This window comes from Phasianus colchicus, chromosome 1 (assembly GCF_987193195.1).
Source record: "Phasianus colchicus chromosome 1, bPhaCol1.hap1.1, whole genome shotgun sequence".
Classification (NCBI taxonomy): domain Eukaryota; kingdom Metazoa; phylum Chordata; class Aves; order Galliformes; family Phasianidae; genus Phasianus; species Phasianus colchicus.
This window is the reverse complement of record NC_143436.1, coordinates 63,026,469-63,314,826: the sequence shown is the minus strand read 5'-3', so window position 1 is coordinate 63,314,826 and position 288,358 is coordinate 63,026,469. Positions and strand designations below refer to the sequence as shown.

Sequence of the window (288,358 nt, the reverse complement as noted above, 5' to 3'; positions counted from 1 at the left end):
AAGATAATCAGATTTTCTTTTCTATCCAGCTTGCTATTCACTTATAAGAAATACTGCCCTTTTCTGACATTGAAAATTGTGCATGATGTGCAGGCACTTTGCATCCAACAGCTCCCGGAACAGGTGGTGACACAGACTGAGTTAATGTACACACAGGTGGTGTCTGTGACTTGGGAAACTAACATTCAAATATCTCATTTATTACATTATCTCATTTCTTTTTGAAAAATTTATACATGCTTTGTTAGACCAGGAAGAAACTTCTGAATAGGGAATGTTTATTGAGATTATGCATTAGTTCCCATTTAAAAAGGTTTAAGAAGCACATAAGGAGAAATTTCTCAAATGAAAACATGAGGGAATATATGCAGAATTATTTTCAAGAGCCATTAGTGAACAACATCCTTAAGGAAACACTTTATGAGGCTGGGCATTAGGGTTAAAAAGTCCTTTTATTTGGTGAAAGTTGGTAGGCAAGTGATTTTTTTTCCTATGACTTTTGGAACATACTGTGTGTTTGACAGACATCAGATTGGAGGCCTTTATGTGGTTTGTTCAATTGCCATTAACTGTAAAAGGTCAGTTCCATGCCCCAAACTCTCCTGAGCTTAATGTTTGATACAAGCCCATCTGTAACTGAATTTACTCCAAGACATAGTGAGGTGAATAATATATTTGCAATTGTTCTTAAGGAGGCAGGAATCAAAAATTATCATAAGGGCCAAAAAAGTGAAAGCAAAGTTTGATTAAAAACTTCAGAAATAATTGTGCATTGTAAATTACCTGGTAAGTACTCAAACTATGCTGATTTTGTTCCCGCATCATGTGGTATTTCAACATTCCTTGGGAAAATACAGAAATGGAAAGTCTTTGAATTTCTGCTATGATAACTCCAGTGTCACTGGAGAACACAATTTTCTCTTAGAAGATGGCACCATGATATGGCCTGTCTCTACATTTCTGTATTTGCATTTTTAAAGCTCTGAAAACATATCTTCTGAAGAGCAACAGGAGAGGATTAATTGTAACCTCTGGTAGAATATTATCAAGTTTTGAAAACAATTTGGAGCAAAAATACAAAATGGATTATTGGAAAAGGAAACATCTGACCATAAAATTAACATGAAAGAGACAAGCTGAACAAAGCCAAATCCGCCAAATGGGCCTTCTGAGATGAAAACCATCTTTCCAAGCTAAGTCAAGACAGTAAGATCTAAGGGAAAAAGGAGGAAAGAGAAAAGAGGAAGGAGGAAGGAGATCTAGGTGCCCTGTAATTTTCTTTTCTTAATAGTTTTAGAAACTTGTTATCACTTTGATGTTACTGAAAATTTGAGAGTAAAAACAAAAACGTCAGTCTGCATCAATCCTATTAACTCTTTGATTTGACATTTAAAACAGGCTACTTCTGACAAGATCTCACTAGAAACTGAAAAAAAAAAGTTGAAAATAACATACTTTCAGAAAAAAAAAAAAAAAGTCTTGTTCATCCTATCTATTTTGTTGTCCTGAAAAAAATGTATAATTGTAGAAAATTCAGTTGTCATTTTAGCAAACAAAGAAAATAATCTTTGTAGGCTTTCCTTTTCCTTGTTTTTAAAGACATGAGAACTGCAAAAACAAGGAATGTTATCATTAGATATCATCAGATATAATTTTGAACTCTCCACACCTTTATCACACTGGAAACAACCACAACTTTTCAAAGGGATATAATATTATGTCTCAGGATTCCTTCCCATATTGAATTGCCTTGTGATTAAAACACTTTTAGCACTTTTTCTCTTGTCAACTTCCTGCCTAACACAGAGAAACTTCATTTTACAACAGAAAGGAAGTGAGAATAATTGTTCTTACCCATTTGATAAAGAGTTGAAGGATAGATAAAGAGATGCTCACTTATATGTGGGCGTATACTAAAATACGCTGACATAAGACCTTGTCATCTGTACCCTGCATCCAAATTCTTGACACTTCCTTCTCCTACACATGTGCAGTACTAGTTCCATGGCTCATTTTATCTTAGCTAAAGTGAATTGATTTAGAAGTAAGTCTTGGCAGCAATATCTTGTTTGAAACATATTAGGGGAACTCACATGAGCCACTTCACTCACAGCACGCAATGGGCAACTGGAGTTGTGATGATTTCTGCAAGCACAGCCAGGCCATGAAAGAAGTTTTTGTTCACAGCTGAAGCGCTGAGACAAACATATCAGGCTGGTGTGCAGAGAGTCTGTAGTGTCAAAGAAGCCATTGGCTTTTCCTGCCCCATGCTGTGAGACAATCCATGATAGGGCTCAGCTGAACACTGATGAACAACCCCACAAAGCTGAAGGCTGCATATGTTAAATAGTAGCACAGTAGAATTAGTACTGCCTACTAAGCGTGAGGTTGAAAGGATCTGGTAATTGAAAGCATGAAGTGACATACTACAACTACAACTGTGATTTGCCCAAGGACTGGGCAACAAAAGGAAAATCTCTATCCCTCATTGGTTGCAGTGGGGTATGTTATCACCAAGGAGGGGGAAAAGACTGAGGTTCTCAATGCCTTTGCAACTGTCTTCAGTAGTTAGAACAGGGTACTCAGACCCCTGAGCTGGAAGACAGGGATGGGGAGCTCAAAAAATCTTCCATAATTCAGGAGGAAACAGCGACCTGCTAATCCACCTGGACAAGGTGTTGAGGGAGCTGGGAGAAGTCATCTTTTATCAGGGATTTTGTCAACCAGGGAGACCCCAGATGACTGTGACACCCACCTACAAGAAGGGTCAGAAGGAAGCTCTAGGAAACTACAGGTCTGTCAACCTGACTGCAGTACTGGGGAAGATTACAGAGCAGATCACTCTGAGCACAATCACATAGCATGTATGGGACATATGTGGAACCACCAGGGGATCAAACCCAGCCAGCATGGACTCATGAAAGACGGGTCCTGCTTGATCAACTTGATCTCCTTCTATTAGCAGGGTGACCAGACTGACTGAGGAGGGAAAGGCTGTGGATAAAATCTACCTGGACTTTTGTAAAGCCTTTGACTCTGCCTCCCACAGAATTCTCCTGGAAAAGCTGGTAGCTCATGTCTTGACAGGTGTACTCTTTAGTGGATAAAAAACTGAATGTCACGATCCAGAGAGTGGTGGTGAATGGAGTTAAATCCAGCTAGCAACTGGTCCTGAATGGTTCAGTATTATATCCACTTAAGGCAATGCACAAATGCACCTCTGCACTGCAAGATAAGGAGGAGACTAAAAGAGGAGGGCCCAGCATTCATTTGTTTCAACTGCTAATTACTTGTGTAGTTTTCTGTTCTTCAGTGGATGCTGCATAGGAGGCAGGCAGTTTACCTTTTTTTCTTTCCTCAGATTTACAGCCTCAAGTTGAAGAAAGCCATAATATATGAGGGAATGTATTACTTGGCTAAAGTACTAACCTCTTATTCACTCAACATTCAGATGTCCCCATTTCATGGGAGATGGGAGGAGTGGAACAAGTGATGTTGATGTTGAATACTAGTACATCTGGCATGGCTTTTATTCCTAGCGTATGGTAATAGTTTGTGTTTCACTTAAAGAGGAGGTAGAGGACAATCACACCATATCTGAAGTGCCAAATGTACAGCATTGTAGAATCTGTTGTCCTGTTTCCTAGCTCCTGAAAAGTTTTTATGCATGTAATATGCAATCAGTTAGAAAACTGTCCCTGAAATTTTCCTTAATTGAAGGGAAACACCAAGCAATTCTCTTCCAGAAAAGACAGACTTCACATTTTCAGTAGTGTTGTCCCCACTGCCAGGTGAAACACTGAAGAAAAAAATGTACAGAGACTAATGTTGAGAAATATGAAGAATCACAATTAGGTATTTTAAACAGAAGAATGTTTGTAAATCCTTTAGGATACTAACCCTCAAAAATCAAGATGGCATTGGTTTGCCTCTTCTTACATACTTCAATTGCAAAAGCAGCTCAAACACCAGCCATCTCGCATACCCATCTATTATAAATGTGTGTTACCCTACAAAAAGTTATGGAAATTTGCTTATCTATTCCACTACTGAAAGCCTGATTCTCAGCTTCTGGAAAGACATTCTAAAACCATGTTCTGAATCTGGAGCAGAATTTGGTTCCAGTTCATGACAAAAACTGCAGCCAACTGAAGTTAGCAGGTCTATTTGGAGGTCTCGCATCTTTAGGTTAAGCATTATTTCATCTCACTTAGACTCAGCTTTGATGCATGTAATTTTTAACCTTTATTAAGCATTTTAACCATTAAGCATTTTCATGCAATATTTTCTACTTTATGTGCAATGTCAGAAAGCAAGTCTGCACCAACTGTTTACAAGTGCTAAAAGAGCTCTGAACAATACCAAGAGGAAAGGCAGTAGAGGCTAATGAAAAGGAAGGAAAGAGAGCTTTGTAGCCATAAGGGATATGTAAATTACAGGAATAGTACCTGACTGCTTTCACTAGTAAAGTCTTATTTGTATCTCTAAAAATGGACTGAAAATAGGGGATTACAAGGATTCAGTCACAGACTCTGCTTGACTGATGACAATCACACAGCTTCCTTATACAAAACCTGAGATTAAAACTTACTTTGTATTTTCCCATCTCCCATTCTTAGAGATCTACATATACTTTTTTTTTCTACAGAATAATAGCAATGACAACAAATCATTCCAAGCTCAGCAGCATACAGAAGAAATGTCATTTCCATTTAAAATAACTGGCCAAGCAGAGAACCTGAGAGATACAGCACTGGGTGGGAAACAGCAGAGGAACTTGCTGTGCTATCACATCCATTTGTAGTAAAAAAATTGTGGGGCAGATTTACAACACTCCCCAGATTAGGATGTAAGAGATTAGCTTTCTGTTGAAGGAGATGCTCTTTTGCCAATGACCAAGACTGCAATCCAGTACAGAGGAAGTACATGGTGTTATTGGTGGTGAAGAGTTTCTGCAACCATGTTCCAATCCTTCTTGTTTACAGAAGCGTGAAAACTTCATGTCATCACTGCCTATCTGCTAGCCTCTGATTTAAATCCTGCCATGCTAACATCATTGGGCTAACATTTTATTTCCCTTCACTTTGATTTCTGCAAAATGAGATCTTAAACATTTGCCCTGTTTATTTCCGCTTCTGCCTGTAGTAGAGAACAGTTCTCATACTCCATTTGTAGGGTCCCAACAGCAGGAAATCAATATGGGCTTTGATCATTCATTAAAGGACTTTTGTTTCCTCTAATGTCTATCTAAAAAAAATTGTGTCTTTACAAAAATTTCTGCCTGGACTTAAAATGCAGGTAAGCCCATTCAATTTGGAGATCTATTTGAAAATTGAAGAAAACAGAGTGCAGATCCATACTCACTGCAAATCAATATAAACTTTAATGCTTCTGGAGCAATACAAATAGATGAAAGCTGGTTGGTGGTACTGAAAAGAAATCAAGAAGAGTATTTTAATCAGTCTGCCATCTACAAGTTAAATTTGGTACTTCAACTGTAGGTAGCACCACAGAAATACAGTGCCCTGTTACACAGCACTAAGCACTTGGCTCAGCTCTCAGAGAGCAATGAAAGTGGAAGAGAAAAGGCCAAGAGGAAAACAATTACTTTGAGATGGTTAGTGGCTTGCATTATAGACTTCAAAAAAAAAAAAAAAAAAAAAAAAGGAAAAATAAATACTAACAGGTCTTTTAAATTTTTTTTTCTAGATGTGAAAAACTCAAAACACTACATGAACTGCATAATACAAAGAATGTTCTTCCTCTTTAATTTGGCCCAGTTCCCCAGTGGCATCCTGTTTAAGCATGGACAGAGTTTTGTTTTGAGAGTTCTGAGCTCAGTGACATTTTTGAGGTCTGTCTTTCTTCTTAAGCTATGCTCCAAAGCATGCCTAGGTTTTGGTGGTGAGATTATAAGGTCTGCTAATATGAACAGTCAGCTGGGAAAGAGGAAAGGAAAGGAAAGGAAAGGAAAGGAAAGGAAAGGAAAGGAAAGGAAAGGAAAGGAAAGGAAAGGAAAGGAAAGGAAAGGAAAGGAAAGGAAAGGAAAGGAAAGGAAAGGAAAGGAAAGGAAAGGAAAGGAAAGGAAAGGAAAGGAAAGGAAAGGAAAGGAAAGGAAAGGAAAGGAAAGGAAAGGAAAGGAAAGGAAAGGAAAGGAAAGGAAAGGAAAGGAAAGGAAAGGAAAGGAAAGGAAAGGAAAGGAAAGGAAAGGAAAGGAAAGGAAAGGAAAGGAAAGGAAAGGAAAGGAAAGGAGAAAAGAAAAGAGAAGAAAAGAAAGAGAAGAGAAGAGAAGAGAAGAGAAGAGAAGAGAAGAGAAGAGAAGAGAAGAGAAGAGAAGAGAAGAGAAGAGAAGAGAAGAGAAGAGAAGAGAAGAGAAGAGAAGAGAAGAGAAGAGAAGAGAAAAGAAAAGAAAAGAAAAGAAAAGAAAAGAAAAGAAAAGAAAAGAAAAGAAAAGAAAAGAAAAGAAAAGAAAAGAAAAGAAAAGAAAAGAAAAGAAAAGAAAAGAAAAGAAAAGAAAAGAAAAGAAAAGAAAAGAAAAGAAAAGAAAAGAAAAGAAAAGAGAGCATTAGCTATAGCAGTGACTCTGCAAACTGATACCCTGCTGCAATCCAGCATCAGGGGAATGAAAATTAGACTGGAAAAGGAAGCTACAGGAGATCTACATGTCAACCTAGGAAAATGTTTTTGCTTATTGAAATAAAAACTAGGAGCGATAAAGAGGTGGATTATTTTTTTCTTCAGAGAAATTAAAAATATGGAATTTTTCTCCAAGTCAGAAAAAAAAAATAAGATGTGGGAGCCATGAATGTCATTTCTCTGCACTGCTTTAACTGCATGCTTTTTTTCTTTTTTTTCTTTTCTTTTTTTTTTTTCCAGGACAGCAAAATGTTTGCCCTTTAAAAGCCTCATTCCCCTGGCATCTCTGTTCTTGGATATTTGTCACTAGTGCCACAAAATTTTGAATTATTTAGAGAGATAGGGAGGGGAGAAAGGCAGCAGTTTTGAAAAGTACTGTCATAATTCCCTGGTTTTGAATACTAAGAAATCACCATCAAAAGCATTCACTGAGGTATTTTGGAATGAGCAACTTAATGAGCCAATATCTGGGTCTGATTGGAGAACTGAATGAGCACAACCACATCCACACAGCAGAGCAGCTGAGTAAGTCATTACAATGCATGTGTGCATCCACAGGGCTGCAGAATCTGCCTGTAGTTAAAAACAGAAAGTATAATGCAAGTCCTCTGTGGACTTCCTATGCATAGTTCATCTTAGCATTTAAAAGCATCTGGTTCAGAAAACATTCATTCTTCATCAATCCACACTGTCTTAAGCTCTCCACTATACCAAGTATTCACTGGATAACCAGCCCCAGGAAGTCAATGGAAATTAACATCCTTATTGTTCAAATTTCAGCTTGGTTTGGACTTCAGTATTTGGCCCTGTCCTTGTATATTAGAGAAAATTGACTCCAAAGCGCACATTATAAGCTGGGCTATTTATACAGTTATTGATTTTTGATGTTGATACAGCCTCAAAAAATATATCTGCTTTTTTTTTCAGTTTGTTACTAGTTGATATTGGATAGTATTTTGCCATTTGCTTCATAGGAAGTAATGTGAGATTCTTTTCATCTTTCTTCTAAAAGAATGTGACTCAGTAATTAGGATAGAGGACTAGAAGTCAAAAATTCTGGCTCTAAAATTTTCCAGATCCCAAAGTGACGGATCTTGACTTCAGTGATGACTACAAAGATGTATGCCAGATATGCTGCCCTTCTGGAATGAGAAAAGGTGCTAAGTATGGCAGCCACATGTGAATGCTTACAAATATTTAGATAAAAGTCTATACCTAAAACAGTATTGCATATAGATTGTGATTCATTGTTTCTATGCAATATTCAGAAATCCTCTTCTGCAGCTTAGCAATAGCTTTCTTTCAACCATTAAAAGAAAGAAAACTACAATAACAACAGACAACAACAGCAACAACAACAAAGAACCAACATGAAATATGTCCATCAGCACAAGCACAGGATCAAAGTAATTCAAGTTTAGGGTAAGCCAGAACAAAACCAAGCAGAAGCTGGGAAAGCTTTAACCCAAATAGCATCATGGACTATAATTTGGCCTGAATTAGGATTTCAATGTCTAAATCTTACTACTGTAAAATCTGTTCAAAGCCAAATATGTTTTCAATATACACCTGACTTGGCACAAGAAGCACCAGCTATATCTAGACCACAAATAGGTTTGTTACTATTTTGCAAATAACATCACGATATCTTTGCACTTGGATACCCGGTACCATTCTTGGAATTGCAGACAATCATGCATTCCATTCTTGTTTGAATTTGATGTATCCTTTTGGCACCACATAATAACGCCATAGCTAGCAATCACAGCTGTGTGCAGGCAGGAACACACAGCACGATGCCCCATTCACTACTGCCTTCTGCACTGTCCAAGTTACAGTGCTACTTCATGACCAAATAACTCATAGGAGAGGAGGAATGGGGCAGGAATGACACGAACAGAACTTCATTCTCAGCTGAAGATTCAGTTTATTTATTTCTTCTGTGCTGTTTGCTCGCGATCTCCAAACCAAAGCAAGAACTGCTATACATTTTATTTACGGTTCATTCTGTAACAATGTAGGCCAAATATTTCTTTCAAACATTCCTTCAGGTAATGAAGGTCTATACTGTAAACAGGTAAATGATACTTCAGACTGGATGATGCCTGAAGTTCTTTCCCAATTTGCTTTCTTTATCTGGTCACTGATGTACTTGACTACATACATACCCAAATTTTTAGTTACATTTCCAATCTTTATATTTATTGCCTTTTTCCATACTGCCACTCAAAGCATAGCTTGCTGATTCCAAGATTCCTGTATAATTCATACATCTTGGAATAATATTAAAAACAATATAAGTTCAACACAAGTCAGATAATCATTACAAAAGCAGAGATATCTAGCTAGCTACAGTCAGAGCATTTTAAAGAAATAAGCATTAAAGTTACATTTTGACTGAGCTTATGATATACACTTAATAATCTTTTTTCATTATTGTTAAAATTTAATGAGCTTATCCAAAGCTCATTGAAGTCAGGAGCATTGACATCAACAGGCTTTGAATTTGGCCAGCAGTTTGAGAAGTATTCTGGGATACTTTTGTATTAAAGCATCTATATAAATGAAAGCTTGAATATCTCTAGTGAATCATTATGGATTTTGAATTGCAAAGAGTCCTTAAACAAAGTATTAAAAAAACATCATTATGTAGCTCTGAAGGTACAGTTACATTTGTATTTTTCACAAAATTCTGTCAAAAAAAGTATTTTACTGAAGGAGCATCATCTCAAACAGAAAATTGCATCCACAAATTAGGAAGGAAAGATGTTTTACTGAAGGATACCAGTACCAGCATATTCTGCCAGTTCACGGTCCCAAGCAGAACTGTAATTACACAAAGAGAATACCTAGTAGCTTCAAGCGTGCTTATATCACTTTGACAAAGAAAAAATCTTATTCCAAATCTCAGTTCTAATACCATCTTTTCAAAATAATTCTGCAAGATTTGTCCAAGTATAAGACCCACAGAATTCAGTAAAACAACATGATAAACACTTTTCAGTACTATTTTTTGTAACAATGATAAATTGAACTTTTAAACGAAACATGGAGATAACTAGATTAAAAAGACATGGTTTACACAAAGTATTTTTATTTGGATTTCCTCTGATATTGAAGAGATTAGATGACAAGAGCCAAGCAACTAGGAAGTCACTACAGAGATGCTTACTTTCAAAGTTCTTTATCTGTTCAGAAAATGTCTCCTAAATGTTAAATCATAGAATAATTTGAGATGGAAGGGACAATTAATAGTCATCTGGTCCAATCCCCCAGCAATGAACAAGAACACCCACAACTCAATCAGGTTGATCAGAACCCCATCCAGTCTGACCTTGAGTGTCTGCAGGAAGAGGGCATCCACCACCTCTCCAGGCAACCTGCTTCAGTACCTCACCAGCCTGATTGTAAAGAACTTCTTCCTTCTATTCAATCTAATCATCTCCTCTTTTAGTTTGAAACAATTTCCCTTTGTCCTATCACACTGACCTTGCTAAAGAATCTGTCACCTTTTTTCTTATAGCCCCCCATAAGATACTGAGAGGCCACTATCAAGCCTCCTTAGAGCTTTCTCTTCTCCAAGCTGAACAGCCCCAGCTCTCTCAGCTGGTTTTCTTAGGGGAGATGTACCATCCCTTAGATCATTTTTGCGGTGCTCATTTGGACATGCTCCAAGAGGTCCACATTTTTTCTGTACTGAGGACTTCACATCTGGACACAGTATTCCAAGTGAGGTCTCACCAATGCAGAGGAACAGGATAACCTCCCTGACCTGCTGGCCACCCTTCTTTTGATGCAGCCCAAGATACAGTCTAGCTTGCCATCCATCAGTGTCCCCACATCCTTTACAGAAGGGTTGTGTTCTATCCTTCCATCCTGTAGCTTCTTTTGATAGTGTTTGATAGTGGGGGTTGTCATAAAACAGGTGCTAGCCTTTGCAATTGAATTTGTTGAATCACACCTGGACCCACTGCTCTTGCCTGTCTACGTCTCTCTGAATATCATCACATCCCTCAGGTGTATCAATCACACCACACGGATTGGTATCATCCACAAACTTGTATAGGGTACACTCAATCCTGATATCAATGTCATTGATGAAGACATTAAAAAACATCAGTCCCATTATTGACCCCTGAGAGACACCATTTGTCACTGACCTCTACTGAGATATTAAGCCATTGACCACTCTCTGGATACAATTGCACAAACAGTTCCTTATCCACTGCACATTCCACTCATCTAATCCATGTTTTTCCAATTTGAAGAGAAAGATGTTACGTAGGACCATGTCAAAGGCCTTAATGAAGTCCAAGTGGCATTCATGGCTCTTCCTTTGTCCACTGACACAGTTATCACATCACAGAAAAGCAACAGGGTTGGTCAGGCAGGACTTACACTTGGTGAAGGTATGCTGGTTACACCACACCACCTCTATCTTTTCCGCGTGCCTTAGTATAGCTTATAGGAGGATCTGCTCCATGATCTTATCCAGCACAAAATTGACAATAAAAGGTTGTCCTTTCCACCCTTCTTAAAAATAGGTGTGATGTTGCCTTTTCCAATCACCAGGGATTTCACCTGACCGCTACAACTTTTCAAACATCATTGAGAGTGGCTTGGCAACAATGTCAGCCAAATTCCTCAGAGCTCTGGGACACATCTCTTGTAGACTATGACCTAGTAATTATTTCTTAGGTTTTTCCTATAACAAAGACATATAGTCTTTTGGAACAAATGTATCCTGTAGACCCAGGTTGCCCTGGACAAACAAGTTTGGTAAATGTCTATTTAGTACTTAAAGGCCTACACTTTATTAAATGTCACAATAAGTATCACACAAGGACGCAGTGTGATCAAGCTGTGTCTGAATGTCACATCCACAGACAGTCTGCAGAGTATAGACTTGAAGATTTTCTCTATACAATTTTAGTAATATTTTCTGAATATGTAAAATAGGATTGCTGAGAGGAATAAGGAGGTACAGGACATACCAACACATAGAGAAAAGAGGGTTTTTTTGTTGTTGTTATTGTTGTTTGTGCCCCAAAGAAATCTCCTTTAAATGTTTCAGCTCTGCTCCCTAATCCTTAAGGACAGATTATTCCAGGGGGTTTTACTGACTAACTTCCTGAAGAGCTGGAAACTGGCTTTCCTAACATTAAGCTTTCTTATTTTAATTTTTGCCTGTCCAAAATTCCTCAAGTGTGAACTCCACCACTGCATGGTGACTACAGCCCAAGCAGCCTCCAATCCTGAAGTCATCAATCAGTTCACTCACACTGGTGATCCAGCATTGCATACCCCCTGACGGAGCTGCCTATTACCTGGCTCAGAAAGTTATCCTTGGTACGTTCTAGAAGGCTTCTGGATCACCTACAGCTTGTCATGCTACTGTTTCAGATGTCAAGGTGGTTGAAGTCCCCAGCAGGATGACAGTCTGTGATCACAACACCTCCTGCTGCTGGAGGAAGACAGCCTCATCAACAGGCTTCACTTGATGAGAAGGTCTGTAGTAGACACCAACCACACCAAGACTCCCTGAATTGCCTCTGTCTCACTCATAGGCTTTCAACTTGCTATTGGCCATTCTTCAGGGGCAGCTCTTCACGTTCTGTTCCTTCCTTGATGTAGAGGACAAGGTCTACTCCTCTCCCTTCTCACCTGTTACTTCTGAACCATCTATAGCCATCAATAGCCACATTCCAGTCATCGTTGTGATCAACAGTTCTATGCTTGGGTAGAGGCTGGTCACAAGTGGTATCCCCCAAGGCTCCATCTTGGGGTTGGTGCTCTTCAACATCTTAATCAATGACATAGATGATGGCATCCTCAGCAAGTTTGCAGACAATAGCGAGCTGAGTGATGTAGTCGAGACACTGGAGGGAAAGGAAGTCATCCAGAGGGACATGGACAGGTTACAGAAGAGGGCCCTTGTGAACCTAATGAGGTTCAACAAAGCCAAGTGCAAGGAGTTGCAGTTGGGCCTGAGTAATCCCTGTTATTTATACAGACTGAGAGAAGGTCTCTCTAAGAGCAGCCCTGTGAAGAAGGACCTGGGTGTCCTGATAGATGAAAAGCAGGCCATGAGCCAGCAGCATGCACTTGCAGCCCAAAAGGCCACGTATATTCTGTGCTGCATTAAGAGAGGGTTGGTCAGCAGGGATAGGGAAGTAATCATCCCCCTCTACTCAGCTCTTGTTGAGGCCCCATCTGGTGTACTGCATCCAGGCCTGGGGCCCCCAGTACAGGAAGGACATGAAGCTCTTGGGACAGGTCCAGAGGAGGGCCACTAAGATGATCAGAGAGCTGGAGAACCTCCCCATGGAGAATGGTCAAGGGAATTGGTTTAGATTGGAGAAGCTCTGGGGGACCTCATTGTGCCCTTATAGTATTTGAAAGGACATATAATCAGGAGGAGGTATGACTGTTTATGAGGGTGGATAGTGGCAGTACAAGGGGGAATAGTTTTAAACTGAGACAGGGGATGTTTAGGTTGGATATTAGGAGGAAGTTTTTCACACAAAAAGTGGTGACACAGTAGAACAGGTTGCCCAAGGAGGTTGTGGATGCCCCATCCCTGGAGGCATTCAAGACCAGGCTGCATGTGGCTTTGGGCAGCCTGGTCTGGTGGTTGACAACCCTACCCGTGGCAGTTGGGTTGAAACTAGATGATCATTGTGGTCCTTTTCAACCCAGGCCATTCTATGACTCTATGATCCTTGGTTACATTTGTATTAGTGCATTAGGAGTGAATTAGGAGTGAACTAGGAGTTAAATGTAGTCAGTGTCAACAACTATACATATACATTGTATCTCAGAAGCTTTACTTCAGAGTAACTCCAGTGTGGCTCCTGAATCATACTGTACATGTTGTTTAGAGGATAATCATGCTGCAAACCTTTATTTTCTTGAATAAAAGCTCCTTCATGGATTAGTCTAGGAAGTGCCACAGTCTTCTTGTCTGTCCCCTATAAGAGAAGGCAGCACACCATTCAGGCCCCAGCAGCATCACCTATCTAATACCTCACACATATATGCAGATCTTTTTTCTGTTCCTGCTTTTGTTCCTGTTCTACTTGCCTCTCACTTTGTTCCAGCTCATCCACAAGTGACAACATATTGCCTGTTGCCCAAAATCTCTGCCTGATGCTTAATCAGTCACTGTCAGGAAAAAAAAAAAAAAAAAAAAAAAAAAAAAAAAAAAAAAAGACAGTAAAAGGAGGAGGAGAAACTCCGTATTGAAACTCCGTATTGTGGATTGAGGGTCTTTCGTTATGTGCTAGGGAGCTAGGTCTCGCTTCCACCCCTCCTGCTGCAGGAGGCTGGCAAAGAAGTGAAAAGGAGAAGCTTGATTGAGATAAAGAGAAAAGAAATTACTAGAAATTACTAGAAATGGTAAGGGAACATGAGATAATAAAAGGAATAATGAAAATGTACGAATAAAAGGGATCAAGGGTAATAAATCAAACAAATAGGAGAAAGTTGCCTTCTAACCGTGCTGTGGTTTGGTGATATGGCTGGAAGGTTAGGTGGCCATGGTTATGTCACCTTCTTCTCTTCCAGAAACCACACAGGAATGACTGGAGCTGCTGGAACTGCAATCCCCAACAGGACCAGGAACCATAGCTCCACATCACCTGTCCCAACACCAACAGTTTACTTCATGTCACGATATGGGATACCTATGGAAACCATGACACTTTGCAACAGTATCAGCTATCACCATCATCAGAATGAGTAACACCCTTCCTTTCAGACACACTTCTGTTTGAAGAAAACAATAAGTTTCTTCCAGCCTCACTACAACTGCTTCACCATAGGACAATTGAAATTTCTGATCAATTATCCACTTCATTTCTGAGCCTGCATCAAAAGAGACATAGCCAGCAGGGCAAAGGAGGTGATTGTTCCCTTCTGCTCTGCCTTCATGAGACCTTACCTGCAGAATTGCTTTCAGGCCTGCAACCCTCAGCAAAAAAAATTGAGAATTATTGAAGCAGAAGAGCCACAAGGATGATCAAAGGGCTAGAGCACCTCTTGTATGAAGACAGGCTAAGAGAGCTGGGTTTATTCAGCCTAAGAAGAGTAGGCTCTGGGTAGACCTCATTGCAGCCTTCCAGTATTTACAGTGAGCTTATAAACAGAAGGGAACCAATTTTTTTGCATGGTATGATAGCGACAGGACAAGAAGTAACAGTTTTAAGACAAAAGAGGAGAAATTCAAAATTAGACTTTTAGGATATACAATTTGGATTCCATGGATTCTCTCCTTTGAGAATCTACAATAAACAGCAAGGAAGAAAATAGGAAGGCAACAGAACTAAGGGAAAAAAATAAAAAAAATCAGTTCCAGAGAAATTCAGATCTGAGGAATTCCACAGAAATTCATTCTGTATTCAATCACAAAAATAATAAAGTCAGAAGTACGAAATTATACCCCTTCCTGGTTTGTCTTAAAGTACAAAAATTAAGACATTTCTGTGCCAATGGAGAAAAGGTAATTATGGCCTACTGTCTTTGGTTTAGCTTTGTATTATCACTTCTTGGGGAAAAATATTTTATCCTGATTATTCTTAAGGACTTCTTAACAGTTCTTTGAACATCCTCTTACTCCTAAGGGCATCTACCATCACTCTACTCATTACGTAATCTTAACTCATTAGATGTTCCATCACATTTTAGTTGTTTCAAGCAGATACTGAGTGAAATAAGACTGTTTACTCTCATTTGGTGGATATGCTACCTAGATTAAGGGTTTTCTGAGACTTGCTTCCTAATTATCACAGCAGTTTTACTCATGTTTTACCAGCTGGTAACCTACTGAGAAAAATGGTGTGTAAGGAGCTGACTTTTCCATCTGATGACTAGGCGGTAATTTGTCAAAACTCCCACATGCTTCACAGAAGAAGAGGAGGGAGATCCAGGTAGTATTTCCTGGCTAATAAAACCTGGACTATAATAACACTGGGTAGTCGGAAAAGTGTATAACAGCAACAAGAGAAGTCTCTTTTAATATTGCACAAGGAACTGCTCCACTTCTCTCCTCACACTGTTTCATAGGGAAGGCTGGGCCCCTCATGGGAAATGCCAGTTCACCTCCTGCCTCAGCAGATGCTCCTAAGTTTGTGGCAGGTTGAACAAGCTACATCAAACATCTTCCTGCTGCAGAGCAGGAGCAGGGACAAGGTCATCTCAGGAAACATGTGCCCCTTGCCCTGCCAGGAGTATGGTCAACTGGGACGTGGTTGAGCAAACCATACTGACAGCAGTACCATGGAGATGGTGAATTGTTCCCATTATCTATTCCTGCTGCACCACACACTGTGACTCTTCTGCAGATTCGTTTCATTTATAAAAATCTTTGTGTTGATCTATTTACCTTTGTGAAGCCATCCCTGCCGAGGGTGACCAGCCGCCCACACACAGATTTGGCTCCAGCACACATTCCATGCTGGGAGAAAGCTGATGGATTCACCGGCAGCAGCACAACACTGGCTGTGTAGCAAAGGTCAGGAAGGGAGCCAATTCCCACACCCTGCAAGACAAGGTGATGGCCAGGTTGCCCTATAACACACAGCAAGGAAGTTAAGATAAAGCACCTCTACAAGAAAATAGATTAACGATTAATTTCAAACCCCTTGGAGGAAGTGAAATCGAGCACACAGATCCTAATAGACTCTATCAATTCATTTGAAGAGCCTAAAGGGAACTGATGGATAACAGATGGCAACACGTCTACCTTTAATGTTAAAAACATGACTTAACTTTTCTTCCCCCCATTTTACCCCCTAGAGCATATCATGCATTAGTATAGATACTGATGCAAGTTAATCAAAAGGAGTTTGCAAAAATAAGTGAATAAAAAAACTATGAGTAACATTTACCAACAGCTTCCTTTTTAAAAAATAAAAATCCATGTTCATGGACAACATAGCTACTTAAATTCAATAGAAGAGCACAAGGAAACACCACACAGAGGATCTAGATATTACCAATAGGTTGCAATAATTCAGGTCATCGTTGCTTCATAAGAGATAAATTGAAAATACTGCAGGTAAATTAAGCCTTCTTGCTCTGGTTATTGAGATTTGGCTTCTGATCAAGTAAACCTTAAAACCAGATTTGTTGGTTTTTTTTATTTCCCTTTACATAAGCAACAAGATCTGCTGCAGATATAGACAAGGTAGATTGTATAAAGAGTAGTAATCTGCTAGGGGCAGCAAAACAGATATGGCTCTGGTGCCAGTTATGTCTTCTTTAGAAAGTAAACTTGCTCTGGCTGCCATGATGCAGAGGTCAGAGCAAGTATGTCACTGGCATGACTCAAGAGTAGCCATTTCACCTAGAATCACCTATGTCTGTCACCATCCCTAAACTGGGTGTTTGAGGTACCATGGCTTTGCACCTGACAAAGGTGCATAATACCTACCCACAGAAGACAACTCTGAAATCCCAGATGTCCTTCTGCTGCTTGCAAGCCTGGAGTGACCATAGCTGGATTATTACTATTATTGCTTTTTGAAGAGTACAATAGAAACCCTGTCAGTATGCAGATAGTTATAGTAGACTGACTTAAAGCTCTCCGTTAACCTGGGATAGCAAATCAAGAAGGTATTAAGAGAGTCACATCAGAATTTAATTGTATAGGGCTTGATGTACACAGGCATGTTGTACATTTTCGCTCAAAACCAGAAGGATGATTATATAGAAAAATATAAATGACAAAGTTTTTGTGCTGAGAGCACTGCAAATTAACAGTTTGGAAGCTGGTAATCATCTCTTTGATGACATTCAAGTTTCTCAGCCCCCACATTTCAGAGCTTTGCCTTTTAAAGCACTCTTTTGCATGAAAAAAAAAAATCAAACCTCAATTTGTTAGATTGTATTTTAATTGAACAGAAAAATTGTCCTGAATAGTAGTGGAACTTCATCTCATATTGCATCAAATCTTAATAAAAACAGCATAAATTCAGTCTGGCTTTTTGCAATCACTGGCCATTTAAAGCCTTCTTTGAGCCTAAGTAACTCTGTGCTACTTAATCATATTCTCTATGCATAGCAGGAAATTACTTCAGGTATCTCAGAGCACAAAAATCAAACAGTATTAGAACAGGAGCATTCAAGGTCACGCTTCTAACTTCATTTGAAAAAGAAATCTTACCTATCCAAAACCAAAATATTTTACTGCACGTTGTCAGTTCTGCACTGAAAGTATTTCTGTACGTTGGAGTTATAAGTAAAGACTTCTCCTTCCTTTTTCTAAAAGCAAGTCGCTCTTCTCTCCTATCAGAATTGTTACCATAGATGGACAATAAAACTACAAAAAACAGTTACCTCTCCCCTTCCCCTCCCCATGTATTTTCTACATGGAAGACAGTACACTCCATTCCTGTTCTTTATGGCAACATTTGTCCAGAATCCCACACTCTGCCCTGGTTTCCATATCAGAGGTTCTAGTTCAAGTGAAGCTGATTTAGCTGCAGCAAAGTAAAACAGCTCAGGTCAGTGACAAAGCAGAGGGATGATGATGAGAGCTCTGAGAGCTGTTCTAAGTGACTGATATGTTGTAAACAAAAATGTTAGAAATCCTAAGTCAGGGCTGACTGAAGGGTGTTAACAGCAAGTAAACAGTGAAATGGCCTTCGTCACTCATTTTCTGTGTTATTGCCAAAGCTCTTTTGTATCTTCAAAGACAGAACATCTTCAAATCTGAGTGTGTGTGAAGGGAAAAAAAATATTTTATCATCTGAGTATTTAAGTTTTAAAAATATCAGAATGCCAAGATTTATCTCATGTTTTTATACTGGGAAATCTGCTAAGAACACTGGGACTATGTGTTTCCTTGCTGCAGTGGACACAAGAAGTTTTTTTTTTCAAATGTTTCCTCCCTTTTGTCCCAGCAGTAGACTCACACTGACAATTCTGAACCTGAAAAATCTCTCATTCTCATCTCCTCAGTGTATAGTCCAAATCTAAACCAAGAGCAGGCAAGAATTTAAAGTAGTTCAGCTATACCTTTTCTCTCTTTCTTTTTTTTTTTTCTCCCACAGAATCACAGAATCACTAAGGTTGGAAAAGACCTATAAGATCATCCAGTCCAACCATCCACCTATCACCAATGGTTCTCGCTAAACCATATCCCTCAACACAACATCCAAACGTTCCTTGAACACCTCCAGGGAAGGGGACTCCACACCTCCCTGGGCAGCCCATTCCAGTGCCTGACCACCCTTTCAGAGAAGTAGTATTTCCTAATATCCAGCCTGAATCTTCCCTGGCACAGCTTGAAACCATTCCCTCTAGTCCTATCACCAGTTATTTTAATCTGAAACATCAGAAACTCTAGTGTTTTTTTTTTTTTTATATTGCAATGACAATAGAACTGTTGGAGAAAGTGAGGGAATGCAGGAAGAGAAAGAGACAAAGTAAGTACATTCTTTCTCACATTTGGAAGGCCAGATCTACCCTTAGGAGTTAATCTGGCATACTGTGGTATGTTTTGTCTGGCTCAGGCTAGACCACAGGACTCTCAAAATCAGTCCTTTAACAATGTTTGTATCTTTCTATGGATTGCAAAGAGTGATAAGTAAATGTGTCAAAGCTGACCATGGCATTCATGCTGCTGAAGGTATTCCAGCAAGAAGACAAGCTAGCTGCAGCCTCCAGTTACTCTGCATTGACTTGACTCAATATTTTCGCTTGAATTTGACTCAGCATCACATTTTCTTAGCAATCACTGTACTTCATTCACATCAACAAGTGTCTGCATTTCAACGTTTGCTCTGTATTTTCATGACAAAGTGTAATTTACTTTAAGCAATGTCTCAAACTCAAGCATTACACGAAGAAGTCTATTTCATCAAGTCTCCTGTGGGAGGTTCCAAAGCCAAGAGCTCTCACATCACACAACAATTTTATAGGTTCCTCCACTGGATATTTCATTGCATTTCTATTTTGTACATCTGTATAACAGATTTGGATTTGTTCTACTGCAAAACAAACCTGTTGAAACCATTCGATACATCCAGTCCTGAAGTGGTTAGTCCTGAGGCCATGACAGCACCAATAAACAGCAGGTAACTGGAATGATTTTTACTAAAGCGTTAGCACGGAGTACAGCAACATCCTGTATAGATGACACCCAGCAGTTCAGATCATTATCTTTTACTGAAGCCTAAGGTTTATTTCAAGGTTACAGCCTGCTTCAATTTTTTACTCCACTGCAAAGATTGAGTGTAGGCAGATGCATCTGAAAAACAAGATTATAAAGCAGATCAAATAGCAAAATAAACAGCAGCATCCTCCACCTTACAAACCAAACAGCAGCACAAGAATACTGAAGAAGCACTGGTTATTCTTATATCATTGCAGAAAGCAAATCTCAACCTGGTCTAAATTAGGCTGCTAGAAAGATTTTACATTGATGTCCAACAGATTTGAAATGCAGATGACTGAGATGGATATTTGAATAAGATGAAGAACAAATATCAATCTGAATTCTGAATTTTTCTATTTATGGCACATATGCCAGCTGATACAGCATGAACACGACAAAGCAAAGCAACCTAGGAAGTACTTTGCCCAGCAGTGCAGATTTTTCCCTCTCATGCACATTCCTAGTTCCCAGAGCATAGTAGCAACTTTTTCTCTACAAGTTTAGAGGGGTTTTTTTGCAGCTGCGGAAATGAGGGGGATAAACATAAAAGGCCAATTTTCTTTGTATTTAAAAAAAAAGGCCAGCATCCCCCCTACACACTGTCAATTACACATATACTAAATAAGGAAACAGCTCAAGTGGTTCTTGTTATGAAAGCCAAATATAACAACGCCCTTAATTATAAATTTAACATGGTGAAATCCACTGTTGACAGATGAGCTCAAATGTATTGTAAAACACTGAGACAAGAATGAGAGTCACAATATTTTATAGAAATGCCATTTTGAGAATAATAGGAGAAAAATGGGAATTAAAAAAAAAAAAAAGGAAAAAAGATGAAGTACTGAAATAACAGTGTACCATCAAGATGAGTTGAGAGATTCACAGGCTAAAATTCTGGAGATTGGAAGAATGAATAAAAAACATTAACTCCTCACATGACTTAACACTTGTCCAGCTCAAACTGATTCCCAGGAGTCCTACATTCATCTAAATTCTGCTGATGTCCTGCTGTATTGCCTACATACACAGCATACATAACTATTTACAGAGAAATGCTTGCTAATTTGTAGTTTATCCTGACGTCTCACAAACAGCAGACACTGATGAAGCATTGCTGAGTAATTTCCTAGGTGAACTGCTTTCCATGATTTACACCTAACAGTGATCTGTCACAATTCAGGCACTTTCAAATAATGACTGAGTCATAGGAACTATTTGTAGTCAGGCAGGAATACAGAGTATGAGTCATACTCAGCATGGTACCTTCGTGTAATCCTGCTTAACCTTTAACCCAACTCTACACAACCAAGATGCTTTTGAAGGTGTTTGCTCTGCAGTGTTTTGCCTGGATGCATGTCCAATCATAGGCAGATGTTAATGCTCATATTTAAAGGAAATTATCTATCAAGTTTCATAGAAGAAAAAAAAAATCGGAAGTCACCTGAAGCTGTGGAGTTGTACCTAATGCAAAGTAAGACTACTTCAAAATTGCAATTGAGACTCCACAAGGAGAGTTGTACTACCTCAGGAAAATCACTGAGCTTCAGTAAGACCAAAGGTAGGACAACGCTTGTAGTTTTAAGGACAAATTGTTACTGAAAAAACTGTGAGTGGAAAAATTATTCAACTTCCCAGGTATGCAACAAGCCTTACTTCTTTTGTGAAACATAAGGAGCAGCAAACAAAGCCTAATGCAAGCAGTGAAATGCATTGCTTTGTGTTTAGCTAGAAAGATAACTATAAGGTGTTGGGTTGCTTTTTGTTGTTGTTGTTTGTTTGTTTTATAAAAAAACATAGTAATAAAATGAAGAGGGTGAGTAAGAAAGATCTGAAAAGGTAACTTCACCCTCGGGAGAACAACAAAATTTGTGCCTGGTCACAAAGAAAAATAATGCATCTCCTGTGGGCCACATAGATTCAAACGGGTCATAAACTGAGTCTATATTGCTGGCATCTATTAGCATCATGAATTTTAGCTTCTAGGCTTACCTTTGAATGTTTTTGCAGTAAGGGGCCTGAGGATTAGACTCACAAAATCATTAGCATTGGAAAGCCACTAAGATAATCCAGTCCAAACCATCAACCCATGCCTGTGACTGCTGTAGACCATGTCACTCAGTGCCGCACCCACACACTTCTTGAGCGCCTCCGAGTGACTCCACCACTTCCCTTTGCAGCCTGTTCTAACATCTTACCACTCTTTCTGAGAAAAAAATTTCTTCCTCGTATCCAGCCTGAACCTCCCTAACAAAACTTCAGACCGTTAAGAACCAGAGAAAGCAATTACTTTGTATGAAGCATTTACTTAGTGTCAGTAGGCATCCTTGCCTTTTAGAAAACATCCATAAGAGTTTGGTCTGTTGCAGAACCATTTCTCTACTTCACAATTACTGCAAGAGCAGTTTGGCATGTTCTGCTCATGAAGAAGCAGAATGGCTTTGACAGGTCCCCAACAATATCAGGCAAAGTATTTGCAGGTAGGCAAATAGTCATACACAGAAAGAAGAGTTGAATTCACCTAACTGGTGAAAGAGATGTCTGGCTACACAGCACAGCTTCTCAAGATACAGCCTTGGCCCAAGACATGCTCTCCCTCCCATGGCTGGACAGTATGTAGCCCAGGGTGACTCCACCGTTCTGGTCATGTGGGAAACACAGATGCAAACAATCTGCCTGTGCTCCCTGCTCCCTTCAGCAAGTGCTCAATCACCAGTTCAAGCTGCGACCGATTAGTTCCCCTATAGGCACATTCTTGAAAGGGCAGATGCAGAATCTGGGAGTGACAATGGTGTTTCTATAGACACATATGCTGTCACAGAACAGCAGAAATGAGTGGGCAAGTTTTATATATAAGTTTTTTCTCAGGCATATTTTAGGTGTATTATGAGGTATATAGAGTTCTGCTTCTGCTAAGGTTAACGCAAATTGGGAAATGTGTGAAGCTCAACACAGATGGTTCCGAAAAAGTTTGTTTGTTTTTCCCAACATACAGATTTCTCCAGTACATTTGAAAGCTTAATGAATTTCCATTCAAGTCTCAGAGAAGGATGGTATATTACAGCCTGAGCTTTAAGAGTAGAAGAGCTTCTTGTGTACTGAACTAGCTTCCTTATAACATTCTAGCAGTTCTCTCCAAAACATGCATCTTCCTCTTGGGAAACACTTCTTGGTAAAAATTCGCTCCCATTTACATCCTGGCAGCTTTCCTTAGAGCAGACACAGGGCATCCAGACTTCAACTGTATCTTGGTGCTTGTCATTATGGTTATTGAATCTAATAGCAGCAGGTATGTTAGTAGCCAGCCTTCCTTATGGATAGTAAGCTATGTAATTCACTATATAAAGGAAAGTGACATTTTATCACAGACAGCAGTAAGGAAGTTAGTTACAGTGATTTTTTCAATCTCTAAAAAGATATCAGTTACTTTTCAAAAAAGGGAGGCTTGTATGGATGTTCGTATCTTTTTCAGACAAATGAAGAGGTTCCAGGACATTTTGTCATGTTAGTCCTGCCCTTAAATTTCCAATTATCCCAGCAGAAAAGGTCTAAAACTCAGGTGAGAGTGAGAGGCACCTTCATGTAAAGGCACAGAGAGGACTTAAATAGACCCTACTTAACAGTAAAGCGCTCTTTAGTTTAATAGCATGTAAGTCTAAGTTTCAGGGGAAAATAGCCTGAGAAGTTTATCTGCTTAAATGCTACTAATAGTTTACCTAATAGTTTAGGGGCTACTGGTTTCTATCACCTGATAGATTCACTGGCATCATGCAAAACTGAAGGCACTGGTGTCTAAGTGGAAACGGTTACCAGAAGACATATTTGAATCCATTATTTGGGTATAGCAACATTTTCAGTAGCAGTATTCAACCTCAAAAGAGATTATTATTTTCTGAGCTAGAAGCAGATGTTTTTGGTCGTGATTAAAGTCCATGAAGGTGAACTGCCTCTTACAGATGCCATACTGGATCTAGATTTGTTTGCTTCAGCAACCATTTCTCTATTTAAAATTAAAATGGCAAATCAAGAGGAACATTTGACTAACACTACTACTTACTTTATGTTAGTCCCTTTAAGAGCTATCTATACCTACAGCTTCATTTGTAACACCACTATCTCTGTTTAAGTGTACTATTTGGCATTGAAAACAACCTGAATCGAAATTCAATAGAACAAGTTCTGAGTTTGAACTGTTAAGAACTAGCTTTACCCTTCTTTTCCTTGCTCTATTGCAAGTACCACAGGTTACATACATCAACAGCTCCATTTCTTGTCAGGTCTTTATGAGCTCTACTTGACGTGGCATTAGGATAGCACCTGAGAATGTTGAAAGGAATGCACAATGGATAAGGCAAGGAAACATCCTCCATGCATTCCTACATTGAATTCTTCATACTAGATCAAGATATTACAAGCACCTGAGGCAGTATATGTGGAAAAATGGTAAGTCAATTCTAGTTCTAGCTTTAGATAGTGTATATCAAAGCTGGCTTCCTATAACACTGTGCCATCTGTCAGTAAGCAACTGTTAGAGGTGGAGCAAGAGCAGATTCCCTACTGATTAAAGTTGGACACATATAGATGTTACTACTTAAAAATACATACAATCAAGCTTCTTGCTACCCTTAGGCCTATATATACTGAAAAAAAAGTTAGATTATAGTATTATCTTTTCCTCTAAAGACATCCCTGTGTCAAACTAAAAATGTTACAGGAACAGCCCACCATTTTTACAGCATGGAAAAAGCAACCTGCTGTGAGGGTCCAGCACAGAGCCTTAGAGCACCATCTAGATTCACTCAAATAAGGAGATTAGTTGCAGTTAGCCTATAGAATTTAAATAGCATCTCACCACACAGAGTTAATGTTTATTTCCTCCCAAAGGATAGCAAGTGCATAGGCAGATAACAAAATGCAAAAGTTAAAAGCCATGCTAAAATATAAACTGAGTCATGGCTACTACATGAAGTAGAATCTTAAGAGAAAACTTCCAGTTACAGTATTTAATTTGCATCACTGCTGTCAACAAAATGAAGGAAATTACTTTGTCAGTTCTTTGCTGATGAACTAGCAGGTTCTCCTGCTTCGTTTGATGAAAGCTAAACTGTACTCGATTTCCATAGTAACAAGAGCAACCAAATATCCGCAGAAAGGGATGGACAATCTACTACCATATGAATTAGATTCAGTTTATATCCACATTGTAGAAACATTTCAATGCTGGCCAAGTCACAGCTGGGCAACAGCAGCTAGAAGTCTCTGTCCTTGAATTGTACACTGTCACTCTCAAGTTTTCATCTTTCTTCTTAGAGCTTAGCAGCTGTTTCCAAACAACATTAAAGGAGAGTTTCCAAAAAACATTAAAGCACATCTCTGCATCTCAGCCAGATGTTTTCACCTGACTTCCAAGCACACTACCCAAATTCAGGTCACAGTTGGTCCTTAGCCATACTCTGCCACATACATTGCTTACTATGGTGAGTATCAGTCAAAACATTTTATTTTTTTTTAACCTAAGGCAGGCTGCTTGCCTATTATACACACAAACTCTTTATACTCTACATCCAAGGAGTTTCCTGTCAGATCTGCTACTAGAGATACCTAGAGGTTGTAAAGAAATCTTAATACCCCATTGACCAGTATCATGCTCTTTTTTTTATGGAAAAATTTGCCCATTGATGTTACGTTTGTAGCAGGAAGGACTTCTGTCATCAGGTAGTAGGCAGAGACCATATGCTAACTTGCAGTCTTCAGTGAGAGGTTTGTAATGCCATCCCAGTTTGCTTCTGGGGAAGAAATTCTTGCTCCTCATCTTAAAAAAGGGGCACCCTAAGACCTACCTGCTGTCTAGAGTTAAGACAGACAACATGCAGTAGCCATTAAGGTATGGAAGTCCCTTCACAGTTCTCTGAAAGACATTGATAACAGGTCACTAAAGAAATGCTGCCTTCAGGATTATTATTATGGGTGTTTCTTCATTCTGAAGGTCAATAAAGTGCCAAGCAGAATTTGCACATGCAACTTTAAAAGAGTGGACAGTCTACTCATTTTGAAGATCAAATATGTTTGGAACTGGGGGCAAAGACCCTCAGCTACTTCCCAGGAGGCCTTTACAACAGGATTTCCAAAGATATGCATGTATAGTAGAAGCTATATCATTAATTTGTTTTGAGTTTTTTTGTACTCTAGCCTATTTAATAACAACAGTAAAAAAAAGGACAGACAGTATCTACCAGGGAGGTGTTGGAGTCACCAACCCTGGAGGTGTACAAGAAACATATCGATACTGTACTGAGGGACATGGTTTAGTGGGAAATACTGATGATATGTGGACAGTTGGACTTGACGATCTTGGAGGACTTTTCCAACCTTGGTGATTCCATGATTCTACAATTCTACCTGAATTTATAGTGCTGTTTTTTACAGACAGTTGTGTCTGGAACTCTGGTAAGTCTAGAAACTCAACAGCAAATTGCTAAGGTAATTTAAGATATTAATTTAACTACATATTACAAAAGAAAAACATATCAGGAAAACACTTTTTAGTGCAGGACAAATAGTCAACAGGTTGACTACTGTCCAGCCTGTACATGCAGTAATTTCAAGAAACAGCACTCATCTGTTGCATCTGTCCTGCATTCTCAAAGGATGCTGCATACATTTCTCGTTCAGTAGAGTTCATCTTATAGCACAGATGAAATAGATGAAAAGAGAAGCTGAAATAATATGCTGCAGCCTTAACTGCAAGAGCCCAGTACCACCCATTAGGGAGTGGCACAGCTATATAACCTCTTTTCATCATATACACATTTAGACAATATTATTTTTAAAGAAGCAAATTGCATCTTCATCATTTTTGGGCAGTAGTACTGTCCCCCAGGCGGTGGGTTCTTACGTCCCCTCTTACACCTCCCTGGTTTCTACTCTCGCAATTAAAACATGCTTTCAAAATTTCAAGATACAAAAAGACGATGATCCAAAGTCACATACAGAAGACAGTATTTTTCAAACAAGCAAACAAACAAACAAAAAATACCCTACAATCCCACCTACACTCATCTAAAAGACAGTTTCCTTCTCCAGAAAAAGGAGAACTAAATCCAGAAAAGACCAACTTTTAAAGAATACCATACTTTCCTCTGGCGGTATTTTTTAAGCATCACAGCTACATCAGACATTCACATACCTAAAAATTACTTCACAGAACACTGAGTCAAGACTTAATGAAAACACAGCTTAAAGATACAGCTTAAATGAAATTCCAAACCCTTCACACATAGGCCTGCTGTTCTTGTTTTGCCTCTAGCTACTGGCTCAGAGTTCATGTAATTGTACTGCTATCTAATATTATATTGAAAATTCAGAGATGTAACAAAAATAAGACATTTCCTATCCTAGAAATAAAGAAAAGTAGGTGGGTTCTCTTCCTAGAGTTTGTGGCTTAAAGGTAAGCACTTCACAATGGCTGATTCTAAGTAATGCTTAAGTCTTTGATTAGCAGTGATGTGTCATTCAAGTGAATTCACTTGAAAATCAACATTTTCATAGTTAATATTTGTGTAGTGATGGTTTACAAATCCAAGAGGTTATCCTTGATCTTTCATTAAAGTCAAAGGTGCTGGGGTTAAAAGGAAAGTAGGGAAGACATGAGAAAAAAAAAATAGAAAAACACAAACAAATCATAGGTCTGAGTGTTTTTCCAGGAAAAACAAGCAGAATAAACAAACAAAATGACAACAAAGCAACGAGTGATAAGTTTGTATTTGCAAACAGGTCATATGCTGTCGTATCATACATGTCCTGGAAAATTCCCGCTTCTCTATTTCTCTGTGTTCCACTATCAAGATGGGTTATAATAGTACTGCTTTGACTCAGGAGCTTAGAGTAAAGACAAATCTACTTCCAAATGTAGACAAGCTGTGAAGCTTTGGGCATAAGCCTTAAGACAAAATGCTACAGATTTTGTCAGCAGATGAGAGAATTAGAAGCAAGGTGGTAAAAAAGACCCAATAACTTGGCCCTAATTCCCCCTCATAATGATGTAGAACCAACCAGTGAACAGAGGTAGATTACAACAAGAACACAAGAAATATGTCCAAATTCCAGGAATGCAATGATGCCAACTTTAGATTGAATTTAAAAATAAATTTAGAAAGAAATTCAAGTGGAAAAAATAATCATGCACTGAGTGAAGCGTAGCTGCAATAGTACCATTTGTCCATTTCCTACTGCAATATATGACACAGCAGGCAATACTCTGTGGAAGCAAGGTATACTGCAGCCCCAGGATATTTTCAGCCCACCCCCTACCATCTGCAAGCTCACAACCCTGGAGAGTTAGAGAATACTGATGTTGCTTTACACAAAGGCTAAAGCAGACTCAGAGATGATTAAAGTGACCAGGCCAACAGAGAGGAACAAAATGCAATGATATGCTGGCACGGATTACTCTGCAAATTGAAGGTGATTTTATTCAATCTGTTAATAACCTACATTGATGCAACCAAATGACATTCAGTGATGGAAATCTGTTATAAATTTTTCAGAAGTACAAAATCTTCAGTGAAATCCCAGAACTTCATCATGGGCTGAAGGAAAATTATGTAATCTGAGTTACACATCACTTTTCCATAGTTAGCAGATTTTTTAATCCAGTTCTCTTTGCAGTTAGATTTATTTGAAGTTAGAACTGGCTTAGCATTAGTGGCATATCACTTAAGGCCTTTGCTCCTTCTGTTACCCAAACAAACACAGATTTGATAAATGAGCACTTGCAGTTTATTTATAGGAAATAAAGTGACAGAAAGAGCTGATGGAGGCCATTCACTCCCTTCAAGTTGTCCAGCTAGGCAAAGCAAAATAAACTCCCATCTCTGCATATGGGAAAAGGAAAGCATGGTGTGAAATGGCATTATCTTATGCCACTAGAAGATACTATGATATTTCCAGAGCAATGGCCAAACACATGTCCACCTATCCACCATGCAGTTGACAAGTCTTTAGAAAAGACCAGGGTGACAGAAACATGCTCCTCCAGGCCCCTGCAAATAGTGCACAATTGGACAGATCATCTACTAGAGTTAATTATCAGGTCTTTAGAGGAGGTAATAGCTGATGCCTGCATTCTGCTGAGTGGATAGCTAAAATATATACTCACATTTCTTCCATTTGGGGCTCATTTCAGAATCAATATTTAAAATATTCTGCATTTGACTTGTCAGGAATTGCCAGTGCAAACCAGAGTGCTGGGGCTGAGCCTCATCTCCTACAGAACGTGGCTATTTGTTTCTCCTGCTCTCATAGTCAATGGAAGCCTGGAGCATAAGAAAAAGCAATCATATTATCATGGAGAACCTCACATATACATTCAAGACTCATTTCTGACTTTTTTTTTTGGGGGGGGGAGGGAGGTCATATTTTAATTTGACTGTCTCTCAAGCAATTTTTTTCCATCATCAGCTTAGGAAACTTTTCACTTCCCTTTAAAATAGGTAAACGTTTCAAAGAACTTTGGTTCTTTGAATTGAAGGTTGACAATATATGTTGAATTTGAATAGTTCCAATCAAATGAGTCAACACATCTATAAAAATATATATATATAACCTCCCAGCTTAGAAGTCCTAATTCCTATCTCACGCCTGACTCACCGGCAAATTACTTCAGAGAATAGGACCTTAATTTTTGCTTATAAAAAGTCATACCTATTCCTGAAGGAATGACTGTATTTCTGTTGCCCATTTGAAAAGTCAGAATGTACTGCACTTTATTGAAATGATCCATACTTACTGTTTAAGAAAACAGTTTTTGAAATAGATCTAAATTAAGTTTAACCATCCCTCACACATCCCAGTCTGAAGGAGCACCCTAGCAACAACCTTTAGCATTTTGCAAACATTTGCTACTAATTATGGATTCTTAGAACAATAATACATAGCTTCATGTTTTCAGGAAAGAGGCCAAAAGCAGCCTCAAAAGTAAGCCTTAGCTTTTAATTTAAACCAGTGCCATACAAATTCTCAAATATACATTGCAAAATTTTCCCAAAACATTGCTCTGATTAATGGCTCTGAAAACTTGTAAAAGCTCAGCTGTCAAGCATTAAAATGTAGGCTGAGAAAAAACTCATGTAGAGAAGCTAAATAAAAATTCTTTGAAACAGCTTTTCCCTGTACCCTACAGAACAGCAGCAAACAAAAATCCCAAGAGCCATAGGACTCATTCAATACCAGTTCAAGGTCTCCCATACCTGTTCCTAGCAAGTAACTCAGGCCCCATGGCAGGGTGCTCTGACCTCATCTGTGAAAAATCCATCAGCATCCCATAATCCATCTGCTCAAATTCCTGTATACACAACTGTCCTCTCTAGCACAAAAACTCCCCTATTACTGCTTGAGTGTCTTTTAGCCTTGAAGTGCTTTTTCATTCCTTGATGATAAGCAGACAAAAGAGACAAAATGAAGTAGGGACAGAAGAAACATTATCCTTTCTAGATTTCTGCTGTTTTCATTATCAGATCATCATATCCTAACAAGCATCCAAGATGTACTTGAGCCCATCTGCCCTAGATGACATTGTATAAGTGGGAGAGTTGGTTAAAATGACTCGTAGAGGTCCCTTCCAATCTCAGCTGTTTTGTGATTTTTTGTTTCAAAGAAGCTATAAGTACAATAGAAATTCAACATGGATAACCCTTTACTGAGAAGCAGAGCCAGGTATCCTCAGCTATATCCCTGTGATAATCAGCTGGCATATTACTAACAAGATACTCTGGAAGATGCATCATCTGTTGAAGAACTATCAGCCAATAGGGGGTCCCTAGTTAAGTAACATGAGAGTGCCTTGTGTTTCTGTTGTTGTTTTGTTCTGTTTTCCATTTCCTTCTCTTATCAGCCAGTAATAACTAACATTTCCTAGATTACTTATAGTAACTCAAATCTGTGGCCCCAACGTGATACGGTTTTAATTTTCTTGGGGAAAAAAAGGCAGGCATCACAGAAGTATTTTATTTATTTTCAATGTAAGAATTGTACCCTCATAGCAGGGAAGAATGACAAAAATAAGTAAAGCTACCAGATTATTGGCACACAGACTCCTGAACATTTCAATTATGATACCACAATACTTTTTACTCACAAAAAAAAAAAAAAAAAAAAGAGAGAAGATGAGAATTGTCAAGGAAGTTAAAAACCTCTATTGTTCTATTGTTTGCTGAGGCTGGAGCCTGCTTCCATGAGATGTAACAGTGGATTCCAACATAACAGACATTATAGTTCTCTGTGTGTTTAAAAGAAAAAAAAAAAAAAAAAAGAAAAAAAAGTAATGAAGCTTTTATAATGTGTTGGAAAATGGATGTTCTTTTCAGAGAAACAGTTCCTATGTCCCCTGCCATGAGACCGAAGCCTGTTCATACAACTTCAAAACTATCACTAGAATAGAAAAAAATCACCACTAAGTTTCCTTGGGCTTGGTGACTGATTTACTGCAGTACATCCAGCACAACTCATGCAATTTCCATCAGTCTATGCTAACCTGTCAAAGCACAGTGCTTCTAATATCCTATGAAATAGAGGGTTTAAGTCCTGTATCTCCCAGAGCTAAGTACCATGTGGCACTGCACTGCTCCAGATACTTCAAAAAGCTTTCTTAAATCCAGTTAATGTGTGAAGGGTAGATGGGTGGAGGAGAGGACAGGAACATCAAGAGGCCAAGAGACCCAGCTTTTGGACTCATATAAAGTAAAGCCCAGTTTTTAGTTCAAAATTTCAAGTACGTACTGAACCTGTAAGTGTTTGACAATTGTACTGCTGCATTTTCTGATTCAATTTCCAACTGGATTCAGTTAACTGTAGATAAGAAGGAAAACAAACATACAAGCAAGCAAGTGAAACCACCTCCTGTATCTGGTCTTCCCCTAGGCAAAACAAAAACTTGGATGTGAGTCTTCTGGATCTTTGGGAAAATCTGGACTGCAATCCAAGTGCTGCAGTTTTGGCCAGCTCTCACCTAGATGAAGCAGTAACCTTCAGTCTGCTGAGGTCTGGGATATCATGGGATCATAAAGATACTGAATTAAAACTTGATGGGTTTAAATAATCATACTGATGGAAAAATAATTATGTTTTCCTTGTGCTGAATATGGACTGAAGAAACCAAACTTCTAACCAAAGACATCTTAAGATTATATGAAATCATAGGCTTTGTTTTATGAAACAAAAAGTGTGGTTTTAAATGATAAATATTTTTGCTTCTATAGCATACTGCACAGATACTGTACAACTAAAGTTTCTCACTGTAGCACTTGGAAATTATTGGTATGTCTCACCTTTTTAAAGATGATGTTGATAAAGTATTCAAGTTATGATCTTTGTGACAGTCAGAGAAGTGAGCTTTCCAGACCCAGATTTTAACAAATGCCACCAGTAAATGTACTGTGTGCAATTATTATATCCTTAGGTAAAGCAAAGGCTGAGACAGCACAGCCATTAACAACAGTGAGATATCCAGTGAGAAATACAAAAAGGGATAAAGTTTGCTAACAGATCTGAATGATAAGAATAATAATGATAATCAGATTTAAAACATGCCTGATAGTACTCATTCTTTGAGATGAGTTCATACTTCTTTTAAGCTTCGGCACTTTATTTTGGTTAAGCAAAAGCAGAGCTTCTGCTACACAGTGTGTGCTCTGTTGTTAATGCATACAGCAACTTGCAGTTTACAAAGAACTGTTTCCTCTCTTGATAGTCTTCATCCTCTGTGGTTAAGAAAATAGTACTTCCAAACAGTTGGGGTCAATATTCAAGCTGTGATGCTTCCTGTTATTTGTAGCTCATGAGATGTCTATCCCAGTGTTTCCAGGGACTTTTTTAATTAACCAAATCCCATAGCCAGTCAGGAGTAAGCACCAGTATGTGTTTTCCTGGTGTAATTCATGTGTGATCAGTTTTGCAGATATTAACACTGGAAATACAGACACTCATAAGGCTAAAGGCAACTGCAAAGCAAGCAGGTACCAATGAAGTCGTGGGAGCAAAGAGTCAGTAGAGATGGGATACTAATGGCTGCAATATCTTTCCCTCAGAGGGAATAAAAATAAACAGCTCTCCTGGTTTTTTTATCTCCCACAAAATAAGTGGGAGATAAAAACAAGCAAATGCACTAAACACTTTGAAAGGAATTGATTTCTAACCTTCTTTCTCTCTGTCCTTGGTCTCGTGTTCTTTGCTGCTCTTTTTTTTTTCTCCCAGAGCTAAGGAGGTAATGTTGTTGTAGTGCAGAAGACAAAGAATGGGAGGAGAAGTTTTTCTGTTTGAAATAACTAACTACTCTTTTGTCCTGCAGCCAACAAGGTGGGCTGGGATACAAATCAGAAATATTTTATTGTTTTCCAGGGCAAGCACCAGATTTCAGTATCATTCAATTTACAGAAAAGGTTAAATTTCACACCCCTGTACAAATGAAGTGGTATTTTGCTAAGGAGGTGTAATTCTATGAGCAGGAGAATCAGCATGAAACAACAGCATTCACTGCTTCTTGCTGTGTCTGATTACCACTCATTACCACATTCTTATTTTCTTTTGTAAAAGTGTATACCACAAGAAAAAAGAGCAGGGTCAGCAGATGACTTACATAAATGGTCTGCATTAAGGTGTACGGCATGTCTTGGAGTTTTTAAATGTTAAGAGCTCTCATGTTTTATTTATAAAGCAGTTTTAATAAGCATTGTAGAACTCCATGGATGTACGGTCCCAAAGCAACATCATCTTTCCTAATTTTGTTCTCTGCATGGTAGACACGTTTCATAAGCCCCAAAGAATTAAATGGCACCCAAGTCCATATCAGAATATCCAAGGCATTGTAAGGTTTTGTGGTTCAGTCTGCACAGTTGGCTCTGTAAGTCATCTGTTACGTATTTTGAAAAAGAAATAGGTTGAGGAGGTGGTGAAACAAAACATGTTAATCCCCACAAATTCAATACTAGCAGTCAACAGTTAGGAAAGGAAGAAAAACTAAGTAATACATCCATGTAAGAATGTGAAGAGGAACATATTCTTATTTTAGATCGGTTTTACATTACTAGCTATAGCTTCCTGTGGGTGAATAAGGTTTAACCAGTAGAAGATCTGAGAATACTACAAGCAGAGCATCCCAGTGACTATGAGAATAAATGCACTGAGATTACATGGTAGAATGTTAACCATAAATAAACATATGTTGGTTGAATTTTCCCCAGGGAACATGTATCTGTTCAGAGTGAAACACTTCACAAAAATATATTTCCACACTGTTTTTTTTTTCCCAGGGTTGGGGTGATTAATATTTTTTCCCACATCTTTCAAGAGAAGCAAGAGATCCAGTTAAGAAATTTTCTGAAGCAAATGTTTTAGTTTTCTTAGTTGGAATATGTCTCTTTTCTTCTACTTTTTTAAAACTTTTTTTACACAACAATATTGAAAGGATAGAAGAAAGCATTTCACTGTTATTAATTTACCTCATGTTACCGTAGAATCTTGTCATCTGAAGTATTTTGTTTTGTGGTTATGTTTAAAATAAATTAAAAAAACAACAAATAAAATCTTGATTTTCTTCTGCCTGTTGGACAACTTCAGTTGTCAGTACTTTGGATGATTTATATAAAGTGATCTTGGCTCAGCATAGTTCTGTGTTCTGAGCGAATTGTTAAGTTTCAATTTTTCTGATATTTGATTTTGTTCTATGCTGATCTGCATGTTTAATTTCTACAAATCGACTCCATTTGACCACTCTATTGTCTCTCTTGACCTCCCAGCATGCCAGAATCTACACAAGGTCACCAGAGGGCTGATGTTTATCACTGGGGGGAGTCCAGGATCCAGAGTTATGATCTGAAAGATTATAAACTCACAACTTCTCAAAGCCCTTATTCAAATGGCAGAGTAAACCAGGCTTACAAATTCCTAGTAATGCTCATTTTGGTTCCCTCACCCGCTTCCATCTTTTTGCAACAGTTTTTGATATATGTTTATCCCTATGGAGTTCCTCACGTTATTTTTAATATGTTTTTCTTTGTAAGTTACAAATATTTAAATAATTCACCCATTGGACTCCTTAATAAATAGCCTATCAACAATGCTTAATATTCCCTTTGAGAGGTAAATTTCAAATAAATGACAACATGAAGGCTTACAGGTAAAATCAGTATTTTGTAATTTTCCCTTCAGTTCCAATTGCAGTAACAAAACTGCATTTTTTTTTTTTACTGTGACATACTGCACTAAGCTGTGAATCTGCAACACTCTCAAAATGCTCACTTGGGAAGTGAACCAGTCTGTTGACGTGACTTGGAGGCTTCCATTAGCTTCAGTCCCATGAGTCAAAGATTCCATCTTCAAGGAGATCTCTGACAACCTTTTTTAAGCAGAGTATGAAGAAAAGCTGAATATAGAAATTAAAGTTTTTCAAAGATGAGTAAGGAGATCGTGCACGCGCACTTTTTCAAAATAGGGTAGGTGAACAGAAGAAATAACTTTTTCAGCATGTTTCCTGTGGATGTCAGATTTTTCTTTTCTATTTTCCTTTGTACATTATGTTTATTATTACAGAACAAGACAAGGCAGATTATGTTGGGTCTCTTTGGTGTAACTTTTTGTACCTCAGCATCTCAGCTTCTGTCACCAGAGCACTGGCTTGATCCATTGCAACAGTAGGCAGTTACTGCTTGTATCTTTATCCCCAGAACAGTACATATCAAAGCAGTATAACAATACAGTTTTATTTTAAAAGAACTCCAGAAACAGCATCTTTATAAGATAGCAATAGCTCACCTATTTGTACATTCCTCATATCTTAATTAACAAGCCTGAGCAAAGAGATTGTCATCATGTAGAAAAGAATACTTTCAAAGAAAATCTGATGAAAGCCTCCTGCAGCAATGTCCTCCAAAAGTTCCTGCTTCCAGGACTCCTCAACTAAAATGCTACACCTTATATTCATTTAGCTGATTAGAACGTTGTCGCTTTCAGGAGTCACCAGAACCAAGAACTCTTGTAGTTCAGACATCTCCAGCACACAAGAGAAACCCAGAAGAAATAGAACATCAGAAGATTACGTAGCAATCAGTCTGAGAAAATCTGCCTTACATAGGAAAAGATAACAGAACAAACTAGCATATGCATTTTGTCAATTTGAAATGTGAGATAACAAAAATATCAGTGCAGTTTCAGAATGTTTCAGAGTGTCTGGTGCTTTGGTTACAAGGAATAGAGTGAGGGGGCAGAAGAACAAAGGTCATTTATTATGGTTTTTCCAGCAAGCTCCAGCCAAATGGCCTGCTCTGTGGGGAATCTTTCTGAATATGTGAGAAGTCAGTGAGAACTATCAGTGATAGGTGGATGGTTGGACTGGGTGATCTTGGAGGGCTTTTCCAACTTTGTTGATTCTATGATTCTGTGTCAGACTGCAAGCACAGGCAAGGGTATGTCCCCATAGATGCTACTGTAAGACTTTGAGACATGACTCAGTTATAGACAAACTTCAATTCTAAGAACGTCAGTTGCTACTGAGAAATAAGATGAAAGAAGTGAGTTCAGTGAAATAACTCTATATACTCAAGGTATGTAATGGTAGAAATAAAGAAAAATAAATAAAATTTAGGAATGGATTATTAGATGTGTACATTGCCACATCTTCACAGAGGTGAGAAAGTTAAGAGAATTCACTGAAGATAAACATCTTTCTCAATGGAGCAGCAAAGTAATCCAAGGCAGATCTGGCATAAAATATCTTAAGTACAAAAAGGACTGAAAAATAAAAGTTCAAAGTAAAAGAGAAGTTTGAAGTTAAAAAGGGGGAGAATGCAACGAACATTTACGTGACCCTGGGATGAGGTGCTGGGAAGAATATTCTCACATGCACAGTGCTTCAGACTGAATGAAAAATAAGGTGCCTTCTTTGTAATTTCTCTGAACCACTCAGAAACCCTCTGAGCTTGGGAAATGATGTTATTCCAGAACAGCTGTGAAAAGAGGAAGTCACAGAACTGGTCTTTCTCACAGTGTCAAGAAAAGGACTACTAGACAGCAAGACACAGAGCAGCCTCCAATGAGAGGAAGGCTATTAATTGTTTAAAAATAAAAATAAGAATCACTTTAATGGCTAAAGGGAAGTAACTGCGCAAAGATTAGATAAAGATAAATAGAAGGAGCTGGGATCAATAAACTGCAGAAAATAAAGCTGATGGAATGTTTCCTTGAAAAAGAAGAAATGTTTTATGATTTTATAGACTTGTGCATCTTAAAAAGGGACTGAGGTATGCTTCTGATGAACTGGTACTTCCCCTCCCTCAGCCTTCATGGACCAATGGTAAAACTCTTTAAAGAGTAGTAAATTGAGACACTTCTGAGCCATGTGTTGTCATTCCAGCAAAATAACAAATTTGAATTCATTTTAAACAAGTTATAGTGGAGCTACTAACATCAAATACAAATCATTAAATGAGCAAAGAGTAAAACATCTGCAAATGTCTTTCTGTGTAGCAATGCCTTTTCAAGAAGTGCTCAGGATAGAAAGAAAAGCAACATGATGATGTTCATGTAGAGACATATGAAACTGCTCCATGCACAGTTGAGCCCAAGCATTCCCAGAATTTAGAGATCAGAGCTAACCTCAGATGTGTTCTAGCCTATTGTTATGTTTTATTCTGGCTCACATAAATATCAGGCAATTGAGTAACTACTTTACCATAAGTTTAGCCCCCACTGGAAATGCTGAAGAAAATTGTAATGGATTGAAAGAACTGCTTTAATCAGCCACAGGCAGATGAGGATTTAGATTATGGGAAACATTCGAATGGAACAGGTTGATTCCAGCAAAACTCTTTACAGTTGGAAAGCTCTCTGGTGTTAATTTCAGGATTTCAGTCTATTGCTGTGCATAAAAGCAATGTGATGACTGGACCAGAAGCTAATGCAGTGTATTGTGGAGAATAGATATAATGATATTTGCATGATAAACAGGTGCATGTATGGAAAAACTTAGCTGAAAATAATAAAGACTCCTGAGAACATGAGGTTTTTATGGGAGTACCAAGCTGAAATCTCATCTTGTCTACTGCTTTCTGCAAGAGGGAAAAATAAATAAAGTTATATTTTCTCCTTTAATATACATCATCCTGCATGCTCTTTTTTTCCCCCTGCATATGCAGTGGGGCTTGATTAAAGCACCTGAAATACTTGTATAAATCTGGCTGGAGTCCATTTACTAATGGACTTCATTGTTTATAAATAATCATTCATTAGAAATATGCACCCTCAAAAAAACTGATGGAGAATCTGTGCCAGCTTTCTGAGAGCACTCCAGAAATATCTATTCTTCTATATTTCCTAGGAGTAGCATTCACAGGAACCAGGCTATCTCAAAGTCTGCAAAAGTTTTCTTTTTGTAATGTGCTGCAGCTGTTGACTCAGATGCTGTGCTTTGCCTGCTCTCCCACCTACTGAGATCCTGAGTGCACACAGGTGGTAATCAGGAATGGATGAGATGCTGGCAACAAGAGTATTCATCATTTAGACAAAAGAGGAGCTTTATCATTGACTCACCAAGAAAATTGACCATTTTTCCCCCTTTCTTTCTTTTAAATTATATTTTTGCTGTCAGTCCTGTTTTTAGAAGATTCAAAAAAGTCTAGCTGCTTTCCTTGTAGTTATAGATATATTCCCCAAAAGAAATATCTTATAGAATGACATGGATGCTTTACTGTGACATGTCATAATGCAAAGAGTCTAGATAATGATTGAAAACAAGAACTCCAAGACCTCACCTGTTGCTAGTCTGGCTACAACATTGCTATTTTTCATTTTCCTCAGTCATAAGATGGGAAACTACAGTCCCAGCTTCAGAGCTGTTGTGATTTGGAATGTTCACAGAGTTCAGCCTAACTGCAAGACAGAGCCTGTCTTAGTGTTGCACTCTGAGATGCTGAGGATGCTGAGCATCACTTTTACTTTCTGCACAAATACATACACTGCTGTAGCTGCAGCCACTGGTCTATCCTGAAATGTCTGCCCAGCCGTTAGCAGGATGAGCTGCTCACACTGACCCTTCTCATATCAGATTAGGTGTGTGAAATATGATGCGTTTTTTTTTTTAATATTGATATAAAACTGTATGTTACAAATCATATTGCATAGACTATAAAATATATAAAATAACAAAACACATATGTCTCAGCCTATGAAGACAGGCTGAGGGAGCTGGGCTTGTTCAGCCTGGAGAAAAGAAGGCTGCAGGGTGACCTCATTGCAGCATTTCAATACCTAAAGGGAGCCTACAGAGGGAAGGGGAATCAACTCGTTGAAAGGGTAGATAACAGCAGGACGAGGGGAAATGGTTTTAAGTTGAAGGAGGGAAGATTAAGGTTGGACGTCAGGAGGAAATTCTTTACCAAGAGAGTGGTGAGGTGCTGGAACAGCTGCCCAGAGAGGTTGTGGATGCCCCGTCCCTGGAGGTGTTCAAGGCCAGATTGGATGGGGCCATGGGCAGCCTGGTCTAGCATTAAATGAGGAGGTTGGTGACCCTGCATGTGGCAGGGGGGTTGGAGATTCATGATCCTTGAGGTCCCTTCCAACCCTGGCCATTCTGTGATTCTGTGACATATAAAAACCACTTTCTAAATGTTAATATATGTGTGCCATGTTACAATGATAGCACAAGAATTTTAATACTGTAGCTGCATCAATTTTTTCAGACTATTTTATTTCAGGAGTTTTGTATTATAAACAGCAAGTATAACATAATCTGTCCACGCACCAGTCAGTCTTTAAAAGATTATTTCCCTTAAGAGGAAATGTTTGAGATCTGCCATGAAAATATTCACAGCACTGGGTAATTATCAAATGCCTGGACAGAGTGAAGCATAGGGCTGTTTTCTTTGCACAGCTAGAGCAGAGGTCAGCAGTAATCCATAACTTGGAAATACATGAACGGTGGAAAGGAGAGGGAGGAGGGTGCTGGAAGGGAGGTTGTTTGGTTTTCTTTTGCACAGGACGTGCATTATTACTTTTGAATCCTTAGAAATACACAAGATGTATTTCAATACCCTGGGTAGATTTATAAACCAGGTTCCTCTATCTGAAATCTAATCATCACAGCTACTTTGCTCCAAATGCTAGCTCAGAGATAAAGCTTTGTAATAGCGATTATAGAGTTTATGCCACAAGCAGGTCATTCTATGCACAGGCATCATAAAACCACATACTATGGCTGCTACTTTAATTCTGGTGAACGCATCTTTCATTCACTGGATGCAGTTTCCAGATGCCATCGCTGTCAGCTCATTTCTTATTCCCTCCGTTCCTCTACCCTGGCCCTGTCTGAATGGTGCTTTTTTTAATATTGTCAGGGGATTTCTAGTACTTCAGAAGTATGCACACACCACACATGCTCCCCGTAGCTCTGCTATACATGAACAACTGCTTCCAGAGACATAGAATAGGCGATGCACAGGGGCAGCATTTGCTTCTGCAACAAAGCAAGCCAGATTGCTTCACTTCAGTAATGTCAGCTCAGCACCATTTGCAACCACTTTCCTCTCTAATGGTGAAAACTGTGAGAAGTAGAGCAGAGACAATGTAAGACAGAGGCCCACTGGATTTTGCAGAGGAAATTGTCACCTTCCAATTCCTTTATTTCATTCTGGGGGGTTGGAAGGTACCAGTGTAAACAATGGAAACAAAATCCCATTTGAACACAGCCAGGCTGCTTTGTAAACTCAGTGAAAAAGTATATTTTCGAGCAGAATCTAAAATGACTATTAAAAGCAGCATCAGCCACAGAACCACTGCAAATCCACGTGCAGATCAAGTGTTACCAAACAGCCACATATGATCTCTGTTGACACTTCTTTTAACTCCCAGTGTGTAGTGCCAGAACTGTACAGCACTGCTGCATGCCCATATCAAAGTTGCTTCAGGTCCTAAGATTTCATTGAAAAATTAATCATACCGTATCTGTATTTACCAGAATAACTCTCCAAACACAAAGCATATCCAAACCAAAGAACTCTGTTGCACTATTTACCTCAGCACGGACAAATTCTGAAGTCTACAGAGATTATATATAGATGAATATACTTTATTATTATTATTATTCAGAATTTTTTCAATCCAAACTTTCTCTGGTAGTATCCCAGCTTCCAAAATCCAAAATGCCAAACTCAGAACTACATTTTTTGACAAACACTACCATGCAATTATGTGCTGGCAGTTACTCCAAATTATTTTAAGTACCAGGAAGTATGGGAAGAACATAAATAGCATAATACAAAAGAAAAATAATATGAATCACTCAGTGCATTTTTCATGTCAGCTATGTGAAAGTGCTTCAGGGTTAAGTTAAGATGAAGCTGCTGCAAGATCTTCTTTTAACTGATGTGGAGTGACATCAAGAATAACATGTCCTTTTACAGAACACTAGTCAAGGTGAGACAAATGATGCACAGACTTAGATGTTATTCCTGCCTGTGGCTGTCCAGTTCTGCTTTTCATCTTCTGCCTTTTGGATGCAGAGGATTTGTTCTGGCCAAACAGAAGTTCTCTTTTCCCACAGCCTGCACTACTTGGGTGGAGACTGCAAAATCCTTGCCAACTGCCTTGAACTCCAGGGATTTGCTCCAAGTGCACCAAAGTTTTCCAGGAGGACATCACCTCACCATGGAGCTGTTTCCAGAATCCGGTAGCAGTGTGAGATAAGAGGATCTCTGACAACTGCTCCTTCAGCTTCTAAATATGGTTTGAAACAAGCTGGCTTTGTTCCAGAAGCCAAGCCATCTGAATCTAGAATGTTATCAGTAATTAGGCTGTTAGTCATTTATCCTAAGATTTCTATCTAAATATATATTAAAAACTACTTAAAATATCAGTAACTATATTTGGAATTGGTGGAAGAACAGATACTTTAGAAAAAGAGGAAATTGTCCAAATGGTTAAGAAGCATTTGGCTTTGTGTCATGGCTGTGATCATGACAAAAACTGTAATTGATAATGATGGAGAAAAATTAAAATCTCGCAAGAAAGTTCTTCCACACTTTAAATCACATGGAACATGGACCAGTGTTATGCCCTTCCCTTTTTCACTATTTCCTCTGCATTTTATAAAAAAATTATGTGTAACAAGCCAACCCCTGCCTCCTGCCAACCTTGACACAGGCATAATCTCTTGGGTATTCTGAAAGTCAGAACATCTGCCTAGTTTAGGGAGACTTGAATCATGAGGCAAAGAGATGAAAGAAATCTCCAGGCAACTCAGCTTTTCAGCATGGTTGATTCCAATCACAAGTTATCTTTAATGGTGCTCAAAAATAACGTAGAGAGACTTGAAGTTGTAGAAGAATAGAAGGAAGATGAAAGAATGTGTATCCTGAAACTCATATTTTGCCATGTAGCCTGCATACTAACTTTGTTCATGTTCTGTCTCCATTACTATGTGGATCTGGCTTTCTTTAATTTAATTACTTGCAAGTACTACAAACTATAGAAAACCATCAGATATTAGAAGACTGAAAGATAATGACAATAATTTTCTATTTTATTCTGTCCTCCTCTGGCTGCTGTGATAATGTTTTATCAGCAGTACTTAGAAATACTTAGAGAAATTAAACTGAAGAGATTGTGGTGAGTCTCATCCATACAAGAAAGGAAGAGCAATGTTAGCCTAAGTGGCACCTTTTGCTTCTTTCAGACTACTCACTGAAACCCAGAAGGAGCTTTTTCTGACAACAAGGAACATCACACATGCGGAGTGGCTTACAGCTGCTCCTGGTCCTCCCACTCACACAGGAGCAGATAAATAAAGGGTGAAGCTTGGCAGTGCCCAGGATTTATTTCCTAGCATCATGGTATCAGAAGACAGACAGACAGGCTCTTGTGCTTGTTATAGTGCCAAATGCCACAGACAGTCTGAGCAAATAGAGACAGGTAAGGATTTCTGGATATAAGGCCTTCTCTTCCTCAGTTTACAGCATAAGAGCAGAGTAAATCCAGAGCAGCTCTCGCCAGATCTGTAAAATCTCCCACACCAGCTCTTCAGCCACCCATGAAGTACCTAACAGGCTCCTTCTCAAAATTCCCCTCACTAAAGAACCTTCCATAAAACTGCCCTTTTCAGTAAAATACAAATTAACAAGCTTCATCATTTCATCACAAAACAATGTGATGTCTCTGTTTCTCTCCGACTCTTGGTATGTGGAAAACTTCTTATTTTGTCTATGTTCTTTACCCATCCCTGACTGAAACAAAGACACCCAGTCCTTTGGAAAAAAAAATAAATAAAAAGTTCCATGTCTCCGTAGGGAAATAAAAACCAACACAACATACATGTGTTTTAAAAAATTATAGTGATACTTTCTTTGAGGTTCTGCAGGACAATAAGCTAGAAAGAGAAGGAAGACAGCCAAGTTTTCTTAGATGTTTATTCAAACTCATGAACAAAGTGGGGTAAACTGTACATTCTCTAGAGACATCCAAACATGTCATAAAATGGCAAATATAAAATGTACAGATAAAATATTAACTACAACAATTTTAACATTCCCAACACAAACACTTCTGAGTGGTACTAAAGAATTCCCATCTTTGAGAAAAACTATTGTTCATACAGGGCAATTGCACAACACTGAAGTATCCCTTGTTGTTCTTTTGGTTATTTGATTAAAACTAAAGCATACAAATCTTTGTGTTTCAGGTGAGATCTGCATTTTAACCCTCCATATCTGGGCACTACTTCATTTGCACACATTTCTGCGAAATCCAAAGGAAAATCTACCAACGCCTGTAACACTGCACAAGAGGATGCACCATGGAGACCAAGACACAGAAGAACACAAATGCTTCTTCGTGTATATATGGTAATAATCAAATGCAAGACAGAAGAAGGTTGTTTGATCTGCTCAGTGTTCTCAAAATAAAAGCAGCTCCGGATTCAGAATTTGACTTACAGGACAACATTCAAGGATGCTTAGACAGTGGATTAATTTTAAAGCTTTTGCAGAAAGGTAAGATGGGAAACAATTTCTTGAAAGAGAGGAAGTCAAAGTATGTTGAATATTGAATTAAAGGTCTAATTTGGGAAAAGGAAGAAAGCAATTTTAAATTCTAGTATAGTGATTAAGTGCCAATCTAAACTGTGAACACCTATGGAATACCTGAAATGCCAAACAACATCAGGACTGTGGGCAAAGAAGTAAAAAAAAAGGAGGTGCATGGACAACTCATACTGCAGAGCACAGAAAAACCTTAAAAAGAAAGATCCCAGAAAGCTGAGAAATCATTTTGAACCAAACTAATACATAAGTTTGGCAAACCAGTTACTCCAGATGACTTTCTGATAAAGTCAATATTCCATCACACTTTTTGCAGGATCTGTTTTCTAAGTGAGATGCACACAAATGGAAAAAGAGAATTCACCTCACCTGACTACAGCTGCACAGATCTTAGTAGTTTTGACTCCATTTAAGGGGCAGAGAGGAACAAACTTGCACAGGGTTTTATCTGCAGGACAGGGTTTGGCACCTGCACTCGATGTGATGAGTCACTGTGTGGGGGTACTCATTGCTCTGCAGAAGCCTGCAGAAGTCTGTATTAGCAGGTGAGACGTGCGATGTCTCAAAACAAGGAGCACCATTGTGTACTGTTAATCTGTGCAGTAATTGAGTGGCATCAGCAGCATGAATAGCAAGCATATGTAGGACCTTTGTTTTCCTGTTCAGGGCCAGGAGCCAGATCCCACCCCAGCCAACAAGCATAGCTGCGAACTGCAGAAACACAGAACTAAAGCTGGCTTAAAATAACACCCCTCCTCTCAGGAGCTGGTGCAACATCATTCCCCACTCAAAAGCTGTTCGTGAGCTTTGAGAAAAGAGCAAAGAGTGTTTGTATGAACATATTGAATTTATTTAATGCTTTGACAACCTTTCTGAGAGGAAGGGCAGCAGAGTTCTGGAAGTGTTTCACTAAATGCTTCAGGTTGGGGGTAAGCATAAAGAAAATCTCTTATATCAAGACATCTTTCTTTCTGCTGTCTGAGGATATCTTTGATCCATAATTCTTTGGAGAAAAAAGATACAAAAAGACACAAAGCATTCTTCTCCCTAAAGAAACCTTTCAACACATTGTTTCAAACCTCTCTTCACAGCTTACTGCAAGTCTGATAATGTCTGGGTTTAAAATAAATACGAGAAACAATCAATATATCTGCTTTTTGTTCTTGCCTCTACTCTGCACTCCCCCAAAATGCATGGGAGATGTGCCAAAATAACACAAAATGTTCTACATCTTGTGCTCCCAGAAAGACAGGAAACACTGTGGTCTCATGAGAAGATTTTTTAAAAAACAACTGTGGCTTATCCTGCAAAGAGCTCCATGGAAACGTCAATGGAACTCATTGCTGGAGTGTAGCCTAAAGCTGGGGTTTAGCTTTTTTTTTTTTTTAAAAAAAAAAAAGTTTGTCTTGTTTTGTCCAAAACAGCCTACACATCTCTGGTACAGCTCTGTTGGCCTGTTAGGAGCTAAGCTGAGCTCTTCAGCTTCTTTTAAAACAAGATACCAAGCAGCCATGAAATGGTAATGACTTTCAGTATTTGACCCAGTAACCTACAGGAGGAATGTAGGTAAAACTTCGTCGACTGATGCTGCATTATGTAAAGCCAGGATCAGATAAGTGCTGGTATTTTTTTCTATGCTTGCCATGATGAATAAAATCACACAAAGCTTTATTTCAAGATATAAATGAAGTTGGATTGAACAATTCTTGTAGCTCTTTTAAAAATTACACAGTTGGAAAAGAATTGTCAATCAATTCTGTACGGAACAATGAATGTTAAACCTCATTCAAAGCTGTTTCTGTACTGGCCTTATTTTCTTAGCACAGAGCACATTCTAGTGCTTCACATATCAGGTGGTATCTTTATGCCCTGTGCTTTGAATGATTTCATCTCTTATGCATAAAGTCACAAGAGAATCCTGAAAATCTTTTCAACTTGTTGATCTGAAAGAGTGTTTGAAAACTGAAGAAGCCTAGGTATTTTATACCCTTGACTTCATTACTTTACAAAGCAAAGCTACATGTGTTCTGTTTTAACCAATAAGTAGGCCCTGGAAAAGTATAAATATGCCACTCAGTATGCAGGGTTTTTTCCCCCGTCTGCAACAAGATGTTCTGCCAACTAATTCACATTTGCATGACATTGTAATATTTCCATTAGCTTGGCCGATAAAAGTTTTGAGAGACTGAATATGTTGACAACATCCAAAAATTTTTAAGAAACTTTGGCCTACATTGTTCTGAGGGGGAAGTAAGAAGACAAAACAACAACAGAATATTCAAGGACAGAGGATCTAAAGCAAACCATCATGACTTCGAAAAATGTGAATTTTAGTTTAGTTGGCCTCATGTTTGCTTTAGATAGGAGAGCAATTCATTTTATTTTGCATTTTATTTTTCTTTTTCATGTTCAGCTGTTCTAAGTGTTTTGAGAAAATCAACATTGTAAATGAAAAGGACATCCTGTAAAACTTGAACATCAAACCAGAAGACTTGGTCACAGTTAGTGTGAGCCCAACACTCTATCACAGTTACTAATAATAAGAGAAGTCAAACACTGAAAGCAACTAAAGGCTAGAAGGACAAGATAAAGGTCAACAAGGAATTCCTTCTTTTAAAATTCTAAGATTAGCTGGAAGACTTTCTCCACAGAAATCCTACCTTAGGTGAGCAAATAGGGTCCACCAAAACAAGCCTCATTTCTCAAATAATGAGATGCCAAAGAACCAGAAGACACGGTAGAGAAACCAGAAATAAGGAAATATATATCTCCTAGAATGAAGTAAATAGGATGCTAGAGCCCCTACTGCTCAGATTAACAGGGACCAGAGGAATCGCACAGGGTCATGACAACAGTACCATTCTGTTTGCACCCTCAGACATTCATTGGAAATTCACCTGTCAGGGATCCTGAGATTCTCTGTTGCTGGAATCATGAAATTACCTTTAGTTTGTCTTTTTTCTTCTTCACTTAAAAAAACAAACAACAATAAAAAACCCCACACTTAACTAAAATGCAAAACTTAGGTTATAAGGATGGAGAAAATAATAAGTTCAGGACAAGGAAAAGGATCTGGGCTGAGAACACCAAGGCACCCCACTTCCTCCTCGCTCAGCTCCAGAGTCCATTGTTGGAAGGGAGAAGAACATCCCTCTCGCTTACATGCCCTGCTGTTGTTAGGCAACACTCCTACTTGCTTTAATACACTGATTAAACACTGACTAAGGACCTCACAACTTAACCTTTAATTAGACTATCACCATCTTGCAATCAGCAGTGTGCAGCATTCACAGTTCAAATCCCGCTCTGCACAAAGCAAACTTGATCTTGCAGTGTATTTTGTGCATCAGTATTTGAAAGTGTGGGATGTTCTCAAAATTAATAAGTCTTACTGTGTGGGAGAGCTGTTTTATTTTTCTTCTGTAGGGTTACTCTGGAATAACTCTTGTGGCTTCTAGAAATGCTATACAGATGAGGAATTCAGCCTATCCCGTCTCAAAACAGGGTGTTTTTTTTTCTTTTTTTTTTTTTTTGTCAGTTTTGTTTTTCTTAATACAAGGAACTGAGTACTGATGCACATTCATAAAAGTCTGTTCTATAAGTCCAAGTACACAGTGCTGCAGGACATACTTTACCTGCAAATTCTTTGCCCATGTAACACTGCAGAATTTCATCAAGCACAGCTAAGCCTACCACGCAGCCAGGTCTTTTGTAAGGCAATTTGTAGGAGCTGGAAGCCACATTTAAAGTTAAGTACACATTTTAATGATCTACAAAAGAAAGACTTATTTGCCTCCTTTCTACTTAATCTTCAGAGACTTTGCACCCATAGTTACAGCATCAGATGGGACGAATCTGTTGCTAATGCACTAAATCCACCCTCCCTTACTTAAGGAGTAGGAATAAACATGTGGCCTTAACGTGGCTTAAAATGCCACTAAGAACAAACAAGCTCCAGAAGAACTCTAATTTGTGATCACACAGAAACCTTTATAGGATGCAGATTAGAAGTTCATGTTCTTGTCACTGTAGAGATACGATGACTCTGTTAATTTAAGCCACTTAACCATTTGAGTTTGCAGTTCCCCATGATCTTGCTGCTAATTTGTTCACACTGCTCTTAAGAATTGAAAACAAGCCTATCAGGGATGATTTAAAAGATCTTAACATTGTCATACCATTAACTCAGAGCAAGAATAGTTCCAGTCTAACTATATGTAGTCTTTAAAATCTGTAACAGCAATGGGTGAGAAAAAGCTATGCTCAATGAGCCTCAACCCACTCAAACATATGTTTGTTAGTAATGCAGAGTAAGTGCCAGGATTTATTAAGTAAATTATTGTACAGCCATTTCTTGAGTATACAATACTAATGACTTGGTGTGAAAGCAAATCATATGAAGAAAAGAAAATCAAGAAAGAAATAATGTTATTCATATCTGACTGCTTTTGTTTCTGCCATTGACCAGCCATTCTTTAGCATTTGCCGGGCTGCTTTGCCCCATGACAGACTGCCAATGGGGTTCTGTGTTTGTATTTGCCAAGGAGTGTAGGGAGTGTAGTAAGAGTAGAGGCATTTTGGTGCACACTGAAAACCAGAAAGAGAAAGAAAAGAACTTGCAACCCAAAAGAACATCTTACTTTGTACCATTTCTATAGCAAAGTATTTTTAGATAGTACATGGAAGATCCCACTAATGATTTCCCAAATAATATGTAAATGAATTCACCAGATTACCCAAAGCATTGCAACATGGCCTGATGTTTCACTGACTATTCAGAAACCTCCTCTCCTGTAGTACAGATTTTGCATCTTCTTGAAAGGATTTGCCTGAAATGAGCGCAAAATGTGCAGCACCCTTTTCACAGGGATATAACACCCAACAGGGAAACAAAGAAAAGCAACATGAGCAAAAGTGGAAAGAACACCTTATAGTGCTAGAGCTTCTTGGTGTGGAGCCCGAAGTACCATAGTCATAATTCAGCAAGCACCTACAATCAAAGTCACCCTTCATATTTTTTTAGCTTTGTACTCAGAGGCTGAGTATCTGCTGCAAGAATAATGTGATCTGTCTCTTCCTTAGTTTAAAAATCACACTAACTGCTATTGGAAAGAAACATTTTCAAGTTAACAAGTTACCTTTCAAAACCATCCCAATGCAATCTTAAATGCGATTTACAGACAGGTAGTCCCAGCTCCTTGTGAGCTAATTTTAGGCACTTAGCTAGAGTTACCCTTGCGTATCCTAGGAGATAATGAGGTACCTGCTGACAGCAGTTGAGATCTTAGTGGTACGAACAACTTTTTTCCTCTACTGATTACAGTGAAGACTTAGGACAATTATGCTCCTAAACGAAGTGTATCAATTATGTACCTAAAGTTAGGCAAGATGAATGCAGGCCTACAGAGCCTAACATTTACAGAGAATCAGTACACCTAAGGCGCTTCGTGGACAGGTTGTTCTTGAAAAAGGCTTTTAGGCCCCACGGTGGGTCTTTCGGTAACCAATTCCCTCCAAATTCACTGGGAGTCGGTCAATAACTACCTTCAAAAAGCTTTTCCCTACAGCACATTCGAAAACTTTTCCTCTGATTTTCACCCATTTGGAGTGGCTTTGCACAGCAACAGAACAACTGTCTATCAAAGGGCAACAGCCAAGATATTACAGAGGGAGCAAGTGGAGAACAGAGAAAGCTGCCATACTTTGTCAGATTTTCTAGCATGTCAGATGGCCCTCAAGAATCCTGCTGACTTTATGTGATTGACATGATTTATGAAGGCCAAGGAGCTGTGAACAGCAGCTCTGGGTATTGGTATAGCTGACAGCGTTCCTCTTCAGTGGGAATGCAGTGGGGCATAAGGCAGTAACAATATGCAAACTGTGTCTTCACAATATGCAGAACTTAGGCCCTTTCTTAAAGAATGTTTGATAAGGGCTTGAGTTTTTTTTATTTGCAAGGCAAATAAATAAAAAGAATCTGCCTCAGTCCCAACAAAACCTTTCTAATAGGAAAGCAAAACAAAAAGCTCATAGGAGAAAGCCAGAAAAAGCACAAAGTTGGTTGTTATTATTCAGCACACACAATCCAGAGAGAGTTGAGAATTTACCAGAGAACATTAGACCAGAGGACCAAGTGAAAGTCCCTGATGTTCTCCCACATGTAATCAGAGAAAAAAAACACAAAGAAACCCCACACCATAATGAACCCAGGGGATCTCCATTGCTGCATGCTATGAGAAGAGGTGCAATTACTTTCTCTCCCTAGGAAAGTAGTTTAGTGGTGGTGGTGGTGGTGGTGGGTTGATAGTTGGACTTGATGATCTTAGTGATCTTTTCCAACCTTAATGATTCTATGATTTCAGTTAGTTTAAATAAAGCATGTTTTCACAAATAGGAGGACATATTCAATAAGGAACATCAAACTCCAAACTTCCAGTTGCTTTCATCATGAAAAGAAGAAAAACATCTGTAGCACCGATTCTGTTCCCCTTCTCCTTACTACTGTTCAAAAAAATATTTCCCCATTGATATGAATTTCCAGTATAGTTTCACACAATCTTCTCCTTAGCTCTAAAATGTTCACCTGTCAAATGCCAGACTCTTCACTTCAAACAAGTGTGACAAACTGAAAGTTTTTCATTAGTACTTGATCCTTACCTCCTTTTACCAGATGTAATGCTATGTGACCACAAGCCTTTCCTATGCCATGTCATTCATCTGGTGGATTTTTATCCAACTAGCGACATGGCAAAGTTGCAGCAGCTCCCCTTGCCAACAGCAAGAGGACATCGTTCTGCTTGGAGAAGGGTCTTTCAACCTTAACGACTCAAGATGGTGGGAGTTTCAGCAACAGTAGCAGAGATGAGAGTGGAAAAAATAGGCCAAATATTCTGAAGTCAGCAACTTCCTTCTCTGTCCTCCAACTAACCATTTTGTTATCATCTACAATTGTTAAATCATTAATATACCATCATTACCTCCTTTTGGTATTTTCTACCACATTGCTCCCTCTCTGATTGCAAAAGTACCTTCTGAATCATCACTTCTGCAGGCCTTTGTCAACTGAGTTGCTGGCCAAGGATTTGTACATTCAGAATGTCCCACAAGAAACATCAAACATGGAGAATGAGAAAAAAAAAAAAAAGAAATGATGACTACTAACATCAAATGCATGAATTACTTAATCAGACCACCAGAGTTACTCAATTTTTAGTAAAAATCTGTGCCTACCTAGCAAGGTGTTGATGTGTGATCATGCCTCAGCTGCTCAGTACCCATGTATGTGGTACAAATCTGGACTGGAGCACTACTGGGTAATGTCTCCTAGGATCCACTGCAAGGAAATGTGAAAGGCTGACAAGAGAAATTTGGGTATCCTCTGCCAACACATTTGTGAAAGTTCTTGATGCCTTTCTAAGGAGAAAATCAACTTTATACGCAACAATTTGTCACAAACTTTCTGTTTCCTCTTATCCAACACAGCAAAATATGTTGCACTGACAAAATCATAAATGGAAAACAAAGGTGAAATGGGTTTCCATTAAGATACACTTCCAGTTTAGTATTTATTAAATAATGTTCTTTATTCTGGCTGATTCAAATTCCTGCATTCAGCCATGAAAAATTCTATAGCAGGCTTTCTAATCCTACAGCTGCAGTGTTAAAGGGTACCGTGGTTTGCAAGGGCATAGAATATTAGGAAATGAAGTAGACTTATTTTATTCACAGTGGTGCCAGCAGTAAGGCTTAGAAAAGACAGTAATTCAGTGCAAATCTATTGACTGTATTAAACAAATACTGAATTTTAGGACCGTGGACCATTTTCTTTATTACATCATCTGATATCTGAGTCTAGCCTAGCAAGCAAGAATGCTATAAAGAATCTATGGTCCAGTATACATTATGCTTTTACTGCAAGAATAAAAATACCTAATGCCCTGTGCAGCTCTTTTAACCTCTATGAACCTAGTATTTCCCTTTCATAAAGCAGAGATAGCATGTATTATCTTTGCAAAAATCACTACAATAATGAAAAAAATATTTTCCATACTCAATCCTTCTTCCCAGTGAATATTTAGAAAAAAAGAAAAAAAAAAAAATAGAAACCTCGTGGATAAACAAGCTCAATATAGGCTCAGAAACATTTTCTTTCATTATGGAACACATAAAACACAAGCTCATGTGGGAGACAGGTTATAGCCTTGCTTCTGGTTTCTTTCTGTAAATGTACTTTGTATTATAAATTAAACGAGGTTTGGTTCTTTCTTGAGGTTTGTGGTGGCCTCTAGCGGTGGCTGTGTGAACGGAACATTTCCCTATCCCGAACGCTCAGGAACAGAACGATGGCTGTGGAAGAAGAATTTGTATTGTAAATTGTGTCTCCCAGCTTCTCACACAGGAAGGGTGGAAAAGAGCAAACCAGCAGCACTTTCGTGTAGTTCACACTTAGAAATGAGAAATGCAAACTCTTTGAAGGTGAAGAAACACTGGGGAGAAGAGATGTCATCCACAGACATCTCTGAACAGGATTGAGAAGTGGGCCCATGCTAGCATCAAGAAGTTCAGCAAAGGCCAGCACAAGGTCAAAGGGCTGGAGCACTTCTGCTATGAAGAAAGGTTGAGGGTGCTGGGTTTGTTCAAAGAATCACAGAATAGAATCATAGAACCATTTGGCTCAGAAGGGATCTTTATACATCATCTAATGCAATAATCAGAGCCCCAGTCAGCCTGGCCTTGATTGTTTCCAGGGATGAGGCATTCACCACCTCTTCGGGCAACCTGTTCCAATGCTTAACCACCCTTATTGTAAAAAACTTCTCCCTTATATTCAGTCTAAATTTCTCCTCTTTTAGTTTGAAATCATTTCCCTTTGTCCTGTCAGAGCAGACTTCATTCAGCTTAGAGAAGAGAAGGCACGACGGAGATCTCATTGTGGCCTTCCAAAACCTGAAGGGAGTTTATAAGAAAAATGGAAAGAGACTTTTTACAAGGGTCTGTGGTGAGAAGAACAGGGAGCAATGCTTTTGAAGTAAAACTGGGTAGATTTAGGTTAGATATTCTGAAGAAACTCTTTACTTAGAAGGTGGTGAGGCCCTGGTACAGGCCGCCCAGAGAAGCTGTAGATGCCCCATCCCTGGAGGTATTCAAAGCCAGGTTGGATGGGGCCCTGGGCAGCGTGATCTGGTGGGAGGGGTCCTTGCCCATGGCAAGGTGCTGGAACTAAATTATCTTTAAGGTCCCTTCCAAAACAAATTGTTCTAAGATTCTGTGAAACAACTTATCCATTCTTTGTCCTTTGCAAGAACATCTAAGCCCTTTCCTAATATTTCTTAATCTTTAATCAAAGTAACCAAAAATAGTCATTCTTTCCCGCAGCTTCCCTCAAATTCTTCAGGATCTAGGGTTTTTAAGGTGAAATTCACTCTGGAAAAATTATCAAAGGATGCACTTCAATACTGGAACACTCTGAGAATGGCACAACACAGAGCAGCCAGTAAAAGTGGTTTCAGTATCCAATTTTCTTCTTGAACTTCAGTATTTACCCTAAACTCTAAATATTCATCAGGTTTGTTTCAAAACCATTATACTGCCCTCTGTTGGTAGAAGTACACTCATTTTCCCCTAACACATAAGGAAAATCTTTGCATATACTGCCAGATCTTAATGGCTTCTTTGCCAGATGCCTTCCATCATTTCTCTGCTAGATTTTGTCATCTAAACCAGGAGTCTCTTTGCTACATCACTGCAGAGAATCTTGTAATGGTTTCTTCTTCTGTTCTTCGTCCTCCTTTCTTCCTTCCGACTTCAGAGCCAATGGAAAGACCTCAGTTCCATGAAAAGCTCTAAAAGTAGCAGAGCGCTGATGTGAAGACATAGCAGTAACAGCAGCAACTGTTTCAGATGCCACATTATCTGTGTTGAAGGGATCTGACAGAATCCATTCTTAACACACTTGACAGCAGAAATCAAGCTTTAAGAGTGCTCATCAAAGGTGTTTGCACTAGACATGCTCAGAAAGGGCCTCTTGAACAATGAATACATTTGAAACACGAGAAGTGTTTTTTCTTCTCATTATTTCAATGACTACTTCAGAATTCTCTAAGATTTTCAGTTTTAAATCTTAAATGCAAAGCACTTAACTGTCAATTAAAATAATGATATCCTTTCACTCAGCTTTTTAGCTGAGCTCACCAAAGAGGCTAATGCCTCAATGGAGGAATGCACAGAACAGTTTTAAAGTGGGTGCTTATGTGGACTGGGAAACTGAGGCACAGAACGAAGATCACAGTTAAGTGATATGACAAGGTAAGAAATAAAACCCAATCTTCCTAGTTCCTAGGACCCAGTCCTAATTCTGAAACACATTCCTTTCTTTGCAAGGGGTATTTCAAAATGAACCGTCAAATCCCACCACCGTTCTCATCTTTCTCTGGACAGATGATATCCCATGTTGCTTTCATTATTGCTTTGTGCTATCCTTTGTCTATCCTGTTCCACTCCAGCTCTCTTGGCTTCGCCCATAATCTCTTCAAAAGCACAGTGCAAGTATTATTCCTGTTTCATGCAAAGCTTTCCTAAATTTGTGGCAGGGAAAAGGCTGCAGAAAAACTGTATCGTGTGACTCCCAAATGAAACCAGCTGCCTATTATTTCCATGCCTGTAACTTTAGACCAAATTATGTGAGCTGGAAAGCAAATCTTTGGTCACTCTTTGAAAAAGTAAAGTATTTTATATTCATTTTTATTTACATTTCATGCTAGTAGCATAGAAATTTGATCACAAATGTGACCTTGATATTTTCTCTTGCTCAACTATTTTGCTACTAAGCCAATTATAATAGTGATATAGGATATTCTCCTTATGGTGTCTTTAAAGTGTGGCTGCAAAGTCTACTAACAAGAGGCTTACGGTCAGTGACAAACCGCCATAGGTCACTGAGGTCCAGGTGCTTGTGAAAACTGATAGCATTTGCAAAGCTCTCCTGCAGCCTTTATCCTGCTTCCTGCAGGGTGTTGAGATGTCACACCAAATTCCATGCTACTGGGGACTGACTATGTCTGGAAATCATAAGATCTAACTTAGTGGGAATTTGGAAATATCTATAGGGGGCGAGTATAAACACAGCATTAGCCTACACACCAATAATGGCCCTAAGAGCTCACAGAGAATCTCCAGCAGTCACTGATGCTACAAGCTTATCTGTTAAATCAGAACTGAATATCCTTCAGAATTTGTTCACTCAGGTAGAAACAGCACATCAGTGCAGAAAATGTTCTCTGAAACACTATGGCCAGTACTCGGCAAGGTGTAAGGGTAGGTAATTGCCATTGTCCCTTCAGTTATATAGACATATATACAGTTTTCTCTCGAGCCTGTATATTAGTAACACATAGGTGCTCATCTTGCAGCTTCCAGTAGGGAGTGCCTTGTTTCATCTCAAGCATTTCAGAACTGAATATCCTACTCCGCACTTCTGTTTTCTAAGTGGGGGAGTGGAAGAAATAGATTAACTTTTCCATCATGTTCTGTCCATCATATACCCTTCATTTATTCTTAGGGATCTCACACATGACTGTGCCTGCCAATTAATTGATACCGGTAATTATATTTTTCAAAGTTAAACTCCAGTGAGTGTGAAGAAGCCATAACATTGTAGTACGATGACTTTCACAAAAATTAAAATTTCAATGCATTAGTAGCTGCATAATGTTTCTTCCCTGAGTACCAACTAAAAAGCAAACTGCCATTCATATCTTTGACCACCTGTACTCTTAAGTTCAAATGGGTTCTGTTTATGGCGCATCAACATTATCCGATCTGAAAGTGAATTCTAATTGCTGAACTTTCTCTCTTCAGCATTTCAAAAGCAATTGAAATCTAAAGGCCCACATATTCAACCTTCAAAAATGTAAAACAAACTATGCAGACTATTGAGAAATAAATAACTGCTTTCCTGAATAAAGCAACAGATTTCAGAGAGATAAAAGTAGTACCTTCTTCCTTCAGAGAAACCAATAAGAATGTTCCATTGGAATATTATGCAGCAAAATGTTTACCACTAATATCATGGAAAATCTGAAGATCTAAAAATACCAGGTGGCAGAATCAGCGTGCCTCAGTTCCAGCTCTAAATTGTTATGGTCTATTCACAGCCAACATCTCAAAGCTTAGAATGAATCCTGCAATGTACATTCTTTTGAAAAGAATTTATGGTCAGGAAGAAAGCTGACTGGTGGTATGAAGTCGCTGTAAAACAAACACATGCACAAATCCTGGTACTCTTCTAAGGACAATGAATTTAAATTTACTTCCATCCAATTATTTCTTCATTTTCAGATGGCACAGAGCAATGAAAGTATTCGAGCTTTATCTTAATTCTGTCAGATCTGTGTAACAGAAAACGGCTTATAGCTTGAGGCAAAAACATACTTTCTTCTAGAATCTTTGGCTTCCTAGCTAGCCATTTCATGAGCTATGAGCTTCCCACATCCTTGGCCTGCTTAAGTCTTTGCTTCAGTGAATCTTCAGTGTAATATCTTAGTGAAAAAAACACTGACTAGTTAGTAAGGCAGGCATGCAACAAACTCCTGGTCTCCTATGTCAGCCTTGAACTTCAGAAGATCTCTTTGGCTTTCCAAAAATAATTTTTATTTTTTTTTACTTCCAAGAACACGCTGTTTTTCTGACTTTTCATTCACGTTCAGAACAATGGCAAGAAAATCAAAACCTGAAAAAGCTAGATCCCATACAATACTTATCTCACCATGTCTGCAGGTTTTGTCTTAGAGGCAATTCAGAAAAAGTCCCAGCTACTCGTGAGTCTTATAGATTTTAGTTTCCTGGATAACTTTAGAGTAGCAAGAGTTTTAGAGTTTGATCACTAGCATATGACTATCTTCACTATACTACATAGTGAAAGTCCTCCTGCAGTTCTAAATTAATACATGTAAATTGGTATGTGCGTGCACGTGCATTTACCTAAATGTCAACATAAGCTGTTAAATATGTAAAAAAAATCCTGCAGGGTGTAAGTTATAGCATACATCTGGCAGAATCAGTTGTGATTGGGTTTGCCTTCTGAGTTTAACACTGTGGAGTCACACTGCCATTATTTCTAAAAGACTTTCTTTTATTAATATTGATTGGTGTTATAGTATCACTTAGACTCAAGCCTTTTAGATAATGTACGCAAAAGACAGAAGTGTTCTGTGATTATTTAAGAAAAATTCAGTTCACACAGTCAGATTGGGCTGCATGGGTTCAGCAATGCCCCAGTCAACCCATCCTACTGAGTGAATACCATGCAAGGAACAGAAGCATGCTGGAGTTTTGTCAGGAGCTTAGCACCTTGTCTAGCTTAGCACCTAGAAGACACGCTACTACAGAGTTCACATGATTATTTTTGTGGCAGTTTCCCAAATGGCTCTATTTTGATATTTTTTAAGTGCAATTTATTCAACCATTTAAAATCACATGGATCTAAAACTAATTTTCTTCATGCTATTTTTAAGTTTCTGAGGTAATCCAAAAGACAGCACTTCAGAAATAAGACTAAGGCTGAACTGATCTGTGATCCATCTTTTTATGTAAAACACTAAGATCATGGTCAAACTCTAAGTGATAATGTGAGACTTGTTCCTGCTTTGAGATGTATAGTCTGAAGCCTCAGCTCCCATAAACAGAATTTACAGCTGATATTTACCCTTGGCAGAAGTGTAGCATGACCAAGCAGCAAACAGTGAATCAAGAGTCGCCATCGAGGGCTTCAAAAACTTACCATGGCATAATTAGAAAGCAGCACTGTGGTTCCCATCACTCCATACAGCAGACTCAATCCAGCATTTTCTCAGTTGACATAGCAGTGTGCAGCCATTATCGCTACATTCCTTGCAGCATGACATTTCATAGAGAAGAAAAGGTTGATAATGAAATTGAAGATTCTTACATATCATCTGTCTAATCCTACACATCACTACTAAATGTACTTGAAAGAAGCTTTCTTCTCAGAACTTGTAATTAAGTTGAGTCTTATTTTTTTTTGTCCCAGATTATTGCCATTTTATCCCTTTAGCAAAACTAATAAAAATATAAAGTTTGAAGTGAGAAAATTAGATGCCTTTGCAGCTTTAGTTAGTGTCCATCTTAAGCCACCCTCAATACAGAAATTACTTTAATCCACGCAAGACGAATGATAGTTTTCATTCTCTGCTGTGCCCGTATGAACAGCAAAAATGAGTAAGACTCTGTAGAAACAGTGATAGCTTTCCCTGCCTTGAAGAAAACTGAGGTTAATTACAATGATTTTGGTGTCACAAATGCATAGCAGAATATTTTCAACTTGGTTTTGATGGTATTCTGACATTTGGGAGTCCTACTTTTTCATCTCAATCATCTGGGAAGACATATCTCATCCAAGTACCCAGGAGCCCTTTGGCCCAGCCTCCCAGCTGGTACCACTCAGCACACCACTGCCATCACAGAGCGGACAGCTTTCTTCAACACATTTACAAAAAAAAACCTGACAAGCCAAGTAAGATACTAACAATTGTACTGGTTTCCAGAATAGAGCACTAACTTTTTCAGGCCACATTTCACAAAGACTATTGAAGCAAGCTGAAAAAATCCAAATTCCTCTAATAGCAGTATTTCCTAATTTCTACTTTTGTACACAACCTGAAAATGGGTTTGAATCATCAGACTTCTCTAATTATTTCAGAGATTAAAGATACTGAAAAGAATAGGGAACAAAACTCTCACACTAATTCTACTACTTTACATGTACCAGAGTTAATAATTTCATGCAGTGACAACAAATTATAGAGGTCAGGAAACCTTGCTTCATTATGATATTTTTGGTTTGTCAGGCTGCAAGAAGTGATCCAGTTAATAAATAAGCACACTCAGCTAATAAACTTGATTTCTAAGCCTTAGCTCACCTTTAATGCATAGCAAATTAAATGCTTGCTAGTGCCAAGTCATTCTGGTGCAGTGCTTCACTGTCATGCACAGCAGAGGTTATTATTTTTAACTTTCGTATCAAATTTGATGATTAGGAGAGGAAGCTTCTTAAACAAGTTATAGGCTGCTACTGCTACTCCAAGTGCTCTCCATCAGCAGCCAACCTGAAAAGAAATCAATTTTAACTGCATAGGAGAGCCACAGCTCTTCTTTGGTCCTGTGGTATGAAGGAGACTGGGGGAGTCTATAACACAAATTGCATCATATTGAGCAGATAACAGTACTGAGTCTGTCTACTGCTAGTTTAAGGGATAGCCTCACTGCAACCAGCTAGAGGCAGCATTTGATCACACTATTCCTTAACTTGGAAACACTCCGGTCTCGAGCTTAGGATCCCAGCCACAATAATATTCTTGGAGAGATGAATTGTCTTTTAGCCTGCTGGCTTTGTCTGGCAACGAGATGGAAGTAATTTTCTGCAATTTGATCTGGAGAAAAGAGGCGTCTTAGTATTTTAGGCCAGAGACTAATTGGAAACAACGGCTATACAGAAACCTTAACACCATCTTGATGCTGCATTCTAAGACTGTATGGCATCTATACTACCCATGAGCAGTTAAATGCAAAAGTAACATCTGGAAAGAGCACCTGGGGCTGCCTGGACCCAACAGGGATTTGAGTATATTTTTCAGCGTAGTATGACAAAATATCACAGACTCCGTGCAGTTCCACATCAGCAAGATCTCAGATAACATGCACAGCAATATTTACTATTAAAACAGTAAATTACAGTATCAGAGCTTATATTGTGGCTGACAATGGAAATCAAAGTGTATTTCTTGAAAATTTGTAACTTAATAACAAGAAAAAAAGCCATCATGCTGAAAGATTTTCAGACAACAAGAAGCGTCTGTTGTTCCTTGGTATAACTGGGAGCTTGAAAACTCATGTTAGAAATGACTGGGAAAATTCATAGACCTTGAAAAAAGAGGTATCCACTGATTGTATGCCACCTCTTTATAAATAAGATGGACAAAGAAAGTCCCTTCTACAGCTTTTATGCCTCACTGAGATAAAACTGGAAAAAAACACTAGTCTTCGGGTGAAACTCCAGGCCATCTGAAGGCTTTCTCTGACTTAATAAGGCCAAGTGCTGCCTCATTTCCAATCTCTTTTTTTATTATTGTTTCCTACTTATCTTTGAGTACACAAAACTAATAAACATGCTCTTATCATAGATAAATAAAGTAGCAGTGGTGAAATCTGCAAGATCAAGCGGGCATGGAAATGCCTTTCCTTTATTGTTTGTTTGTTTTTTTTAGTAAAGGTTTTAATAAAGATGTATGTACAAGCCTTGCAGCTCTTCAATAAAAGTCTGAACCCTCACGTTTCTTATAGACCTCAACTCCCTTAAGTCAATGAGCAATTTTATAGGAAACAATCTTACACTGGCTCCAAGGCGATGAACAATATTATCTAATATGTCTTTTCCCTCTTGAATCTCTGTGATTAAATTTTTAATTATATCAGATGGAGAATACATATAAATACAGAGGAGCAGAAGAAGTGACCTCAGCTCTTTGCTCTCCTGGTGCAAGAGGGGGTGCACACTCCCTTCCAGCCTTGCATAACGAGCCCTGGAAGGAGAGAAAGGTCCCACACTCTCCAGAAACAGCCCTAGAGCCAGCCTGAGCCCATCTGCTGCTGCAGCACCATTTGAATTACTGACTCTGTTATGGGATGGGGGCAGATAATGCCTTGATGGCCAGCAAGTCCTTTTGTAATCAGTAGTGCTAGAACCCAGATGTTCTATTCTGATAGCTGGCAAACTGATTTCCTTTTATTCTTTTCCCTTCTTCCCAGGAGAATCATCACAAGAAATAATTTTGAAGCCAACTAAGTGTAAGATAAATAAAAAAGAAATTAAATGTAGAAAAAAGATATTTTCTATTTCAAAAGGGGAAATCTGGAAATCTGATAAGTTAGGAGTACCAGTTAATAAAAATTAACTGAACTAGCCAATGACAGAGAGAAGCCTTGTGAACCAAATACCTGCATACAATTTACAACCATAGAATGTTTTTGATCTTGAATATAATCTAGTTACAGACCCACAGACAGGGACTGTGGTGCTTGAACGTCAAGTTTGTAATAGGCATTATGAAACACATTGACTGTGAAAGCAGGAGCTGTTCTCACTTCAGACCAGCAGCAAAGCTGGGAATAAAATTTCGTCCCCCGTTTAGGACTCCCTGCACAGAAAAAGATTCAACTTGCATTACTTTTTTTTTTTTAAGCATCTCACTTATCACAGATCAAAGATGTGCTCAAAGTTGATTTACATTATAATAAAGAACTATTCTTTTTGCAACACTCTACCTTTGAAGTTATCACTACTTTAGACCCTATTGAACTCTATTAGCAGTGGCAATAGTTTCAAACAACAAATATTAGGAAGAAAAACTGCAGGTAGCTCTAAGTTCAATGAAATTAACAGTTCAAATTTAATTTCAGATGTATCCAATTAAAGAACTGACCAGAATAGAAATTTATCTTGGAAACTTATTCTTTCTAATGGTTAAATTACAGTTAATACTGCTATAAGTAGCACAACATACATACTTACGGATTTAGGAGGGAAAATAAGAGGTACAAAACTGAAAAAGCAACTGATGGGAGATGGAATAGAGACACACACACAAAGAAAGTGAACTCCAGATGTCTATTTATTTTTTTTTCTAACAGTGTCTGATAAGGCAGATAGTTACTGTCTGTCATTTTCTCAAGCTGCATGAGCACTCAGAAGAGAAGAGCTGATAAAACATGAGAAAAATAATGATGAAAATGTGTTTGAGCAGCAAACCTGCTTGGACAAGTTCTACTACCATCACTCGTTTAACATACAGCCACCACAAAACAGGAATATACTGACTAACTTATAACAGAAACATACAACTCTGTAGTTAGCTAGCAGCTAATGATGTGGTATCAGTGTTATAGCACGATTAAAGCACTGGCAAAATCACAGAGACCTTCTTTTCTGAGACTCTGACACAACACGTGCCTTCCATACATCCTCCCTTGCATCTTGGTCTTCCCATTACTGTGAGACAACTAAATAACTAAAACTACAGTGGGAGCACGGAACAGTTTGCATTACGATCTCCTTCTCCAGCCTAACCTATTTGTGGAACACAGACTTAATCCTCTCTTTTTATATTTTGCATTGCTTTAAATAGAAACTGAGAAAGAAATGCGCTCTTCAGCACACTTGGCCAGTATGGAAGACAAAAGCAAAAAGAAGTCTCAATTCCCTAACTTCTTAATGTCTGCATTTTAAAGTCCAGTAGTTATGAAGAAGAGCAAGAAAACAAAATCATGCCATTTTTAGGGCAACATACTAAATAGCCAAAATAATCACAGAATGTGAAATGTAAAGAAAAGCCTATTTATGGGTGTAACACTGTAACTTACATATCTTTCTAAAACCCAAGTTCATTGCAGATTAATTGAAAGATGTTACATTTGCTGCTGATAGCTCTCAACTGCTAATGTTAAATATTCTTGTAATGTTAATCCGTGTTCTCGTAAGCCTATTCCAACAGATGGACATAAAAAAAGATTCATACAAATCTGCTTTAAGAATGGGCATCAGAAACAACATTAACTGGGGATCTACCTATCAATCCCATCTTCATAGAATCATAAAATGACCTGGGTTGAAAAAGACCTTGAAGATCATCCAGTTTCAACCCCCCTGCCATGGTCAGGGTCGCCAACCATCAGACCAGGCTGCCCAAAGCCACATCCAGCCTGTGGATGGGGCATCCACAACCTCTTTGGGCAACCTGTTCCAGTGCATCACCACCCTGCACCCCAATTAAAAGGCTAATCTACTATTTATCTGCTATAAATTGAAAAGAGTAGTCTGTTCTCTGGTACTGGATTTTTGCAGCTATAGCTGCAAAGACTAATCACTTAGGACATCCACAAGACCCATAACATACACTAGATTTTATATATATATATTTTTAACAGAGTAAACTAATACACGGTATGGAAAAGGTACAGCTATTTTAGAATCTTACTAGAATCTTATTAGAAGCCTTGTAAGTGGAAACAAAAAGATATTTACCTGAACTTCCAGGATATCCTCACAGTACTTAAAATCCTTGCAGCCACATGATAAAATGGGAAGAACTGTGGGAAAGTGGGCAGGTGGAGCTTGCCAAAGCCATTAAGGCTTATTTGTGCCCAAAGTGCTCTGATGTCCACACCTCAGGTGTCCATGCTCCCATCACTGGGCTTATCCTAAGGACACTATGTAAGAATGAGTACGTGTTGCCTCATATTTCTGAAATAGTTAATTCACTCTGTGGTACAGTAGATAAACACGTGAGCTCTTCTGGTGTAGGAGTCTGAGTGCTTCTGTTGGAAAATAACATATTTTTTAATTGTGCTGTCTGAACAAAAACACCCATGATAAAAGCTATGTTGATTTTTCAGCTCTGGTAACTAACGACCGGGATTGTAAATGATGTATATGTTGAGGCAATTTGAATTTTTAGTGAAAAAAAGAAAATGATGCCTACTAGAGACTCAGGCCAGTATTTAATCTGAGAAAACACTCAGCATTTAAAGTAAATTTGATCTAGAAAACAACTAGTTTGTCAGGTGTTTTCAGAATTCAGGAGACAAAAGAAACTAATAAGATTCCAGAAAAAGAAGAAAAGTCACTGGCAACTTTGAGCAGCAAGACAAGAGAATTTCCCTCCACATAACTCAAGTTATGTAAGAACACACACTACCATAGCCAGGCTCATAATATGGCCATCTCACCACTGTTATTTTTCAAATTTGTGCATGCTAGATTCCCTGCCCTTATAACTGGAAAGGAGAAAATAATAGCAGAAGGTAAAATGGGAAATAAACAAAAATAGGGTATCTAGTTTTGTCGCTGCTGCTTTTAATTAAACTAGAGAAACAGCTTATGACAGAGATAGATTTCCATTGTGAGTAGGAACACAAGAGTTACATGATTATCAAAGCACTGTTTGATGCCATGCAACATATACATTCTTTTATCTGTATTTCATTATACTCCTAAAGAAATGCCAGGTGAACACAGGGCAGAAAAGCTGAAGAAGCAAAGCAGATGGAGCTGCAGATTTCACTGTTTTTTCAGGTGTCCTCTTTTGAAATCATCTACACAGAAAGGTCTGTTGGCTGAAAGACCTTTTACAGTTGTATCTGGCGAACCTTTCAAAAGAGCATCAAAGAAATGGGAAAGAGTGGAAAGTAAAATAAAAGCTCCCACACAGCTGTGGCTGGCCTCACAAGACCAGCAAGGCCTACACAAGGGTCTACACATTTGAGTGTGGTATTTATGTGAAATAATTAAGACAAAAAGGCAGAGAGACATCCTGTGCCTAATCATTAGCAAGCTAAACTAATATTTCATCCAGTGCTTGATACAATACCCTCATAACAATTACAGGATTTCCCATGGATTGCACAAACAACAGATCATTCCACATTACTTCACTGCATAATTTTCCCAGCAGTCTTTAATTAAGAATACTAAGCAGAATCAAGAGGAAAAAATGGCACTGACAAACAGGATGAAAATAGCCTATTTAGAGGAACAAGAAAAAGGGTGGTATTCCTAGTGAATCAAGCAATGACACCGATCAATTGATTACAAACGTTTAGTCAGCTCTCACTCCAAATAAAGAAATTCGAATAGGTTTGACAGACTTCCCAGCATGAAAGAAAAATGCTTTGAATGCAAGCAGCTACAACCGCAGCTACAGTACCAATGATCTAGAGGTCAAGAAAGACTCTTACTGACTGCAGCTAGCTAAGAACCATTTGCTATTTCATCTTCCTTACCCACCTACCATACCAACAGTCATGACCACTGCAAAGAACTCATGATCTGATGGATAGTAAAACCGATGTTACTATCATCAGGAAGGAAAATGAACAGATTTTTCTACTTTCTTTGTGCCTGATTGTAGCTTAAGAAGATTTGGACCAGCCTGAAAAAATGATCAGAATCACATGCTGGCACATATTATAAGCTTTTAGAGCAGTGTTGAAGTAACTGATGTGATTTTCAAGGGACAGAAGGTGCATTAGAGGAATCATTCTGAAGGTGACCATTGTAAGGCAGACTATACAAATATTACAAAATGATACTATATGTCATCGCATATATGAAGAACAGGAACATCTGGATTAGCAAAGAGAGTAGATTTGGGACTAATAGTGACATGGCAAGTATTTAAAATCAGTAAAACCACGAGAACGATTGGAAGAAAAGGTAAGAAAGATAGTTTCAAAAAGTGTCACTAAAGTAAAATTTTTAAAAAATTATTTGTCTGCATATTTTCATGTGACTGTGAGTCAGCTTGCCATGGAAAGTCAGTTGAATGGAAAATGTAATAACGTACGCTGCAGGTAAGTTACAACAGAAAAACAATAAGCACAATTCTGTTGATGTGGTCAGTGCTTCAGAATCACATTAAAACTGGCTAAACACTAGTCTATGATAAACAAATCTTAATCTGTATATTTTCTAGCCTGCACAAGAAAACAGTCAAGTATTTTATATCAGCTCAGTTTCCAGTTTGCTTGTACAAATCAAATTAGTAATCCATTTTGTTTGCTTATCAGAAGTAGCATACAGGAAATGAATTCCACACATAAAATCAGTTAGTGTGAAATAAGAGACAGGGTAACAAAGCTTTAATAAAACTGCATCCAGCATTTGGGGAAACTAATTATTTACAGAAAAGACAGACAGGCTTCTTCACAAGAATTCAGCAAAACAGCATTTGTAATGTTCAGATAAAACATGAACAGTACTGTAATTTTCCTTTAGCCTACTGGAATGTTAAGCAGCAGTGTTTCACAGTCACTAGATTTTCAGCAGTAAGGAGGCTTGGAAGGGATTTTTTTTTTAATTGATATAAGATGTTAATAGCAAAGTGGAAGTCTGAAGAAGATGCTAGTACTGATGAAGCCGCTAGCTTCTGTACTAAGGCAAGGTCATATGTAAAGAGCCATCACGGAGTTCTTGCAGTGCCATTGTAGGGCAGGAGTTCCATAGAGGCAAATTATTCTGAGGCTTGCCAATTCTCATACACACAACTGAGCTCTACCATTCAGGTGTATTGTCAGGGAGATTGGCATGACCCTACGCAGTCAAAAATATTCAGATTATTTGCAGTAGATGTACTACGCTTATTTTTTCTATGTTACTGCTTTTTTCTCTCAAGACACTCATGAAGTGATCAAGCAAATGGCCTCTCTTACACACAGTAATCTTTTCATTTGGAATTCCTAAGGTGAAAGGAAGAGAGTTGATTAATAACAAAAATATAATTTTAAGATGTAATGAATTTAATTTCTATGCAATGTTCAGTATCTGACAATCACTAACTTCTGTTATGTAGGAAGATCACAAAATATCAGCATGAGTAATGAAAATTTTCTTCAATAGCTATGGTTTTTGCACTGATTTTTAGAAGGAAAAAAATCAACTCCGTTAATGCTAGTAGTTGCTTCTACTGGAACAAATGTTATTTTATGTGAACATTAGAAATAAGCATGCTATATCCTTCTTTGAAGGCACTACAGAGAGTTTATACTCATGAGAAGGTAAAATTAGCTAATTTGGTGTAAAATTTCTGTGAAAAGCAAAACCTCTGTTGTTTTTATGTAAGCTATTTAATTAGGATAAAATCTATAAAGGGGGTGGAAATTTCTGTTGATTTCTTGGCAGTCTATGAAAACTAACATCCGAGCTGTATTAAATTTTACCACCCAAACATTCTGAAGAATTTTTTTCATTAGCCAAATTTCTCTCTCTGCTCTAATCTATTATATTTTCATTCTGCCAAGTATGTCAGACAGCTAATGGTTAGTATATCAGTGTGTATGCCTTGGTCCAACTGATCTTTGAACTGGACTGACATCTACTAGCCTTTGGCAGGCTTCCATTTTGAACTAACTGTTGAAAAAAGATTAAAAAAAAAAGTACTTTGTTCAAAAGTTGTCCTCAAATGAACTGTAAAGGAATAACTCTTCCCCCCTCCCTACTATATCTGTCATTTTTATTTAACTTTCTTTGGCTTGTTTCAAAAAGACAGGCTCTTCTAATCTCCTCTAGTAATACAAGCTGCCCTTCCTGATACCTGTTTCAACATGATTCCACTTGGACTCCACCTTTCTAATCGCTGTTGAGTAATCTGTATGCAGTGTTTCAGATAGAGACTTGCCATGCTTTGCAATGCATACTTCCACAAACTTCAATGAAAATGCCTCACACATCACAGATTTTATTCATTCCTTTAAAGCTAAATTGTACCACTGAACATAGACGATATAGCAGAAGGTCAACTAGCAATCACCAAAGTAGAAGAGAACTAAGATAATAAAGTTTAAACTGTTCAATTAGAGAAAATATATTGATGCCTCATAAAAGCTTTAATTTTGACACTATTCTCTCCAAGATTTTCCTATAAGTTCAAATTGTACTAGGTGTGTTTGGCACATCGTGGGCAATAGAGGTACCATGATGTAACTCAGAAGTGATACACTTTTATGCAGTAAGTAAAGGAAGAGAGAGCAGATTACCAGAAGCAGAAGACCAGACTACCACAGGACTGCACTGGTTCAAGCCAGGTAATAAGCATCTTTGATGCCACAATCAACCAGTAAGTACGAGTCTGTACCTGATCCAAAACATATACAACACAGTGGAAAAATATACCCTGTTTTCCATGTTCATTCATCCAGGCCCAGAGAAAACTATAGCTCAATCTCAAGCCAGATAGTAAATGCAATGCTGGTGTTAAGGGCTGTTTTATTTCAGTTTCAGGTATCTACCAATCTTTTTTTCAAGAAGTGTTTCAAGGAACGTCTGGATTCTGAAGTTAAACAAAAATGAAAGTTCTGAAAAATATTATTGTAGCTCTGATGAGAAACCCCGCTTAAGTCCCTTTTTCATTTCATGAAGATTTGTATATCCTGATATTATTAAAATTCATAGGCTTGTTGTGTCTGACACACCTTACAAGGGACTGAACTTCTCTTTATAAGGACTTACTCTTCAGTTGAAAACATAGCCAGACAAGAATTCTGTATTTAGGGAAAATAAATTCCTCAATAAGAAGTTTGGTCATTCTCTACACCAATCTCTTTCCTGCAGAAAGGACCAATACTTTTTAAGATCTTGCCTATTTGAATGAGAATTTGACTAAAGATCTCATATCTGCTTGCAGAAAGACAGTAATTCAGTGATTATAACAAAACAAACAAACAAAAAATATAAAAGAATCATAGAATCTAGAATCACAGAATGGCTTACCTTGGAAGGGATCTTAAAGATTGTTGAGCTCCAAGCCCCTGCCATGGGCAGGGCTGCCACCTACCAGCTCAGGCTGCCCAGGGCTCCATCCAACCTGGCTTTGAACACCTCCAGGAATGGAGCATCCACAGCTTCTCCAGCCCGCATCAGTGCCTCATCTCCCTCTGCGTACATAATTTCCTCCTAACATCTAACCTAAATTTCCCCAGTTTTAGTTTAAAGCCACTCCTCCTTGTCCTATTACAATCTACCTATGTAAAAAACTCTATCCTCCTGCTTAAAAGCTCCCTTCAAGTACTGGATAGTTTTGTCCTAGATCGTATACAGATTCTCTTGCATACTCCTCTCTGGTCTACCTGTAGTGAACAAGGAAAACTGCAGAATAATTTTGTTGCTCTGTTACTTAAGTAGCATGGATTGCAATATGCTATACCATTACCATTTCCTCCACAACACTTCATTGCATTGCATGTTTCCAAGTAATTTCACATTGTTAGAAGTGGGAGTCTCCAAATAAGACTAGGCCTCTTTTCTCAGGTAACAGTGATAGGGCAAGAGGCAATGGCCTCAAATTGCCCCAGGGGAAGTTCAGGCCACGTATCAGGAAAAAAACATCTCAGAAAGAGTGGTAAGGCACTGAAACAGGAAGGTGGTGGAGTCGCTGTCCTTGGAGGTATTCAAGAAACTTGTGGATGTGGCACTGAGGGACAAGGTTAGTGGGTGTGGTGGGGATGGACTGGCAGCTGGAATGGATGATCTTAATGGTCTTTTCTAACCCTAAGGATTCTATGATTCAGTGATCTCCAGCCCTCTGATCCCAGAAAAGGCCTCCAGGAGATCCCAAGGAGAAGGCACACAAGAGTAGGCAGCTACTCACAGATCCTTCTCTAAAATAGCCAAAAATAAATACCGCTGGCTTTTAAAAAAGCTGCAGATGCATACATAAAATGACTCAAGACCTTCGTTTATCATTTGTGAAGAGCTGTGTTCCTCTTCTCTACCAACTCATGTAATTGAGGTTGTGTTTCTTCTAGGAGACCTAAACCTTGTGATTCTTGGATACAATGAAGGAGAAGGAGATTGTAATTATCAAGTTAAGGCAGCTCTGATTATGTTATCCTCACAACATTACCTTTAAAAAGTGCATCCACTTTTTCACCTTTTCACACTTATTCAAAGTTACTTAAAATCTTCAAATATAATTTACACTGTAATAAGTAACTATTTTGAAACTCATACAATGGAAATAGCAGTGACGGTGACATTTTTTGCTGGTTTGCTTGTTCTTCCACCAACTCATAGAATCATAGAATCACCAAGGTTGGAAAAGACCTACAAAATCATCCAGTCCAACTATCTGCCTATCACCAGTAGTTCTCACTAAACTACGTCCCTCAACACAATGTCTAAACATTCCTCGAACACCTGCAGGGTTGGGTTGGTGACTCCACCACCTCCCTGGGCAGCGCATTCAAGCACCTGACCACTCTTCTGGAGAAGTAGTATTTCCTAATGTCCAGCCTCAATCTCCCTTGGTGCAACTTGAGGCCATTCCCTCTAGTCCTATCACCAGTTACATGAGAGAAGAGGCCGACCCCCAGCTCGCTACAACCTCCCTTCAGGTAGTTATAGAGAGCAATAATGTCTCCCCTGAGCATCCTCTTCTCCAGACTGAACAATCCCAGCTCACTCAGCTGCTCCTCATAAGGCCTGTGCTCCAGACCCCTCACCAGCTTTGTTGCACTTCTCTAGACACGTTCCCTTCTCTAGATACATCCTCAATGTCTTTCTTGCAGTGCGGGGCCCAAAACTGAACACAGTATTCAAGGTGCAGCCCCACCAGCGCTGACTGCAGAAGGACAATTACTTCTGCACTCCAGCTAGCAACACTATTTCTGATACAAGCCAGGATTTAACTCCATTCACCACCATTCCCTGGGCCCAGCCGTCCAGCCAGTTCCTTACCCAGCAAGGAGCGTACCTGTCCAAGCCACAGGCTGACAGCTTCTCCAGGAGAATACTCGTAGTTTTACTGAAAAGAACATTATTTGTTCTCAGATAAATAATCATTTGAACATAAAGAATTATTTCTCAGGAATAACAATAGGAACTGATACACACCACCAGGTACTTGTCTGTCTTCATTCAGTAATGCTTTGAAACCTCTTAACTGTTCTGTGCAGGACACACACCAAGCAGACAAGCAACTGTTAACCAAACCCACTGGACAAAACAGACAAAAAAGCCCATCTATCAACACTTTCCTATAAAAACCAGTTTGTGAAACTGTCTCTCTTAAATGCACCAGATTTTTTTTTTTTCTTTTTTACTTTTCCAGTGGGATCAGGACTACCTTCAAGCAAGTTTTCCTCTTCTCTCTACTATCACCATCATTCACAGTCACACTGACCATGAAGAACAAAATAGGAATTTAAGGTAACGATATCCAATCTGCATCTTGACACCCACTGAATCACTGAACCTTGATCACTGAAGAATTTCTTACTAAAGTCAGAAAACTAATGTGACTTGCTTAAAACAAACAAAAATCTTATATCTTTGACCAGACACAGAGACCAGCATCTAAGTACCTATCCATTCTTACACAAAGATTTATTACATGTACCTTACCAGTCTGCAAGTCTTCTGTGTGTCTAAACATACTGCAACCCAGCCCACTCTAAGCTGAAATGGAGCCAACCACAAAGGAAGAAAAAAACACCACTCTAAAAACTTTTTTTAAAAATGGAAAATTAAACATGTTAGACAAGTTTTACCAGCATATTCTAAAACATTCCTGCAGCTCCCCTCCCAGGTATTTTAAGTTTGAAGAGGTTTGCCTAGTAATACTGCTCTAAGTTAATAGTAACAAAGCATGTGATTTGGTTTTCAGAATAAAGAAGATTTTGGGATAGCAGATAGGCTTTATTCCAGAATTCCCAGTATTTCAGAAGAAAATAGTCATGGGCTTCACACTTTCTCATGTTGAAGTCCTTTGCTTAACTGGTGATAATAAAAAAAGTGAAGTTGCAATAGCATCTGGGATGTTTTCTTCCACTATTTTATATACCATTGTGATTGTGTGAGAATAAGACAGCTTTGAGCTACAAATGAGCTTACAAACTGAAGTAGTTACAGGAAAAAAGTAGAGAGATTACAAGTCTGGAGTAACTTATCTGGAGGAAATTACATTACTACAAAGTGAGATGAGATTGAAAGGGACAGAATAGCTAGGAACTGGTCTAGGCATTAGACGTCAAAGAATAAAGACTACTGCAAATGAAATAGCAACTGCCTTGCTTACAACAATAAATGCTTTTATCTCTGTTTTTTCTACTATTAACTGTCCAGCAAGGATCATGCTATACATGAAGTATTCCTGTAAGTTATCAGAGAAGCAAAACAGATAAGGAAGATACAGTAGTATCATAGTATGTTATGAGCTACATTACATGAAGATTTTGCACCATCTGCAGGTCCAAGGGGATATAAATACACTACAGATATACTCACTAAATAATAAAATACAATAGCTGTGTGCATAATTTCACATTCCAGCAATAATAGGTTTTGTGGATTTTTTTGAATACAGCCTTTGTGGTTACTATATTTCTGGATGAGAGGCTGTTAGACCCTCTTGAGTACTCCTCAGCAAGAATCAAGATATGTATATATATATATAATTTTTTTAGGATTCATTTAATCTTTAGCTGAGTAGACAGCATTGTCCTGCTAACTTAATTCAAAGCACTTAATTTTCCTGTGCAATCTGACAGTGGCCACAAGCCTTCTCCAGTTCTTATATTCACTACTTGGAAATATTAAAAGAAAAGTGTTTTCTTATAATGAAAGCCTACAACATATTCATCCTCATCTAAATGTAATCAGCTTGTACTTAATTATGCAGTGTTAGAAAGGCTGTCTTCACTAGGTACTATTTTATATTCTTAGTGCTTCTTGATGTGAGATGTTTTTGATTATTTAAGACTGAAAAAAAATAGCAGTAATGGTACAGTTGCTCATAGAGGTAAGATGATTTCAGATGAACCACACTTTTTCTCAGTGTCAATTTGGAGAAGATTTAAAGTTTTACACAACAATATATTCTTATTGTAAAAAAGAGGATAAGATGGAAAATAAAACAAATGTATCAGTGTAATAATTCAATGAAAATTTGTTGTGTAAAAATCATTCAACATAATTCACTAACACAAACATCAGTATAAAATTATACAGGAAATTAAGTCAGTGGTGTTTGAAATTTTTCCTCATAAGAGAGATATTCTTTAAAACATTAGAAGAGACAAAACTCTACTATAGCTGACAAAAGAAGAACACAAATAGGGTATTTAGGTTGAAAGTTTGATTAATTTAGTAAAACCAATTATATATCAAAGTACACCATTATCTGATACATCTGCCCTGCTAACACGTAACGCTGCAGCAAATATAAACAAAGTCAGTTACTGACGATAAAATTTTGTGATGTAAAGATGTGTTGGACTAGTACCAAGCGTATTACAGGAAAATAGTGCATACTACCCTCCTGATGACTTCAATATGTGTTTAAAATATACAGCTGCTTTCAATTGATCTTCAAACTTCTTTTGACGTCAACAAGAAAACAATGTCAGGAAAAGATCTGTGATAAAATATGGTAAGTTCTAAGAGCAACTGTGCTTTTAGTTATTTATTTTTAAAGTCATGGCAACAATACAGCTGCTGCAGCGTGTATTCTACCTGCAAAGAAGCACCTGTGAAGAACCTGCAAAATATAGAGAAAAAAATTAAAAATATGTGCATGTTGTCTTTTGCATTGATTTACTGTGTTTACTGCCCATGCACATTAAATTTTTGCAATCTACTTTACAAACAGCACACACTTTTGCATATTCTGCATTTAGTTTAGGTGAAAGAACTGCAACTTCTCTATTGTTTGACATACCAAGTTATAATTTGCATTTTGCCATCACATATAATTCTGCCAGAATTCTTGCACTGATTTTTTGCTTTGTTTCTCATTGCCTCTGACTTAGTTTCTCTGGAGAGCTTGAGCAAAAGTGACTCAGCCATTCTGAAGCACAAAACTTGTAAAGAGGAGCCAGACTAAATCTACGGTGAAAACTGCTCAATTTCTGAAGATCTCTACCTCACCTATAGCAGAATTTTTAGAGTAAAGCTGTTACTCAAAACACTAGAAGAGTTATACCTTTTTTTTTTTTTTTTTTTTTTTTTTTTTGTGGAAATACATCCTGGTTGGCTAATTATTTGTTTTTTATAAATACAGGAGCACAAAGTTTAATGTTAACACACCTAGGTTCTGAGAAGCTAAGCAGGCAACTCAGACAGCAAAGAGTTGAGATTACCAATGGAAACAAAACAAAACATTGTGTGTCAAATTGCCAAAGCTAATTTTTGGCTCCCAGGCAAAAAAAATTATGTCAATCGCTAACTCTGCAATTATAAATTGTCATAAGAGATATTTCTGCCTTCGGTGTTTTAAACAGATGAAACTAGGTGCCTGCTCCTTCAGTTCAAAAACTGATCCCAATCCCCTAGAATCAGGGAGGCTGTAATCTGAGTTTTTGCACAGTCCTTGCACTCCTAATGCAGAAATTACTGATGTGCCAAAATACCCAATTTCTGCTGCAATACATGGCAGAATTTCTGAAGTTATAGAGAAGCTGGAAAACAACAAATTATCTAGTTTATCTGTTTATGCTGCACACACTACACTTCTACATTTTTGCTCCCTAAATATGTGAAGGAGCTTCAATGGTGGGAAAAAAAAAAGTGGGGGGAGATGGGAAGCAGTGACAGCAGCACGACTGCTTATTGGCTAACTTAGAATTTAGAGAAGCAAAACAAAATGCCAAAGAGAAAAGAGAAAGCTTTATGATCTATATGGCAAATCGATTATATGGGACTATTTAAATCATCCGAGAGATATTTATACATCCTCAGAAGAGTGAAAGTAGACCCTTAAGAAAGCCAAAAGGACCAAGTGTCAGCCAGTGGGCAAAATGTAGTGCAAAGTCCATTGTTTTGGTTGTCAAACCTAAATACCTATGTTCTAAGATGAAAATAAATGCAAAGTTAGCAGTATTGATTTCTGTAAGTCTCCAATATTAGAAAGCATTTGTGAACAACTTGAAGAGTACTTATGGAAGCTTTCTTGGGTCAGGACAAACACAAGACTGCAGTTATGCATTCTGCTCTGAACCTCAGTTTTTCATGCCATTTACAAGCCTGATGTTAATAGTTTTCAAAGAAGGAAAGAAAAACTAAAAAGGAAGAAAAAAAAAAGCAGAGTAGTGACATGTTTCAAAATCATCATTCCATCACAAATTTGAAAACCATCGTTCTATCACAGTCATAGTAATGTCAATGTACACACTGAAATCTGCCTAAAGCACTTTTCATTTTTTTCTTAGTAATAAAGAAAGAATGATGCCTGCATATCTTTCTCTACTCTTTTCTGCAGTAGCACGTACTATATACTAATATTTATCATAGGAAAATAATAGTGACAAGCAGCATCTGATGCACAGACTCAGATGTGAACGATCCAAATTGTTTATTACAAGTTCTCACATCACTTATATACATTCACAAGTTTCCTTTTTTAGGTTTCCTATCCACCCTTAAAACTTTCCCATGCACTTTTACATATCAATAGAGTATCCTACAAATGTTCCTTAACCGTGCATGCGGATGCTTATCCAAACAGAGCCATAAACCATTCCTTTTTGCTTTTTCTTTTCTAAAGGTATGCTTGGTTCTCATGCTGTTTATTTTGCTCCACAGTTGCTGCTCAGAATAGTTTTTCTTGTATTCCCACAGTGACACACATACTTAAATTTTAATCTAAGATCTTGGATTTTATTAACTTCCCTGGTAGTGTTAAAAAGAATAATTCCATGATTTAGTACTGAAAAGAACTGCAGATGAACCACAAGTAAATAGAACTGAATTATCTTTTGCAACGATCTGAGAGAGACTGAGGGCATGTGTCTCGCTCCGATTTATAGGAGGGAGATGAGGTTCTTTTAATATCTATATACCCGATGTGAGATTAAGAAACAACGGTTCATATGTTAGTCCAACCAGTTTATTATAAATCCTAATTAAGGAGACGGGGAAGGGAAGGAGGGCGATAGAAAAGATAGGAAAGAAGCAAGAATGCCGTAAAGTGGGGACAGTCACCACCAGGATCCAGCAGCGGTCCCGTCGCACGCCGCTTCGAAGGTCCGAGGCAGAAGCAGCAGGGGGGAGGGGAGGGGGAGAGAGCAGCAGCAGCGTGGCCGGCCTTGGGCAGCAAGCAGGCAGCAGGAGGCAGTCGCAGAGCCAATCCGGGGGGAAGCAGCAGGACTCGGGTAGCGGGCCCAGGAGAGTCCGTCGGCATGCAGGCATTCTGTAGTGAGGAATCTGATGGCAGACACCTTTGTTCTTCTTCAGCATCGTGGTGGAGGGCAGAGCACGTCCGGGAGGGGGAGAGCGCAGAGCAAGTCCAGGAGAGAGAGAGAGGCAGGTCGTGAGGATTCTTCATGGCAGAAACCTCTTCTTCTTCATGAGGAATCTGTTGCCAGAAAACCTGCTGTCTTCTTCATGCGGAATCTGTTGCCAGAAAACCTCTGTTCTTCATGATTGTAGGTCCCCATTTTATCCTTCTTTTCTTTCTGCCTACATGACATCCCTGGGTGCTTGAGCATGTGAGTACCCCCTGAGATGGCCATCTTCCTCGAGATAAGCCCACACAAAAGACCACTTCACAGCCATTAAGCTGCAGCTTCTCTGTCTTTCCTTGCCCCTGGCCTTGTCCATCTGTGTCCCTCAGACAAAGGATTTCACAACCCCTGCCCAGGACTTTTCCTTCAAAGTTCTCCAGACAAAGGATTTTTCAACCCCTGCTTAGGATGTGCCTGAATTTGTTCATCTGTGTCCTCAGCAAGCTTTGAGACAATGATGTAAAAGAATAATCTCTTACAGCATGCTGCATGTGAAGGCTTACAGAAAGCCAGATATATTTAATGTGTGGAGGACATCTTTGCCTTGAGTTCTGCATTGAGTTTCCTCACTCCAGGGACAGATCTGCAGGCCCTGCCTCTGTGCCTGCAGCGCTAGGACATGATTGTGTTACAGTCTCAGAGATGTTTTGGTTTAGTTTCACATTGTTTGCTCTACTGAGAAAGGTTTTGCTTTAATGGTTGAAAGAAAAAAAAACCTTGAAAACTGAAACCAAATGAAGCCTGTGGTAAGAGCGCTGACCTCCATGTGCAGGGATGTGACAAAAGAAAGGACTGCAGCAGAGAGGACTGTGCACAGTTCCCCCAGCTGCTGGCAAATTCCCTTTGGCAACCAGGAGAAACACTGGGAGACCTCCTGTGTAAGTTGGCAGCTCACTGTGGCTGAAGGGTCCCCATGCAATGGGGTTGCTCCTGCCCAAGCACAGAGCACTCAGGCTCACAATGTGGAGCAATGTTGAGGAAGCAGGCTGGATTCCTCTTGAATGAAACAGACCCAGAAAATTTTCTCCAGAGTCACATCTAAAGCATTTTGGCTGCGAATTGGTGTACAGATAGAAACCATTTAGAATCATAGAACCACAGAAGGGTTTGAGTTGACAGGAACCTTAAAGGCCATCCATTTCGAACTTCCTACTGCATGCAGGACTGCCGCCCACAAGATCCATCTGCCCAGGGCCCCATTCTACATGTCCTCGAACACCTCAAGAGATGGGGCATCCACAGCTTCACTGGCCAGTGCCTTACCACCCTCTAAGAATTTTTACCTGGAATCTAACACTTACAGCAGCCCAGTGCTGAGCATAAGTGAGCTGTGAAGCACCCTGGGAAGTTCTGTACAGTAAAACCTCCGTTGTGCAGACATATGTCCACTTCATGGTCCGCTGAGCCTCCCCAGAGCTTCCCACGTGTTCAATTTCATTTCCAGTTCTCTCCCTCATCCCTCTTTGGTAGTCTGATGAAAGGACGGTGTGGGCCCGGGTGGCTGCCGGGTTACACCACACCGTAGAGCCCACTGGCACCCAACCTCTGCTCCTCTGAGTGTCCTCGTGTGTGAGAAAACAATCAGAACGCTTATAGATGCGGAGAAAGGCTGAGAGCAGCCGCACTGCTGACTCCTGGCACAGAGCAAACGCTCTGCAGGGCAGAGGTGAGGGATAGAGCTCCTCAGGCCGAGAGGCGCTGCATTCCTTGCCCCCCAATCACTCAGGCATGCCTGTTGGCCTCGCAAACAGGCTAAATTACCACCTAACACCCAGCAGAGGCCCATTTCCATTGGTGAACACCAAACAGCAGCAGATGGGTGCTAACAGGATATTTTTAATACTGCCATCCCAACCTGCCTTCAGCCTGCACCCGGGGGGCACCGCTGAGGCGAGCTGTGCTGGTCAAAGCCCCTGAGACAGGCTGAGGGAAAAGGAAGAGTCCTGGATTCAGCTGAAGATGGGCAAACAAACCACAACTGGGTGGGTTGGAGCCGCTGCTGTGACAGGCGGCAGCGGGGAGCAAGGCTGGGCTGGGCCACGACTGTGCCACCATTGGGCCGGGGCTGTTCCGTACTCTGTGATGTCATGTGGTGCCATAATGCTGAGCTCAGTGGGCAGTTGGTTAGCAGTTGCAGTTGCTGGTTAGCAGTTGGAGCTGCTGGTTAGCAGTTGGAGCTGCTGGTCTGCAGTTGGAGCTACTGGATAGTAGTTGGATCTGCTGAATAGCATTTGGATCTGCTGGACAGTAGTTGGACCTGCTGGATAGCAGCTGGGGCTGCTGGACAGCGGTTGCAGCTGCTGGTTTGCAGTTGGTGCTGCTGGTTGGTCTTTGTGTTGTCTCTGGGCCTTGATCAGCAGTACTGATGGCTGCACATCAGTTAGTGACTGGTGAGTAGTTGTGTTTTAGTCCCCTCTTCTTCTTTCCTCTTCTTTTGTGGTAAACAGTTCACATCTCAGCCCATGGGGTCTACTTCTTTTCCAATGCTTTCCCTCATCAGACCTGAGGAGCGAGAGCAAAGGGCGCTGTGCTGCCGAGCCGCATTGAGCCACTGGGGCCCAGCCTCTGTTCCTCTGTATGTCGGAAAGTGAGGGCAGTGCAAAACAAGGTTCTTCTCAGGCCCGGTCGTTAGAGGCCGAGGTGGTACACATCGTTGTAATGTCTGGTAGTTTCTTAAAATAGAAAATAACCCCTCCAGTAAAACCTTAAATTGGAAGGCAGCATCGTGTACTGCAGAAGTGTAGGGCACGGTTGAAGAGCTAGTCCAAAACTTACCATCATCCCTTCTCTGGGATGACGATTTTGAAGGAAGTCCCACAGATTTGTCCAAAGTTTTATTCAATGTTAAGTCCAAGTGACCCCAAGCTCTCTTTCTTTCCCCATTATGTCGGGGTAACCAATGCACTTCCCCCCAGCTCCCTCCGCTGTAAGAGGGAGAGTATCAGAGTATCATTTTCACCCGCGGATAAGTAATAGATACTGCATTTGGCCCTAAAAAGCACCTTCGTGGCCTTTGCTTTTCACTTGAATTCTGTGTCGTTCTGGAAACAAACAGTAGAAAGAGGCATCCATGTGGTTTGGTTCTCTGATGGGTGGCTGCCCTGAGCACTGCTCTATCACAATACTACTCCTATCACGTGAAGATAGAGACACAGCAGTGATGTGGGAATTGCTCCAGTAACGCTTGCTATTGTGACAGGGCTGCTGCCTGCCGCCTGGCTCTTCTGGCAGTCTACTATGCCGCCTGGCTCTTTTTGGCATCTACTACGCTGCCTGCCTCTTCTGGTAACCTACTATGTCACCTGCCTCTTCTTGCAATCTTCTACACCGTCTGGCTTTTCTTGGAAACTACTACGCTGCCTGGCTCTTGGAATCTACTACACTGCTTGCCTCTATTTTGGAATCTACTGTGCCGTCTGCCTCTTTTCTGGAATCTACTATGCTGCCTGCCTTGTTTTTGGAATATTCTACGCTGCCTGCCTTGTTTTCGGAATATACTATGCTACCCACCTCTTCTTGGAATCTATTACATCTCCTGCCTCTGCCTGGAAACTACTACGCTGCCTGCAGCTTCTTTGGAAACTGCTATGCTGCCTGCAGCTTCTTTGGAAACTGCTGTGCTGCCTGCAGCTTCTTTGGAAACTGCTGTGCTGCCTGCAGCTTCTTTGGAATAAACTACACCACCTGAAGGTTCTTTGGAATATACTATGCCACCTCCATCTTCTTTGGAGTACGCTATGCTACCTGCCTCGTACTTGGAATACACTGTACCGCCTGCATCTTCTTTGGAATGTCTTACGCCACCTGCCTCTTTTTGGGATCTACTACACCACCTGCACCTTCCTGGAATACATTATGCCATCGGCCTCTTTTTGGACCCTACTGCGCCGCCTGCCTCTTCTTGGACTATACAGCGCTACCTTCCTCTTCTTGAAATACACTATGCCGCCTGCCTTCTCCTGGAATATACTCTGCGACCTGACTCCTTTATGGAATATACTATTCCACTGGTCCCTTCTATGGAAGATGCTACGCCGTGTGGCTCTGCTATGGAAAATACTACGCCACCTGGCCCTGCTGTGGAAAATACTACGCCGCCTGGCCCTGCTATGGAATAGGCTACGCCAGCTGGCCCTGCTATTGAATATGCAGCACCATCTGCATTGTTTATGGAATATTCCACACCGCCTGGCTCTCTTTGCAACATACCACACAGGCTGGCACTCCTTGGAATATAGCACGCAGGCTGGCTCTACTTGGAGGGTACCGTGCAGGCTGGCGCTCCTTGGAGGATGCTATGCCGCTTGGCTCTGTTTGGAGTATGCCATACTGACTGGCTCTCTTTGGAATATACCACACAGCATGGCTCTCTTGGCAATTGAGTATTCCACCTGGCATTCCTTGTAATAGAGTACACCACCTGGCTCTCCTTGTAATAAAGTACACCACCTGGCTCTTTCCATTAAACTTGCAATGGCCTTTTGCTTATAGAATTGTACTGCATTTTCCTTCTTTTATCACAGCAAGGCTTGGTTTGGGAAGCACCTCAAGGACCATCATGTTCCAAGTCCCCTTCCACAGACCAGGCTGCCCTGCACTACATCAATTGCTGTACCTGTTTGCTCAGGGCCCCGTGCCTCATCAACTTGAACACCTCCAGGGACGTGGTATTTACAGCTTCTCTGGGCAATGTGTTCCAGCACCTCACCAGTCTCCCAGTGAACAAAACTTCCCCTCACATCTAATCTACATCCACTGCCCCTGTCCTATCGCTCTCCTCTCTTCGATAACGTTGATTTCGCTAATGTTTCTATAACCTCTCAATCACCACATTTTGGTGTGCCTCACTAGTTTTAATAGGGTGAGATTTTACCTGCATCTTAGGTGTACCACAGAAAAACATACAAGGTGAGTGCCAGGCTCTCACCACCATGGGTTTTGCTCTACGGACTGGCTTCTCCTTGTCCACATTTGATCACGTGAACACAAACCCTGATGCCACCAGTAACCCCAGCTGATAGATGCCAATTCCTCTTCAGTCCCCAGCTTCTCCATGTCCAGGAAACAAACAGAATGGATCGAGGAGACCGAGCTCTGCAGAAGATGACGGCAATCCAGAAAGAGCAAAATCAAGTTTTAGCAAATGGGACAAGTCAGGATCGTGCAAAACAGACACCTTTTGCACAGCTCACGCTGCCAGTGATTAACACAAAACAGGAAAAAAAAAAAAAAAACGTGAAATTAAATGTACTACAACTCACTCCATCAAGTTTTAATCCCATTTGTGACTGATATTCCTAAAACAAATACTATTCAGGAATGCAAAGCTAACCGCATGCATAAACACTTTCTGGAAAGCCAAAAGGCAATTCATAGGCTAGCACTCCTCGAAACTGGGAAGAATTCCTGACATGGTCACTTAACCACAACACTCAGAGTGACATCATTAGTACCTTCAAGGTACTGAGGAATTTGATAAGCCATATTTGAAATGCTCACTAAAGAAATAAGTGTTACAAAGCTGTCCTTGGGAGCTGGAGTTCCTTTAACACTTACGGGAGTTGAGCACTGCATTTTCCTTCTTTTATCACAGCATGGCTTGGTTTGGGAAGCACCTCAAGGACCATCATGTTCCAAGTCCCCTTCCACAGACCACGGTGCCCTGCACTACATCAATTGCTGTTCCTGTTTGCTCAGGGCCCCCTGCCTCATCAACTTGAACACCTCCAGGGACGTGGTATTTACAGTTTCTCTGGGCAACGTGTTCTAGCACCTCACCAGTCTCTCAGTGAAAAAAAACTTGAAGTTGGGACTTCCTTATAAAGGTTTTCAACAGTTTACGGGGTCTTTGGGGTTTTTCCATTTGCACACTGTACCCACAGGCCAATGTGTGATACAGAGCCCAGGTGGAACACCTGTCTGCAAAACAAATCCTTGCAAAAACAAGATAAACTACCAAGGTCCTCTCTCTTCCAAACAAGATATTTGCAGCTGCAGCCACAAATATCACTTCCCTTAAAACTGTCAGAATACTTTGTTCCATCCCAGGATCATTCTTCAGTCTGTGGCCTTCCAGGTCCCTGACACATGCCACCGTGTGATCTTGATTGGAACACACTGGTCCCTTTAAGTCTTCAGAAAACTTCTTTGTATTATGGCATTAGGAAAATAACTTTTCATACTTAAAGATAAAAGTGTGTTTGCAGAGGAAAACAAATGTAAATTTAGCAATATTGATTTCTTTAAATCTCCAATATTAGAAAGTATTTGTGAAGAAATTGAAGATTCCTTACCGAATAGCAAAATCTTCTTGGGTCGCGACCTACACAAGATTGCAGTAGTATCACAGAATCACAGATTTTGTGTATGTATGTTCTGCTCCGGACCACAGTTGTTCATGTTATTTACAAACTTGACTGTTTGAAGTCTCATAATATAATCATTATAACAAACAAACTGCACAATTGTTGAACTGAAGGAAGTCTCCATAGAATTTAATGCAAGGCTCCTCTTTTCCATAGTTAAAGTACATATTTATGGAGAAATATGACATATTCTTGGCTTTGGATTCTTTGGAGCCCTGGTCATTTATGTCTAAAGAATTCCTAACCCTGGTCTTCAGGGTTTGGTGAAAATTTCCATTTTGGTGTTGGCAACACTGGTGTTTTACAGGAACCCCAAAGGCAACTTCTTTAAGTAGAAGATGTTAAACACAGAAAAATCCATGACATACTACTAAATTTGTGTTTCATCCACCTTATTCAAGAAGGCAAACACTAGTCAAGACTTTTTAGATACCCAACTTTCATCACTGCTGACGAGCTGCTTCATATTGAAATTGCTAGATCGATAAGCAAACATGGTTCAAAGAAGTCTGATAGAAGTTGTGTCTTCATACGAGCAGATATTTCCTGCTAGAAGTTCTTGGGGTTTGTTTACTTCCATTTTTAAAGAAATGTTGAAAAAATACAGCAATTCTAAAACACACCAAATACTGGGAGCGTCAGCATGTATAATATGAAACGACTATATATTAGAAGAACAAAATAAAATTAGAAATAAAAGTTTGCTGACTGCCTACAAACCAGTGGCAGGTGAGCACGCAGTGAGGTGACAGTCATGCTTTGGAAGTCACTGCCATGCATTCTGCCCCTGTGGGTAAGTTTCTTACTGCACCCACACACTTCAGCTTAAGGATGCATGCAGCCAAGTGCCTGGCAGGACTGCCAAGCTGTGACTCAGCTATAGCACTGGAGTGAATGTGCCTTGATATTCATTCATAATGAGCACTGGAAAAAAGCCTGGAAGGCTTTTAGACACCCATAAAAGAAGAGGTTTTATTAGAGCATTTACAACAGTATTTATCTTTTTTTTTTTTTTTTCTACAGAGATAAGACCATTAGGTGAAATAGAAGCATACTTCATGAACTACTACTGCCTGCGATCTCAGTAGCTTTCTGAGCTAGATTAGACTGCCCCTCCATCCCTAGAAAATACTCTTCACCACACTGAAGGCCTTGCTAGATGCAAGTCAGATCCTTTTTTTCCCCCCAAGCTCATTTTGCTGCAATATTCCCATCAATATGTACGCTATAGTGCAGTATACTGAGGTGCAGCCCATTTTAGCCCACTGCAGCTGGGAAGGCACCAAACCAACATCAGGGACAAACCAGCTCCACTTGCTACCTCTCAACTCAGACTTTTCATATAGCAAAATGACAGATGCCCTAAGCTACTCAATAAAAAAAAATTTCTATCCCTACCCTAGTCAAGAGCTGACCTTCTTTAGCTCTCTCTGAACAAACACCAGAAAGGGAAGATGCTATTTTACATAATAAGAAGGTAGAAAACTCTATTCACCAGTTACTGCTGTCAAGATATTCGCCATACACCTGTTTGTACTGCTGTTTGCAGCAAGTTCCCAGTAAGCACAGGAAAGAGCTCATTATCTATTACAACTCCAATGCGAGAGGCATGGCTTGGGTGCAGCAGGAAATAGATTCTCTTCAAGTCCATGGCTGCTCCTCCCCAGGCTCCTTGTTTTAGTATTAACAAGATGATTTCAGGAAAGCTTTGGATACTATTTCTCACAGTATCCTACTGGATGAAATGCCCAGCATACAGCCAAAACCACAATACAATGGATAAACAATTGTTGCCCGATGAGCCAGTTTCAAATTGATTTGGTAAATGGCTGTTGGCCAGTCACTAGCAGGGCTCCATGGGGCTTCATTTTAGGGCCAGTTCTCTTTAATGTTTCCATCAATTAACTGGATATAAAACTCGAAGATATTAAGTTTGCAGATGACACTAAATTAGGAGCTGCAGATTCCTTCGAGGACTGAAAGAGATCCTGAAAAATTGGAGGGCTGGGCAATAACCATCCACATGAGGTTAACAAGAGCAAGTGCTGGATTCTGCAACTTGGATGGGGCAGCCCTGGCTATATGTACAGAGTGGGAGACAAGAGACTGGAGAGCAGCTCTGCAGAAAGAGACTAGGGATTCTAGTTGACAGCAAGTTGAACACGAGTCAGCAGTGCACACTGGCAGCCAAAAGGGCCAAACCTACTCTGGAGTTCATTAGGCCCAGCACTGCCACTGAGTGACGGAAGGGATTGTCCTGCTCTGCTCTGAAATGTGCAGCCTCACCTCAAGCACTGGGTGCAGTTTGAGGCTGCAATATCAGAAGGACATACAGCTATCAGAGAGCATCTAAAGGAGGGCTACAAAGATAGTGAAGGGTCTGGAGAGCCCTCACGAGGAGAGGATGCACTGAGCTCTGCTCTCTGATGACAGGGCCTGAGGGAACAGCATGGAGCTGCATCAGTGGGGCTTAGGAACAGGTTCTGCATCAGAGGGCAGTGGGCATGGAACAGGCTGCCCAGGGCAGTTGGCACAACCCCAAGTGCTGGAGTTCAAGAAGCATCTGAACAGTGCTCTCAGATATAGGGCTTGGATTTTATGTGGTGCACTGCAGAGCCAGAAGTTGGAATTCTTGATCTTTGTGGGTCCTTTACAACTTGGGGTTTTCTATAAGGCTACTCTAAAGAAGGACACACCTGTCCAAATATTTAACAAGCAGAAAGTCAAGAATTACATATCTGTGGTAATAAACTTATCTTAAGATAAGAAAGTGCACAAAGAAGTATGATAAAATATATTAGTTCAGGACAGCAGCAAAATGAACTTTGTCCCATAGTCTGTGGGTGTCCTGTGGGGATAAAAAGGGATTCACAGCAATTAGAAGTTCACCCACTCACACTTCTCAATGAAAACAAGTTCACTGCAGAGAAATACATGTGCTGGATCATTTCTGTTTTGAAGGCCTGACACCCAGGTAGTTCCTAACGGCCGTCTCTCTGTCAAGCAAACCCTCTTCTGTGGCCTGATATAGGAACATGCTCCCAAGAGGCATACCTACACTTTGTTCACCTTGTGGATGTGAAACCAATGGCCCAACCACCTCCTCTTCCTAGACTATTTTGGCATATGCTTGCTGCAGGCACCTCTCCATGAGTGCTGGCATTCAGATCAGGAAGGCATTTGTGAGATGATTCCAAGTAATCACCACTACTACCCATGCCTCATCTCTTACTGTCATGGAGCTGCCTCACCATTTAATCCATTCAACTGAAGCAAAACAAAAGGCCATCTGCAGCAGACTCCTTCTAGGTAGTACTTTTTCTTAGCATGGCCTAACATAAGTTCGCATTAAATAGGCACCAACAAATAGTCAAGAGGTTGTACAGCCAAATAAAAGTAAAAAAAAACATTGACAGCCTTGACTATTTCCACAGATCTCTAAACCTGATCAGCACTTGCCTTTTCATGCACTTGAAAAGACTTTGCTACAGATCCCAAAGGGTAGGAAGAAGTTCCTGCCACCCATGTTGCAGGGTTAGTTAGAAAAGATAGTTGAAAAGGCAAAATAGTTGAAAAACAGGTGTCATCAAAAAGCATAATGGAGCATGAACCAACAAAAAGGCTTCAAGCTCCACAGTGGCATGATACACTTTTGCTATTTTCTTCTGCTGATAGACATGGAAATAGTGCTTGGGTGAAGAAAACCCTGGGCTGGGCAGCCTGGCAACCCAGACTGCCATGGCCTGGGAGCCCATGCAGTCGGCTCAAAACCCCAAATCAGGTCTTCCAGAACTCACCAACAGAAAAGATTGTTACCAAAAAGCCTCTTTCTGCTACAAAGCCAGGAAAGCTGGCAGATCTCCCAGTAACTGTTTTTTCCTGAAAAGGTGGTGTTCTGAGAAGTCTCATCACAAAATTATCAACCTGGAAAACAATCATGCACAGAGGAGCCTGACTTGATGTGGGGTGACAGGTACACATCCACTCAAAACCACACCTTTCTCCAGCACAGTTACAGCTGAAATGTTGGCACTTCTCTTTGCCTCCCAGATTTACAACAGACTACTTGTTGTCAGTGTGGCAAAGGGCATTCATCATCTTCAAACAAGCACAAAACACAAGCTTGCCAAACTGACAGCTAAGCAGCAGATACACGTGACCACAGCAGCTGTTCTGCACTAGAACAAACTCAAAACCAGGTAAACACCCAGTGAGGTGCCGGCCACACTTTGAAAACCACATTCATACTTACTATTCCTTAGGCAAGTCCCCTCCTGCACCCACATGCTGCAGACTGAGTACTAACATGTCCAGGCACTCCAGGAGGCCTTCCAGGGCTTAACAGGGCTGTGGCTCAGTTACAGTGATTTCAGGTGGACGTTTGGAATCAGAACACATCTTAGGCGAGAAGAGGCTGAGGCAGCAGGGACTGATCAGCCTGGAGAAGAGGAAGCTCATGGGGAATTTCATCAGTGTCTGTAAATACTGAACAGGAGATGTAAAGAAGGCAGCAGTAGATTGTTTTCATTGGTGCTCTGTGCCAGGACAAGAGGTTGTGGGAAAAATTTGGAATACAGGAGGCTCTATCTGAACATCAGGAAGCACACTTCTGTGCTGTGAGGGTGGTGGATCACCAACACAGGTTGCCTAGAAAGGGTTTGGAGTCTTCCTCCTTGGAGATCTTCAAAAGTTACATGAACATGGGCCTCAGTACTCTGTTGTGGGTGTGCCACTTAAACAGGGTTTGGACCAGGTGGCCTCCAAAAATCCCTTCCAACCTCAACTCTGTGGCTGTGCCCCCATGCTGCGTTCTGTGCAAAGGTGCCCAGAAGGCTTTTAGACTCCCAGAAAATAACAAGTTTGATTAAAATATCAATGGTGATGATTACCTTCCTACTATTATTTCATACTTGCCATTTCATTACTGCTGCAACAGATCCATCGCAATCAAGAAAGCTGGCCCACTCCATTTAGTATTTTGTCAAAGGCCAATCCTGAATGTTACTCTACAGGAGGGGCAACTCAAAATCAAATGCAAGCGAACATCTAGTGAGAAGACAACAATGCTTTGAAAGCTGTGACCCCACTTCACAAGCTTACTAGTGATTCACCTCTTGTATTCACACACTACAAATCACAAAATGACATGGCAGGTTGTTCAGGAGAGCTGCCAGGTTTTCCAGGAAGCACAAACACCATGACTCAGCTGAAGGATTGAAGTAACTGGATCTCATTGTTCAACCATACTGACTGCAGCCAAAAAAAAAAAAAAAAAAAAAAAAAGAAAGTTGAAGGCTTTTCAACTCTCATAAAGTAGGCTTTAAAATGCTGCAGGTGATGACAGTTATCTTTGTCCGTATAAATAAAGCAATGAAGTTAAACAGAACAGAAAAGCCTAAGTAGAAAAGCCTAGACATGTAACCATATCCTTTCAGCAGATCTTCCCAGCCAGACCCATGCTGTGAGCTCCTGAGCTGCCAAAACCTCTCCCTGCTCCACCCTTGCCCCTAGAAATTTCACTCCAACCTCTTGAAGGCCTACCCACTGCTGGCCACACCTTGCTTCTCTCCAGAGGCAATGACCCTGCATGCCCCGCATCCAGGTAGACCCTGAGTGACCCAGACACTTCCCAGTTGGCACTGCCTTCTCAAGGAGAGCCCCCAGTATGCACAGAGAACAGTTCATCCCCTATTACATCGGGAGGCACAGCTGGGGTGCAGCAGAAGGAAATGTGACACCTGTGTCTGTGACTGCTCCTCCCCAGGCTCCTTGTACCAGCAAAGCTAGTCCACATGTTAAACAAGCAGGAGGTAGTGTGAGAATTACTCCTGTACTCATATCTTACTGTCCAGACTTATCTTAAGAAGAAAGTTCACACATAGTTGTCACATTAAGGATATAAGTCTAATGCATGGCTAGCTAGGGAAGCTCTCCTGCTGAGTTGGAAGGCTCAGAAAGGAGCTCTTGCTTTATAAACTCCTTCTCAGAGAGCAGTGTAGGTGGGCTAGGTCCAGTCTTAGTCCCATGCTTGGTCAGAGGTTTTTTTGTCTAAGGATAATGTGTACAACCACTTATCTTTACTGAAACAACATAAGGCAGTGAGGCCTCCACCTCATCCCAGGTGTCACTCAGTCACTGTAGCCGCCGGGCCTTATCTGAGCGTTAAACTGCACACCTCCACATCTGTCAACTGCTTTGGCAAGATAAGCAAGTTACTCAACTGCCACCTTGGCTAAGACCAGTGCAAGATAAGCATGTTAGTTAAATCACATTCTTGTTCAAACCAGATTCAATTCTCTAACCTCAATCTCTCAATCTCTAGATTTCAACCTTTCGGCTTTTACAATTATGGGTCTATCTGACCGGTAAATACTGAAGTTTGCATATTATATATTGATCTGTATGGAGTCATCCAGTAATCCAGCAGTCCCATTCCACTCAATGCACCTGTCATTTGTTTGCATATTATACCAGTCACCATGCTAAAATTTTGGTTTCTAAATTTTTTTCAATATTGATAACACAATAACTTCAACCATAAATATCAACAGTCCTTGAGGATGCTCTAGCTCAATGTAGATAAACCATCATCCCAGGTACAGGTTCTTGGCATTGGTTTTCCTATAAAGTACAAAGAGAAAATACTCATTCATAATACGACTGATTTTAAGTTAAAATTTGTCTCCTGTAGCCACTTCCAATGCCACAGTTTAATAATTCCAGTCATTATTTTGCCTGTAAGATTTTACATTGGTGAGCCGTATCCCCATCGGTCATTGCTTTACCTCAGAGTAGGTGCTTCCTGAATAAGAAAGTTTGCTTGACAGCATTTGAAATAGCAAAGTGCTATCTATCTATATCTTTCTGCAATTTAGACACTCTACCTTCTGTAATAAGTATTGTTTCATTGATGTCTTCCAAATGGACATACCATTTACAATCTGTAGATTTCTGGGCCATGTTTCTTGGCAGTGTTGTAGCCTTGCAAACAGTATGTATCCATCTTCAAGAAGGGCCGTAAGGAGGATCCGGGGAACTATAGGCCTGTCAGCCTGACCTCGGTACCGGGGAAAGTAATGGAGCAAATCATCTTGGGGGAGATTGCACGGCATGTGCGTGGTGTCCAGGGGATCAGGCCCAGCCAGCACGGGTTCATGAAAGGCAGGTCGTGCTTGACCAACCTCATCTCCTTCTACAACTGGGTGACCAGACTGGTAGATGAGGGATAGGCTCTTGATGTAGTCTACCTAGACTTCAGCAAAGCCTTTGACATGGTCTCTCACAGGCTTCTTCTGGGGAAACTGGCTGCCCGTGGCCTGGACAGGTACACACTCCTTTGGGTAAGAAACTGGCTGGAGGGCCGTGCTCAACGGGTGGTGGTTAATGGAGTGAAGTCCAGCTGGTGACCTGTTTCAAGTGGTGTCCCCCAGGGGTCGGTACTGGGGCCTATCTTGTTTAACATCTTTATTGATGACCTAGATGAGGGGATTGAGTGTACCCTCAGTAAGTTTGCAGATGACACCAAGCTGGGAGGTGGTGTGGATCTACCTGAGGGTATGGAGGCCTTTCAGAGGGACTTAGATAAGCTGGATCACTGGGCTAAAGTGAATGGGATGAGGTTCAACAAGGCCAAGTGCCAGGTCCTGCATTTTAGCCACAACAACCCCATGCAGTGCTATAGGCTTGGGGATGAGTGGCTGGATGACTGTGAAGAGGAAAGGGACCTGGGGGTGTTGGTTGATGCTCGGCTGAACATGAGCTGAGAGTGTGCCCAGGTGGCCAAGAGGGCCAGCACCATCGTGGCCTGCATTAGAAATAGTGTGGCCAGCAGGAGCAGGGAGGTGATCATCCCCCTGTACTCAGCACTGGTGAGGCCGCACCTCGAATATTGTGTTCAGTTTTGGGCCCCTCACTACAAAAAAGACATTGAGGCCCTGTAGCATGTCCAGAGAAGGGCAACGAAACTGGTGAGGGGTCTGGAGCACAAGTCCTTTGAGGAGCAGCTGAGGGAGCTGGGATTGTTTAGTTTGGAGAGGAGGAGGCTCAGGGGAGACCTCGTTGCACTCTGCGGCTTCCTGAGGAGAGGTTGTGGTGAAGAGGGGTTTGGCCTCTTCTCCCAGGCAACGAACAGGACCCGGGGAAATGGCTGCAAGTTGTACCAGAAGAAGTTTAGGTTAGACTTAAGGAAGAACTTCTCTCAGAGAGTGGTCAGGCACTGGAATGGCCTGCCAAGGGAGGTGGTGGAGTCGCCATCTGTGGCAGTGTTTAAGAGGCGTCTGGATGAGGAGCTGCAAGATATGGGTTAGTAGCTTGTGGTAGCAGTGGCAGTGTGAAGACAGTTGGACTAGATGATCTTATAGGTTGTTTCCAGCCTTGTGATTCTATGATTCTATGATTCTATGATGTAGGAGATGTATCCCCAAACAATTACACAGTCTTGATCTTACCTGTTCCACGTATTTCACCACTTACACTAGGGTCAGCAAGATACAGCTCCTGTTGTTGACTATTGCCTGGAGTCTTCTGACTGCCTTTTGATCCATCTCCATAGAGTTGGTGTAAGAGGCTGTTTTCTCCAGAGGCAACAAAGTGTTAGCAATCCCAAAATGTGTTGATATCAACAGCCCTACACGGGTGAGTCCATAGTCTATGTTCCATCACTGATAACCCACACAGTGTATCACAGAGGGTATGCTGATTTCTGAACATATCAGATGAGATATCATTGCTAACCAGATGACACCAAGTGTCATTGACTGAGGTGGTAAGTAGGCAGGGGTCAGTAACAAGCAAGGAGTCTGTAGCAAGATAAGCAAAGGCACAAGATGCCTAAGGTAAGGCACTGACATGATATCATGTTCATAGTGCTTTCCATAGATATCCATGTTTTTTTTGTAGGAATCACCAATAAAACATTACCAAAGGTAAATATACAGGTAAAGGTAAAGGGCAGTAAGATCAGTGTTCTGAACTAAAAAGGTGGGTTAATTTGCCCAAATGTAAGGAGAGAGGCTGTAGCCTAGACTAGAGTAGAATGGGGTTGTGGTGAGGAAGGGAAGTTATTGCCCAGTTATCCAGTTCTCTACAGCAGCTTCTTGTACTGCTGTCCAGAGAAAGAACGCCACTCACACCTGCCTGGGGTGACAGAGCAAGGAAGGGGTCAGGCAAATAGATGCTGCCTTTTTAATTGCCCCAGGAGATGATTCCTTTTTCAACTAAAATGTGTGTCTGGTGTCTGAATTTATGTCTGTTTTTATTCTTGCCTGAATGCAGAGTATTTAGAAAAAGTTGAAAGAACTTATGTTGAGAAGTAGTTGGACTCTGTGATTGTGCCAACACATGTAGAATAGGAACATGTGGGAAAGTGAAAGGAACATGGGGGAAAGAATTCAATCCATAATACAGAATTATGGTGGGAAGCATTTAAAAAACACAGCAAAAAGACATGCGATTTTATAGGTGATTAGAAAATTGGTTCTGAGAAATGAGATAATGTTATGGTTCAATTAGGTGCCGAAAGCCTCTAGAGTACAAGAGGCAGGGGCCTCCTGTTTGCCTAGGGAGATAAAACCCACTGCAAACTTGGAGCCATGCTTTGATGCTTAACATGAAGTCTCTGAACCCATATAAATAAATGACATCACTCTTGGAAGTGGTCAGCATACATAGCAGCTGTTGAAATGCATTCAGATACCATAGTGACAAGCACAGTCCAGGAAACAAAACTAACTGGAGCCATAAAAACGAGGACCAAGGTGAACCCTTGCTATTTCTCCTTTGGCAACCCTCCCTTTGAATTTTATGAGTTTCACCTCAGCCCCTTATGTAAAGTAGCCCTTTGCTGGATCTGTCTGACAGCTGTGTAGCCTGCCCCTCGTACTGAGGTAGAGTGGCTGTATGAGGCTCCCTGCAGACTTCACACATCAGAACTCCAAGTGTGTACTGACCCCTCATCAGGTGAGTTGATCAGACTGAAGCACTCCTGCAGGCAAGCTGTGATTACAGCCCCATTTTTGCAGCCCCTGGCATCCTGCTGATGCTAGCCAACAGTTCAGCTGAGCGCAGAGAACCAACGGCCTTGAACACCTCCAGTGATCCCACAGGGAGTGATTCAGGAACAAATACTTCTGCAAAGACAGGGGATGCATAAATTAGGTAAAGAGAGGCTCTTGCTCCCTTTTAATGAATTCTTCTGAGCGGTGGTGAATCTGATTTTTTCTAGGAATAAAAGATGGAAGTTTTAGACCTTTTGTCTCTGCTTGTAACTGAGGATATCTGCACAGGACACCTCCTGCAGCAGTTCTCCCACTATTCTAAAGCTTCACAGCACTTCAGGAGAAGGCACGCGAAGCACTGACTTCACCACTGAATAAGGCATTTCCACTTCAACAAAAAAATAAATGAATAGAAAAATCCTTGGCAGCCAACCAAAACCTCAAAATCATGGGCCCCACGCCTTACGAAATCCTGGAGGAGGCGGAGAGAAGGGTGGAGGCTGGCTGGGCCAGGCTTTTTTAAGTGCCTGGGGGTGGCAATGGGCATGCAGAACCAGGAGGTGGCCAAGGGAGACAAGTGGGGACAGGATGGCAGTGCCTTGCATGGAGCTGAGCAACAAGATGAAGATGCCCATCCTGGGGCTGGGCACCTGGCAGGTAGTGGTGCTGTGATTCTTGCGGGTGCTGCAGGGGTTAAAAGGAGAAGGTGGGGGGATGAGGGGGTGCAGAGCAGGGTTGAAGTGACAAAATATTAAAAAAACAGGTTCTGGAGGGCTGCCTCACTGGCGTAACTGGGCAGATGGACTGTCAGACAGTAGGCATGGGGCAAGAGGGGGGAAAGTGAAAAAAGGTGGCAAAAAAGTAAAACGAGAGTAGGAGGAGAAAGTCCAAATAAAAGGGAGGAGCTGGGAGGGGGAAAAAAATGTGGATTGCAAAAGGCTTCCTGTCCCGGTGCTCAGAACTGTGTGATGGGGCTGCAAGTGACAAAATTCCTTGAGTCACACTGGGGGGAAATGATACTGTGTTAGCCTACTAGAAAGGGCAGGGTCAAAATTGTAGAACCAGAGACTCATAGGGGCTGGAAGAGACCTCTGCAGATCATCAGGTTCAATCCATCTGCTAATGTCTGGCAGAAATTAACTTCTTTCTGTTCCACTCCCAGTGCTGCAGTCCTTTCCCTACAAAAAAGGGGAAGTTAAAATTCAGTTTAAATGCTGGTGATGGGGAGCAGCAGCTGTACAGGGAGACTTCAGGGAGCTGTCACAGTGGGTGCTGGCCAGTGGCAAAGGGAAGGTTCATGGTATGATTGTGCTTGTTTTCAGGCTCCTCCGGGGAAGGTGGAAGAAGTGGTGAAACACGCTATCGATGCTGGCTACCGCCACATCGACTGTGCCTATTTCTACCAGAATGAGCATGAAATAGGGAATGCAATCAAGCAGAAGATCAAGGAAGGGGCTGTGAAGCGGGAAGACCTCTTCATTGTCACTAAGGTACAAGGATGCAGGAATGTTGGTGCATTTAAGTTTTCTCGCAGATAAACCTTTCTTTCATCTATAAAGTAATCTAAGGGCTTGTTCCCTTCTCCAGTGTTTATTTCATGACTATGGGCTATGAATTCAATTCTTTATTTCAATTTTGACTGAAGTTTATTAGGAATTAGTGAAAACTTTGGAAAAATAGGATGGTTGTTGCCATCATCAAAACAATTTTATTGCATCTCATGAGGGTTCACGTGTATGCCCTCTAGAAAGATCAGGAAAACAAGACAAATCAGGTGTTTGAATTCACAGACATTGTACTACTTATTGGTGTGCAAGATCATGCAGAAAATGTAGGCCTGAAAGTGAACAGAAGTTACAGTATGGAACTTAAATCTGAAGCAGTTTGTGTTTATGCTCTCATTCTTCATCTCATTCACTTGTTTCAGCAATGTTGACTACCACAAAATGAGAACACATCAACTAAAAAACTTGTGACTTCTGGGTTTTCTAGCACAAAGCCGTAAAACACTGAGCATAGATAAGCTGTTCCACATACTCTTCATTTTTGTTAAAGAATAATTTTTAATTTGAATAATACTTGTAAGTTCTACTTAAACAACTTGAATTTTCATTTCAAAAGTAATTAAGGAAAATTCAAAGCAGTCCTCACTGTGGTCAGATCAAAGGAACAGAAAGAGGATAGCTATATGATGCTCATGAAATTGCTCTGTAATAAAATAAGTGTATATAAATAATCTGTAGCAGTAGAAATTTTGCTGTGTCAAATACACTTTTTCATTTGGTTCTGAGAATCTCTTGATTATCCATCTGATTGTCCATCTTCACTACTAACTTTTTTACTTGTGTTATATTTGTCGTATCCTACCGTTAAAATATTAGCATCCTTGTCTTCAGTGAGCACTCAGTGGATGGGAAGGCAGTTGTCTTTCCTGACCAGCAAGGGAGAGTTTCTTGTCCTCTGATCTGGATGGTGAAAGTTGTAGAGTCACAGTTGAGCTTGGTTTCTCCCCACAGTTGTGGAACACATTTCACGAGAAGTCCTTGGTAAAGGAAGGGTGCAAAAGGAGCCTCACTGCACTGCAATTGGACTACATTGACCTCTACCTAATGCACTACCCTATGGGATTCAAGGTAGTCTTGCTCTACATTCCTCTTTTCTCCTTACCTGGGTGGAAATAGTTCATTCTCTCTATTATGCTGTGGCTTACTTCGTTACACAGTTAGGATGTGCTACAGTTCATTTTTCTCCTCTTTAAATCTGACAGAAGCAAGCATTCAGTTAGTAACTAAGCAGTGATATGTTTGAAAGCGTGGGTCTGGCTGTCCATTTTTGTTAGAGTGAGATAGCTGTGGTTAGAAGCCCTGCTAATGACCTCTTTAGGTCTTCAGAGAAATTGTAACGAGTGCATGAGGGTGCAGTTCGGGATCATGACCTTCTACTGGGCCAGATCTGTGTTTAATCTCAGCTAGAGGTGTTGGCTTGAATTGGAGTAATCAACCGTGAAAAAACACACATAACACAGAAAGAACGTGTTTCTTTTTCACCCAGCCTGCATCAGTGTAAAATAAATAGAAACTCTAGAATAAAGGTAGAGGTGGGTCTGTTCCCTTCACAACAGACCTACTTAAACCATTAAGATGTTTACTGCTAATCCCTGTCTCTTTGTAATTATGAATCTGTAGAAGAATGGCTCTCATCCAAGAGAATACTGATGATTATGAATCATTTTTAGTTATGTGATATGTTTAAAGAAACTGCTAAGTTTTGATCTGTAATTCCAGTCACAAATCTAGCATATGGTTGAAAATTCAACTCAAGTGTCTGTGACTTCTGCCTTGAAATTACAGGCTGGTGAAGAACTGTTGCCTGCAGATGACAAGGGTATGATTATTCCCAGTGATACAGATTTTCTGGACACATGGGAGGTAAGTTAATATTTGGTCTTCTGTGTGGGTGTCTAAACTAAATACATCAGAGATGTGCATGCATAATGAAAGTAAGGAATAGGTTTGGGCACAGAGGATAGTCACACAGCATTATATTTTATAACCACAACAGCTACTTCCTCTTCTTGTTTTGAGTAACTAGAAGGGTATGTCTTTACTACAAATAAAGAGGAGAAACCTATCAGCACTCTGGATGCTATCACTAAAATAATATTTAAATATGCACAACGGTAGATCTGAGGTATAGATTAATACACGTGTGGCTGTTAATTTACTGTGAGTTTCATACAGATAAGAATTCTTGCACTTTTCAGCAAAGGGCATCAGCATCCTTCAATTCTACTTTCCTTGTGGACTGAGAGGATTCAGAATCTGCTCCTGCTACCTGTAACACAGTGATGCTGTGGCTCTGGGAACTCAGTTTTTCTCTGCAACATTAGAGTACAAGTTCAAGAAAGTATGTTGCAATCAGCTTATGGCTAACATCCTCCCTGTCATGTCCTGCCACTGCAGAGGTAGCATGGTGGCTCAGGATGAGGTGGAAGCATTTCCTTTCCTTTTTCAGCTCTAGCTGGAAAAGATTCTCAGACTAGACTCTCAAACTAGACTTTCAGAGGAGCCTAAGCAAAATATTTGTACCCTGTTAAAAGGTTGGCCAACTCATTCTTATGCTACTTTCCCATCTGCAGTATGATATAAAGTACTCAGATAATACAAGATACAAAGATTTTCCATTTTTAAATTGAATGTACCATTGTTAAATCTATTGTGAGTTGCTTGCTGGTTTCTCAATAACTTTAGTGAAATAAAATATCATGGCTGACAGTTAATACCACCTCATAAGTAAACATTTGTTGTCCTCCTCTTTAGGCCATGGAAGAGCTGGTGGACTGTGGCATGGTAAAAGCCATTGGAATCTCAAACTTTAACCATGAGCAGATTGAGAGAATCTTAAACAAGCCAGGATTGAAATACAAGCCTGTAGTTAACCAGGTAAGACTTTGATTTTTATTCCTAAATATGTTCAAGCTATATTTCAGCTCTTAAAGCTGTTTTCTGCCATGACTTTTTAATAGTTTGGTGCCATGAAAAGATCTCACAAAGCAGTAAGGTACCTTTCATTGTCTAAAAGATCCTCCAGGTCAGTGCTGCCTGAAATATGCAGGGCTTCACTACAAGTGAATTTCACACCATTGCTAATGGTTTTTACCTGACAGAGGTCTTGAAAGAAAGGTTGTTTTTTTTTTTTTGTACACTTGCATGTGTGTAATGCTGTGGACATTTGAGAATAATACCATGTAAAACATGAACAGTTGGGCTTATTCATACCACAGTAATAGGAAACAGATGAGAATATTTCATTCTTAAACATCAAAAAACAGTGAAAATATCTGTGGCCTTGTGTAAGTCCTTGCAATTTTCTGCTGTATGTCCCCTTTCACACTCCCAAGTACTGCTCACATCACAGCGCAAGTTGTCACAGGCCCAATTCTGCCAGCTCAGGGATAACCAGCCAAATCTTCAGTGCAAGCTACTGCACAAGTGTGGCAATGTACAGGAATGCCTTAGCACATTCACTGGATTTATTTATTTTTCAACATAAAAGAAAACACTTCACGAAAATTAATTATAAAAAGCAGGCTTGAAGCAAACATTTATATCATGTTCACGGATTCAACAAACTCAAAAGTCCTTTTTTATGTGGAAAAATATTCAAGCAGCACTGTGGAAATACATTGTTTTTAAAGCACTGGCTTCACACTGAAGAAAATAGGAAAGCTTATGCACCTGTAAAATATTATTAAACTTTATATAATGCTTCTGTAAGGAGGGATAAGCAAGAACATCCTGACTTTGTTTTGAGTAGGATTTTCAGAAGCCAAGGAACATATTGCAGCAACATTCTGAAGGTCAGAGAGCGCACAGCAAAGCAGCAACAAGGATGTGTGCTTGTTTGTGTGTTCTGCACATCATCTAGAAAATATCCAGAAAGGCTAAGCTAGGGAAGCTCATGCCCCCGGGCTTCTCTGGGAATCAGGCAGACTCCCTGAGGAGAGAGAGGATGGCTCAGAGCAGAAACTTCAGGTGTTCTGAGCTGCCCCTCTGGAGATGCAGTACTGTTCTCCCGATTAGTTCAGGAAGACTGATTTGCCAAATTTTTGTTACACATTGCTGTGATGTGAATGACTTTCAAAGATCTATTTTAATAATAAACCTGGGAATCTTTTCACATTATCTGTGACTCAAGAGGAGGTAAAATGTTATGCTCTGGAGGCCAGTGCAGACTGCCTCCATGCCAACCACCATGTTGCTGTGCTTGCAGATCGAGTGCCATCCATACCTGACCCAGGAGAAGCTGATCAAGTACTGTCACTCTAAAGGAATCGCCATGACTGCATACAGCCCCCTGGGCTCTCCTAATCGGCCATGGTGAGAAAGCATGGCACCCTCTCCACACAAAAGACTGCCACTTGCAACTAGAATCTTCGCAGCAAAATATCTAAATGATGCAGCTACAATGAGAAAACTGCTGTTGCTTTGTTGCAAATCCTTTCTTCCTGCAGAGACACTAATACATCTCCATCTTCAATATCCTGTCTTGTGTTTTCAATAGGGCCAAGCCAGGGGAACCTATGCTGCTGGAGGATCCTAAGATTAAAGAGATTGCAGCAAGACATCATAAAACCCCTGCCCAGGTAAGAGGTGTTGACAGAGCAAACTGCTCATCTTCACAAAGAATCGTTGAAACTTGCTCATTTATGCAAGGTGATTTTTTTTCTTCTTTGCTAGTCCCTCTAAAGAGATCTTGCCAATGGTGGACAGGAACTGTGCTTCAAACAAATCCATTATGTTTACAGGCAATCAACCATAGTCATATTTTAACAAAGGCAGAGCAGGAAAAAAATGTATCCAATAGTCTATCAATGAGAGGGGAAAGTTTTAAATATATATATATATATATATATATGTATATATGTATATATATATGTGTGTATATAATTTAAAGACTTGAAAAAGCTTTGTGTAGATGAGGTACTTACTTGTGAGGCAAAATAATCTGCAGTATTGTGCTTATCTGGCCTGAGCACCCATGTAACACAAGCCAGAAACAACATTGTTTTTTCTCCCCTCCACAACCCAAAAAGAAAGAAAAATTCTTGAGAAGCAAAGATGTAGAAACAGCATAAACCAGAAACAACTGATAATTTTCTCATTAGACCATAAATAAATGCTGGATCATCATAACTGGCCTGTGCAGACTTGCAGTATTCCAAAAAGTGAATATGGTGTAGAAAGAAGAATCTGTTTGTGAATAAAGGGGGGAAAGAAGCAGGGAGGAGAGGAAAAAAATACACAAAATGCATTAGAATAGCTTCATTGGCAACTCTGTCCTTGTAATCCTTGTTCTTTTCTAGGTTCTGATCCGATTCATTATCCAAAGGAACTTGGCTGTCATTCCCAAGTCTGACAAACAGCAGCGCATTAAGGAGAACATGCAGGTGAGGCATCCATTGGGACTACTACAACCATAGCTGTAGCTCCTGTGTGTTTCCAACAATTGGTGGGAGAGGCATTGGAAGGGGAGCGCAAAAATGTAGAGATCAGGGCCTAGCACTACCTACCCAGGCAGAATTGTTTTTTTGGGGAAAAAAGCATCTTGTTCCTGTCAAAAGAGAAATGGGTTACAACAGGAAGGTTGGAGATCTAGAGTGCTGGAAGTGGAATCCCAGTTTGGGTCTTACTCTCAGAGATCCTTATTAAGCCCATTTTTCTGGGGCAAAAAGGAAGGAACTGTAAACATCAGACCCAGTAATCATTTGTCTCATTTTGAGGCTGCGGTTCCTCTTGGTGGTGAGAGTCAGCTGGATGCTTGCTCTGAAGACCTGCCATCTTAAATTGTATCTCTGTTACTTTCAGTTCATGCTGCAAAATTTGGACTCATTTCTCCTGTTAACCATCAGCAAAAATCCTTAGATGACATTTACTGTGAGATAATGATCTGCAGTTGGTACCCAGGAGTCCTCTGTCATAGCAGAAATATTTACTGACAGCTCCAGTATTTGTGACGCATGGAGTAATCTGCACTTAGCACCTAAATTCTCTGTTGATGCATTACAATGCAAATGGAAGTGGTGTTTGCATTCAATCACCTAGAACTATGAGACGTTGCTATGAACAGCACTTCAGAGAAAAGGACTAATTAGTAAACTGTTGTTCGGCTGTGAAATGAGGATTTTCCAACTACCCCTAGTGTGCATGCAGTATATTCCCAACTGAGGTTGTAACAAATGAAGGAAGCACACAGTATCCAACTACTTATGAACCTAAATAAAAAGAGCATTTTCTTGTTTATTTTTTTTTCCACTAGGTGTTTGACTTCGAGCTGTCTAAAAAGGAGATGGATGTCATCCTCAACTTTAACAGGAACTGGAGAGCAATTCCAGTGCCACAGTATGTTCCTTATTATCTTTATTATCCATCAGGCCTGTCAGTCTCTGTGTTTTCATACCCTGCATCTTGAAAGCATGCATGACCAAACTGAGAGGGCTCTCATGTAAAACTCTAAAGGTCAGGTAATACGACATTTCCTGGAATGGACACCAGGAGGAAGAGTCATTCAGGGCCTTCCATTCAGTATCTTGTTGCATATGCTTGTTCTCAAGCCTGTATTACTACTAATGACAGCTACCAGCTGCAAGTCTTGCGTACGTTGGCAGTGAAGAATGGAGACTACAGTAGGGAAATGCAGCTGAAGACACCTGATCCAACACTTACTTAAATAACCAAGTTCTTTCTCTTCTTAGGTCTGCGAATCACAAGGACTACCCATTCAATGCAGAGTATTAACACCTGCAGTTTCAGCAGCACCTCCGTGTACCTCCCTCCGGATTAGATGTCTTCTATAGCTGAGTCCTGATTTCTTCTTTTGTACTCAACAGCCATTGGGAGTGGTCACTTGTCCTCCTTTTTCAGGAGGACACCAGTAGCTGGTGAAAGAATGCATCAATGGGAATGGGTCTTTTGTTGAGAGGGTTAGCAGAAATCTGGTTTTACTTCTTTTTTTTTTTTTAACTCAACATTCAACTCAACTTTTTTTCTGTTTTTCCTTCTCTTGCTTAACTGAAAACATGTTTAGCAAATGAAAAAAACCCTTGTAAGTAACCAGATTTTTTATGTTGTTTTCAGTGCGGTAAGTCTTACTGGCTCATGAGTGGCTGTTGAGGAATGCGGTGCTTATTTACTTTGCTTTTTATGTAGTTGTGATTTTTACAGTATGAATAATTAATGCTTTAAAGTTTTATATGAATAAAGATTGAATAAAAGCAAACAAAAAAAGAAGTCTGAATAACCGACCACAAAACTTCATCAGTCTGACACTTAGATTTTTCTCATGTAGTCAATTATAAAAACACGCCTGAAGTCTGGTTTTCAAATTTTAATACAGGAAGGAAAGGCTCCTATGGTTCCTGTCCCAGGAACTAATTTGGGACTTAGGTATCAAACAGGCTGAGCTGTACCTGAAATGGACCTTCCTCTGAACAACCAGAAATCAACTTTTCGTACAATTAAAGGAGGAAAAAGGGAAGACAGAAACATAGGCAGTGATAACTCACAAGAAAATACACCCAGCAGAACACAGATTCTGAAAATCTCAAACAAAATTAGATTTTTGCAGTTCTGCTGGTAGCATTCAGCAAGCAATATATCCAAACAGGATCTTGGTTTATCTAAGATAAATATAAAAATATATATATTTTATTTAAAAACACCAATGCAAGTACTGAAGTAGACTCAAAACTGCTTTAAATGTTTTCAGATAGATGATACTAGACAAAGGAAAGGCTGAATTTAAAAGTCTGTTCTGTGGCATTCAGCACACTGACAACAGGAAGTCTGACTGGGATGCCAGGTGAACCACAGTAAGGCATGAGTTAAGGTGCCAATTGGGTAGTGTCTCAAAAATCATCTCCTCACCATAGCATCAAAATACCAACAAAACATGCAATGCCACTGACCCATCACAGGGATTTCTTTGCAGCAGATGCCATGGGGGGATGGTACCCGTTCAGGGGACAAGCCAGGAACCACTTGTATGACAATGTGTTCCTAAAAGCAGAACTGATTGTGGCCAGCACACTTCCATGATCTCGGGAAAAAAAATAATAAATAAAAAAAAATGAAAATAATTTTAAAAAGACACATTAAATGGGAGCAAATTTCCCAGCAACAAGGAAAAGCATTACTCCAGCCCAAGTTTGGAAGCACATCCCCCTTGAGCTGCCTCACGCAGGGAAGCAGGGGAAACACTGCAAACGCTACAGCTCACACAGAGAACATTTCATGACGCACATGCCATGCCATGAGGTCAAGTACCTGCTTTTCTGGATGTTGTCTCGCACTGGCAAATGTGATAATTAGGATTTTTCTTTTTCTCCCTTTAAGAATACATACAGTAAAGCTGCTGATTTCGGGACATAGCTGTCTGGTGAAGATGTGTACTAGGTGTACCAGAAAATGCATCCCTCAAGCTTCATGGCAATGACACCTTGTTTCACACGGCCTTAGAGGGGATTCCTATCTCAGTCACAACAACGGTTGCAATTCCTACTCATTAAGAAACAGGGGGCTGCTGATGGAAATATTCCATTTATTGTGAATGCGGTTTCAGAATACATTGTTTGAACAAATCATTTTTATTGCAGCTATCAAATGTATTTGAAAGACTCAGAAGAGTGTTTACAAAACCCCCAAACAAAAAACATGACAACTCATAGACAATGTCAGGCATAGTTTCACCCCCTACAGATAACTAAACGCATCTCTATGTAAACAAGATGTTTCAGCCAAGCAGGGAAGCTCATCTTTGGGTTCTTCTCTGTTAGGAAGAAGTCAGATGCTGTAAGAGATGGAAGTGGTGAAAGGGAGATCCCGCTAGTTTCGATGCACAACAAAGCTGTTAACAACACACTCGGGGGCTACTTCAGCTGCTCAGTTTATGCCATCCATACACTGTAGGATGTCGATGCTAAACTGTATGGCATGTACATTCAAACCAAGCTGACATCTTATAGCCACGTGTTTACTATATACAAATCAAAACATCTGTTAAGAAGATATTTGGGAGAGAGAGTTAAAAAGAAGCACTACAAAGATAGAGGTTTACTTCATTTAGGTGGACCTGGTGTACGGCACTGATGAATGGCAAGATCTAGTGTACAGTCATTTGAAACAAGCTCCAACTGTGCTTTGTTTTACTTTTTAATTATGGTAGTTATATATAAATTAAACTACAATGTTTTATACAAGTGACCTATTTTTGACCCTCTATACCCTTACCTTTTCCTCTTTTAAAAACTATAACTTTCTTTTTAATTACCCATTCCTGGGCAATTGACATTTAAATTTTTTAAAACTTATCTTGCCATACTTCTAATGGCAATTATGAAATCTTACTATAGGAAAGTGTGTGATTTTGTCGTTATCTTTTTAAAGCTGTGATATTGGCTAATTATGTATGTTTATTACTAAATATAATACTCTAGCATGTATTAAAGCATTCTACTGTTAGTAGTGCCTTTAGGCTAAACTTTGTGAAGCTATGTGTGTATATATTCTAAGTTGCAATCAATTACTAGTCACTAACAACAAAAAGAAATATCAGTACCGCTGTCAGCTAACATAATCATCCAAATTTATGCATTAACTTAAACTAGAATGGAAAAAATGATACTTTAAAAAAAAAAAAGTATAAAACAAAAAATTAAACAAGTTATTGATGCAGTATTTCTCATGACATGGGCAACTTACAGAAAACATTACATTGTCAACTAGAGATACTTCTTCCATGCCTCAGTCTAAAGTGCAGAAGGAAAGACTTCTGTATTCCAAAAGTAACCATTGTTTTCATAGGTTTACTGCACACCTTTCTTGAGCAACTTCACTTTAAATGCATTTTGGGTTGACCTCTTACGCCAGCTGAAATCACTGTTCCGGTCCATAGTTAGTTACAACTGTCAGTAGGAGAGTCTGTATATTTCACAGCATGGGTTTCTTTAGGAATAAAGGTTCTTGTGCAAAGGCAGTACTATTATGATGAATGTCTAGATTGACTATTAAATATAGTGCTAATATACATGGTTTTAAATGGGATAATGCAAAAAGACATTTTTATGCAAATAAACATAAATATAAAAAGAACAATTTAGCACTTTTTCTTTCTTTTTTTTTCCCCCAACTGATTGGTCCAGCGTCTTTAGTAGCCTTCTACGGTTCTTTCTCAAACTGTCTCAAACCTGCTGAGAGAAAGAAAGATTAAAGATGGCCTGAAATAACCCGAATGTATCTCTGAAGTAGAGAGGGCATGTCTAGATTTACATGCAGCATAGCATGGCAGAAGGCAGGACATGACTGGGATGTTGCTGTGCTCGAGTATTGGGCTCTGCTAGAGATGATCTTCAAGAAGGCAAGCAGGTTTTCACTGGGATGCCTCCCTCATCTCCAGCAGCCCTGGGAAGCAGCCCAGGAGCTTCCCACCACAAAGGTAGTGCATGCTGCACCCAGCACATTACCTCTCCCAAGCCATGAGTGGGTGGCTACCATAAAAAGCTACAGTGCTGGGCACACACACTCTGAGTCCACAGTTAAACAGAAATCCAACTGTTGAAAGTCTTCTGCTGCTATTCTTCTGCTGAAGCCCTCATCTCAGCCTTAGAGAAGGGCTCAGCATTGCTGCTTCTCTCAGCTGGGTTGCTCCTGCAGGGCTTCAGTGGCACAGTCATAGGAACAGAGCTGCACTAACACTGAGCAAGCCTGAATAAAACCCTCTGAACACTACAATTTGAAAAAGAAGGGAAGATGGAAGTCAATTCTATTTCTGGGCAGCTCCAGGCTGACAAAAATCATCCACAAGCACAGCACAGCTCTTGCTTCACAAATGAAGGTGAAGAAGAATGTGTAAAAAAGAAACATAGCAAAGGTTTTCTACATTTGATCATTTCATTCCTAATGAAAAAAACAAACAAACAAACAAAAAAAAAAACAAGGGATATTGCAAGGTATCTTAATGCTATTAAACTGATCAGTAAATCTCCATTCTTCCCAAGAGGTCCTTAGGACATATATTTCCTCTCATTGGATTTCTTTGGAGTGTCTTAGATTAAAATAAAAAATTAAAAGAGCACATACAAGCTAGGAGGAGAATTTCACTGACTTCTTGACCTACAGCTAAGTTGTTTCCTAGACTAGTAATTTCAACATGACAGTAGTAAGACTCTTTTTGTCTTGCAAAGACCAATGCACAGCTCCAGCAAAAGCAGTGACACTGCTGAGTGCATCTGAGCTTCATTCCCATCTGGATGTGCCTTGATGGGCAGATGGGACTTGTGACCAGCAAGGTGAATTTTCAAACACTAACACTGCAGAGTTTTCAACAAGCTTCAGTACTGCCCAGTGTCAGTACATAAAATCAGATGCAGGGCTGGTTCTCAGCAGTGCTGAGATCTTCCATTTTTGCTCAAATGATGCGGCCACAATAACTTTGCTTTTTGGGTTCTCCCTTTCCACTTATGAAAAGCATATCCATTCTCTCTGCAGCCTTTAAAAGAGCCTTTCCCAGATGCCCGGTATTTGCTGCAATTAGTTAAATGACCATTCCCTTCATCAGACCTCTCAGTTTAATGATGCTCTGCAGCTTTAGCAAACTTGATGTGATGTCACTCGCACAATACTTGCAAACATGGCTGAAGAACTTCTTGTCCTCAGCTCTCCCAGATGTTTCAGGCTTATTTCTCAAAATAGTAGCCATATTTTGATGATACTGCAATGGAGTTTGTTTCCCCTTTTTTGGCAAAGGAAAAAAAAGGTGTTTTTTTTCATCAACGTTAACAGTTGTAGTGTTTTAAAAACCCGGAACTGTAGTGTCTGTACAAAAATGTGCCAACATTTTTTTTTTTCTTTTAATAAGCGGGTGAATTATTAGAATTACTTACCATTAGTCTCTGATTTTTTCCCCGTAGCTGTTACCTGTTCGAAAAAATAATAACCCCTTATTAAAGTTGAATGTGGGAAAATGTAGTTATATAAGGGGGAAAAAATCATCCCAATGCTAAGGGCATAGTTCCAAGCACAACTCAGTTCTTCCAAATCGAAATATAAAAGTTGCGTGCTACCTACAGCTCATGGTGCCTCACTGAACTGCATACACTTTTATAGATAAGAAGGTACATCAATAACACAAGACATGTAGAGGTCTAATTCTAACTGACTGATGGTATGGCTAACAGTGCCTCCCCCACCCCACAAAAAGCCTCATGTAGAGATATCAATGTTTTAACCATGTGCAAATGTGTTACCTTTGAAGAAGAAGCAGCTGGCTTTTCAACTGACTGCTTCTCCCAGAGATTACGTTTGCCGGATACATCTCCTGGTCTTAAATCCTGTATTTTTAAATTAATGTCAGAGAACAACAACAAAAAATCTTTAGTTCAGGTTTATCTTAATTTGATAAAGGAAAGGTTAGAATGTGACTTCTTCACAAGAAGAGTAGAGAACCATCTACAAATGGTAAATATTGTATTGTTTATCAAGTATAAATCTCTCCTCATGTATACATGCTTAAACACCAAGTCCAATCTTGCTGCATCTATTTGTTTTTTCACAGACAGGCTGTCATGTATTACTTTCATCCTGGGCAGTACAATGAAAAGTTATTTTTTTAAGGAAAATTTATTCCTTGAAATAATATTTCAGTTAAGGAGGAATTCTAAGGAAGTTTCTCTCAGGTATGTTATATCAGAATCAAAATATTTCATTAAAATAATAATTTAAAAATAGAGTTAGATTTTCATACAGCAGATCTTTCTCTGCATTCTTAAATAAATATTTCAAGATTTAATACAGTAGTCATTCATGTCCGTTTGAATTTCCATTGTACCATGTCCATTGAGTTTTTTGCACACGAGGATTTCTAACTTAGCATAGAAAAATGCTTAGTGATGTACAAACTCTAAAAGAGGTGTTTGAGCCCAGCAGTGAAGTCGCAGATTAACCAGATATGGTTAAGACCTGAAGCCTATTCTGTACCCCAGAAAGTGAGTTCTGCAGTAACAGAGGGAGAACGAGATAGCAAAACTGCAGTGGACTGTTTGCATGTCTGCTCTCAAATACTTCAAAATATTTATTTATTGTGAGGCAATGTGGCAGGGAGTTATTTAGTAACTATGGAATTGTAGGTTTCCCTTTGATTTAGCCTTATAAAAAATAAAAATCACACAGATATACATGATTCTTCAAGGTCAACTACAGACAGATTTACCTGACCAACTTAGAAAAGAGACCCACAGAGAAGAGGAGGAGGACTGCAGGTTTCTTCAAGCAGAGATATTGAAAGAAGAAAGAACAATCTATTGAGAAAGAGGGAAATGAAGACATGGATAGAAACAGTTGTATGAGGAGAAAACTAGAGGTTAATTTTATGTTATCTAGAAGATGAAAATCTGGAGACAGATTCTGTACTGGTTTTCAGCGCTTTCAATTAAATAGAGCCACCATGATGACTTCTTTTCTTTTTTATTACTTTCCACGAGGACACAATCTCTAAGCAGCAATCAGTAAATACAAACTTTAGGGGCAACACCACAAATTGCAAGTTCTTCTTTGATACAAATAAGCACATGAATGAAGAAAGTGTATGTCAAGCTGCATCTTTTATAAGGGGCAAGTGAACTAGCAGAAACAAACTACACAAAGATATGGGAAGAAACCACTTATTTAATAAAAGACCAAAGCTGAATCATTAACACAATGAATGATGTCTTTCCATTCCCCTTGGGGAATTGTACACCCAGTGCCTCAGTTCCTCATCTGCCCTTACCTACCCAACAATTACCTGTTTCTGCTCCTTTCCTTATCTACACTGCTGATTCTCATTTTCTTACTTTACTAATTTGTTCACATTTTCTGCTCTGATTCTTGCTGACGAAATAGGCAGGCTAAAGAGCCTTCATTAGGAATGACATTTATGCCCTAAAAGAATTACAGTATTTCAACTACGTCTACAAAATTCTCAGAAGATTTTTATGGGGCAAAGGCCAAAGCACAAGTGTTTCATTCAAAGTCTATGTCTGGTAATTTCTGAATTAACAAGGCCTTCACAGACAGAAATGACCTTCTCTGCTAGGGGAACACTGTGTCTCTAAAGCACCCCTCAGTTTTAAGATCAGAATCACCCCATTCCCTATCCTCTTTTCTGACTGTGCAAGAATTAACAGTGAGAGGGCCACTGTGAGCTTCTAAGCAAGGATGGACAGCAATGTTCCTCTGAAGACCATTAGTCAATTAAGGAAGCACTGTCACCACCTCTGTCCCAGGAGAGAACCCACCTACTGAAGAGACTGTTGCAGGTTAACTTACAGAAGGTTTTGGAGCAGGTGATTTATTACCCTCTGGGGTCTTGGTTAGCCATTCGTTGATACGACTGGAGACACCAACTTTCAGTCCAGCAGTTTCCTACAAAACAGTAAAATCTTATCAGAAGACTTTCAGAATAGCTTTTGATATATTTTGAATGGTTTGGATTTAAAAGCAAAGCCAAACCCCCTTAATATAGAAATCTTCACTGAGGTTATGGCTGAGAGTCATCCTGTCTACTCTGAAGATACTGCCGCTATGAACTACACAGTACTGCTTCCCTCTAGTTTTCATTAAAGATAAATGAGGTCTGACAGAATCATTTTCATTTTAGCACTAACTAAAATAAACCCAAAAATAAACCTCAGACACAAACATTCTATTTCTGCTGTAACTTCAATCCCTAAGGAGAAAAAAAAATAGCCTAAGGAAGAAGGGACATGAACAAGTTATTTTGTCTAGATTTTTGGTTTGTTAATTTTTTTTTTTTTCAAAAAACATATAACAGAGGAGTTAACTGGCCTAAAATTTCTATTATTTAAAGAAATCTTAAAAGATTAGAACAAATTACCAAAATTTCTTAGCTATTTGTGAGTATCCTCCTTTAGTCTATGGCTTGGCTTTTCAGCTGAGATGAATGCTCATCAGCTCACATAAATTTATAGAAAGGAAATCTGGCTTTAAAAATTTATGTAGAGTAGATAAATGTCTCACAAATGCTTCTATCCATGATCTATAAAACATCAGTAGTTTGTCTGTTTAATCCTACTCTGCCCCTAAAAAGAATCTTTCCCAACACAAAGAATTTCTTTGTACCCAGCTTGAACTACCCCGATAAATTTGTCTAAGATATCTGATGTGACTCTGGAATGTCTCATAACTTAGCACAGTGTGTCACTAAATTCTTCCATTACATTCAATATTGCAGCAACATCATTCTGTGGACTTCTGAGGATTTCAAGATCCTCTGTGATATTCTTCACTAGTGATACCAAGAGGAGCAGACAGGCCTACTCAACATGAACTGCAAGATAAGGCCCATGATATAATTCTGTATAATCACCACGTGAAATTAAATACATACCTTATTTGGTGTTCCTGTTCCCCCAGGTGATGAAAAAACATTCCCTTTCTCCCACATGCTCTTGATATTACGGACACCCTCAGCTGGAACAGGAAGGTCAGAGGCTGCTGGTTTGGCTGGTTTTGCAGCCTTGTTGCCCTGCAAAAGAATTGAGGCAGTTGGCATTAAGAGCCAAATTTGCAGTAAGTGCTGTGGAATGCAGTAGCTGTAAGTTCTAGAAATGACCACGCAAAGATGGAGAGAGGAGATCCTGCTGAAAGATGCCATTGAGACTCTTTCTAATTTGCCATTGGTCAGGCCCCCTTGACACAAGAGGCTATGAAAACTACAATCATGCAGACTTGTGCATTTCTTACACTTCTAAAGGTCACAGAAAAGCACTTAACTGAATGTAATTGCTCCAAGGCTTTCATCTGTCTTCTTTTCAGTCATATCACTCAAATATCACAGAATCACAGAAAGGCCAGGGTTGGAAGGGACCTCAAGGATCATGAATCTCCAAACCCCCTGCCACAGGCAGAGCCATCAACTTCCACATTTAATACTAGACCAGGCTGCCCAGGGCCCCATCCAACCTGGCCCCAAACTTTTCCAGGGACGGGGCATCCACAACCTCTCTGGGCAGCCTGTTCCAGCACCTCACCACTCTCTGTAAAGAACTTCCTCCTGATATCCAACCTAAATCTTCTCTCTCTCAACTTAAAACCATTTCCCTTTGTCCTGCTGTTATCTACCCTTACCAGTACCCACACCAGTATGTCATAATTGACATACTGTCAGTATGTCTCTTTCACTGACATCAGTAGGGAAATCATTATGCAGAGGAGACTTCATCATCCATCATTAGATTCACTTTACCTGCCCCAAACAAGTTAACCTCACAGCTTGCGATTGTAGAGGCAAATTTAAGTCATTACACTGTATTTGGAATTATGTCAGCTTTTCATGAGTGGGATGGGGTGGGTGTTGATTTAGGGTTTTTTTTGGCAGTTTGTCTTTTGCATGGTTACCAAAAGAAGTAGGTCAAACGTAGCCTGTTCCTTCTCTTCAAAATTCTTGAACATTTTTTATAACACAGTCTTGATAAGAGGAGAAAGCTATATGAGCTATCAGCATAATATCCCTTTTAATAATCTTTTTATTCCCATTATGCTTATCACCTCAGATCTGCTGCATTAACCAGTGTACTCACTGTACTTAGTGACTTACAAAAGTAGTTCATAAACAAGCAAATAAAACACTACTTTTTCTTGAACTATGAAAATATATATATATATATATGTTCTGGTTTAAAAGAACATTAGTAGCTGTTCTTTGTCAAAAAAAACCTGGGGTTGAATTCTACTTCATTATTATTAACCTGTTTCTTCTTTGTCACTTCATATCTTCCTAATTCACTGAAGTGTCTCTCGCTGCCCTAGATTTTCACTCTGAAGTGGCAGTAAGCAAAACAGGCCCAGTTCCTTGCTCCCTTAAATAAGCTGCTAAGTGATCCCAAGCAAATTAGCTCAGGATGACTATCCTCTCTCTGCTGAGAGACTGGATACAGATATCACTCAAGAGATGCTGACTGAATCTTTCAAGAGCTTCTCCAAGCTTACAAAGCAGACAGTATATTTTGTAGCCTGAAAGGGAAGACACGAATCAAAGATTATGTTTAATTGTGTATATATAGGTTAGGTATTGGCATGACCCTAGCATTTTGCTTTTGGAGTCTCTTTGAAAAGAGCTTCTGGGAAAAAAAAAAAACAAAAAACAAAAAACAAACAACAAAAAAAAACCACCTGATATTTTAAACAGTAAAATATAGGGTGATTATTGATTCTCAAAAGCCATTCGTAAATAAAGTCATTGACTGTGACCTGGAATTAACTTACCACAACTGCACTAGTGTATTGCTCAAGTCTACTGTCAATCTTTGAGACAACTGCTGCCGTGTGGGCAGGTTTCATACCACTGTAGGGAGCAGAAAAGAGAAAGAAATTATTATTCACTCTGATTAAACATTTTGACCGAATCTACAATGTTAGATTTTTTTTTACCTCTTCTGAGCAGATTTGTTCAAAAATTCTGCTCGTTCTTCTATCTAGAAGAGAAAGAAACAAGAGTTACACATTTAAAGGTAATACACAGGCAACTTGTACAAGGCCAGCATAAGACACCATCTTAAATGACAAAAGATCGATCTGAAAGAGATGAGTTTCAACAGAGATCACCACAGACACACACAGAAGTTTGCAGTTGGGAGCCTCAACGGATGCATTAAGAATGGATATAATTTTCCGCATTAATGTGTTTATATTATGTGTATTCTGCAGTGTTTCATTTGTAACAAGAGTTTAAATTCAGCAATGCAGAAAGGAAAGAAGTTTATATAATCATAGAATTGTTTGAGTTGGAAGGGACCCTTAGAGGCCATCTGGTCCAACTCTCCTGCAGTGAACAGGGACACCCACAGGTAGATCAGGTTGCTCAGAGCCCCGTCCAGCCTGACCTTGAGTATCTCAAGGGATGGGGCATCCACCACCTCTCTGGACAACCTGCTCCAGTGCTTCAGTATCCTTAGAGTAAAAAACTTCTTCCTTAAATCTCTTCATTTCAGTGGCCCTTTTCTGGTCATGTTCCAATAGGTCCACATCTCTCCTGTACTCGACATGACTGACTCCACATCTGGATGCAGTACTCCAGGTGAGGTCTCACTGCTTCAGAATAGAGGGGCAGGATCACCTCCCTCACCCCGCTGGCCACACTTCTTTTGATGCAGCCCAGGATATGGTTGGCTGTGAAGGCACACTGCTGGCGCATATCCAGCATCCCATCTCTCAGGACCCCAAGTCCTTTTCTGCAGGGCTGTGCTCTGTCCTTATGAAAGGGGTTGATATTCACAAAATCTGCTAAATTTCCACTTATCTCCTCCTCAAGGGCAAGAATATGCCTCTTGAGGGAGACAGCAAATTTATTAAAGTTTGTCTGAGAGATATCAGACTTGTCCAGTTTTGGAGCTCAGCCATGTACTCTTTCTCATGTATGTTTTTTCAAGCCATCAACAATCTGAGCTCAAAAAAAAAAGCCATCAGACTGCTCATGTTCAGCAGCGTCACTGTGTAGTTGATATCTACCAGCTACTACTATACAAACTGGTATCTTACATTTCATCATTTTCTATTCCACATATAGGAAAATATCGTAGCATTTCCAGGGGAAAAGAATCATAAAGGTATCATAAGACTAATGTCAAAACTCTTGAAAATTTGAAAACATGAAGACTACCTCCCTAAATGAAGTTTTAAAACATTTCATGATAGAGAAATATATTTGCATTCTAGGTCAGAAGTACTTTAAACAGTCAACTTCCTCAAGTCTCTTCCACATCATGTTGTTCTATTTCTTGTCTCAGGCTCTATACTTTCACGGAAGAGTACAAAAACATGTCCCTCCAGGGGATAGAAATTACTGTTAATCAGCCCGATCATACTCCTAAGGATTCCCTGTTCTCAGTATCTGTTGGCCATTCTCAAATCACTTTAACGGTGACAATGAGAGCCCTTCCTTTACAAGGTTCTCCTTGGTGCCCTTTAGCATTAAAGCTGTATGAGACTCGTCCATCATACACCAATCCCATCAAAGGGCATGCACGTTTTCCTTCTTTAGATCATAGGACCAAAAACTCGGGTGTTTCACAGCAGTGTAGAATTTGCCCAATAAGACAACTGGAAAAACTCTCCAGATAGTGTCACATCCATCTCGAAAGCACCTCTAAAGTTTTAACAAATACATACAATTTACAGAGTAATTTATAGAGTTTTAGTTACCAATAAAAGATCTCAATGCAGTCTGAGGCAGAAAAATGGGCTTTTGCTTGAACATGCACCAGTTGTTTCACTTCACTCTCACAAGATGGCAGCAATACACCAAGAGGAGCTGCAGAGCACAGCAGCACGCATGCAACATAAACAGGGATGCAGATCGGCAGCTCTTCCCATTCCATCCTCACAGTGAGCAAGTTAGTTTTTCCCGAAGGAAACATGATCAGCTTTGCAATAAAGCAAGTTGATTATATGATTTAAAGCGACTAGATGGATTTATGATGTTAAAACATATCACCTCACCTCACCTCAATTATGGTACAGTATGAAAAGTTTCCCAAAGCACTGATTTCTGGGCCATAAACAGCAGTAACCAAAATATGCGTTGTATCAATGAGAGCTGCTGGTTTCTCCCACTCTCTGCATGCAGGGGTAAATCCCACAGCTGCATCAGTGAAACACTGGCTTGTAGGAAGAGTGATAAGGAATGTCCCAAAGAACCAGAGCTCCAGGAAACAACACTATAAATCAGTTACAGCATCTTCTAGTTCAGATCAACTCAGATTCCACTTGAAGTCTTACAAAAGGGACAGATCTTAAAAGCTGTTTAAAATAAGCTAAACACCAGAGTCTGTAGAAACTTCTTATGTTCATGAAGGAGAGGCATTTCTATACAGCAGGAAAACCCAGCTGGCATGGGTGCTAGGAGAACAGCCTATGGGGAAGAGGGACATGAATTACTGAGGTCATAGTAACAAGACATGGAATTATTCCTTTCCTTCTGGAAACAACAACGCTCTGAGCACTTGCTGTGTTATCAAAAATAGGCTGGAAACTGCTCAGAACAGGAGAATGGGGAAGCAAACCAGAAATTAAGGTAAACGGGAGAGTAGTTAGGTGTGAGAGCTGGACATGATCCTCTTCCTGAGGAAGCATGTGCCTTGTGTGGATGGGTAACATATTTTCTGCACATTCATATAAGGGCTTGTTTTGTAGAGCATTTGCCTCAAAGTTCTGCATGCCATGCACAGAAGAATATATTGCAAACACACCTGTGCACACAGATTCATTCAGCATACAGCTCAAATCTATTTAGACTGCACAGCAATATCTAAAGTTTATGTACTACTGCACAGCACGCAAACTTCATGCAAATAATTTTAAACGTTTGACACATACAGTGAACAATATTACAAAATAGATCTGTAAGACAAACAGGGAATGCAAGGTGAAAAGTCAATCTGCCAGTCTCTAATTAAACTATAAACAGGGAAAAAGAACATGAGATCTCATGCTGCATCTCTCCCACCTAACTTTGGTTGCTTGAAAGTTTACCATTTAGTCCAAACTACTCATTTTACCCTCTATAGTCAGTGGAGAAACAGAAGATCTCACCTCACCTTAAGGAAGTTTGGACCTGCTTGTCCAAGAAGGCTGGCTCCTTAGTCTATCAACTGCCAAATAAGCCTAGACTGGACAACAAAATGTTTAGATGGATGCCTTCTCTTCTGCTGGTAAATTTGGACAAAATGAAACCCTCTCCTGCCTAGGAACTAGCTCCTGCCTAGAGCTTGATGATAGCTATGTGTCAACAAAAGTACCCAGCCGTTTAACTGCATCCCTACAAAGCAGTAACTTGCACCATGGTTTCCATCCTATTCAGTGCTTCGAGGTGCCCTAATCATGGCAGCAGCCATCAGTGGACATAAATACAAAACAAACAGTCTTACAGCTGACTGGGGCCTTTCTCAACAGGAATAGCACACACAGGTGGCAAGAAATAAATTAAGCAAGATGTTACACAACAATATAGGTATGCATTTATATACATTAAATATTTTATAGACGCATTTTGATCTCTGATTGTGCAAGAAGTTGCTTATTAAAAATCCAATTTAAGTGTGGGAGTCAAAGTGTGCTCTGTCCCATCTGTACATCCTCCAAGAACAGAAACTGAATGAAAAAGGAATGAGTTAATACACAGTCTGAGCCAATGACATGGAAAACACGTACCATCTAAATATTTCCAGTAATGTTTGTTTCATGCATAGCTTTTAAATGATTATTAGGAATTTAAAATTGTGTATTGGATACTATGCAACAGGATTTATTGTAAACTGACATACTGAAAAATTATTTTCAGAAAAAATGAGTCAAGAAAGAGAGGGAAGAAGAAACATGCATAAAAACAGAAATCCCTTTCTTATAATTTCATCTCATGTCTCAGAGATAGAAGAACCTGGAAATCCACTCTGTGTGATACCTGGTAGTCTCTGAGAGTAAATAGCTTCTCCCGAGCCTTGCCTCCCATTTTCTTGTTTCTTTAAGCTGTTGGGCTTTTTTCCCCACTATCAGCATCACAAATCCTGCCCTTACTCCTCTGTTTTCCTGCTGCAAGAACAGATCATCGCCTAGAAAGCACTGATTGAGCGAGTCTAATTCTTTCCAGTCAGTTCTCAGATACTGAGCAATAATGAGATATGAGCTTTAAAAAAAAAAAAAAAAAATCTCAACCTTGAAAAGTCCTGTTTCTTACTTAGTTGCCAGTACTGCCTTGTGGAAAGCTGGCTGGATGCAGGAGATGTCTGCAGCTTCCTCCCCTCAGTACCTAATTGCTTCTGCATTTCTGTAGTGGTAAAGATCTCCACCATCACCAGAGGAGAATCAGCACTGAAATATCCTATTCTCTCCTGATTAAACTAGAGAACAAGATGTCAATAATGCTCTTTCCAAAAGAAAACATGAGAAATTAACTTCTCTAAAACAGAAAGGAACACAATGAGTAGTCAGGAAATCTCATTCTTCTACTGCAGCACCATTTGTGAGAACTAAACTAGAGAGAGCATGAGGTAGAGTGGGATGAGCGAGCAGCAAAGGCTGTGCCAGAGACTCTCCTTTGTTCTTATGAAGACTAGAAAAAGAAGAAGAAACAAAAAGAGAGAAAGAGAAAGCAGAGACAGCACAGAGGTTTGGTACTGCAGCTAGAGCCCATGGGGAATCCACAGCCTTAATAAATCCAAGCTGCTCTATCCCTAAGCTAGGAATGAATATAGCCTACATTTACTTCGCATCCTTCCTTTTTACTGTCTCCTCTGAGAAAAACCAGCCCCTGTGCCCTCTCTGGAAAGACTCCATGCTGCACAGGCTCCAGCACTTGCAACCCCCTAAAATTAACTGGCAAAATCCCTGAAAATACCATATCAGTCAACCCTACCTCTCCTTTCCTATTCCATCCACTTCAACTTCTGTCACCTAGCTTCTAGGGCCAGCAGAGCTCTATTCCATCCCACATCTCAGACTCCCATTTTGATCATGACAGCAAACAGCTGTGGTGCCCTCTGTGGTTCTGCTTGAAACATCGTCTAAGCTTTTAGGGAATTATTTACTTAACAGTTAAAACAACAGGAGTTGTTCAGAACCTTGAAGACCGTGATTTGTTATAGGCCAAACTAGATAATCACAGTAGTACTTTCTAAATACTTGTACTTATATTAAGTCCATGTTTGTATCTTTATGTATGTGCATCCATGAGCTGTGTAATATATGGAGATGAATTGTACATCTTGGTCTCTAAATTCTGAGTCTGCTCATCATGCTATTCCATGCCTTGCTTGATGGATTAATGCCCCCTCCATAAGATGATAATATACCATACTATTTTCAGCCGCTCTCTCTTCTTTCCTTTATTCTTGCTGGTAAAAGACACATTCTGCTCTCTTCACCTAAGTCATTCCTAGGAACTTCTTTTTCTTCCCTAAAGTTTACCACATCAGAAAGAACAAAGGAGAAGACAGAATGTGCACATGCATCATACAGTTTCTAATACTGAATCTCATCTTTTTCGTTCTTAATTCCAATGGCCCACCCACAATTGAGCATTTATAGCTCTCACATGATTCACAACACATCTAACCAGAGGATACATTTATCAAGGGAGAAAATATGTGCCAGATGCTTTACCAGTCAAAAGATAACTTGGTCAGTGTATAACAACCAAATGAAAAGGCTGTAAACTGACCAGGTTAGGCTAGCTGGAAAAGTCTGTCCAAACAAAAGGTGGTGACAGTTACTTTTTTCTAAAAACTGGAGTTTGGCATCAGGTTATTAAAACCAGATTATTTTCTCTTCAGCTATTGACTACAGAAGGCCAAGAAACTGTTTTGGGCATAAAGATCAACAGTATTACATATATATTCTGGCCACCCACAGACACTAGACTGAAATATGTACAGTATCACCAATTTCAAGAGAAACTGAGAGAAAGAAAAGCATGTACAGAGTCACATGTATCAGTTTTTGTAACAAAATAAAATAAAAAAATCTTCTAGCTACCAAGCTATAAAAGCAGCAGCAATTATCATAATAAAAAAATGAACCTCAAATGCTTAACATTTGGAATATCCCAGCTTTCCTCTAAAAATACTTTTAGTAGCGTCGATCCAAAAGTTCTCTGAAACCTATGAACCTCCTGTCAAATCCACTGTTTTGTCCCACTCCCCCCCAAATTATGATCTGTATCTTGCTATTATGCATTTTCAAGTATAATTTTCTCTCTTCTGAGTCATCTGTGAACTGAAGCTCCAAATGCATGTCATAAAAGGCATCTTAAGAAACAGAAGGAAGAAAAAGAAGCCCTCTCAGGAGGACTGGGAAGAAGCTGTGCAATTACAGTGTCCATTCCTGACACAGTCTTTTGCAACCAAAATTGCAAGACCAGGTTTATCTAATAGGATAGAGTTGTGAAGTTTGGCAACCTTCATTTACAGCTGTATGTGTTCTGTCCTCAAATTTCAGGTTCAGATGTGTCTGAGGAGTTAAAGCCAAGTCCAGCCAAAAGTATCTGGCCACTGTATTTGCTGGAACAGGACCCAAAACCATATAGGGCTGAAGCTCCACATTAGTTTGAAGAGTGAACTTTGTAAGCAGAAATGTCATTCTGACAAATGTAGCTTTCCACTTATGAATGGCATTTCTTCATCTCATGCAGATCCAATTTATGATCTGATGCAAGTTTCTACCTGACAACCTCCTGCCTGGTTCTTTTTCCTCCTAAGGCCTACTAAATGGTCCTTTCTGACAGACATTTTGGATTTTTATTTGACTAATTTTATTTGACTACCTCAAAAGCAAAAAAAGAAAAAGATAGGTCAAAATGATAAAGAGATCTGTAGTTTGGGCCTGAGCTGAGAAGGAGACTAGAATAAATACCAAAACAAAATTCCCAATAATTTCACTGGCACCAATATTTCTCTTCCATGTTGAAAGATCATTTCAATGATTTATCTGACATGCAAAATAATACAGGCCACAGAAGACCACTTAGAAATTCCTGCAGCATGAGAAGGTTTTGTTTTGTTTTTAAATATTATGTAAGAAAATGAAATTGAGCACAGTATTTCCAGACATTGTTTCAGAGGGATCAGGCATAACATAGACCTCCCATATGAGACAGTTTCAACTAATGATACTTAGGCTGAATATACTTAAAAGACAAAGTAATGTGGCAATGAAGAAAGTAATCACGGATATGGAAGAAGACAAAGAATATTTGTGATCTTTTCTGTCCCAGCTCATAAATCAGTTGTATAATAAATTGAGAAATTAGTGTAGTAAAACAACTCTGAGTTCCCATTTCCTCTCGAAGGTGATGAAACTTTTTGGACATTACTGACATTACTGGGTAACTCCCAGGCTAAACAATTTTTAGAAAGGGTCTCGAATCCTCAATCATGCCAATGAATGAAGTCTTTCAGCTGCAGGTTTTAGGCTAAGACCTATTTCAAAGCATTGGCCCAGGTATGATATCAAGTATTTCTACAATGCTTTGGTGTTGGGTAGTTGGTTTGGACTACAACACCCATTAGTTTTTTGGTACTATACAGAAGTTAACAGGGAGGTTACCTTCAGAGATGAACCTTTAGGACTGAAACATTTAAATGGCTTCTTTTCTTCAGATACGCCATCTTCTGGCACTTTCTGACGTTTCTCAGCAGCTTCAGCTCTTCTCCTTTCAATTTCTTCCTTCATCCTCTTCTTTTCCTCCTAAAAAGTATTAATTTATTCTTTCAGAAACTGCATCACATTACAAGGCTTTGCTGTCCTGCAAAAATTTATCAGATTATCTAATAGATTTTTTATGCTAGCCAAAACAGTTCAGTGAATGCTGTCTGAATGCTAGTAACATGTAGGTGACAATATACCATAGTATTAAGTGAAGAAGACAATTACTCCATGCTCCTTTAATCTCTCCTCACAGTGATGTCATCAGATTTACCACCAAATAGTGTCACTTACAGAGAACAAGGCACATTTATAAAAATATTATTTCATTAAGAACTCGATTTCAGAAACTTAATGTTAAATTTTCGTAATGGTATCTGCATTTAAAGATATTTCCGAAGAACACTTAGATGACCTGAAAAAACCAGCAAACAGGTTTTGAAGTGCACTAGTCAACCAGCTTGTACAGACTACTATTTGTCTAAAATGGTGTAAGAACCAAAAAATCCTGCGGTCTCATTTTGCTTCCTAAATTCAGTTTCTCTGCACCCTCAAGCTTCACCTTTGTATTGTTTCTCTCCATCTTCTCTAGCAACTGCACCAAGGTTAATATTTAATATGGAAAAAATTGATAGATGCCCAAAAAGTGAAGTGCTTGAAATGCTTATAGTTTCCCCTCCAGAGAGACAACATGAGTTTTTGCTTTTAGAACTGCAAGTTGAAGCACAACCACAGTGAATGCTGGTTAGCAGAGTCTTTTTTCGCACAGTAAGTCACTGTGCAATTTCAGCATCTATTTAATTCTACAGTAAAGAGCTTAGCATGTTAAAGCAATTGGCATTTATCTACTAGCACTATTATTGTTCTTCCACCATTTGTTTTACAAAGAAGTAAGATTCCTTAATGATGCACCAGAGATTTTAAAATTCTATTTATAAAGTTTCTTGGCAAAGGAAGCACAAGCAAACAGATGTGCTTGGGTACTCAATATTTAAACAGGCAAAAATATCTTCCTAATGAGATCTTGCCCATCATAACTGTATATAACATTAGCATTCCAGTTCATCTGCGGCAGATGAATTTTTGCCACATCCTTTCTAATTTGAGTTGTGCAACATCAAAGAGACTGAAAATAAATTAAGAAGTCTGTGGCTATAAGAGTCTCCAAAATGTTACCCAAAAAGAGTATAAATATGCAGCTGCTGTAGATGGCATCCTGACTAATTAAGATATTATTAGAGCTCTGTCTTCCTTGAGGCTAAAACTGCAGTTTTTCTTGGTATCCTAAATGTTTTACCTTGGGTTCTCACTAAAATATCTGTGTGATGTGGTTGACTGATATGAAATATAGCATGCTTGCAGTTAAATCTATCGGTTAAAGGAATGGGGTAATTTTAATGCCCCTGGCATATTTGAGATATGGTCTATCCATTGTGATAGATCATCTCCTGACGCAGGCTAAGAAACAGCCATTCTGATAGATTACATGATCCAAATATAGGGCTCAAACAAAGGACAAAAGCTGAAGCAAAATTCAGCAGCAAATCCTCACACAGACCTCAGGCAGCATCAGGTTCACAAAGGAGAAGCACACACTGGCCTGTATGTTTGTTTGAATTTGGTCTTGCCTTGATTGTCACATACTCATTCCTCACCTATGTGCAAGTCTTCCATGGTATCATTCTGCCCTTTTGCTAAACGCAGATTCATCCATGTCCAGCCTCACTAACAGCTTTGCCTAAAGGTGTCAGAACTGTACAGATACTGTTGTAAAGAGTGACCATCTAATCTGAGGCGAGTGGAAGCAAAGGAGTTACAATGAGGAATTAAAATCAGAGAGCAATACTTTGTCCTTTACACTTACCTCCTCTCTGATTTTTCTCTCAGCCTCCTCCTGTTTCTTCTTCTGCTCCTCTTCCTCCAGGATTTTCCTGCGCTCCTCCCGCCTTTTCTTCAGCTCATCCAGCTCCACAGCTGCCTCCTGCTGCTTCTCCTTCAGCTTCTCAGAGCCAGCCTCAGCATTTGCAACTCCTTTCAAGTTGGAGCGGCTGGGAAAGAAAGGAAAGACGAGGTAATGCACCACAAGTTTTCCCTTCCTGGCCAGAGCTAACCTGATGCCTATATTCACCAGCAACACAAAGATACTTCTTATAAGATCTTTTGCTCCTTGTAAACTCCATCAAACTCAAAGCAAAGCATTTGGGGTAGGAGCCAGATAGGTCGGGACACTTGGAGGAGCATGTCTCCCATCCACTGCCAGTGAGGAAGCAGGCTCATGCACTTGAGACAGGGGCTGGACCACCCTGCCTGAGATCTCAGGTAACGTCAGCAAGATGCACCTTATCAGCATCTTCCTGAGGAGACACAAAGCATGCTCTGAAAGTAATGCCTCCTAGTTTAAGATGTTGATCCACCACGTCAGAGGCAAGTTTTGGTGGTATGGCAGTAGAGGTTGAACCTTCCTGACAATGTTCCATTACATCTGCAGTCGTGTGACAGATGGCAGCATAGGGGCAGTCTGACAAAATGGCATCTAACATGGACTTGCCTATGAAGCAAAGGTGTCACCAAATTCCTCCTTGAGGAAAAAATGGCACCCACTGACATTCATTGATGCTTGCTGAACATTTCTGGAGACCAAACAGTGGATGTGAGCACAGTGAGGAAGTGGATGGGGCATTTCAACCATGGAGACAGTGACATGAAAAACAAGCCACATTTGGGAAGCCATGCACAGTAGTCACCCCACAAAGTGAAGTATTTCTTGATTAGTGTATACACACAAATCAGACCAGAGAACTGTTTATGGAGCTGAATTGCTGTTTCAGTGCTTGGAAACAATGGCGGCAATGTTGAAATATCAGAAAGTTTGCACAAAGTGGGTCCCAAAAATTCTCACACAAGAACAGAAGGAACACCATATGCAACTTTGTCAGGACCTATGGAACAAACAGCAGACTGAAGGTGATGGTTTTCCAGATCACAGTATTACTGGTGATGAAACTCTGTGTCACCACTAAAAGCAAGACTCAAAGCAGCAGTCCATGCAGTGGCAATATCTGAATTCCCCATCAAAGAAAATGTTCAAACTCTGACCACTGGATCACAATACTGACAAAGCCAAGGGCTCAAACTTCCAGGGTTAGGCCAGAGAAGAAGACAATCTTTCTCTTGCAGCATGACAACACCAGGCCCATACCAGTTTGAAGATATAAGCATATTGCCAGTCTTGGCTGGACTGTCCTACTGCACCTACTGTACAGTTCAGATTTGGTACCTTGTGACATCCAACTGTTTGGGTCAGTGAAAGGTGGACTGTGTGGCCATTTTCCTAGCAAGTATGTTTGGGGACCAAACCAGATACAGAAGGAAACAGAGAGGTGAGACTCATACAGTTTCAAAACCAGAAATGCTTTTAAAAGCCTAAAAACATTCCTATGTCATCTAAAGCACCTATCGTTTGGAATCACAGAATCACAGAATCACAGAATGGCTTGGGTTGGAAGGGACCTCAAGGATCATGAATCTCCAACCCACCTGCCACATGCAGGGCCACCAACCTCCCCATTTAATGCTAGACCAGGCTGCCCAGGGCCCCATCCAATCTGGCCTTAAACACTTCCAGGGACGGGGCATCCACAACCTCTTTGGGCAGCCTGTTCCAGCACCTCACCACTCTCTCTATAAAGAACTTCCCCCTGACATCCAACCTAAATCTTCCCTCCGCCAACTTAAAACCATTTCCCCTTGTCCTGCAGTTATCTACTCTTTCAACGAGTTGATTCCCCTCCTGTTTGTAGGCTCCCTTTAGGTACTGAAAGGCTGCAATGAGGTCACCCCGCAGCCTTCTTTTCTCCAGGCTGAACAAGCCCAGCTCCCTCAGCCTGTCCTCACAGGGGAGGTGCTCCAGTCCCCTGATCATCTTCATGGCCCTCCTCTGGACCCTCTCCAACAGCTCCCTGTCTTTCTTGTACTGGGGGCTCCACACTTGGACCTCACAGATGGGGCCTCACAAGAGCAGAGTAGAGGGGAACAATCACCTCTCTGTCCCTGCTGGCCACCCCTCTTCTGATGGAGCCCAGGATCCCATTTGCCTTCCAAGCCACAAGGGCACACTGCTGGCTCATGTTAAGTTTTCCATCTATCAAGACCCTCAGGTCCTTCTCCACAGGGCTGCTCTCAAGGACCGCTCCTTCCAGTCTGTATGGATGCCTGGGATTCCTCCAGCCCAAAGTGCAAAACTCTGCACTCTGCTGTGCTGAACCTCATCAGGTTCACCCGGGCCCACCTTGCTAGCCTCTCGAGGTCCCTTCCTTCGACCGTGTTGACCGCACCACTCAGCTTGGTGTTGTCAGCAAACTTCTGCTGACATTTTCCAAGGAAAATATGACTTTAATTAAGGAAGTGGAAATTATTTATTAATGACAACTTTCCACAGGAGAAAACCCGTAGTTTTACAGCCAACTCTAATATGAGAGACAGGCAGAAAGAATAAAAGGAGTGAGCGGTGGGGGAAGAGTATTTGTATAGGTGAAGTGCATGCTCTCAACACAGTCAGATAATATCACCTAGTTAAACAATTACCACAACAGTGTTTAGGCAAACGTCCACTCCCTGAGCATGTTTAGTGTTACTGCTGACAAGGAGATAGGTACCACAGAGGTACCAGTGTGCTATTCACAAGGGACAGAAAAGGAATGTACTTACTGATTTTTTTAAAGATCTTTCTGCTCTATTCTGTTGACATTTAGAAAAGTTGGATATTAATAACTTCATTAATGGAACCAGTGTTGTGGAATTAAATGCCACAAAATGGAACAAATCAAGTGTTCCAACAATAACAATAACTGTTAGAAATGATGAGATTAGAGATGACAACACGAAGAACAAATACATAAATTTGCAGTCTGCTGAATCACACCCAATCCTGCAAAGGCACTCTTCATTCCAATAGATCTCTCATCTAGATGGGGTTAGACATATAAAACAGATTGTAGGATCAGAGCTGAATTATCTGTGGTTTCAATATCGCAATAGGATCTGCTAACACAGATTACTCTGCCCTCACATGGTATTACTGACTGGGAAAAAACTCAGCTGCAGCATGTATCATTTAGAAATTGTACTGCTAAAAAAACGTACGGTAAAACAGCATAACCAAACTGACACTGTGATGTGAATATCAGCTCTTGTACTTCATCTGTGAAAGTTCAACACCAATGTGGTAAGACCTGACATTTATTTTGCAATGTGTTTACTTGGTTTTAGAAAGTCTTTTCTATATATAACACCACAAAGCAAAGCTGAAGGAAAAAAATCTCCAGAGGTATGTGAACTTCTGTATCCCCAGGACATTGTCACACCTGATTTTCTAGAGTTATAGCTACATAGTATACATTTCCCTAATATCACTTTATCACAGTCCTTTTCTGTCTAGGTCCTAATCCTGAATGTGTTTTTGCCATGGAATTACTTAACCCATTCAAGTAGAGCCATAAAATCACCCTCCATCATAAGCATCGTGTAGTTGTGAGTAGTTACTAACGAGGGTTTGCATCAGGTAGTCATGTATAATTAGAGAAAGGAACTCAAGTCCTTTTTTAATAAAAAAATATAAATACATAAAGCTAAAACACTGAGAAAAAAAAACAATGGAAACTATTTGAATTTTCACTTAGGCTGCTCAAAGAACAAAGTGAGGACCAGCTCCTGTGCTTTGAGGTATGCTTTTGGGTGTTTAGCCTGAAATATTTCTAATATCATTTGCAGAGATTACAAAAGCCCATGAACCTTAATGGGGCACAAGGTGTTTCTAAACATCCAATTCATCAATCCTGCCCAGGCCATTAAAAAGCTGTTTTTAAGACTTTCCTGCTTCATTGCATGGTTGCAACCTCTGTAACAAACATCCCAGGAACCTAATGAATGAATTAATTAATTGTTCTTGTTATCTGAAGTCTGCTTTGTCCCAGCCAGACCTGCAAGTTTCAGGTCCCCCAAAATCCAAGAAGTCACTTCAAACAGACATAATGATCCAATTTTTGGGTGGTCCAGTGTGGAGTCTGTTGTTGGACTCAGTGATCCTTATGGGTCCCTCCCAACTCAGCTTATTCTATGATTCTATGACAAAGGTATCACTTGCAAGGGCAAATACTTCACACTCAAAATTAAAAGATCTGAGAAGATAATATTTGCCCTGTTTCTCTTTGTTTTATATGAGTACACAAGAAAGGTTAATCCTTAGTGACTTCAGTGCAGACAGCCTCAAAGAAATCGACAGCTACTCTCTGCTTTCAACTCATAAAAAAACAAAGGTGGAATCCAACCTTCGGATTTTTGTTTGAAGACCTCAAGTGTCTTCATTACAAAGGAGAACACTTCAGATTCCTACCTAATTTTATTTTCACAGAACCTTTCACTTCTGGTTCTGCATAATCTGAAACAGGAAACAATAAACAGGCAGTAATTCTCCTTATTTTCCTCCACCTCCCCAAAATCCTCTGTTCTCAACAGATTCTGGGAATCTCCATTCCTTACTGTCAACAGTGAAAAATTAGTATTGAGATGCTGGGTGGAGGAAGAATTTAATAAGTAACTCCTTGGTGCTAAGAAGTGAAGACAGTTGCCAGCTTTCAGACAAGGAGGAAAAGGAAAAGAAGTGGTTTGTGGGAGCCAAAACAAGTCAGAATAATATGGAAAAAAAAAAAGCACTGCTTCATATTTAGCACTTTTGCATTCCTGTGTGAGAATGGAGAGGGAGGTAAGTGGGAGGGGAGATGAGAAATGAAAGATCTAAAACGCCTTTTTTTCCTGCAATTTTCTGACTGACATGAACAAATGAGATGCAGATAAGATTTTCCTTTAGCCTCCACTACTCTATTTTGTTCTCAGTCATCACCACTGAGATTTAGCCAAGTTACAATGCTTCTTAATGAGTATCTGATGTGTTCATGCAGAAACAAGAAGAAAGCTCCAAACAAAGCCTTACGTTAGACATCCTTCTTCACATGTTTGGAAATCATGAAAGAAAAACAGAAAAAATGGAGTGGAAACTCAAGTCTACATGTTGCCACTAAGGCTTGTCTCCCACAGGAAGAGAAACAAATGAAAACACAACAAAAATATTTTCAGAAATCTTTTCTCATGTTATTGATGATGTGACCCCAGTCATGATGCAGGGTAGTTCTAAGGAAGGACTATTTCCTGCTACTCCATCTCCGTGCTGCCTGACTCTCTCTGTCTTTTGGCCTTAGGTCAGGGTGTCCCCAGGGTCTTTTGAACTGCATTTTATTTTGAGAAAGTTTGATTTTCCCGGAAGAATCACAAGGGGAGTGCTGAGATATAATAGCAATATCCATCTGTCCCACACATTTCTAAATGTGCATAGAGAGCTTAACCTTCTTTTTTCCTGTGCCAGTGTAAAAGAGAAAGAGAGGTGCATAGGGAAAAAAAAAAAATTATTTCTAACAAAACGAAAAGAACATTTTCTCATCTAACTGAAAAATACCACTTTTATGGCAAAAAAATTAACTACAAGGTTTGTCTTGAAATCAAGAGAATTTCTAGCTATCAAGAATTACCAACTGAACTGTGCTTCATACTGATATGCATTCTTACTATAAGAAATTGTTTGTAACTAAAAATTATTGAAATCCAATTTCAGGATGAATTTGATTTAAAAAATTTAGGGAACACAAAATCTGGAATGCAGTCATCACTGGCCTCTATGCAGATAGTGGAATGAAATGGCCCTCAAGGAAGAAAAAATCCAGCAAAGAAAAATAAGCCACTCATTTCTACCAAGGTTCTGTTTACATCTGCTTTCTGTACCTTGTTTTATCACTGTAACAAATGTGGGGGCAGTCTGCTAGAAAACTGACCAACAGTCTTAAATCAGACCTAAGCATTCAGTGAACACTAGAGCCTCCTCTGATGGTGCCAACCTATGTCTTGCACACAGCTGCTACAAGGCTATTCACTGGAGACCCCAAGAAGGCCCCTTGTTCTACTCTAACACAAACAAAGACCAGTGTGCTTAGCTGGAACTTACCCAAAAGCATTTTCAGTAGATTTAAGTTTGGGGGCAGTGAGTTCACGTTCTCCATTCTGTGCCTTTTGTTCTGGAACTCCCTTTTTACGATCCCAGACACTTTTCATTTCCTCCTTGGGTGCTTTTTCTTTATCCTTGTTGTCTTTTACCTGCTCAGAAGATACCATAAATCACAGGGGAAAAAAATGTCACAATGAGGCATTATCAATAGCAGTCAAGGAAGAGGAATTCCTTGAACAAGAATTAGTGATTAACTCAGCAACTGTCTTCAAAATGATCATGTGCCTTAAGCCAGAAGTAGACTTTTTAACTTTACAGTTTAAAAATACGATCATCCATCACCCTGCTTTTCTGATCCAAATTCACAATGAAAACACCTAAAATAACCAGTCTTCTGTGAAAGTTTCTTGCAGCTACCCATGTGGTAGCATGGGGCTTGGCTACCACATCTTCTTTCTGTGACTGCACCTTCCTTAGGTCCCTCAGTCCTCCTCACTTCCACTGCAGCATCACTCATGTGTAGCCCATTAAGATCCTGGGCTGCACACTCTTTGGGGCTAGGCTTGTTCATCTGTTCTTGGTTAAGAGCATTGGAGCAATAGAAATCATTTATTAACCTTCAGTTTGCTTGAACAAAGCTCATGCTATCTGGATGTAGGCAGATTGTTCTGCAGCACAGCAAGGGAAAACCAACAGAACAGAGCTAGCATTTCCAGCATCACAGCAGGTGGATGCCTCAGTACTACAGGAATAATGAAAAAGATAAAAAGCTGATCTTTGTATCAGAGTATAAGTTACTCTGTCAAAAAGCACAGTCATGCCAGAGGATGGTCACAAATAGTGTTATCAGGCTCAAATATTTAATCCTATGAAGAAGCAAATGTTCTCTCAAATGTTCTCTCTGGAAACACTAAAGCAAAAATTCTCCCTATCCTTACAATTTTTTACCCTATAATTTTTAAGAGTAATCAAGTATATTGACTGCATGAATTTCATTCTTCAGTATCCCCCTGTAGTTATGGGCTTGAAGTATTTACCAATACCAGAAACAGCCTGATCTCAGCACGCTCATGGTTGGATGCTGAGAAATGGAGTATATAGACTGACTTAAGTCCTTTGTCCTCCGGCAGAATTATTCCCACGATGAAAATTAGTTGAACTAGCAGCCTAAATAAACTTTCAATAGCAGCAGAGGAAAACATTATCCCAAAAATATCTCTTTCCCCTGCCTTACAGCGTTGGAGGAAGCCAGTAAGAAAGGAAAGGAAAAAAATACTCTCGTCTCTTGCCATCCCATTTGCTAATTAAAAAGCAGAAATAATTTCCATAACAGTCCTGTCTGCAGCACAACTGCTTTTATGGCATTCCATGCGGCATGAGGAAATAAAAACCTACAGCAGACCACGCTGAGGCGGCACACACTGCACGTCAGTACTGAGCAGTTACGCTGCTCCAGTGAGGTTGCCACTGATGAGGGATGTTGGACACAACCCACAGCAACATCTGCTCTGTCCTGAGAGCAGGCAGCAGCAGCAGCACAGACAATCCCCACAGGCTCCTGCCAATGGGCTGTAGTTGCAACCTGGATCACCACCCTGACAGACAGGAGGGGAGCTCAGTTTCCACGGCCATGCATTCTTTGGCTGTGATGCTGTGACTGCTAGCAAGCAAGGCCATTATTACTAGCTGCCCCCAAGGAAAGGTTTCCAGTTTTCTAGGAGCTGTGTTGAGACAACCCATACTATTCATTGAGTCTAACGTAAACTGCCAGACAGTTATGACTTTTGGGCACTCCCAAATGTGGGCAAGATTCTAGCTTGTGACATGTTCACAGCAAAAAAGCTCTGCTGCCTGTTTGCTCAGGGAGATACTGAGAACAGCAATACTGATTGTTGTAAGATCTCAAATGCCAGGATGTCTGTGTTGGGACTTTGAGAGCATAGGATTTCCTTTGCTGAGATTTTCATCAAGACCTTTCTCAGTCTCATTAAAAAGCTGATACTTCCAGTTGCCTGATGTATTGAAGTCCACTGGGAAGAGACATATCTCTTACATCTTAATTGAAATTGCTGAGAAAACTAATATTAAAACAACATAATTTAAAAAATAATAAGTTAGGAAATAGCATTTCAGAAGCTAGCAGGATTTATGGTAATGTGCACACATTTGAGAAAACCATTAATGCAGCTTGGCTCTCTTATTCAGAAAGATGATAAAACAAGATATTAAAGAAATATTTCACAGCTTTCAGGTCCAATAATTCTCCTACTAATTTTAATGCCAAAACTGTGATTGATAGGACAGGAACAGACAACATTATGTCCCACTCCAGAGGAAGACAACAGAAAAAGTATTTTCCCTTGTCTCAGTGCTTTCCTGAATTACAGGCCAATTCAGTTTCTGCCTAACTTAGTGAAAAGGACTGCTCTGATCCCACTTGGAGTGGGTGGGTGGTGCTACCTGAACTGAAAACAATTCACATGCTCCCTTCAAATCTCGAGCCTCAAGTCAAAAGAGAACATGGCCAAAACCATGCTTTGCTTAGCTAATTTTCAACATACATAATTTATATTTTAATCTTTCTCCATACACATCTTTCCTGTTAGGCTTTTATGCTAACATTTGAGAATCAAGATTTCTAAATCTAGAGCTTGAACAACTTCACACTACACTGGATTGATTACTGAGGTTGGAACCTTTTGGCAGGCTGAGCTCTTATTTGGACTCAGTTTCTTGGAGTCTTAAAAGCTGTGGGCATCTGCGTCTAGGCCTTCCATTTAGAGTGAACTGCTACACCCAAATACCATGAGAAAAGCAACTGTTGCAGCATGTCTAGCCAAACTAGAAGCAGGAAATACCAGGAGTCTCACATCATGAGAAAGCTTGTTCTTACGAGCTTTCCAGGACAGTTTTGAGTACCCAAAATCGTGGGGCAGTTCAGAGGAGACAGATTATTATTATTATTTTTTGCTAGTTTGATCAAAATCTGCCATTTGAAGGCCAGATTTTAGTCACATTAAGAATGGATATGCGCTGGTATTGCACAGTTGCAAAAGCAAAATCTGGTTATGTGAAGAAAGTATTCCTTCACAATATACCACCATCCTCTTAATTGCATATATGTGTCTACAATAAGTCTCATTGAATTTTGCTCTTTGCATGAGGGGAAGGAGTAGAGATAGAAACCTGATCATTACTTTGTTTGGAGTCTAAGATTGTCAATTTTTCATTACAAACTAAGAAGCAACAACTGAGATTTTCAAAACTGAGCAGGATATTTCAAAAGTTCAGCTTGATACACATGCACAAGTTTCACCTTTCAGTGGATGGACATTCAGAATTGCACCAGAAGTGGGATTCCCTTAAACTGTCTCAACCTGAGCATCCAAAAATGGAAGCACTAAAATCACAAGTCACTTTCAAAAGTCATGATAATTCCCTGGAAAATCCAATCTTGTGGGCATGTCTTAAAAGGATCATGGGAGTCCCACAGACAGCTGAGTGAGCTCCAGGCAAATATAAGCAGGACATTATGTCTCAAGCCCTCCCCACCCCCAAATCCACATCTGAAGTCAAATATTTATAGCCCTCTTTACACGGTGGATTGTAATGTTCAAAGATAGCATGCACCAGTGAATATTACAAGCTGATTCTGTCATATAATTTTTTTTTTTATGTAATGCTTATTTTTTTCACAGTTCCTTCCTCTTGTTTCACAATCAGTAATTTGGAGTACAGTGGCTGTTAAGTTTTCCTAAAGCACTGTTTTGACATATCTTGCAGCTCTCATTGAACTCTTAAGTTATTTTAGCACATTGCCAGTCTCTCTCACTTTGGAACCTTTCTTCCAATCATCTTCATAATGTTGTCTTTTCAATCTCACCTGTTTTCTACTAAAAATACGGACAATAAGTCAGGCAACTGGACCAAGAACCCTGTGACATGATTTGTCTTCACCTCTTTCTGAGGGAGAGCTAAGCTTCTACAGCATGTCCTAAATTGATCAAGTTGCTTTCCAACAACTAAGGGCAATAGCAAAGATCCTCTGAAGCCCTCAGCATTCCCAGGCAGATGGACAGGCACAAACTACCTGTCACTAAATCTCTGTTGCATCTCTTTAAGAGAGCCCCATGAACCTGTTTGAACCCATATCGGTGCAAACCTGTAGGAACCTGACTGGTCTCAATGTCTGATCAGGATCAGAGGCTATTCTGATAATTTCTGCACTGACCCAAAAGCACATTGAATATGGCTCCCTGTTTGTCAGACGTAACCTGAAGAGTAAATGGTTCCCAAATCTTAATTACTTACCATACAGTAAAACACCATGGCACCAGCTCCTGTGTTTACAGTGGAAATGCAATGCAGTAATTTTTGTAGATTTTCTCTTCAAAACAAAAGAAGAATCTCGGGTATGCATAGTTTATATCATGTGATATTGCAGCTTTGGGGAAAATGATTAGTTAAGATATTCAAGTGGCCAAAGGCCTAGATTATTATTATTACTATTTTAAGAGTAGGTCTCAGTCACAGGGGAAAAGTTCACAGTAAAGTCAGAGGAAACAAGGGAAGGATGGTTAGTTGATACAGTCCTGAAAAATTCATCCCTAAGGTGCAAGCCATCCTTGCATTATTGACAAAAGTGAGTTTGACTGAAGTATTTGTTCTAAGACAAACAGAACTTGGTTTTAAGGTCACAAAAGAACAAAATGCTTGAGCATATACTTAATGTTAAGCTACGCAAGTAGCTTCATCTATTTATTTCAGCAGGATTGCTCATGTTCTTGAAGTGAAGCACATGTTTAAGTACTTTGCTGACCAAGCAAAATTCAGTTATAGGTCCCTTATTTTTTTATCTCAAGTTTTCTTACAACAACTAAATCAACAGTTAATAAATTACCTGTTCTTTTTTGGAGGCAGGTTGAAGCTTCTCTGGTAAGCTTTCCTTTTTAGCTTCCGCTTTAACCTCTTTGTCTTCCACCTTTGTTATGGAGTTTTTAATAATTTTTGTTTTAAATACGGTATGAAAACATTGTTCTACAAGCACTTTTGTTTCTCCACACTGTGCTCACGTACCAATCCTGTGTGCAGCCACATGTTCTTCATGTGCTGTTGTGCCCACATCTGCGTGTACAGCCATGCTCCCTCCACCCTCTCTAAATGCTTCCATTCCCCCATCTGGGCTTTTCTCACTTGTGTGGCATCATGCTCACGTGTTCCAGCAGAGAGCCCTTTCTTGTGATTGCATTTAACACACGCATTCCTCACACAGGTTTACCAGGTGCTGATAATATTTTGTGTTGAGTTGCGTTTGCCTCAACCTTATGTCTTACTTCATCAGGCCAGCTTATAGCAACTGAGAAAAAAGGCAGCAAAGAACATGCAAAGGTCTGATCATGCACGGTTTTCTCTGAACAGTGGAGTGAGGACAGGCATGTTATGCATCTCATTACTGGTACGCAGAAGCAAGGAGTTTTATTTTAAAACAAACAAACAGAGAGTATTAGTTGTTTAAATGCAGGAACGAATCTTTTCTTGCATTACATTTCTCACAAACCACAGGTGTCTTAATTTGGTGCAAAATGTTTACTGTACCTTTTTTCTTAGCAAATCTGCTTGAGCTTTTTCCTCTTGTGCTTTCTTCTCTTCCAACTTTTTCTTTTCCTTTAATTTTTCTGCCTCTAACCTAGCCTTTTCTTCAGCTGCTTTCCTTTCCTCTTCTGCCTTAGCCCTCTCTCTTTCCTCAGCTGCTTTCCTTTCCTCTTCTGCCTTAGCCCTCTCTCTTTCCTCAGCTGCTTTCCTCTCCTCTTCTGCCTTAGCCCTCTCTCTTTCCTCAGCTGCTTTCCTTTCCTCTTCTGCCTTAGCCCTCTCTCTTTCCTCAGCTGCTCTCTTCTCCTCTTCTGCTTTAGCCCGCTCTCTTTCCTCAGCTGCCCTCTTTTCCTCCTCTGCTTTCTGTTTTTCTTCAGCTGCCTTCTTTTCTTCTTCTGCTTTTAACCTCTCCTTTTCTTCTGCCTCAAGTTTCTCCCTTTCTTTCTCAGCTTCTTCCTTCTCTTTATCTGCAGCATCAGTTATACTCCGCTCCCCTTCCAGCATAGCATTTGTATCATTCTCTGCATTTACAGCTAGAGTTTTTGTTTCTACCACCTCTTCTTTATCTGTGGACTTTTCTACTGCCACATCTACCTGATTTTCCTCTGTGGGTACCTCCTTTGGTTTCTCCTCTTCCATGTCTTTTTCTTCTTTTTTTCCCTCTTCTTCTCCATCTTGCCTCCAATTGTTCCTTTGGTACGATTTGGTAACTGTTTCTGTTTCCTCAATCTCACAGCGTCCTTGGCGTGTTTCAACCTTTTCCTCTTTCCCTGTGGTCTCATTTTCTTCCACATTGTTTACTTCTCTCCTGCTGGGCACTGACAAGCTCCCATCTGTGATCGTTGGGTCAAATTCCTTTTGACGTTCCAGGGCTTCCTGTAGACGTTTTTGGCGTCTCTCTTCCCGTCTTGCCAGTCTCTCCAACAATGCAGCTTCATCATCGGTACTACGTTTTGTTTCTTCTTCTGCCACACTACACAAAAGCAACAATTTGTCATTAAAAAAGTTTTCTAACAATGTATGCACTTAGCTGTTTCTAGAAAAAATATATATATATATCACTGTAAGATCATTCCATGGTTTGAAAACACAACAGGTTGCATAATTCAAATTTTAGCAAAATTGTTCCAGGGATTAATTTTGGCATTTCTACACGTGTAGGAATATGGCATTTCACAGTGTCAGAGCCTGGAAAGGTTCTCTTCTAGGCAAGCTCTGACAGCCACATCAGCAGTCCCCAGGAATCTAACTGACCTTACTGATCTGATGCTTGGAACAGATGAAATATAAACAACGTTTAAAAATTCATCCTTCCACTCTGCACTCTACTGCAGAATATATGATAGCTCTCAGCTATCTTTAATCCCCCCCCCTTCGGCTTGGCCAGAGGCATACATGAGAACTCCTTATCACGCACAGACGAAATTTTGGAAGATGCTACACAATCAAGATTCCTTCTGACTTCAGTGGCATTCTCTAAGAATGAGAAAGTGATTAATCCCGTTCAGCAGCAAAATCGATAGATAGTCTATAATGTGATAACCTCGCAATTTAGCTTGCAGTGCAGCTATGATCATCTGTTCAGGGACATGAATTTCTTAGAGACTGGAGTGAGCACAGATCTTAATTTAAGCTATGCCATTCAGCACCTACAGCTAGCAGGACTGGATCTCACTCTCAGCACCTGGCGGTTTTTTGACTCCTTCAAAATTCAGCTCTTTAATTCTCCTATATGCACGTTTGTTCCTTCTTCCTAGCTGTTTCTGTTTATTTATTTTATAATTGAAAAAGATTAACTTGTAATCAGATGTGTTGCAATTTTCTTACCTCGTTTTATTTAACAAAATGCTGCTTGAGCTCAGTATCTATTAGTTTGCTATCACAATATATATTTCTGGTCTCTTCTATCAATTGTGATATGGCTAATAGAAATCTGGATGTATGATTTGTTACTATGTGAGACTAAACCAAGAGCAGATAGACTGGAAGGCCAACGCCGCCCTCTCAGTGACATGCAGAGCTAACTCCATCAGCTTTTCTATTATTTAGGGCTATATGACCCTGACAGTGACAGGTGAAGGCTAGTGTCTAGTGCTCACCCCTCCTCACAGGCACATCTCAGCCATAGCTTAAGGCCTGGGGGCTTCTCATGTGCCTTTTCCCAATGACCATGGCCCCCATAAGTAGGATCACTACACTTTTTTGGCTGTCCATCTAACAAAACAAAAGCTGAATTACAGGGAGCTTTGTGAGGCAAGACACCAAATGCTAAGGGAATGAAAGAGCAGAATGTATTGGAGGCATTTCCCTCTCTAAGCTCCAGATGAGATGCCCTGAAGACACTCTGGGAATGTTTCACAGGGCTAGGCCTCTAGGCCAGTCTCAACAATGCTCCCACCATGTTACGCAAAGCAAGTGGCACTTCTCATGGGGTCCTCCTCTCAGCAAGGATGGTCATATCTAGTGCTTGAAAATTAAGCAGCAAGACATGCCCTTTCAAAATATTTCTTTCCTCTGAACAAAAAGTATAGCTGTCTTGTCTGTAAATATCAACCATTTACCTGTTCTGGGCATTAACTTCTGATTTCTCTGTTACTTCCCCTGATACATCTCCTTCTTCCTTTTGCCGCAGCCTTTCCTGTCGAGCTCGTCGACGACGTTCTCTGGCAGCTTCTTCCTCATCATCATCATTTCTCTGGTAGGACAGCCTGCAACAAAGCAGGAGAGAGAGGGAAATAAAAGGGCTGTAGCACATAGGGCTGTATGTCTGAAAAATCACAATAAAGCAGATGACCACAGCACAGTAAGCACGGCTTGCTGTGGCTGCTCCATATGCTGTTGGTGTTAAGAAAATAAACTGTTGAGTTGAGACAGTTTCAAGACTTGGTTTTGTGTTCTTTTTCAGAAACAAAAATGAAAAGTGGTAATAGTGAAGGCAGCAGCCTCTTTCAGCTTACTCCTACTACATATCAAGACCATAAAACCCCAGCCCGATAACTAAGCAGACATCCTGCTGGACTTCATCATGATCCTGCCAGGATGCACTCAACTGTTTGAGCAGACTATCACTCAGGGTCCCATAACTGAGATTGGACCTAGCTAAGTAGCTTTTCATTAGACCCCTCTAAATTTAGAATGACAGAATTGTAGAATCTATGATAACACATTGTTTTAAATGCTGACAATATTCTAGAACTGAGAGACTAGAAAATGGTGAGACACAAGCATAATGACTCTTAGTGCTCGGTTCTGAGTGCCAAACATCTGACACCTACAAAACTTTTGTGAGCACAGAGCCCTGCCAGGCTAAATCATCCAAGATCTCTGCTGTGATGAAAGGCTACAGCTGAGAATCCATTGTGTTCTTCTAACCCAATAGATGATTACAATTAGTTTCATCCTACTTGAAAAAGAAAGCAAGACATTACAATCCTAATAATCCCATGACCCATTCAAATATTTGGCAAAGTGCATATCACTGCACAAGATAAAGTGAAAGGCCTGCATTCCTGTTATCTTTTAGTGCAATGAAAGTGAAATAGGAAGCTAACATGTACCAAATCCAATCAGGGTATTCATTTACTTTGCATCCAGCAGAGAGAGATGATGGTTAAGAAGTCACCCTTAATTATGTAGTTGTATTTAAGATAGCTCTACAATACACATACAGAAAAAAATTGCTTGCACAGAGTCGAAACAACCACAGCAATTCAAAGAATACTTTAATATTAAAAGTAAACAAAAATATTTTGATTTAGTCATGAATTAGACTCATCAGGTCCAAGCCTCTCTCACTGCCTTGCTGTAGTACTATTTTTTCTTTCCTCAAAGAAATACAGATTCTTCAGACATTCAGTTAGTCTAATTTTGCTTTAAAATGGAAGCTAAAGCCCAACATGTCTGAGTCATTTGCCGGACCTTGAACAGCATTTTCATCCACTGCAACTTTCCTTGGCCTTAGTGTACTAAAGGATTTCATTTGTTACTTTCATGCTCCACTTCAAGAGCTTGTAACTCTCTCTTTGTGCAAAAGAGCTCCTGTCAAAGAAGGTGAAAACCAGGAGTGCAGATGTGAAGGGTTACAGTAGTGGGGAAGAAAGGGAAAAGAATTAAAAAGGCAGAGAAAGCAAGGAAAAATACTTTCTGTTATTTGTAAGCGATTTTAAAAGGGTTCAGTACTTCATTAAAGTCTTGGATGAAAGCATATAATAATAATAACAATATAATAGGAACAACAATAAGAGTATAATAATAAACCAATGAAGTCTTTAATTTTCGGAGGAAAGAGAATAAATCCATATTGGCAAAGTGACCACAGAAGGCCAATTCAGTAGAAAGATTTTCTGCCTGCAAGAAACCTATGATCTGTTTAGTTCTGAACTGCAAACATAAGGGCACAGGATCTTTGCTCCTAGCCTGTGGCAGTTGGATAAGGGCCATGATTGAGTCAGTTCCCAGTGCCAATGGCTCAGGAGCTATCTTTGTGGAAAGACCACAAGAGAATGAAGTATTTATCCTACTCTGCACCCACAAAGAACCCTCCTAGATAGTGAGGAGAACAACCATTTTTAAAAACTTCTTTAAAATGTCTTTTTGAAACAACCAGTTGCACAGAAAACTAAGAAGGGAAAGAAAAAGCATACTCTGAACAAAAAACTTCCACCAAATGGTACTCATTAAATAAGTCAGATGAAAGTAGATATGTATTTCCTGTCCTTGGACACATCGCATAGATCATCTGTTAAGAAAGCTGACAATATCTCTCAATATCCCTGTAAGTATATACGCTGCTGCACTGTGTATCCGAATGTTCTCATGCAGCAGGAGGGCGGAGATAGGGGCTACACTTGTAAGGATCACAGCATCCAATTCTGTTCATCAGCATGGATGCACAAAACATTCTCAGTAACCTGGAAATAGGGAGCTGCCATCACAGATTGACCAGTAGAACAAGCTGAAACTGCAGGCTGAGGTCAGCCTTAGCAGGCTTATGAGCATGCTTTGAGCAAACTCGTAATGTGATCAATTATGAAGAGACTCAACAGTCACCTGAACTGCAACTGACATTCCATGACAAACGCAGTCAAAGCAACAATGCATGATACAGACTCAACAGCTACCACTTCTTCCCATGAAAAACACGCTTCTGATGACAGTGCTTCTCCCACTGATCTTAGTCCTCATGCACTGAGGTCATTCACCCCATGTTGGCTCGCACATTGCTCATCTTCCTTAATTAGCTAACTCCCCTTCTCCCTAGAGTGACAAGCTAATTTCACAAAGAGATTAAAACACAGGCAGGCATATAAATTAATGTACCCTCCACCGTACATTTTAGATCACAAGACTGAGGCTCCCTTTTCTATAGCTACAGCTCTCCCTAACTTCACAAGTCTTTATTTCCACTTGCTTGCATCTTTTGACATTGGGTAGACCAAGAGTAAACAAATAACCAAGCGTGAAGCCAGGACTTCAGTCCTCTGTATCAGACAGATGGAAATCCAATGGTCCACGGTGGCCTGTGGTGTTTCTTCACCTTTGGAGAACCACCTTCCTGCCCAGCATGCACACACCTCACAGTCAAATTAAATTAACCTTACAGCCATTTTCCTCCTTTTTGCACAACTGTTCAAGTCTTTCTCTACAGTTAGCTGTTACAGCTATTTCGGGTAATGAGAGCACAGCATGATCTCAAAGAAGTAGAGAAGGCCAAGCCTTCTGATATTAATATTCTTATTAAATATTCAGATAAAAAGATGACTATACTTTCTTACCAAAGGTGTATGCTCCTGATCTAAATGACAATCAAAAGGAAAAATAGCAGTGTTGACTACATCTCCTGCTATCCTTTTGTGTTTCTGACATGAGAAAAGGCAGTATAACCTGTAAGCATTGTTGACAAGCCATTCTGGTAATGCATTAGTGCCAAGTCTATCATATTTCATATGCAGCACAACTCAACTAGAGGAGACTGAGCACCACATCTGCATGCAGCAACATTTCCCACCATGCTAGATAAGGAGAATTACAGACATTCTGCCTTGCTGGGAAGGCAGGATAATTACAAACGAAGTCAACGACAAATGTTCTAGTTATTTCAGTAACATTACCCTCAAACTCAGTGTGATGACCCTACAGTCTACAGCAGAAAGTAACTCTTCTGCATTATGCATGGCACCACTTGCCTCAGATGTTGCACCCTTTGAATTTTATGTCAAGCACTGAATTTAGATCAAGTTATAACCCACTAAGAGAGCTGGTAATAGCAAATATGATTGTTCAGTCTAGAGAAGAGAAGGCTCTAGGAAGATCTCATTACAGCCCTTTAGTTTTAAAAGGGATCTTATAAACAAGATAGAGACTGACTTTTTACATGGTCTGATAGTGATAGGACAAGGGTGAGACATGTAAGGGATAAACTCACAGAGGGAAGATTTAATTTAGATGTTAGGAGGAAATTTTTACTCGGACAGTGGTGAGGCACAAGAACAGGTTACCCAGAGCAGCTGTGGATGCCCCATCCCAGGAAGTGTTTCAAGGCCAGGTTGGATGGGGCCTTGGGCAGCCTGGTCTGGTGGGTGGCAGCCCTGCCCACAGCAGGGGCTTGAGACTATATGGGCTTTGAGGTCCTTTCAAGCCCAACTCATTCTATGATTCTATGATTGTGAGGCTGAAACCGTTTCATACAATCCAGCTTCTACTAGTTTCCATTTGAAACCACCAAGCAGCTCAAACATTATCTGAGGCACTTTGGTTTTAGAATTTCTTGCCAGCACTACTACATTATTATTATTGTCTGATTATGACAGCACTGAAATTTCCTGATCAAGCTTGAAAGCCTGTTATACTAAGCATTTATAAAGGTAGGGGAAAATCTGGTCCCTATTCTAAAGTGTGTGATACTGATAGAAGAAAAACATAATGATTTCAAATAGCACCTACCCTCAATGAGCCATAAGCTAAACCCAATTAATCTTTTCTATTTCTTACAAAGGTGGAAAAACAATGCTGATTTAAGATGGGTTAAACTGCTTGGTTCTAGAAGAGATGGGGAAAAAGAAGACTGTGATTCCACCTTAAGGAGATGTCAGAAGTATGGGGGGAAATTTCAAACAGAACGAAAGCCTTTGAGCATAAATTTTTAACTTAAACAATTCAGGTCTGTCTCCTCTTTCTCCCGTGACTCGCTCAAATGCCAATCAGTCTTTGCAATCATCTGCAAAAACCACTTGCATTCCTAGAACCAGTGACCAGTACACTGTTCAATTATATGCAACTGCTCTTATTCGGCAAGTTCTTTCCCTCACACCTTTGTTACCTGGAAGCCCTTATGGTTTGCCCTGCACATAAGCTATAGATTTATTTTCTCTGTGGTCCAGCCCAAGAAAGAGGATCACTCATCCCAAATCAAACTGCTTCATCTCCATATGCAACCTAACCTCTTTCTATGAACTTTACCCTTCATTACCTAACACCACAGCACTGATGTCTTTGCATTTGTGTGTCTCCTAATTGATGGCAGAGGGCAGACATCAGTAAAATATCCTTGATGACAAATTTCGCAGCCAGATTTGGTCTATAGCAGCTGAATTCATTGGTCTTCTGCACTCTTAGAAAACCTGTCTATTTACCCAGGCTCTTCCTGAAAGGATGGGTGGGGTGAGGATGGGCTCTGTTATAACACCCATTGGAGAGTGCTCTTTATGTCACTGCTGATATTTGGTCAAGTTTTATTTATGATTCCATATGTTTTTGTGTTTGTTTTTTTTTTTATTGTTACTTTAATTAGTGTTATCATAGCCATGCTTCAAAACATGAACGTAAACAACCGATCAATCTTTACCTCCAAGAGACAGCAAATGCACATGCTTTCAGGGCATTAAATCTCTATCAAGCTTTGCATGTCATAGATTAGCTGCATTTTGTTCAAGTTGCATCAAAAAATGTGGTGAATAGTGGGGGAGCAGTGGGGGGAAAACTATTTTTTCTAATCATTTCTTCATAGTTCAGTGAGAGCTGCCAGCATTCTGCTCAGACCTGATCAAGAAGATTCATTTTTTATGATGAAACAAGCAGAATTTCAATCCAAAATGCTCATGTTTCAGAAAGATATAGTGAGTGAAAACAGGGGATTATGCTGGAGACATGCATACATGCCACCGCAGTTCTCAGTGCAATGTTGTGCACGAATGCTCTTATTAACATCCATATTTTTCACATATTTCTCAATTAGACATGCACCACTTTTTTCACATTGAACACAGGAGAGACAAATGGATAAAATTAACCAATGAATGGAAATTAAACCCAGACAAATTTAAACTGGAAATGAAGCACATGTTTCTAACAGTGAGGTTGATTAAATATACAAGAAATGATGGAATATTCATCTTAAGATGAATGCCTTTTTGGAAGTGATACTACAGTCAAGTACTAATTCTTGGGCTCATTACAGACACAACTTGGTGAATTTCCATTACCTCTTATGTATAGAAAAATCAGGCTAGATGATACTGTGGCTCGTGCTGGACTTAAAAATTGTCTTCCACTTACAGAATGTACGTGTCTTCTCATTCACTTCACAACTCATCTCTGTCTCACAAATACTTTTACTCTTTTCACCCACGCATTCTCCAGAGCTACGCAGCCAATATTCCTGACTTGGCATGTTACCGACAGAATGTATGCACATGTTCTCTTGGAAAAATAGAGACTGACACACCTTTCAATGTAGTCCTTTCCTCGTTTACATTATTTTCATATTGTCAGCTTCTAGTATCCTTTGTTTTTTTAATAGCTCCAAAAAGTTTAAGGGATTTTTTTTTTCCCTCTGAGTAACCATCTATTCAGTGGGTTAGCAGAAGGATTTTATTTCCAATGGGTCTGGCATCCATATTTTCCTACCATGCCTTTAGCAGTCTCCTTTATTCTGCCTTAAACCTTGATCAAAAATATCTAAAACATAAAACAGTGTGTATTTTAACAACTAAACTGTTGTTTAACCTGTGCAGAATCTTCAGATGATCTACATCTGATAGGCTAAGGATCTGACCATGAGATTGTTGCTTTGTTTGTATGACAAAAGAGCTAAGTATGGAAAAGAAATGGGATTATTCCGTACATTCTTCTTTGTGATTTCTTTTATTTGGTAGTCTTTGACATTTAGTTTTGTTCACAGGTAAGAAAAGAATAGGTGCACTTGTCCCTTTAACAGTATGATTCTAAAAAACTAAATAGAAAGCAACTCTCCTGGGGGAAAAAAAAAAAAAAAAAAAAAAAAAGCAGCATAAAAAGTGATTTGCAAGCCAATAACCACAAGAGAAAATGACTCCAAATTGATGAAAAAATTACCAAGTAGTTCATGCCAAAAGTAACCAGGGAATTTATTTCACTGCTGAAGATGCCATTGAAGATTTCGGGACAGATTTTGGCTTCCCAAATTACTGGTTTCTGTCGAAAATGTATGTTTCAGTTCAGTTGCAGCCCAGGATTTCCAATGTCCTGTCTCATTTCTTGCAGCCTTCTCTTTGTACTAACACTGCTGCTTTGGTTTTATATTCAGGCCCTAAAACCTGGGTCTTGTAGTTTGAGCCAGTCTGTAGTATCACCACATGGTTCTGCACAAAGGCAGAATGACTCATGCACGCGCCCATTTTTTTTCCCTCATGGCTGAAAACTGATGATCTGTTTCATAATGTGAAATGCAAGCAGATTCTTCAGCCACATCCAAATAACTGCTAAATCGCCTCTGAATACCTCAGCATAAATCGCATGCAGGACCGCTAACATGAAGGGTAAAAACCTTCAGCTACCGAAACAATGTTAAATTTGCTTCCAACATCTATTATATTTAGATAAAAGAGCTTGCTGGAAATGTCCCAGGGAAAAGCATGTAATTTTCTCAATATGTGAAGTTTGTAATACTTAGCAGTTTTCCTTCAACCATGATAGATTTGACATTGACCAGTCAGGAAACAATCCAGTGCATTCAACCCATTTTTATTTAGAAGTTTCACACAAAAAGTAAAAAAAAAAGTCAGTGAGTAGAAAAGTAATTGGCTAACTTCCTTCTAGCTGATAGCTATTATTTCTTTACTGCTTTTCTTGACACTTAGTGGAATTCACACAGAAATCTGTCTCTCTGTACAAAGAGAAGTGTACAAAACAAGTTTACTTCTTCCAGCTTAAAAATGTGGAAGCAAAGCCCAGTTGCTGTGCATACCACTGTGGTTGATGCGGTATTTGCTGCCTCTGTAGCAAATTGCTTGCTGCTTGTTGCCACCACCTCCATCTTCTAGTGCTTTATTGCATATAAAATCCAGTATCACTTATGCCACATCCTTACCCAGTAATATTTCAGGCATCTCCCTGTTGAGAATAGTGGGCATGTTGCCTAGCTGAGGCATAAGTAAGGAGTTACAGGTCTCATCCCAGAACATACAATTCACAATTGCTACAAAGCCAGATCATAAATTTTCTTTCTTATGGTTTTGGGCCCCTGTATTCAGTAAGGCTTTCAAGGCACTTTCATACCCTCAAATTACTAGTATACTAAATGCATGCAAAGTTAAGGACTAACTCCTCCTCTTTTGTATTGAATTGCAAGCAAAGTTCCAACTAATGTGATTGAGAATCACTTTACTAAAGACAGAAGGAACTAAAATGAAGAAATAAATTGAGACTTGTGACTTTAAAAAGAACCCTTACATTCTGACAATTATGGTTTTCCTAGAAAATATGTAAAAGTTTTGAGGAATGAAATCAACAATTTTTTACGGCACCTTTAAGCAAACTGATGCCTCCTCATGCTCAAACTACAAAGTTCTGAGTTCCCTACAAGAATCATTTTAATCCCTTCAAAATTCGTGTTATCCTTTGCAGTATCTATCAGAGATCTTTAAATAAAGGCCAAAAAAGAAAAAAGAAAGAAAGAAAAATGGCACAAGGAGGATATCTTCATACTCTAATGTTTCATCACCTTGCCCAACCTACTCACAATCAACTTCCAGCATACTTCCATTCACCACCCATCCTGTCAAAACAAGACATGAAATTTGAGAAGAAAAATGTCTTTTTTCTAAGATGACAAATCTTCTCAATGAGAAGAATCCCTATTAGCATTTTTTCCCTGCCAGGTTTTGCAGGGAAGAACCAGAGGCCAGGACTCTACACGCAGGTGAATCCTGAGGGAAACAAAGTCCACACTGATCGATATGAAGGACAGTAGCTACTGAACCCAACACAAAAGGAATTATTTCATCCATCATGGAAATGCAGCTGTGCCCAGGGTTTGTCAGCAAGTACTCTATAGCTGAGACTCTAGAATGGTAGCATCAGTCTCTCATTTAAGATTGATAATAAAACTGAATGTAGATTAGAACAAAGCTAGGACAGAGAGCCAGTGGGGCAGGGAAGATGGAAGCAGGAATCATATAGGGAATGCGTCTGTAGGAAGGGGACTGGAACAATATGCCTCCCTGGGCTGGGGAGAGCCAGCTAGCAACAATGGGTGACTAGATGATCTCTGAGGTCTTTTCTAATTTATTGATTTAATGAGGAGCCCGGGTGATGGAAAGTGGATAAAGCTTGATGGAGAAATACTCAGAGGACTGGAAAGCAGAGGGGGGGGAAGAGGAAAGAGATCTGCCAGGAGGTAGCTATGGCAGTGAAAGCACCAGGGCTGGGTGGGCAGCTATGATGTCAAAGTATTGAACCTTTCCCATGGCTTCTAAATCTCTGCTGCACAAGGACCTGGAAAGCCAAATTTCACCATGATTGACAGAATTGAAATGGTATGACAGCAAGTCACAGTTACCCAGTTACCTATATATCATCTGTTTACTCCCTCAGCCTTGCATAATCTGAAGTGACTATAAATGGTCAGAGATGGCTATTTTTATTGCTCAGTTCATGAGAAGTATGGGTGTTAGCTCTAGTCTGGGCTCTGTGAAGCATCAAAACTCCTCTATATTTCCCCGGGGATTCAAGATTGTAACTAACTTGCTATTGCCAGAAAAGTCCCTGAAGATCTCTGCTGTAGCTTTCAGATACGCGGCAAAATCTGTGCTGAGTGAACAAGGTACAAGGCATGTATTTGCACACAAGGAACCTGGAAAAGTAATTTTACCAGATAATCATACAGATAATCACAGAATAATCTTTTTTCCATCCACTCTTCCTGATACAAAATATGCAAGAGGACGGTACAGCCTTAACGTACCTCAGCAGACTAAATATTGAAATAAACACTTGCTAATGGGAAGGCAGCTGAAATGCAAGAGGAGGACTTGCACTGAAACAGAATAGACTGTGAAGCCGTATGCTAACTGGAATAAACCACTTTAGAGGGGGATACAGCATTACAAATACGTTCATTGCTACAGCATATGGCAAACAGGGAAAAAAATAATGAAAATCAGATGTCTCAAAGTTTTCTAGCACTGATTCCCCGTACTCACAATCCATGGATGCTGTGCAGGTGCAGATTTGGTTTCAAGGGAAATTCATGACTGTTCACTTTTAATGCGGACAAGCATCTATCTCTTTCTCAGATACTTAAGAAACTTACTGTCAACAGCTAAGGTGATTAGGAGACATTTTCTGGGAGACAGAGGAGGAATTATGAGTGCAGATCCTGTCATTTGCTAACAAGACTAGGGCTAGATACATTCCATGCATCTCTCTGAACGTTAATCCTGATCTGTCTTTCACCTTCATGAAAGGTAAAAAAAAAAAAAAGAACCAAAACCATTCCATAAAACAGGCCTGCACAGATATGTAAGGTCACGTACAGCACTTTGAACAGCACGCTAACGTCACAATGATTTGCAGACATCGTATACCAGCATTGTGCAATTTAAACAGCTGGAAATTTGACATGTATCCATTGCAACTATACACGCATAAACACTATAAAATATCCTGGCTTTATTCTTTTGATTAGCTTTCCCTTAGATGCGTCCGTTCCCCCTCGCATTGCTCCACTGTGATCCTTATTCCAGGAAAAGTTACTCATAAGAAACTAGCATACAACTCAGTGTAAAACGTTAGAGAAAGCTGACTCTGAAGTCGTGCCAGATGACCAAGCACACTGGAAATATAAACATAGAAGCCATCAAGCTTCAGAAAGGGTAAAAAACAAACAAGCAAACAAGTAAAAAACAAAACCAGAACAACAACAATAAAACACTTTCTCATGGAACTCTAAAGCCCAACAAAAAAAACCTCTTCCATTTCAAATATTCACTAACAAATTATTTACACGTTGTGAGTTATTCATAGGGAATATCCACATAAAAAACAGTAAACAAGAAAATAATAATTTTCTTGCCCTGACTGTGCTTCTGGTCCATAGACTTCCAATGGAATACATGCAGCTGTTCAAGGCACATGGGTGCAAATAGCTCACATAAATTACTGTGCATAGATACCATGCCAGTATAAGGGTCTTCTTCCACAGTATATAGGATGCTCACAAATAACAACAACTATTACGGTATGCATCTATTTTTCATTCTGGAACAGCAGGTCCATATACAGAGCTGGGCCGTAATAGTGACTGCAGAATGCTTCACACTGAAATATCCCCACACAGATGAACTCTGCAGGAACATGGGGGAGCTGAGTGGTACTGCCAGTTACACATTCACAGCAAATTATTGATCAAGTCCTGTTTGCTATTTAACAGCTCTTCCACTGCCAAACAGCTGTTCTTTACCCTAGTCAGTTTGCTTTGCTTTGTGTTCATCAGATAAAAAACCTGGCCCTGAGCTTCCCGTCCCTGTCCCAACTCCAGCTTGTCCATCAGACACCAACTTTCACACTGCTCCACCACCAGCAGTGGTTTGCAGAAGGTAAGCAGCACCAAGCAGGCTTGGTCCTATGGGTTTGGGTTGCCTCCATGGAATTATTTCATGTTATTATAGCCTTTGCCACAACATTCAGTGACCAAAGTGCCAGAGAATTAAAAGAATAAAAGAATTGATTTGATGCTATGCAATATATTCTTTATTTTAGCAGTGTTTCATTGTTTTGCTAAAAGAAATTCCAGGTGAGCCCAGGGAAGAAAGATGAAGGAGCAAAGTGGATGGGACCAACCACAGAGCAGATAACTGTGACCAATGAGAGAAGGAAACAGAGAAGCTGGGCAGCTAGAGGAAGAGAATGGCAAAGGGCTGCTGTGGCAAGAAAGTAAGCAGACTGCAAGTGAAGGCAGAAGAGAGCCTAATTCCAAAAATGAGGGAACAAGAGAAATTAAGTTTTCATCACCAAAAAGCACAGGTTTTTTGGAGACTGAATTGACATTATTAAGGAAAGAATAATTGAAAAATTTGTTGTTAAATGCACAAAAAATTATGTTTGAGCCAAGGCTTCTAGGATAATCCCTTACATGCCAGGAGTGAGCACAAACTGATATCTATTCAACTTTCCTCATCATATTAGCACTTGGCACTCACTAACTTCTTTCCATCAAAAGGCATCAACATACTTTACAAATGTTAATTAATCCTCACAACCCCTTTTGACTGCTGCATGCTGGTTATTATTCCTATTATAAAGCTGGTTTATGGAATGGAAAAATAGGGACACAGACAAATGTACTTGTTTCAGCCTCAACCCCACAGCAGATAAGATTTGTGCATTGGCTGTAGTACCTCAGTCCTAGTCCAAACCCTGTGGAAGTTACCAGGAGCTTTTTTAGCAGCTTCCAAAAGCCATTGCTACAGGTAGGCCAACCTCTTCCTCCCAGGCCCAACAGCTGCACCTTGCCAACTTCCATCGCTGCACCCAAAAGTGTGTGAAAGCCACAGGCAGAACTGATTATCCTGGGACAATTTTTGCTGGCATACAGAACAAAGAAATACCTTCCCCTGAGTTCCCTCTGAGCAAGTGGCAGCCTGCCCCTCCTCTATGCAATGCCTTCAGTTTCCAGGTACTTCCAAATCAGTAGTTTACATTTTGAAAAGAGATTTGCCTGGTGTAAAATGGGAAAGGAAACCCAGAAAGCTTCTTTACCCAGGGGAAACTTGCAGCCATGTCACTGCAAAAGAGCGTCAGGCTTCATGCATGGGTCAGTATGCCTCAGCACAGCTGGGCAGCCCCTTCAAGCACCAAGTTGTGAGCTGAGATACACTTCAGTGCCTGAAAATATGGAAAATGGGGTGCAGATCGCCTGCCTACCACTGAGTTTCCTGCCAAACCCTTCTGCTTCTCACGCTTCAACAGGTGCAAAAAGCCAGCTTGGTGAGATGGAATTCCCAAAAGGTGATTAGAGAGAAAACACCTGCTCTACCCCTGGAGATTTTAGTTATGCAGAAACTCTTAAAGACATTGCATGAGAAGGCTTCTGTGCACAGCTGCTCTCACTGCACCATCTCCAGTGCCACATGGACTCGGACTGACCTGAATGTGAGCCAGGGCCGTCAACAGCAACCCTTACCAAACTACATCTTGATTCAAGGGCAACATTTGCTGTCGCACTGCAAGATGGAAGAGCATTTTAGGAAGCCACTGGAGCTCCTAATGGAAAGGTATTCACACAACGTAAGGAGCCTTCAGAATAACACCATCAGAGAACAGGCCTCAGGCTTTACTCAGACCTGCTGTGATTCATTCTAGTGTCTTCTTCCCAGCAGTCAGTAGTAACTATTCACACATGTACATCAAGCCAACTGCAAGAGAGATGCAATCCACTTTATCCTTCTACGAAAGTCCTTACTGAATTTCAGTTATGTGCCCTGACAGGCACTGGAAGGAGCCGAGAAAACAAGCACTGGATGGCAAGTCTATGTTTAATAGGCTTTTGTGAAAATACAACATTTGATAAATGAGGATATAGCAATGTCCTCATTAGCTCATGTGTCCTCATATAGCAAATGTGAATTGGAGAATATTTGGCACCAGAATTGGGACAAGAATAAGAGAAATTGAATTCCTGTTCTCAGAGCATGGTCCAACCTGTTACCATAACTCAGTTGATTGAGATTACTGAATAAATAAGAATAAATGAGATGCTTAAACTCACTTGTGTATAAGTTCCCATTTGACAGCAGGGTTCGGAGAAAAAATTATCCCTTTGGGAGGTTCAAAGGTTGGCATGATAGGTGTTACCTACATCAATAAGGTATTATAAGACCAATCAGTCTAATATGAACATAGGCATAAAACTAGACACAAACACTAGCATTTATCTGCTAATTGGGCAACCATGGGTGCTTTTGCCAGCTTAAACTGAATTTGAGTAGAAGTATTTTCATTGTTAGTGCATAGCTATAAGTGTATACCAGTAATTTTTCTGGGCCCTCGCCAACAGTTTCATCAAAATACTCTTACAAAATTACCAAAGATTTAGGAAACTCCAGGGCAAACTCCACTACCTACTTTTGCACTTCAGAAAGAAAACTCCCAAAGGGTTTTCTCCTCTGTTTCAGCTCCCCAGAAGCTTTTCCAGTTCCTTCTCCAGTTTCTTCTCACATTCCAAGCAGATCATGTCACTTCTCACCTAATGGCACTTTAATGGGTGTCTCCATCTTCTTACTCCACACCTGTGAGCCCTGCCTTAAATTCTCCCAAGCCGGAACATCCCAACTTTGTACCCTTGCAAAACTATCAGCTTTGGATGATATTCCAAAAATGGAAAAATGCCAGGTTCTGCACCTGGGATGGAGCAATGCCGGACACAGGTACAGACTGGTGAATGAGTGTCTGGGGAGCAGCTCTATAGAAACTGACCTGGGGGTGCTGGTGACAGCAGTTCAGCAAGAGCCAGCAGTGTGCCTGCCAGCAAAGAGTGCAAACTACATTCGGGGTACATTAAATACAGCAAAGCCATTCAGTCACACATGGCTATTCTCCTAGCAATGATGTGGCATTGTCTGGAATACTGCATGCATTTCTGGGATTCACAATATGAAAAGGATGTTAAGGTCCTTGAAAGTGTCCAGAGGTAGGCAAAAAACCCAGTAACAGGGTTGGAAGACATATATATGTCCAGGGTGGCTTGGACTGTCCAGCCCAGAGAAGGGGAGACCAAGAGGAGAAACTGTAGAGGGAAGCAAAAGGAGGTGCCAAGCTTTGCTCCAGATACTGACGGTAAGATGCATGAAAGAGCACAAAACTGCACCAAGGAAGCTGGGCATTTGAAAGTATTTCTTTACTGTGAGGGTGGTTAAACACTGGAACAGGCTTCCTAGAGGGGTGGTTCATGTTCCATGCTTGTCATACTCAAAAGGCATTTGGAGAATGTCTTCAATAACATTCTTTAACTTGAAGAGGTCAGGCATTTGGACTAGATGATCTTTGAATGTCCATTCCAAATGAACTACTCTATTTTATTCTTTTCAGGGCTCAAGATCACGTTGAACTTGTCATGCATCTTGAGAAGTGCTGGAAAGAACCAAAAGCTAGGCAGTAAACAGCAAAATCTCTGCCTGTTCTAGTGTAGTAAAGAACACAATCATATCCTTTTTGGGATGAGAAAACAGATTGGTAGTATTTCCAGAGAAGAACTGCATAGAGAACAACAAGCATACACAGAATGCAACAGCACTGTTTTATGCATTCAGAGCGTTCATCCTTCTCATTCACGGACTAGCACGTAGCTAGATGGTATGTAACAAAGCTAGACTTTGTCTCTCACCTGATCACTCCTTAGGGTGTTGGGTGAGGCCAAAAGGGAAGAATCCAAGAAATCAAGCAAGGAATTAACCCGACGGCTATCTCCAAATGACAAAGGATCAAGTGAAGCTATCAGATATGCACAAAAAAGGAATATTTGTCCTCAACTGGATGGGCTGCAAATTAATGCTAATGAATATGTTGTCAGTGGGAAGATTTTGTGGCCATACAGATAAGAACTGGCAGAAGAATCAAGATGGCATTACTGTAGTAGCTTTTTAGCATGATGACAAGTCTTGAGGAAAAGCTGCATTTGCAGAGAACTTCCAAGATATGTTGCTGTAGGCTTTATGGTAAATCATAGAGAAACTAAAAGAAAAACACTTCTCAGCCTTCATCTTCCTAACGAAAGTAAAAGCTTAGATGACTTTGGAAACAGATGTTATCTCTGTTAATTAGGCTTTGAGGCTTTTTGAAACCCTAAAAAGGAAAACTGCTGACATGTTGTGTTTGACCACTTCTGTTCCAGGAGGAGACAGATGACTAAGGTTAAGATGGTCAAGATGCATAACTCCATCGCACACACCCAGAATCCATGCCAGTGATTTCCTTTCTTGGGAAGCACGATCCTAAAAATTTCCTGCTTCACAGAGCAAAGATGCTGATACACAAAATGTGTGAGGCTATCCCTTGAGAGTAATTTAAAAATGAGACACATTTCATTCAGGCTTTGTAAAATATCATGACATACATTAGAAAGAGTGCTTAAAGGTAAGAATTAAAGAGAAAGGGAAAGGAAACACATGGCAAAGGATAGGTGCATGTAGATCCTGTGAGCTGGCAACCCAGAGACTGCCTGAAAGGAAACAAAGTTTACAAAGATTCTGTTATGGCCATTTCAGCGTGTGATGATGGTTTGCGTCATTTGGGGATACTTAAACCTACAGAACTGTACCTTGTGAGGCTCATCCATCCCACAGTCCAACTGCTCAGTTACAAACTCTTTTCCTCCCCCCCCCCCCCCCCCAAAAAAAAAAAAAAAGGCATAGAAAGGATGATGCCAGGACATCAATATATATATGTGATGCTAGAAGGTACATCTTTAATTACACTGAAACAACTCCAGCACTGAATGTACTGCAGATGGAATTTGGCAAGCCAATAATCTCTTATTCAAAAACATGTAATATATTTTTTATGATTAAAAAATGTGCAGGCAACTTGGCTATGACAAGACAAATGGAAGCCAAGATCTCATATCCTGTAGTGACAAGTGTGCTGGTCTTAGGGATGCATCTCTAGGACAGACATCCGCATTTCTTAGAGTACCCAGGGAAGGAAAAAAAGTGCACATGGACTGCTTCTGCAGGAGTGACTTGCTCAAATTTTCTGAAATGCACAGCAAAGAAGTCAGGAGATGTTTTCTTAATAAGATTTTAAGCTGTCTGGCAGAAGAGGGATCCTTTTTTGTTTGTTTGTTGTTCAATACAGCAACTATTACACGGAGGTTCCATACCAGCACTGAATCTCCTAAACAGAAATATAAAGCAGAGCAAAAGTGACCTGGAAAAGACTCTGAATTCAGAATCTAAACTGCTTATACAGAATTAATCTTTACAGGTTAGCATGCTAAGTTCTGCTAGAGTCACTTTTTTTTTCATGAGAATCCAAATATTTCTCAGTAATGCTTAGCCAACATACAGAAAAATGTGGTGGATGGTAATTAAAAAGAAAGAAAAAGTCAACCAAATCCCTGATCTTCAAAAGAAGTTCTGACTTTGAGGAAGAAGAGTCTGAGCACAAATAGATATCAGACAGAATTATATATATATACACCCAAAAATGAAATGGTTGTGCAACAACCTTTTGGGTGTAACCTACTTCTAACAGCATATCTGTACATTTTATTTAACATGATCTGGTTCATCCAATCCCTGCTACAAACACTGTTTACTTTTCAGCATTATTAGCATGAAAGTTATCCTTCACATGTTTTGCCTACAGTGAATAACCTCAATTACAGGAAATGTACTCTCAAATTATGTTGAGAAAAAAAATGGGAAAAAATGTTTCACGAAGGGTAGAATCAAACTCATAATACACTGATAAAAATAAATGAGTGATAGAAAACTGGACAGTCAGTTACTAGGTAAATCATCATTCCTCCTGCAGTCCAGGAGCCACACAAGGGACACCACATAGAAAGGGACAGCCACTTTGCATCAGTTTTGGCCTCCTGATGCAGCATAGAGTGAATTCTAGCATAGCCAGCACTTGGCTTGGCATTTTGTTTACTGAGAGACACAGAGAGACTGGGGAAGGAAAGAATTTCGATACCAGCTTCTGCCCTTGCATGCAACTTTGCTCATCGTAACTCAACTGAAAGCTTGAGGAATTCTATTGAGTTCAGATCTGTGCTGAAGCCTCTATTTAAGCCTGGGATGCATTGCTCATCCCTGGAATTTAATGTGAGCCTTCAAAGCAGTTTGAAAGAAAAACAGCAGAGCAATTTAAAATGTCAACAAACTCTTGTAATTTGTACTTTCCTCCAATGATGGATGTCTGAGAAGAGGGAAGTTGGATTTGAATACCTTGGACCAAAGTGTGATTTTTTGACAACTTCATAAACCATTTAGATGCTTCAGATGTATAACAAACTCCATAGAAACCTATGTTTCACCATGCCTGCTGCTTGCTCAGAGGTGACTACGGTACATTAGGTTGTTAGGCTTGCAAAATCTTGTCACTACCACCTCCAGTTTGTGTGCCACAGTGAGATTTTACAGCACTACTGAACACTTGTAGTGTTGAAAAGAAGAAGGAAGAGGGAAGGGGGGAAACCCTCCCTGACTGTCCGCTCTGCAAAGGATTTGAATTGCAGAAAAGAGGAACCATGTCAGCAAATGCCAAACCAATGCAGTACCTGCCAAACCGCACCTTATCCTTCTCAATCAGCAAAAAAATTATCCGCTGCCTGATTTCTCTTACCTCACCAATAAAGAGCTAGGTTTTTTTCCCTTATTAGGACATTCTCCATGCCGTAAAATTCTGGCTCTAATAAGTGGCTTTAACAATATGTGCTGCACATCAGCACAAAAAAGAAAGCAACTAATAAAAATAAAACACAGGAGGAGAATAAAAGGGCTGAGTCCTAAATTAAAAGGGACGACATCAGCTTAGTTTGGGCTCCAAAATTTGATCATAGATTTTATAAAATAGAGAATTAAAATTGGAAGGAATAAATGCATGAAGGCTAACATTATACAGATATGTAATTATAATCTTGGCCCTGTAGCTACTTATACATGTAAGCAGCCTTACTGAAGTTAGAGAAAACTCTTTATAAACTTCAGTGCTTACAAAGCTCAAAGCAATTCAACCGTTAGAAAAATTACAATATTAAAAGAAAGGCAATCTTTGTGTTTTCTTTAACAAAGTAAAATCAAAAGGAGTGAAAAGTTACAAAATTTTAGCTGAGGTTTTTAATTATTCAACTTGAGGTGTTTTGCTTGATTGGATATTTAACTGTACGATTTTGTATCATCTAGTTTACTGTATCTGTTTAATAGTGCATTTATTGCACTACTCACATTGGACAGAAGAGCAGAAAGATCCTGAAATAACCAGCAGAGACTTTCTCCCTGGCCTTTCTGGACCTTCTTGTTGTATTCCAAATGTGGAAAGGGTGGAGAAGGAGGCACGGGTCTGCAAGTTCTGCAGGGAAGGAAGCAGAGGTAGGAAGCAGCAAAATGAATGTCTGCTGCCCCCCATCCCACACTGGCACACCTATCGCAAGAGGATGGCTGCAGAGGAGCTAACAGGCTTTAAGATGTGCACTAGCACTGATTTCTCTAGTTTTGGTGAAGCAGAAAAAAAAAACAAAAACACCCTTGTCAGAGCAAAGTAATATGGAAAATGTTCAGGATTGTTTTAATTCAGTCTGAAAGAAGGCAGTAAATCTTTCATTTATTTTTTCTTCTTTAAACTTATTTTTTCTTTCAAATTTAGGTTAGCTCAGATTGGAATTGAAAGATCAGAATCTTTTATTACAAAGAAAATTGCAAAGAGGCAGCTCAGTAATTTGTAATTTAGAAAGTGTCAAAGATGTAATTTTTTAAAAAATATATATTTCCTTTTGCTTCCATTCAGATAAAGCAAGTCTGAGAACCTACTCAATTCCCAACCAGTTCTGCTCTTGGTACTCTCCATATTTTTCTTGGTTTTGCTAAATTTAGTGTGCATGAAAAACAATTCTCATAGTTCATCTCAGGCATTTGGATTTCCAGAGAGCAGCATCAAGTCTGATACCTCTCAGCCCTGTGCTGGCTTAAATCTTCAAAATTTGGTTCTTAAAAATCATGACTTTAAACTCAGATAGGTGCCTAAAACTCCACATAGATTAACCCAACTCCGCATACTGGTCCCCCAGTGCCTTTCTTGTGTTGGAGGAAGCGCCTCCGAAATCTCAAGAGTTTTTTTTACCTAACTCTCCTTTCTTTGTCATAATGTTTCCTCCACTGTGAAGGATAATTTCATTCAGAAATGTTTCAGCTGTTGTAGAAATTTTCTTCTGATACTCTGTGAGGAAAGTTCCTAAGTCCAGCAACAAAATCTTAAAATGGACATTCAGTCTTCAGTAGCCAATATCCCTGATGATGTGTAAACCATACACCTAAGTCTAAGTATCTCACTTCAGCAGTGACAATTAATGTTCTGTGTACAAGGAGTGTTGTTGCCAGAGCATTTAACATGGTAAATATGGTAAATATGGTACAGGCAGACAGAAATGTATTTGCACTGAAAGCACTCACTTGTTATTCTGTGTGTTCATTCTTAAGCATCAGGCACTGGTATGCAACATGGATATAAATAAACTGTACAGCTTAGAAATGGACAGGATGGTGTAGGAGGATGAACCATGTTCAGAGACAGATTTCTGTTCTCTGTTTTAAGATGGAGACAAACAGGCTTTGCTACAGGCTAACATTTTAGCACATCTGGTCTTTAGTCACATGATGCCCATGTTCTTTTTCCTTGGTAACATAAAAAAAGCTTTAAAAAATTAAGGATTCTGGTTATTTCCCACTAAGGAACAGAAATGAAATGTACAAACAGAAAAGACCAGAAAGAAAGGGGAAGATGGCTTTGAGTGAAAATGAACAGCACCAGTTTTTAGAGCAGAACTACCAGCTTCCTCAACCCTTCTCTTCTCCTAAAAAAAAAAAAAAAAACAGTCAATTATCTGTCTTGTCCATCTAGCCCAGAAACAGAAAAAATGAGAATAATGTTTGAGAATGTAGAATATGAGGAACCAATCAAAAATGCTGTGAAGGTCAACTTCCAGCATCCCAACTGTCAGCAAAAAAATCTGTGAAGTTTGGACAAAAGCTACATTGGCTGGAAGAAAACATTCTACCTGTTGGCAAAGAATACTTCTGCTTTCTTTAGAAACTTGCACAGCATTTTAGTGTCCAATAAAGAGAGCCAATTCAATTCCTATACATTCACTTAGCAGTCTTTATATTTTCATGCCAACCGGAATGATTTCTTGGCTCTGATGAGAGCTTCTGCTTTTAATTTCCACTGTATCAAATGTTAACAGGATTATATTCAACTATTTAGCAATTACAGGCTTTTCTACAAGCACACCAAGACTGTAGAAAGTACCTTTAAATGATGCAGCTGAAATGATCATATAAAGGGGCCATTAGAGGACATTTGCAAGAAGTTAGTTAGAAAACCTACTATGCCTCATTCAAATCAGCGTAATAACAGACTCCTGTCTTTCCCTGGAGAGTCTCCAGGGAGTTCATATATAAGAATTTTTATATTTCTTTTCCATTGCAATCTCCTGAGAAGGCATGAGCAGTTGGAATGATTACGTTATGCCTCCACCTGGGAAGGGCAGTATTTCATCATATATTTCACTGAGCAATGCTTTGAAGAAGCCTTTTTGGGTAATACTAAAGATGTCTTCCCCACTTTTGGCCTGAGGTCATGGGCATGCCTGTTAAAAGGGAATAAATCAGTTTCCAAATTTTGGCCACGTGTTTCATTTCTCTTGAAAGCCCTCTCCCAAAGAGAACTTTGCTGTTCTTCTTCAGGTATGCTACTGGAAGTTTTGACAAAAGAAAATCCATGCCTGGTTGTCAGGTGTCTGCTCTTGTTTAGAAGCTGCTATGGGATACAAGTCTCCCAAGACACAAGGTATAGTAGCTAGTAGTGTTTCATGAGAAAAAGACTGAATTGTCTTCATCCAGATATAATTTCACTGACTTCACTGAATTCACTTCACAAAAATAATTGTGGGTGATAAAGCAGGCGCGCACTGAGACATTCCTCCCAGCATTTGCTTCAGAGACACACAAGGCACAGAGCCAGCTCATTGCTGGTTCCCTCTCTCACCCATGGGAAGAGTAGAGAAGAATCTCCCTCAGCAAGGATATCCAAATACTTTTTTTTTTTTTTTTTTTTTTTTTTTTTTAGCAAAACAGCCAGACCCTAACTGATTTAGCTAATCTGACTGCAAAATAGGCCCATGAAAAGGGTCTGAAGGTTATTTCAGAGCCTCCAGCTCTCCACATCAGGTACCAAGAGTTCTGGTTTCCACCAGCCATACCAGCCTTATAATGCCAAAATCACTCCTTTGCTTTACCCTCACATAGGTGGTAGTGGAAATGGATCTTTGCCTGGGCAACTCCCTGCTCCCATTTAGCAGTACGGGAGGGCTGGCTCCTGCAGCCTGTGGCCGTGTTCCACTATGGACCAACAAAAAACAAATTTATTTGACATGCTCTTAGCTAAATTGCTATTTATTACTCCATATCTGAAATCATAACAAAGGATTTCAGATTCCTGGAAGGGACTTCTTGGGGGGGCTGAGTTCCAGAAATCTCTGAGCTCTCTCCAAGAGCACAGGATTTGATGTTGGAAACTCCAAAAACTAGCACCCAGAAATCTCAGTCGATTTTGAAGACTTCTCCCCAGTGTTAAACACCACCACCGTACAAATCACAGTAATTTATAAAGATAATAATTCCCTGTTTCCCTCTCATCAACATATGAAGCAGACAAACAAAACAGCACAAGACCCAAATAAACTAGATAATTTATTTGGTAACATTGCACAGGCTAATTGATTTTCTTCTTTTGCTTCCCTCCCACATTCAGGGATGAATGTGCTATGAGGACATTATTTACTTGGTGAATTAAGCAATCTGAGTTACGAGAAAATTTTCACACAAGCTATGAAACTTGTGTAAATTTCCAATTAACACAACTCCGATTAGCAACCAGTCTTTCCAACCCATTCTTCTGCCACTGAACAAAGCAATTCAAATTCTGCAATTCAGATAAAAAATGATGCATATATGCAAAGCCTTTTCTTTCAGACAACTAAGCAAAAAGAGTAGCAAAAGAACCCAGTCTACATCGAACGCTTACTTACTCCCCAGTTCGACCAACTTCCAGCTTTTTACACGCCTTTGCCATCACCATCATCCAGTATTTCTTATGCAACGCTAAAAGGCTAAATCCATACAGATAGCAAAATAAATTGACAACTCACTTGGAAAGACTTGACAAGTTCTGCCTGCAGTATGATCTGCTGATCATGTCTGTAGCGAATGAATCAGTGCAAACTGCTGCCAGCTCCAGGGAGAAAATGGACAGATGATCAGGGCGTGGAATGAGATAATAAAAATGCCATTATCCTTTTAGGCATGCGAGACTCATTGGATGCTCTTTCCACCCCACAGGTTAACCATTTGGCCGGTCCTGCCACTCCCGTAATGACACTCTCTATTTGCCTATTGTGAGGCTCATTATCTATCCCGTATCCTCCTCCCCTTCCTCACCCCCCTCTGCTCCGAGATCATATGATTATTAGCTTTTGTGCTGTATTCTCTCTAATAGATGCTCTCTGGCTGGACCTCCAGTAACAGAAATTCCTGCAGATTTCTCAGCTGCTCAACTTGATTGACCAGTGCATGCTCCCCATCCAACTTTCACAAAAAAGTGCTTCTGTTTCAGCAAGTCGGTCCAAGCATGGAGCAGCCTGAGTGCTGCGCAGATCTGCCCTCACAAGTATTTGCTTGTAGGGAAGTCGCATTCCAGCCTGCAGAGAAATGATGAGGGGAGAAGACCCGAATATAAAACAATGGTCCAGGAAACAGTCCTCCCTTTTCATCATAAATCACTGCTTGAACATAACGCAGGCACTTGCATCCAGTCTGACTTGAGAAAGGTCACGCTGGATAAGGTAGCTCAAAAGACTAGAGGGTGACTGCCAAGCAGGAACAAATCCAGGGAAGTGGGAAGTAGCTGCAAGTTCAACGGCAGTTAGGATAAAATCATCTCGTCTTTAGCAATGGGATTAAAAACAGGTCTGGAGCCAAATCAGTCCTAACAGACTCTCCTCATTGTTCTTCCATCTAATCCAGTGAATGAAGCAGAAAACAGAAATGCAAACAAAGTAATTTAAATGGAGGCACCACCGGTTCCTGTGATTTCACTTGCTTGGCTCTCATACCTCTTCGAGCCCTCATATTGCGAGTAAACTAAAACAGCTTACTGTGCAGTCCTGCAGCCATTCCACCCCAGGCTGGGATCTTGTTAAACTTCATAAATTACAGGGGTGGGTGTGGATGGATTAATTCTCCAAAGGGAAATCTGTCCTGTAAGCTTGCCCTTCTGTGGGAGAGAGTGAGCATGCTCAGCAGGTGGCACTCTTCTCTTGGAGTGAGCTGAGGCAGCCCTCTTCCAGAGTCCATGGAGGATGGAAGGTTTCTGTGCAAGAAACCTACAACTGCACTTGGCACAGGGCACTGATGCACAAGTACTGCAGCCAATTTATTTTTAGTACTTTTTTTTTCCCCAAAAAACTTCTCTGCAGTTTCCCGGAGATTACTTCTGTGAAAAAGGTAGTTTTGTGCTTTACAAATAAGCAAAGGATTCTCATGCAAAGGCTCAGCTTTTTCACACACTTAGGAACAGGTCTGCCATACTCCAAGAAATGGCTGTAGTTTCATGTGCATTATCTGATGACTCAGCCCCTTGATCTAGAGTATGTTTAAAAATAAAACTTGCTTTATCTGTCTTTCAGTGTATAAAATCCAGAGGAATTCTGGGCTGAAGCAAGAAAAAGCCTACACTAGTGAATGAAAATGGAGAAAAATGTGAATTTTATTTTTGTGACGGTAGAAAGATCTGCAAATGAGATGAGATTACAGCAGGTAGTCCCACTCCAATTCTTTTACCTTGTCCTCAAGTGAAGGAGACATGTAAGGCAATGTGAAAGTGTAGAGTTCTTGTAAAATGCTGGTGAAAAGGGATTCTCCTGAGAAGACTCTTGGGAAAGGCATTTCATGATTGAGGAATTACAGAAGCAAAATTCTTCCCTCTAGAAGTGCATTAGTTAAACAGAGATGGTATCACTGTTCTGCCAAAATATACATTTTAATCAGATGCCAGATTCAAGAGATGATGTTTATGAGACTGCAGACTAGGCTCCAAAGCAGCCCTACAGATTTCTAATAGAGGTCTGTATTTACGGACCTATTTAATGTGTCATGGAAACAGACAAATTTTGTTTTGAGTGGGTTCTAAACACTTTTCAATCCACTCTGGATTATTGGGGTTATTGCACATGGCTCACAAACAAAACAGCTTTCACATGGGATACAAATAAGTGCAAACTGATTAGCTGCTAAAATCTTACAGTACTTCTTCAAAGAAGAAATATTCCCTGACTGGACATGGGCCTGAGTAACCTTCTCTAGGTGGCCCTGCTTGAGCAGGGGTTGGATCAAGTGGCCTCCAGGAGCCCCTCCCTAGCTTGACCACTGTGATTCTGTGAACAGTACCAGATTATTCTTCTTAACATCCCACTGTCACTATTGCCATGCAAATTCTGGCTATGTGTGGCAAATTCAACCTATTTATTGGGTCATTATGAGCAGGAGAAGCCTTTTGCACTTATAGTAAACTCCAGAATGGTTTTAAACCACCCTCCTTAGACTAGCACAGACAGAAGAATTCCAATTAAAATCCCAAATAATGTTTTGAATTAGAAAAGTCTGGAGGAGCACTTCCTGTCTAGATGAATCACAGTGATTTACATAGCCTATTTTTGACTTGAAGCAAGACTTCTAACACAAAATAGGGTCCTCTTGCTTATAGTTTCTAACTCTACAGCACTACTGAGAACTGATGGCTTTTGTCTATTGAATTCTTAAGCAATCAGCGCTAACCACATAAGTGTAGTCTCAACTTATGTGCCTCCTTTGCCTACAGATGAAAAACTGAACATAATAAGGCAAGAAAAACTCCAGTCCCAAACTGTAGCAGTCTCTCTGCCCAACTGGTTGTAGCATTCATTTGTAAAAGGTACTCTTGTCAGCAAGTGCTTGAAAAACTTGCAGGTTCGCATACCAAGTATTGGCTTTGAATTCAACAGCACTGGTGTTGATTATTTTTTTCCACCCAGAAATTTTAATAAGCAAGACTTACCACATGTGCAAAGTCTCAAGACCCAGCATGCAATTCTAGACACAGGCCTGTTAAGTCTACTGCATACAGGCAATGAACGTGCTGGCAAATGGGGCTGGGCTAACCTGTGCCTACTGTCATAACATTGCACTGGTGAGTGGCCAAGACCGTTGTTTAAGTTTTAAGGCCCTTTTTAGCTGAGGAATATCACTGTTTTAACATGGACATTTTGTAATTCAGTTTGCAGAACAAAGGAGCAATCACCACGGACAACACATGTAATACTAACCATTCACATTCAGTTGGGTGCAGACTCAACAGCTCTATAAATTTACAGCAATGCTGAACTGATTCTCCTGAAAGAGACTGACACTGAATCAAGATTTTGCCATGCTTGCAAACACCTTTAAAAGAAGGGGTGGAGGAGTTGATCCTTGCACTTAATAATTACATTATAATAAGTCAAATATTTGTTATTTACTTTCTTCGGTAACTTAACTGAGAGGGATGTATAATCTCTCTTGTGGCCCTGAGGTTGCCCATGTTGCATATGGAGCAGCAAGAGACAAATTACCTTCCCTTAGAACATTTTGAATATTCACATGGGCATCTAAAGGATGAAAGGTGACAGGGTGATAAAGGTGACAGGGCATGCATGTCTCACAACCTGTTTTCTTTGTATGTTCTGATGTTTGTGAGATGATTACTTGCTCTAGAAGCCAAGTTTTTTCTGAGTGAGAAAACAAAAAGAAAAAAAAGGTAAACACAAACAAAACTAGAGCACTTGAAAGGAGTCATTCACACCAATGAATTCAAGCCAAATAGCTCTGTGAGAGTCAAGGCTCATATGTTACAACAAACTACAAGGCCTTTCATAGCTTGTCAACATTAAGCCTAGCAAAATGAGGAGGAGGAAGGAGATGTGAGAGCTTTCCAAAAGGAAATTATTACTGGGAAGTTCCAACATCTCATACTAACAATAGGAATGTCCAGAGGTCATCCAGAGAGCCACTTCACATTTTGTTTGTTATTCTTACTTTAACCATTCCTGCATGTGAGGCAGAGTTTTCAGTGGGCTGATCTCAATAACCCTTGGATCCTTTTCCTTCTGAGACTAGAATGTATTTAGAATCTGACAAAGGCACATGCATACCCTGGACCATGACTTCCCATATGTAGCCTATTCCTCTGCATCTGCTGACAGTGGATTCCGTCTTTCACTGCTCTGCCCACTATTCTCGTTCTGTAAGTCTAATACTCCTAGGTTTCTATAGCTGTTTGTTAGTTCTTTCCCTAGTCGAGGCAGTTTTAAAACAGGAAGGCAAACAACTTGCAGAAATACACCTGATTTGTTTCAGTGACAGCAAACAGCTCACCGTGCACATCCCTCCTTTTGTGCCCCTAGTCTGAAATAAGCAGGTAGACTTGCAGAGATCTTTGCAAAGCTACTGGCATTTTGCAAGAGAAACAGAACTCTGTTTTTCATGAAAATCCATTCTAATGACATCAACATCTGCTCCTTGTTTAAAGAATATTTTTAACTGTTCCCTCTCTGGGAAAATGAAAGATGTCACAGTGTCTTTCATGTTCTTACAGAGCAGAAAAACTGTTGGCTTTTTTAAGGTCTGTTCTGAAATGCCCCAACAGTTTCCTGCAGGGAATTCAGTGTATGCATCTCACAGGGCAAAAGGATCTGTATTCATCCTCCTCTAAGACTTCACTTTAGGACACTGGCATGTGAGCAGAGATTTGATTTAACAGATGAACAACACTTGGCATATTAACTCATCGGCAGTAGGTAAAGTCTGGCAACCCATACTTAGGTCTTGGAGGAAATCTCTTGAGTACTCATAAAAATAAGACTATGCTCTACATTATCAAATAATGCTGAATTGTCTCTTTACAGTTGTTTATTCCGGTCCAGTTTTAAATATCTTAAGTAATGGAGAATTGCATTTCTCAGTGGGAAGGCTTCTGCAGTCTGACAAAGTTCACTAATAAGAAGCCATACTACAGCTATGACATCTATTTCTCCTTTTTTTTTTTTTTTTTCAAATGGTAAGTCGTCGTTATTTCTACCTGGATGCTTATGGAAACTGCAGCAATGCCAGAAATTTGAATGTACTTAGTGGAACCTGCAAATAATACTTAACCTAGCCACAAAAGTGGATATATATATTCAAATGCATACTCAAACTGTAATCTGTAGTCTTGGTTTTGGGTATACGCAGGTGCAAATCATGGAAGCACATGCATACAGAGTTTGCATGTTCACATAGACACATTACCATGTAGCTAATGACTTAGCAGGCAACAGAACTATTTGCATAGGCAAATTCTACAGTATTGGAAACATAAACCTGAACATCAAAATGCGACAGCCTGAAGCCTCTGAAGTGTTAAATACTTGCAATAATGTATTTCCAGGTACTGAAGACCCATCTAGAATCCATGTGAGGGAAGCATTCACAAAGCTGTCTTTAACTTTTCCCAGTGCTCCCGCACTGCCACTCCTGAGTGACAGGCTCTGTCCCCCATCCCTGAGCCATCCTTCAGAGAAGCCCATTTTTCTCCAGCCTCCAGCAGCAGTGCAGGGCAGGGCCTGTTTCCCCACTCACTTCCGTGTCCGTATCATTGTTCTTTACAAAGTTTCAGGGAAGCCTGCCAATTCTCACAGAGATAAAAAGCAATACATTATTTTGGCTGGCAAATTTTAAAATTTGCTGGCTCTCATTTATACCTGAACTGTAGTGTGCTTGGAGCAGTAACTGCTATTAATAAATTTCAGCTTTCACAGGGAGAAGAATAATATTCAAATCCCAGAAAGTTGTGATTGGTCTTGTAGGACTTCTGCTTGCAGCCATGTATTATAGTACTTGCAGAATCCACAAAACAGAAAGCTGAAAAAACTGTCAGTAGAGTCAATACAAGATCTCTTCACCTCAACTGTTGCTGACAATAGTTAATTTCAATAACACTTTCAACAACAGTTTGGATATAAAATTATTCACCTTATTTTTAATACACTAACAGCCATGCTCTGAACATATTAATCGCTTATTAGCCCCAAAACCCAGAAAGAGGCACAATGTGGTAGATGAGATACAAGCATACAGAATATGCTGTATCCACTTGTCTAGCCAAAGGAATTTACAGCCTTGACTCTTCTTCTGAGTGGGGATGGGTTGATGCGCATGCCTTAACAGATGTGCCAGTGAACAACAGGAAAGCTGGGGAAGGTAAAGCATAGGACCTGTTCACCCTTGTATGTCACCACAGTCAGTGAGAGTATCTGCTCTCACTTCAGTCTGAAGCCATGGTCTGAGTCCAAGCTTTGGGTTTGGTCCTTCTTTGCTGGAATAGTTTATATAAATGAGTGCACAGGCAGACACACGCACAGCTCTGGAAAGGGAAGAGCATTTCCTGCTGGGTCAATTTATGGAGACGTTCCTGTACCAAGAGCTCCTGTCTTATTATTCTCTAAATTTTACTCGTGAACAGCATCCAAGCCCTGGTCCAGACCTCAGCTTCACAAACAACCCAATAAACTCTGCTAGCAAAGCTATCCACTGTAGCCACTGACTGTTCAACAACTTATGCCACTTGAACAGCTCAGAGGCATTTAAAATGAAAAACTTAGACTCAAAATATTCAGCCTGGGCCTTCCTTGTCCCTGAACTTACTTTAAATGTATTAAAATGGAGCCTCAGACCAGGACTGTTCTTCACGCAGATTAACGATCAGTTAAATTCCTGGCTGGATGTCTTGTTCATTTTTAATATCTGGTAATGGCCCTTAGGTGTTTTGGAATGGACTTTATTTCACTAGCTGCACGGGGATTACCGACTAACCGGATGCTCCCAGGAACCCTCAGAGAGCAAACAGTGTCAGTTTATTTAATAACTTTCAAAGTGAAACTAAAATCTTGTCCAAATCATGTCTCCTCTGATTTAATTAAAATGCACCACACATACTGCACTGCTCTGTTAATCATTAACAAAGTTAATTGAAGACAGAAGATGTGTCTTTTCTTTTCTTTCGTTCAAAAGCCTCCAGCCAGTGGAAAACTTCAAAAAGCATTCCCAAAAAAGACCAGTACAGTATGATTTTTGTTAGAATGGCCAATACGTCAGTATGGTTTTTTCCTCTTCTTCTGTATTTCTGACTCCTATAGGAATGTTAAAAGAGAGCGGTTTTTTTTCCTTGCTTGGCAAAATACCTTTCCCAAATTTTCTAAATATTGCATGGTATTTGCGTCAGTATGACAGTCATTGGGTTTGACAGGAATCAGATTGCTAAATCCACAGAAAAATGCTTTGGAAATTAGAGGCTAGTTATACATTAAATTCCATTCAAATCCACTTCAGCAAACTGGCAAGGAGTGGATCTGAACCATCTCTATTATCCATTCACTGCTGTGGTTCACAAGAGGTTTCTCAAGCACAGTAACCTCGAGGCCAACTTTTAGACTGACTCACACAAGACTCCTGCGTCTGATAAACTTGATAAGCTCTCCTGTCTCCATCCATTTTCACTTTCCAAGATGACCTAGCAGCTCATGAAACATATTCTCCCAGTGCAGCAAGCCTTTCCATCTTCTTCCAGGAAGGAATCAAATAGGAAATGAAACAATGTTAGAAGGATAATACTTTGAGGACTATTCAAGAAACAAAGTGCATCCAGCATCTATCTTTCGAACAATTCTCCTTTTTTTTTGGAGGAGGTGAGTAAAAAAAAAAAAAAGCTTCATTCTTCACTGTCTTCAGGTCTTAGGAAATCTATACAAATGCTTCCAGTCTCATCGGTACAGTTGTTATCTAATGGGATTTCCCTCTTGAAAGCAACAAAGGGTCAAGGCTGAACACTTCCACAAGGCCTGTCATATCAGGTCAGGACAGCACTCCATCAAGGCTGGATTCTTCCCTCCAGCTATGGCTCATACCTAATGGTTTAGAGTAAAGCAGTAGGAAAAGGAAAAAAAAAAAGGCAAATCACACTGCACCTGGTCCACTGAGCAAAGCTCTCCCTACGCAGTAAAATTCCTCTGTGCCTCCTGCAGGCAGGCAGCTGGGGCTCTGCCATATGCACTCCAGAGATTTTGAAAATAAATACATAAATAAATAAAACTAATTTGTTGCAGGATAATACACATAAAAGGACGCTAAGCAGCTAAAATGAAATCATCATAACGTTCAGTATTTGCATCACAGCATGCACATCAGGACATAATGATCTGGGGACTTAAATAAGTCCAGTATAAGAAAAAAAACAAGTGTATTTTCCTCAGCACCACCCAGCACATCGTTGCCAGTCAGCACCATGGATGGGAACTCTTGGATAACAGACCCAAATGCTTTAGCATCTGAGCTGTTTGCCAGTCAGGTAGCAGAGCATGAGGAAAGCCACACATCTGCTTTCCTCATGCTCTGGATCTGCTCGGTCCACTGGAGCCTCCAGGATGTGTACATAGCATTGTATTCCCTGGAGAGCATAAAACGGTGAGCCACACAATAGGCAGGCTCACGTGAAGGAAGAAGAGGGGCTGTAATCCCTCATACTCGACTGGGCTTGTTTTCTTAATTTTCTATGTCTGCTTTGGTTTTCATTTGTAAAAATTTTATAAGTTAAGGCATCCATGAAGAAATGCGTTTGTAAACAAACATCTGGGTGGTACTCTTATAATAGAGGTTGTCACAATTCTTTACTATTACTTATGGACTTAGGCAAGCTTCTCCTCCAGTCCAATGCCCGCAGTTAAAATCTGAAGCAGCACTGTGCAAGTAACAGGTGAAGTCCCTTATCTGCAGGACCACAATGTGAGCATGTTTCTCTGACACATCAGGGTCACATCCCCTCCTTCAAAGTCTAACCATCAACTCAACACTCAAGAGATCTGTTGAAATTGAGGTCATATGATGAGGGTAACCTTGGAAACACTTGAGCCACAATGGGGTGACAACATTCTCACCTCTTCTCTTCAGTGGGTGTTACACACAAGCTTACCACATGCCTAGTTAAGCATCCAAGCAGTTTTGCAGGAAGCTAAGTAATAAAATGAGAAAAGGCTTAGAGATCTGAGAGCAGAGAAAGCAAATGTGTTCTTCTGTGTTTGTTAGCACTTGTAGCACAGTATTCATTATGTATGAAAAGACACCATCCACAAACTTACACTAGCCAGAGAAGTTTTTTGCTACAAGAAAGTGGAGAAGGGACCTCAACCTCAACTGTTCTTTCACTAGACAACACAAAACATCTCCCCTTTGCTATTACTATACTCAGGGAAGCCCTTGGCAGTCCCTGCTGGATGGGACACTTACAACCTACGCAATCTGCCACCAACCAGTACTCTCCCTTTCCCATTCTGTTCCTGATATTAAGACTGAAAAATTGTCCAGAAGTGACAAAACAGAAATTTAACATTTTCCCCAAACTTGTCTTCAAGGAGATTTCAATAACACAGCTATCAAAAGAGTCCTTAATAGCAAATTCAGGAGTAAAGCTTGCAGAGATAATTGTCAGTCACAGGCCACAAAGAAAACTCATGATCATTTTCTAATGGCAAACCTTCCTTCAGATCTGAAAAAAACAGCAATCAGATTTCTAAAGCTGTAGCTATAGCTCCACAGTGATGTTTTGTGCACTGAGAGATGGCTTCAGAACATCACGTTTTATGAATAAACTTTATGAGATGGGAAGGAGTCCAGGAGCTCCTTTTCCATGGGCTCTTCTGGGGTTTAGACGTTCTGTAGGGATTCATGCGCATGCAGTACTATAACCTTCTTTCTGGAACGAGTAATTATAACAGGAACATACCCTTCCAGTTTAAACAACATCCGTTCTGAAAGTGAACGTTTTCTGTCACTTCAAAGTGCAGACAGCTGGAGACAAACCAGTTCTTAGAGTACCATCTTTGCATTTACAAAGGGACAAAACTTCAGTTTTAAATACATCTGAGCTGGTGCCAATGTTTCAAACAAAAAACATCTTCATCAAAATGAGAAAAAAAATAGCAGAATTGACAATCTTGTGCTTTAAAAAAAAAAATCTGGAAAGAAACTTGACTGACACTTAAAGGTTTTTATAGAGAGATAATTACCAAATCTCTCTAAAATGGCCACTAGAAATTTTAACTCTCTAAAGCTCTTGAGAACTATTAAAATCATGTTTCCACTAAACATTTCAGGAGAACATAAAAGAGAGAAATCGGAAGTATTTTCAGAAACTTGGCAGAGTTTCAAACATCTGTAATACTTGAGAACAACCTTTTTTTCACAAAAAAAAAAAAGGTTTGCAGATTTTCCATCAACATTAATTCATTTGCTCTGAAAATGTTGTGAAACTCTGATCTTAAAAAAAAAAAAAGGAAGACTTCAGGATTTGGTTGAGTAGAAAGCAGAAAATCCCATCAGCTTCAAATGCCAAAAAATTCAAATGCCTAAAATTCAAATGGAAGCATTAAACTGAATTAATCACACTCTGCCAACAAGTAAGATAACAAACTATTGATAAGATATCCTGCGATAAAACTCAGATCTTTTTTAATGTCAGATCTCTTGAAAAGACTGTTTCAGGCTCTAATAAGATAGATGCTATCTCAGCAAGGGCTTCTAAAGCCTCCAAAGTGCTCTGAAACCAATCAAGGATCTTTGGGCTTTCCCAGTGTGTTTAGAAGAAGGAAGGGGAGCCAAGATACATACTACTGATATTCTCATTAAAACCACGAAGAACACAGATACTCGTGCAAAGTACACTACATAATCAAAGTCAAACAGCTCTTGGGTGGGTGCTTAATGGGTTCCCGCCTTGGCACAGGATTTAGAACAGGAAAGTAACTCCTTCTTCACGCTGTGTGGCTCTGCCCTGGCTCTGGCAGCCTGCCTTAGGTGGTCATTGTAGATGCTGCCCAAGGGACACCCTGCTCCCTTCCTCCTCACCCACCATGCATCCCAGCCACCCTCCTGTATGTGCAAAGAGGAGCTGGCAGTGGCACATGCAGCCCAAGGGAAAGGAAAACAACATGTCGAGCCCTCATAAGGGAAGCACGGCATTTCTGCAGCCAAGGCAAATGGGAAATGTGCAGCTGTGTGGGCTTCTTTTCCAACTGTTCAGGCTTCTTTTCCTGTGCCATGGCTCCACAGGCCTTGAACCTGCCCTAATGGAGCCATCAGGTTGGAAAGGACCAACAGCAGGTTCTACTTCATTCAAACACCATCATGAGTAAAGACTCAAAGACTCCTTCAGCGTCACTTAATAGGATTTAAATGAACAACAGCAACACTAAGGATCCTAGATCCTATATATAAACATCTGGCTAGACTTGAATCCAAATAATAGTAAACAGCAGACATTCTGGGAGAGAATGCAAGAAATTAAAAAAAAAAAAAAAAGAAACTTCATATGATCCTTTACCAGTATTTTATCCTTATCAGTATTATTTAAACATGTATTCCTTTTAAACATAATGCCTTCCCAAAACCCAGCTTCATCCACATTCTTACATTTGAATCCTAAGTTCATTTTTTGAAAATGCAATTCTCAAAAAACAAAATTTAGACAATATATCTCTCAAATAACACAAATTATATAGTATTTTCTTTCTCCGTTCTTCCTTAGGAGGGAAAATATGAGCCATAGTAATTCCCAGACTGAAGAATATTTTTATATTTACGTTGTTATAATTTACAAAATCAAAATAGGAATGTTATTTGAAACATTATAATCTTTTCTGTTGTTGTTGGTTTCTTTTTTTCCTCTAAGATCTTTCTGAGAAAAAAAAATCATCCCTACTAAGATGTGACATTCAAAATTTCAGGGATAAAAAAATTCTTCAGAGAAAGTCAAGGGAAATTGATTCATCTCGGAAGATAAGCTTGATCCTTGACTGTGACCTCGCTACTCATGATGCACATGACAAAGCTTAAGAGGGTAAATGTGATTCTCAGAGGAGTACAGTGCATTTTTGTTTTTAGAAACTCTACATTTAATTGAAATGAGAGATAAAGAAAATGATCTTTTGATGAACAGGGACTGGCTTTAGGCATTTTCTTATCAAGATGGCCATGTTCAGAACCCACCCACCAACATAACAGAAACCACAGTTGGCAAAGGCTACATGCAAAGGCATTTCCTGAGTTCTAACTTTCTAGCAGAGGGCCAGATGCTTCATGATCCTTCCTTAAAAGCGCAGTTAAAGAAGTGGGTGTACAGAGCCTTGCCTAATCTTGCATGTTCTATGTAAAGACCAGGCAGTATCCCAACCACATGCTTGACATCAAAGAGGCAGTGGTCCATTGCTGTGTTCTCAGGAGTTCCCTGTTCCATTGAAGAGTGAACCAAGAGTCTACATTTTCTACCCCATCACCTTATAAGCTTCTGTTTACAACCTAAAACTGCTAAATTAAGTAGTGATTATCGTGGTTCCCTCCCCTGTGATGTGCCAAAATTCCACAATAAAAGGAAGAGCAAACATTATTATAAAAAGTAAACAGCAGCTAAGGGCCTAGAGTGAGGACTGTGGTTTACTTCTAACCTACACCATGGTCTACCTACACCACTTCCAACAAGTTACTTCCAGCTTTCTCTCCTATTATCTCTAGCATATAATAGGAGAATTACCTGTGTGAAATTCTCCAAAAGCTCTTACCTCCCTTAGAAGTGAGAGACTTCTAGGAGGACTTAGAGCCTTGTAAAAAGACTGTCCAAAACTTTCTACAGGAAAAAAATAATAATAATAAAAAATTAAAAAAAATTGATAGTTCTTTAAAAAAAAAAATTGAAAAAAAATCAGCCCCTGCCCTACAAAACAACCAGAGAAAGAATAGACTATCAATTTTGAGCTTTTTGATACTGAATAAAGAAAGGCAGCTTTTAAACAGAGGTAAAAATAGACTACACTCAAGTGCAATTTGCATGTGAAACTACAAGGCAGATCAGAAACAAATCCATAGTGTGGCTGGCTAGAGATGTAACAAACTCTGCCCACACGTGTACATGATTCATACTTACAATACTATCCCATGTACACATATTACACTATGTCAATCTGCAATATGCCATTCTACATGTCTGCCTACAAATATCAAGCATAGAGAGAAGGAGAAAAGCATGTTATGTTAAGAGTACAGCTTGAACAAGCCCAAATCAGATTCCCAGAGCATCCTTAATTCTGCTATCTTGAGCCTGTGCATTACAGTCTTTTGTGACCTGGACCTGAGCAAGGCCTTTGACATGGTCCCCCATCACATCCTCATCTCCAAACTGGAGGGAGGTGGATTTGACGGGTGGACAACTAGATGGATAAGCAATTGGTTGAAAGGCCGCAGACAGAGGGTGGTGGTCAATGGCTCTATGTCCAGGTGGAGGCCGGTAACGAGCGGTGTCCCTCAAGGGTCTGTCTTGGGACCGGTGCTCTTTAACATCTTTATTAATGACATCGATGAGGGAATGGAGTGCACCCTCAGCAAGTTTGCTGATGACACCAAGCTGAGTGGTGCAGTCGATACGGTGGAGGGAATGGAGGCCATTCAGAGGGACCTTGACAGGCTGGAAAGCTGGGCTCGGGTGAACCTAATGAGGTTCAATAAGGCAAAGTGCAAGGTTTTGCACTTGGGCCGGAAGAACCCCAGGCACCTGTACAGGCTGGGGGGAGTTGTCCTTGAGAGCAGCTCGGCAGAGAAAGACCTAGGGGTCCTGATAGATGAGAAACTTAACATGAGCCAGCAGTGCGCTCTGGCAGCCCGGAAAGCAAATGGGATCCTGGGCTCCATCAGGAGAGGGGTGGTCAGCAGGGATAGGGAGGTGATTGTCCCTCTCTACTCTGCTCTTGTGAGGCCCCATCTGGAGTACTGTGTTCAAGTGTGGAGCCCTCAGTACAAAAAAGACATGGAGATTTTGGAAAGGGTCCAGAGGAGGGCCACGAAGATGATCAGGGGGCTGGAGCACCTCCCCTATGAGGACAGGCTGAGGGAGTTGGGTTTGTTCAGCCTGGAGAAGAGAAGGTTGCAGGGCGACCTCATTGCAGCCTTTCAATATCTGAAGGGAACTTACTCCCAGGAGGGGAGTAAACTCTTCATAAGGGCTGATAATAGCAGGACACGGGGAAATGGTTTTAAGTTAAAAGAGGGAAGATTTAGGTTGGATGTTAGGGGGAAGTTTTTTACTAGGAGGGTGGTTAGGTCCTGGAACAGGCTGCCCAGGGATGTTGTGGATGCCCCGTCCTTGGAGGTGTTCAAGACCAGGTTGGACGAGGCTCTGGGCAACCTGATCTAGTAAAGGTGTATGTTTGGTGGCCCTGCTAGGCAGGGGGGTTGGAACTACATGATCCTTGAGGTCCCCTCCAACCCAGGTCATTCTGTGATTCTGTGATTCTGTGATTCTGTGACCTGGTGAATCCATCTGTAAGCAGTGTGATGAACTAGAATCACGATAACGGAAATTCATTGCCATGGACCTTTTCTCTATACATTGCCTTTCTATGGCAGTGTCTTGTAGGGCAGTTCTTTCACAGAAATTACCCTAAATCAGCAGCATTTAATCTCCAAGTAAGGTAACTAGGAACTCTGCATGAGAAAAGCCATTATATCGTCCCATCTTTTTGAATCCATCTAAACACAAAGATCTTGGCTGCATATGGTCAAAGTCAAGCAGAGAACTCTACAGGCAATTTCCTGCATTGAATAGGTGACTTAAGCATTGCCTGTGGGTCCTCAGCTGTGGTAATCATGCAGCTGAAGCAGGATTAAAACAAACAGGACCAAGATCTAAACAATAAGCATAATCAGACATATCTTTGGTACCATATGTTAAGAACCACTCCATTGGCTTTCTCATAAGAGACCGAGACTTATCATATCAATTCAGAAATTATTTTCAGTAAATCCAACCTCATTATTTAAAATTAGGCTAAACATTCAGTTGTATTTAAAACTCTCTGTTTTATCTTTCTTCACTTGTTAACAGCTTACTTACAAAGATAGGTTGGAAAAAGACGTTGCTTGAGTAAATCAAAGCATATTACCATCTATTCCCTGCTATTTGGTGAGCCTCTTCTCCAAAATTGTAAGTTGGGTGACTGTATTTCTAATCCACTTTTCCACAAAGTGACATAAGCTGCCAGTAAGATGTCATGCCCTATTCCTACATGTGCACTTCTGTAACTGTCAACAGCCTCTTTCAAGAAGAACATACCTAGTGCAGGTAAAACAGCAACAACTAATCATCTCACAACACACAGTATTTTATTTGGACTATTTACTAGCTGAAGAAATTTACAACGATAAAATGTGAGGGTTCCCTCCTATCCCGCCCTCACACCCCCATACACATTGTTACTCCTGAAGCCGGATGATAAATGTACCCAGAAGAAATATTCTGAGAAGTGCACTCAAACCTGTCATCTCAAATTGATGGCTGTGTTCATTCCCTTTCTTGTACCTGCACCAGAAAGAAGACAATCAATTCATAACAACCACAGCTCTGGTGACAATACACAAAACAGAGCAGAGACCACTATGCCTTCCCCTTGTCATTTTGGTTCTCTTTTTGGCTAAAATACTAGCCAGACAAACAGAACAGTTTATGATGGACCAGCAGATATTATTTTATTCTTGTTTTTTTCCAACATCTGCCCTACTCTGATTTTGATTCCAGTCATATTATAGCATGGAAGAAGAAGAAAAGGAAAAAAAAAAAAAGGAAAAAAGAAAAAGGAAAAAAAAAAAAAAGGAAGCAACAGTTAAACAAAGTACTTAGCAAAACATTTGGACTCAGGCTCTCAGTCGTGCCCTTTAAACCATTATGTTAAAAATGTTTATGCAGCAGGAGCATTTCTCCTACACACAAAAAATCTTGAAAAACAGGAAAAGGAAATTAATGCTTCCTTCAAAATTAACCATTACTGGTATAGTCTTTAGTCTGCTACTGTGATACTCTACTGTGCCTTTACCTTTGTCTGTATCTATAAGATTCTGCATTGAATATTAAAGTCATGAGCTATCCAAAAGTTTCAAAGGGAGAATAAAGACAAGCATCTTCTCTGATGTAAAACATTTTTTAAATCATTTTTAAATTACCATCAAATTACACTGAACATTTGAAACAAACAAACAAAAAAAAATATTGACATCAAGATAATAATTTCGGAATTTAACACAGAATTTTAAGAAATTTGCAATCTCTCACCTGTGCATTCAGATGGCACAGCTATCATCAACACAGACCAGTCAGTAAAGTTTCTTTTGCTTACTCAGTGTTTCTAATCTATCAGCTTCCATCCATCTCACAGCATGCAATCACCTTGCTGTACTATAGAGAAGATTCTCCACACCCCTCCTGGCAATTCCATGCAGTGCTAGAAATCATATAGAATCATAGAATCATAAAATGGCCTGGATTGAAAAGGACAACAATGATCATCTAGTTTCAACCCCCCTGCCACAGGCAGGGTCACCAACCACCAGACCAGGCTGCCCAGAGCCACATCCAGCCTGGCCTTGTATTCCTCCACAGATGGGGAATCCACAACCTCCTTGGGCAACCTGTTCCAGTGTATCACCAGTCTCTGTGTGAAAAACTTCCTAATATCTAAACTCAACCTCCCCTGTCTCGGTTTAAAACCATTCTCCCTTGTCCTATCACTGTCCATCCTTGTAAACAGTTATTCACCCTCCTGTTTATACACTCCCCTGAAATACTGGAAGGCCACAATGAGGTCTCCCTGGAGCCTTCTCTTCTCCAAGCTAAACAAGCCCTGTTCCCCCAGCCTTTCTTCATAGGATATATGATGTATGTGACCCCTATACTTGCATTAATGGAATTAAAACTGTGACAAGTTTGATCAAAACAGGCTGAACAGGCTAAGATTTAACTCTAATCTTCTGCAGATTTCCTGCAGAAATGCAAGGGGACATTACAAACCTACTCAGCCTCCATCATAGTAAAGCTCTTCAAAACCCCGCTTAAATCCTGTGGACAGCCATTCAAGTGCTATAGCCTGCATAGGTCAGCTGGAAGCTGCCACAGAAATTTTGAAGTCATCCTTCACTAAGGAAAGTGTGGTAATGATATTGTCATTTCACAACACACTGCAATCCAAAGATGCACATGTCTACTGCTATTAAAATGCTGCTATTTTTACATGAGTAGAAGGTTCAGTTTGGATCAGGAGCAGCAATGGAAGACTTCTAGCAGAGTTCTAGACAGTGCTGAAGGAATCAAAGACAACATGGTGTGCATGGAATGGAAAGGATTGTAGAGATAGCTCCTCAAGCTACTACAGATCATCCTAAAGAGACCACTAAAATTAAAATTATCCATTAAAATACTTCTCTTTCACCCTACAGACTGGGCACAGGAGAATATCTGTAACAAAAATTCTTACCCATGTGTTAAATCGACCATTACTTGCCCTAATTGCTCTCCTAAGAACTCTAACCAAGAGGTTTGATAATGCACGGGCTGTATTTTGCAAGCTTCTATGTGTCTGCTCAAGTCTCCTTTAGTGAAGAGCTACACAACAATGTCCCTGAGAAAGATCAAGCCAAATTAAATCTTTATGCAGTGTCACTGATGACAGTGTCTCCATTCAATCATGTCCTGCATTCAGTTCATGGAGGGTAGCCCATACACAGCAGATGAGTGGATATGGCTCTTTGTTTGAAATGTATTTTTCAATACTGAAGACTGAGTTGTGTCATCTTGTCCAGAGAACCATGCCTCACCTGAACAGGAGGTCCCTTTAGCAACAGGTTTGTCTTTCTCTGAAACTGTACTAAATTACTAAATTTGTTGTCCTGTTGTTGTTTGGCATTCTCTGTAAATAGTCTCAACCTTTCTACTTTCAAAGACAAAACACATTTCCAGGCTCTCTGGATAGAGGAGAAAGACTACCAGATATAGAAAAATATGAACAAAATGACACGTTTCACAGCTAGCGAGGTAGTCAGTTTGATGGCTTTCCCAAGATTACTATTCTTCCCCTTAAAGTCACATTAAAGCTTTTCTTCTGATGTAAATACTGGTATAAAGGCTGAAAACTATAAATGTAGGACTGGGCTGCTGAGACAGTGGGGAGGAAATAGAGGAAGCACATGAAATGAAGGCACAGAACATCTCAGAAGACTCTATGCCCTACACACTTGTAGACATTCTACTTTTTAATTCCATGCTACTTTGGTTTAAAAGTGCCTAAGAATGTATGCAAAACAGTAATATTAAAAAAAATCTGCCACTACAATATTGTCTCTCACTTTAAAACAACATGTCTTTTGCTTCCATCTTGCAAGTAAAAAAAAAAATTGAAGATACAAACAGCTCAACACAATGGGCCTAAAAATAGCCCCATCATTCATGGATCAAGTCTTACAAGTTATGTGTGCAGTAGCAAAATTCTGCAAAAAAAAAAAAGTCCTGCTGGGGCATTTTCATTTCCATGAGTGCAATACTACTAAGTGAGATGGATTTTGTTATGATTACTGTGACCTTGTATGTTATATAACTGCAGCCTGGGAGGGATTTTATTGTTGAAAAAAATTCATATAAAAAAAAAAAATAAGCTACTAATGTTCATGACAGAAGGGGGAAATTTGATCTTGTCACATTCTAGACCACAGAGAAAGGAGTAAAATCCTAAAATTTAATGTAGCCACAGTTTTATCAGATAAGAAAGGCAAGGTAACTGCAAAAGAAATCATTTGACTAAATCCAATAAAGTGAGAATGTGAGAAACTTGGTGGTCTCCAGCCAGATTTTAGTGGACACATTACACCTGGCATCCATGAGAGCTAACTCAGCAAAGCTGCCTCTCTGTCAAGACTATGGCACATGCAGAAAAATTTCATGACGCTCCTTGTGCCTTTTTCTTGAGAGTATTCAGCATGGCTGCAGTCCACCAGCTTTCTCCTTGCTGATTCTGACAGTTTCTGGCCTCGCTGCTGGAATAGCACAGCCAGTGCTGATCCTGGAGCAAGAAATGAAGCTGAGTCCACTGTTTGCTGCTCCCCACAGGTTTTGCCCATCCAGGGCAAGAGTCCCCCAGGGGCTGAGCTTATAGCATGCTCATCAGCTCTACTCCCTAGGCTCTTGTGGTTTCTTGATGGCTTTCAGCAAAGATCTCCCAGGACTACAGAAACCTGCCTGTGTAAGGTCATCAGCTGCCTCTGGACAGGAGACCTCGGTCCTTTGGCCTGGCTACTTGATGTTTACCACAGTTTCTCCAGCAAGGCCTGTCTGAGCACCCAACTTCTCTCGAGCCAGGAAATAGACAGCATGTTTCCCTAACGTTTACAACTGTTTTGAAGGTTGTATTTTCTATTTAGCAGTAATGTTTAATAACCTCTTATCTTCTGGGAAACAGCTTTATATGTGGGAAACTAAACCCTGATCTTTATGAACGTCACACTGCTCACTTGGCAAGCTTTCAAGCCAAGGTGCAGTCTGCACTAAAAAGCTCTTCCATCCTCCAAGCTTCTTCTCTCACACTGTCAGTAATGCAGGCAGCTGCCATCCCTTTTGTCAGGGGTGTCAGAGTTCCAGAACTGCAGGGCATGTGCACACATCTACCTACATATTGATGCAACAAATGCAAACACAGTATCCAACCTGACAGCAGCATGAGCTGTCAAAAACGCAAAAACTACTCCCACAAAGCCAACGGCACTGTTTGTCAAATAGGGCAGGCAGTTCATAGGCCACAGATCCTACCTGTCCTCATCACCTCCACAGAGGAGGAGAAGAGCCTTGAAACATCAATTTTTCACCTTCAAAATAACCAGAGGCCAAAAGGATGCTCTGCAGCTGACAGCAGCAGGAGAGCATGGGTGACACTGTCGGGAGCACATGCAGATCTGCTTCTGCAAAGCCACTGTAGAGATCGACAGAGGTTTCAGAGAGTATCACGAGGCACTTCTCTCTTTTTCTGTTTATTGAAATACCTTTAAAAATCTGCCTGTCTGGGCAGGATATATCTCATATGACAACAAGCGTGAAATGAGTTCATACTGATCAACTTTGGCTTCACTTGCAAAGCTACCTAACTTCCATTAGCTGTGAGGTTTAAGATTAAAAACAGTATATATATTTTCTTTCTAAGGAAAAAAATAATGTAAATTGGCTGCACAACTGCTCACAGCTCAGCTATGAGCTCCTCTCAAAGGCTACACAGTAAGTTGTGTCAACCTATACCTGCAATGAATTAGGCCCAAAGTCTACACAGCACTTACTCTCAACATTTGACTATTGCGTAGATCACAGTTATTTATTGAGTCATGTAGGATTGGGCTTTGCTGGGAGCCATATTTTAAAGTTATAAGTACAGTTCAGCCTGACGCTACTTTTTTTTTTCTCTCTCTCCCTCAGCATTAGCTTGAGTATTGGTACAAGTAGCAGCTCATACAAACTTGCCAAAAAAAAGTGGAATACTTTCCATGGGAGTATAAAATAGATTGGCCACTGTTATTCTAACAAGCGCATTAGTTCCATGTGCTAGAGAAATAAAGTGTTCATTCATTACCCAATTTGCGGTGACAGCTTAGTGAGATATCTCGTTTACATTCTGATAGCCTCCTGAAATGAACTGAATTCCCATACAGTCGCAAAAGGCCAAAGTTAGCATTTTCTTTAAAAAATAATAATAAACTCAAGTCTGCCTCTGGAGCAGATTTGCTCTAACCTTGAACCTTAAAAGAAATGAAAGGGAGAAAGTGCAAGGCTCACATCATAAGGGGGTGGGGAAAAGCTAATGGCACCAGGAATGGAAAATGTGGGCATTAAAAGAATTTCCTATTCTAAACAGCATGCAAAGTTAAAAATACCTTCTCTTGAGATTATCCTCAGCATAAATACTCACCACAGCTATTTTTAGCTGTCTTGTAGCCTATGACAAAGATTTTTATTCCAACAAAGGAGCTGTACACCAATGCACGACCTGTTTAAAGAACTATTAAAATGGAAAATAAACCACTCTTGCATCAGCTAGCCATATTGGTACCTGTTTCCAATGACATCTAAACACAGCTTTTCTGGATACTGACAACTGGCCATTAAATACTAAAGAGACGGAAAGGAAAAAAAAAAATTGTATTTATCACAAGCCAAAGACCCACTGTCATAAAAGCCAGTGTCAGAGTTCCTGCAAAGAAGAGCTGAAATAAAGAGTGTGCAAGCTACTCAGCACCTCTGTGCAGAAAGTGCCTGGGACAAACCAGGAAAAGACCATGCCGAGACTCCCAGTCAAGCCATGTGCCATGTCCCATACTGCTGGGAAACTACCCAGAGCAGAGTGACACGGACAGGGTTTACTGGGAACCCATCAGACAGGAAAATCTTTAAAACTTTATCCAGTTTCCCATTCTTTGACGTTTTTTTTTTCCACTACTGTTGGCCTTTTGGGAAATGTGGGAAGCCTGTTTAAAAGAAAATGGACCACAAAGCACCATACATCTTCAGAAAGTGAAAGACATCTATGCAGTAAGTAAGCAACTCCTGGCACACATGGAGAACTTCAACCTGTTTTGAGGCATTTGACATTCAGAATAGAATGGGAACAGAGAGAAGCAAAGCAGATAGGGTTGGCATGCAGCACTTGAAAGAAAGATCACTTCCAGTAGTCACCAATATATATCCCTACTGTCTTGTTTGCCTTCAAATTTGAATTAGTCTAAACACTTTCTAAAAAGTAATTAATTTGGAAATATACTGTTGAAATCCATGGAAGATTTTGCAGAGATACCTCATGGTATCAGAGAGTAGGTACTGCCAAGCTCTTTCTAGGGCAGAGTAGACCGGTGATATGAATGGAGGAAAAGGCCAGTGCTCTCACCACATATATATAGTAAAGTGTATGTGTCCCACCAGATGGGTCTAACAGTATGACCAACAGCCCACTGTATACTCTCCCAGGAATTACATTTTTTATTTCTACCTCCAGTCTTACGGCACCAGTTGCATCTTGGGGTCCAAAGGGTCGGCATCAGAGATCCTGTTTTCTCCCTTCTTAGATCTCCCTATGAAATCCATCTTCTAATGTGTCTGGATCACATATGCTAATGACTCCATAGCTAATCAACTGAGTTGTTACTTGTAATTGCCTCACTCTTACTGAATGTTCAGCACTTCTCCATCAGCCATACTCACTCTCCAAGAATTTCAGACAAGAGGCCTTCTCTTCACTGTACATGCATAAAGGAATTTGGGGTATAGTACTGATCATGAAGTTCAAGTAATGTATATTTTTAAGCTCAGCTTCGGTTTGGCTTGGGTCTGGTTTCTTCAATTCAAGTTAAGATTTGAATTAAAAAGAGACATTTTAAATTAATGATTTGTACTGAGTTTCATTTCAAGAAAAGAATAACAGCTTAAACTAATTTTAAGTTCAGATTCAGTTCAAATCTCTGGTGCTGGTTTCTAACTTGTGAATCCAGATAGTTAGTAATGAAACACCATCAAATGTAAAATTAAGTATAGCAGAAAAAGAGGGGTTACTAAGGATGATTTAATTAACACAGAGAGAACCCAAGCACCAAAATGATTCATGTTGTAGCAGCACATATTTCATAGTGATAACATCTTCCCTGTCCTCTCCTCCAGAAACAGAGCATTTTGCCCTCTCTCAGGACATGCTGTTAGTCAGTATTACTATGCAAGGCCTCTACCCATATTTCTTAATGGCACAGTTTACCACTTCAGAGAGTTTTCTCCACCTGGAGAAAACTGGAGTTGCTCACTGTTACCTTGCAGGAAATGGAGAACTTTCCCTCCTCCCCCATTTTCATTTGTGAAAAAGGGTTCAAGATAGCTTTTCCAGTTTTGAGTACTCTTTTCTATCTCCCAGACACCAAAATCTCCTACTATTACATGGCTTGATGGAAAAAAACAATGTACTTCCATCCCTTCTTTCTTTTTTTCTTTATTTAAAGGATGAAATCAATAAGAATTTTGTCCATAGAAGGAATAGCAAACAGAAACCTTTGCCTGAATGCTAAGAGTCTTACACGTAACTTTCCGTGGAAGCAGAGGGAAGTTAGCACAGCAAAATAAACTGTTTTGAGACATGGAATTTTAATGGCAGTTTAATCTATTGCACACAGTTTAGCGACGTAATGAGAAGCCTATAAACCACACAAGTGCTACAGACTGACATGACATTTCAGTCATAGTATATGGTTTTACACAAAGCAGCAACCATTGCTGGATAGTACAGTACATTCTGTTCTACCAATGGCAACTCAACAGCATCATCTACATCTGACTCTCATTCTTTCTGGTATTCAGTATTATGGCTTTTAGAATAGTATAATAACCATTATTCCACCCCCTCCCCAATTCTGTGGTCAGCAGCTCAATACTCCTAGCATATTTAATTGATAAATAATGGGGAGCATGGCTAGGGAGGAGGAAGTCTAGCAAAGGGAGTTGAGTTACATAAGTGACTTATTTTTTTCCTTTAAGTCTTAATTTATTATTTGTTCACAATGTTCACTAAATATATAAGCTCAGCTGCCACGTTCCCTTTCTCTGCATAAAGGCTGCAAGCAGTTCTGTGTCTTCCGAGACACATTTCTGTATATTAAACAGTGAAGATGTATTTGTCCTTGTTTATGAGATGCTGGAAACACAGCTTGCAGGTGAAGTGCAGACCAGGCTGCTCTGTAGGAAAGCTCACAGCTGTTCTCTGCCTTACTGAGATGATGGTCCTGTGTCTAAGGCATGGCCTCTATTCCCAGGTCTGCCACTAAGTGATTAAAGATGGAGCTCGAGGAAAAATGTATTATGACAGCCTAAACCCATGATGACAAAGGCACATTTACAAGAAATGGGGACATGATTCTGGTTTAAGAAAAACAAAACAAAACAAAAAAAAAAAAACAGGGAAAAAATAATAATCTGATATGACCATAGCTGCTAACTCAGATGGTGAATCCAGTTCACAAATGGCACAAAAGTTCTTTCAGTCAAAGGGTCTGGTATGATTTCTGCCCTATTTTCTGATTACCTTCCCAAAAAAATCAGCATCGTGTTTGTTAGTCTTGGCCAGAACAAGTCTCCAGATGTCTTCCACATCGTTCTCTCACACAGACAAATCAGTAATCCATTAAAGTACCCTATCAACTGTCTTTTCAAGATGTGCCTCTAAAGCTTGCAGACACTTGAAAGACACTTCTGACTGCCTTAAACAAAAGCCATATCACGTGGAAACTCATAAAATCCAGAAGAAAAGGGCTACAAGGAGGTGCTGTTGCTCATCTCCAGCCTTTGTAAGTATTTAGCCGATTAAGAGCAAGGCAGTCCCACAAACAGACTGCAGGCTGTTTGCAAAACAGCTCATGTCATCTCAGTGCCTGGCATCCAACATTTAACAAGTCTAGCATAATCAGACTGTCAGCCCAGGAAGTCACCACCACATGCACTGTAACATCTCCATATCAACATCCAGAAGTGAACAGGCTGTGAGTGGCAGAGATAAATAAAGGGTCTGCATCCAATTTTCCACGACACAAAATGTGCATGAAGTTTTACTTAACTTTAATCAATAGATGGAGGCCGTCCTGCCATCTAAAGACCATAAAACTTATGGAGGTGGATTATTGCAGCCTACTGTGAAAGATATTTCATGACTTCTTCTAGAAATGACCAGTACCAAAATGCTGATGCTGAAAATTCTGTTTTGGGTGATTCTGCACATTCTCAAAATTCTGCAGGTGTACGTTAGAGAAAAATCTAATAGATAAATAGGCAAGAATAAAGGTTTCATCCATCCCATCTGCTAGGTTTTTGGCTGTGCTAATGAATCGCTCTTAGCTCGGTATCAGCAAAGCTAAGTGAATTGCATTACCATGTTACCTGGATGATGAAAAAAAAGATTGTCTAGATCTCAGGTGGTAAGGTTATGAATTACATACAGCTTATGCCATAACAAACACAATCTAGTGCTAAAGGAAAGGGGTAAAAATAATTAAAATGGTTTTACTCCCAAAATAAGGAGTCTCCTCTAGGTATCTTTGAAGCATTCCCCTGTGGCTGTGTTTCATCTATATCCCTTATGCTTACAGACTTCCTTCATCTACTTAAGCACTTAAGTAGTCTGAATTTTAACAAGCAAACTGGTTATATTATTTTAAAAGTCTCAATTTTAAAACCGTTCTGAAACTCTATTCATCCTGCCCTGCAGAGGAGCAACTTACTGTCACTGTAAAAGTAGGCCATTAGGCACAGAACCTGAAGCATTTCTCCTGTAAAAGTTGACAATTCAGATGGTATCAGTGTATGTTCACACTTTCATATGAAAAGTGCATTGCAAACTACAAAGACGCATCTCCAGCAAAATGGATTTATTGCTTGAGTAAAATGTGGCAGCCTACTAACTCATCACGTACTCCAGTAGGACAAGGAGACATTTTAGCTAAGAACAGGCAACGTCTCCCATAAAAATGGCTCATTCTTCACCTTAGAACAGTGAAGACCTCAATACTTACCATGTGTAATCCAAATAAAGACAACATTCAGAATATTTTTATTAAAAACAATTGTTTTGAATACAAATGGCCCAATTTACAATATGTTGGGTAGCTGCCGGATGTCGATAGAAAATGAACATATGCTGTAAATTCAGTGCTCAGTAATTAGGAAAATGTGTATGTTTCCCAAGTCTGCTTCTCGGTAGGTAGGACTAAAGGGCAACATTATGTCATTTCCCTTTGCGCAGGACTCCCTATTGACTTCCATAAAGAATTTGGCTTAAAAACTGATGACAGAGTACAGCCCAAGTTCTTCCCCAAGAGGAAAGAACAACCAATAAATAAAGGAAGACAGGTTGGTGACGGAAAAGTCATTCCTAGTCACCAAGACATCTTACCAATATTTTCTCTTCCAGCAGTATAATGACGACAGGACAAACGATCTCTGTTCTCTGTTATACCAATTCCTTAAATTCAGAGAAATTGCTAAACACTCACAACCACTGAAAACAGGATTCAGACTGAAACATGTGAGAGCAAGTTTTAAAATAATGAATGCAGTATAACATGGAACAGCTATGAAGGAATGACGCAGCCTACTAAATTCACCCTCTGAGTTTAACTAAGGGCCAACCTAGCTCTTTTCTGCCTTAAAAAGTACTATTCAATAATCATTTCTATTTCAGATTTCTTCTGTTACCAGCAGACATTGACAAGAGTTTAGGAGCTCTCATTAGCCAAACTCCATGTCTTGTGATCTTTGCACATTTATGCCATTATGTTCTCCAAGTGATATATTATATCCAGTAAAACCAAACGGCCAACAAACTGAGAAGTGACATTCCCTTCAAACCCAGCATAACCACAAACATGCGAGATTTATGATGATATCAAAGTCACTGCATCAGGATTTCATTGTAAATATACTGTGAGCATGATAGGTGAAGTCAGGATGGGGACAGTGAAGCAACAGCAAAACAGATGAAGAAAGTTTGACTTCTAAGAGATGAGTCACCAAAACACCTTCAAGTGCTTCTCCTTTCTCAGTGTCAGAGCTGGTGACACAATTAAAGTCTTTCATTGACATGGTTTATTAGGTATCATATTAGCCCATCTGACAATAATCAGTAGAAGAAAAATTAGATTACAGACCTATTGAATATGCCTAAACATTTCTATTTTGCCTTGAAGATATATTTTCTTCATTCAATTTATGTATATCCTGTACATACATTCAGGCCTGACAAAACAAGATGAGATAGATTTTCATTACTTAATAGGGGATTTCTCATATTAAATTAATAGCCAATATATCCTTTCTCTTCAGAAATATTGAAATGACTCACTCATTCCCTGAAATATTTTTGTAAGAAATAAGACAATAGCCCTCAAGGATCTTATTCAACTTTCCAATGTAAGACATTTACATGCTAATGAGGGAAAAGACTCACTAGCTTGTATGGAGAGAAAGAGGTGGGAGAAAAAAAAAAAAAATTAAAAAACCCTTTTGCTTAAATTAATTCATCTTGTGGCACTGCAGCACAGACAACCCCTCCAGCCATCATAACTCACTGGTTTGAAAAGGTCATTAGCTCGCTATCCCATACTGTTGGGAGAATGAAAAGCCATATTCATGAGCATGACATAAAAATTTGCCCTTGGTGTTCCTGAGGGATGACCTGAACTCTGAAACCCTGCTGAGAAATTTTTCAGGGGGGCTTTCTTTTCCTTTCTTTTTTTCTTCTTTTTTTTTTTTTTTTTGGTACAAAATACCAGCCCAGCACATGCACGTTTCTTCTGCACATGGCATTTACAACTTCATCCTGCAGCTATGGCCAACACAGCAATAGCATGCGTACAAAATACACACCATGCCACAGGTTTTTTTTGCCCTTTTTCTACATTTTCCTACCAACTATTTTTTTCTCTCCCTCTCAGAGCAGCCTGTACATGTGGCTCTGTGATGCCTACACTCAAAAGGCAAGCTGCAGTGGGAAGCACTTTGTTATCCGTGTCGCTGACCTTCAGCGGAATACCCCACTGCACAAGCTGGACCATAAAAGGAATCCATGTGTAGCCAATGTTTAGAAAAGTCATCTCCTTGTCTTTTGTGACTATTGCGCTGCCTTATTAAGACAGTGCACTAATAGCCAGCTGGAGAATCTTGGGAATGTTCTGAGCAGTAGTGCCTAAAAAAGCTTGTTATTTCGTATGGGCTGACAATAAACTGGTAAAACAGCAAGAACTGTTTAGCAGGTGCAGGTTAGTAAAAAGAAATCTATTCCAAACTGTAGCAATGCTATTCTTGAGGACTCCGTGCTCTTGTGAAAATACCTGTTCAGCCATTTTATCTGTGAAAACACATGCAACTTTCTTCCTTTCAATTTTTTTTAGAAAAGCTTTCTTCAGGGAGGAAAGGGAGAAAACTAGACTGGGAGTTGAGAATTTCATCTCAAGGGACTGCATGATGTGCCATATAAATGCAATGGAATAACCATCTCATGATGTGGCACAGTTACAAGTAACATCTACATACAGATGATCAGAAGGGCTGTCCTCTTAAGTCTTCACTGTATTCTGGTCCTCTCACAAGATGATAAGCATTTGGAGAAGTGGAGACAGTCTTAGTTGGTAGTCAACCTCACAGCTGTAAGCCTTTTTGTGAAAATCTGATAGCTGTTTTTTGCTGAAAACTTTCTGAATTTGTATGAAGGCTGCAGAAAAAAAAAGTTTATGAGATTTGTTTTTATTTCATCAAAATCACTGAAAGTTGTTTATATCACCTCCATCTTTTCTCTATTCAGAAAATGCAAGTGAAAAAGGTTTATTTTCTATATCAGGAAGCGGTTCTGCTCTACGGATAACTTCCAACCCTTTATCTTTTCTCACTACCATGTTATAATTATGCTTTTCAGAAATACCCAGGATTGGTACACAGAGCATGTGATTTTGCTCTTATTGCTAGAGGACAATGTTATAAATGAAATCAGTGAAGCAGTGTTCACTCCTGTGAAGCACTATCTGCTCACTGAAGTCAAGGTTTTGCTTAACAAAAGCATCCCTCCTTCCCTTAAAAATAAGTAAATATATAAAAAATGACATTTCTAAGAATTAAGCAAAGGAAATCCTTTTGTGGTAAGAAGCACTGTGTTTTTTGAACAAGTGAGTACATGTGTTCTTAGATATTCCTGCACTGCTTTTCTCACTTTAAAAGCAAACTCTAGTTTCTCTCTCCATCTTTGCAGGATACCCCTCTGAAACAGCTAGAAACAACAGTCCAAGCTACTGCAAGAAGCCTGCTGCAGGACCAGGTACAGCTGTAGCCATTTGCTGACTCCACTGTGGAGTCAGCAAGTCTTGGTGATGCTTTTCTTGACATGAGGTCAGCAGCAATTGGTGGATATACATAAAACCTCATTCAACCATCTCATACCAGCCTTCTCCTGAAAGGGGTTGAAGTACGTCAGTTATCTGAGCCTCCGCATCCATGACAAATATCTCCCATTTCTCTGCAGCTTCATGTTACCAGCAGACAAAAGCAATTATGAAAGGAGACAGATTTGTATGGAAAATGCCAGCCCTGAAGATCAACACAAGTTCCTTATTGAGGACTCCAATACCAACATGCCTCTCCGCAGTCACAAAGGCCTTGTCTGTACATAGAAGTTGCAGAAGTTCACCTCAAGTGAATTAAATCTATGCAAACCCCTCAGTCTAAACATAAAAGAGCTCACTCTTCCACACAGTTTCACAGTAAGATACCTCCCTTGCAAGAGACTTGAATGACAAGCAGCAACTTGAGCCACATTCATGTGGTTACTCTCCACTGTGTACACTTAATTGACTTAAAAATTTACCATGATATGCATCAGGTTTATATCATACAAAGAGCGCTCACAGAAGGATTACTTGTTTGAGTGAATCAGTTTAAATACCAGTAGACAAAATGCTGTCTCATACTGGCGGAAGAGGAAAGCACTAGTATAGAGAATTAATTTAAAATCACTGAAGACTCCCTGCTTTTCAGTACCAGTTTTCAGCAACACTCGTACAGCCTCAGAACAAGAAGAACACTGTCTACCTAGAACATAATCTCTTGCTAAAATAGTCCATGCTGGCTTTTAGATTTGGTTTCAATTGAAAATGGGTCACAAGCTATCTTAAAGGAAACTGAAGCATGTATTCAGCAAATGTCAGGTTAAAAATTAAAAATGTTATTTTTTGTTTCTTTATTCATTTTTAAACAAAAAGTCGCAACGTGCTATTGAGTTACATTCTTCCCTTGATTTTGTATGTCAAATTTTGCTGGACATTTTTCAGTGCCCTATCCAACAAAGTTCCACCCAACAAAGATTATTAATATGCAAGTTTTAGTCTTACCAACAGGTTTTTGACATGAAAGAGAGAAAAACAGCCATCTATTTATATTTTCTTAATGTCATTCTCAATGAGACTGACCTTTAGCTGCCACATACACAACCCATTGGTTTATACTTTCCAATAAATGAATAGAGAAACATCCTACTTACTTCTCCACTTCTCATCACCCTCACGGTTTCCCAGGAAGATAAGGACCCCACCACAAGGCTGACAAAACTACTTCTCTTTCTCATGTGTAGCTGTACCACTTCTGTTACCAGCCTCTGGTCACTCTGTGTGCCAGCATCCATACAGACTGCAGTCACCACTGATCTTATTACTGGCAGGAATATTTCTGCAGCTGTGTGCTGATAAATTAAGTTGCCCAAGAAGCGCATACACCTGATGTCTCATGAAAGAGTTTGATCACACAAAGACAATCTGCTGGCATGGAGGATTTTCTTTGTTTAGTGCAAGCTAATAAGTAGGTTATCATGAGAGAAATAAAGCTGCTTATAAGCATTTATCTTCAGTAATGATAAATTTGTTTAAAGGCACAAAGCCAAAATGCAGGATCTAATTGACCAAGTGTGAGCAAGCTGAAATCAGTTTGGAGTATAATTTACACATCACATTTTTCCCTCTATAGTTCTTTGCAGTGAACAGTAAAAAGGTAACTTTGCCCAGGCTACCAGCAATTTGATAGTCCTTATATACGATGCTTATTCACATAATGCATTTGCCTTCTATTATCCCTGCAAACTAATTGGTATCAGCTTTTTAAATGCAAATCTGATTTTCCAATTTAATTTCAGATATCTGTTCATTAAGATGTTGTTAAAACGTTAACTCACACTGAGAAGCAGATGCTCCTAGAAACCCACTGGCTAAACTCATGTCATATTCATGTTACTCTTGAAAGAGTATCATAGTTGAGTAATGACTGCAGTTTCTTTTGTGTCTTACAACTTTTCCTTTTCTGTGCCCAGTGTGTCCTGAAGCGATACAATGAAGCAACAAGTTTAACAATGTTCTTATTCACCGAAAAGAAGGCATTGTGATGTAACAGCTAAGAGAGAATTTGTACACAAGTCTGGAAATTTGAACTTTTAGAGACTGGTTTTCAGTTATTCTCTTCTGCTTAAAGCAAAAGAGCAAATTAAACATCACTCTCCATCCACAGCAGCCTATATATATATATATATATTTAACACCTCTTCCAGATGAAATGTTGTGTCACCACATGCACAGGGCATTTTTTGTCAAATTGCTTATAAGCATATATATTTGTGCCATAAGATATACACAATCCTATGGCCTGGTGGTGAACTAAATTGACCCCTCCTCTTGGCTAGTTGCAGATGTTGGGCATGTGGGAAGTGACCACACAGATGAGAGTTGGATCACATATTTACTGTCTAGAGCAAAAATACAGATCAAATTGTTTTTATTTATGAACAGGCACAAGCCTAGGGATCTAATAAACATTAGCAATGGTTCTTAAAGGTTCATTTGTCAATTGACACTGACTGTCTAGATCAATGAAGATGGGGGATTTCCCCATCTGACAGAAAGTAGACCCAGGAGCCAATAATCGAGTGTCCTTTATTCTGGCTTTCTTTTCTTTTTTCTTTTTTCTTTTTTTTAGGACAGTAGCCATGGTCCCTGCCATACCGAGTTAACTGAGCTTTTGTAGAAGATGACCTCCATGAAGGGCTGATGCATTCTGATACATTCATGTGATTCTATGATTCCTTGCCAAAGGACAGGAAATGCTGCCAGGGGCACTAAGGTGCCAGCCTGCCTACAAGGGAAAGAGATACTTGCAGTCAGAGGTACTACGTGGCTCATCTGTGGCTGCTACAGGAAATTCCAAGTCTCTGAGCCTTCACAAACCTCAGGCTAATATTGAGTTAATGTAGCTTTTTGCATTTTGAATTTCTGAAGTCATTTGTATGAGAAAATTCTGATGCTAGTTATGATTTACAGTGTCTGAAGAAACAATGGCAGATTCACAGAGCTGCAAGAACACTACAGACTGTCTTAATTGACTAAATTCTGCCGATTTGCACATAAGATACTAAAGAGATGTTATTTTTCACATAAATGTGACAGGACAGCCATTGACGTATATGTACAATGCCAGCTACATTCCTTCAGCCTCATGTTTTCCTTTGTGCAGTGCCTATGCCTCAGTAATTCTTAAAACCATGAAGAAATACCATACTGTCCTAAGACTCCTGGTACCCTTTTAAATATGCATACTAAAATTGTCAATAACAAGCACCAAAAGCCATGGCTCAATGCCCATATTTAGTAGGCATTTAAATAAGATCTAGTTCATCAAAGGCTTTAGAGTAGTTAAGCTAATAAAAATACAGTAGAAGACAGAAGGATAGCTTTCTTTTGGGGATAGGTGGGCTAGCTGGCTATAGGATGGGAAGGGGGGCTTTTCACCCAAGAATTTCTAACACTCCTTGGTGATTCTAAAGCAAACTTGCCACTTTGCTGAAAGAGGTGAAAGACGTGGCATTTTGCCAGCTGTCTGGATGCTCTCCTCCTAAAAGCTTAGCAGCTATGGTAGATGTAGTACAGAGATTACAGAATATAGCTATGGTAGATGTAGTACAGAGAATTATAGAATCTTAACATACATGTGGGATTAATATCTGAAATACTAAGGAGCCCATTTTGTTGTCTGCTTAGGAACTATAGGGGGGTTAGTTGAGTAAAGTCTATATTTTTCATGTCTAACTATTTGGAAGAACAAGGCTTCTTTTATAAAACACTTCTCCATTAGGACATTTAAAGAAAATACAACCTGCAAAATGCACAGTCACTGTAAAATTAAGTGGTAGGGCTCTACTCAGGTTTGTGTATGTTTGGTTATTATCTCCAGGGCATCTGAAATGCGAGCAAAGCAAAGATTTGTCTAATATCCTCTCTCACTTCAGAGTGACAACATTAGGGCAGGCTCTAAGGAGGCACAATTATGTTTTTCTGCCTGTGTTAAGAATGAGCTCCAAGAATTCCAGGAACAGCGATCAGTATAATGTGCAGGACCAAATTCACCTTGACAATGCAAATATTTTCTGTCAGTCCTGAAATGTAAGGTAGCTGGGAAGACAGATTAACAGCTGGACTATTTTGTCTCAATTTGTGCTCAATCCTCATGCACTTCTAATCTTATTTATCCATTTTTTAAAATATTTAACTTCTGGGCAGAATATGTCACGTCTCAGCACTTGCAGAAGATATTTTATGGAAAGACAAGCAGATACCCTTGAACTTGAAACTTGAGGATATATAAAGAGAACACGAAGAGATAAAATCACTGTAGCTTGTGTTTTAGTACCAAAAGAAGGCTGAATTAAACAAAGCACAGTCCTCTGGAAGCCAGAGGGTGACGTTTTTGGAAGTACTGTTCTGAAATAAATCATGAACATCGGGAAATTCTTTGTTAAGTATACGCAGTCAGCCTCTCATATGTTTAAACATGCACTCCTTGAAAACTCTTAAGATCATTCCCTTCATTCAGTTACAAAAGTCTGAATCAAAGCACAATCTCTGAAAACCGTTAATGAAAAGGCAACCAGGCATATACAATCCCTAACGTTTCAAAATGTAGGAGGTAATTTAGAAGTATCAATTTATGCTCATTTTTAAACTTTGAACAATGTTTAACATTTGTCCTCACTATATGCCCTATCCCAGAGATAACTCTTTCAACAATAAGAAGCAGTTTCAAAAGCTGTTTGTGGTCATTCAGTGTTGGTCTAATATTAATATTCACTTTTCCTCACCTAAGCTGTCTTAGTCAGAAGCACAGAAATTGCCTATTTTGTGCCTCACAATGATGAACTTTCCTTGTGCTACAAATACATTAAGACACTGAGGCAACAAATATTTTCTGTCTTACTTGTCCAGAAGATAAGCAACACACTTCTCGTTAAGTCTTATAAGGACACACTCTGATTCTGCTGCCTTTACCTTCTTAACTTGTAGGTTCAGCCCTTGTTATGATTACCTGAGCTACATCAGCCTCAACAGGAGCACTCCAGGAGACTTTCGGCCAGCTGCAAGCTGCCTCTATCCACAGTCCACAAGCCAGGTTATTTCTGTGAAATTTCCCTAACCTATGTTCACAAATGGGATCCGCACTGCCCTATGAAACTCTTTAAATGATAAGCTGGAGAGTGTTTGCGATTGAACTGTTACATGTTTTAAAAAATAATTAAGAAAAAATCCTTACCTACTACATTTAGTAATTAATGCCATAACGAGCCATTAAGTTTAATGGTAACCTTTCTCTGTATACCGTAATGACAGCTTCCTGCTACAGTCATTGTGATATAAATACTAATTCAAGTGCAATAAAAGATAAAATAAGTGCATTGAATGGCATGAAATGTTCTTCCATTTGTAATTATTTAGTATAAACGCGAGTGACACTTGAATTTTAGCATATGTTTATTAATACCTTATTGATCTGCAAGGAGATGAGTTCTTTAGTTAAGACTGCTACAATTCCTGTCAGGAGATCCTACATGGCCCTCAACATCATGATTAAAGAGAGCCTTTTTACTGGCTTGAGATTTGCTGCTAGATAGCCAATTCTCTACACTGTATTTGTATACCAGGATGACCCTTCACTGTGAAATTACCTGCAGTCCTTTGGGGAAGAGCATTATGCAAAGCAAAGCTGTGGTTCAAATTCAGTTAAGAATCAGCTAAACAGAGACCAGTCTGACACTGACTCTCGGACTTTTCAGAATTCTGCAGTGATGATGGTGTGGCAAGGAAGTAAATTCAACCAGCTTGCTAGTATAATGTTTAAAAGAGTCCTGATACCAGAGAAAGGTGAAAATACTTTCCTGGGGAATTGGCAAGTCAGCCAATTATAAATTCATGGCTTATGTGCTAAATAGATTAATCTGAGAGCTATTATTCAGAGAATTAAAGGGCAAGTCTTCACTCGCAGTTTTTTCTGAAGTCATGGGAATAGGTCTTCTCCCTCTTAAAGAAGTGTTTCACCTCAATACTTCACACACACACACTCTAGCCAACCCCAGGCTGAATTCTTCCAGTGTCAGCTACAACAACATCAAAATGACAAAACCCGATGGCCATAGAACATCTTTTATTGCCCAGGAAGAGGCAAAAAAAGCAGGTGTCATTTGCTGAAAGAAGCCAGCCCCTTGTGCTTCAGCTACAGATGGGATTTTTTTCATCAGTAAGCACAAACCATTTCTGTGACAGCCCTGCCTGTGCAGCACGGTATGTACCCTGTAACTGGGAGGCAAAGTGTTCATCCAGCTCCTTCAAGGCTGCTGCTGAGATTGCCTCATAAATCATCTGGCTGGAATAACTCAGGTAGGGCCTAGCCCAGAGCCCAGCGAAATAAATGGAAAGTTTCCAAGTGACTTCAGCCAGTGTGGGCCCATGCACAGGTCTCTCTCTGCCGCCAAGGATCAGGATGAATCCTCAGCTCCACCACATAGTAGTTCCAGAGGTCACCCAAATAGCTGGTAGAGTCTGACTTCCCCTGCCCTCACAGCTGTGTAGTAGAAACCACACACAAAATGCTATCAGACTGGAGCAGTTAACAGTGCTGTACTTTGTTCCAGCCTGTGTCTAGAAAGTCTTGCAGAGTTCTGGCAGCATGAGCACATGCAGTAAATCTGACACACTGGGGACTGGTCCCACCTCCATTTTAGGACACATGTCCCTAGATAGGTCTGTGGTGTTACTTCAAATAAGATGATAAACCTCCGGAGGTAACAGGTAAACACAAAAAGCCAAAAAAATCCAGCTGGAGGCTATTTCTGGGTGGGTATGGCAGGCCTGTATATGGGAAAACCAGGCGATGAAGGATATCTTGAAATGAGAAGAGTGTAAAATGTTAATGAAACACGAGATTTCTGGAGATTTCTGGTAGCAATTTATATCTGAGCTGCCATGGCATGAACTAACAGTAAAAGCACATGCCAAGGGTGAACCATTCTGTTGGTCTTTAAAAGACAAAGGTAGCTTCCTCATCATCACTCCTGAGCATATCAACCCAAAACACCAGAGCTACACACCACAACAAAGCATCATCATTTTCATCAGCTTTCCAGCAAGGAAGGGGAACAACAACAACAACAAAGCCAGACATCAGTCCACATGGACTGGACTCACCATAACCATCTCCAGAAATCAGGCATATGTTGCTGGGCAACAGTGGCTCTAGCATGATGGTCACTTGGGAAGCTGATGCTACATTTACCCTGACCAAGCCTCAGACAGCCTCTGGGCCCTGCAGAAGAGGCAGCAGTGAAGGCACCCCCTCTCAAGCTTGAGGCCTTACAGACTTTAAGCCATCTTCTGGAGGGTGTGATTGTCAGGCTGAGAAGGTAAACCCTCCATGTGTCTTTAACCCAGGAAATGGTAAAATGCGTCACTGCATCTGGCTGAATTACAAATAGTGCTGTTGGATATGGTGTTTTCATTTCTGTGTTTGACTGAAAGAAGCCTAAACTGTTTCTGGGAGACCTAGGAAATACAGCCTATACAGCAGGTACCAATGCTCAAAGCAAACACTGCATTTTCAGCCCCTGTGCTGCTCTTCAGGAACACACTATTCTTACTTGACAAAACACCCAAAAGTGTTCAGACGAAGGGAGGTCTGGCTAGCAGATTGCTGTGGTTTAAGGTAAAGAACAGACAGCTACACAAACATGTTGTAGTCATATTTTTGAAGGTGAGAATGATCCACAAATCCCTGAAGTGTGAATTCACTACACATAACTCAGAGTTTCATATTCATTTGCTAATAAATGCCTAAATCCTGCTGGCCCTCAGCTCCATTTGCTATGCAGAAAGGACCAATGTTCAGCTCCTCCCTGACCTTGCCCCTGCTGGGGTGGGTTTCGTGAAGTCCCAACTCCAAGAGACATCCAAACTTGAGAGTCAGGCCCTGTTATTGTTATGGCAAAACAAAATAAAAAGGCCAGACTAAATTATTTTTAAGATCTCAAGATTTTTAAAGCAGTCTTGTGACTTTCAAGAGGTCTGACTCATAATACTTGAATGCTTGAAGTTGGCAGCAGCAGAGGGAGTGCAGCAAGATTTAGCGTACAGCAATTTATTGCTAAAAGTTTTCAAATGTGTGGGAAAGGGCATGGAGTCGCTTCTGCAGCGACTGAGCAGAAAACAGGGAAACAGACCTAAGCCCTACTCCTCCAGCCAGTCTTGCATCAATTTTGTCTCCTCCACAAAGGTTACCACACACACACAAAAAAAAACCCCACCACCACAACAAAAAAACAGCACAGCTGCCCCAAACACTGCAAAAAACTTCCCAAAAGGATGCATGGATGGGTAAGTTGGGGCTGTATCCCACCTCAGAGGCCATCACTCTCTTGCCCCAACCACCTGACTTCCAGTTCATGTAAGGGAGGTAGAGACATCAAGACTCAAGGCTTCCCAGGTATGGGTCCTTCAAAGTCCACCACTGAGCTGTTCATTGCAGTTTTTGTTCCCTGAGAGCTCCAGTTTCCCTCTGCATGAACAGAGACAGCCCAACCTATGTGTTACACTGTGACTTAGTGACCCACTGAATATACTGGATTTCTATTTCTATAGCAACAAGGGCCAACCCCATTATCCCCTGCAACTGTCACATCCACAAAATGGACACACAGCATCACTGGCACCCAAATCACTCGGCAGTCCCAGCATACTCTTGTAAGAGTTTGAATGATTTTACAGAGAAGTTCATATGACTTCTTCCATGGTAAAAAATACCTTTTAGACTACATACCCCAGAATCCTCAACAGCATCTGAGTATTAGCAATAAACCTTAGACTCTTAGACTTTGTTTTAAAAGCATGTTGTTTTTTGTAGAGTAGAAGTATACTAGAAGTATATGAATATTATATGTTCTCATTATACATTGCTGTTAAAACTCTGCTAAAATGAATGTACATGCAGTGAATGTACATTCAGTGGAAATGGGCCTCAGACCAGACTTCCAGCATGCAATACATCTGAGCATTTTTGACTTCTTGGATAAAGAGCAGACTTCTTTCCAGTTGGTGCATGTGCCCAGCATCTATGCCCACATCAACAGCAACATCACACACCTTCCTTCATTTCATCTCATTTCTGCCTAAATAAATGCTGCAATAGGAAGCGCAAGCCAGATACCACAGGAAGCAGAAGCTCTACTTACCCAGCAGGCCAGGCTTGCGCTGGCACAGGCTCTGAAATTCCTCCCACTCTGTCCAACCAAAATATATTTCTACTGGCCTGGAGAAGAACCTTCTGGGATAAGAAGGTCACTTTGTGACACGGCACATTTGATTCTCTTTCTGTTGGGATTAGCCACGAACCAGGTGATGCTGGTTTGCAAAGGAAGACTTCCTCATTTCCCTTTGGTCACCATGCCTCATGTAAGTTTATTTACCTGCAGGCAGCACTGCTGTCTTCCAGAGCTCATGGATTCTGCTTATAGCCTGATGAGAGCTCAGAAGCCCAGTTCTGCAGGGCAATATTTCCTTTCAAAAGAAAGGTCACTATTCCATCTTATCTGTCTGGGAGTTCACCCTAGATACTATCAGGGTGCATCAAAGAGCTCTGCTATGTAAGCAAGGCTTTATTAAAAAGCTCAGTGCAAACATACAAAACATATTTGGTACTGCATTCTGCTGACTTCTGACTTCATTTTAAAATGCTTAGGAGAAAAAGTATTTTGTCTAAAGCACACAGAACCTGAAACACCATAGTTTTGCTAGTGAATGGAAAAGTCAAGAAAAAAAAAAGTCCATATGCAAAATTAAACACAAAAGTAGGAACAAAACCTAAGTTCCATTTTTTTTAAATCACAATGTTGTTAATAAACTACATCAAATCTTTATATCAAAATAAATATTACAACAATAGAGCCTGACTTTCTCTCTACTTACTCCATTGTAAAGCACGGGAAATCCTATTAAAGCAAATGGATCTGTACAAATATGAAATGGAAGTTCAACAAATATCACTCTTAATATTTTCATGCTGTTTCTTTTCAAAAATAGACATCATCATGCCCATGTCAAGTTCTGTTCTCAACTGCACCAAAGTAAACTGCACCAAAAAATTACTGTAATCTGCACTAACTGATAGAAAATGCTGCCCATATTGCCCACATGAAGTGGCTGTAAATAAATAATGACAGGCACAACAAACATAATACCAATTGCAAAGCAGTGGCACACAAGTCACAGATATGCTATACCACATCCACCAAGGGTATCTTGGCTTTCAATCGAAAACCTGTAATTTTAGCTCAACATCTAAAAACACAAAATCTCTTCCATTCAGCAAACACTCCCTCACGTAGCATCTGAGCATAAGTTTTCCTATCAGCAGTTTCACATTACCATAGTTCACTTTCACTGTTCACATTCCTCCATTCAGCAAAATAACTGGAAGCCAGTTTGTAATGCCCTAAGGGATATAGGCAACAGATACCACTGACGTCCAGCTTCTCCCATGATATTAAATAAAGGCATTTTATGGCACATATTTTTAGCATGGACTCTTCAGTTAGCTGCAGCAAACTTCTGAATTTAAAAGAAAAATCTTCAAAGCTACTGCTAATAAAAGTCAAGTCACCGACACCATTTTCCATACAACCTCACCTCTCTGCTTCAAGGCGCATTTCCTCACGCTTTTGCCTCCTGAGTTCTCTACGGCGTTCAAAGTCATCCATGGTGGGTGCTCAAGTGTTCAGAGCTCTGGAATGATCCAAATCTAAAAGGGAGATGACCACTCAGATCAGAGAGAAAGCACAATGGATGCATTTATACAACTGAGTTCATTTAGTTTTGTTTTGCTTTCTGAACTTCATTGTAACAATTTTCCTTTTCTATCAAAAAAATTGAACTTCCTCAGTATTGTTGAGATAAACAAGATTAATGAAATGCCTTGTAGGATAAACATAGCCCATGCCTGAGCTTAGTTTCCTAGTTAAAATTAAATCAACATGCTTTAAGTAAAGACTGTATACATCTGCTAGCCGCAGACTAGCTATTTGTAATGTCACAGGTCTTTTCCTACAAACAAAAGCAACAATTCAGCAAGATTTTAACTTGTAGCTTCTAGTTTTTACTGGAATCAGTAAAAATGCTGCACAAGAGATTGCTTGTTTTCTCTAATTGCAGAGATAATTAAAAGTTTTGCAAAAGCTAGCCCCCATCAATGTGTCCCTATCCCTCCTTCTAAAAAGGAAAGGAAAAAGAAAAGGAAAAAGAAAAAAAGAAAGAAGTAGAAAGGAAAAAGAGAAAGGAAAAGGAAAAGAAAAAGAAAAAAAAAAGAAAAAGAAAAAGAAAAAAAAAGGAAAAAGAAAAAGAAAAAGAAAAAGAAAAAGAAAAAAGAAAATGGGGAAAGGGGAAGAAAAAGAAAAGAGAAAAATAAGAAGGAAGAAAAAAAAAGAGAAAAAAGAGAGAAATGAAAAAGGAAAAAAAAGGAGAAAAAAAAGAAGAAAAATAAAAGAGGAAAAAATGAGAAAATCGGGGGGGAGGGGAGGAGAAAGGGGGGAGAGCAAAAGAAAAAAAAAGAGGAAAATAAAAGAGAAAAGAAAGAAAGCCGGAGCTTTTGAATACCACCCAGGAGGAGCCAAGCTATATATAAATCTTGCTCAAAAAAACAAAAGTAGCAATATCTTTTTGTCGTTTAATCCGTGCATTTTCCCCATGCCCTACCTTCTTCTTTATGATTTAGTCCATGAAATATTTTCCCCTTTACAGTTCTTCATATACAAAGCCTTTTCAGCCTTGGTTTATATCCCATCAAGCCGAGTATTACAGAATTCCCCTGCAGCCCCCAAACCAAAAATGACTACCAGAAAAGGGAAAGCTGTTCTCTTTTTGTCCCTGCTTTGTTTACAGAGCTGTCAGTGGTTAGTTAAACTCTGCCTGGAATCTGGCATTTAAGGCCTGCTCTAAGATTGCTTCCTGTGCAGGGCTGGAGGCCTCAGCTTCCTCTGCAATCCTAGCCTCCACGCTGCACTCACCCCCCACGCCCCCCCCCACCATTTTCCAGCCCGGCAGTGTGGGGCTGGCTGGAACGCCGCACAGCCAGCCTGCAGATGCGGGCCGACCTTCAAAGGGGTCTTAATAACTGCTTGCAGTTTACAGGGAGACAAAGCCAAGGTGCGTTTGGGAACTATTTGAAGCGCTCTGTTTGCAGATACGGATCTGTCTTGCGGCTTTCGAACCGTGCCCAGCGGTGCAGCGTCCAAGCGCACTCCCCATAAAACCACCACTGGCATTAGCAAAACCTCCCATGACTTAAGGGAATCTGTGGCTTTCTCTGCCCCCCTTTTTCAGATTAAAACACTGCTGAGGGCAGGGGTTTTGCGAAGATTATTTTATTAGTTTACTTTTCCTGGGGGTGTTTTTCTTTCTCATTTGTTCCTGGATTGGGGGATTTAAAATGTTGTTGTTGTTAGTTTCTATGTGTTTGGCTGGCTGGGGTTATTCTGCAGAGGTTCAAAGGGAATGTTAATTTTGCAAATCTGATACTGGCTTTACAATGGCTGCACCTCTTCTTATTTTTTTTTTTAATATACAATTATACGATATATGTAAAAAGCAGGTTGCAACAAGACTTTTTTTTTTTTTTTTTTTTTTTTTTTTTAAATCTTGTGTTTATTTACTCTTAGCACCGCGGACACCTTGAAGAGCAAAGAGCACCAAATCTGCCATTCTCTCAACTCATCTCAGTCTACCCATGCAGCTAAATTCTGCTCCAGCACCCTTGCTGAAGGGACACATTGCAGGAGCAGTGTAGTTCTCCCAGCTGGAAGGCGAGGATCAGAGGGGGGACAGAATATGGCAGACAGCAAGTTCCAGGCAGGGCCCTGGTTTCTGTGTGCAGAGGGCAACCTGCACGAGGTGGACATGCATCGGGCAACAGTGTTTGTCTGTGGAGGGCAGTCACCACTGGGGCCTTAAAACAGAGCTGCCTGCTAGGCTGACACCTCTCATGCTAGAAACTGAGAGTTCCAAACTTTTCTTCCTCTCTCTGTCACCAAGGCAGACATGCATTGTCATCTAACTTATGCGCACCTTCATCCCTTCTAACTCAGTGAGGTACATCCTTTTCTCCACCTCTCCTGACCAGCGTATGTTCCTTCTCTCCCCAAAAATACAGCACTGTGTACCCAGTTCCCTTCACATTCCCTCTTCACATGTCCCAGCCCAAAACACTTTTAGCCCTTCCCACATGGCCTCAGCACCATCTCTCATCTCCAAAAGCTCCAGGTGTCTTCCTCACAAAGAAACTTGAGGAAGACGAACAACAACACAAAACTGTTCCAATTAAGTCTCTTCTTTTCTATTCCCAGGGATGCAGGAGAGATTACACAGGGTAATAACCATTGGTTCAATGACCTCCCTCCATCTTCTGGGTGCTTTCCTGTTTTTTGACACAGTTCAGATCAATGAACCTCTTGGGAGTACATCTCAGGTTTGTTAAAGTGCGCTACCTTCTCTCCAAGGACTGAGGGCCTCTTCATTGCATTCAGACTCGCAAGCCAAATCACTTTTTCAAAAATGAGGAAGATACACAGGAGACTAAGGTCAGGTCATCAGTCCAACCTTTAGTTAGCAAAGCCACATCAGTGCAAGATGAGTCATCAGATAGACAGATGGTCCCCTGGAAGAAGTCAGCTATTCAGTGCTGTTCACTGTCTTCCCCAAAATGATTTGTTATCTTTCAGCCTTTGTAAATTACTAGACAATAACTTCATCTCAATTAATCTCTCTAAAAACGTTTCCTGTATCCGCTGAAAAGGAGTATAGTTTCTCAAAGTGTTTCATAGTTTCTCAAAGTGTTCTAGCCTCCCAGAAAATTCAAAAATCACTTTGCTTATAGATGGATGTACCAATTATTTGAAGTATTTCCTACAAACCATTTTGAGGAATGCACACATTTTTATGCTCTTTTTTTTTTTTTTTAATGAAAATTGGTCATGAGTGAAAACATCCTGGGTCAAAGCATAACATTCCACACAGCTCCAGGGCCTGCCTACAGAGACAAATGCAAAAACATCTCTGTGTAACCTTCCCAAATATTGGTGTATTGGAACAAAAACAATAATAGGCCTCACATGTCCTGATAAAGGTATGCAAAGATATTTTTTATTATTCTTTATATCCATTTTTTCTTCTGTTACACATTTTTAATCATTCGATATCAAACAAAAAAATTTCATTTTCTCACAAGACGAAAACTATCCCTAAGAAAATAGTGCTTTGTTTTTATTGTAAATGTATAAATTTTGTTTTCAGGAGTACGATGGAAAATATTTTGATACTGCCTTTTTTTTTTCTCTGATTTGTTTCCAAATTCAACAAGAAGTCATAAAATTTTAATATCTTTTTACAGCAGATAGAAAGAGCCATCTGAAACTTTTTCACCTGTTACATCATCAGTTGCATTTTCCTGATATCCATGTACATACACAAACTGCCAAAATACAGGCTACTCATATGGTGAAAGGGTGCACCACAAAAACTGTCATTTTGCTGCACCTGCACCAAAACAAAACACTCAGCACTATTTCAACCTTTACACAATTGAAATACCACTGAAAGAAGCCGTAGTGAATTCTTATGAGTTCTCTACCGCCAGACTCAGAAAGTACTTATGGAAAAATACTACAAATATTGATCTTTTTTTCCTTATTTATTTATTTATTTATTTATTTATTTATTTATTTCCTCCCAGAAGCTATTGAACGTAATTCTTGCTCAGGACTTCAGATTTTCCATACTTTCATGTCAGTGGATCTCCTCAGAGTCCCTATCTTTTGATTTTGAGACTAAACCTTTAGAACACAGGACATGTGATGAAGCCTGTGGTCTGCCTGAATAGATGAGAAGACTGAAAAGGGGCAGATAAATGAAGTGGCTTACCTACTACATTTACTATTGCCACATTACTTGAATCGGTTTCACAACAAAGTGTGTGCCCTGCAAATAACACTATCTCCATACATAAACACTCTTCTAAACGAATACATCTTTTCATCTGTGTGCTTCACATATTGCCTTTGATATTCATTTGACTAGTGCTTATTACTAAAATGTGTTGAGTTTTTCACTGTCTTGCTAAAGCGTGCCTCCTTTGAGGACAGATGCACTCAATCCTTTTTGGTACAAAACATGCACATGAAAATCTCTCTCCCCTTTATGGCTCATCTCATGACTGAGTTTAAAATATTGTCTTCTCGTAGCTTTCAGCAAGGTGGTAAATTAGAGGAATGCACAGCTGTAAATACATGATGAAATACTTCAGTGATAATTGTCAGGAGTCTACTTTTTGAAGGCAAACAGTAATTTGGCTAAGTGGAAATACATACACAGCCATATCATGCCAGTATAGTGAGCTAAATAACCTCTTGCTCTGGCTGAGGTTTAATGCTGTCTTCACCCTCTCTCCCAGCACTGGTGATGCAGATAACCCAGCATTCAGCAAGCCTCAAAAATGGATAAGCCAGGCTCGTAACAAGAAGTGAAAATGCAGCGTGCTACTCAGGTCTTTAAACAATGGAGAGACCTTTCTTTCAAGATCTGCCACGCACCTTTCCATTACACTGAATGAATGCTGAACCCATGATATTAATGCCAAGCCTGTGCACCAGCTTCAACCTAGTAGAGCCAAGAAACATCAAGCCAGAGCACATTCCCTAATATAGTGTGGCTGCTCATTGCACTGGGCTGTAAGCCGGCCACGTCTGGTGACAGCACTGTGCAAGCACATGCCATCTTGCTTCCCTCCCAGCACAAAGAAACAACTGTAGATTTCCTCTTGGTGGCCTTCAGGCAAAAACTGCCTGAAAGTCATGCCTCTTTCCTCACAGCTGGATCGTTCTCACTGGTCTGCCACTGGGACTGCCCAGAGCAACCTTCACGCAGACAGCTGCCAGGTAGATGGCAAAGTGACTACAGCCTATGTGAGTGCTCATGGTTTGATGCTCTCACTGGACTTCCCTCTCAGCAGGTTGACATATTCTTCATTAAAACATGAGAGCAGAATACAGCTTTATTGGTGGAGGGGACCAAGGGGATTTGGCCTTAAGTTCCTTTATAACAGGAGAGATTTTCTGCTAAATTTCCCTTGTCTACACCATGCACATTCCCCTCCCTTCCACAGCCCAACATGCCCCTCATGATCAATCCTCCATTGCTTTTAGAAGGAAACAAAGAGAAGGGCTAGGTTAATAAAAAGGATGATTCCCAGAGTCTTCCTGAAAGAAACCGTGACCAGTTTCTATCCTCTCTTTCTTGCATCTTGAGCAGCTGGAAATCGGAATGGGGCAGGATTTCCAGAAGAACAGAAATAATACAGTACAGAATAGGGAAGGAAATGAGGTGTCACAGTCCACTGCCTAGCATTCAGGGTGAACCCAGCAACTGTGGATACTCCTGCTCAGTTCTACCCCTGATTTACTTTACGTCCTTAGATACTAAGCCTTAGTTTTTGTGCCTGTTAGTCCTTCTGTCATCTCTGCTGTCTGCAAATTCTCACTGTGCACTTTCAGAATGCTAAAGTGACAGAGCACTGGAAAAAGCTGCCCAGAGAAGTTGTGGAGTCTCCTTCTCTAGCAATACTCAAGATCCAATCAGACACCTTCCCGTGCAACCTGCTGTAGGGAAGCAGCTGTAGCAATGGGTTGGACTTGATGACTTCTAGAGGTCCCTTTCAACATCTAAGATTCTATAACTCCTTAAAGCACATCCAGGCCCTTCTCTTTGTCACAGAAGTGTAACTGTAACATCAGTACTGAAAAAATCCACACCCTACAGATAAAGGAGAATTTACTGGACCTTTCTTAGAGATGGTTAAGAAAGGGAGGGATTCCAGTCCAACTACACAGTTTTTCTGCATGCATGCAGCTGAAATTCTGTCTTCCAACCTGTCCTCACTGCAGGATCAGGAGGTAACATAAGACTCAGCTACACTGTCATCACCCTCTTTCTTTTTGGTATTCCTACAAAAAGGATCAAGTGTCTCATAAAATCTCTACATAAACTTGAGACTGCAAACAGCTTTGTGAGTTGCACCCCATTAAGTCAAATATCCTATTTTTTCATCTGTCTCCACTTCAACTGTTCCGAATCCATGGCTTGGAGGTGTGGCTCTTTCAAATATCAGTAAAAAACCTGTCAGTGAGAAGCAGGAAGAGTACGTTACTTCAGCTAGATACACGCCATGACATCTACTGTCTCTATGACAATCACTGCCATCTTTTCCCTGCCTCCCTTGTCACAAATATGAAAACAGAATTTCATTCCCCTTTGGTAGCTGAGAGCAACTCAAAGAGCAACACTCATTGTCCACGTGCAAATTATTTAATCCAGCATCCATGAAATGCAGGTATGACAAATATTCTATTGCCATATCTGAGAGAGTTAAAGTTCCTTAATCTATGTTCAGTCAAAACAACTGAATCTGTTTTCTATGAATATCTGTCAGAAAGCATTTGGAAATTATTTTCCCTACTCCCCTTTTAATTTTGTATTAGGAGCATCCAGTGCCACTCAGATCTTTCAGCAACAAGCACAACTTCACTGAAGTCAGAAAGTAGAATTCAATTAATTGAATACAATTTTATCCCAATCTATTCTGTGTTTTGTTTCATCTGACCATGCGTTTTAGGCCTGTAGATGGAAGTCCACTGATAGCCCACAAGACCACATCACAATCCAGGCCCTCGATCTCTTTGCTGGTAGCAGGCCCTATGTCAGTTCCTGCTGCTGCAGAGTGAACCATATGAAAATGCTGTCATGGAACTTTTTATAGGACGTTATCCCTGCCACAGAGTTCACTATTTGGAATTGCAAATAAAAGACTCATGTCTTTAAACACATCTGGTCAGGTAACCATTGAGACAATCTTTGAAGACTTCAATGCATGTTTAGGTCCGTATCTCATATCCGCACAGCACTGCAAAAGGAACACTAAAGAACTGCGTGGTCCTGGAAGTGCTAGCAAACATCTATCTTGCTGCTGCTAACATTGCAGCACACTAATACACTTGCAATGACAGAATCGGTCAGTTGCAATGGAAAGTGTCCATTTGTCTTTACTCTCTTAGGCAGATTGAGTATGGATACGCCATTTTCACTCCTTCCACTTCCTCCCCTGTCTTTTTCCTACTGCACTTTGACATAAAGGCAGGCAGAGCTTTCCCCTGACATATATATTTGCATATACAGGCTCCACCCCAATCCTCAGTGACATTTGTCTATCATTTCCCATTAGCAGACAAAGGAAGAAATAACACTTAGCTGGAAGCTGCTGGCACAACCACTGGTTCTCACGTTAGAAGAATTGACCCTTGACTCTCCCCATCAGATGGGCTCCAAAATATTTCAAATATGTTGTCCCCAAAGATCTGAAGATACTGAAATATTATTCATATACAGATTAGAGTTGAAATCCCAGTCCTGTCCCTGGCAGATTTCCCAGAGACTTCAGACAGGACGGAATTCCATCCTTGCAGGCCAAGTTTATCAGTAATGCATGTTAGAAAAGATCAGTGAGCTTTCCTTGCATGTTGGAAAGCTGGTGTGCTTTCAGATTGTGCCAACATAGGCTATGTTGTCCTCTTGTACACTTCTACGTATGCATGCAAAGACAGATTTTCTTTTATTCTTGCAATGCTTATTTGTGAGAAAAGAATATTTTTGTTCACATTGTCATCATTGAGGAAATCGCCTTTGCTGCAGATACAAAGGGCAGCTTAAAAGTGCACTGACCTTTCCTACTGTTTAATGATAATTAAGATACCCTAGGAATGATAATGAGACCCAATCCAGAAGGACAAAACACTCTAAAATGCGAGAGATTTTATGTCTACAAAACAGTTTGTAAAAGTGCTTAGATCCAAGAAAAACTCAGACTTATACTCACTGCTTCTCTGCATTTAAACACTGGGAAATGAGTTTGAGGGGCATCGTTCACTCGTTACCCTTATCTGTCAGCTACTTTTAACATGTCAATGTCATCACAAAAATGCCTACATCATGTATTGTCCTCTCCTGCATTCTCTTCCACAAATCTGTGGCATGACTGATGAAACTTGTGGCAATGCCCTGGCTATCAGCCAGCTCCATCTCCCACTGCAAAAAACAAGGGCCAAAGCCACATCTTCCAGCCAGAACCTTTTTGTCTTTTAATAACAGGAAACAACTGACAAACATCACCAAGAAACGGATTAGGCCCAGCTCAGGTGGCCAAGGCTATACAGAAGATGGAAAATGCAGTGGCAATACATACAGGGCCTAGACTAATACCTGGTCAGGCATCAGCCAGGGAGGATGCTGCTCTGTCCAAGTGAGGGAGCATTTCTACTGCACCAGACCTGGCATGGAAGCCAGCAGTAGCAGTGCAGCTCTCCATGTATGTTTCTGCTAGGAAGATAGGTTATACCTTCCCAAGCAAGGAGCTGATCTGGGCCAGCAACCGGTAACATTGGGAATGACCAGTCTCTGCCTCCCTGACATCCCCCACTCTGCTCCTGTCTCTCATTTTGTGCTTTTCTCATGTCCCACCCTCGTGCCACCTCTGCTGATCTTCATCTTCACGTGCAGTATTTCAACAGAACACTGTGTGAACTTATTTGTGTCCAAGTATGTTTTATGAGCACTTCAGCACTCTGTTCATACTCTTTCTCTGCATCTCTCAGGTCCTGAATTAGAAAGCTAAAGTAATGCCGTTAAAAATAATAAAATATCCAGCTAGGTCTAAGGTAAAGCTCCAACAGAAACATTCACTCAGCCAGACTGCAAACTCCGCATGTTTTCTGGAATGCTTTAAAATACAAAATCATGATATATTAAGCTACACAGCCAGTCATAAAAATGTAATAGAAAATAATATGAAGATACAATACAGCCAGCTTACTGTGGCTTCGTTTTTGCTTTTTTCAAGTACTTTTCCTGTTAAAACATGCAGCCCTAGGACCCAGCTCTGCCTAGTGCTGTGCACTGTAAACTCTAATGAGGGTTGAGGACTCTGTTTCTTGGTTAACTGAACCAGCAATAAGCAGCAATACCAAGGTTTAGTTGTCATCTCTGCAATTTTAAACGAAAAAGGAAAAAAGAAATACACCTTAAGTTCTTTGGTTTGCTGATCTTACTTGTTACCCCTTCAGTGATACTAAGCATTTTGAACCCAAACAGTTCCTTGGAAAAAACAAAAGATAAATACGGAATGTCCACTGCTTGTTGCTCTTTAACTTTAATTAATTAATCTTCCCTCCTGATTTCTATACGTTTACTTTGCAAAGACATAGTGCCTGCCCCTATGATAGATGCATTGCAGCCAAAAGTGCCGCTAGTCAATGGCAGAACATCGTGGAAATTTGTGGAATTCCACTAGGAATTAATCCAGCCGCAGAACTTTCTAGTGGGCTTTTCCAGCTCACACTTTCAAAGTCATCTTAAAAAATGATACACGGATTGTTCCAGCCAAGTGACTACAGTAATTTATCTCTAATAAACAGCAATTCTGTGTCATTTCAGTTAACAGCTGAAGCATGATGTCAGCACCAGCTTTAAAGAGGTAAAGCAGGGCAGCAAAAAATGCGGAGTCTTTTGACAGGACTAGTCAAACAGGGTACCGCAAAATAAAAGCACATCGAACCATTTCCCACATACAGAATTTATATTATAGGCCCATCTTTATACTGAGTTTAGCTGAAAGCCAGGAAACAACGACATAACACCACCACCAAGCCAGGAGAGCCAACAGCAGTGAGACTTCGGTACAACAGAAAACTGATGGGCAAGATGACACCCACATGCTGTGAATAAACCAGCATAAAATCCAACACAACATAATTACAATATTTCCAGTTCTCCTTGTAAGACTTGTACAGAGAAGATGCTAAATAATCTTGACAATAATCTGACTGCTATCTAGACATTCATGCATAGATGCTTGTTGCCAGCAAGTATAGTGACAGCAGTACATTGACACATCACTGATGTTTTATGCAACTGTGTGTTGCTTCTCAGGGAAATAGCATCGACAAAACTTTCAATAGAACCTGGCTCTGAGTCAGTTAAACAAGACAGGTGAGACCTGACAGTACCCTGTACACTTAATGCTAGGAGCAGACAGACATATACACTTATTTTGTAGGAATGTGATGAAGGAAAGTTATGCCTGAGTCCTATATCAAGCCAATAAATTTTACAGTTGTTTCATTTTTTTTTAGAAGCAGTGCTTCATACAATATCTGTGTGGTCCAGAAAGGAACATGTTTAATTTTCCTTCAAAAAAATTAAATGAAAAAATATCTGTATGATCTGCTACTTTTCCTTAAGACCTCTGCCATAGGAATTGAAAACCCCATGGGGCTTCTCCAGCCTCTCTCATTGCTGTATTAGGCCCATCCAGCAAAGAATGAGAGACAGAGAACACATGGTCAGTCACAGTCTCAGTTCTGAGCACTGAAGGCACACAAAGCATCTTTTTCACCATCAAGAGACAAATAAGACAGATAGTATGTGTACAGAGTGTTAGCCAAAATCAAATAAGAGTGAAAGTGAAGGGAAGACAACTTCCAATCTGCCATAAATGTTCTATAAGTAAGAAAGCAGCCTGTGTTTACTAAGCACATTATCTTTCACAGCTCAGTAACCTCATCTTTAGTTATAGGCTTGCTAGGAAAAAAATCGGTTGACCTTCACCTTCAAATTTTACACCACCTTCAAAATAATGCAAGTAGAAACACAACTGTGCTTGGCATGAAGCACAACAGGCACATGTGCATGAAGGCCTCCCTGCAGTGGATGTGTCACTACTCACGAGACTTGATGGCGTAGCAGAGGTGGAAGACAACTAGAGACAATCTTTGTAAGGACACCCTATTCAAGATGTGGAAGAAGGATAGGAAGTCAATGGAACAGAAAGCAAGGACAAGAGAAAAAAATAAATAAATTAAAACCAACCAACCAACCAAAAAGAATATTCCTGGAAAAGGGGAAAAGGAATATAGAAAAGGATCAATCTAAACCTCATATCATCATGTTTGAAAACGTAGAGGATTTTTACAATTCCTGCTCATTGTAAAAATCCTAAAAATAACTTGCACCCTCAAGGTGAACAAGGAAATTAAAACATATCTAAAATGTATAAATTTATGAGCTCATTAATAACATGAGTAAATTACCCAGATTTTTCAATGCTTACCTGGGCCAAATCAAACCTTCACAACTTGTAAATACTGAGAAGTCACGTTGGATGTTACTAAAGGATTTACTAAACATAAAAGAGAGGTTGGTCTGCAGTTAAATCATTTCTCCCTTGCTTTTCCTATGCTGAAAGTAGTTGAAAACCCAAGACATGCTTCTTGATATACCCCAGCTTTTTAGGAGTACTTAGAGAGTACAAATACTAGCTATGTAGCTGCACTTCACATTTGCAACCATGTACCTTCACACAAAGCAAGGTTAAAAACAAATGCATGAACATTTATAGGCCCATAAAATACATGCACAATATACCTTAAAGCTGTTAAATGTTATCACTTGCAAGATAGTGAAAATGAAAATCCACACAAAGATGGCACCAGTTCTCCTGGCCAAGGCTCCTTTGCACAAACTCATAATGTATTTCTTTCAAACCAAATGGTGTGACAAAGGAAATTAGGAAAACTGCCCAAAGCAAAGTGTTGTGTAGGGAATACATGTGACCACAATGTCCAAAGGATGTTCACTTACTTCAGAGAGGTCACATATTGGAGACAGATCTGAACTTTTGCTATCTATACTCCTGCTTTATGTCTTTATTAAAGCATTTACATTTCAGAAAGGGAGACAAATATCTCTGGAGATGGCTAAGCAGTTTCTTGATTTCTATTAAGTACCAAAAAGTAGTCCTGCCAATTGATTAATATTTAAGTTTCTACAACTTAATATGAACTTGGTTCCAAGAACTACATAGGTCTCCTTAAAGTATGTGTAGCAAGAAGTCAACGATGTGCCAGCTGGCAGATTAAACAAGCCATTAAAGTAGGCTCCTACTGAATTTAAAGGATTGTTTTTCATCTTTTCCCTCTCTGTTCTTCTACATCCAGATGTATTATTTAGGGAATATTTTCCAGTCCCAGTAAGAAAAGTTAAAGAAATGCCCTTGGCACTTGGAGAGTTTTTCCTCCAATGTGGTCTCCTGCTGCATTTGGAATTTATTCCATTACTATATGGCTTACAGTGGTCCCAAAATACCTCTAACTATATGAAAAGATGGGAAAAGTGTGTTTGGGGTAGGTATGGTTCTCCATTCAAAAGCAGCAAATGTATGATTTTATTTGTACCATCATTATCCAGGTATGTCTCCCTAGAATCCAAACCTCGCACTATTACCCATGTGTTACAGTTGGGAAAAGCAGAGCACACTCAGGTCAAGGACAAAGCCAACATGAGCCTCCAACAGGATGGCAGAGAAGATCCAGTTTCTCTGCAGACCCTGCAGGGCCTCAGTGCTGAGAATAAATCTGTAGTAAAACCCTGTGAATTCGCAGAACTGAGGCCTTCCGCACATCAGTTTTCCTTCAGAGGTTCAAATGCTTATTTGAACTTTGTGAGAACTATCTGAACTTCATGACCTAGCAGTATTCATGGGAAGAATGATTCCACAATAAACTGTGGCATTAAACCTGCCCTAGTATAATCTGCACAGTTTAAGTTACATAATATTTCAGATAAAAACACCTCCTACAAGAACATTTCAGAGAAAACCTTCAAAAGATCAGAGTTGTATCTGTTTACTATGGGCATTTCAGAATGATTGGGACTACTGGCAGCTGAAAGAAGAGCACTGGGTTTTGAAATGCCTGGAAAATACTTTTTATTAAACTGTAATTAAAAACAAACAACAACAACAAAAAAAAAAACCATCACATATACTTCAGAATTTCCACTCCTGGGTAATGAAGCGAGTTCAGCCATGTGAACTTGCTATTGAACTAGAAAACAAAAGGTCTTAAAACCAAGGACAGGCACACAGACAGAGAATGTGATGGTCAGATTTGGAGTTGCTGGTGACTCCAAACATCTCCCCCTGCACAAGTGAGGAGCTTCTGACTCCTGCTCAGACCCTGCTGGTCCCACAGGGTGAGCAGTCCCTTCAACACCCAGCAATGATCCTGGCCTATATACTGACTTCTGAATTTGGCTCAAAAAGTTTGATTTACTGGATGTGTTTCAGGAGTCAGAAAAATTCCTTGCCCCCTTCTTTGGGGGCAGCTTAATTCTAAATTGTATAAAATGTAAAAATAGCATTTTGAACGTATTCTTTGTTTCTAATGCCCAGTATCCTTAAGGGGACTCCCTTGCTTGGCTAGCAGTCGGGATTCATTAGACCTTTCATAATGATTCTTTCTGGTGTGCAGAGATATGATGAATCTCAGATGTTTAAATAGCATATAACAGTGCTCCATTGACCTTGCTGAATACAGTTGGAGGGAAAGAAAGGTAATTTTCCTCAAAGAAATGTTAAAAATGTGTCTCCACTACAGCACAGATGCGGAGGATAAAGAAACTCCAGAGGGATTAAAATATTTTAGATTAATTTGGAAGAAGGCCACATTGTGTAAAGCCTGGTTAGTTTGGGCCTTTCCAATTCCACGCCATATAAACAAACCCATTTAAACCGCATTTGTTAGAAGGAATGTTTAAAAAAAATCCCCCAAAGTAGCTGTAACTCAAATGACCTCCAGTTCTGGATTCTCTTCTCACTGCATAAAGAACAAGCGTATGAACAATATATTATAACCAGAGCTTTTGCAGTTGCTGTATGATTCATATTGCTTGAAAATGAAATCATTGAATAGATGCTGGTTTCCTCAAGCAAGTTATTAAAGCAGAAACAAGGTTAGATATTCTAGGTTCTGGAGCCTGCTTCCGTACTCTATCCAAGATCACTGGTTATAAGCAGTTTCTTCTACCAGTGTGAGCTCTGTTTTAATAGGGAGCCCAAATGTTTTGAGATATGCATCTTATCCTTCCTTATTTTTTTGTGGGGGGACTTTCAGGTTTTTTCTTGGTTTGATTAGTTGGGGGATTTTCTTTGTTTGTTTTTTTAATTAGAAGGATAAGAAGATTTTGCTTTGGTTTTGGTGGAAGAAGGAAAGGGAAAGGAAAAGGGGGGGAAAGGACATGGATTATAATCAAGGCTATGTAAGGATTAATCTAATGTTTAATGCACCAATGTGTGTGGAAGAATCAAGTCCATAGCATTTACTCATTTTCAAGGATCAAATTTACCTTTTCAAGGATCAAATTTACCTTTTTTTGCCAGCAGAGGCTTAAAAAGAGACAAATCACAGAATGTGGTACTAAACAACCATGAAAAATAAACAGTTTCTGACCCATCTGAGTTAATTTAGATAAGACTGGTGGTGAGCTACCCAGAGGAATAACAGCATGGAACACACCGTGCGTCATGTTGCATGATTAGTTTCTGCAAAACAGTGGGCACTTAGTGGGACTTTCCTTATCATAAACTATACATGAAGAATACTCTTATATCTGCCATTTGAATGAAAAGTGGTCTCTTGTAGTCCCAGTCATCCTCGAGTTCTTGAAATTTCTCTCCTGTCAGAGGACACGAGGCAGGGGGCACAGCCAAGGACGATACATGATCTTCTCTCTCACAAACACTGAAAGGAGCCAACATCATTCACTACTGAACGTGGCCATCTTGTAGTGAAATATGGCAACTTTACTAAAGTTCAGAACAATAAAACTCAACAGTTCAGAGTTTAAAATGAGGGTAAAAGTCTAGTTCATTACAAATAATTTATTTACAGAGTAAATAGGGAGATGAAGGCTAGCATCTTACTGCAGCTAGTATAAGATGCTCTGGATATGACATTGTAAAAGGTGTTATAATGGTTCTGACATCATAGGTATAAAATTCAACAGTGATGAAAGCATCTGCAGCTATCAGACATTAGATAGCACATCATTTGCTTGCTACAATGCTACTGGTTTAAATTTCCCATGTAATATTTTTCCCTATGAATTGTTGCAGCACATTAGCGATGAACATGTTCTTCAGGATCTTCTGCCCATTTTTATTTTGATTGTTTCCATAATCAGCACTGTGCTCCCACACTCAGCTCATCAAAAAATCAATTCATACTCTAGAACTTCTCGTGGCTGGGTTTTGTTATTTGAATTCATGGACGGACCTTTGTTGATCTACCACTCTACACATTCATGAAAACAAGATGTTCTCTAGTAGCATAGACTATCTTGGTAACATAGATTTTAAATAAATACTTCATATAATTTCAGAAACATATGCTATATAGTAAAAGTACATATTTGCAACAGAGATGGCTAAGGCTTGTTTATTAGCACTTGGAATTTTCAATGTTGTGCTTCACTTTATCACCAGTAATACATGAAAAATACAATAGCCATTACATCCTAAGCTTTCCTTTTGAAATGTATTCAAGTGTATTCCAATAAGTTTATGAGTAAAACTATTTTGCAACATCCTTAACTCTACTTTTTCATTCACATCTGCTACAATTCTATGTCCACATATCCTATTTTCACTGCTACTTTGGCAGCATTTGCATTTGTCCTCTGTTCTGTCTCATGCTGGAGTTACACAGAGGCTTCTCTGCTCGTGCAGAACTTGTGTGATAATTTCTGCCACAGACAAAATGCCATCAAATCATTCTAACATGCACCTGAAAGTATGCTCTGTGGAGAACTTTTCTATTTTCACCTCAGCAGTGGCATCTTTTCTTTGAGGAGAATCATTTAAAATTTTGAAGGGGCAATTTCCTTCACATTGCTCATAGGCAGTTTAACACCAGCATTAGTAACCATCACTCCAAGAAAGTCTGTAAGATATTCTGCCAAGTTTTTGTAATTCTAGTGTAAATGTGTTCCCCCTTAGTATTCCTAGTTAGACACCAGCATACTGATATCATGCCTCCCTTCCTGATACTACCCGTATTTGTTCAAATGGAGCATGTCTGCTATCTGTAATACTACATTTTGAACTCCTACCAATGATTTACTGGCTCTTAGTCAAGTGGCAGAAGTAAGATTAATTCAGCCGCTTAATAAATCACAGAATTTCAGTTTAGTTACTACACTACAGCCAATTTTATGCTGCCTGAAGTATTCAGAGGATATGTTAAGGTCATACAGAGATACACAGCAGGGATGCAGATGTACGGTGACGTGAAATCACACAAGTGCCTTTGCTTAGAGCTGTTTTGGTTTATGAATGGACTTTATGAATGCTGGTAACAAGGGAAGCCCAGGCTGCTTTCACACGGATCTCCCCAGCTCTGCATTTTCATTCTCTAGGCTCCTAGCACCACATTCCCATTCTCTGGGCTCCCAGCACCCACCCTGCTTTGACTCTGGACATGCAAGGAAGGCTGCATGCAGCCACTAAGCACCAGAAATAAGTTAAGACCCAAGATATGTTTGCGCAGAGCTGGCTCTGGTGTCTGTGCTATCAAATAACCAGCTGTTGGTTGTTAGCTTGTTAAAGAATTCTGTATTAGGCTTAGTTTGAAATTAAAAAAAAAAAAAAAAAAAAAAAAAAAAAAAAAACTGAAAATTCTGGTAAGTTAAAAATAATGGTGGGAATCGAAGAATAGAAAATAATTAATGAAACTAAATATGACTTTGAGATTTGTGATTTCTTTTTTTCAGACTTCTCTTGGGTTTTCCCATTCAGTGTTTTCTTTGTGCTTGGAAAGAAAACAGCACTTAGATTATCCTCCATTTTAACACAAGGGAAAAACTTGACAGAGATTTGTCTCTCAGCGATAAAGCTAGCAAAAATAGAATGCTTATGATAACCCTGCCTTTGAAAAACATCAGCAAAGAGCCCCCTGAGCTCCACGAACATGTTGCAGACTGTACATGTCACATAACTGAGGACTACAATGTTTTGCCTGAGGCTTCCACGTTTAACAAAGAGAAACACTGCTTTCAACAAAAGATGCTGTTCTAGTTATGTGCCCTTTCACCCTGACAGAGAAACAGCTGGTATCATAAAGTCACAGCTAATTTGTATCATGTCTGTGCTAACAGTCAGATCCAGTTTGTATCAAACTTTCAAAGTTAGACTTAATACCAGTTGATGGATGACAGCTTTTCTCGCCTTCCCCTTTCTCAAAACATATCCAAACAGTGCCCCTCATAAAAACCCCCAATTCTCAAAATATAAATGGAATCTTTTATGTTTTACAAAATGTGCATATTTTAAAAAAGTTTAACATTAAATCGGTAACTCCTGAAGAAGAGTGAGAAAATCACACCAGCAGTTCTGCAGGTCTGTGACAAATAAACAGAGCTTAAGACAAACATGTGGGTACCAAGTGGAGTGGAAAAAACTGGGCAAAAACATCTCTTACAAAAAAACCAACAACTTTGCCTCTGGTAATCTCTTGCATTTGGGGTATCTGTTGTCTTAAAAATATTTCAGTCTGCCTGTAGAGACTGTAAGGGCTTTTTCAAGGTCAGCACTCAACAATTCAGGAAAGGCCAATTTTAGTTCTTTTTTTTTTTTCTTTTTCTTTTTCTTTTTCTTTTTCTTCTTTTTTTTTTTTTTTTTTTTTTCTTTTAAAGGGAGCTGTTTCTCATTTACGCTATTAAATGTCATCTACTCTCATTTTAAGATCCCCAAAGAAGAATGTCTGAGCTGTGCAAAGGGACTCACGTGAAAGGGAGATTCAGGCCCTTAACCTGCAGTGCTCGTGTGCGAAAGAGCTGCAAAGATCAGACTGTTCTTGGAAAATAGACACAGAGGAGCTTCCAGACATAAGGAGTTCAAGCTCAGTTCAGATAAACATCTAACAGTGCTGGGGCACTCCTGAGGCTACCTTCTGCAGCACCTGAGACTACAACATTTTCTTTAGATGAGATACTCTCTTGAGGCTTCAGATACTTTATGCTTCCCAATGATCTAGAATCACTGGACCAAGCCTCTTTCCTCCCACGATGCAAAAACACCATCAAAATGTATACAAGAAAAATCTCACAACATCCTCAGAAGAGAGAAATACTGCTTTGGAAGTTTTGTTTCCCAATGCTCTTCAGTAGTACCATTATCTGGGTTCCAAATAATTGGCTCCAGGTATGTGAGATAAAGTTTATGTAGGGGACCCATGTAAGTACTTGTAGCAAACTACATCCCTGGGAAATTCGTAGCAGCAGTATCTGTAATGCACTTCTAAAGTGGCAGGAGATCTTGTTGTGAGTGAGCTGAGAAAGGGCAGTTGTTGAAGAGTGAGGAATCCCAGCTCCCAGCCTATCTTTTCCTCAGTGCATGCATTTCCTGCCTTAGAAGGTTAATATTGCACAGAAGACAGTAAGATACAGCTTCTGCTGTGCCTAAGCTGTGCTTGGCACAGGTTTATGATGGACTTCTTGCCAGCTAACAGGGCCAACACACAGCATGCTCTTGCCACATCCTCTCCAGTGAGCTATATCTGCTCCCTACCTGCTGGGAAGATGCAGATAATCAACTCCACTCCCTTCGCTCCGAGTGCAGCAGTGAATCTGCCCCTACATACGATCCCTGAGCTTGTTCACTTTGTTTTTTTCCTCTGTACTTAAACCTCTGTTTTGCAAGGCACAGTTTATTAGAAGCAGATTTCTTTTCCGCTACTCAGTGTGTCAGTTTTACAATTCTTAGGTGGTGTAATTCCTGGAAAATAAAAAATGTTCTTCATTGCAAATTTTTGATAAGTCACAGCAGGTTTACTTGTTTTGATTCACCCTGAAATGCAGCATGACTTTTAACGTCAAAAATGATGCTCTGGTTTTGTTTCAGCTGCCTCTTAGCTACAAATTTCTTCCAAGTGATAAGACTTGTAGAAAATGACACCCACAAATTTGGCTCAGCAGCCACTGAACGGCAGCCATCAGATTTTCATGGGTCTGTGAACTGCATCAGAAAGGACATTATTATTCCTCAGGCTTGATTCCTTGGTATTAAACCAAGCAAAACTCCGAACCATTGGCATTAAAGCCTTTTCAAAAATGCAATGCTGCACAAGAACTACCAGGTTCTCACCATACCAAAAAAATGCCCCAGCTGTGTGTAGAGATTGCCTGAAGTTCTCACACCTATGAGAAAACTCAGGCTAGTTTTGGTGCTACATATCCATTTCCAAACAGCAGAGAGAATGGATAAAAGAAAGGAGACCCCCCACTCATCTTTGTGTAACTCACTACAGCAAAGCCTCAGAAAAAATTGATCTTCGGAGACTATCAGAAATGTTTTCAGTCCTGAATATTCAAGAGAAGGCTGGATAAAACCTTTCTTACACAATGTTTCCTGATGGCAAATGTCTTAACAAAATGTACATTTCCAAAGAAGATGAAAAAGATAAAAACCAGCCATCACTAGCCAGTGTGTTTGAACCATAACCTTATATGGTATCACTTCTTCTTGAAAGTAATTTGAAGAAGCATGTCTGTTTGTCTTCCAAAGTCAGATTTGCCTGTATGCAATAATTAAGAGAGTTATAGATCCACCACATGCATACTGAACTATACTAATGTATTTCATACCTACATATGGAGATATGCCCTGTTTCTAGTACTTTAGTAAGGTAATATTTGTTTTTGCCTTTCCTAATTATTGTAATGATCCACACCATCTTCTTCAGTGATTTTTCTAAAGGCAACTACTTGCATTTTTTGTGGTATTTTCCATGTCCCCCAGAGATCATCCTTCCATGTGGCCAGATTTGCAATTTGGAAGAGAAGGTTAAGTGTGGAAGTTTCTAACAGGTTTTGCTTTTTATTCTTCACAGAATTCTTCAAGCACTTTGACCAGTTCAGAACAAGTGCATCAACAGAAGAGGCTCCTCTTGCATCCTCCACTTGGAGCAGATGAATTGATCACTGAAGGACAGTATATTTTCAAATGCAACTTAAGCACCAAAATAAGACACTGGGTCAGAAATACACTGAAGAGTAAGTCTCAGTTTTGAACAACTGAAGTGCTTATTTCAATACCACAGTCTTCATGCTCAGGTGTATCTACAAACATAACTCCAGCTGCTGAACTGGCAGAAAAACTGGAGGGTGGAAACCATGGCTTCTGTGTCCTTGGATCAAAATTTTAAGGAATTTAGATAACTTATGAATGCACCACCCAAGAAAGCACATAGAATAGAATCACAGAATCAAAGAATTCCTAGAGTTGGAAGGGATTTTTAAAGGTCATCTAATCCAACTCCCCTGCAATGAACAGGGACATGCACCACAAAATCAGGTTATTCAGAGATTGATTCAGCCTCACCTTGAAAGCATCCACCACATCACTAGGTAACCTGTTCCAGTGCCTCACTGCTCTCACTGTAAAAGACTTTTCCCTTATGTCCAATCTAAATCTACCCTCTTTAAGCTTGAAGCCATTTCCCCTTGTTCTATCACCACAGACCCTTCTAAAGAGTCTATCCCTTGGGACATGGGAACATACATTCAGTGATCTCACTGGACGAAGTGCTTCATGGGAAATTATAGAACATTTAGTCCAGTCCTGAATCAGAGTTTCTCAACCTGAAATATCAAAACTTTTGACAAACTATAAAGGCCAGCTTATGTCTGGCTTCAGTCTCGAATAGCCCCACAAGGCTCAAAAGTAATGTAGAATTCCAAAACAGCAATCAGAGCAGAGAACAGCCTGCAACAATTATCAGTCCATTCAACACTTGCACAAACTTTCTCAGAAGCATATGCAAACTTAAATTTGCTTCCCCAAGGAGAACAACAAAAACAACTAAAAGGGGCCCAGACCCAGCATTCTTGACTGAGGGAGGCTGCTGGAAATGAAAGGAAACACAACAAGTCTTCAGTCTTCAGTCATGCTTCTCTCCTCACTACTCTTAAAAAAAAAAAAAAAAAAAAAAAAAAGGAGGAACAGAGCAGAGGTAGAGTGGAACAGGCAAATGGAGAGTATGGGCACCCAGCACAGAATTAAAAGCTTGCTGTACCCTGAATTAAAAAAGATGGTGGTACCTAAAAGAGTTGCCTTAACCTGGCGCAATATCTGCCATCCCACCAGGTTGCTGTCACAGACACTGCTTAAACTTGGAGCCAGTCATCTGTATGTCTTCAGTCTAGAATTCCCATATATTCAAGGGGATGAAGTTTATGCACATCATAAACACATAAAGAAGACAAAAAAATAGAGCTAAGATACACATATTGGGAATAGTCAGAAAACATGGTTACCTGGAATCTCAGGATCCCCCAAAGCCCACACTTGCTCCAAAAAGACAAGTGAATTTGATTTGAATACAATGTAAGAATCTCACAGCAAGCAGAAAACCCACTGAAATCCTATGAAGAAATAAAAATAGCTACTAGAAGAACAGCCAAATGCCTACAAAGTGATTATTATAACATTCAAAGATTCAGACTTGAAGATAAAATTCAAAATAACATCCTATAGCATCTACTCTGAAAACAGATTGTGGTAACAGTGGCCCCAAATGAATAAATGTTCAAGACCTGACTGCAGACCTGCCTACTAGTTTTAGATTAGTCCTGAAAAAGCAAGTAAGCACACAAGGGAAAAAATAGAGAGAAAAAAGTTTTAAAATAGTGTAAAAAAGAAGTGCTGAAACACTATTGAATTTCCTTTGGCAAGGAAGTATGAGGTAAATACTTTAATCATACTCACAGGAAAGCAATCAGTGGAAATATTCTGAACCTTTCAGAAATGAACCAGATGCTGACGAAATCAAAATGCCGACTCGAGGAACTGGAGGTGATCACTGTAGAGAAATGAAAGTAAAGAATGTCATTTAGCATATCGCAGACATGAAAAATATATACCTTTGGTAAAGTCTTCCTCAGTAAAAACCCCAAAACCTTTTTTTTCTTTTAAATATAGAATAAAATAACAGGAGAAAATAGAAGAAAATGGAAAAAAATCTGCACAATAGATGAAACACAGTATCAACAGCTCTATAAGCTACAAATTGACAAAGCAGACTGATTTCCCGAAAGCACTCAATGTCACTAAAACCTCTTAAAGAAGTGAAGCTGATATAGGCTAAGCAAAACTATCTTGTGATAAATAAGATACAAAGCAAAGCATCACACTAGTGGTGAGCTGCCTCAACAGAGAAAGGTTTCCAGTGGACCTCCCTAGGCATTGGATTGGCTGCCCGGAGAAGTGGTGGAGTTAGGAGATGCAATTTAAGGTCACAGTGTGGGACCATACTAATTTCTGGTTAATTACAGGAAACTCACAGACTCTGTGAGATGTAAATAGCTATTCATTAATTTTAAAAAACGATTTTTACAGTCTGATCTCTAAGTTTTATAGGCACTCTTCTGTGATTTGTATCACTGAAAACATTGAGGTTGATCAAAAGCAAGATTTTGATTAATTTCATTAAAACTTTCCATATTAGAATCAAAAGAGACCAGAATCCCCTTCTGACGCTTACTGTTACAAAGCACATATCTCACAGCAGAACACAGCACAGTAAGAGCACATGTCTAACCCTCAAGGTCTGAGAAGAACAACCAAGAGCTCCAAATCACCATCATCTCACTCGTTAATAACACTTACAAGCAAGAGAATGCGTGGGTTATATCAGCTTGCAGGGTTCTAACTTATGCATAGCATAAAACCCTTCCAACTTTTTTTGTACTTTTTCACCAACTAGCAAAGCTGACTTTTGCTCATTTCTGTTTTTTTAATATGCATCCGTTAATGCACAGGAAGATATCAGACATGGTCAGAATGTTGTGAAGGTAAACATTACATGGGGTCCTGGTTACAACAGGCTGTTTCGGCTACAGACTTTTCTTTCTTCTAAACTCTTCAAGATTAAAAATAAACAAAATAAAAAAAAAAAATATGGAGACAGCTCATGTACAATTTCTCATACAGTCACAAAGACCTCTTCTGCTATTTTTCTTTAACTTGCTCCATCCTAAAGCATCATTTTTCTGAATTAAGCTCAGCAGAATTTTTATTATCAATAAAATAGCTGAAATATATTTGTTCACTTTTTGTTTTCCAAAAGAAAAAATCTGTTACACAACAGTTCTACTGTGAGCTTACTGTGAAGGTCTAAAAACATTTAAACAAACAGGACATTTCCATAGATTTTAAGCATGAAGGAAATTCAGGCTGAGGTCAAAAAACAGACTTCATTAATCTAAGCTCTCCAATCCAAGAGACATCACTAGGGTTTGGACAAATTTGGGATTGTAATTTTCTGTGGTAAAAAATGGCAGACTTTTTTCTTTATACTAATTTTTCAGTACTCCAAATTCCCCCAACAATAAACATTGTTATACCCTCATGTTCATTCCTCCCTACTTTACTGATGAAGTCAGTTCCATTTCACTGGGTAGCCTTGAATAGAACTGAAGTTACAAATCTCAGTTACCAAAACTATATTCTTCAGGCGCTCCATTTTCTCCAACATCTCAATGGCTAGGGCTACAATAGGGTTTGAACTGAATCTCTTCCAGGATGTATCTTAGCCTACATCTTCCTAAAGAACACTTTAGCACTTGGATGTACATTCCAGACCTTTCCTGTCAACACGAGTGTTAAGAGTATAAGAGAAGCTGTAAAACAGTAAAGGCCCAATCAGCTCAGTATCCTGTCTCTGATAGTGGCCCATATCAAATCTTTAGGGTATATCATAAGAACAGGGAAAAAATAGAATTATGATTCCCACAAATATTCCTCCAGCTTACAACTGGCAACCTCCAGAATGTTTGAGTCAAAGGTGGAATTTGTGTATTTACTGTTCTCCATGGCAGCTTTTTTCCATTATTTCCAGTAGCTGCAAACATTCAGCAAAATCCCATAGCAGAGTGTCCCACAACATAATTACGTGCTATGTGAAGATATAGTTCACTTTGGACATGTAATTAAACTTCCAGAATGACACTTAGGATCAGCTATGCTGCTTCGCAGCTGACGGTTCACTCACCTAATGCACAGCGAGGTGTGGTACGCAAATAGGAAGCATTCCTCATTGCACCACATATAATGGAGCAACCCCAAATTACCCAATAGCAACATAGTTAATAAGCTGTTATGGAAATAGCACATCTGGGTTTCTGTCCCAGTTACATATTTTATCATTTAGGAAAGTGAAATAACATCAGTAGGAGAGACTTGAAGCACCATAAAAATAACTATTCATTATAGTTAGAGAGTGGACTCCAAAATTTCTTTGGACAAAGGAAGTAACCCAGTCTAATGGGCTATGCGTTAGCAATCAATTAGATAAAAGGATTCCCTTGGTCTTTAAAAATAGTATTGCATCAGTTCAGGCTGCAAGACACCTCTGGAAACCACTTAGTCCAATTCCTTGTTCTGAGCAGCTTGCCTGGGTTCGTGTCCAACAATTGGGTTTGAATATCTCAAAGGATGGAGACTCCACAGCCTCTATGGGCAAATTCTTCCAGTCTTTATCATTTAAAGTTATATATATGTATTATGTTTAACTGTTATCTTCTGTTTTTTAATTTGTGTCCCATTCACCATGGTGTGTCACCGGGCACCACTGAGAATAATCTAGTTCCATCTTTTTTGCCATCGTCCCTCCTCATTCCGTCGAAAAGACAGAAAGCAGCTGTTAAATGTGAATCTCATTCCAGTTACAGCCATAATCTTTGTCCATAGATTACAGCGCTGGCTCTTGTGCAAACAATGTTTAAATAAATGGTATAGATGAGGTATTTCTTTGCTTATCCATTCCTTCCAGATCTCCTTTTCCCCTTTTGTTTTTTGTTTCAGGATTGACAGATAGTTTATTTACTTACAAAGACAATCACAGAAAGAACTATATGCTAGTGCACAAAGGTGGATTTTCATTAGAGTATTTAGCAAATAAGTATTGTCAACAGAAAAGGGGCAAAATAAACCTGATACATATCCATTACTATGCAAACAGATGCCCCAGGAATTTGTTTTCCAGGAAGAGCTAAAATGGGGAGGTGTGTTATCTCCTGTAAACAGCTCACCTAACCACTTCTGAGCAACTTATCACTACATAACATCAGCAAAGTAAATAAAAACACCTAGTAAGTCCCTTGCAGCGAGACACTTAAGTGAGAGATTAGTTTTAAAGTCATGCTTAAGGCTCATTGTCTTAGGCAAAGTACAGGCTTGCATGTTCTCCGAATGCTGACATTTAGCCCTATCTGATCTTTACTTCCCAGAAGGCAGCAGCCATCTTCAAGTTCTCAATTTCTCTGTCAGTGTTGGAGCCATGACCGCAGTAGTATTGCCAAGCCCCAACTTTCTGGGTACTATAAAGACAACAGGACAAAAAGGTGGTTCTTATTTCCAAAGAGTTTATAATCCAAGTTCAGGCAGGACAAAACTATAAATTTGTGATCCAGTAGTATTCTTAGAGAACTTAATATAATATTATATTAATACATTATTAAAGAAGTTTAGAGTTTAAGTGCTATCTTAACCTCAGCTAAAAAAAAGAAAAAAGATAATTAAGACAGATTTTGAGTGAAATATTTCCATCTTCTAAATATGTAGATCCATGTATGTATCACTTAGTTTTTAAATGTTATGAAGCCCCGAGTCCATTACTTTATCTTTCTGCAGCCTCATGTAAAGAGAATTTTGGTGATGAAGAAAAGTATCAATAAGTACAGATTCATATGGAGAGCATGAGCTACAGGAAAAAAAATCCCACTCTTATATTTTCTGGTTGAAAATATCAGTTCTAGTTTCTACATTATGAACAACACAGGCTGTGCGACATACAGGGCTGATGGTCCTGGTTGTCCAGTTGTATTCAGGGTCTGGAGGTCAGAGAACAGGAAAATCATGCTGTCAGCAGTGCCTCTTCCAGCCCAACTGGAAAATATATCAGATATCTGAAGAGCAGAGAGGAAAAAATTCCTTGCCTAACATTCACTTGCTCTTTGAAGTTCAACTTCCCGAACACTTTCAATCCATTCCCAATGTTATGGGCATAGCAGCACACAAAATTGTTTGCCAGAAGGGAGCTCTGGGAGAACCTGAGCATATCACATCCCATGGGGAAAGCTGCTCAATGAATGCTCTCAATTACAGTCTGAATCGGAGCTTATAATCATGATTGTTTTTTTAAAACAATGCCAGACAGCCACATACATTAGGTGAGAGAGTCTATGAAGGAGAAAGATTAATCTTTTTACTTCAGCCAAGCTGCTAACATCCTTTCAACAGCAACTCATCTGACCTACAAGGTTTCAGGAAATAGCATATTTCTTGTCAACCATCTTAAAATTCCAGTTTTCCTTACATTGATTGCAGCAGTAGAACATGCTAAGTGTCTGGTGAACAATCACAGTTCCACACACAATACTATTTCCTCAGTGTAAGTGAGCAACTTTTAGATATACTGATATATATGGATACATAGACTTTTGTTCTACATAGCCTGATGTGAGTCCGGAAGGACAAAAGAACTGAGATTAAACATGACCAAAAGGCAGGACTAGATATAGCTCATAACTAGTGGAAGTAAACTTCAAGTTCTTTGCATAGTTATTCCTGAAAATAAGCAAAATATGTGTACATCTGAGCAGACGTGGGCTGGAACATCATCCTCTGCTGCACAGATATAGCACTTGCTTCCTTCTTTGGCCATGTGCATGCTACTAAGCACAAACCATTTGCTAACCACACAGCAGTGGCATCCATGTGAGCAGAAAAACAGAGTCCTCATCTCTTCCTGCTTTGTTCAGGGTTTACTGAGCACAGGAATAAACAGAGGTTTGTGCTCTTTGCTTGTTTCACACAGGGTCTACTGTCACATAGATATCAGTGGCAGCAGGAATAGACCAAATCAGTTCCAGAACATTTGTTCTCATGTAAGCCTGTCCCATCAACAAAGCAGGAACATGTGCAGGAAGGAAAAGCTGATTCAGGGAAGGTCTTTCCCTTTCAGTTTGATCTGGAAGGATGAGCATTTTTAAATTTAAAAATCAAAGCCTACCATGTTTCTTTCTGATCATTTGGAGATTGAACATGAGCTCCCCTACATCACTGGCAGTTCACACAGGCGTGTCTGCTACATAATACGCTGTCAAAGGAAAACATTTCCTGATCATAAGACTTCTCAAATTCCCTGCAAATCTACATCTCCCGAGATTTACACTCAACTGGCTGCTGCAAAGCTTTTGAAGTGTCTGCTATCAACTGCCATAAGAACTGCAAGAAGAGTGAGATTCATTGTCATATTTAGAAAAGGTTTACAGCAAGCCTAGAGCTCTGATCCAAATATTAATAATTCATAAAAATCACTGCACAATAACTCAAAAAATAATATTGCAACAGACAGCAAATGGAAACTGACTGATTTAAAGCATATTTTGACAGCTGCTAGCATCATTCAACATGACAAATGAAGGAATTTGCTCAAAAAAAAGTAAAGAACTGCAGAAGTACAGCTAAAAAATATCTGTAATAACAAAAAGCTTGTGTCTTGTGAAAGCTCCAATTTTCTCCACTTTTATGTCTTTTTAAGTTATTGAAAATGAACATACTGCTGGGATGGGTGTCAGGAGAGAGGGAGTTACAGGGAACATTCTGCAAGTTGTGAACTTCTCAGAGAATTCTAACTAATGGCATTTTTTAGAAGAACTCTGATTGACAGGATTAGTGCCAGCACTAAAAGTTACTATTTGGGGATCCTGGAGCTCATAGCTCCCATAAAAATAAAGCAGTTTAGAAAAGAGCTTTGTGCAAATGAAGGCATTCCCTCAGCAGGGAAAGTTCATGTGAACCTCTTTCTGTGGCTTCCCTTCACATGGGTTTTTCACTGGAGATGGGATAACAGTGTCCCTGGAGGATGGTCTCCCTGGAGCGCAGAAGAATTGATTCAAGTTTTCTAGGTTAATCCTTGGGGAACATTTCTATAATGAGACAAAATGAAACTCAAAGAATGAATGTTCCCAAACTTTGTGGAGGGGAACATATGGTTCCATTTTCCATGCTTCAGGATTTATTTTGGGTTTCTACTGGATACCTTTTACTTTCGTTTTTCCAGTCCACACCACCTTCATCTTAAGACAGTCTTCTAGTATTCTCCTAGTAAGAGTCAGTGCAAAACAAATGATTTCACTACTGCTCTGATCCATGATAGAGAACTTGGGACAAATCATTCAACTGGCCACAAGCATTGCATTTTACTCAATTACTATCAGATCTTTAAATACTAACCCAAAGTTAGTATTTAACTTTTAGAAGGGGAAAAGTATTGCATGCCAAAACAATAAATTGGAAATTAGAAAACACTGCCTTTTCCAGAAATCTCCAATCTCTCTCCTCTTGGGATCTTAAAAATGCGTGGGTAGCAGTATTTCTTCAGATTAGGATTATTCACATTCATCCTTGCCTTTCTGGATTCTAACTAAGGCAAGATAAACAGAGCTCACAGAAGAAAAATATAGTACATCAGAATCCTGCCACTTATTTTAGAACAACCAGTGCAAATAACTTTTTCTTTTAAATGGCTATATTATATATGGAAAGAATGCAAATAATGCATTGTAAAGACAGTCCTGATAGCAACACTGTTGGTAATCAATACATGTAGTTATTATCTTCTTCCTTGATTTGGTTCCAGTGACCCAACAAACCACTGATTTTTTTTTTTTCCAACAACTATATTTCTGTTTGGGAATAACTACCCTTTGATGATGTCAGCTCCCCTTGCTGCTGGCACTCTAGTGTGAAACTTAAATCTACAGCATTACCATCTCAGCTTTAATTATCTTAACTCAGAGAAAACACCAGATACTCCTAAATACTCAGAAAGCTCTAACTGTCCACATAAATCTTAGATTTTAGTTCACTCAAGAAAACTGGACTGATTTTTACAGAGAGAGAGCACCTTCGCTATACAAGCCATCAGCTCTGTCCTGACATGCTGAGAAATGGATCATCATCCTGACTTCTTCTGGATCTGCCTGACAAGAGGAAGAGATTAAGTTTTTGGATGAGGCCTGTTAAGCATGCCTATTTTCTACCTTTTCAACTAATGCTTAAACACAAAAACTGGTAGTTTGCAATCACTTGCCCAAATAAAAACCACCAAGGCTGCTCATCAGTCTTCAAAAACTACCTGTCTTCTCAGTGATACCTGAAATTTGCAAAACCCAAGTCATTTATTTTAATGAACTACAACTCATAAATTCAATATGCAGTTTAAATCTTTCCTCACTTGGCAGGCACATAAAACAGCATGGAATGTGCACATTAAAAAAAAAAAAAAAAAAAAAAAGTTGTTATCCTGGTCACACCTGTTACTTTTCCAAAAGGAAGGGCATGCTCAGGTGTTGTAGATGAGAATCTAGATAACTGAGCTCCAGCTACTTGTTTAGACTGTTAGCTTTATTTTCAATGGTAGGAAATATTACATAAAATCCATGTAACACATACAAGCTAAGTGCAAATGATGAAAGAAATCAGCAAGGGAAAACAGGCCAGAGAGCTGTTGTGATGGAAGAATAGCAGCTGGGAAAACTGAAGTCAACCCAGCTATGTTATTTTTTAATTAAAAATAAACATGGGTTTTGTTGCCAAGGGATTGGTTAGCATTCCATTTAAAAAAGAAGGAAAAAAAAAAAAAAAAAAGGAATGTTATTTTATTTTGTTATTTTATTTCATTCTCATTCCCCTCCTTCCCTCCCTCCCTCTCCTGCCCCTCCTTCTTCCCTCTCAAAGTATTTATAGATTCTGCAGGAAAAAAAAAAAAGTTGTGAAATTTAGGTCAGTAAGCAGCACCACACAGAGCTACCTAATTTTAAGGTGTTCTCATTTTCTCACATTACTGCTTTCTTGATAATCAGAGAATATCATTTTTAACTCTTGGTTGTTTCATTTTCAGCACTGACACTGCTACCAATACAAGCATTCATGACTGCACTAAAACAGCACGTGTGTAACTGATAAAGGCCATCTTTGCGCAGAACTTTTAACAAAAGTTTCAGCAGACCCACATTAACCTTTCCAAGTCCAGCTTGACTTTGATCAAATAAGAATACATCGATTATTCAGGCCTGAACTGGAGTTTGTCCAATTTTTATGTGATTTGCTTAGACTGAAGCACTGGTACAGTTTGCCCAAAAGGCTGTGGACTCTCCTCCTTAGAGAACTACTGCTCTGGGTGTCTCTGCTTGAGTAGGGGTAAGACCAGGTGCATCAATGATCCCTTCCACCCTCAGTCATTCTGTGATTCAGCTGAACCAAGCTAATTGTTGAATCAATGAAGCATCATTATAATGGCTAGTCATTCAGCTGGCTGGTGAGATAAGAGAATTCAGGTGAATAAAGAATACTTGCATCTACCTCCTGTGCCTCAGATGAGCATCATCATGCATAGCAAATCAATAGACTAAGTACTATTCTGGAGTAGGACAAAGACTGGGGTTCATCATAAAACATGAGGTTAACAAACCAAATGGCATAATGTGCATTATTTGCAATGTAACAGTAGGCATAGGAGAAAGAAGACACAGGGCTGCAAAAGAGTTTCCTTTATGCTTTGGATGTTTTTTTGGAAGCATAAAGCAAACCACATTAGGATAAGTAATATATTTGTTTTGTCTCAAGGACACTGACTCACAAAGAAATGTTGCTGCAACTAGTGAGAGTTTAAGTTGTCGTTACACAAACCATACTATTAAAAAAAACAAAAACAAAAACAAACCAACATATCAAAGGCTTTGAAACTCAAATGTTATTCCTTGTTACAACCAAATATAAATAATTCAACAGTTATGTGACCAGCATTATAAAAAAGAGAATGATTTTTTTTTTCTGAGTAATTAAACATTGAAGTAGAGCTGAAACTAATTCTGTGAAAATTAGTTCTCTTTTGCAGCAACAAAAAATTGGATTCAGCAACAGAACATAAGAGAAAGGGGTAAAAATAATAGTTTGACACCGACAGAAACTAAACACAGCGTGTTTCAGGCTCCTCGAGTTTTACACTGATTTCCATGTAAGGGTAGAATTTAGTTGAATTAAACATGATTGTAGGGAGAGTTTTGTCTTTCAGGTGGTCACTTGCAGCTCTACATGAAAGCAGAGATGTGAGAGAAGAGCTTCTCAGTTAAACTCTTCCTTTCACTGATAGGGTGACTATTTGACTACCAAAATAGCAACATCTTTATTCTGACCACTGAAGAGGGTTCCGCTCTCCTTTCTGCAGTATTTTTGCTTTTCTTTAAGATCTGTGACAGCTCAAAAACCAAAAGCTCTGAGAGGCTTATGCTATTGTCTGTGTAAAGGCACTTGATGCAAACACACAACTACTGAAGACAACAGGGGAAAGAGAAACTCCAAAATATGAATGAAAGATAAGAGATCTGTCCGGGAGGAAAGATTTTAATAAAGTTACTCAGAAATGCTATTGGCCTTTTTAAGAGGAGCTGTTATATCAGTAATATAACAGACAAATCAGACAATGATTCTTCTGAGTTTTAAATGAGTGAAAGGCTCCTCTTGTCATTGCTATTTCTTTTAATTCTCAGGCCAAGAAGTTAGGCCATTGAAAATGCAAGCATGTGCCAAAATGGATAAAACATTTAAAACCATCCACATGTCCCATCTTCATCTGGCAAACAGAAAATGGAATGCTATTTACAGCCCTTTGATATTTCTTTTTTTTCTCATGGGAAACTAGTTGATGTTGTCTATTGTCAGCTCTCATTGTTAACAACACTCAGCGAGAGTTTATTAATCTTATTTCTTGATGCCATTTGTGCAAATAAAGCTTTCTATAAGGGTTGCATTAGACCAATAAACAATCAAGTATCAAACAGACATCATGGTTCATTCACTAAGTGGAATTCAAGAAGACCGATGCTTAAATTTTATGTATTTCTTACTTTAAAACAGAACCCTCCTGTCAGCCTCAGGATTTCCTTGATCTTTATGTTGCATAAATGTACCAAATCAAACAGTACCCTCCCACTCCACTCACTTCTCCTACCACATAATATAACAAAACCACATTTCAAAGAATATTATTCCCATTTGAATATGTTCCATCTTCGTTTTGCTGTCCAATTGGAAATCTGGAAATGAAGTATTTCATATACAAAGCAATGTCTAGCTTCACACGGCCAAAGAATGCCAATTTATGATTTCTCTGCTGTTCTCCTCTAGCTGAACAGCAGAACCTACACTGCCAGAATGTCACATTGTGACATTGACATGAAGTTGTCACCAGTTGAGTTTCATTTGTTTTGATACAATACAATTTATAGAAAGGAAATTTATTTGTAATCCCAGTGCTTTACCTAGAAGACCATCCTATCTATTACGAATTGCATCTACTTTATGGAGACTAGGAATAATTTCCTCAGTGATAGCTGAGTGAAAAAATCTGAGAGGAGGTGAAGTTACAGAGAGAAGTCCATCCTATGCTTGGAAAACAACGCATTCAAAACACACGATGTAGTGTACATGGAAAACTAAGGTGTTGGGAAACAGGATGTGAAAAAAAGCAGAAGAAGATTGGCAGGGATGCAGAAGCATCAAAGATGAAAACAATAGGAAGAACAGTTGACACAGAGAGAATGATACCAATATGAGAACAAGCTAGCAGGTAGAAGTTTAACAATAAACTAGAGCTGGGCCATCATACTGGAGACTCAAAGCTGCTCTTACAGTTCCTCCATCTGAAGGTTAAGGCTGGCTGAACTGCATGGTGTTATACTGAAGTTATTACTATATTACTCTTATATTTTTTGTATCCTCAGTGTTGCTTGTCTCCTCTACAATTATCTCCATTGTTTGATTTTGCATCTAGAAAAGAGGCCCACCTGCTAACAGGGAAAAAATTCAAGCAGATTTACTGTCAGATAGATGTACTGCAGAAAAAGACTTATGATAATAAATATGCAGCAGGGCTCATTCTATCTTTCCAAAAAAAAAAAAAAAAAAAAAAAGAGAGAGAGAGAGATTAAAGAAAGATAATAAAAGAGGAGAAAGAAGAATGAGAGCTTGAGAAGTTATTTGCCTGGTGTTGTAGCCTTGAGTGTAATTGACAAAACAGCTTTCATCAAAACAATTAGATTGTTCTCTTCCAAGCCATTCATCATCTCAGATATTTTTCTAATTTTGACTTTTACCCACTAGAGAGCAGAAACTTTCTGAATAATTATCATCTAGGGATACCTTAGCTGGAATTTAGAATGGTCAACATAATTCCTCCAGACAGTGCTTCTCAACTTTTTCCCATAGACTTTGATATTGCAGTAAAATGCCAAGCATGCCGACTCTGTGCTGCAGAAATTACCCTACTATGTGACATGTCAAATTCAGCCATTTGGCAGCAAGACTGAAAACTAATAATATGCTCCCATCTGAGTGATTATCTATTTCTAGAATGCATTTGGGGATGAAGGGGTGTGGGGCAACTGAACAAATAATTATGAGTTTCCCAAGTGAATTTAATGTTGAGATTGGGTTATTATCCTCATAGAACAAAATCCTCCACTGATCTACAAAGCTGATAGAGTAGCGGTAATGGCAATGGCAGCTATTCCAGCCCAATTAGAAACGGGTTGAACTGATCTTGACTCCTTGCATTTTCCATCCAGAGTGCCAGAGTGGGGCAGTAGCTTTAGCAGACCTTCCTGTAGCAAACCACTTCTTCCATACCTAGCGTTGCTCTCTGCATCCCAGCCTGAATGGAACATAATTGAAATTCCACACAAAGAAGGTTTCAGGTGATACATTATCTCTTCCCATGGCTGTTTGTATGATTTCTTGCAACACAGGCACAAATACGTCACTCATCAACTTCAGTCAACATTCAACCACTGTAAAATGCATATTTCTGTCTATGGCATACATATGATGTCTATTGCAACACGGAGTGATTCACAGCTTTCAATTTTGCAACAGCCCTATGAAGAAGGGAGTCGTTTCTATTTTTATTTTACAATAGGTTGATTGTAACAAAGGAAGAATAAATAACTCGTACATAGTTTCAGACTTGTTCTATGAATGAAGAACTTACATGGAGGCCTCCTAGTGTGTCAAACAGTGAACCAACTTTTTTTTTTTCCATCCCTTTTTTTTTTTTACAGAAATAAAGTGCAACTTTTTTTCTATCACTTCTTAGAAATACAAAATTGATTTATGTCAAATTTTTTCAGGGGTATTCTCTGAAAAGGGAGAGAAGGCAGTGATAAATGTGATAGAATTTGATAAAGTGCTGTCTATGCTAGAAATAACAATCCTGTTGCTGACGACTTCCTTGTTTGAACCAGAAAGAAAGCACACTCTTTATAGAGATTGAATAGACTGTTTATCAGCCATAAATGACATATAAACAATTAAAATAATGGGGGGAGAAGAAAGGAAAAAAGAGCAGAACCTTCAGACAAGTCCCAAGTTAACACCTTATTAGAACTGCCAGAAGGATCACCTGTAATTTCACTAAAAGTTTGAAGATCATACATGGTTAAAAATCTGTTTGCTTGCTGTAGAGGCTATGATTTGTTAGCCTCCTAAACTATGCCACATCCTCACTTCAAGATGAATCTCATAAAATTATGGATAAACATCAATTAGAAAGCTGAAAAATTGTTTATAATTTAATATTTCCATATGTGCCGTGGTCTTAAAGGTTGTTGCTCCTCTGGAACTCTTGAAATCAAGTCACAGCATTCAAAAGTATACATTTATTTAATTTCTTCCTTCTTTTGAAGAGGTAAATATTTCCCAAGTACCTTCAGAAGTGGTACATGGTATGTATATTTACATATGAAATCTCAAATCTTCTTGAACTATTTGCACTTTTTCTATGAGAAAAGAGATTCAGGAGAAGACAGATCAGTTGTAAACCAAGCCCTCCTAGCTTTAGGGCAAACAATCATGAAAATGATTTAGTCCTATCCCCACAGGTGCAGATTTTCCTGTAGATTGATTTGTCACCATTTTCAAATATCTGCCATAATTCAGATTCAGAGACAATCTGGTTATTCTTAGCAGGCATGGTAGTGCTTTTTCTTTCCAGATACTCCATAACTCTTCTCCCTGGTACCATTTCCACAACCAGCTAACTGTGGTCTGCACCATCTAAGTAAGCTTTCTTTCTAAACCAGAAAGAAAAAAAAAAAAAACAACATGGAAAGCACAACCAGTTCAAGCTTGTCCTTACACGTGCAGCTTTTGCTTGGTATGCAAACAGTCTCTTCTAGGAAGGGATTGCTGAACTACTTCAATGAGAGGTACAATTCTGAACAGATGCAGTTAAGCCCTTACAAATCCCTGGGGAGACATAGTTATTTCAGTTTGAGAGCTCAGAGTGTGACCAAAAGTCCAAACACTTTGAAGATGACATAAATCAAAGTTGCCTCTTCTTCAACCCAGCAATTTCCCCTGCTTCAAGTTCCTTCCACTTTAAGAGAAGGGAGATAAATCAGTCTCTCAAAGTACCCTATACTGTCCACTAGATTGTATGAAATACTTTTTTTTTTATTGGCCGGGTTTTTTTTTGTTTGTTTGTTTTTTTCATGTCTGTTGGTACATTTAAAGTCTTGTCATAATCACATGGCGTTGGGTGACTGCCTGGCTGTAAAACTTGTACAGATTGTCATCTTCTTTCCAATTTAAACACAAAGGGAAACCTCAGTACTGTGGTGGAAGGGAAGTGTGGTGACAAATGACAAGAATTCTTGTGCCTGCTAGTATGCACCAAAAGTAGCATTTTCAATACCTTGTTAAGAATAACAGACTCCATTATTATACTAGCAGTACTACCCTCAGTGTGAAGAGTTTTGTTCTGGATTTAGGGTAACAAAAGACAAAACAGAGATAACAATAATATTAAACATTAATAAACAAGCTACAAAGAGTTATCAGGGTTCTAGTCATAAATAATCTATAATGGACTAGAATATGTTCTTAAATAGAAATCAGCATGTTAGTGGGTTGCTAGTTGTTACTAATGAGGAATGTTATTTTCCACTGGTATCCATAAGATATATCAGTAACTTGACTCTTACTTCCAGAGATCACTAATTAGCCTCTTATAAAGTAAATTTAGAAGATACTAAGGGGGCCTTAACTGAAAAGCCTTGATCATGAAATTGTGGAAGAGTTTATTTAGTTTCACAGACCATCCATGCCTTGCTCTCATGCTCCAAAATGAGTTTGACAGGCAGGAACTTGGCTTGGTCAATACACAGGTTACTGGGTAGAAACAAAAATATAGATTTCTGAAGACATAAATGATAGTTACGTGTCCAAGCCTCATAGAATTTAATGAGATACATGTATCCTGTATTTTGGAAAATTTCTTTGGCAAAAGTTGATCACCTTCAAACTGAAAAAAATCATCCTTGGTATGGACATCCTAATTTTTATTTTGTTACACTCATTTTCATTTAAAGGCAACATACCACTCCGAGCATGGACAAATTAGTCTAATTTATTTTTGCCAAATTTTTCTGGGATTGGTGGAGTAGCAGATATTGTTTATCTCAGTATTAGTAAGGCTTTTGATGCTTATCTTATACTGTATAACAACCCTTTGACAGAGGTGGATTGAAAACTGGAAGGCCCACCAGGCCCAGAGACTGTGATAAGACCAACTGGAGGTTGAGCTCAACTCTGAGACCAATACTGTGTAACTTCCTCAATGACCTGCATGGTAGAACTGAGCCCACCTTCAGCAAGTTTGCAGACAATATAAAACTAGAAGCACTGGGTTATACCCCAAATGTCTGTGTTGCTATTCAGAGGAACCATGGCAATCTGAAGAAATGGGCCAAAATAAACTTTCTGAATTTTAACAAGAGAGGTTCTGGAGTCTTCATCTTTGGAGATATTCAACATCCCTCTGGACGCAAGCCCGAGCAACCTATTCTAACTGATCCTGCTTTGAGCAAGGGCACTGGACTACAAAATCTCCTCAGTTCCCTTCTGGTTATGATTGCTCTGTGATAACTATACACAGATACATCCTGCAATATTCACTGCACATCAATATAGCATGCAAACACAGAAAACGCATCATCTTCTGTAGTATAAAAGTAGAACAGGTCAGTTTCTTAGGTTATAACCAATTTATCTATTGGAAACTAGTCCTGTATACTACAATCCACAGCAGTTGAGGATATGAACAATGCATATTAACAAAGTTTTGTTGTAAAGAGTAAATTTCAATGGTACTGAGATAAAAATGCTTCTACCAGAAGATCTTTTCTCTTTTTTTTTTTTTTAACTGCTCAGCATCTTACATGAATCTGTTCTAATTATTGCTATAATCAACCTCATAATTTACAATACAACTTGCAATTAACATATGGTAAATAATGTTGGCCAATTAAACTATCATATGCATCATACATCTGATTTCTGTTTTCACTGGAATGCAGCTATTTGTGCTGGATCTCATCCAGAGTCTCTGCTTTGGCCTCTAATGCTCTCTGGATGAGCATCCCTCAACTTTCTGATGTAGTTAAGTGGAAGACAAGATTTCTAAACATATGAATTAGGTTATAGATATGAACCTTGAAAGGTGGTTCATTAGTCATTTTTAGAGCTCCACTACTTTAAAGTCGAGGAAAATAAATTACAGTACAGATCCCCTTCATCACTGCATACTGTTGCCACAGACAACAATAGGCCTCTATGGATAACCAAGAAGTCACTGTTTCCAGGGCCATCAGCATTTGATCAGCACCTCACAGGTCTGTATAGTTTATCTCAACAAATCAATATACAATTTGCTATTAATAATCCCCTTATTCAGAGGTGCTGCTTTCACTAGAGCAAGGATTCTTAAGTAGCAAAGTATCACAGAGTCACAGAATCATGTTAATTAGGAGGTACTCATAAATGCCATTTGGTCCAATTCCCCTGCAATGAACAGGGACACCCACAGCTAGATCAGATTACTCAGAGCCTCATCCAGCTTGTCTTGAGCGTCTCCAGGGACAGGGTACCCTTCTCTATGGGCTACTTGTTCCAGAACCTCATCACCCTCATCATAAGAAACCTTTTCTTTATATCTGGTCTAAATCTTCCCTCTTTTAATTTGAAACCATTTCCCCTTGTCCTGTCACATGAGACCTTGCTCAAGAGTTTGTCTCCTTCTTTCTTATAGCACCTCTAGATACTGAGAGGCCACTTTAAGGTCTCCCCAGAGCCTTTTCTTCTCCAGACTGAACAGCCCCAGTTCTCTCAGCCTGTGTTTGTAGGAGAGGTGTTCCATCCCTTGGAGCATTTCTGTGACCCTCCTCTGGATGCACTCCAACAGGTCCACATCTCTCCTGTACCGAGGACTCCACATCTGGATGCAGTACTCCAGGTTGAGGCCTCACCAGAGCAGAGTAGAGGGGCAGGGTCACCTTCCTGACCTGCTGATCATGCTTTTTTTGATGCAGCCCAGGAGACAGTTGGCTTCCTGGACTGAGAGGGCACATTGCTGGCTCGTGTCCAGCTTCTCTTCCACCAATACCCCAAGTTCTTTTCTGCAGGACTGTGCTCCATCCCTGTATCCCCAGCTTGTATTGGTAATGAGTATTGCTGCAACCCAGGCACTAGACCTTGTGGATGGATTTACTGAACTTCATGAGGTTCTCCTGGCCCAGTACGTGAGCCTGTTTAGGTCTCTCTGGAAGGCATCCCATCTCTTGGGCATGTCAACCACACCACATAGCTTGTTGTCATCCACAAATTTGCTCAGGGTGCAGTCAGTGCCAGTGTCATTAATGGTTAGAAGATGTTAAAGAGCAATGGTCTCAGTACTGACCCCTGGGGGATAGCACTTGTTACCGATCTCCTTCCAAGCATATGACTGTTTCAAAATGGTGTACACAGAGGCTAAAGGACTTTTCCTTTTACCAGTTGTACACAGAACCCCCAGATTCTGCTCCTGACAGAAGCACAAACACATGGTGCTCAGTAACAAATGCTAGAGGAGCAAAAGAGGTCTTTGTCAAATAGTTTCCATCACTGGTAGATTGACAATTTTATTTAGGGTCCAGAGGAACAGCAAGCTAAAGAGACAGTCACTGCCACCATTATTACTCAAGCTATAGACGAGCTTCTGAAAGATATCCTTTTGAAAGATACTCTTTTATTACCAACAAAAGAAAGCTGTATGCTGAGACTCAAGAGAAGACTTCTCTGCCCAGCTCCACCATGTAATTTGGGGAAAGGGTTTGTAATGAGATCAGGGAAGGGGATTTTCCTCTGTCCTTCTCCCCTGCTGCCCTTTGATTTTTATCTGGTCCGATGTTAAGTCTGAAGTCCAGGAATGTTTTTCATTATTAACAGTTCTTCAGTTCTTTATACATGGGGTATCAAACTATGAACTCAGTATAGATAATGTAGCATTTCAGTTTCTTTTCTCCAGGATAAATTTGGAGAAAATACTGACATAAAGTCAAAGGAAGCAAGCAAAAATTTTTACGCCAAACTAGTGACTGCATGTTGGAGTCATGAAAAGGGTTTATTATAAGCAATGGAGACTTTGTGAAAGGCAATGCTCTGTTGTCATTTCCATCTCTGTATCATATGTGGCAAGACCTTACATGGCAGGCTTCCATCATGTGCTCTTGATGCAAATAAAGAGGGAAGAAAATGGAAATATCCATCAATTAAGTCATTTTCCTTCCCACATACTACGTTAGGCTGAGATGATGTCAGGTTTTTCACAAGCAAAACAAGTTTGAGTGGTACCAACCAACCTTTTTCAGGAGGAAATCCAAAGGAAAACTATGCCCACCAAACTGTGATACTGATGATTCAACAGGCAGCATCCCTACTGCAAAGTCAGCAAGGAATTGGTGTCTTTGTGATGCAAGAGTGGAGGAAAAAAAAAAAAAAAAAGCCAAAAAAAAAAGCCAAACAAACCCTGAAGGAATTACTTTCAAGTCATCCAACCTCCTGCTGATTGATACATAAAAATCATACCGGTCTAGTGAAAGCTGTAATTTCTGACAGATCTCAATGATTTCCACTGAATTATGAATCACATAAAATCAATATAAGAGTAAAAACCTCGGTTTCTTTGGCCTTCCGGTCTGCTTCTGGAGTAACAACAAAGAGGGTGGACACAGAGACAAGTTACACTGGTGTTATACCAGTTGAGAATCTGCCTCTGTCAGGAAAATTCTGAAAATGTAGTTAGATTGCATCCTTTTTGCACCTCAAACTTGATCTCTCTTACCCACTGGAAGTCCCATGGCAATTTATCACAAGTGTAGAAGTGCTTGGAAGAATTAAATTCAAGCCCCCTTCATTCTGAATGCATCTACTCTGTAGACTAAGATGTACTATCTAGACTTATAGCAGCAAAGCTGCATACCAGGCACCATTTGGTCATAGCAGAACAGAGCTGTGCTACCTTTTCTTTTACTCTACATAATAGGTTTTAGAAGAAAACAGAAAGTTCAAAACCATCAGGTAAAAACTGCTTCCCCCTTATTTTGCCCTCCATGCTCCTGGTTTGATACCATTTCACATGCCATACTATAGAGTACAGAAGCCTCCACTCGAGGTATGATTTGAAGGGAACAGAGGAAAAGGGATAGTGGGAAATTTTACCCATTTTTCCTTTTGCTTGTCACTTTCTAGGAAAACAGGTGATAGGAAGGTACACGGCACCTTAGCTGTCATTTCAAGGTAACCTTAGACTTGGAAGGAAATGTGGCAAGATCGAACCACATTAAAGCCATGATTTAGCAAAGAGCTTTGAAACACATGCTTACAGTTAAGCATATGCCTAAATGCTTTACTGAATTAGGGCCTATGTTGGTAAAAGGGGCAATTGATTAATGGTTTCTGACAACCACCAGAAACTAATGAGCCACAGACCTCCGCTTTTTCCTCCAAATGACTGTACTTAAACCTGAAGGAAATTTCATTATGGAAACAGAAAACACAAATAAATCATATGTGTCTCCTTTGCAAATATTAATTTTTATCTGCAATTAGTGGTAAACCCAAACTTCCCTTCATACAGTAACCGGAGACAGTGCCATTTGCCCTATGTAACTGGTTACTCATTCAAACCCATAAATTTCTAGAACTGCATGTTTTACAGAAAGCTGTACGAACCCAGCTAAACCAACCGTGAAATAGGCAGTATCCAATGTACTAGTCAAAAGGCTGCCTCGCTGTCATATAAGCTTCAGAATGAATCAAGCCAGCACTCTGCAATCCACCTAGCAATGAAGAGCTCAGTAACAAAGTGCTGAAACACTCTGCTGCTCTGCTGTGTGCTCAGACTCGGTGAGACAATACAGGAGCAAATCTCAGGGAATTAACACTAGCTATTCAACTCCCACATGAGAAAGTGAAAAGGTCCAAAACCAAGAGAAAGTGACTTGTCCAAGATAACCTTGGTCTTCTAAGATACAGTCCAGCTCTCTACTTGACAAGTTGTACGGCATCACAGAAATTTTTTACCTGGCAGTGAGTTTTAGCAGACTTCACTTTAGTTATATTTAGAGAATCAGGAAAAACCTATGGCTAAGACACATCTACTGGAGCCATAGCATTCAACTCTAAAGTCAACTTTATCTAAATCCCATTAGAAAACTCATTTTTTCCCAGCATCACTGTTACTATTGCAAGCACAGAGGAGTAATGACTTCTGTTAACAGGTCCTAATCTAAAAGATATATCTATAAAATTCAAGACTGCAAACTAAAAAATAGGCATACTAATATTGGAGGTCTTGTTGTTGGTCAAAAAACATCTAAAATGATTCTTCTTTTTCCATGTCTATTTTACTCATCCTAAACAGATTTCATGAGTAGAAAAATGCTGTATAACTAAATGAGTATTATAAATATTCTATCAACGACACACCAAGGTTTTAATGTGTGTTTACATGCTTTAAGAGCAGAGATGAAACCAGTCTTCATACAAGATGTAAACTGAGAACAGTTTATTTCATTCACATAATTTTCTTGAGAATACACTAATTCACCTATAGTTCTGAAGACAGTAATTTAAGCTCATAACTGTGGCTGACTAGTTACCCAAGACTCAGGTTTCAAAATCAGTAGGTTTATGCACAAATGTATAAAAAACTGCAAATTCAGATATCTGTGATCATATTTTCATCCTTTTGTCTGCAGATCACTACACTTTTATACAAGATCTAAGCTTTGCAAACATAGGCAATACTCAATCCACCAAAAATCTTGCCAGTTTGCTTGCTAGCAGTTTCAACCAGTAGAGAGTTTATACCAGAGCTGCATTACACTGTCCAACTACAATATTTCTTACCAAAGAGCACTAATGGACAATTTACTTCATCAATGAGCCATGATCTACTAGTAAAATGGGGACTTTAATTTCTATCATGTTGTCTAAATGTTTCTTGAATATCCATTATGATTTCTTAACAGAGACAAAAATTAAAAGACAGTTCTGAGGAAAGAAAAGTGGCAGGGCTGACAGGCCTGAGACTTGGGGAAATGATCAAAACCTGTCCAGTCAGTGGGAAAAAAAGAGTTTCAGTTCCCTGGGTTTGGATCAGATCAAATATGCACACATAATAACAATGCCCCAGAGGAAAGGGTGGGAAGGGAAAAGGAAAGCATTTGATTTATTTTCTTAAGTCTATCCAAATAAGATATTACATTATTTAGCAAATATTTGATGTGTTTACACTCCTGTTAGACTGTGAAGAGGAAAACAAGTATTTACCTTTATAAAACTGACAGTTTCCAATGTCTTTATTATAATAGAGATCCTAACACAAAACCTATTTCAAAACCTATTTCAGGTTCCCATGGATTTCAATTAACAGTTCATAAAAGCTCAAATGGTCTATGCATATAACACAGTACTGTGCACAAGATATTCCTAATTTCAGATGGAAAACTTTATGCACGTTTAGAAAAAGAAAGACAAGGTAGTGAGCATAAAAACAGATGTCCTTAATCAGTGCATGGGAAAGTTTAAAATATCATTTATTTCCTATTCCTAGCACAGTGAAAATCTACGGGGTATCAGTTATCACCCTGAGAGGTAAAGTTTGATATTTATAAAGGTAAATACTGTAGCTAGGCAGCTACCAGTGCAAAAAAGTTTATCCATTTAGTAGGCCTCTTATTCTCAATACATCAGCTGGAACCACACAGAGCCCAGTATGATAGCATCACCACAGATTGCATGGTCCCATCAGTTACACTCACACCTGGACAAATAATGCAAAAATCTTTTTTTCTTCAAAACAGAATTTGCTTGATTATAGAAACATATTGTGAACCCTCACTATTATGTTTCATTATAGAAAGAAGTCCAAGTTTGTTTTCTTGGACTTGTATTTCCAGAGATTTTTTTTTCTCTACTGCTTAGTTATATTGATATTTACAATTTTTCCTTCTTTCTTACACAAAGCAGAAGAATTTGGTTTCATTTGAATGAATAGTTAAAGAACGCGCATGAACCTTCCACTTCAGGGTTGTTATTCTAAATTCAGCATATTCACACCAAGACAGAGGGATTTTAGGAACTGAGAATTTCTTTGCTACAAGCACAGTTGTCAGCTTTCTACTTTAGGTGGTACATTTAGTAAGAGTTGTCATCTTCTTTAGTATTCGTCTGAGTGTCTAGGAAATTTCCAGGAGGCCAAGTGTAAGGAAACCTGCATGATTCTCTCACTGCTATAGTGAATTCACTTCAAAGATGCCAACAGTCTTTCAGCTGTGGGGAAACAAATATTAGAGGAGCAAACACCTTGTCTTAAGCTGTTCCTCTTACATGGATGGCTTTTTACGTGGGTGGCTTTTACTCTAATAACATAACATTTGCCACAGGACTCACTCCACTTTCAATAAAGCATGTTTGCTTGTCTGTCATAGTATTGCCTGTTCTCAAGATTTCTAAAACCAGATATTCAATATGAAGCACACCAATAGAAACTTGGCTCCAGATCCATCCTGCTCTCCCAAGGCATTTCTTTGATTGCTGCTTTCCTAATCATTTTCAAAAACTCATAGAAGTACTGCATGCAGGTATTTCCCTCGTTACTCCAGGGCTTGCCTCCTTATTTCATTCCACTTTGTTTTCAACTTAACATCTCTTACAAAGCCACTTGGTCATAATATGGCTGAACACATTAGGCAGGCTAAGTTATTTGATCAAAAAGATCAGGATCCTTCATTGACATGTATTTTGCTATTAATAGCTTTAAAATCCCATAAGAGATGGGAACTGCAAAAAACAGTTGATTTTCATCTTAGAGAATTCAAAATGCATAGGCTAGAGCTTCCCAAAAGTCATGATATTAGCACAGTTATTGGCTTCACAAACACTAGATAGTGAATTAGAAAATGAGACAGTCGTTCTCAATTCTTAAAATAATAAATAAAACTCAATGCACAGGGCTGATAGTGTATCCCACTTCAGAAAAAATGTTGTATGGCTGCAATCACAGCAGTGACAAACAGCACTCCATTTCCACTTGTACTGTTCAGATTCTGGCTGGAGTCTCAAGTTTATCTGCACTTCGGAGCAGCTGTGGACAAATTGGAAGATGGTCCAAAAGAGAACAGCAGAAGTTATCATAGATCTAGGTGACAGTTTTCATGCAGTTTGGAAGGTTTGGTCAGCCTAAAAGACAAGGTAAGCATCTCCACATATGTTAAGGAAGAAGAGAATGATAACATCTTCATAACTAAGGGCAAGACTAGACAGAAAACAGTTTAAGATGGGCAATCAGTCCCCCTTGACATTAGCAATTTCCTTACCAATAAAAATACCAGGGGAAACTATGTGAGCAAAAGGATAATTAAACACCATTACAGGTCAGCGGAGAGAAACATGTAAAGCTCTTCATGGGAAACTTTCAGAATCAAATGCACCAGTCAAAAATTGTTTTATTATTAACATCTGGTTTGGGCTAATAGGATGGACCATGTTACTTGCCAATATTTTCTCCAGTCTAGAATTTGTATTTTGTAATACAGACTGCCAGGATTTTAATATAAATGTTATGTGTGTGTCTTGAACAAGAACAGAAGTAAGCTGAAGCTCAAAAGACCACCAGAAGGAAGAGGAAATGCATAGTCATTACCTTCTCCACAGAAGCACTTGCAGAGAAAAATTCCTAAAGATTCTGCTGGCAAGTCAGCATATCCTTGTAAGCAAAAGCTATCAAAAATCAATGATAGATGTAACAAAATCAAAGCCGAAGATACTCTAACTATGGACACTGTATTAACCACAGATAACAATTAAATCAATATACAAAAACTCCAACCTAATGCCAGATTGGGATAGCTATTATTATTATTATTATTATTATTATTATTATTATTATTATTATTATTATTATTTTGCCAAGAGTGGAGTTTTAAAGTTCATTAACTGAATTTCTTTTCCATAAAGCAAAAATATCTGAACATGACAATTCCAAGAGACATTAAAGAGATACAATAGGCAGTTACTAGCCTTGATTTTACGGACTATTTCCTGCCTATGAAAATCTCTCCCTAATCGATACCAATTTCACTGGAATTTCTCTGTATGTTTAATTTATAGTATTCCTTTTCAGGTTTTTGTGTTTCTTTGTTTTATTTGGATCACAGGAATAACACCAGAGATGCTAATGGTAGTATCTACCTTACCAACTTGAGCATCCTGACCCCAAAAGTGGCTATGAAATATTCAGAAGATAAACTCATGATTCACCTATCAAACTGTGCAATAACAAGCAGAATAAGACAGGTGAATTCTTCTCCAAATCCCTCAGCATTCAGCTTACACTCTGGAATATGAGATCTGTTTACCTGTAACTTCACAGGCACCCCTACACATTTTATTAAGTCAGAAAACAAAATCTTTTATATCCAAGTCACTAATAACATTGCCAAAATTCTGGAAGAGGTAGAGGAAAAAAAATACATCATTAGGAAGACCTGTCCCAGAAACACAAAGTAAATGTTAGTAACTCTTCAGCCCACTTTATGTTACATGACACAGTAAGACATATGAAAGAAGGTTTTCAGAAAAAAAAATCAAAGCAACACCATAATTCTGTCTCAAGGAGAACATAAGTGGGCCAGACTCAGTTCAAACTACCTACATTTTATACACATGAAATAGGAGGTTGTTTCCAAAACACATCCAGATCTTAGCTCTGTAGTGCTGGCTCACCTCTAGAAAAACAAATAAAATCCTCAAATCTCCTGCTGTTTTGTTTAGAATTCATTGAAGCCCCCAGAGATTGGGTTTATGCCTAGCCAGATCATCCAAACTTGTGTGCAGGCTTAGAACAGACCTGCATTCTCTGTGGTCCAGCTACCTCATCTTTGCTGTCACAGATGTGTTCATTTCATACAGGTGAATCCTTTAGCAGGGGAGCTCCTTTCTCTACTAGATATAAAACAGAAACCAACAGAAATGTTTCTATTTCCATTCCCTCCCTATTTCCTATGAGTGAATTCAGCATTTAGGCTGCACTTCCATCTATTTTGTCTTAATTTGATATGTTGTGGGGATGCCTCCTCGCTCTCCCAAGAGCTGCTGGACATTAACACATCTTCCTTGAATTTTTGGTTCTTTCACACAACTGCCAGTCCTCATCCAGGACTCCAGTCTATGGCAAAAGGCTCTACTTGGGCAGTAACATTCACACAGCTAGTTTTGTAATCTTTGAGTCTCCAGACTATAAGCAGCTATATACACCTGAAGCATCTCTAAGGAAAATTTTTTTCCAATTAAATGTATCTTTAGCCATCTCAGAATATTCACTTCTGAATATAATCTTAACTAAGTCACAGATCACTGATGTATTTGGAAGCCTCAGCAACCATCACTGCAACTTGCTCAACTCTCATAAGCATTGCATCACCTGATTTCCCACAAACCAGCCAGGTTCTCAGTTATGATACAGTTCTCAAAGAACCCCTCAGCAGGTATAGACCACCAATAACAATAAATATTCACAAATTAACATCATCTGGATATTTTTGCAGTGAAAAAAATAAGTTCACCAACTTTGTATTTCACAAAATCAGTGGGCAGAAGAGAGTGGGATACATCTTTCTTTTGGCTGCATCTACTTCACAGAGCAGAGTTATATCACAGTTTTCTCTAATCCAGTAAAGCCACCCGCTGTGCCAGGGAATGGATTATCAGCCTAGGTTCAGAAGCAGCATTGGTGACACGTCATCATTCATACGATTTCAGAGCACATGTGAAATTAACATTTTATTCTATGTTCCATTCCTTGCTCTGTTGTATTTATTTTTTTTTTTTTACAATCTTGCATTGATATAACCACATGTAAACAAATGACAGGCTTGCTTCCTTTCCCAAGATTTTCACTTGATCGTTGTATGTGCTTGTGCAGACCTCTCAAAATAAAAAACAATAGCTGGGCAAAATAATAAAGCAAATTTGGATATGTTAAACCATATTCTCAATGAGCCTCTATACATTCATCATCTTCATTTGTTTTATTTCTTCTATTATTTTTGCAAACCGGGTGATAAATGATTATGCATGAATAGAATTTCTAATCATAGTGCTCCTCAAATCTGAACATAAGCTTACAGATAACGTGATGTGGTTTGCAGAAGCCTTTTGCCTAAATATTTTTGCATTCCCAATTCTTTTTATTTTCCAGAACACATACAAACTTAAGCTGACCCTCACAACAACCTTACAAAATGAAGCTACTATAATGTTATCTTCTAGCACATATGGACACAAGGGGCAAAAAGTTAAATGACGTGTATAAGATCACACACCATCGATAGAAAACAGGAGCAGAACTCACACGATGATTCCAGCCTCCTGACAGCATAGCCCTGACTTTAGCTACAAATTCAGGGCACATTCCAGCCATTTCTGCATCTTTTATTGTTGTCAACATTTGCCATCAAAATGCTTAAAAGGTTTAAAGCTAGACACGTATATTTCAGATTCTTAAGAGTACATATCAAATCAGTGCATGAAATGGTAGCAGAAAGAGTCCAAGCAATATTAAATATATTAAATATTAATATTAAATATAAAGGCAACCTGACAGGACAGAAAGGTAGTATTCCTCTCTGTGGTGAGAGACCATGCTTTGTGGTGTTCACACCTGGAATACTGCAGTAAGTTCTGGAGAACTCATTTCCTGAATGATAACAACAATCCTGAGGAAGATCACAGGAGAGCCATAAAAATGCTAAGCAAGCAGAGAGGGACTAATCTATAGAGAGAGATTAAAAAGAACTAAGGGTGCATTGGCTGACTTAATCCTGAGTAGTGGATGTGACAACTGTCTGCACGCATTAGAAGAGCATTAGCACAAAGAATCATCTCAGTAAAGCAAAAGTGAACAATTACACCACACACAGTAGAATCACATTAAAAATTATGAAAACTTTTATTGATCGAAAAATCATTTGAATAGCAAAATGTACTATATAATGGATGTAGACTTGATAAAGTATTAACCAATATTTCCTTTTTTTGAATTCCACTCCCTTAAGAACCCAAAAAATTGTCAGCTAAATGATGAAAAAAAAAAAAAAAAAAAAAAAATCAATTTTGAAGTTTTTAGTTGAAAATAAGTTTTGAAATTTCCCAAGAAAAAATGTCATCCCCAGTTGGAGGGATTTCAGACATCCATAACCCTGAGGCATTACAGACACGTTCAGCTCACTGCTTTTGTTCTACTCCCGGTACAAGTATCAGTTTTGATTAGGATCATCCTGACAAGTAAACCATCCTGTTGTGTACTAACGCACGTGTCCCACACTGGGGCACTTTGACTGAATCCTGTCCCTTCTAACTATCCTGAAGAACAGTTATGAAAATACGTTAGATCCCATGCCAGAACTTATTTGGGATAACTTGCAATGATAGGGAAACTAAAAAACTCTTCTTTTTCCCCTCATTTTCTCCAGAAAACAGTGCAGCAGTGGACCTTGAGGACAGCCTATTCAGATAGAAAAAGCTCCATTTTCCAAACCTGAGCAAATGCTGCAACCGTTTAAAGAGCTACCAATCTACTTTTCACTCTGCCTTGATGAGTTCGCCAAAGAGAACAGGTCTGCTTGTGCCTCAGTCAGTCAGTCAGTCAGGCTCACTGCACTCTCATTTTTCACCTGAGTAACAGCCTAAAATTTAACTATTGCACTTTTATTGAGATCTGATTTACAGAGCGATGAAGATCACTGGATGAAAAGCAAAAGGGAGTCACGCACTTCTGCTATAATTATGTCAACTTTTGGTTCTCTTGTCCTAGGAAATGCCCTTTTTTACTATCAAAATTTAATGACAATATTTAAATGGCTTCATTTGTCATGTTTTAATAAACCTGCAATTTCTTAAAAGCAGTGGCTGTCTACTCCATGAAATATGTGCACACAAACAATAAGTACATCAAAAGCCTGTTGCTAGTTGGCCAATTTCCATATAGCCTAATATGGTTAAGAAAACGTTTGACTGCAGCCCAGAGCTGACTGCCAAACTTAACAACTCTGCAGTAAGCAGAGTGCCACAGAGCCCTCTGTTTAGGCTCACTGTAATTTCAGTCTGGTGCAGTTACTACCTACTGACACGAACTAAACCATAATTGTACTTCTACACAGCTACAAAACACAGAACACTTTTTGCTCTCTCTTTCCAGCCAATGAAGATTAAAGCTAGCTGCCCTACAAGGCTTTCAGAGATGGAATTGCCTTGGAGTGTTTCCCTTCTTGGGCTCGATACACTAAGGAAATCCTGGGTTTCCCAAGGATATAAAAGAACACACACTGTATGAGGCACTCTGGTGTTTAGGTAAACATAGCAGAAAGAGGATGTTTACACAATTCTCTTGCTCCAATGCAAGAAAACATTTTCGCTATATCTACAGCTTATGTACACACTACAGTTTCAGCAATATCCAATCTATATGAACATTTTTTGCTACTGTCACCATTTATGAGATTTGGCATGGCACAGATTGCTTATCTCCTCCATCCAAACCCACTGCAAAATAAACCTTGTCCACTTGTGTTACGTGTTTGCATTCCCCTCTTTCAAATTCAGCTGAGCAGCAAAGTTTAGGATTTTTTAAATAGATGAGACAAAACCGGATGACAACACAAATGAATAATATGATCAAAGCCGGTCTTTAAGTCACACTTCAGTCCTCTCACTCGAGCCTAACAGCACCGAAATCATTGTGAAGTCTGATAACAGGGATTTGTCAACAGACAAAAAGTGGATCATTGAGCTTATACAAGCCAGATGAGTCACTTTAGGCATTAGAAGAACAATGCCACCTTGATTACGCAAAAGGGCTCGCCGGCCTCTCCCACATCATTTCCTATGAGATCATATGCAGACTTGGAAACAGAGGGGACTGGCTTCAGGAAGTTTGGAAGCCTTTTATGGATTATATTAGCAAGTCATGGGCTCTTCCCAAGAAGCGACTGTACATCAGATTCCAGTACTGCCACATGCCCTTGGTTGGAAGGACTTTCGCACACACAATAGCACTAACAACGAACAAAAAAGCAGCAAATCTGTCATTCAATCCCTGTGATTTTTTTAAAATTCTTTTTTCTTTAATACTGGCTAATAATTACAGGTTTTAGGTGTGGGCAGCATTCAGTTCAAAAGGTAGATTTAATAAATTATTTGAAACAAAAATAAAATTCAGGGAAAAAAAAGTGTACATCAGTAACTACCATGGGATATTTATTTGGTTCCCTAAGCTTTAAGGCATCCTATAGAGTTCAGCCCCAACTTTGTAAGCAGTTAATTACCTGTCTTGCAGAAGTTGACGAAAAAAATTGCCACACTACAGGATTTTGGAATGATACCTGATAACCACTAGAGGCTTATTTTGATTTTTTTTCCTATTGTAAGCAGTAACAGAAAAACAAGTACCTATACAAAATTACATCAATGTTTGAAGAAGATTTCTCTTTGTACAATTTGAGATCTTAGCCAACAGATTTAATACTAAACATATTTTAATTACCATTCTTTTCTGATTCAGAAAGAAAGGAAATCAGTGACTATACTTCTCTAAAAATAAATGCTGTTTTTTTTTTTTATTTTCTAAATTTCATATCTGACTACTATTTCTCTGCTGATGCATATGAAGAGGCTGACCCTTGAGTCTATAAACACACCTCAAAATCATTAATGCAATTTGGAAGAGTCAAGGCATTATTAAGACTATGCCTTTCAGACTCTTTACTGAGGCCTATGCATCCATTCTGTTTTGCGTTAATTTTTTGGTGCTACATAAGTTGCATGCTGAGATTTTTAAAGACAACAACTGCAAGATGCTGAATTTCACGGTAGGAGGCAGATTAGTCTGTTAATTAAACTAGCTGAAATTAATCTATTTAGCAGCACTGACATCATCAGATTTTGTAATCAGCTGAGAGTAGTGTAATATTTTTCTTTCCCCAAACAGCTTCTGTCAACAAAAAGTAATATTCTTCCCTTATATTGAAAGAGGGGAAAGAGAGGCATGGACAAATGCAGTTTTTTGCCCAAGACCAGTTAGTTCTTCAACAGCAGAGTCTACTGCACCCCATTTAAATGCTTCCCTCCACAAGGCCGCCCTTTCTCCTACCATCTGTCCAGGTCAAATGTGGATATAACCTACATCATCACTGCTGTGACTGGAAAATCAAAACATTTGGAATGCATTTTTCCCTACTGTCAAACTGCCATTTATTATTAGAAGTAAAACACATCTTCTGTCTTGGGAAGGAAGAGAAATAAGAGGCACCTGGGGAATGAAAAAATCACAATACATCACAGTTATATGCTATCTGCTTAAGGAAAGCTCTATGCCAAAATAGATGCAACAATTAAAGAAAATCATTGGCTGTGCTCAGCTTTGGGAATAATAACTCCTGATGCAATCTCTCAGGAATCCATCCTTAGAGCTTTGCCCATTGCTATTTATAACTGAGTAAATGTTAGAAGGATTCTCATTTCTTGCCCTGAAAAAACAAGACTTTTGGCCTTTCAGAGAGGATTGTTACTCTGCAACATTTCCTTTCATTAACATTTCCTCTTAAAATATATGGCCCAAAAGAGGAACACCAGGCCTCAAATATACCACAAATATGGACAAGCCTGCCTGCAGGCATTTGAAGGCTGGGAATTTGCCCAAAACATTATCCTTACAAAATTAACCAACTCTCTGTTAGTCAGCATAGTCAACAGCCTCAAAAAAAAATTCCACATACCCACCTTCACTGGGACAGCTCACTAAATGCATGTTGCATTGTTTTCCATTTCTTAAGGTTAAATTACTCCTGAGGACTGAAACTGAAGCCTTTACATTACTACATGCAAATAAGAAGTGTTTGGGATACCGCACTGTCCAACTATCACTTTTAGGTTTCTGTTACACCTGGTATTAGCCTAGCTCACTATCCTCCCTTGCCCTCATATCCTGACACAAGCTGTGATAGCCAGAGCTCAGAAGAAACAGGCAAGTTACAGCTTACCACATCAACTCAGCATTGCTGAGGTTTTTGACGGAGTGAGGGTGGGAGAGCGCTGTGATGAACTCTATCACAAAGAGCTATCTAGAGGAATGGCACTGAAAGGCAACATAATTGAAAAGCCAGGTTTTGTCTGCTCTTCACTCTCCAAAACCTAATGCAGACACAGCCATCAGTTCCACCATGTGTATCATCTGACTTACTGGAATACACAAAGCCTTGCCTTCGTGGGATAAACTGAAAATAACAAATTGAGATCAGGTCTCTGCAAGGCCAGTCCTTAGTGGAGGCCTGGTAATTAAATTGGTCTTAAAATTCCATCATTAGACAGACAAAGCACGCAATGCAAATCCATTCATCCTCAAGGCTGGCTTCTTCACTTAAGTTTTAAATATATTTAAATTATTTTCCTTAGTGGTCACTATTGTAACTCTGCACTGTATGACTGTTTTATATAAATCTCTTTTCCTTTTGGATCAGCGTGGTAATAACATTTGCTACACATGGCATCATAACTTTCACACATGTTGTTAGAACAATAGAAATCCCCCATTTGGAGCAATTTGCACTAAATAGCAAATATAAAATAAGTGTAGCCTGAGAATGTTTGTCATTAGCAAGTCTTCTATCAAAGGCTGAAGCAACAATCTTCTGAAAGGCAAATTTCCTCCCACCTGGCAAGGAGAAATATTTTACATGTCCCTGTCAAACTAAAACCAGGACACTTAAGGAATATAGTTATTGTCTTTGCTAAAATATTCAGCAATATTACCTTAATGACATATAATAGTTTCCATATTCATAACCTTTCATTAGAATAAAAACAAGCATAGCTGTTGAGCTGAAATAATCACCTGTGTGTACAACTGATGCTTGTGTAGCGATGACTATATTTAGGTTTAATGACAAAGACAAATGAGAATTAGGCCTCCTCAAGGGAAGAAATGATCCTTCCCAAATTAAAGGTGGTGTCTAGGGACCACAAGAGCCACAAGATGAATTTCTCTTTTGCTTCAGAAAGATAACAATACTTAGAATCCTAGGAGCATAAATTCTATCCGAAGGAATCAATCTGGCAGAGTTTCATATACTCAATCCGTTTCTGATAATCAGCTAAGAACTACCGTAAAATATCTTGCTGATGTGTAAATTAAGCCAGATAATTACCAGCTCAGAATGGTCTCTTTCCACACCAGATCTTGATTTTGATGGAAATGAAGCTAAAACTAAAGAGCTGCACATGAGAGTAAATATCTCCAGAAAAGAAAAACACATAGTATAAGCATCAATAGCATATCTCATCAGAGATGATGTCTCTGAACCTGGAATATGCTACCTCTTCAGCTCACAAAGGATTCTTTGAATAATCAACAGGTTAACACACACACTGGAATGACTGAAATGTTTACGGGTGAGAATCAAGAGGGAAAAAAAGGTAGTAAAATTTCAAAGTAAGGATGATTCGGAAAGCAGAAAACAAATCTTGGCCTTGCTGTGCTTACTGTTGTACCACTAAACTGACTTGCAGCTCCTTTATTTTTCCAGCAACTTCTCCGTGAGAAAGAATGAAATTCCAAATGGGAAAGGGCAGTTTTGGCAAATTCTGCAACATGAATCTTAAGTCCAATTAAGGGAAAAGAGTGGCAGGGCAACTCCATTCACCTGATCCTGCTGCCATATCTGTAACCCAATCACAATGTAATGCAATCCTGAGAACAGCTTGGGAAGCATCAGCCTCAAAGCTGAGAATTTTAATAGCCCAACTTCAATGATTAATATGGAGTCAAGCCTGATTATGGCCCCATGATTGATTTTACAAAAAAATATCTGAGGGAATTCCCTATTTGCTTTGGCTGCAGAACAGCACAGTTCCTTGATTGCTGGCTGCCTCCAGTCAAAAATGCAAAAATGTTTGTCTATTTCTTCACCACTGCTGGAGTGGATTTGCAGTCTTTGGTGGCAGGTTGATTGTGTTTATAGGTACTTAGCCACTTCGTAATTGTTGAAGTAATAGAGCAGCCATCTCCAAGTAGCAGCCAGAATAAATGATAACAGTTTGAGCTATGCATGGTAAGTCTAGAAATTGCCCCTGAGAGATGCCTCAGCAGGAGGACTGGAGGGAGTTGCTTGGGAAAGAGACATAGAAATCCCACCTAGAGTGAGGTAAGGCAGCTGGGGAAACTGCTCACGGCCTCCCTTCACCTAAAAAGGTGGCAAAAAGAGAAAACTTTCAAATGTCTGTACACTGAAAAGGCTGCTATTTCAAGGTCCAGAGCAATTTCAATCTTCTGTTAAACTAGGTGAAGCAAGATCTCTCAAAAGTGAGCTGACTTCACAATCAGCCTTTAATTAGACAAAAATAGAAAGTTTACGTTTCTTATTCTCCACCTAATCAGCATAATCAGAATATATATTCAAAGGTATAAGATTAACTGGCTTGAGCAGGAGAGTGGTTTTCCAAACCACTTTAGAAAACATATGATGCCTTTTTCAGTGACTGCATTTTTGCATCATTTCTTCTTAATCTCTAAATGGTGCTTTTTGGGAAGGCGAGGGTGTAGGGAATTTTGAGGACTTTTTCTATAACTCTACAAGGCCTGCCAATTGAGATTTTATTAAGGTAGCATGTCAGTGGTAGAAGGATGAGGGAATCAAAGTCTCCACATTAAAAGTTGTACAGTACTGTGCTCCACTGTGGCTGAACACAACTTGTACCCTTATTGTTTTAAGAAAAAAGAAAGAAAGAAAGAAAGAAAGAAAGAAAGAAAGAAAGAAAGAAAGAAAGAAAGAAAGAAAGAAAGAAAGAAAGAAAGAAAGAAAGAAAGAGAGAAAGAAAGAAAGAAAGAAAGAAAGAAAGAGAGAGAAAGAGAGAAAGAGAGAAGCATCTTTCTTGTTCCAAGAAGATCATCTTACTTCCATGGCTTTCTTTTTGGCTCCTTTTGTGTGGTACATTAACATCAATACTTCTTTCTTAAAGTGCCCAAATTCACAAGGTACTTAAGCATGCTCCTAACCAAGGAGACGAGATTATTCACCTACTTAAAGTTAGGCACACATTTGTTGAGTCAGAGCCAAAATATACATACAAATATTCATCCAAGTACATGTTTTTTCTTCCATGAGCTGTTTTTGTTCGTTAGTCCAAAGCACAGTAGCAAAAAAAAAAAGAAAAAAAAAAAAATCCATTATGTCACATCTTCAGGAATTCCTCAGTGAAACTCAGTGACAAAGTTAATACATTTTACATCATTTATTTCCTAATTATGATGAAATTCTCAATTAGTAAAGTCTGTATCTGTACTTGTGCTGTCAAAGCTAACAGAACTTGAATTCTCTCCTAAAAGGATACAAAAGTGACAAATCTATCTGAAAGACTTTGCAAATAAGCTTACACTAATGACAGGGCAGGATAAGAGGCAGAGGAATAGTTTACCTACTTGCCAATAAACTTTCACAGTGCTTTAGACCATGTACCATGATACTTTGTAGACAAAGCAGAACAACCAGGTAAATGTTGTCTTCCTTCCTCCAAATACATACATACATACATACATACATACTAAAAATGTCTTCTAAGTTACTCATTTAAAAAAAAAAAAAAGAAAGAAAAAATGCCGTGCCTACTAGTTGTCCAGATCATATTAGAGCATAAGAATTTAATAATTTAGGCCATTTGGGCAACATGAGTGAACACAGCATCTCAATTCACTGATACACTGCTTCTTATCTCATATCAGTACCAGCCCACTTGCGTGACTACAGGATCTTCAGAATCAGGCCCAAGCTATTACGAAGATGAGCTGCAGGGATTCGCATGCATCCTATTTCACAAACATTGGGTCCTATGGATTGGCCTCTTCCCAGTTGGTATGTGAGAGCGTTAAGATGCTACACGCTGATTGGAAAGTGTGCTGAGGCACTGTAGTCTCTCACAGCACAGAAATCCCACTGGGCCTGTTCTGTGGTTTTAAACATACGAATGCTTAGATTGTAAGATGACACCAAGAGCTGCTCAAGTCCTTTATTCAAGGAATTAACTGATCTTTTCTACCACCTAAACTGTAGAACCTGCATTGCCACACCCATGAAATGCCATACCCTTTGAAGTTTTGTTTGGCCAGAATGCTGAGGACAACTCCACCCATTACAACACAAGCATTTTAATACTGACAGAAATCAAACTTGAATTTCTGAACCTCTTTGGAGCTCTGGTTAGGGGCTATTAAAACAGGCAGCATGAACAGCAGCCAAGCAGCTCATCAGAACCACATCAGATATGACATTAATTCAGAGGAAAGTGCTGTATACACTGAATCACTCCTTTTTCCAGCAATTTTGACTGGTTTTATACATACATTGTACTGGTTTTATACAGCTCAAAATGAGACAGATAACAAAAATATCTTCCAGTGCAGCCAGCACACCATTTTCCACTTATGATCACCTGAAGAGAGGACAATAAATCCAGCATCCATCACAGACAGAGGTCCCACTTTGATGCCCTAATAGCAAGCAACCCACACTGCAGAATCACACTTATATATAAGTGCATTTGAAATTCCCAATAGGTTAGTCATTCTTATATGCAAAGTCCCAACTCTGACATCTGGCCAGGCTGAAGGTAGAACGGTGACAAAGGTGAAATAGGTTATAACTTATAGACTTTCTCAGGTGTAGAAGATTTCCCCTCAAGATATCATTTTTCACAAGATTTATATTATGAAGAAACATAATTAAAATAAGAAAACTGCAATCTTATCTACCACTGCTATGTATCTTCTTTCTGCACTTTTGTCTTACCTATTAAAATTAGTCCTTTAATTTCTTCTCTAACAGCATTCAAAGAGACCTGAAGCAGATTTGCTTATTACCTGAGCAACAGTAGCATTCATTTTTCTCCTATATTTTTCACCACCTATCTGAAAAGGTACAGTTAGCCATAACCTAGCTCAAAGCAGAGCTCTTAATCCCTTCTACATCTCAAAAATGAAGCTGGATTTCTGTTTACAGGACAATTATTTGATGAAAACAATATGCCATGTGCAATTACAGAATGATGGGAAAGCAGCAGGTTGTGTTTTATTTCCTTGTCAATCTACAGAGAAAAAGTGTATTCATGGATGCTGCATGCATGGCCAGAACACTGTTTAATAATCCCTAATCAGATATTTCTGATTAAAACTCCTACCATGCACCCATCTATTCAACTGCCTCTATCAATTGTGGAATCAGTTATCAACAGTTGCATTTTAGAAAGGAATGGCTTTTTCTTTTTGTTGAGTATCCTTTAATTCTTTCATATTTTTACTTCACAGAAGGTCATGTCCTATTTTACACATTTTTCCCCTGACATCTTTGTTTCATATTTTTCTTCATAGGAGACAGAAAGATAGAGATTCTGTACATTTTTGTGGGACAACTGTATCAGGCAGCCAGCCAATTTCTAAGCCAATATCAGCAGAGAATTTATAGCTCAAAGGAAAGAAAATGCTGAAGAGACAGAGGTTTGTGGGAGGGAGGTTTTGTTTGGTTTTGTTGTTTAAATCTGCAAAGCTGTTTTTGACGAGTTTGTCATCGGACTCATAAAGGAAGAGTGGAATTTAAAGCATCATCTGCTCTGAGGGATCTCTAGCACTCAGTCATACCAAGCAGAACTCCTAATCCCTACTCTCACTCCTGGCTCTATGGGTATTCCACCCTGGGTCATAGTCTTACATCTAATCACTGCCCTCTGCATGTTTAAATTGACCGCTGGTAATCTATATTATAAAACATGTAATACTTTTTATTTGCTTTTGCTTGCTTAACTTAATTCTCTGGAGTTTCAGTCTGTGCTGATGTTAAGAATACAATACAAACCACACAATATTTTGCCTGGGCAAATCTTGTCACACCACTGAAATTTAGCCTTTGTGCACAAATACAAGGCTTTTAAAGCAAAGGTCATCTAACAGGCAACAGGAGGACAACTGCAGTTCTGCAAGTGGAGAATGCACTGAGCATCAAATACTCTATTTTAACAAATGCTGTGTTGACAGTAGGCACCCAGCACAGGCTGAGAGCTGGATGGGACTGAGGGTTGCGTCAGCAACATGGAGGCATTCCACTGTCAAACGCACGTAGAGATTAAAGCACATCCCAAGATAAGGCAACAAATTGGTGGCAAAGCCTTGCAGCTTGTTGCTTAAGGGTTAGAACTGCTAGACAAGTGGCCACGGCAGTGAGAACACTGGTGAGCATTAATGGATGTTCACACTCTGGCTGAGATCGCTCTGGCCTCAGCTCATTCCCACACACTACAGCAAGTTAGCCAACAGTGAGTCATTTTTCCTTAGCACAGCTCCTGATTGATCCTAGCAGTCAAGCACATATGAGCACTCAGGACGTGCTTTCTTGCCTTCTGGATCCATTCTTTTTCACATCCTTGCCCAGTGCAAAGAAGGTCCACAAGGTAGCAGGACCATGGCGAGCCCTGTGCCAATACCCCACATCCTGCTTTTGTACCTCTGTCCAGCTCTGGTTCTGTGCTAAACATCAACTCCAACAGGATAACCCTCTGTAGCACTTCTAGAAAACACATGCTCATGCCTTTCTTTAGGCTACAGACCAGAAGCAGGCAGCTCTTTCCTTGTTTGGCTGCCGAAGATCTGCTACTTTGCAAGAACATCCTTTAATGCTTACTCCATTCTGACAGGAGCATGATTTTGCATTAGCAAATCATCATTTCACAGAGGAGCCAGAATATCCCTGAGTCACATCCCATGTAATTCAATGTCTATTTTTTGTAGTTTAAAGCTATTTAAGTCACACCAGTGGCTACAGAATAAATCATACCCTCCTTTATCAAGCAGGCACTTCTGAAAGACACAGATTTCACTCTTTTCTTCAGACTGGTACAATTCACACCATATTAATGAAAATGCATCAAATCTCAGAACATTAAGATGAGAAAGTCCCTCTCACTGGATCCCTCAGTTCCAGGAAAAGTACAAAGGCAACACCTACAGCAGCAACGACCAGAAGCAACTCAGACACTGTTCATGCAAAAGAGGGCAGCATATAACAGACATTCTGGATTTAAATGAACAAGCAAATGCTGTCTTGGAAGCAGAAGAAGGAAGACAAGAAAAAAACAACATTTATTGGAAAAGGGATCTACTGAAGAAGATTGTTTTCAGATATTTTAAGCTAAAAAATGTTGGGGAAAAAAAAAAGTGAAATGAGCATGTGAAAAAGATGCAGTGTTTGCTGTTGGTACTACATTTTTTATCTGGTAAGAGTCTACTTTATTCCACAGATTTTAAGACATGTTTAAGATTCCATAGGTTTAGTATTACATCAATAATGGTTCATAATGAAATTCCAGGCAGTAGCAAAAAAAAGAGATTTCATGATAGAACTGCACAAGATAGGATATGGGGCCCTTTGTGCAGATTTGCTGATAGGAATGTTGAATGTAGCTTAAAATAACATAGTTGTCTGGCTCACTTGTGTGTGCTAAAATGCCATATGAAAGAGTACAAGTTATGCTATTTCTTGAATCTTTTTTAAAAATTAATCTTATTCTGCCTTTTACTGGATTTTTCGATAGATTACTCGTTTGCTACTACTCTGCTTATGATTTATTATTGTAAGAAGTATTTTTCCTGTATTCACATTCCATTCAACTCTTTGATGAATAAACTCTCAATGGCTTTAGTAGCATGTTTGGTACTACTTGGAGTGTCAGATTGCCCTTCCAAGTGCAGTGTGGCCAAGCAGACAAGGCAGTCGGCTGGCATCTGTTCCAGCCTTGTGCTGTTGCTGAAGTCATTTTTCTTTTTTGTGCTTCAGTTTTTCAGACTGACAAAAAGGAAAACAACACTAAGCTCCTTTTTAAAGAACTTTGAGATCAACACATGAAAAGCAATGCCTAAAAGCTAGATCACATTGTTATTTTACCTGACAGAAGGAAAGTTTCTTTTAAAGATTTCTGAAAAAATAATTTAAAAGGAAGTTATTTAACATCTTACAGCTAAGTAGGCTCACAGTAGCTGAAAATAACTGTGACTAACCATCCATTCTTTACAGGTGGATAACCCAAGTCTGGGAAAGACCTATCAGAACTCAAAGCGCAATCAGCAGGCTTCACTGGATAGGAAATATTCTAAACCTAAAGACATCCGCTGTAACAACATTCTTAACTTGGAACTAAAAGAGACTTTATCGTCTCAAATTATTGTTTCACCAGGCCCTCACCAACACTGCTGATCAAAAACCACTGTTCAATTTCATAATATTATGTCAAGGGCAGAAAAATAAAGCAAAACAATACAGAAATACTGAGGGAAAATATCAGTGGAGCAATAAACTCAAAGAATAACTGTTGCTTTAAAATGTAGGGTGGAACTACGTTGTTGGAACTGTGATAAATCATGAGTAATCCCAGGCTGATATTTGAGAATCAACAAGAAATAAGAATAAATGTAATAATTAAAAAAAAAAAAAGAAAAAAGAATAAGCTGCTGAAAGCCTCATCCTTTGCATGTAATCCATGGGTCTCCCCCTGCTCTATGTTCCAGTGATTTTGGAAGTATCTGACAGACAGATTCTCACAGCTGTTTCTTGCACTATGGTCCTGACAATGCTACCTAGATTTTCACAAAATAAAGTCCTTTATCCCAGGAAATTCTCCTCATCACTGAGTTTGGGGCGGAAGTACACAGCCCATGCTGATACAGTGATCCAAATGCTGCAGCTCAAACTCCCACGGAATTCAACACCTGATTGATGTGAATATCACAGAAGCATAGCACACAGCTCTTCTGAATTTGGCTTATTTATATATACACACATAAAAGAGAATTTAAGCTGAGCACAGAAACAGGCTTCCAATACAAAAAAAGGTGTATGGAGGACAGCAAGAAGAACAACAAAGTGGATTTCATCTTAAAGGTCATATTTTTTTCTTTTTACTTTAAATGTATAAGTAAGGAAAAAAAAATATGAATACGCTTTATGATTTTTATTAGAACCTTGCTGTTCTGTGAAGTCAAACAAAAAATGAGTAGGTTTAGATGAAGTTTTTCAAAACTCTGAATGTTTTTAGTTGTGTTAAGCTGCTGTAATGGCATTTGATTTTCAGGGTAATAACAGTCAGGTCTAAAATATCCTAATCGGACACCCAAGAATCAAGGCACTTCAAAAATAACTTGGAAAATAAACTGCCCTTTGTTTTGGCCTCTTTTCTTTGACAGAAAGAGTGTCCATTTGCCAAATTAAGTAAGGAGAAATATGAAAGCGTAAACAGAACTTTGACCGATCACAAGAGCCAGACTATTGTTCTACATCGCATGACTGTGACAGTATAAAATGTGAATTTAACAAGACTCTTTGGGAGCTTTAAATTATGCACACACACTCAGCCTGGCAGGGTCAAGATTTGTATGTTTGTTGTTTTGGGGTTTTTCTTGTAACTAGTCCTTTTTTACTTTAGAGGAATGGTGACTTGATTAAACCATCGCAATTTCTTTCCAGAGTTCTCAAATCTGCCAGCAATGACAAGTCAAAATAAGTAGGTCTGAAATATTTCTGCATTAGAATTATTCTCTACTGCACTGCTTGACTTTGTGTTCAGTTGGAATGAATCTGAAGCATGAGGCAAAATGAGCACGCAATGAAAACACTCAGCACGCAAGGACAAAGCATGTTAAGAGTTTGCAGACATCCAGTAGCCTGGGGTACCAGACATCAAAAAAAAAATGGTATATAATGACCAGGAGAGAGAATATTTTCAAACTCCAGGGCCATGGGAGTTACATATCTCTACATTATAATGAATCTGAGACAATAAAACATCTACCTTGGCAGGAGGTCCAGAAATGCCCCATGGCTGAATGCTGACCCAATCTTCAATATATATGCATGCAAAACAGAGCCTGATTGGGCATGACAAAAAAAAAAATTCACAACAGTAGTAAATGTAGAACAGCAAAAGCTCAGCCAGAGAGGACAGTCACTCTCCCATCCCTCTAATACTGAAACCATTAGACAGGAAATTTGCTGCTAAGGTGTCCAGCGCAGACTTTATCATTCACATGCCTTTTTCCCCCAAATTGCAATCCCTGGTTTGCTAATCTAACTAACAGAGCTTTTCCTTCTTTTGTACTTTCTTCCTTTCTTCTGTGAACATTTGCTTTCTCCTGTGGTATTGCAAGCCCCACTCTACAAGTCTGCAGACTCCCAGAGGAACAATTGTTCTGCACGGTGAGCACTATCAGCCTGAGATTCAGTCAGTTTCCCAAATGTGCAAACCACTAAGCCGTCTGATAAAAAATCATTCACCTTTCACATGGTCTTTTCAGCAGAAGAACAGATGCCTCCTACAAAAGAGATTTCAGGTTCTGATCTGAAGACAGTGGCAGTGCCTTTGTACACAAGTGGTCAAGGAGACACAGACTTTAGAAGACTTCTACGCTTAATGTTTGCTGTTGGCAGGTCTTCTTCTGAGGCTTAATTCTGCCCCTGCTGTATATAGGCATTACTCTCAGGTACCTAGAGATACCTAAACATTAGGGAAGGGTAATCCAGCACCCAAACTGTCATTATCATCATTGACATCAGAGGTTGTTTTCAAAAATGTGGATCATAGCCATATGCCATAGGATTCAGAAGAAAATTTGAAGGGAAAGGTAATTATGCCCAACTGTAAGCAGTACTTTATCCATTGAGTAACACTGAGATCTCACAGTGCTTTGTTGTTCTTTCTCAAAGGGGGAAGGAAGGAAAACATTCACAAAGGTTTGGAAGAACAGTTTTGCTTTTGCTGCTGCAGAGATGTTAGTGTCACTAAAAAATCTGTATGTTTTACTAATGGCATCATATTTCTTCCCAGGCATTTCTAATTTACCCTTTGTTGAGCTATCTACGTACTTTATCACATAGGGTTACTGTGTCATGTATTAATATTAAGATACCGTCCCTCGTCTTTCATAGGAAACTACACATTCTTATCTAAATTGCTGAGACTAATAACTTGAAATATTGTCCCTGCAAAACATACTTGAATGCTCTGTATTCAGATAACTAGCACTTTTTATTCCCTCCCCTCCCAAAGAGTGAACATAAATTAAGTCTCCACAGGAACTAACCCAGGAATAAGCTGCAGTCCCAATCTGGAGGCAGGGAATTAGGATATACCATAATAAGGAAGTTCATTCCTCATTTGACTGGGACCACATGCCTTACCAGGCAGAGCTCACAACAGTGGCATGCTCTCCTTGTTCCCCAGCAAACCCAGGCCTGCAGAAACATACATGAGGAAACTGTGTTCTTTTCCTCCTGGAAGTTTCTTCAGTGCAAATAAAAAGTATTGAACATTGTTGTGTGTGCGCTCTAAAACTCAGATATTTAGCAGTTAAGATTGTTTTCAGCTGATAAGAGGCTTAAGGATGCCCCCTTGATTACTACTTCTTTGATCCAGACAAGCATTTGGCTGTTTAATCAATCACAAAGCTAAAGTAGAAAAAGAGAATTCTCCAAAGACTTACAACCCCACACGTACTTAGTTTAATCTAAAAATAATTTCTGGGCAGAAAGAAAATTTAATTAACTCTTCTATAAAAATGTATGGTAAGATGTGTAGCAAGATCTTATGCATTCTTTTGAAGTTTGTCATACATTCTTGAATACCTTTGACAGCCTAAGAAGTTGTGTGTCTGCTTCTGATTAGATAATTGAAATAAATCTACACCAAATAAATTCAGATCTCTTAAAATAAACTGTAGAGGTACGTGAACTTTGTAAAATGCATGTAGTACTTCAACCAAAAGGCATTTTTACAAAAATCAGCTATCAGGAAGGAATTCACTTCTCTGTTTCCATGTGTGTGGAGTAGAGTTGATATCCAAGGTTTAATCCAGCTTTAACACTATTAAGCATCACATACAGTTCCTATGTGATCTGACAATCACTCCAGCAGAAAGAAATCGCCTCTTATATATTTATTGTTTTCTCCATTTCATCCCGTAGAATTAAATGTTTATTAAAAATTGAGGTATCCAACACTGTCAAGTGTTATGCCTTGACATGTCATGCATCCACTACAACTCCAGCAAATATTTGCCCACCACTTAAAACTGAGTCTACAGTGACAAATCTGGCAGATAATATGGAGAGAAGAACACCACCTCATGTGATCAGTCCCCATTCATTACATCCAATCCAGCAAACCACCAAAACTAATCAGCTTCATGTTACTGCTCCTATCAGCATACAAAGTTGGGAAAGGCATATATTTGTAACATATACTACAATGCACAGTCCAAAGCATAGCTGGCACTGAGAAGATATACACAAACTCATGGCATGTCCTGGGGTTACCAGCCCTGTATGGAGGTGCATGGAGTCATAGAACTGACAAAGTGCTTGATATTTACAGGAAAACATCAAGAAAATGTGATAAAAGATGCAATAGAAAAGCTTAGGCAAGTGTTTCTTTTAAAATGCATCTTCAAGTCAAATGAGAATAATTTAAAATATGTTGGAGAATCTTATTAAGAAGTCAAGCCTCATCCAATTCTTGGGTAAAGAACGGAAGAAAAATTCCAAAGATACAAACAAGATGGCAAATTCTTACACTACATAGGGGTCCACCTCCTTTCAGTTAACTAACAATATTAATAAAAGCTTACTTATGAAGTTACAGGTGATGGCAAAACTACTTCCTGTTACTTTGTCCTATTTTGGAGAACTGAGCAGGAAATTTACATTAAAAACACATCTAACATCATGCAAGTGATTTGCAGTATTTTTAAAACCATTAGAAAGCATTATTACTTGCTTTTTTCCATTACAATACACTGGAACTTTTTTTTCTCCACTTAATCACTTTCTACCAACAGATACGTGAAGAGTTCGTGCTAAAAATTAAAAATATGTTTTTCATCAGGTGGAAATAATGTTTAAATTTATAAAAAATGACTTTACTAAGCTAGTATTATCACATCCAAGCAGAAGCACAACAGCCTTTGAAATCTGAAGGAGTTTTATCACCTCCATTTTTTTTATCTCAGCTCCCTATCTACCATCTCAGTTTTCAGCTCATCATCTGTTTGTTACTTCCTACTGTTTGCCATGGCTTTAGTTCAGTCTGGTATCCAGTACCCATCTTCCTCCTTGCCTTTCCTCACTGTCACTCCTGATAACTCCTCCTTGTCTCTCCACAAACTTGGGGATCCAGTGCTACCTTCATCTTTTCTCACCTCTCCTCTCAAATTCAACACCCTTTTGCTAAATTCCACTCTTTTCTCACATTTCTATTATTTCAGTCCTCTCCACAGGAGCATAAATATAAATTTAAAAAGAAATCTTTGTTGATTCACCTCTGCAGATGCTTTTCATTGCAACCTTTCACATTACTTGGGATTATAAGTGCCACAGCAAAAATAACGTTTTTTTATCCTCCCCATTTTCTGACCACATCACACGCACTCATTTAAACCTTTCACAGACTTTTCATCTCCAGCTGACAGAGAATTAAAGCTATGTTGTGTTTTTTCATCTGTCAGTCCTCTACGCTTCACTTCAGTCTTCTCGATGTGTCACCATACAATATACTCAGCCCACCAAGCTCCCTCACCCATTTCCATAAAGTGGAAAACAAGGAAACACAGCAATATCTCTGATTAAACACTGACTATTTACATGTGCCCCTCTGAGTTAGTCATCCAGATTCTGCAGACAAAAATAAAAAGCGCTATTAGCTCTATCTAGGTTATAGGATGTGAACTATGGGGTCTTAAACTAGTCGTTTCTTTACCTGATTGTGTAAAAGGAGTGTCAAGGCAACTAACTAAGGAGACATCTTAATACAGGTAAGATGCTGTTTGAAGTTGGCATTAGAAAAATACACTAAAATGCATCTGCACTGATTTCTATAGAAAAGTTAGAACATTTATTAAAGGGTTTTAAGTTGCATCTGCACTTTGTTTTGGAACAGTTAGTCATCAGTTGCTAATTGAGCCTAGTGATAAACACATAGCACTCAATGATGATTATTTATGTCTAAAATTCTAAATGCAAAATTAATATAAAATGCGCAGACAGCTCAAAGTGGTGCTGGTTTTTTGTTTTGTTTTTTTTTTTTTCTGTTCTGCATAAGCTGTGGATTAAAGTGAGTATTACACAAAATTTTCCTGTTCTATAACATCAACGAGGTACCTAGTGCCTACTGAAACATTTTGTAATTAGAGATTATATCATTAGCAGTTATTAAAATGGCTTGCTCTTTTACTGGAGATGTAGCAGAGCAGCAAATCTCTCATGTGATGTTATCTTTCACCAATATATGCTAGTGAATCATTCATGTGACAGTTAAGCCTAACCTTAATTTCAGCCTAAGCATTTCCATGAAGGCGTCCGTTCAGAAAGCCCTCCATTGGGTACATTGCTCATCCATCCCAGTCTTTGGCTCCTTAATGTCAAGGATCACCAAACCATTTTGCAGCCACCAGTACCAGTCTTCTTGTTTCTTCCTTAAGAATTTATTTCCTTGCACTCTGTTTTGTGTTTCTTACCTTACCAGACATTTCTAGAAACATTTTTGTAAGAACTCCTCCAGACAGAGACTACCACACAGTTTATGAATCACTGTAAGAAAGTATTCCTATTGGGATTTTAATTATACAAGCTCAGTACTTTTGTTACAACACACTCAAGCTTCCATTGTGATCATTCTAAGATGTCTAGCAGGACTCATGAGCCTAGTGCACACTTAGTCCCCAGGTGAGTTTTTATGTAGCACACTTGAGGAGACTACTGAGCTGAGAGAAAGAAGAAAAACGTTAGGATACTGGAACATAAAAGCAGAGTCACATTTTGTTAACAGCATCAAGAGATGAAGAATCAACCAAACTTTATTCTTGCAGTCATTCACCACCCTGAATCTAAAAATGTGTGTCTAATTTACTTGTCTGGCTTCAGGTTCCAGCTACTAGATAGGATTTTCTCTGGTAGAATCATAGTCTTTTAGTAACCAATATTTCTCCCTGAGGACATACCAAAATTCAGTTTTTATTAGTCTTCTACATGGTTCATACACAGAAGATACAATCCCTCATTCTGTTTTTCCTATTCCTGGATATATGATTTTGTGTTTGGCTGCATTACAACAATTTATCTGAATGGAATCCCTTTATTGAGTGATACAGATTGCACTGTACAGCTGCCTTATCTTCATCACTGTTCACTATCCCCCACCATCCTGATCTTTGCATCATCTGTGTGTTTTATCTGAATCATAAGTAGTAGCAGCTGTAGTATTTCCCAGTAGTAGCGCTCCTTAGCTTTTGCTTCTTGCTCCTTTTCCTGAGGTTTCCAGTTCTGGTGTGTTATCACAACTGTTCAAGAGAGACCAGTGTGTAATACATTTCACAAAATCACGTCTGAATTCAAGAGGGACCATCTGCTTTAAGGTAACTGAACAGAACTGCTGTCAGTAAGAGCCAACCGTCCTTTACTAACTCATTTCACTTCAGTAATCCCAATGGAGCTGTTGTGCTTTCCATATCAGAAAGGAGTGTTTGTGGGAGTTATGGGTTACAAAAGTAGATCCACAGTGTATTTTGTTGACCTTGGAACATATCCCACCATTGATTCTGTGTAGAAATCTCCCAAGGCCTGCTTCTTCCCCGTCTGTAAAAGCCTTCTGATCTTTTTTCAGTAGGGGACATAGTAAGGATATTGCTCCACATTAGTTCCAGTGTGCTAACTTTTCTTTATCAAACACATTATTTTGGAAATTTATGAAGTAATTACAAAGCAAACCTCAAAAATTGTAGCTATGGAACAGGGCAGACCACAGAGATTCCACAACCCCTAAGTAAGCCAAAGGAAATCTTTAAAGTATCATTCTTGCAAATGATTTGCAAGTGGGTGGATAAATGCAAATATTTGATAAGTACTTACATTTTTCCCTAAGGTTTCAATCACAATAATGAAATTGTTAACCTGGAGAACCAGGAGCATTCCTAGTGCCAACTGGACACTCTTAGCTATATAAATGTGTAGCATATTTGCTGAGTCGATATTTATATGCGCTTCTTGTTCCAGTGTTAATTTTTTATTTATTGGAAAAGAACCAGAAGCTCTCTATTCCCTTGGGAATCATTTTCTATTAAAGGGGCTTTAGATAGACCCATTATTTTTTTCAGATTTGAAAGGAAAATCCGACTATATGTGTATTTTGGATTTGTTTGGTTTGGGGTTTTTTTTTGTTGTTGTTTGTTTGTTTGTCTTTGTTTTTCCAAAAACAGGCAGGGGCTAACTGACTGGAAAGATTTGCAGATTAATTTTTACTGATCTACCTCATGACACCTGATAATGCCTTGTGACAATGGAACACAATTCCCTTACACATGTTCCTGATAGTTTTTTACTTAACAAAAAAACCCCACAAACTGTATTTGTTATAAACAAGTAGCCCCGCTGGCAGACTCCCCAGAAAAGTCCAGTGGTTGCATGAGTGTGAAATCTGCATGCAGTCCTTTCTTCTTCCTAACAGCTGAACTCTTTCAGAGTGGGAGGAAGGTCTGATAAAAGCCTCTGTTTGGGCTATCTTCTTCTAGACAGAAAATGAACTTCATTTCAACACAATTCATCTAACATTCCTCATAAGCAGGCTTGCATGGAATTATATTTTAAAAAAGAAATGTGATAAGAGCGACAACGCTGAGTACCTGGGTACCAATGACATATTCTGTCATAAAGGAAATCAGAGAATATAAGACAATCAAGTATTGAGCAAAATTCTCACTGCTTCATTTTATTACTGCCTTGTGCTTGCCAACATCAAGAACCATTGTAGAAAGAATTGAAAAGTTTAAAAGACTAGGAAGGACTGCAATGAATCAGCAGTCTAAAATAATTTTGCAGGTATTGTTTTAAGAGAATATTCCAAATAATAACATTGAGAAACTTTCTTGGGTGACAAGGATTTCAGAGGAAAGACAACAAAAATTAGAAATGAAGATATGTTCTGATTTAAGCATCCCCGTCTGGAGAAATATTTCGCCTTTGCTTATTTGAGTACAGACCAGAGTAAACTGTATTTTAAAACATACATCTGGATCTCTACCAGTGAAAGCAAGAAAAGAATGTCTGCTTCTGGTGAGGTGTGGTCCCTGACAAACCCTAATTCCTCACCCAAAATGTCACTCCACTTAAATCTGTTCATGATTTTAATGGTACTTATACAAACATGAGCAGCATGTTCAGCTGCTAGTAGTGGCAGCTTTCACCTGTAAAAATCTGTACTGATCGTATTTCGGTCACTCTGTGCATCCTTTTTGCTTTGGATATTCTCTAAGCTGCCAGTACTACTGTGCAATTTTTGTGTGCTATTTCAAAGATTTAAAGAAAAGAATAACAGCTTCTAACACTATCCAGATACTTTTAGCAGAGGGCAAAATTTGGTCCAACAATAGAAGGTTCTGCATTTAGAGGAATATTTCAAATGGCACAAAAATCAACAAGTTGCTTCAAAAGAGAAGAAGCCAGTCATGTCCTATACAACCATAACCACATCCATTTGAGTATATGCTTAAGTATAAACACTTTCTTCCCTGTGGAATCTGTCTGTCATTTTTTTCACAGCACCACGGGTTTCACTTTCAGCAGAACACTGCAAAGAGCCTCACTGAACATGCATGCTTAAGAGGTTACTGAAGGATGACAAACTGAGTGACTTCAATGCTGATGAAAGATGCTAGACAGACAGACCTGAAGGTGGAGTCCTCTAGTCAGAAGTTTTGCAGAGGCCAAGCAATGTAGATTTCATAATACTTCCCTAAAGATGTAACTTAATCTTGAGCTATAATCTATTAATGATTAAAATGACTATAAATGGGTGTAAGGGAAGAATATGTCCTAGTAACCCAAATGAAAATATTTCCTCAGCATTGCTGGAATATATTGTTGTGTGTGCCTTAAGTCACAGGAAAGCTGTCAGACAGCAAGAGCTTTTGGTATTTTTTCTGATATCAGCTTGATCTGGCCTTACAATTCTGCATCATGCCCTGTGCCATGTAGTCCCAGAACTTCAAATCATGCAGTCTCATTCAGCAGACATCTCTAAAAATGAGCCATCCAGTTAGAGATCACGAACACATCTCAGTGGGAGTCTGCAATTACATGAACCTGGTATGTTTTAATATTTTTTAATTATCCAACTAAATGAAATATTTTTCAAGATCCCAAGACATCAGAGCAAAGAAAGATGAAGATTCAGTAAAAGTTTTGGAGGTGAATGCCTCTGTATCCTGCCAAAATCTCCCTATAATTAACCTGAGCACAGGCTTTGAGTGCCCACTGAACATAAAGATTGTGGAGGTATTGTTTGAATTCAGACACATTCAGAAGGCATATTTTGCTTTCTCTTCTTGGATATGGAAGAAATGATTTAACAGTGGCCAATTTCCATTTATGTGCAAATTTCTTTTCCACACAAACCCATGCACCCTCTCAACAAATGTAATTTATCTGACTGAACATAAGTGGATAAAAGAACACATCTAGGGAAAGATGAAACCTTCTTCCATCCCAACATACAAAGCCATGGTGATGAAGGGTGAGACAGAATTTTGTCCTGTCACTTGATGGGAAACTTCCAGCAAACAAAAAGATTTCCAAAGTGACTAAATTCTTCCAAATATATAAATCATAAGATAAATTCAAGTGAAAATGAGAGAGAATTGAAAATACATGGATTTCCACTGAGAACTGGACTTACACTACAAAGCCAACAATTCTAATGACAACTTATACCAGCAACAGTGCCAGCCATCAAAGATTTTTAATTCTGAACAGCTGCCTCCATACTGAAGTCAGCAGCTGCATTTTCAGCTGAATCCCTTATCAACTTCAAGTCACTGTTCATTGCCTCAAGGACAAAACTCCAGAGGAGGAAAAAATAAACATCCCTCCAATTTTTGTTTTTTGATGTAGGAAGTATAACAGTCAAAGTTATTTTATTTTACAGTAGAAAGACAAAATTATATCTTTTCAAGGTATTTACATGAAGGAACACCAATTCAGCCCACACGTGCAAAGACTGATTCATTTTTTTATTCCAATCTTTTCCATATAATCCTTTGAGCCTTTGGGAGAGTACCAACAGTTCTGTGACACGTTGTCATACTCCTATTTATGATGCTGCTTGATAAATATTGACAGAATAGCTCTTCCGTGCATTAGAAGTCCTCTGGGTCTTGTAGAAGTGAGACTTCTGAGGGGACAGGCAAAACTAGAAGTCAGCAGCTACCAATGGTCCACCCAGTTTTCTTACCCTAAAATACTAAAGATTTTCCCAAAGCATCAAAGGGTTTTATAAGTGCAGTCTCTTAAAATCAGACTATTTATATCCCCTCTTAAAAATGTTTCCTGTATTTACATATATGGAATGACTGAGGAGAAAAATTAAATTCCCTGGAATTCTTTCACTTGAATCCCAAATCCACTTCATTTTCTGCTAATTATGGGGGTCAAGGGTAGCTTCCAAATTTGCTTCAAATTTATCTTCCCTATCCTTGACAGTAAGCTGTTGTAGCCCAAATGCATTCTGTGCTGCCTGTATGTAGTTTTCCTATAGTACCTGCAAAGTGAATTTTTTCTTCCTAAAGAGTGGAGTAAACACCTTCCATCAACAGGCACAATTTTGCCTACTGGCAAACTATACCCTTCAAATACTATCTCATCCAGAAAGAGCAGGTGGGCTTCACATCACTGAAGTGCAGGCTGGATTCAAAAAAACAGAGATTAGGTAATTTTAGTGGTACACAGATACTGTTTTTTTCCACCCATTCCATCCAAAGAGTTATAATCATTTAATATTGTGCCCGGATACATACAGATTCATTCAACAGGTATCACAGAGGCAGATTTTTCTCTTCCCCCAAATTTGAACTACCTCTGCATGTTCCTTTCAGATGGAAGGACACAAAAGGCAATAAAAATCTTTCTAATGTCAGTAGACTGGACACAACTCCTACCTAGAAAAGGCCTATTGTTCTCAGTCATAAAAGCATAGCATAAAAGCAAGCTCTTCGATGGGCAAACATCACAAAACCACATCAATACAAAGATACAGAGTAAGGCAGCAAAGTCTCAGAGGGTAGGCATTACCTCATTTGCCCATTTTTTTTAAAGGCAAATGATACAGATTAGAAATTTTAGACTTCAAGGTACTACTCATCTGTATAACCTCTATTAAAACCCATGTTTCATGGATTGAGAGCAATTGTGTAAAATCAAAAACAACCAGATGCCCAGTGGGTGTAAATCAGTAAAGTCCTATTGAAGCCAGCAAAGTTGCAGTGATTAATATCAACGCAGGAATTCAACTTAGAGAAGCTTTCTGCACTTGGCATTCTCAGAGCACACACTATTCTCTCCCTTTTCCTCCTCAGATTCCCATCAAACACAGTTCTATAACAGAAGTGTTCTTTTCCTAACTTGGCTTCAAGTCATGGCTACAGTTCTCAATAGCATATAACCTGTCAAGATAAAATATGCTTTGGGACATAAAATCTCTTCTGAGCATTTTACTGACTTAGCTCTACCATTTCTGAAAGGCAGCCAAAATTCCTTAAGGTTTTCAAAGGACTTTGTTTTCTAAATATAATCTATGAACAGACAGAAGAACACAAAAATCCTCAGCTGTTTACATAGTTTGGCTTTTGTGCCATGCATTGCCTACCATGATATATTAATTTTCTCTTTGAAGCAAACAAAAATTCTCAGTTACAAGTTGTTTGGGCTTAGGGACCATGTAAGATACAGAGTGCTTGGGCAACCATTCAGAACAGGGATGTTTCCCTGTCTATAAGTTACTCAAAAACTACATTTTATCTTCTTAAATAAAAGTAAATAAATAAATAAAGCAGCATAAAACAAAATACCACCAAGTTTAGACCTCTACTGGAGCTTTTCTATCCAGATGCTGCTTGAGAGGCCAAGAGATTAAAAGCCACAGAGTTGCTACTAATTCTACAGAACACTCAAAGTAGCATTTCACAGGAGGAAAACGCCACTTAGAGAGACCAGGTTATGTGAGCACAAGAATGAGACCACCTCTCAAGAAAGGTCCCATGCTGCTCTCCCTGTACTAACTTCCCATGGAGCTGACCCAAAAGAGACAAGACACGCATTCAACCCCAGCCCAGCAGAGGTCAAGTTCATCCCAGTCTCAGAGCCAAGGCTGAAGCAAACAGAGGCAGCAACCTGAACCAGAGGATTCAGCATGGCCCCAGCAAAAGCCAGGGGACCCCTCATTACTGTTATTGTTTAGGCTGCTGCCACCACAGCCTTCTCAGGGAACAGAATTACTGCAGAGGTAGGAGATGGACTGGCTGCAACTCCTTGCATCCGTTTCACAGTACAGACCACACACCAAGAGAGATGCCTGGTGTAGTGCTGAGAGATGATGACATCTGTCTGCAGGAGCACAAATGCTAAGGTTACAGCTGCTTCTTACAGAGCTCTGAAATGCATAGGAAGTCTTTCTGAGCCCACTTTTCCTGTAGCTGTCACTTCTGCTGGACTGGCTTCTAATACTAGAGTCCTTGGCTGTTCTAAATCTAGCATTGTATTTCCAAGTGGAGGGAAGTCATTTAATTGCTCAATGGGCTAAATAACTAGTTATTTTATTACTAGTTTTGTCCCGCTAACTTACTCTGCTACTTGAAGCAGTAATTTCTAAAATGTTGTTCAGTCTCCCTAGGTGTAGTCCTAAGAGAAGCTTGTACTGTAATTTAGGATTTAAATTACAAACCTAATAATTTATTCCAATTGTTTGGATTAATCACACAAATTCAATCGGCCCGCATCACTTCAGAAATGCACATTCTTTCCAAAGAGGAACCTAAAACTATGCTGGAAAAAAAAAAATAATAATCAATTAATTAATTAGAAACCCACAGGATCAAAGAGCAGGAACTACAAAGCTTAGCAGCTGATGATAGCATTATCTTTCTCCCGCTTCTTGTGTCCATTACTTCAGTCAACAATATCACAATGCACTTATCGCTTCCAGGGCACATTTCTGTAAAAGGACATCTAACCACTTTGTAGAAAATAATTAAGGCTCAAGTCACCAAACTCCTTTGAGAAACAGGATCTCCACATGCTGAGATTTCCAAAGATCAGGAACAAGTATACTTTTGCCTATTGTTGCAGCAGATGAGTAAGGTCCTACCTATTCTAGGAAGCGACACTTAAGTTTGCTGGGAAGAATCTGCAGAATAATGGAGAGCTACACCCATGTAAGTCACGCTTCATGCCAGTGGTCTGACCAAATGGAGATCTTCCACAGCCTTTCATGAACTTATCGTTATCACCACATCAGTCACTATGCTGAAGTGCTTTGCTGCAGTGAGTCTTTCACCCTATACTACTATGGAAATCTGAAACGTGTTTTTTAAAGGTAAGTAAACAAGACAAGGCCCAAAAGTCTGTTGAAGTCATACAGCAAAACTAAGGCAGCACCAGAAATGGAGTGCAGAGTTCTTGCTCCTGCCATAGCAACGCAATCACCTTCAAGGAGGTCAGTGAAGGCTTTCAGATGCCTCAGGTGTTCTTGAAGATATTATCAAGTGTTCAATTTTGAAGCATCATTTAGTTACAATTTTACCAGAGCTTTGGAAATTAAAAAAAAAAAGAAAAGAAAAGAAACTACTCTTACCAAGATGCTTTAAACAGAAGAAAATAGTGGGAAGAAATGTCAAAGGCCAGAACCACAGCTCACTTTAATTCACTTTAATGTGCACTCAGAAGAATGCAAGCAATATTTTTTCTCCTCCATTATGTCTGCATAGCACAGCTCAAGCCATCACCTCTGTCTTTTGACAGTAATGAACTATAAGAAACAGGTATCTTAACATTAAACCTGGCCAGCTGTAATACATTTGCTAAAGTAATTACATTTATTTTTACAGATTACAGGTGCTTAGGTTTCACTTACTGATGTACTCGAGAATCAGAGGTTTCAACTTTTCAGATAAAGTTCAGCACTGTTATAATCAAAGACAGCATACAGTGCTTAAAGCTGCTAACCATACACACTTTAAAATATATATATATATATATTGTAGCTGTACTACAGAATCTTATCTGCTAGCTCAGAGAATCTTGTTTTCTCTTTTTCCTCATCACATTAATATCATGACAATTAGATAGCAATTACCTAAATATACAAATGTGTGGGCTCGTTTAATTGAAGGAGCTGCATAATTTTTCAAGCCACATGATTTTATGTGCAAGCAACAACAATATTCTCAGCCAACAGCTGAGATTCTTAACAAAATCTGGTACCTCTGTCAATACAGCAGAAGCTGAACTGCTTGATGGCAAAGAAGCATTCAAAGTGAAGTTTCAGGTCCTCTTCCCTTCAGCTGCTAGTGGTGAGCTCAACTATGAACCAGGCACTATAAGCAACTGGCTACATGCAGATGGGTAAAAATCAATGCCAGGCATGTGTTTCTTTGGTCAGTCTGCATCAGCTGTTAGTAGAAATACTGAAACAGAACTGAACTGACACTGACAAAAATGCCAACAAAGAACTCACAGTCCAAACTCTGACACTTGAAAATTCCTAAAAGCATCATATTGAGGCATCTCAGATTTTATTGTGCATGCGTCCAATATAGGAGCAATTTCTTCTAAAGACTGTTGGAAACATTGTGCTTCAGAGTATAAATTGGACAGTAACTATCACTTCTTGTGTTCAAATAAGGGCAACAAAGCTGGTGAAGAATCTGGAGCACCAATCTTATGAGGAGTAACTGAGAGAACTGGGATTGTTTAGTCTGGAGAAGAGGCTTAGGAGTCACTCTCTACAACTCTCTGAAGGGGTGGTAGCAAGATGGGGGTCAGCCTCTTCTCAAAGGTAACACTAATAAGACAAGAGGGAATGGTCTTAAATTGTAGCAAGGGAGGTTCATGTTGGGTATTAAGAAAAATTTCTTAGCAGAAAGAGTGATGAGGCATTGCAACAAGCTGCCCAGGGAGGTGGGGGAGTCGCCGTTCCTGGAGGTGTTCCAGAAATGTGTGGATGTGGCACTGAGAGACATGATCAGTGAGCATGGTGGGGATTGGACTAGATGATCTTAGAGGTCTTTTCCAACCTCAATGATTCTATCATTCTTACATGCAATACTTCCAAGAAGGCATTTAATGGAATACACTGCCCCTGATTAATGTATTGGGCATTAAAAAAAAAAACCCTTTTCACTCTTTTAAACTCTTGCTTTAGTACTCTATACTAAACACAAGAACTTTGTTTTCATCTTGACAGATAGGGGGAATAATTCCTCATTCTATGTCACTTCTAGTGGTTAGAAATAAGCTTCAACCATGGTAAACATTTCCTGAGATTGTGAAGGCTTAAAATGCAATAAACAATAAACACTGTAGTACAATAGCCCAACCAACAGCTTAAGTAAATTGTCCAGATGCTTTATAAAGTTATGAAATTATTAAAAACAGAATTAATATCTGATTAATTAAGTTGAAGTGAAAACACATACAAAATAAGACAATCAAGTAATGGAGAAAGAAATCTGGGATAATGTTGGGACCCACTGCTGTACAAAGTGACATGTTTGAGACCTGATGCACTGTTAGTACTGCTGTACAGCCCCAAAGTTTTGGCTGGGCACTCTTGCCTTGTCCTAATAATTTGCTGAGAGTGCAGCTGGTTCCCCAGGAGAGTTTCTGGAGATCACTAAATTGAAAAACTGAGTGTTAGGCAGTGATTTTATTTCAGTCTTTAGATTTTATACAACAGCCTAATTCAAGACTTAATCCCTCAGTTGTGGAATAGCATCTTATTTCTATTTATAGTCTCCTCTATCCTCTACCTCCTGCAAAAAGTAAACAATCCAACAAAGCCCTTCCTGATACCACCTAAGGAGCTTAATTCAGCTTGGCAAAACTTCATATTTACATTGGGAATTTGCACTTAACTTTGGACATCGTGGACAGATTTTTGCATGATGTGTATTGTAGGTCATGTTAAAAAAGCATTCAGTGGATTGGAACAAGATTCAGCTGATGCTATCCACATAAACATTGCAAACCACTAATTATATTTCTATTAAATGAAGAAAAATGTATAAACAATTTCCATTCGCAAAAATCAGTGATTTCAACTGGGTGGAATTCTGCAACTGCCTCTTCATCAAGCAGTCAAGCTGGGTAGCCACTGCCTTCTTTATGAATACTGAATAGGGGCATTATATCCTTACAGAAAATGCACATGGGTAAGGACAGGTCTTCTTTTATGCACACAACAAGAACTCCAACACAAGTGGAGCGTGTTTGTTTTCTACCACTCACGTAAATGTCAAAAAGTAATTTATATCACTGATATAAATGAGACATTCCATCTCTCATCAAAACAGCCCTTCAGCTGAAGCCAGTTGCACCTGTATAAATGCAGAATCACATGTGGAACATAAAGTTTTCTTTCTAAAATTTCAGAGATCGGTTTATGTTCTCTGTGGAGCAGGTGGCACCAATGCTGCATGAGGAACAACTATTTCCATCTATCCTACTGTTCTTCCCAGCTTCAGGCACGTTTCAACATGAAATCATAATTGTTCATTCCTGACACCCATAAAGCAATACTTTAAAAAAAAAAAAAAAAAGTGCAAAACCATCTGTCAGAGCTTCTGCTATGTCTTCACCACTTCTTTGCTGAAGTCCAACTTTTCAGACTTTGCACCACATTTGCCTTCTGAAACCAGTGAACCACTCAGTCCATTGGCCATTTGCTAAGTATATCTCCAAGATATTAAGCAAAGAAAAAATCTCTGCAGATGTAGACCATGTTAGTATCTCTGGCAGCAGCAAGTTTCCAGCAAGTGGTTCAACACCTCCTGCCATGTATTTTTACTAATCAAAAATAAAACCAATCAAGGGTGGCCAGACTACTTGGATGGAATACCATAATACTGCATTCTAACCTTGGATTTAACTAAGTAGCAAAGGGGGAATTCAGCTTCTAATAAAAGACATCACCTCATAACTTCCAAGTCACTAGACCACATCTATCCAGGTCTTTTGCCAATGAAAACTTTCATACGGGAGAATGTTCAACAGATAAACCAGTATTCAATACCCTAAGCTTTTTTTTTTTTTTTCTTCTTTCATTTTAATGCTTATAAATATGTTTAAGATGTTCTTAAATTCTAACCATGCTTCACAGAATGATTTTCCTGTTTACTTATCTCTTCCTTTGTGGTTAATATGGCAGTCCCAGCAAACAGTCCAAGGAGCTATGAGAAAAGGTTAAGTAAATAGGTTTGTGAGTATGCCTTAGTATGACAGCTTTAAGGTTGGAAAAGACCTCTGATATCATCTGGTCCAACTGTCCACCTATCACCAATACTTTACACTAAACCATGTCACTAAGTACAACATCTGTCCTTTCCTTAAATTCCTCCAGGGATGGTGACTGCACCACTTCCCTGTTTATACCTATGAATTATGACATAGTAATTAGAAGTCCCAGTCTGCAGCCCCAGCTCTTTCATTGACTTTCCACACAACAATGGCTATTTTATTCCAGAGAAAGTACTTACAATGTACACGGTATCATTCAGTGTACACAGGTCAGAGCAGACTTGGCAAGCTCTGTTCGGCTTCTGTACTGACAGTACTGAAACAGCAATAGGAATGTGGGGGTTTGCTTTGTTTACCTCAAGGACAGAACCACACTGGAAGCAAGCAGGATAAAACTTGCACATACTCCATTCAGACAAGAGCTCTCCTACAAATTTCCTTCATCAGCACCTAATTTGCTCAGGAGGAAGGTCCAGAGAAGGCTAAAATGCTCCAGGTAAAGGGCCTTTCCTTCAAACTTACCACTGTGAATATAGCAGAGCAGTGCAGCTTGAAGTCATTTCTGTCTCATGGTGCACCAGTATGCTTCACCAGTGTGAAGCAGGTCAGTGCTCTCAGATCAGCTCTTGTGGGGAACACTGCTGCATCACCACCAGCAGTAATTAGCACTGCCGTGAATCACAGGGGTGCTAGCTGCTGTTGCACTTTTTGTGGACGCTGTCACTAGCTTCAGCTCAGATAGTGAACAGCAAGAACTCAGTAACAGACTGAGAAAAGACTTCCAACCAGTCTCTGTAAGAGCTCCCTTTTAAAGAAGTGTACAGGACCATTAAAAGCATGTCACATGCTGTACTGCCTCCTCTCCCGCCAGTTTTGGCCAATACTTTGCTTAATTATGATCATTCTGCTTCTTCAGTAAAATAAAAATGAAAATTAGCACAGTTAACACCACATAACTCCACGGTCTTAAAATGGCGTTGCTCTGTCAGCAGGAGTTCCCCAAGCCAAACTACAAGCACATTATAATGAATCTTCCTGTCACGCACCTGTAAACTTCACAATTTCAAAGACTGAGTAAAGCAAAAATTATCTGTAACCAGTGTTTATGCTGCTGGGAAATTCTGCTACAATCCAGGCTGTTAAATCCTATGCACTAGATGCACTAGAACTTCAGGTGCTGCTGTGCTAGAAAGCAGGGAACAGGACCAACAAAACACAAGCAGCAAGAAACTATGAAGACAAAACCTTTCCCCTGGCCATTCTCCACTCTTAATCAATGTCCATCACTTCTTTAGCCATGTTTCCTCACACACTACACAAACGCAGTGCTCATCTCACAACTGGTGCTTAGTATCCAGCCTGCAAAGTAAAATCTCTGCTAGATTTGGGAAGTTCTGAAGCTCTTCTTTCCTTACAGTAGAGCACAGATGCCTTTGAGAGTTTTGCAAGATTCAGCTAAGCTGAAGGCTGAGCTAGGAGGACATAATATTGTGCAATTCTGGAGAAAGGTTTGACTAAAACATATGATTCTTATTTCACTGCTTGCTTTGATAGCTTCAAGGCAGAATGACTGTACAGCTGGTGCTTTTGTCTGAGCTGGATTGACAATAATAAACACAATTCCTTTTTTAATTTGGTGTGGTTGAAATGAAGAAGCAAAATTACTGAAGCTACCTGCAAAACAGGCTCTCAATTCTGTATTTCCTACCCATCTCACTAAGGAAACATTAGAAATCCAGTAAGAAGGAAACTCGGCCCAGCACTCAGAAAAATGAGATATTTCTCCGGCCCTTCCTGGCAAGTTATCCCTTCCTTTCATTTTGGATTTGCACAGGTGCTATTCAAAGCATCTCCCACGTGGCCTGAAGCATTGACTGTAATGTGCAGATATGCTCATATATTTTATAAGGATGTAAAGTACATTCCCCAAACTAAAACCCTGTCCCAGAGAATCTCCCTATGTCTTTGACTGATTTTGGCCTCATTTACTCCCTTGCAAATGAAAACCAGTTCCATCGAAGTCAGTGAGGTAACATTTGTATTAAACTAGTGTGAGATCATGTCAAAGGTCCATAATAAAACCAGCTGCCATTAACTCTTCTACGAGTTTCCATTCATTAGGTATTTTTTGCTTGAATTCATATAGGCAATATCCATAGGCCAAGAAACACATTTTAGAATGATAGCTATTTCCGCTTGCTAAAAACTAGAAAGTGTAGCAAACTATCCCAATCCTCACTGAGAAACTACAGCTTATTGTATTTTGTTAATAAACAGAGGTGTTTATGGACAAAACACGTGTGAATATACTTTAGGGAGTCATCTCACACTGTACAGGGAAAGGGACAAGATGACTTAATATGTCTTTCCCAGGTTTTCAGTTTGGGATTTCCTTTTTTTTTTTTTTTTTTTTTTTAATGCCTATAGCCTCTGGTATTTAATTTTAAAATGGGAGAAAAACCTTGAATTTAAGATTTAAATTCAGGCTCAGCAATATTTAAGCACTGAACCAAGATTGACGAAACCATTTCTGTGCCTTCTAATGCCAACAGACTTTCCATCAGTGCCTTTCCACTGGCATGAAGTGTCACAGGAAAGACAGAAATAACACTCAGATTATAATGTTTTCTCCAGTTCACCATACTGTTTCTAGACTTTCACAACTGTGTAACAAACATGAAACTCAGACACAGATCTCTTAGAGGGAGGGAAATGACTCCAAAGCATGCATAATTTACCTGCCTCTTAAATGAGGAAAAAGAAAAACAAAGTAGCCTCACATCTTATTTTGGGACTGAAGAAGACCGAAGATGCTAAAAAAAGAAATAAAAATTTCTTCAACTATGTAAGAATATTTATTGCTCTCCATTTGCTTATTAAGCAAGGGCTTTTCACAAAGGTTCCAGGTGGTATTTACAAGCTGGTATCAAAGAAGGCAGATCCAGTCCAAATCCTGGATGAAGAAATACGACACAGACCAGTTATTTGGTTATTCTAGTCTCCAAATTGGTTTTCTCCAGATCCTTTCAATAACCAGAAAACAGAAGCAGTAATCTGTATTATTATCACAGTACTGGGCTGTTAAAACCTCTCAGGGCTTCTATTAGCCACATTAGGGCTCCTCAGTGGGCATCAGTCTTATAAACCACAGCTCCATGATAACAGTCAATGCATGTCTCCTCAAGAAGTACTGCCATCCAGAGATGAAAAGTCAAAGTAGGCCTAATTTGTACCCTCCACCTCTTTGACATAAAATATTGTGATCCTTCTGATGCCCAGCTAGCCCCCGCACAGCAGAAGAGAGCAAGATGAACTCCCACACTCTACAAAACTCCTTCCACACGATGTCATATGATATGGAACACCCCTTTGGCCTAATTCTTTCCCCTCCCAGCTCCTTGTGCCCTTTGCTGAGAATGGCCTTGACTCTGTACAGCACTGCTTAGCAGCAACCATAAACACAAGCGTATTATCAACATTGTATTTCTCCTGGAACAAAAACCATAGCACCATAGATGAAAGAATGTCTACTTTATCAACACTGACAAAAAGTAATTTTACCAATTATACTTATTGGAAGCTGCAGAGACCCAGATGTTTATGAAAACAGAAGGTGAATCTGTTGCAGGGCCACGGTACTTCTTGAGAGCAGCAATAAAATTTTTGAGGAGCAGAAGAATGAATTCAAATCTAGCCAACTGTCCTGTGAGCAACTACATAATCGGAAGAGTCAATCACATTAGTTTAAACATACTCAAAATACGAATAACTGGATGATGCCAATGATGAAAATCTTTATGGGCTTATGTCAACATGTCAGCAGCTTGAAGGATCCTGTCAATAACCTCTAAATATATCAATATGACACAAACTATTTGTAAGGCTCATGAGAAGTAAAAAACTCACAGGAATCTTCAGCAAGGAGGGAACACTGTATAGTTTCATTGTTGTAGTTACTTATCTGTCCTTCTTGGGAAGTGAAAAGTAACTAGATTGACTATATTCTCCCTTTGATTTTGATGTCAGAATAAGTACTAACTGTAAAGAAAACAAACTGAAAAGTGAGAATGAAAACACAACGTTCTAACGACTGCATCTTAATGTCATCTGCATAGGCTTTCACTGCAGGAACTGATGTGCTGGGAGGAAAATCCCTCAGGGTGCACGCAGCACTTGGGAGCCCTTCTGCAACCCCCATCCAAAGCATGCTGCTCCTGCCCTCCCCCCAGATTCATCTCCGTTCATGCACACACGTTTCCTATTTGCTGCACTCCTGTGATCCTACCGCTGTTTCTGAAACACTGGCATTTAATCATTGCCTTTGTTAATGTTAGCGTTTTATACCTGGGGTGAGAATAAGATTTTGTCTGCTAATCCCAGCCTGTAGTCATATAAACCCACAAGAGATATGCTGAAGACAGAAGAGCTACATTTATTTATACTGGTAAAGGAAATGTCTTTTTCTTGTTTGGGTTGTGTAGGGGGGAAGGAGAGGAAATAGGCTCATGTGTCTGGTTTTATGGAGGGAAGATTAAGTGGCAAAACAAACCTACTGCCGTTTGCATGGATCTAAATAAAGGAACAAAAAAAAAGAAAAAAGTCACGGAGCTTTTTAGTAACACGCAGTGGAGAAAACAGCAAACAAACTGCAAAAAATAGCTGCTGCTTTTCCTTTTTATTGTCCCAGACCCTTGCTCCTTGACTGTATACTGTCTCCAGTAAATAAGACATTTACTGTTGTGGCTGCAACGAATGAATGCCCGGCCTTTACCATTTATGGCAGACCTTTTAATCACCAGGGAGCAAATGAGCAGTGGAATTTATACTGGCTTATTGGTTTACCAGTGTCCTCCCTTTTATGAAATATCATTTCCCAATGAATGCTCCTTACCACAATTCTGACCAATTCCCTGCTGCTAGCATCCTTCAGGAGATGTACAGAAAGCAAAACAAAAAAAGATGGATTCTGAAACTAACTCTGATTTACATTATGATAACTGAGATCAGACCCAATATGTATTTTTTAAAACTGAAGTAAGGTTTACATCACCACACAGCTGCTGAAGTAAGATCAGAATCAGACGAGCCAATGCCCAAGTTAAAACATCTCCCTCGTTTTCAGCAGTGCAGAGAGAGCTGAACTCAGATAATCTATGTGTTAAGTTACTGGGAGTAGCAGAATAGAACTCCTCAGCTGGCCTTCTTTTCTTAATGCAATATACATTAGCCACAGAAATGCTTAGCTCCATCATCAGGATTTCCTAAGGACTCCTATTCATATTTACAGCAATTAAAATGCTGCACTTCAGTCTTTATAATCCAGTTTATTTGAAGTGGGCTGAGGTTGAAGTGAGTTAGGTTGAAATCCCTAATTTCCATAGCAGGATGTGGCTGTTAGGGCTGATAGGGCTTTCCTGTTCTTAGAGCCCTGCAGAGCAGCAAACCCTTTCCTCTCTCCTTTTCTCCCCTCAGGACCCAGACCCACAGCACAGCCCCTGTGCAGGATGACATCCTTTAGAACCAGCAGCAGAGAGGCTCAGCTCTGCAGGTAAATGACAGCTGGCCAAACGTTTCCCTTGAGCTCAGAGCTAACACAGCTACCTCCCGTTTCCACAGTTTGTGGCCAAGCTCAAGGAATTTCTTTCCCAAACTTATGAGCTTTAACTAGACAGGAATGAAGCCAAATTCTCCCCCTGGCTTTGAAACTGCTGAGAGAAAGCAGGTTATCACTAGGTCATTATTTTAGACAAAAGGGAAGATGCAGACAGGAACTGTTCTCCATACAAGTGCTTTGTACTGGACAGTGATGATTTGGGCTATGTAACAAGCTGTGCTATGTGCTCTGGAAAAGTAAAGGATTAGAAAAGTCCTGCCTTTGCTTCTGAATCAGAAAGAGATTTTACTGGTGCAAACACTGCAGCTGAAGAAAAAAATGGGGAAGGGAGGAGGACCATTTCACCATTAGAGAGCTTGCTGTCAAAGAAAAGAATGAAGCGGGAAGAGGCTAGTAACATGCCCTGTGGCAGCCACAGAAAGAGAATGGGAACATCAAAGTCCTGCAAATAAGAAACAAACAGGGACCAATCTCAGCCCCTCCACATGGGCACAGCTCCCTTTGAAGCCGGCTGACAGCGACTTGTGCCAAGCCTCAGGGCCCGGCCTGGCCCCACAGCCACTGCTGCTCTAGGGTGGGAGGCAAAGTGATCTTCCAGCACATCCTGAGACCCGCAGACATGAGGGGATCACAAACGGCAACTCTCCCTCACTGACTTACTTAGGGGTGCACAGTTAGCCGTGCCCCTTGGATCCCCACATAAATGGAGGAAGAATGATGACTGGTGCGGACAGGGGATGTGCCTGTGCATGACAACATGGTCTTGCTGCTGTTAGCAAGAGCTCTCCTTTCCCATATATTTGTCGGCCTACAGTGTCACTTTCCTGAATAGATCCCAAACCAGAGTATTTACAGCAAAACCTTATCTCCACAGATCTATTTATAACCCTTCTATGAGCTAAATTCCAAGGATTTTTTTTCCCATTTAAGGACACGAACAAGAAAATGTGCAAACGGGTGGGTTCCGCTTCTCCTCACACCCTCCACAGCAAGTCTCAAGGGAAATGCTCTTTATTTGCATTCTGTACACAAGAGGGTGTGGAAATATGCAATGATTTCCACTGCCTGAAACCTTCTCCTCACGTTTTCCCCACTGCCAGGAGGTACAGCATTGAGTTTTCCGATCACATGAAGCTGAGCAAGCAGGTAAAGCTTAGCAGCATGGCCAGGAGTTTCTCTTCCAAGGTTATGACACTATAACAAGGCTGTCAGCAAAATCTGTCATCCTGCAACTCTGCTATCTGCACAATAAATTCACAGGAAAACAGGATGCTCTCAGGTGCAGCAAGTGCACTTGTATCTGCAAATACTGGAGAAATCCCATCCAGGCATTTCAGCTCAGTGTCATGCCACAGAGCTTGGCCCACTTTCCACTGTTTTCACTGTGCTTCTGAGTTTTTATGTTTGCAGTCCAGAAAAAAAAACAGATCTAGAGGAATATGTAACTGTGCAAAGCCAAAATGTGTGCTTTCTCACTAAGAAATAAATTAAAAATAAGGTATTTCAATCAATCAAAATTGAAATCAATCAAAAATAAGGACAATGCTTAAATTTGGATTACAGGATTAGAAATTCTTTACAAATGCTCAGTAGTCTCACGAGCTAAATAGAAAATCTCATGGATTATCTTGAGCTTGAAGACTCAAAAACAGACACACAACCATTAGGTAACTCACCAGGTATTTATGATCACAGGAAAAAAAAAAAAAAAAAATCAAATGACTGCAGCAGTTTGAGATCTGGCATTCTTTTTCCTCTCTCTCTCCTTCTTTTACTTCCCCAGTTATTTGCTACTGAAAGTCAGCAGAACAGACCCAGTGAGCACTTTGCCCTGGCTTCAGCACAGACCCCCTAAACACTTCTGTAGGCAGGATCAGGAGGTTCCAGTTAGCAATGCTTGAGAAAAAGGACTGCTAATGCTGCTATCTGCTTGACAGCTCAGCTGCCAGCCCCACACCACTTATCAGCACTAAGCACAGCTCCAAAGGAGAAAAATGAAGTAGTTTCCTACTCTGGATGTAAACAGTACTGCTAATGTAGCAGGGCCAGCAGCTAGCTGACAGTGTTACACGCCCTAATCTTCTTTGTTAATCTAATCCATTTCAAGAAAAGTAAGAAAAAGCTCTCCCGGGGGTGGGAGGGATCCCAAATTACAATGTACTGTGTGTCCTTCCCCGCTGGGCTAGCTGAAATGTACCAGAGCTTTAGGAAAAGCAAAGAGAAATAGTTACATAGTTCAACCATCCTATGACCTCAGTGTTCCATCCCAAAAGGTCAAACCTAATCTGATCTTCAAATGCCTTTGAGTCAAATTTCAGCCCCAGCAAAATCCTTGACAAACCATTTGAAGGCATGCAATAGCCACAGCCTCCCAGTGAGCACCAGCATCTGAGGAGAAGTGCTGATGTGTAGGTGGGTGACTTGTTGCCAGCACAGCTGTGCCCCAAATCCATTCTGAGCAGTCCTAGCATTTCAAACCACGCAAGAGCTAGGAACAAAAACAGCAATCCAACCCTTGAATATGAACACTTCTACAGGTGAGCAATCGAGTGAGGAATAGTTTTCCTGTTTCGAGCTTCCAGGAGGTAGGTACTAAGAGGAGACAATTTGTAAAGAATGGAAGTTTTCTTTGAAGATGCACTCCTACTCTTTGCAGCCACAGACCTGTCTGCCTCAGGCTTTTATAACTGGAGCCCAACCCTGCAAGCTCCCCATAAAGCTCCCTGCAAAGGCAACGAGAAGCTCACAAGACTGTGCTTCACGTTCTGCCCAGTTACCTTTTTTGGTGCTTTCTCTGCTAACCAGGAGAGTCCAGACAAGCCTTGCAGATGGACAGCTAATGCTGCTGTCTGGCCCTCTCTTTCTTATGCATATATGGTTTCCTGTCCCTCTTTGTTCATGTGTAGTAATTAAATGCACCAAGCTGCCCCTTTAGCAGATACAGGTTAACAGCTCCACTGGTATCTGGTAAAAATTAGAACATGAGTACTCAATTGAATGGGTTTCGTGTGAGAAGCAACTGAGAAATCAAAGTATTTTAAGCAGTCCCAAGGCGTTCAAATCCTATTTGTCCTGCATGAAGGAAGGAAGAGAGCAAAGGCTCACCTCTCTGTGATAGAACAGATCCCCTTGGGAAACAAAACCTCTCCAGGGTAAGCAGCATTTTAAGCATCCATAAGAGCAAGGAGTGTTTTTCACATGTGACAATACAGATTATGGTGTACAGCAGCAGCACACAGAGCACATGTAAACCATCACCCCTGCCTGACAAGAAAAAAAAAAAAGCTGAACAAATGTCAGCATTATCACAAGAATATGGGTTGCACTGCCCTCTTTCACCTGCACATGCAAACCCAAAGCCTGGAAAATCACAGTCACATCAATCAAGGGGTGCCCCAATGCACATCATTCAGGGTGATTTTTCTTTTTTCTTTGGTTTTCATTCAAACACACAAAAGGGTCCTCCAATCCTTCTACTGTGTGGCAGTGTCTGGCTCTGCAGTGATTGCCCCATGCAGCAGGGCCACTGCTGCAGACAGGGAAGTGCAAAACAGGGAGGGTTCCTTGCGTGGCTCTCGATAGACACTTCCTGGCATCCTTCTCCTCATGCAACGTAAGCTACCTCCCAGCAGGCAGCCAGCAAAGGGAGCCTTGCCATACCTTTCTGGTCTCACCACTTGGAATTAATGGCATTGATAATAACACTGTCCAAATTCAGATGGTTGCTGACCAGCATGTCTCTCTGCTGTGTAGGGCCCTGGGATTGTGCTCAATGGACCTCAATTTTCCCTCTATTGTCAGCCAGCAGAACTCAGATGCACTTCTTCCTTTCAAATCACTTAGTTTTCAGTGACATGATTGCATGGTCTGTCAGTGCCAGGCAAGAAATAAAAACACAAGCAAAGTTATGCCTTTCTTAGGCTGCACTGTGTCAGAAAATTGTGAGCATCAAAAATGACAATTGCAGAAAATCCCTTACTCTCCTAAAGCACCCTTAGGTTGCTCACTGTCAAAGAGCACTCGAACAACACAGGACCCTCCTAGCATCAGAGACGGCATCCGTTAATGAAGGTATTGATTTCACCAAGACTAATCTAGTGAATGGAAGATGTGGAATCGATCTGCTTGTCATCACGTGCTGCAACAAAGAGGACTCTACAGAAAATATATATTATTTCAATTTCGTATCCTGTTCACAGGGAAACACAAAGTATTTCTCCCCCAGCACAGTAATTTAGCTATTGTGTTAACAGTTGCAGGCTTGTTATCAAAGATATCAAAAAGCCTCCCAGAGAAAGGCAGATCTGAACTTTCTCAAGATACTTGAGAAGAGCTCGGTCCTGCTTTACTTTAAAGGCAACTCAATTTGGCAAATGGACTACCTACTTCCTTGAAGCATCACTGCATTTATAATTTAGGTTAAAACAGTCTGTTTGATTGGTTTGGGTGTATGTAGCTTTAGGATCCCACCATGTCTCTCTTGATGGCAGGAGAAAAGGGTATGACATTCATCTGGAGATGCACACACAGCAGCACACTGCTGTATTTAATGAGACTGAGAAAGATGCAGGGTCTCGGGGTTCTTTGATGGCAATTCATTCAGGCACAATCATTCACAGCATGGTATCTAAAATAGACGACTTATTGTAAGTACATATTTTTCACAGAAAAAATACTCTGCCTGCATATTTTCTTTGAGTTGCAGCCAAGGAACGGAATGGGTTATTTTCACAAATTATTTTCCTATACGACTCTTAGCAAGAGCAGGGTTCACAGATAGGCAAAATTATATAAAAGCTGCTCTGAAAATAAATATTCCACAGAAAGTAATTTTAAGAATTCTCCTGTTCAGTTTTCCATATGATACATCATATGACATATGAGAAGAACCAATTCTAGCACTGGCCAGGGGTTGGCAGTTCGGTCAATGTCTGTATCTCTCAAGTATCAATCTGCAACTAGCATCATTCCTCCCTTCATTTTCCCAGCCCTCACCCTAATAAGTTTCCTGCTGCAGAGAACACCATGCTAGCAGCAGCCAGACTTGCACAACTTTCTGCAGACTACCCAAGGTAGTCTGGTAAAGGATCTGGAAAGGAGAACAGCTTGCTCACCAGCTCTGCTATCCGTGATCTGACTGACACCAGCACAGAACAGTACTTTTAAGAGCTCCGGTCCCACCCAAGCACATTTTTTTCTCCCCCTTTTAACAGGAAAGACAGTTTCACAGGAAAATTTCTGGCAATGCGCTGCTGTGCATGCTGAAGGCTGAAAACAAAAACGGATGCTGTCTATTGTCAACAATATTTCTGTGAAAGGCTGCCATGACAGACATCTGCTACAGCAGGCATCGGATCGGTTACACTAACCAGAGCTTTACTCTATCCGTATCAGTTACAGAGGGAGGCTGCCTTTGCAGTCTGAAAGAACAGGTATTAAGTTGCAAAATAAAAGCAATTTACTATTACCACACCAAAGACCTTATTGCAATTCCTTTCTTATATGTAAAGAAACAAGAAAGAAAGGATAGGCTATTGCCCCGCTGACAGTCCCGCTGCAGGATCCCACACAGAGTGGGACCTTGCCCTGCTACCGGCACTTTGCCCCGCGTTGGATTCTGCCAGCGGGTGAGCGAGCAGCCCTGCACAGCCCAGCAGAGCTGCCCCTTCGGCTCCCCGTGAGCATCTGGACAGATGGACAACAGGGAGAGGAGGAGAGGGAAAAGAGTATCTGAGCGTCTCGGAGCGTTTCCACGACCCGTCAGGTTTTGCATGCTTCTTAATCTCTAGGCACGACGCAAACACAGTCAGACCGGCTCGCTCCCCAACAAATACGTATGGTAAGCCCTTACCTCTGCGGTGAAAAGTTTTCAACTAGTAGGAAGGAAATGAATAACTGGCTGCTTGGGCAGGAGCGCAGCAAGAAAGGCACACCAGCAGCCTCACACACAGCCCTATTCAATAAAACTACAGCCTTGCCTTGGCCCCTCCCAAAAGTCAATGCTAAGTGAATACATATCCCTTATGTTTACAATTGGCAGGCAGCGGTATGCATTGTCCTCAATTTATTCTAATAGGCAGCCAATGGCTATGCACAAGCCAAGGTGGGTTCAGCCTGCCTGCAGAGATGCCTGTCATTCCCTAGGCATGCTCAGGAAGCCACTCATCAGAAAACCAAGACCTAAAAAGCTCCGAAAATTCATGCAAGCTGCCAAAACTGTCTTGCAACATGCCCTTTTTTGGTTATCCTTAGCAGGGCCTCTGAAAGTAAATCCTCTGTCAGGAACAATCATAAGAAATGTTAATCTTGGAGAAAGAGGCTGTCTTGTTGAATACAAACGGAGCTTTAAAAAAGGAAGTACACTGAATGGGAAGGAGCACAGTAAACATATTTACTTTCTGCACCAGGTTTTAAAAAATCAAATAAATAATTCCACTTAGCAGAACTTTACCGTTGATTTATTTATTTATTTATTTATTTTAATGAGCACCACATGTA

General features: G+C 39.6%; 3 protein-coding genes across 8 annotated transcripts; 2 read left to right on the top strand and 1 right to left on the bottom strand.

Moving 5' to 3' along the window:
* Positions 1 to 76,887: 76,887 nt before the first annotated feature.
* On the top strand, positions 76,888 to 82,088 carry LOC149919663 (uncharacterized). The gene is made up of 2 exons (XM_090145698.1): positions 76,888 to 78,101; positions 78,911 to 82,088. The coding sequence occupies exons 1-2, from the start codon at positions 78,077 to 78,079 to the stop codon at positions 80,116 to 80,118; spliced, it is 1,233 nt and encodes a 410-aa protein (XP_090001824.1). The 5' UTR covers positions 76,888 to 78,076; the 3' UTR covers positions 80,119 to 82,088.
* An 8,098-nt stretch (positions 82,089 to 90,186) lies between these two features.
* On the top strand, positions 90,187 to 100,871 carry LOC116226886 (aldo-keto reductase family 1 member B10-like). Its single transcript, XM_090145687.1, has 11 exons — positions 90,187 to 90,710; positions 92,299 to 92,728; positions 93,394 to 93,561; positions 94,588 to 94,704; positions 95,422 to 95,499; positions 96,391 to 96,513; positions 97,844 to 97,950; positions 98,135 to 98,216; positions 98,937 to 99,020; positions 99,890 to 99,972; positions 100,326 to 100,871. Exons 2-11 carry the CDS (start codon positions 92,477 to 92,479, stop codon positions 100,366 to 100,368), a joined length of 1,137 nt encoding a protein of 378 aa, XP_090001813.1. The 5' UTR covers positions 90,187 to 90,710; positions 92,299 to 92,476; the 3' UTR covers positions 100,369 to 100,871.
* Positions 100,872 to 102,149: 1,278 nt separating this feature from the next.
* Positions 102,150 to 287,916, bottom strand: CALD1 (caldesmon 1). Of its 6 annotated transcripts, none has more exons than XM_031589915.2 (16): positions 287,712 to 287,916; positions 219,101 to 219,194; positions 197,038 to 197,149; positions 135,019 to 135,165; positions 132,464 to 133,430; positions 131,769 to 131,849; positions 126,869 to 127,017; positions 120,683 to 120,866; positions 118,720 to 118,860; positions 111,055 to 111,098; positions 110,890 to 110,968; positions 109,013 to 109,150; positions 107,932 to 108,027; positions 105,873 to 105,956; positions 105,510 to 105,543; positions 102,150 to 103,817 (listed from the first exon to the last, which is right to left on the bottom strand). In XM_031589915.2, the coding sequence occupies exons 3-16, from the start codon at positions 197,106 to 197,108 to the stop codon at positions 103,786 to 103,788; spliced, it is 2,247 nt and encodes a 748-aa protein (XP_031445775.1). In that variant the 5' UTR covers positions 197,109 to 197,149; positions 219,101 to 219,194; positions 287,712 to 287,916; the 3' UTR covers positions 102,150 to 103,785. The 6 variants fall into 6 exon arrangements, with proteins under 6 accessions (XP_031445775.1, XP_031445776.1, XP_031445778.1 ...); XM_031589916.2 differs by having other exon boundaries at positions 102,150 to 103,814; positions 287,712 to 287,915; XM_031589918.2 differs by lacking the exon at positions 131,769 to 131,849 and having other exon boundaries at positions 133,052 to 133,430; positions 287,712 to 287,890.
* Between the last annotated feature and the right edge of the window lie 442 nt (positions 287,917 to 288,358).

Excerpts from the sequence above, each read along its gene's own strand:
- LOC149919663 (XM_090145698.1), top strand. The coding sequence starts at position 78,077 with ATGGCTGCACATCAGTTAGTGACTG. Across the intron at positions 78,102-78,910 it reads TGCACATCAGTTAGTGACTG|GGCTGCTGCCTGCCGCCTGG; the intron begins GTGAGTAGTTGT and ends CTATTGTGACAG.
- LOC116226886 (XM_090145687.1), top strand. The coding sequence starts at position 92,477 with ATGAATAGAAAAATCCTTGGCAGCCAACCAAAACCTCAAAATCATGGG. Across the intron at positions 95,500-96,390 it reads ATTTTCTGGACACATGGGAG|GCCATGGAAGAGCTGGTGGA; the intron begins GTAAGTTAATAT and ends CCTCCTCTTTAG. Across the intron at positions 97,951-98,134 it reads GGCTCTCCTAATCGGCCATG|GGCCAAGCCAGGGGAACCTA; the intron begins GTGAGAAAGCAT and ends TGTTTTCAATAG.
- CALD1 (XM_031589915.2), bottom strand. The coding sequence starts at position 197,108 with ATGGATGACTTTGAACGCCGTAGAGAACTCAGGAGGCAAAAGCGTGAG. Across the intron at positions 135,166-197,037 it reads ATGCGCCTTGAAGCAGAGAG|GCTGTCCTACCAGAGAAATG; the intron begins GTGAGGTTGTAT and ends GCTTTGTTGCAG. Across the intron at positions 133,431-135,018 it reads GAAGTTAATGCCCAGAACAG|TGTGGCAGAAGAAGAAACAA; the intron begins GTAAATGGTTGA and ends GCTTTTGTGTAG.